The 288358-nt window shown below is 50.4% G+C and overlaps 2 protein-coding genes across 3 annotated transcripts; one reads left to right on the top strand and one right to left on the bottom strand.

Moving 5' to 3' along the window:
• Positions 1 to 69874: 69874 nt before the first annotated feature.
• NUBPL (NUBP iron-sulfur cluster assembly factor, mitochondrial) lies at positions 69875 to 176846 on the bottom strand. Of its 2 annotated transcripts, XM_085627407.1 has the most exons (11): positions 175881 to 176846; positions 144421 to 144568; positions 138990 to 139024; positions 135466 to 135556; positions 131180 to 131219; positions 130686 to 130776; positions 116460 to 116553; positions 99253 to 99338; positions 98968 to 99088; positions 96174 to 96256; positions 69875 to 70511 (listed from the first exon to the last, which is right to left on the bottom strand). In XM_085627407.1, exons 1-11 carry the CDS (start codon positions 176016 to 176018, stop codon positions 70461 to 70463), a joined length of 978 nt encoding a protein of 325 aa, XP_085483533.1. In that variant the 5' UTR covers positions 176019 to 176846; the 3' UTR covers positions 69875 to 70460. The 2 variants fall into 2 exon arrangements, with proteins under 2 accessions (XP_085483533.1, XP_085483534.1); XM_085627408.1 differs by lacking the exon at positions 96174 to 96256.
• A 12-nt stretch (positions 176847 to 176858) lies between these two features.
• On the top strand, positions 176859 to 242783 carry DTD2 (D-aminoacyl-tRNA deacylase 2). The gene is made up of 4 exons (XM_085627410.1): positions 176859 to 176993; positions 214126 to 214298; positions 241941 to 242010; positions 242171 to 242783. Exons 2-4 carry the CDS (start codon positions 214164 to 214166, stop codon positions 242494 to 242496), a joined length of 531 nt encoding a protein of 176 aa, XP_085483536.1. The 5' UTR covers positions 176859 to 176993; positions 214126 to 214163; the 3' UTR covers positions 242497 to 242783.
• Positions 242784 to 288358: the final 45575 nt, after the last annotated feature.

The raw sequence follows: 288358 nt of genomic DNA, 5'->3' as shown, positions 1-288358 counted from the left end.
GTCTGCCTTACACTCCAGAGAGGGTGTTAGAAAAGGTAGACGGACCGGGAGGGTCGGCAGGGGTCAGGAGGAGAGGTCTCCGGGGAGAGCCGTCTCCAGCGATCGTACAGACAAGTAACTTCCCCCCCACAGACAGATATCACACACGGATAAGGTTCAGCGTTCTTTATAAGCACTTATTTAAGGTACGGTTGAATGGTACAAGGAGGTCTGGACTCAGGGGTCCCCTCGATTAGAGTCTCGCAAGGTAGGGAAGGGGGTAGCGGGGCAGTCTATTTACCAATCAGGTAGTTCTGATGAGATGATGATGAGCTCACAATCCTCGAGCTTGGTGGTTAGGTGGTACGGGCCGCGGCAGCGCCAGCAGGTCCCGGTGTGGATGGTCGATACAACGGGCCGCGGCAGCGCCAGCAGGTCCCCGGAAGATATACGGTCCGCGGCAGCGCCAGCAGGTCCCGGTGAGGATGGTCGTTACAACGGGCCGCGGCAGCGCCAGCAGGTCCCAGGAAGATGACTGTTGCAGAAGGCCGCGGCAGCGCCAGCAGGTCCCGGTGAGGATGGTCGTTACAACGGGCCGCGGCAGCGCCAGCAGGTCCCAGGAAGATGAAGGTTGCAGAAGGCCGCGGCAGCGCCAGCAGGCAGGACGATGGTTCACAAGAGCGGGCTACGGCAGCGCCAGTAGACCGTCAAGGTTGAGTTCACTGGGTGTCTCTCGACTCCAGGATACAACTGCCTTCCTGCTCCGGAGCTGCCTCAGTTATAGGGCTGGTGCCCTTTGATGTCCGGACCCTCGCACTTGGAGGTCGGAGGGTCCGGGATGAAGGTGTCCAGACACCCAGCAGGGGGTGGAGCCAGTGCCTGGGGGAGCTGGGGGCGATCGGCACCTGGCGGGGGAGAGCCCTTGACAGTTCGTTCTCCCATTGACTTGCCAAGTGGTCCGCTCACCTCCTGGGTGGATGGTGGTGCCGGGATGTCGGGGCCGGCCAGGCCCGGGGTTAGGGTCGAGGGGAGGCCATGCGGCCGCGTGGTGCAGGGCCCCAGATGGCGGCTTGACCCGGCCGGGGAAGCCGGTGGGGCTGGACCCCGTGATGAGTAGGGGTCCGAGGGCAGAGGGTCCGTCGGGAGATGGAGTACAGGTGCTTGTCGTGGGGATATGCCAGGTGGGCCGGAGTTCGGGCCCTGTCGAGCGGGGAGGGAGCAAGCCGTCTGTGAGGCCTGTCCAACATGCGTCCCCCCCAGCTGAAGGCGGGGAGAGTCACCCATCTCCTTGGGGACTCTCTTCGTCGAGGCGGAAAAAGCGGGACAGGCCATCCGCGTTGGCGTGGTCTTGGCCTGGTCGGTGCTCCACGGTGAAGTCCATTCCCTGCAGGGAAATGGACCAGCGCAAGAGTTTTGGGTTTTCTCCCCGCATCTGCATCAGCCATTGCAGGGGTCGATGGTCGGTTTGTACCCGGAAGTGGGTACCGAAGAGATAGGGTCGGAGCTTTTTGAGGGCCCACACTACTGCAAATGCCTCCCTCTCGATGGTGCTCCAACGCTGTTCTCGGGCCAGGAGACGTCGACTGATGAAGGCCACCGGCTGGTCATGACCTTCGGGGTTCAACTGAGAGAGGACGGCTCCGAAGCCGTGGTCGGAGGCGTCGGTCTGCACCACAAATTCCCGACTGTAATCGGGGGCCTGGAGCACCGGGGCGGTGCACAGGGCGGCCTTCAGCTCCTCGAAGGCCGCTTGACAATCAGGAGTCCAGTTGACCCGCTTCGGTTGGTTCTTGGATGTGAGACCCGTGAGGGGCCCCACGATGCTGCCGTAGTCCTTCACGAACCGCCGGTAGTAGCCGGTGAGCCCCAGGAAGGCTCGGACTTCGGTCTGGGTGACGGGGGGCTGCCAGGACTGGATGGCAGCAATCTTAAGTTGTAGTGGGGCCACCAGCCCGCTCCCCACTTGGTGCCCAAGGTAGGTCACAGACCCTTGGCCAATCTGGCACTTGCCGGCCTTAATGGTGAGGCCGGCCCGCTGGAGGGCGTGTAGGACCTCCTGGAGGTGACGGAGGTGGTCGGACCAGTGGCGGCTGTATACAGCGATATCGTCCAGGTAGGCAGCGCTGAATTCTTCAAGTCCCGCCAAGACCTGGTTCACAAGGCGTTGGAACGTGGCGGGGGCATTCTTCATGCCAAAGGGCATGACCTTAAATTGATAGTGGCCATCGGGGGTAGAGAAGGCTGACCGTTCCTGAGCCCTGGGTGTGAGGCCGATCTGCCAGTAGCCCGCCGTTAGGTCGAAGATACTAAGGTAGCGGGCGGCACCCAGCCGGTCGATCAGCTCGTCTGCTCGGGGGATGGGATGAGCGTCGGTCCGGGTGACAGCGTTCAAGCCCCGGTAGTCGACGCAGAATCTCAGTTCAGGGGCGGAGCCGGGGGCAGCGGCCTTGGGAACTAATACGACCGGACTGGCCCAGGGACTGTCCGAGGGCTCGATGACCCCGATCGTGAGCATCTTGGCCACTTCCTCCTGTATGCAGGCCCGTACCCGATCTGGTACGCGGTAGGCCCGGTGCCGGACAGGGGGACTGTTCCCGGTGTCTACGTCGTGCAGACACCAGGGGGTGACCCCGGGGGTGAGGGAGAACAGGGCAGCGAACTGCAGCAGGAGGTCCCGGCAGTCCTGGCGTTGCTCCGAAGTGAGGGCGTCAGAGAGCCGGACCCCGTCCACGGAGCCGTCCTTCTCCTGAGTCTTCAGGAGATCCGGGAGGGGCTCGGAGTCTTCTTCCGTGCCACTGTCTGTAGCCATCAAGAGGCTTAGTTCGGATCGCACAAAGTGTGGTTTGAGCCGGTTGGTGTGGAGGACCCGAAGGGGGTTCCGGGAGGACCCCATGTCGATGAGGTAAGTGACGGGGCTTTTGCGCTCGACCACTTTGAAGGGCCCCGTCCACTTATCCTGCAGGGCACATGGTTCGGTGGGGGACATCACCCATACTTGCTGCCCAGGCTCGAATTCAACGGAGGAGGCATTGTGATCATACCACCTCTTCATGTCCTCCTGGCTGGCCTCGAGGTTCGCCTTGGCCATCTCCCTGAAGCGCCGGGTCTGGTTTCGTAAGGCCAGGATGTATTTGAAGACGTCTGGAGGGGTCGTGAGGGGGGCCATCTCCCAACCTTCCTTGACTAGGCTGAGGGGCCCTCGCACAGGGTGCCCGTAGAGGAGTTCAAAGGGGCTAAAACCGAGGGACTTCTGGGGAACTTCCCGGTAGGCGAAGAGGAGGCACGGGAGCAGTACATCCCACTGGCGACGGAGAGGCTCTTCCAATCCCCCAATCATCCCTTTGAGAGTGCGGTTAAAACGCTCCACTAGTCCGTTCCCTTGGGGGTGATAGGGGGTCGTGAATCTGTAGGTGACCCCGCATTGTTGCCAGAGGGACTTCATGTATTTGGATATGAAAGTCGTACCTCGGTCGCTGACGACTTCTCGGGGGAAGCCTACCCGGGAGAAGATCCCCATCAGGGCCCGGCCAACCACCGGAGCGGTCACTGTCCGTAGGGGCACCGCCTCGGGGTAGCGGGTGGCATGGTCCACTAGTACCAAGATGAACCTGTGTCCTTGCGCCGTGCGGGGGTCCAGAGGTCCCACAATGTCTATCCCCACCCTCTCGAACGGGGTGGTGACCACAGGGAAGGGTTGCAGAGGGGCTTTCAGCTTCCGACCACTCTTCCCGCTGGCTTGGCATGTGGGGCAAGATCGGCAGTGGTTCAGGACGTCATTCCTCATTTTCGGCCAGAAAAAGTGGGTCACCAGGCGACTGTACGTTTTGTCCTGGCCCAGGTGTCCAGCCAGGGGGACATCGTGGGCCAGGTTGAGCAGAAAGTCTCGGAAGCGGAGCGGTACCACCAGAACTCGACCGGCCCCCAGCTCGGCGATTCTTTGCTCGCTGTAGAGCAGGTCGTTATCCCAGTAGACCCAGTGGGTTCCGGTGGTGTCCCCGGCGTTTTGGGTGCTGGCTTGTTGGCGGAGTCCCTCGAGGGAGGGACAGGTCTTTTGTTCCTGGCGGAACTGTTCTTGGGTGGGCCCCCCTTCTTGCCGCCACTGAGCCAGATCCGGAAGGTCCTGGTGTTGCGCGTCTTCTTCGGTAGTCGGGTCCGGGAGGTCGGACTCGCCGTTGTCCTCTACGGGGGCAACCGGGGGCGGAGGTGCTGGCCATTCGGTTTCTTCTGATCGGGGGGCGGCACGGGCGGCCATGGATCGGGTGGTTACGCAGGCCCAGTCCGGGAGGCCCAGCATCCCCAAGTGCTCTCTTCTCTCGACGGTGGCCCACGGGGAACTCTCGAGGTCATTCCCCAGGAGGCAGTCCACGGGGGCATCGTCCCGGACCGTCACCTTCAGTAGGCCGGAGACCCCTCCCCATTCAAACGGGACGCAGGCCATCTTACACATGCTCTCAGAGTTATCCGCCGAGCGGACGGGGCAGAGAATGTTCGGCAGGATCTGCTCGGGCTTTACCAGGTGACAGCGGACGGCCGTCACGCTGGCGCCGGTGTCACGCAAGGCCTCGGCTCTCTGTCCATTAATGGTCACCCACTGACCGTATTTTCTGGTGTTGGCGGGTAGGGGAGCCCGCGGAACCATGTCTCTTCCCCCTAAGCATGCCAGGACCATGGCGGCCGGTTCCCACCCTTGCTGGGCCGGCTCATACTCTTCGGGTCCCTCCGATGATTGCTCCTCCCCGAGGGCAGCGGCAGCTACCTGGCGGGGCTTGGGTGTTTGGTTCTGCGGGCAGCTCGGGTCATTGGCGTAGTGGCCGACTCGCTGGCATCGGTGGCACGTGACGTTGGCCCGGAACCCAGGACGCAACGGGGGGTTGCTCCGGCCGGCCGGAGGCGGGGTGCTGGCCACGGGGGTTGCCGGCAAGGCGTCTCTCCCTCGCCCCTGGCCTCCTCCTCCACCCCGAGGACGGTGCTGGCTTTGGTTGCTTCGATTCTGCTCGTGTGGCCCTCTCCGGCCCACTCGGGTGCTTTCCCATCGGTCAGCTTCGGCGGCGAGCTGCCGGGGGTCAGTCAGCTTACTGTCGAGTAGGTGCTGCCTGAGCTCGACGAAACAGTTGTTTGACAGGTGCTCCCATACCATAAGGTTGAAGAGTTGTTCGTAGGTGGTGACCTGACTTCCCTTGATCCAACCCTCGAAGGCCCGGCTGAAATAGTTCACGTATTCTACCCAAGTTGTACCTGGGATCCGGGTGCAGTCTCGGAACCTCTGGCGGTACATCTCGGGCGTGAGGCCGTAGCGGGCGAGGAGGGCAGCCTTCATGTGGTCGTAGGACGACATTTGGTGATCGGGGAGCTGTAGTAGGGCATCGCGACCCTCGTTGATAAATCTCCCCCAAAGTCCGGCTCCCCAATCACTCCGGTCGATCCGGTGGGAGGTCATTGCGATCTCATAGGCTTTAAACCACTGTTGTATGTCGTCTTCTCGGACATACTCGCGGACCACATCCTTGGGGATGTGAACTTTTTTCTCAATTGGCCCCGGGGTGTGTGGTCGCTCAGGCACCCCTAGTTCCTTATTCTGTTTGCGCAGTTCTATTTCTGCCAGTCGGCGCTCGTGCTCGAGCGTTATTTTTTTCTCTTCCAGCTCTCTCTGTCTCTGCTTTTCTTCTCGTTCCTCTCGAAGCCGCATATGCTCGAGGTTGAGTTTCTGTTCAGCTAACTTGAGTTCCCCATCCATCTTGAGTCGTGCCATCTCTAATTCGTGTAATCTGACTCTGTCTCTTTCTCGTATCTCCTCCTGCGAGAGGCCCGTTCCCCGCTCCTCGGGAGCCGTGGCGTTCCCCTCTGGTGTGATGCTGTTTTGGTCTGGTGTGACGCTGCTTTGGTCGGAGGGTCCTGCGACCCCAGTTTCTGTCCATGACTCAAGAGCGCGCTTTAGATCATCCTTGGTACTCAGGCCGGTGGTAGCAATGCCAAGTTCTATGCAAAATTGTCTCAGTTCGCGGTGGTTGTATTCTTCTAATTTCTCCATTTGGAACTTCTCGGTGGAGCTGCTATCTTTGGTCGACATCGTGTTTTGTCGTGGGGTGAGCTACTCTCTGTACGATTACGCGTTGATTCGGATCGCGCCGCTGGCCACCAATGTTAGAAAAGGTAGACGGACCGGGAGGGTCGGCAGGGGTCAGGAGGAGAGGTCTCCGGGGAGAGCCGTCTCCAGCGATCGTACAGACAAGTAACTTCCCCCCCACAGACAGATATCACACACGGATAAGGTTCAGCGTTCTTTATAAGCACTTATTTAAGGTACGGTTGAATGGTACAAGGAGGTCTGGACTCAGGGGTCCCCTCGATTAGAGTCTCGCAAGGTAGGGAAGGGGGTAGCGGGGCAGTCTATTTACCAATCAGGTAGTTCTGATGAGATGATGATGAGCTCACAATCCTCGAGCTTGGTGGTTAGGTGGTACGGGCCGCGGCAGCGCCAGCAGGTCCCGGTGTGGATGGTCGATACAACGGGCCGCGGCAGCGCCAGCAGGTCCCCGGAAGATATACGGTCCGCGGCAGCGCCAGCAGGTCCCGGTGAGGATGGTCGTTACAACGGGCCGCGGCAGCGCCAGCAGGTCCCAGGAAGATGACTGTTGCAGAAGGCCGCGGCAGCGCCAGCAGGTCCCGGTGAGGATGGTCGTTACAACGGGCCGCGGCAGCGCCAGCAGGTCCCAGGAAGATGAAGGTTGCAGAAGGCCGCGGCAGCGCCAGCAGGCAGGACGATGGTTCACAAGAGCGGGCTACGGCAGCGCCAGTAGACCGTCAAGGTTGAGTTCACTCGGTGTCTCTCGACTCCAGGATACAACTGCCTTCCTGCTCCGGAGCTGCCTCAGTTATAGGGCTGGTGCCCTTTGATGTCCGGACCCTCGCACTTGGAGGTCGGAGGGTCCGGGATGAAGGTGTCCAGACACCCAGCAGGGGGTGGAGCCAGTGCCTGGGGGAGCTGGGGGCGATCGGCACCTGGCAGGGGGAGAGCCCTTGACAGTTCGTTCTCCCATTGACTTGCCAAGTGGTCCGCTCACCTCCTGGGTGGATGGTGGTGCCGGGATGTCGGGGCCGGCCAGGCCCGGGGTTAGGGTCGAGGGGAGGCCATGCGGCCGCGTGGTGCAGGGCCCCAGATGGCGGCTTGACCCGGCCGGGGAAGCCGGTGGGGCTGGACCCCGTGATGAGTAGGGGTCCGAGGGCAGAGGGTCCGTCGGGAGATGGAGTACAGGTGCTTGTCGTGGGGATATGCCAGGTGGGCCGGAGTTCGGGCCCTGTCGAGCGGGGAGGGAGCAAGCCGTCTGTGAGGCCTGTCCAACAGAGGGGCATGCACCACCAGGCCTGCAAGGGTCTGCCTTACACTCCAGAGATCGGGCAGGCACCACCAGGCCTGCAAGGGTCTGCCTTACACTCCAGAGAGGGGCAGGCACCACCAGGCCTGCAAGGGTCTGCCTTACACTCCAGAGAGGGGCAGGCACCACCAGGCCTGCAAGGGTCTGCCTTACACTCCAGAGAGGGGCAGGCACCCCCAGGCCTGCAAGGGTCTGCGTTACACTCCAGAGAGGGGCAGGCACCACCAGGCCTGCAAGGGTCTGCCTTACACTCCAGAGAGGGGCAGGCACCACAAGGCCTGCAAGGGTCTGCGTTACACTCCAGAGAGGGGCAGGCACCCCCAGGCCTGCAAGGGTCTGCCTTACACTCCAGAGAGGGGCAGGCACCACAAGGCCTGCAAGGGTCTGCCTTACACTCCAGAGAGGGGCAGGCACCACCAGGACTGCAAGGGTCTGCCTTACACTCCAGAGAGGGGCAGGCACCACAAGGCCTGCAAGGGTCTGCGTTACACTCCAGAGAGGGGCAGGCACCACCAGGCCTGCAAGGGTCTGCGTTACACTCCAGAGAGGGGCAGGCACCACCAGGCCTGCAAGGGTCTGCCCTACACTGCAGAGAGGGGCAGGCACCACAAGGCCTGCAAGGGTCTGCCTTACACTCCAGAGAGGGACAGGCACCACCGGGCCTGCAAGGGTCTGCATTACACTCCAGAGAGGGGGAGGCACCACCAGGCCTGCAAGGGTGTGCCTTACACTCCAGATAGGGGCAGGCACCACAAGGCCTGCAAGGGTCTGCCTTACACTCCAGAGAGGGGCAGGCACCACCAGGCCTGCAAGGGTGTGCCTTACACTCCAGATAGGGGCAGGCACCACAAGGCCTGCAAGGGTCTGCCTTACACTCCAGAGAGGGGCAGGCACCACAAGGCCTGCAAGGGTCTGCCTTACACTCCAGAGAGGGGCAGGCACCACCAGGCCTGCAAGGGTCTGCGTTACAGTCCAGAGAGGGGCAGGCACCACCAGGCCTGCAAGGATCTGCCTTACACTCCAGAGAGGGGCAGGCACCACCAGGCCTGCAAGGGTCTGCCTTACACTCCAGAGAGGGGCAGGCACCACCAGGCCTGCAAGGGTCTGCCTTACACTGCAGAGAGGGGCAGGCACCACCAGGCCTGCAAGGGTCTGCCTTACACTCCAGAGAGGGGCAGGCACCACCAGGCCTGCAAGGGTCTGCCTTACACTCCAGAGAGGGGCAGGCACCACCAGGCCTGCAAGGGTCTGCATTACACTCCAGAGAGGGGCAGGCACCACCAGGCCTGCAAGGGTCTGCGTTACATTCCAGAGAGGGGCGGGCACCACCAGGCCTGCAAGGGTCTGCCTTACACTCCAGAGAGGGGCAGGCACCCCCAGGCCTGCAAGGGTCTGCCTTACACTCCAGAGAGGGGCAGGCACCCCCAGGCCTGCAAGGGTCTGCCTTACACTCCAGAGAGGGGCAGGCACCACCAGGCCTGCAAGGGTCTGCCTTACACTCCAGAGAGGGGCAGGCACCACCAGGCCTGCAAGGGTCTGCCTTACACTGCAGAGAGGGGCAGGCACCACCAGGCCTGCAAGGGTCTGCCTTACACTCCAGAGAGGGGCAGGCACCACCAGGCCTGCAAGGGTCTGCCTTACACTCCAGAGAGGGGCAGGCACCACCAGGCCTGCAAGGGTCTGCCTTACACTCCAGAGAGGGGCAGGCACCACCAGGCCTGCAAGGGTCTGCCTTACACTCCAGAGAGGGGCAGGCACCACAAGGCCTGCAAGGGTCTGCGTTACACTCCAGAGAGGGGCATGCACCACCAGGCCTGCAAGGGTGTGCCTTACACTCCTCTCCATGCAGCATCACTGCTCACAGCAGTGCTTTGAAAGGGGCTGCGCAGGCAGCGCGCTCCAAGCTGTCAAGTGCCTCTTGGCGCTGCGCAGGGTTTGCGCCCCCTTAGCAGACGAGGTATCTTTGTTACTCCCATGGGAGATGGCTTACTTGGTGGGCTACATTAGCAGCCAAGAACAAGCTCCAGGCCCTGGCTGGGGGCCCCCCACTTTCTTCTTGGTTCGCAGCTGGCCCTGCATACTTCCCTCTCACAAGTCAGATTCAGGGGTTAATAAAATAACGAGGTACACTTACCTCACAGTGGATTTTCATGAAGATTTTCAGCTTTAACAACCAGATGCCGTGCAGAGAGAACCCTATGTGCAGGTAAGAGGATTGAAAACCTTGCTTGTTGCACTGTACAATTTACACACTACAGTAACTATTGAACAATTTTAATTCTGACATATTTAGCAATTTTTTGTGTTTAAATATTTCAAGTCTGCACCTTCACAATTGCTTTATAAATCTTATATTCTCAAATAAACATTAAATTACACCATTTGCCCCCTCTTTTTTAAAAATCTTCCTGTGGTGAGAACCCCTTTGAACTCTCATGATGACGGTCAGGCTCGCTCGTGGCACAATACTTACCTCTAACTTTTACGCCTCACCACTTTCAGAAGTCACCAGCCGCCACTGCCGGCGGCGCTAGGGAGAGGGGAGGAGAGAGCCATATTTCTTTGGATATGGCGCCCTCCTGCTCTCTCCTTCTTGGCTGCTCCAGGTGTCTGTGCTGTGCGTCTTAGTGAAGCTTGACAACACGTTTTCATTGTACAACAGTGAACGGAATGGACTCTGTCAATGCTTCTTGTTTTCACGGAGCGCATACTGTTTGCTGGTTTCATTTCATTTCCCTTGGTGACACTCGAGGTCCTTGCCTGTGTGCATGGGCCCGGGGCGGGGGGGCATGGGGGTCTCATGTAGCTCCCCTTGTACCCCAAGCATGGAGGGGGCGGCAGCTCTTTGTTGCACGTCTTTGCACACAGGCCTTTTCTCCCAGGCTTTGCTACTGTCCGGCTCCCCCAAGACCCGACGTCACGTGCACGGTCCCCATGGGCGACGGCGGCCCCATGGATAAAATGTTGTCTCTTTGTCTAGATGGGCCCGCCTGGCCCTTGTGTGCTCGGTCTGGAGCTGCGCAAGGCTGGGGAGGGCTGCTGACCCACCCCCCTCTCCGGTCTGGAGCTGTGCAAGGCTGAGGAGGGCTGCCCCCACCAGTCTGGAGCTGTGCCAGGCCTCGGAGGCTGAAGAGTGCTGACCCCGCTCCCGCCTCCCCCTCCCCCCCCCCCGTCTGGAGCTGCACAAGGCTGGGGTGGGATGCAGCCCCCCCAACCCGGTCTGGAGCTGTGCAAGGCTGAGGAAGGCTGCCCCCCCCAACCCGGTCTGGAGCTGTGCAAAGCTGATGAGGGCTGTCTCCCCCCCCCACCCGGCTGCCCTCCACCCCGTCTGGAGCTGTGCAAGGCTGAGGAGGGCTGCCCCTGCCCCCCGCTGGTCTGGAGCTGCACAAGGTTGAGGAGGGCTGCCCCCCAACCAAAGTCTGGAGCTGTGGTGCAAGGCTCATGAGGGCTGTCCCCCCCAGGTCTGGAGCTGTGCAAAGCTGATGAGGGCTGTCTCCCCTCCCACCCAGTCTGGAGTTGTGCAAGGCTGAGGAGGGTTGCCCCCGCCCCCCCCCCCCCCCGCCGGTCTGGAGCTGCACAAGGCTGGGGAGGGCTGCCTTCCCCCCCGGTCTGGAGCTGTGCAAGGCTGAGGAGGGCTGCCCCCCCAGTCTGGAGCTGCACAAGGCTGGGGAGGGCTGCTGCCACCCCATCCCGGTCTGGAGCTGCGAAAGGCTGAGGAAGGCTGCCCCCTCGGTCTGGCGCTGTGTAAGGCTGAGGAGGGCTGCCTACCCCCAGTCTGGAGCTGTGCAAGGCTGCGGAGGGCTCCCCCCCCGTCTGCAGCTGGGCAAGGCTGAGGAGGGCTGCCCCCGCCCCCCCCCCCCCCAGTCTGGAGTTGTGCAAGGCTGAGGAGGGCTGCCCACCCCCCCCCCCCGGTCTGGAGCTGTGCAAAGCTGAGGAGGGCTGGCCCCTCCCCCGGTCTGGAGCTGCGCAATGCTGGGGAGGGCTGCTGCCCCCCCACCCCGGTCTGGAGCTGTGCAAGGCTGAGGAGGTCTGCCCCCCGATCTGGAGCTGTGCAAGGCTGTCCCCACCGGTCTGGAGCTGTGCAATGCTGGGGAGGTCTGTCCTCTCCCCTGGGCTGGAGCTGTGTAAGACTGGGGAGGGCAGCCCCTACTGCTGCTCCCTCACCCGTCTGGAGTTGTGCAAGGCTGAGGAGGGCTGCTGACCCCCCCCCGGTCTGGAGCTGTGCAAGGCTGAGGAGGTCTGCCCCCCCGGTCTGGAGCTGTGCAAGGCTGCGGAGGGATGCCCCCACTGCTGACCCCCGTCTGGAGCTGTGCAAGGCCGAGGAGGGCTGCCCCCCTGGTCTGGAGCTGTGCAAGGCCGGGGAGGGCTGCCCACCCCCCATGTCTGGAGCTGTGCAAGGCTGGGGAGGCCTGCCCCCACTGCTTCCGCTGCCCGTCTGGAGCTGTGCAAGGCTGAGGAGGGCTGCCCCCCCCCCCCTGGTCTGGAGCTGTGCAAGGCTGGGGAGGGCTGCTCACCCCCCGTCCCCCGGCCTAGAGCTGTGCAAGGCTGGGGAGGGCTGCCCCCTCCCCTCCCCTGGTCTGGAGCTTTTCAAGGCTGGGGAGGGGTGCCCCCCCCCCCGTCTGGAGCTGTGCAAGGCCGAGGAGGGCTGCCCCCCCTGGTCTGGAGCTGTGCTAGGCCGGCGAGGGCTGCCCCCTGGTCTGGAGCACTGCAAGGCTGGGGAGGGTTGCCCCCACTGCTTCCCCTGCCCGTCTGGAGCTGTGCAAGGCTGAGGAGGCTGACCCCCCCCCCACAGCCTGGAGCTGTTCAAGGCTGGGGAGGGCTGCCCCCCCCTGGTCTGGAGCTGTGCTAGGCCGGCGAGGGCTAACCCCCCGGTCTGGAGCAGTGCAAGGCTGGGGAGGGTTGCCCCCACTGCTTCCCCTGCCCGTCTGGAGCTGTGCAAGGCTGGGGAGGGCACTCCCCCACGGAGCCTTTGTGGCGAGCACTAAGTCCACGAAAATGGAGTGTCCTGCCCCTTAGTGCCAATATTAGTAACATACCCCTCTTGCAAACACAGCAATCTCATAACAAAGAACACACAAGACACATTGTTTATTGGAGAAAATATTGCTGCAGGTTTATTTGCATAACAAAATACATGCCAACATGGTGGGTTAACTTACGGGCGATCCAAGGGCAGGCAGCAGTGACACCCCTAAGCTGCCCTGCCCACCTAATGAGCCAAATTGCACCGTGGCCCTAACCAGTCGGTGCTCACCATTTAGGGGGATTACCCCTTACATCACGTGGACCACCAATCCACCCATTTACTCACGCCCCTTGAGGGGACGGAGCGTATCCAGGCAAGCCCCCGGTTGCTCAGGTTTACAACCGCTCGCAGGACTAACGGGGTGCCGTTGTTCCTTAAGGGCCCTGCCGTAAGGACTTCCTGGGGTTGTTTGGCATTTGCACCCTTGTTGTGCTGCTGAAGAGGGTACCCCTATGTACCATTCAGCCTCTGGATTGCCCTGTAACTCTGCCTGCAACACAAAATAACACGTTAACAGCCTACCAACCCTAGCCACCTTACCAGCCGACACGCCCGGTATGCGGTAAGGAGGGAAACGGCATGCAACCTCGGCAAAAAAGGATCACCAGGTGGGCGGGATAGGTAGATATACCTGGCTCCCCGCCACCTGGCGCACTGGATATGACGCGAAACACGCCGGACCCAGGAGGGTCCAAACACTAGCCTGGCTGGCTATGTGCCTTCATGTGGCACTAAGGTGACCGCCCTCCCAGGGGGCCCCCTGAGTGGGCCGCGGGCAGCCTCATTGTGATGGGCCCAGGCTCCTGCAGCTACAGCAGCCTGGTCCCCACCGTGGGGCTATGGCGTTCCAGGAGTCTGAAGCATGCGATGGAGGATTCTGGGGGCTTCACTGTAGCACCCTCTCAAAGGCAACCAGGTCCCATCTCCTGGGAGATGAGGGCTGGGAGTTGTGGTCTTAGCACGAAAAGGATCTTCACTGCAGCGCCCTCTCTACAGCAGCCAAACCCCCTGTCTGGGGGTCCTGTGGTCTCCCAGGAACCTGGAGCACGCAATGGAGGATTCTGAGGGCTTCACTGTAGCATCCTTTTAAGGTTGCCGGATCCCCTCTCTGGGGGTCCTTTGGTCTCCCACAAGCCTGGAGCAAGCGATGGAGGATTCTGGGGTCCCTCTCTACAGCAGTCAGATCCCCTCTCTGGGGGGCCTGTGGTCTTCCAGGAGTCTGCAGCACACAGTGGAGGATTCTGGGGGCTCCACTGTCGCATCCTATCAAAGGCAGCCAGATCCCCTCTCTGGGGGTCTGTGGTCTCCCAGGAGCCTGGAGCACGCAATGGAGGATTTTGGGGTCCCTCTCTACAGCAGCCAGATCCCCTCTCTGGGGTCCTGTGGTCTCCCAGGAGCCTGGAGCACGCGATGGAGGATTCTGGGGTCCCTCCCTACAGCAGTTAGATCCCCTTTCTGGGGGGACTGTGGTCTTCCAGGAGCCTGGAGCACGCAGTGAGGGATTCTGGGGGCCCTGTCACGGCAACTAGATCCCCTCTCTGGGGGGCCTGGGGTCTCCCAGGAGCCTGGAGCACGCGATGGGGGATTCTGGGGGCTCTCTACGGCAGCCAGATCTCCCCTCTGGGCCTGGGGGCCTGTGGTCTCCCACGAGCTTGGAGCACGCAGTGGGCTATTCTGGGGGCTTAACTGTAGCATCCTTTTAAAGGGAGCCAGATGCCCTCTCTGGGGGGCCTGTGGTCTCCCAGGAACCTGGAGCACGCGATGGAGGATTCTGGGGTCCCTCTCTACAGCAGTCAGATTCCCATCTCTGGGGGGCCTGGGTCTTCCAGGAGCCTGGAGCACGCAGTGGGGGATTCTGGGGGGCTCTCGACGGCAGCCAGGTCCCCTCTCTGGGGGGCCTGGGTCTCCCAGGAACCTGGAGCACGCGATGGAGGATTCTGGGGTCCCTCTCTACAGCAGTCAGATTCCCCTCTCTGGGGGGCCTGTAGTCTTCCAGGAGCCTGGAGCACGCAGCGGGGGATTCTGGGAGGCTCTCTACGGCAGCCAGGTCCCCTCTCTGGGGGGCCTGGGTCTTCCAGGAGCCTGGAGTAGACAATGGAGGATTCTGGGGGGCTCTCGACGGCAGCCAGGTCCTCTCTCTGGGGGGCCTGTGGTCTTCCAGGAGCCTGGAGCACGCAGTGGGGGATTCTGGGGGGCTCTCGACGGCAGCCAGGTCCCCTCTCTGGGGAGTGTGTGAGGGGGTGGGGGAGGTGGTTGTGGTCTGACAAGAGTCTGGAGCACGCAAGAGAATGCTGGGGGGCTTCACTGCAGCGCCCCCTCTATGGCAGCCAGGTCCCCTCGGTAGTGTGGTTTCCCAGGAGTCTGGAGCACACAAAGAGGGATTCTGGGGTCTTCGCTGTAGCGCCCTCTCCATGGCAGCCCGCTGCTGAGTCAGCACCGTTGTTTCTAAAGAGGTTCCCCGGGTGCCCTCGAGTCCATTGTCCCTCAGTATACGGACAATCCTCGCTCCGTAGCCTGGCACGACCTGTGACCCCAGACCGGATCTAAGGAACCCCCCCCCCCCCTTGCACTGGCACCCCAAGTGTACGACTCGCACTGAGGCCCTCAGCAGCAAACAAACCTCAAAGCAGAGTTCCTCAGCCGCCAGCGGGGGGTACCACCATGCCCCCAGAATCAAAGTGTCGCTACTGATAGTGCGTATACACTCAATGGGGTCAGCGGGCGGGAGACGAGCCCTGGGGGCTGCACAGCCTTTGAAGACGAGTCACTAGCGCTTGAAGGCTTCGAGTCCCATGTGGTGATCTCGCCCACATCGAGGGGTAGGTGGGCTACATTACGAGGCGTAAGTCCGTGGAACGACTACAATTCAACAATACTACTAGAGGTGCACCCAGCCTTCTGCCCCCATGCCCTCGGAATAAAAATAGTGCCAATATCGGCAACAGTTACCACAACACACATAAGTACATAAATAAAACACACGACACTGAATGTAAGTGGAGAAATATTGCTGCAGGTTTATTAGCATAAGCAATATGCAAACATGGTGGGTTATCTTACGGGCGATCCCAGGGCAGGCCAGCCCCTGTGCCGCCTGCCCGTCTGATAAGCCTAGAGTCACCATGGCAACGCCAATTGGTGTGTACCTAATGTTGGGAGGGTCCCCCCCTCCCACCTGTGGACCACCAGTCCACTTGCTACACACGCCCCCCCGTGATGGGTGGGCGGAGCCTACATGGCAGCCCCCGGTTGCTCAGACCCACAACCGCCTGTCGGATAGCGGGGCGCCGTCGTTCTTCCAGGGGACCCGCTAAACATCCCTGGGTATCCTGGCTTAGCACCCCATGGTGCTGCTGCATGCTGTACCCCTTGGTAAGTGCAGACCCTGGATCGCCCTGTAACTCCTCCTGCAACACAAAGCGAGAATTGTTAGAAAAACCTGGCCCCCCCGTTGTCCCTCCGGACGCCGGGTAAGCGGAAGGGCGGGCAAGGCGAACGAGCGGACAAGAGGGCGAGGAGGGGGTGGAGACAGAATATGTACCCCCCCTGGCTCCTCCCCGCCGGAAGCAGCTCACCGCTGGGGTCTCCCTAGGTCCATCCCAGGGACACGACCTCCCACCCCTGTGCCTTCCTGTGGCACTAAGGCGGCCGCCCTCAAAGGGGCGGGCCGCTGCGCAACCCCCCCCCGGGCAGCCTTACATAGTGCCAATATCGGCAACAGTTACCACAACACACATAAGTACATAAATAAAACACACGACACTGAATGTAAGTGGAGAAATATTGCTGCAGGTTTATTAGCATAAGCAATATGCAAACATGGTGGGTTATCTTACGGGCGATCCCAGGGCAGGCCAGCCCCTGTGCCGCCTGCCCGTCTGATAAGCCTAGAGTCACCATGGCAACGCCAATTGGTGTGTACCTAATGTTGGGAGGGTCCCCCCCTCCCACCTGTGGACCACCAGTCCACTTGCTACACACGCCCCCCCGTGATGGGTGGGCGGAGCCTACATGGCAGCCCCCGGTTGCTCAGACCCACAACCGCCTGTCGGATAGCGGGGCGCCGTCGTTCTTCCAGGGGACCCGCTAAACATCCCTGGGTATCCTGGCTTAGCACCCCATGGTGCTGCTGCATGCTGTACCCCTTGGTAAGTGCAGACCCTGGATCGCCCTGTAACTCCTCCACAGCCTTGGGAGTGGCCACCGTCACTACCAGGGCCCCCCACCAAAGTCCCCTATTATTTGCAACCCGCAGCTGCCAGTGCTTCCCCTAGATCCAGTAAAAACAACTCCATGCCTAGATCCGAGAGGTGAACCCCATCTCCTGACAGACATCCAGTTGATTTGGCGTGCAGCAGGCCATGCCTGATGAAGCCAAAGCCTCTTTGCTCAGTGAACTTGCGCATGGCGCTGTTAACTTTTCTTCTAGACACTTCGATGGCGTCCCCTGAGCGAGCACCATGCCAAAACGCGCGTGGTGTCATCTCCGACCACCACAATTCACACGGCCCCAACAACACGCTTAACTTGCAGAAAGTATCCCTCATGTCCTCGAGCAAAGCTCTCCTTCCTAGTGATGTGAGGTCATTCCCCCCCAGGTGCACCACCAAGACGTTGGGCGGGAGCCCTCCCCCCTGGAGTCTCTGCTTCACTTTTCGTAACAGCTCGCACCAGCGCAAGCCTGGGAAACCCAACCACGTGATGTCTGTGTTGGCAAAGCCATTCTGCCACTCTCTTGCCTCCGCCCAATGTGCCAGTCTTGCAATGATTGAGTGACCAATTACCCACACCTTCATACCTAATAAAGAGAAATTGATTTTCAGTATCTGTTTATTAAACGGAAATCAGCAAACAGAGCACATCTACAGTCAAGATATACGTCAATCAGGAGCCAGAGAAAAAAAGGGGGGGGGGGGGGGGGGAGGCGTGACCAGATAGTAGGTCTCGAATTAGACAGTCCAACCAACGTGTCCCACTGCCCGCCCGGCCACACCTAGGGCCGAATGTATCGCTTGAAGCAAAGCGATTGCCAGCGCCCCACATTCATTATACCTTCTGCGGGCAGTCCTGCCAGGAAAGCTGTGGTGGCCGCACCTATGCGGAAAGAATGGCTGCTGAATTTTTTGTCCCTAACCTCATGGCCGGACAGCCTTAGGCAGGCCCTGAGGATGTGGTCCACTTGGAATCTCGTGACCGGGAGGCCATCCTGATGCACCAGCAGGTAACCCGCCCCCCGCGGTCGAAGCGGCAGGTAGGTTCTGACCCACGCTACCGGGCAATACCTCTCATCCCCCAGGCTGTGTAGCACAAAAGACCTCCCCCGCCCTAGCTGGTCTGTCTTGGACTGTCTCATGACTATTTTCAGGCACCCCGGCTCCAGCTCTACGTCTTTTATATTCAAGGCCACCCCCGAGGAATCAGATTTTGAGCGAGCAACTAGTTCACCGATCCTGAAGGCCCCAAAGAAGGCTAGGGAAAAACAGGCCGAGAACAGTGTGGCTTCGTACCCCGAGAGGGTGGCCCTACCCATACAATCTAACATCCCTTGTAGCAGTGTGAAACTAATGGGGGACCTGGGATCAGGGGATCGTGGAACCAGTTTGGCCCACCCTCGCAAGGCTGCCTTGATCACAAAAGCCTTGGTGGGATCAGACTGTCCCCTCAGTTTGGCGTGGTGGCTGATGGCAGCGAGGTGACCAGCTATCCAGGAATGTGGTTTGCCCTCCCCTCTGGCCCACAGCAAGAATTGTTGCACTTTCAGCTCCAGGGCCACCTGATCCTCCTCCCATCCTCCTGTAACTGCACTGAACAGAGAGACACAGCTCCCATATCGCTGTGCAGTTCTGGGTGCTAGGGCCCGTTCTCCCAGCTCCCTCATCCGTGGTCCCACTTCAGCAGCCGCCACAAGTGCGGCGGGAAAGGAGTCCCCTCTTGACGTGCGCTCGGCCAGGCCTCCCGGAAGCGGTGCCACTGGAATCGAGACAAAGAGTCAGCGGCAACATTAGAAATCCCCTGAATGTGCCTAGCCCTGCACTCGACGTTGTTAAATAAGCAGGCCCTAACAAGCTCTCGCAGTAAACACAGGACCAGGGGGCAGCAGGCAGACTGGGAGTTGATGGCCTGCACCACCGCCAGGTTGTCTGACCAGAAAAGCACACGTTTGGCGGACAGGGCCCTGGGCCAGAGATGAAAGGCTACCACAATAGGGAAGAGTTCCAGGACGGTGATCTTGGACGTGACCTTTTTCTTGTGCCAGGCGTTAGGCCACCTCTCTGCACACCACTCCCTGTCCAAAATCACTCCGAACCCCTCCCGGCCAGACGCATCAGAAAAGAGGGCCAGCTCCCGACTGTTGGCCCAGGGGTCGCGCCAGATGACTGCCCCATTGAAGTTGCATAGGAAGTCTGCCCACATGATCAGGTCTTCACGCATCCCCTTGCTCAATTTAACCATGTGGTGCTTCTTACTCACAGAGGCCGTGGCTCTGGCTAACCTCCTCGCAAAGGCCCTGCCCGCAGGGATGACTCTGGCCGCAAAGTTTAGCTTCCCCAAGAGGCTCTGAATGTCTGCCAAGGAAACCTTCTCCTTCCCTACCACTTGACTAATCTGATCTCTCAGGTCCCGCACCTTGTCGGCTGGCAACCTGGCCTCCCCCGCCACTGTGTCCAACTCAATACCCAAGAAAGAGAGAACCTGGGCCGGACCCTCCGTTTTCTTAGGGGCTAAGGGAACGCCAAGGTGATGCATCAGGGTCTGAAAGTCATCGAGGGCTGCCCTGCATTCCTGAGTGCCATCCCTCCCGATGAAAAGGAAGTCATCTAAGTAATGGGAAACCCCGGAAACGCTGCAGGAGTGCTGAAAGGCCCATTGAAGGAAAGAGCTGAAGGCCTCGAAGAAGGCACAGGAAACCGCGCACCCCATGGGCATGCACTTGTCGAAGTAGTACATGCCGTCCACCTTGAAACCCAGCAAGTGTTGGCTGCTAGGGTGAACTGGTAGTAACCGAAAGGCCGACTCAATGTCAGCCTTTGCCAACCATGCTCCCTTGCCAGCCCTCCTTACCAGGTCAAGTGCGACATCCAATGTACAATAAGACACCGAGCAAGACCCCTCTTGGAGGCCGTGGTTTACTGAGCTCCCCTCTGGGTAAGACAAGTGGTGTATCAGTCTGAAAGACCCTGGATCTTTTTTAGGGACCAAGCCAAGGGGTGAGACTACAAAGTTTTCTAACGGGGGCTCCCTGAAAGGACCCGCCACCCGTCCCAGCCTCAGTTCCTTCTGAACTTTTTCCTTTAAAACCTGTGGGAGAACCCTGGCAGATCTGAGGTTCTCCGCCTCGCGGCTGGACAGGGGACCTACATAAGGGATGGTGAAGCCCAGCGAGAAGCCTTCTAGCAGGAGAGCGCTGTCTGAGGAGAGGGGGTACAGTCTGAGTAATTCGAGCAAGCGGTCAAGAATGACAGGGGAAGGACCCTTGGTGGCCAGGGGCGCCGGAGCGCTGGCTGCTTGGGCGGTGGGAGTGAGGGGGAGAGGGGAGGGCGCAGCTGCGGGAGGATGCGAGGGTGGCTCACGAGGATGGTTTGAAGGAGTCAGCAGGCTTCTTGTCCTGTTTGGCATGGCACGAGGAGGCGGGGTGGCCCCCCCCGCACTTGCTGCATGAGTGCTGGAAACGGCACCTGACCCCCCAAGAGCAAGCGCCAGCATTGAACAGGTTGCAAGTCCCGGGCGAGACCCGCTTGCCCCCCCCTCCCCTGCCACCTCCTCTGCGGCCCCCCCGAAAGGACTGCCTCGCGTGCTTAACATTGAGCTGAGCGCTCCCTGGCTGGCCGCCCCCCCCTCCTGACCCTTTGGGAAGCGGGGCAGAGCTCAGGGATCCCCGGGACCCCATGTGGTCCATCCACAGCTGTACCTCTTTCTGGTCCCATTCCATCTCTGGGCAAATGGCCATCTTCTTTCTGAACTCCATGTCATAATTGAGCCACCCTTCCCCGCCCCACTTCTGCGCTTCTGTGTGAATTAACCGCTGGTACAGGACTAATGCCTGTCCCTGTTCAGGAAATTTCTCAAGTATAACCGATTGGAGGATGGAGAAGGCGGATAGCCAGTTATCTATGGTTTTATCTGGCCACTGCTGGAACCTGACCTTCTTATCGTCTTCCTTACCCCCAAGCCTACGCGCGTCTTGCCCATGCTGGCCCAGCAGCAGCAGAGAAAAGATGTCTAAAAACTCGCGCCTCCAGATGAATTCCTTTACTGCTAGAGGGACCTCCCAGATCAGTGAGCTATGGCCAGACAGGAGCGGGGCATGAGTAACCTCCTTCTTTGCTGTGACCTGCATAGTTGGCCCTGGTACTGCTGCGCTCGCTATCTGTGTGGACGCGCTGCCCCCTGCTGTGGTGGCGGGGGCGATGGACACGTGGACGGCAGCAGGCTGCCCGGTAAGCGGCTCACCTCCTGCTGGTTGACGCTGCTCACCCCCTGCCGGGAGGGGGCCTGGTGTGGGGGTGCCGGCGGGTGCCGCCATCTCCTGTCTGATGGAGAGTTCAGACCCTGCCACCGCCGCCGGTTCTGCACTCCTGGGCAAGGAAATAGGTGGTGTGCCCGGCACCGAGGGCAGCTCGGGGGCCGGACGACATGTCCCTTGTGGTGCCCAAACAGTGGCTGCAGCGGAAGGGTTCCCTCCCGCACAGTCCACAGTCGGCCGTCCCCCGGCTGAGGCTGCACGCGAAAAACCAGCCCTGACCTCTTCCATGAAATTCTTAAGGGTGTCAGTAATATTGGCCAGGTCCTCCTTGGATGCAAAGTTAGCATAGGGGGGGCTTAAACTTGAGGGGGGTGCCGGTCCAGCCGGGGGCGGATGCCCGTGAGGTGCCTTGGCGGAGGGCACCGAGCGGATCCTGTGCGCAGTTCCTTCAGCCGGGAAGTCTCTAACCGTGGCCCTGCGAATTCGTTTGGGGCGGGGAGGTCCTGCCTCCTCATTCGACTCTTGTCCCGTCGTGGGACCCCCTGAAATGACCCCAGAGTCATCTGGGCAGCTGGCCTTGAGGAGGTCTGCGGCCCAGGCCAGTCCTTTGGATTTGGCAAGCTCAACAATGGCTGCTATCTGTGCTTCTTGAGAATTGCCCTGCTGGGTTTCATCGACTTGGGACGGCGTCGAGAAGAGCGCTGGGGTACCCTCACTGTCCATCTTGGACTGGGTCCTATCTGAAAGAAAAATGAACGTAAGCTGCGGCCAATACCACTTGAGACCGGCCCCTGCCCGCCCTGAAACCAATCCTCGCCGTCACACCCGCTACTACTTACTATCACGAAAATGAGCGCACCTCCTTCGGCCCCGAACCTATGCTGTCGAGATATCCTGCATACAAAGAACAACAACCGTTAAAGAAAGCGCGCAACAAGGCGACCTTGTTCTGTCCGTGCAAGCCTAGAGCCTCCTCTCCCCTTCCCTCCCCACCCTTTGACACACTTACACCCTTTTCCGGCAGCAAGCGTGTTCGTCTGATACACCTACCCCTTGGCACGATCTAGGTGGGAGAGAGGAGAGGGTTTAAAAAATTTTTTTTTTTTTTTTTTTTTTTTTTGGCGCACAAGGAGATAAAGTCATCGCGCAGAATCATGAACGTTAGACAGTAATCAAGAGCCCGAGTTAGTCTCCCCGTTCCCCCGGTCACCTACGCACCCTCGCTGATGTTGGGCCACCGGGGGTGGGCAGAGGGGGCGCGCGCGGCACAACTGAAACCCCCCCCTCCCTCGCGTGCTTGGGCTCGCCCCGTACCGGCAGCCACTCTGCCAGATGATGGTGTGACGGGGGGGGGAACCCACCGGCGCAAAGGGACGAAGCGACATCGCGCCTGCGACTCGCAACCGAAAAGGGGCTCCCGGGCGGGGGGGGGGGGCCCATTGCGGAGCGTATCGTTACCCACGGCGCGCCCCAGGCTCAAAGGGCCGCGGTAAAACCACTCGACGCTCACACCCGGGTCCCCCGTTCCGCAATCCGCAGCACAGTGCACGAAGCAGAGCTGCCGGGGGGTCGAACCCGGGGCCTCAGCCAAGCGCCGCCTGCGCTCAAACATTGAGCTACCGCCCCGCAGGGCCAGCCCCGAAAGAGACTGCCCGGCAGGTAAGTGACTGTGAGGGGGGGGGGGAGAGCGAGAAACAAAGGGTGCCAAATGCCTCCATGCAACCGGCACTCAATACACAGGATTTCTTTTTTTTTTTTTTTTTTTTGTAAAAAGGAGCGTGGAAACACGCTACTATGCGTACAGGCTGCTGTTGGCAACGCACCTAAAACCCAGTCGCTCTGTGACCTGATCGAGCCCGCCTCGCGACGCACCTCCCCCCCCCCCCCCCCGCGGGCCCCCAAACATGGCGGCCGGGGGGGCGAAACGCGATACGAGCGCATGGCGGGATCAGCAGCTTGCCCAGTCGCACATGTAGCGACCCGCCGACCGAGGTCTACCAGCTCTTGACCAGAACTCGTAACGCATACCATGCCCGACTGCGATAATAGAAGCCTGTGCCTGTGGCCCTTAGCAGCTCGGTAATTCACAACCCCTGACAGACATCAAGTCCCCTTCTACCTAGCTGGCAGGGAGCGCTGAGGCAAGCGGGACCTCGAGCCAGGCCTGTCTTTTTAGCCAATAATGCTTGCCAGACTCCCGCAGGAGCCTGGATATTTACATGGCTATGTGGAACACAAGGGCACGGGGGAGGGCACGGGGCACAGGGCCGGGGCACTAGCCCCCTCGCACGCTACTCAAGCTCGCGACACGCGGCCCACAGCATTCGCCCTCAACGTACACATGATCCGCCCCCTCACAACTCTTTCCCCGAGCACGGCCCCCCCCCCGCCCGTGGCACGCCTACCACAGGGCCCTGTCTCCTGGTACTGCCCAGGGACAAGGCCGGGGCGAGAGGGAAGTAACCGGCAAACTCACCGAAGCAAAGACGGGCGACACGACGGAGCACGACGGACTGCAGGCAAGGCGAACGAGCGGACAAGAGGGCGAGGAGGGGGTGGAGACAGAATATGTACCCCCCCTGGCTCCTCCCCGCCGGAAGCAGCTCACCGCTGGGGTCTCCCTAGGTCCATCCCAGGGACACGACCTCCCACCCCTGTGCCTTCCTGTGGCACTAAGGCGGCCGCCCTCAAAGGGGCGGGCCGCTGCGCAACCCCCCCCCGGGCAGCCTTACAGATGGGTTGGTGGAGGCCTGGGGCTTTTATCATAGTACCCCCAGTGGCACCCCTCTGTCCCCCCTCCCCCAGAGTAGGTTACCCAAATAACACACACACAGACTGTTGGGTTGGGTAACAAATGCTGCAGGTTTATTACATAATTCCAGAATATGTAATGGGTGGGTTATCTTACGGGCGATCCAAGGGCAGGCAACCAACTGGGTCGCCTTCCCGCCTGATGAGCCGGGCAGCGCGGGAGTGATACCCGCCGTTGCTGCCATCCATGTGATTCTTTCTACGATCATGTGCCGTTGGTAACTTCTACTCATGCCCCCCCTCTCGGGGCGAAGCGTCGCTTAGCAAACCCTCGGTTGTTCAGGCCCACAACCGCCCGCAGGACTAGCGGGGCACCGACGCGGCTTCCGGGATCCTCCCATGAGGCTCCTCGGTTTTGGCTCAGGCACCCCCTATGGTGCCGCGCAGAGGTACCCTTTGTACCGGCCTACTTCCAGATCGCCCTGTAACTCCGCCTGCAACGAAAAAGGAAAACATTACAACGCTCATAAACCCCCCCCCCACCCAATGCCTACGCCGGGTAAGCGGTAGGGAGGGATGTGGCGAAGTGGGCGACAAAGAGGTCGCCAGGAGGGTGGGGGAAGGCTAAATAGCCTCCCCTGCCCACAGGGGCCAGGAAGTGACACGCTTGCGCGTCACTTCCGGCCGGCACGAGGAGGGGGGCTCCGGTCGGCGTCCCCGCCCCCTCCCTATGGGAGGGGTGACCGGTGCCCCGGGGGCACTAGGGCGCTGACCGCTGAGTGGCCCCCTGCGGGGGCCGCGGTCAGCGGCATAGTACCCCCAGTGGCACCCCTCTGTCCCCCCTCCCCCAGAGTAGGTTACCCAAATAACACACAGACTGTTGGGTTGGGTAACAAATGCTGCAGGTTTATTACATAATTCCAGAATATGTAATGGGTGGGTTATTTTACGGGCGATCCAAGGGCAGGCAACCAACTGGGTCGCCTGCCCGCCTGATTAGCCGGGCAGCGCGGGAGTGATAACCGCCGTTGCTTCCATCCATGTGATTCTTTCTACGATCACGTGCCGTTGATAACTTCTGCTCACGCCCCCCCTCTCGGGGCGAAGCGTCGCTTAGCAAACCCTCGGTTGTTCAGGCCCACAACCGCCCGCAGGACTAGTGGGGCGCCGACACTGCTTCCGGGATCCTCCCATGAGGCTCCTCGGTTTTGGCTCAGGCACCCCCTATGGTGCCGCGCAGAGGTACCCTTTGTACCGGCCTGCTTCCAGATCGCCCTGTAACTCCGCCACAGCCCTGGAGGCGGCTCACCGTCGCAACCAGGGCACGCCACCAACCCGCTATAGTCTTACCTGCAACCTCTCCTGTCTAGGGCTTCCTGCAACTAGCTGGAAGGGAACCATCCCTGCAGAAAGGAGAGTTTGAAATGTTGCCACCTTATGACACTTTGACAGCGCTGGCGGGACTCAACCCTTGTCCTGTGAGATCCTTTACAACCTCAGGCACAAGACTTACCCGTGAGCTATAGCTCCTGGTGGTGTAGATGGCCCCATCTATGTCCCCAAGCCCTAGACGCAATCCTGGGTCGGATAGGGTCTGCTGAATTAAAGGACCCGTTGGGCCAGTGAAGATGTGCCAAGAACTATTCGCCCCCCTGCGGGAAAGTTACACCTCTTCACAATTCTGGGCGGGAGGAAGCCGGCACCCAGGCTCGCAAAGCCCCATCAATTTGATGACCTCACCTAGCAGCCGCCCTCCGCACCGGGTGTGCCTGAACCTGCATGCCCATCTCTGGGACAGCAGCCCACTCGCTGGGTGACCACTCACCCACCCGCCTGCCTGCTTTGGCTATTGTGGCAAGAAGGGATTTACGTAACCTTAGGACAGTCCCCTCTGAATGCTAAACCTGGTGCACAGGAGTGCTCCTAGCTGACAGCAGGTGACCATGGGCAAGGGACGACTCTTGCCCCTGCCCACCATCCCTTATTTCTCATGGGAATTATGCCCCTACAGATCCCTCAGTGATGAAACCCCCTAGGCATACCAGCTTCGGGAATCTGTCTGGTTTGAGCAGTGCGCGCTGTCTGTATGGTTCAGGCCTTGAGGATTGACTAAGTCATACTTCGCCCCTCCCATCATGCTCCCCGGTAGGAGGGTGGCAGGGGGGTGCCCCCCGCCAACCCAGAGCATCACCTGCGGTGCCAAATTCCTGCTCCGTTGAAGTAGAGTTTTGGTGGCACCCTGGGCGTGCCAAATGTTCTATTGACATAATGTCCCCTTGTGTTTGGCCCGCTGACACCTCCGTTATTGGGACGGCAGCACCAAATGTTGGCTGACCGCGTTCCCTAAGCGGGGTAAAAGTGTCCGTGAACCAGGTTCCCAGTTTCCTGCAGCTGCAGAACGCGACCGGTGACTCCGCTAGGGGAGACCACCAACCGCAATGGGCCTCCGGACATTAAGGAATGCCATATTCTTACCTGGGCCTATCCCTAACTGATGGTGATTTCACACAGCCGTAAGGCCAGAGGCGCGCCTATGAAACCTATTTACTTGTTTCTTGCTACTCGGCCCCCTTATAGGTGGTCCTCAGAGTTTGGGCAACACGCGTGCTCCCAGGGCACGGTGCTGCTGGAGAGCAGATGTCTGTTACCCACTCGCTGATACTTTATCTGTTGCTAAATGCCCTACCGCTGGAAGCTTCCCAAGAACCGTGGACTTCGTGGTCCCACCTAGATTGATCCCATCACCTGGGGGGGACCAGAGGTGGACAGAACCTGCATGGTACCTCCACCCCAGCCTGGCTATCGACTTATTCGGGACGCCGAAGCAGTAGATGCCCCCTCAGTCTCAGGTTCTAACCCATAGAGGATAACCCTGGGGGCAGACAAGTCTGTGGGAACCAACCGGAAACTCTGGTGCAAATACCGGCCATATCCTGAATGTTGCGAATGCTGCATGGTCAATAATGCCCTGACGCCGATGAGGTTCTATGTGGTGTTTACCAAACTTTTTGAACGACCGCACACTTGCTATATGACACTATACCACCCACATGCCGCCCTGGCTAAAGCGCGGGTAGATAGGTCTTCATTGAAGCAACCCGAAAACTGCCGTTGGTTGCAGGGGAATGCCCCCCAAGTGTACATCTGTACCTGTTTCTATATGGTGCCTTCGGCTGGTCCTCCTGCGGGCCTAACCCTTGGTTTTGGTGCTCCGCTCGGTGTGCTGCCGGCTGGTGTTTTGCGGCTTCTCACATGGCGTCCAAGTGTATATTTCAAGATCCCACTACCCCTACAACACCCCAGTGCCGGTGGTTTAACGAGGCTTGTGAGTTGTAGAAGATGACCGAAGCCACAGTTCTGGCTTCGCCTCGTAGCATATCAAAATTGCTTCCATTCTGAGATGGTGGGACTGTCACCTTTCTGTGTTGACTAGCCTAGGTGTCTCCCTTAAATTGAATGGCAAGCTCACCCCTGGCATGTGCCGCGGGCACCGCGTTGCCATGCGGCCAACGTTATACTAAGTAACGTGGCTTGTGGGTAGTCTCATGCTAATGTTCTCTGCCTGACACCCCACAGGGCGCAGTGCTTACAGCCTGCCCTGTGCAATGTTGCGCCTACCAAAATTCCAGGCCGCATCCAAGACAGAGGTTATTCCCGCAGTTCCCACTGCTCCTCACTGCGGGACCCCTCTTCGCATGCAGTGAAAATTGGATTCCCATGCGACAAAGAGGTCGCCAGGAGGGTGGGGGAAGGCTAAATAGCCTCCCCTGCCCACAGGGGCCAGGAAATGACACGCGTGCGCGTCACTTCCGGCCAGCACGAGGAGGGGGGCTCCGGTCAGCGTCCCCGCCCCCTCCCTATGGGAGGGGGTGGGGAGGGGTGACCGGTGCCCCGGGGGCACTAGGGCGCCGACCGATGAGTGGCCCCCTGCGGGGGCCGCGGTCAGCGGCAATTTGATGAGGTTGTATAGGCCCAAGTTCAACAGCACAATAAGGACAGAGAGAAAACAAATGTGAGCGAAGAGTCTCTTTCTGCCAACAGGGATTGAATGGGAGCTCTGAACAACCGGGGGTTTGCTATGCTACACTCCGCCTTGAAAGGGGCGTGAGTAATAAGGGACCAAGTGTCACGTGATCCGGCAAGAGGATCACCAGTAAGGGCAGCACAGGTGGGGTTCGCCCCAGTGCTGCCTGGCTCATCAGACGGCCCAGTTGGTTGCCTGCCCTAGGATCGCCCGTAAGATAACCCACCTATTACATAACGGTGTATGTATTAAACCTGCAGCAACTTTACCCAAACAAAAAAAATGTGTTGTGCATTTACTTATTTGCATATATGTTATGTTGGAGGGGTGGGAAAGGATGCCAATGGTGATACTAGGATATATTGCACTCTGAGGAGCGATTATTGTGCTCTCAGATTATATTGTGATCTGCGGAGTTGTTATTGTGGTAAGAGTTCTTATCGTCCTCTGAGGAGTTGTCAAGATCTGAGGAGTTGCTAGCATGGTCAGAGCTCTTATCGTGCTCGGAGAAGTTGTTATTGTGCTCTGAGGAGTTGTTATCATGGCCTGACTACCTGTTATTGTGCTCTGAGGAGTTGTTATCATGGCCTGACTACCTGTTATTGTGCTCTGAGGAGTTGTTATCATGGCCTGACTACCTGTTATTGTGCTCTGAGGAGTTGTTATTGTGGCCAGAGTTGCGATCTTGTCTGAGAAGTTGTTATCTTGGTCTGAGGAGTTGTGATCGTGCTCTTAGGAATTGTTATTGTGGTCAGAGGAGTTATCATGCTTTGAGGAGTTATCGCGTCTGAGGAGTTGTTATTGTGCTCTGCGTAGTTGTTATCGCGCTCTGAGGAGTTGTTATTGTGCTCTGCGTAGTTGTTATTGCACTCTGAGGAGTTGTTGTTGTTGTCTGAGCTGTTATCGTGCTCTTAGGATCTGTTATCGTGCTCTGAGGAATTGTTATTGTGGTCAGAGGAGTTATCATGCTTAGAGGAGTTATCATGCTTTGAGGAGTTATCGCGCTCTGAGGAGTTGTTATTGTTGTCAGAGTTGTTATCGCGCTCTGAGGAGCTGTTATCGTGCTCCGAGGAGTTATCAAGCTCTGAGGAGTTATTGTGCTCTGATGATCTGTTATCGTAGTCTGAAGATATGCTATTGTGGAATGAGGAGTTGTTATCGTGGTTTGAGGAGTTGTTACTGTGCTCTGAGGAGTTATCATGCTCTGAGGAGTTTTTATTATACAATCCAATGCATTTCTAAAGCGTACAGCTACCTAAGAAGGTGTCCCGGCTCTAATAGAAAGGATCACCACTTTGTCTTAATACGGAAAAACAAATTTAGGAAGTGGTTAGAGGAGAATTAAAGAGCAGCGTTTTGAGTCCTTTTCTGAAAACCATTTCAGATGGACAACTTTTTAAGGCCAGAGGCAGCGCATTCTAAAGTCTGGCCAACAAATAGGCAAAAGAACAGCCTCCTCTTCTAGACTTTAAAATGCTTAGCGTTTGAAACAACTTGAGGTTGTTAGAACGGAATGAGCGGGCCTTAAATGACAACTTACACCAGAATCTAAGATAAAGAGGTCCCTTTAGATAAAAAATTCTAATGGCAAAAGTGAGGGCCTTGAACTGGATCCTTCTGTTGATCAGTAACCAATGAAGCTGTCGCAAATGACTTGATATCGAGGTGACAAAGGCATGCACAATAGTTTTTCAATGTTCCATGAGGAATAAAGTGCAGCATACGTCTCAAGAATCTCAAGATCAAGAAACAAGAACTGGGCAATGCTTTAATCGGAGGCTCAAAAGTGAGCTCAGCATCAAATTTGACCCCAAGGTTCCTTACCACCAGGGAAGGGCAAGGGGAGTTCTCATCTCTGATGGCCACCAGAGGGTGGAATAAGGGATAGATTTTGTACCAAAGAAAAGAATCTCGGTTTTGTCTGAGTTCAACTTTAAAACAATTGGTTCTCATCCAGTTCAAGAGAGATCTAAGACAAGACTTAAAAGAACTCAACGAGAAGGAGACATTTTCATGAAAAGCCAGAAGTTGATTGTCATCCGCATAGGAGACTACCCTGACTCCCGAGGACTCAACAATATCGGCCAAGGGGGACATTAACCTGTTATTATTGTGCTCCAAGGAGGTGTTATTGTGCTCAGAGAAGTTATCATGGTCTGAGGATCTGTTATCGTGATCTGAGGATCTGTTAGCGTGATCTGAGGATCCATTATCGTGGTCTGAGGAGCTGTTATCATGATCTGAGGAGCTGGTATCGTGATCTGAGGAATTGTTATTGTGGTCCGAAGATCTGTTATTGTGCTCTAAGGAGTTGTCATCGTGCTCTGAGGAGTTGTTATCTTATTCTGAGGAGTTGTTATTGTGGTCAGAGGAGTTATCGTGTTTTGAGGAGTTATCGTGCTCTGAGGAGTTGTTATTGTGGTCTAAGGAGTAGTTATCGCAGTCTGTGGATCTGTTTTTGTGCTCTGAGGAGTTGTTCTTGTGCTCTGAGGAGTTATTGCGTTCTGAGTTGTTATTGTTGCTCTGAGGAGTAGTTATCGTTCTCTGAGGAATTATCATGCTCTGAGGAGTTGTTATTGTGGTCTGAGGAGGTATACTTTGAGATGCTATCGAGGTCTGAGGAGTTATCGTGATCTGAGGAGTTGTTATTGTGGTCTGAGGATCTGTTATTGTGGTCTGAGGATCTGTTATCGTGGTCTGAGGATCTGTTATCGTGGTATGAGGATCTGTAATTGTGGTCTGAGGAGCTGTTATCATGATCTGAGGAGCTGGTATCATGATCTGAGGAATTGTTATTGTGGTCCGAAGTTCTGTTATTGTGCTCTAAGGAGTTGTCATTGTGCTCTGAGGTGTTGTTATCTTATTGTTAGAAATGAGGGGATTCTGGTTGGCGCAGGCAAGTACCAGCGACAAGCAGGGACCCTTTACTTCTAGTCAGGGCGAAGGATGACTCCTTAGAATAACCCCTGTTCACCCTCTAGGTGCATGGCACGAGCAGTCAAGGCTAAACCTCAGGGCGTACACGGTTAAGCATTTGCAATTATACACACAATAAACTCCTTGAATGCACCACAAATGGACCCCAAGCAGGTTGTATACAAAAATAAGGCTTTTATATATTTTCAGCAAATTTAGTACAAGACCCAGTAACGGTGAAACAGTGGTGCCACGATCTCTATGATACGGAAAGTTCTCTTTATACGGAAAGTTCTTACGCGGGCAACAAGATGCACTGTGGGCCTCAGCGCACTTCGCGCTGAGGCGGCAACCGGGAGGCACGCGTCAGACGGCAGGGAAAACAGAACGTTGCGGACCCTGGATCCGATGGGAGCTCGCGGTCGAGTTCGTAAGTACAGTACCTTTGTTTCTTTTCGTGAAGGCGGTTGCGGGACACTCAGCGGCTCTTTCAGAAGGGCGAGGTGGCGTCCGGGGCTTCCACGCTTCACGAGGGGGGTCTGGTCCTTCAGGCTCACAGCAAGAGCGGGGTGTTATAGGTTGGCAAGTGAGCAAAGCGGGGCAGCCGGGAACGCTTTCTACGTCCGGGCCGTCCGAGGCTTGAAGATGCTCACAACGCCGATTCCGGCGGGAGGGGTGAAGGTGCGCAGCGAGCCTCTGGCGAGCGAGGTGATGGGGGCAGCCCAGCACGGCGTAGGGAGAGCGGCTCAGATCGAGCGAGGCTCTTCCCAAGGCAGGGGCGGCTAAGCAGTCCGGTCACGGCTCAAGGAGGGGCTGGGGGCACGAGAGTCACGGCTCCGGCGAGGGAAGGAACACCACAGTCCAGCGGTGGGCGAGTGAAGCTCAGGATGAGCCCAATGGTCCTGGGGCTCAGTTCAGGGGGCAAGCTCGCTTCCAAGCCCTTGGAGATCGTTTTGAAAAGCACAAGGTTCTTGAAAATAAAAATAAAGCAAAGTCTCTAGCAAAAGGTTCCTCTTCTCTCCTTTGGCAGCAAGGTCACCACTGCAAGCCAGTCCCCCAGGATAGGGACAGTCTTCCTCCTTACAGCTTTCCTGGCGCCTCCTCCTCAGGCAGAGATTCTTCTTGGTTCAAAGCGGATCTGATTTCTTAGGAGCAGGGCTCCTACATTTATACTACATTTCTTTTGTTCTCCCAGGCCAGGGGGGCCCTTGCCTAGTTCAGTCCAGTTCTGGAGCACTTTGTTGATGCGATGCAGGCTTCTTCTTTCAGAGTGCAGGAGTCATCAGACGCTCCACAGGGGGCGGAGCCGGCATTGTGGTGGCAGAGCACAGTCCTCTTCAGAGTCCAGGTGTACTCCTCCCACCCATCTACCTGTCAATCTTTCTATTCACCACCAGGCTACCTAGCCCTGCCCATCTGGGTTTCCCCAGCCCTGTCACTCACACAAGCCAGACAGCAGATACACATCACGCAGAGGCGGGCCGAAATGGTTAGGCAAGCAAAGGCCAACTTTCTAAAAGTGCCATTTGCAAACGCAGAATATTAAAATAAACCTTACAAAAAGATGTACCTTATTATTCCGAGTTCAGGCATACTAAACTCGATCTTCTACCATGTTCCCTGGGTCGGTTAGGATCATAGGATGTAACAATCTTAACCAACCATTCTGGCCTATGAGAACAGGGTAGCCTTACAATAGTGAAAAACGAAAATGGCTGTAATTCACTATTAGGACATGCCACACACATCAGGGCTTGTCCTACCTTATGCTTACAACGCACCCTGCCCTTGGGCCTACCATAGGGGTGACTAACATGAAGTTAAGGGAAGGTTTAGGGACTGGCAAGTGTGTGCACTTGCCAGTCAGCATGTCAGTACCAGACTGCACGCAGGTTCTGCAATGGCAGACCCTAGACACATTTTACCAGGCCGCTTCTGTGGGTGGCACAACCAGTGCTGCAAGCCCACCAGCGGCATTTGTATTTACCCGCCCTGGCACTCCTGGTGCACTTTACTGGGGTCTGACAGTAAACCAAATAAGCCAATCATAGAATCCAACCAACATATACATTTTACATAGGGAGCACTTGCACTGTGGCACTGGTTGGCAGTGGCACAGTGCGCTGAGCAGCCAACACCATAAAAACACATGAGGCACAGCGACAAAAAGTGGAAGGGAGACTCACGCCAAGGTGCCAGGTCTAACACTTATTCTGAGGAGTTGTTATCGTGGTGTGAGGAGTTATCATGCTCTGAATTGTTATTGTGGTCAGAGGAGGTATACTTTGAGATGTTATCAAGGTCTGAGGAGTTATTGTGGTCTGAGGATCTGTTATTGTGGTCTGAGGATCTGTTATCGTGGTCTGAGGATCTGTTATCGTGGTATGAGGATCCATTATCGTGGTCTGAGGAGCTGTTATCATGATCTGAGGAGCTGGTATCGTGATCTGAGGAATTGTTATTGTGGTCCGAAGATCTGTTATTGTGCTCTAAGGAGTTGTCATCGTGCTCTGAGGAGTTGTTATCTTATTCTGAGGAGTTGTTATCGTGGTGTGAGGAGTTATCGTGCTCTGAGTTGTTGTTATTGTGGTCAGAGGAGTTATCGTGTTTTGAGGAGTTATCGTGCTCTGAGGAGTTGTTATTGTGGTCTAAGGAGTAGTTATCGCGGTCTGTGGATCTGTTTTTGTGCTCTGAGGAGGTGTTCTTGTGCTCTGAGGAGTTATTGCGCTCTGAGTTGTTATTGTTGCTCTGAGGAGTAGTTATGGTGCTCTGAGGAATTATGCTCTGAGGAGTTGTTATTGTGGTCTGAGGAGTTATACTTTGAGATGATATCGAGGTCAGAGGAGTTATCGTGATCTGAGGAGTTGTTATTGTGGTCTGAGGATCTGCTATCATGGTCTGGGGATCTGTTATCGTGGTCTGAGGATCTGTTATCATGGTCTGAGGATCTGTTATTGTGGTCTGAGGAGCTGTTATCGTGGTCGGAGTTGTTATCATTGTCTGAAGAGCTGTTATCGTGATCTGAGGAGCTGTTATTGTGATCTGAGGAGTTGTTATTGTGGTCTGATGATCTGTTATCAGGCTCTGAGGAGTTGCTATTGTTCTCTGAGGGGTTGTTATCGTGGTGTGAAAATCTTTTATCATGCTCTAAGGAGTTGTTATCGTGCTATAAGGAGTTATTGTGCTCTGAGATGTTATCCGAGGAGCTGTTATTGTGGGCTGAAGATCTGTTCTCATGGTCTGAAGATATATTATCGTGCTCTTGTGAGTTGTTGTTCTGGTCAGAGTTGTTATCGTGGAATGAGGAATTGTTATTGGAGTCTGATGAGTTATCTGGTTTTGAGGAGCTATTGGGATATTATCGGAGTCTGTTATTGTGTGGAAAGGAGCTGCTACTATGATCTGGGGGAGGCAGGTGTGGCCATGCTCGGTCGGTTCTTTATGATATTGAAGGCTAAAGTTGTTGTTGCTGTGACCTGTGTGGTTGTTATTACCGTGAGCAGTTGACACCATGGTCTGACAGTAGGGGATTGTGATCTGGGAGTTATTGTAATAGTCTAGGTAGAATAATAGTCTGTGGGGCTGTTCCCAGGGTTGGAGGATGTCAATCCTATACACTGTATAGACAGTCATACAGAGGGTCCGTCACTCTATCTGGCTCGTGAAACTCATTTCTTGAGACTCCAGGACCTATGAAATAATGATATACAAAGGACTGCTTTCTGTACTTTATGGAGGCATAAAGCACACAGGTGCTCTGGAAGAAGACATTCAAAGCCCAAAAGTAGACCCTTGAATGCCCTTCTTGGGATCACTGATGTGTATGAGCCCTGTGGGCCTATCTAGGCTGAGGCTGGTGTGTTAGATCTGTACTCTGTTGTTAACATGTGTGTCAGGAGTGTTCCAACACCACAAGAGGGTCCTCTTGTGGCAGAGGTCTGAAGAAGTGCCCTGTCACCACAAGAATGTCTATTTGAGACAGAGCTCTGAAGGAGTGTCCTGTCACAACAAGAGGATTTTCTTATAGGGGAGACCTAGAGGAGGGTCCTGTCACCACAAGAGGGTCCTCCTGTGGCAGAGAACTACAGGAGTGTCCTGTCACCACAAGAGGGTCTGCTTGTAGGAGAGATCTGGAGGGGTCTCATGTCAACACAAGAGGTTATTCTTTTAGGAAAGGGGAGGAGTGGCCTGTCATCACAAGAGGGTCCTCCTGTGGGAGAGATCTGGAGGTGTGTCCTGTTGCCACGAGAGGGTCCTACTGTGGGAGAGATCCGGAGGTGTGCCCTGTTGCCACGAGAGGGTCCTACTGTGGGAGAGATCTGGAGGTGTCACCACGAGAAGGTCTTCCTGTGCTAGAGACCTGAGTGTGTGTCCTGTCGCCACAAGAGGGTCCTCGTGTTGGAGAGATCTGGAGGAGTGTCTTGTCACCTCAAGAGGGTCTTCTTGTAGGAAAGTTCCAGAGGAGTGTCCTGTCACCATGAGTTCATCCTCTGTGAGAGCAATCTGAAGGTGTGTCCTGTCCCCATGAGAGGGTCCTCCGGTGAGAGAGATCTGGAGGAGTGCCCTGTCCCCATGAAAGGGTACTCCGGTGAGAGAGATCAGACGGAGTGTCCTGTCAACATGAGAGGGTCCTCCTGTGGGAGAGATTTGGAGGAGTGTCCTGTCCCCATGAGAGGGTCCTCCTGTGACAGAGCTCTGGAAGAGTGTCCTGTCACCACGAGAGGGTCTTCCTGTGGGAGAGACCTAGAGGAGTGTCCTGTCACCACAAGAGGGTCTTCTTGTAGGAGAAACCTGGAGGAGTGTCCTGTCACCATGAAAGGGTCTTCTGTGAGAGAGATCTGGAGGAGTGCCTTTTCATCACACAAGGGTCTGCTTGTGACAGAGCTCTGGAAGAGTGTCCTGTCACCACAAGAGGGTCCTTCTGTGGGAGAGATCTGGAGGAGTGTCCTGTCACCAAGAGAGGGTCTTCCTCTGAGAGAGATCTGGAGGAGTGTCCTGTCACCACAAGAGAGTCTTCATGTAGGACAGCTATGGAAGAGTGTTCTGTCAGCATGAAAGGGTCCTCTGTGAGAGAGATCTGGAGGAGTGTCCTGTCACCACAAGAGATTCTTCTTATAGAGGAGACATGAAGGTGTGTCCTGTCACCAAGAGAGGGTCTTCCTCTGAGAGAGATCTGGAGGAGTGTCCTGTCACCAAGAGCGGATCTTCATGTAGGACAGATCATGAAGAGTGTTCTGTCAGCATGAAAGGGTCTTCTGTGAGAGAGATCTGGAGGAGTGTCCTGTCACCAAGAGAGGGTCTTCCTCTGAGAGAGATCTGGAAGAGTGTCCTGTCACCACAAGAGAGTCTTCTTATAGAGGAGACCTGAAGGTGTGTCCTGTCACCAAGAGAGGGTCTTCCTCTGAGAGAGATCTGGAGGAGTGTCCTGTCACCAAGAGCGGATCTTCATGTAGGACAGATCATGAAGAGTGTTCTGTCAGCATGAAAGGGTCTTCTGTGAGAGAGATCTGGAGGAGTGTCCTGTCACCAAGAGAGGGTCTTCCTCTGAGAGAGATCTGGAAGAGTGTCCTGTCACCACAAGAGAGTCTTCTTATAGAGGAGACCTGAAGGTGTGTCCTGTCACCAAGAGAGGGTTTTCCTCTGAGAGAGATCTGGAGGAGTGTCCTGTCACCAAGAGCGGATCTTCATGTAGGACAGATCATGAAGAGTGTTCTGTCAGCATGAAAGGGTCTTCTGTGAGAGAGATCTGGAGGAGTGCCTTTTCATCACACAAGGGTCTGCTTGTGACAGAGCTCTGGAAGAGTGTCCTGTCACCACGAGAGGGTCCTTCTGTGGGAGAGATCTGGAGGAGTTTTCTGTCACCACTAGGGAGTCTTCCTGTAGCAGCAGAGATCTAGGCTGAGAAGAGTGTTTGCTTTGGTTCCGTGTGAGGGTTTCTTGGTGTATCTTCAATGTAACCTGAATTGATCCTACAAAGGCGTACATCGAAGTACCCTATGTCAAGTCTCCATCTCTGCTCGTAACACAAACAGGTACCACAACATCTTCAGAGGGAAAGCACCAATCCATCTAATTCTGCGATTTTATAACTGTTAGACCCGATGCTTGTCAGGTAGTGCTTCCCTAAACGTTTTGCTTTTTCCTCCTGGGTTTTGCTGATTCTTTTGTAGTGGCCTTAAGGCCCTGGGCACTTTCCCACTGTAAATGCAGTGTGAAAGTGCAAGCACCTTTCCTACACGTTAGGAAGCGGTTGTGACATTGTGTTCCTAAACCTAGGTTAGGTCTGCCATTTCAGACCTGGGTGTGTGCGCACTGGCACCTATGAGGTTTTTAATATGTGTCCAGCCTGCCATTGCATGCCAGTGTGTGCGCGCTTGCACCTATGGCGTTTTCAAACATGTATCAAGCCTGCCATTGCAGGTCATTGCACTTTTGCTCAGGTGTGCCGTTCTAAACCACTAGCCAATCCTGAGGGGACCTTTCACTACCAATGGAGCACCCCTACAGTAAGTCCTGAGGGGTAAAGCATGCAGTAGGTGAAAGGCAGGGCAGGTAAACAAGGGTGCACTTTGCCCAGGTCGTGAAGAATACACGTGTATTTTCACTACCTATGAGGTTTGCTCTTCCCATAGGTTAACATCAGGGAATGGTTGAAGTTACTTCAGGCTGCAATGGTAGATTGCATTGGAGCAGCCTCATCATGTTTCCTATTATTGGATTCACAATGACAGATCCTCTCTTGTGGTAACGGTGGTTTCCCCTATAAGAGCTTAGAAATGCCACCACTAGAAAGTGGGAATTTCTCTGCTCTACAATTGATTGTGTGCCTTTTAACTTGAACCCTGTCTTTTCTGAGGCTGGGGGAGCACATTTGTGAATTCACCAACGACAGCTACAAAACCTTGGGCATGCAAATGGAACTACAGACCTCTGCCATTTGAGGGCTGAGCTGGATAGATTGGAGGGGAGGTTTTGACACTTGGCCTCTGGGAAGCCAGGTCATGGCCCCACTAAAGATTAAGATCTGCATGCCAAGGTCTCATGGCAGACAGGACTGAAATTTAGGGGGGACATCTGTGGTTCAAAGGGAAACCCTCTGAAACACCCCCCACTTCAAAGGAACACTACAGCATAACTACTGGTGTCATACTTCAGGTGGGCAGAAATACACTTCTGGGGACGTAGGACCGGAGAACCTGGAACTGTGTGGTGCACACTGCCAGAGGAATCTGTTGTGAACAAGGATAAGTACTGCCATTGAAAGGGACCGCGCACTCTACCTGAAGTGGATGGCCTGCCTACCTGCTGCTGTGTGGCACCCTGAAGTGTGCTCTCCAAGGGCTTGTTGGCTTGCCCCCTGTTCTCTGGTGGAGGTCTCAGGAACATCAAAGACCTCCTGTGAGGGACCTACACCATCTACCTGCGACATCTGGAGAGCTGTGCCCTCTTAAGTGCCCGCATCGTCTGCTGAATCTCAACTGGTAGCACGGCGTGAACTTAGAACTAAGAACTGAGTCTGGAGACTGGATTGCCTTGTGCAGAGCCCCAAAAGTATTGCCCGCATCTAAGAAGAGGGGCTCCTGCATTGTGGAGTCCTCAACACACATAAGCACCGTGTTGGTGGTGAGAGGATTCACCGTTTGCGGTATCCAGCATGGCTCGCTTCGTCATTCGTGCCACATCTCTCTCGTGGGACATGCCGACTGCACGCAATGCACACCCATTGCGTGCAGTGTCCAGTTCACAGGTTGCGCCCCTTGAAGGTGAGGGCGTACCGGTAGTAGTGCCTCATTCTACCTTGTGTGTCGTTGCTACACAAGGTAGCAATGTGTGTGTGACCGGAATTGACTGGTGTGACCCATACCAACATGCACCAGACTTTGTGCCTCATTTCCAGGGAGGTACGGAAGTTTGCAACTCTTCGTTGTGTGTGACCGGAACTGTCTGGTGCAACTCGGAGCAATGCGCACCAGACGCTGTGCCTCATTTCCAGGGACGTACTAAGTTTGTTACTCTTCGTTGTGTGTGACCGGAATTGTCTGGTGTGACTCGTATCACCGCGCAGCAGACGTGCCTGGATTGCCTGAGTACAACGCTGATCGACATGTGTGTGTGACAGGGTGACTCCTTCTTCCGAGGCCCCCTCTGCTTCATTCCTCATTCACTGATTGTTCCTTTTGGGGTCCCCAGTGCAGCAGATCAACTGCCCTCTCTCCATCCAGCCACTGACTATATAGTGTGCCAGGTAGTATTGCCAGGATCGGGTCAGAGTGATTAACTCGGTCGAATTAATGCTTCCGAGAAGAGGGTCAATAGACTGCGTGACCACCCCCCTACGCTTTGCAGAACCTGGCTGGTGCTAGAAGGCCCCTTGTGGAATCCTTTTGAGTGACTGACTATTGCCCTTAGCCAGCTTCTGCTCCGCATCCTGTGGGTGCACTTCCAGAGTGGTGGCTGAACCCCCATTAGACGACTGCCACCTAATTAGTTCTGTTATCTACCCCCACCTTCTTCCCTGGGACTCTAAGTGTGACTTTGGCCGCGTCTGGCCTAGTATCCGGGGGGCGGGCGGGTTATCTCCAACCCGTGGGAGTAGGGTAGCCGGGTGAGTTGTATGGTGGAGGGAGGCTTGGGCAATGGGGTCAGTAGTGTGCTATCAATTGACCTGCTGGTGAGATTTGTACCGGGACGGAGTGCTCCTTTCGTGTGACTTGCTTGTGGAAGAGGGGGGACTACCACCGGGACAATTCCTGACTTATCACTCCTTAGATAGGACTTTGGTTGCTAGGTGGGGAGACATGGCCGCGGAGCACAGCCAGCACCTCACTATACAGTATTTACACGTCCTGGGACGGGGCTGCCGTCTGATTCGATGGTTTGCAGCGTCGTTGAGGATACACACGGCGATTACCCTAGAGCCGCTCAGGCACAAATGGGAAGTAGATCTGGGGAGGCAGCTGACGGATAAAGACTGGGAACGCATATTGAAAGGCCCGGTGCGTATACCTAGAAATATGCGCCTCCGACAGATACAACTGTTCGTCATACATAGGGCATATCTTACCCCCGCGGCTCTTAACCCCTTCAGTGCCCCGCCCTTTCCCCGCCCTGTGCCGGGTGTTACATTAGCGGGCGGGGTTCATGACGAGATAGTCTCGTTATGGGCACAGCGCAACCGTGCTCCATGACGAGACTATCTCGTCATGGGCACTGAAGAGGTTAACAGCTATTTCCGTCGCACGGACACAAGGTGCCCTAGGTGCGCTGAATCGGGAGCTGATCTCATACACATGCTGTGGGGCTGTTGTAAACTACACTCCTATTGGCGTACAATTCATGACTCCCTGCGCACTATAACAGGACGGGACATATCTTTTGACTGGGTGGTCTACCTGCTGCATCACTTTCGCAGGACACAGACAACTAAGGTGACATCTCGGTTTCTGGATTTGGGGCTTGCGGTCGCAAAGCGCCTCATAACCAGGAGGTGGAAGGCGCAAGATCCGCCTCATCTGCAGGCATGGAGGCACTCACTTGCTGCATGGGCCGGAGCGGAGGGGACTGTCATCAGACGGGAGGAGACATTAGGGTTGAGGAAGACGCCCATAGCCGCGCAGTGGGAGGAGCTACTTCAGGCGCTTAGACATGTTGAGGAGATGGGAGGGATGAGCAGACAGTGGGGGGGTTGACTCCAGGACGGGCAACAGGAGATCCGTCGGAGTGACCTCGTAGGGTTCCACGCATGACTTACACCTAGATTGGGTGATGTGGGAATACGCATCTACACACAGGATTATGTGCCGCAGCTTACTCACTGAACATTACCAGGGGAGAGGGGGAGTATACGGGGGCAGAGACGGTGATATAAACAATGGAGCTGGTCTAATTTTGAGGTGGTTGAGGTTTTCTATGTTTGTTTCATTATTGTTTCTTGAAAGTAGATATGGATTCGGCTGAGGGACTCAATGGGACATCCTGACGTGCTCATGTAGGGGAATAATGGGCCGCACACACCAATGCTTAAGATCTGTACTTTATTAGGGGTTCCGAGCAACTGGGTGGAGTCTCCATGCTGCGTCCCAACTGTGTCCCTATCATGTGCACCATATAATGCTGTTGCAACGAAGAAACTCCTATGCAAGTAAATCGAATTCCTGTAATTGTGTTTGAAAAATCAATAAAAACAGATGATAAATTTTTTTTTTTTTAAATCAATTGACCTGCTGGATATCAGGGGCACCGCATTAAAGTGCGGGGTGCATATGTGTGCAAGCGCTTTCCATACGGACGTGCCTGATATCCATTGCACCACGTATCAGTGCTGAGTGAGTTTGTGTGTGTGTGAGAGTGACAGTCTGCGGACCGCCTATGAGTAACAACACTGGCCGGTGGTGTTGTTTAATATGTTCATATCTTGTCAGAATAACACTAGGTTTGACATTGGTTTTACTCGTTCGGCCTCGGCCCACGGTGCTGCTTAAACGAGTTTTAATTCTTTGTTTGTACATATTTCTGATATCGTCACTTGGGCCGCACCCTATAACTGTGTGGTATTGGCTTATAAGAATTGCTGGGGTGGGCCTAAGTTTGACAACGTGTTGCACCGCATAAGGGTGCTGAGGGGGGGGGAGGATAGAATAGGATCTTTCCCAAGTGTGCATACTACTGATGTCATGTTAACATGGCTGGGCCTAGTATTGATAGTAATATTTCCAAGTGTGATTTATGCCCAGAAATACATGATGTTCATGTTGTGTTGATTATTGTGTCTGTTGATTACAAACGTTAGTCTCTTTTGTGACGCTCAGTGTATTTATCGTGAGTGAGTGCTGTGCCATTGCTTTACACATTGCCTCTGTGGTAAGCCTGACTGCTCAGTGCAAAGCTACCCAAGGGTGAGCGCAGGTTATACAGCGAGTATAATCACCCACCCTTGACGGGAGTGGTAGGTTCTGCCTGGCTCGGGCATCACCTCAGCCAACCAGAAAGTGCCAGTTCTAGCAGTAACCCTGTTTCCAAAATTCTGGACGCCCTTATTTTCTGTCTTTCCGTCATCTAACGCTGCATGAATGGATATTTCATAGCGCTTCATCCCTCCACAATGGAAGATCTGTTTATGGATCATGAGTCCTTACGGACTCCTCTCTGGCTGAGCACCATAGGGAAAGATCTGTTGATGAGGTAAAAAGCCCTGGCTTTGTTCATGATAAAGATTTCAGTCTCTCTAGACCGATCAATGCAGCAGTCTCTTCCTACTCTTATTGAATGAGGGGAAATGCTCCATTTATCCCCCTCCATCTCAGAGGCCCTGTTGTGAATGCAGGAATTAGGTCGTCTTGATTAGGCAAATTCTTGCCATCTGGATTTGCCTGATCGATCCAAAAACTTCATCAAGTTCAGAAAATGGCTTTACTTCTTTTCCATAATTTCCTGAAATTTGACGACCTCTCTGAAACACACAAGAAGCTCCGCTGGCTTCTGGGTGCCCAATGTATCCACGTCAAGGCACCCTTCTTTCCATTAAAACCTTTCATGGAACTGACCGTGACATCTTTCAAGGTAAATTGGCCAGATGTGTCCTGAAGAGCCCGCTCCGCTCCACTCTCTGTTCTGAGATTCCTTCGAGCTCCGTGTGGATGTCGCTCCTCTTCTGTTATCCCACCTACTCTCTGGAAGAAACCTCTCCCCAACTGTGCCCATCGAGAACTGCCGCCCTCCCCAGGGGCACTCAAAGCCCACCTGTTCTTTTGAATATTCTCTTGGCTTTAGTGAATTCAGGTCCTCGTGCCACTAAGCTTCTGGGCAATCCTCTGCATTTAATAAGTACTTCATTTATTCAATCAATCCTCGTCCTGGCCTTTCAGAGGATCCCCAAAAAGAGCGCCTGCTCATGTTGTAGCTGCAACAGTTCACACACTTGCTTCAGAAACACGTGCATCCAGGATTCAAACAGTAACCACTTTGAGAATAGCACAAAGCAATGTGGGTATCTGGAAAGGAAATAACCCAATCGCAACACAACACAGGTTTCATTCAAATCACCACTGCTCCCCGGCTTGCTCTGACGCGGTGCATGTTGGGTAGAACACAGTGCTGGACTGTGGAGCTGGTAGTACATATATGGTGTGTGAGAAGTTGGCCTGGTATATGCTGTCCACTAGTTATATTGGGCACCCTGTACCAGTCCAAACAACCCTTATTGATGAATAGGTTTAAGACAACCTTTATTAAAAGCTATACTAGTGGTAGCTATGGAGAGCAGCCTTCAGGCTGAGTCTAGGAGGAGTGTAAAGCAGCTTGGTTTACCAGATTATAACCTCTTGAATAACTAAATGAAAGGAGAACCACTCAAGGTATATATATAGAATGTATGTATTTATGTCTAAACACTCTCTACTAACCTCTTTATGAAGTTAGAGAGCAAGGCACACAATAATACAGTTATTAAACGACAGTAAATAGCACAATATACAATGGGCCCCAGGGGGAGAACAAACCATATATTAAGAAAGTGGTATAAGAACCACAACTTGACTAGAGACAGTGCCTAGAGCACGTAGAATCGCTGGGCCCCGAAGGAACCACCCAAGGCAGTGACACAGGGGACCCACGGGGGACGGGTGCAGTGTGAGAACACAGCCGCGAGCCCCGTACAATTCAATGGGAAAGTCGCTGTTGGAATTTTAAAGAATAAGGACACTTAGGAGAGGAATTTGTGCAAACCCCTTCAGACTTAGAGGGTTCTAGGGCCAGCACCTGCGAGAGCACCAGAGTACTCGTGTTACCTCACCCAGGGAAGCCGGGTGCATAGGTGTCAAATGGTGTCTGGAATCGTCGTTGATTTCAATGGCGATCTGCTGCAAAGTGCTGCTGCTGTGGAAAGGAGAAGTATCTGGTGTGATCCAAGTCTGGATCGAAGATGTGAAGAACCTGAAAGCAGAGGGGACAGAGTCTGGGTCACTTGCCAGTGACCAGGGGCACGATAGACGAATGCCCACCGTTGTCAGGTGTTTCAGTTGCGAAGAGTTGAAGCTTGACTCCACTGCCACGGGGACCAGGAGGTGTTGATGACGACGATAGTCCACAGGCGAGCTGTCCCACGAAGGATGTCGAGTGCTGGGGGGGGTCAGTTTCCGGATTGGAGACCAACAAGCCTTGGCAACAGCAACCCATGCGGTGAGACAAAATTGGCTTCGGTGTGGACCAGCAAGGTCCTGTGGATTCCCCAAGCAATGGAGAGTCAGGGCACGTCTGGAGCAACAAGGTAAGCCCGTTTGTTAGACTTGGGGGTCTCTGGTTGGCGCAAGGTTGCCCTTGTGTCAAGCAGGAACCCTCTCCTCTACGTCAGGGCACAGGATAACCCCTTTTGGAATGACCCTTGCTCACCCTCTAGGTGCGTGGCGTGAGCAGCCAAGGCGATTCTTCAGGCGTTGTTAGCTAAGCAATTGTAACCGCACACAGTAAACACATTAATCCCCCCAGAAACGGACACCAGGCTTGGATATATAAAAATACGCTCCTTTATGTAAAAATAGGTATATGTATCAGCAGACTTATCACAAGACCCATAACGTTTTCTCTATGCCACCAGATTGTAAAGCAGGCAAATGTTCTTCGTTGCAGTGTCAAACGGGTACTCTCTTAGTCTTTTAACAATGTTACTTTGGGGTTCCAGTCACGGATCGGCCCGGACCCTACCGCGGCTCACGCATCGGGCGTGGGCGCGCCTGCGCCGTGCACGGCTCTTCCCGGCGGCTCGGAGGCAGCTGGAGGTGAGACGGGCTTGCGGTGCGGTGGGGGCTACGGGGAGCCGGGCGCCTGGCAGAGGGCTTGAGGTCCCAGGGATGACGGTGGAGATAGGTACTCGCTCTCACTCACCCGGGAATACTCTGCAGACAGCGCAGCCCTCTGGTACGGTCGGCTCCTGATGACGGGGAAATAAGGCGTTGCGGGCCCCGAGCCCGATACTGGAACTTGAGGAATGTTGCTTTGGGAGTCGGCACGGGTCAGTGCGACTCTGTAACTCTGGGGGTACCTTTGGGTCCTTTTGTCAGCGGGTGCATGCAGGCAGGCAGGCGCAGCCCACGACCCTCAGCACGGCGGTGCGGGGGTCTCCAGAGCGGGGGCGGCGCGGCCTGATTTAGTCCGGGATAGCGAAGCGGGGTCACAGGGCACGGTCCGTGCAGCTGATGATCCGGCGAGGATCACGATCGTCGGAGGGATTCCGGCGGGAGGGGCGATCGCGCTTCAGCGCGCTCCAGTAGCGGACGGTGGCAGAGGAGCAGGTAGCCTAGCCCGGGGCAGAGAGCGGCTCTGGTCGGAGCGAGGCTCTCACGGGGTCAAAGGCAGGCAAGCTCCCGAGTGTCACTGCCCTAGGAGGGGGCATTGAGGGGCACAGTCTTTTCCCAGCGGGATGCAAACACAGCTCGAGCTTCAGGACGAGCAAAGGCACAGAGAACCCACTGGTCCTGGGGTTCAGTTCAGGGGGCAAGCTCAGATCAAGCCCTTGGAGAATGTTCAAGCACAAAGCAGCAAAGTCTATTCAGCAGTCTTTTCCTCTCCTTTCTCAGCAAGGCAAGCAGCAGGCCAGTCCTTCCAGCGTCTTCTTCTCCTTCTAGTCGGGCAGAGGTTCTTTGTGGTAAAACAGGATTCTGATTTCTTAGGAGCCAGGCTCCTACTTTTATACAGTGATTCTTTTGTTCTTTAGCGCCAGGGGGCCTGGGCCTGGCCCAGTCCAGTCCTGGAGCACTTTGTTATGGTGACTCTGCTCTTTCCTTTCAGCAGCAGGGCAGAGACATCAGCCGCTCCACAGGGGGCGGAGCCGGCTTTGTGGTGGCAGAGCCCAGGTCTATTCAAGAGTCAAGGTGTACTCCTCCCACCCATCCTGGTGTAATCTCTCTACCCACCACCTGGCAGCCAACCTGTCTCTGGGGATTCCCCAACCCTGCTCCTTACTGTTGCTAGGCAGAACACACACACACAGCAGAGGCGGACTGAAATGGCCAGGTCAGTAAATACTAACTTTCTAAAAGTAGTATTTACAAACCCAGGATATTAAAATAAACTGGACTACAAGAAGTATTTTATCATCCTGAGTTCAGGCATACTAAACTTGACATTCTACCATGCTCTATGAGTCCACTGGGGTCACAGCGTGTAGTGACTCCGGCAGCCCATTCTGGCCTATGGAGAGCAGGTAGCCTTCAATAGTGAAAAACGAAAAGGGCTGTAATTCACTACTAGGACATGCCACACACATCAGGGCATGTCCTACCTTATGCCTACAAGGCACCCTGCCCTTGGGCCTACCAGAGGGGTGGCTAATATGTAGTTAAGGGAAGGTTTTAGGGACTGGCAAGTGGGGGCACTTGCGCAGTCAGCGCGACAGTACCAGACTGCACGCAGGGTCTGCAGTGGCAGACCCTAGACACTTTTTACCGGGCCGCTTCCGTGGGTGGCGCAACCAGCGCTGCAAGCCCACCAGCAGCATTGGCATTCACAAGCCCTGGCACCCCTGGTGCACTTTACTGGGGACTGACAGTAAATCCAATAAACCAATCATGAACATCAATTACAGGTACACTTTACCTAGGGAGCACTTGCACTGCGGCACGGATTAGCCGTGGCGCAGTGCCCTGAGCGGACAACACCAGCAAAACATTTGAGGCACACCATCAAAAAAGTGGAAGGGAAACTCACGCCAAGGTGCCAGGTCTAACACGTGTCCCCTCCAGCTGAAATGTGGGGAGAACTTCCCTTGCCCAGGGGGTTCCTCGTCACTAAGGCGGAAGTACCTGGACAGACCGTCAGCGTTGACGTGATCTGTGCCAGGACGGTGTTCCACCGTAAAGTCCATACCCTGTAGGGAGATGGACCACCTCAACAGTTTTGGGTTCTCACCCCTCATTTGCATAAACCATCTGAGGGGCCTGTGGTCTGTCTGAACTCGGAAGTGAGACCCAAACAAGTAGGGTCTTAGCTTCTTCAGCGCCCAGACCACAGCAAATGCTTCTCGCTCAATTGCACTCCACCTACTTTCCCAGGGAAGTAACCTCCTACTGATGAAGGCTACGGGTTGGTCCCAGCCCTCCTCAGTCATCTGTGAGAGAACAGCCCCTACACCATGCTCTGAAGCGTCTGTCTGCACTAGGAATTCCTTGGAGAAGTCAGGGGCCAAGAGCACGGGCGCCGTGCACATGGCAGTCTTCAGGGTGTCAAAAGCTTTCTGACAGGTGTCGGTCCAGATAACTTTCCTGGGCTGCTTCTTGGAAGTCAGCTCTGTCAAGGGGGCAACAATTGTTCCATAGCCCTTGACAAACCTCCTGTAGTACCCAGTGAGCCCCAGGAAGGCCCTCACTGCGGTCTGTGTCTTGGGGGGTTCTCAAGCCAGGATGGTCTCAATTTTGGGTTGCAAGGGTGCCACCTTGCCACTCCCCACTTGGTGTCCTAAGTACACCACGGAACCCTGCCCGATCTGGCACTTGCTTGCCTTGATCGTGAGGCCTGCTCGGCGCAGAGCCATCAACACTTCCCAGAGGTGGCGCAGGTGCTCGGGCCAGGTGGCACTGAACACTGCGATGTCATCCAGGTAGGCGGCACTGAACTCATCCAGCCCAACCAATACCTGGTTGACCAACCTCTGAAAGGTGGCAGGGGCATTCTTCATTCCAAATGGCATGACCCGGAACTGGAAGTGCCCATCTGGTGTAGAGAATGCTGACCTCTCTTTGGCCCCATCGGTCAAGGCGATCTGCCAGTACCCAGACGTTAAATCAAACGTGCTGAGGAACCGGGCAGCCCCTAGCCGATCAATGAGCTCATCAGCTCTGGGGATGGGGTGCGCGTCAGTCTTAGTTACTGAATTGAGTCCTCTGTAGTCCACACAGAACCGGAGTTCAGGTGTGGCTCCCGGCGCAGCAGCTTTGGGGACCAAGACCACGGGGCTGGACCAAGGACTGCTGGAGGACTCAACCACCCCTAACGCAAGCATCTTGGAGACCTCCTCCTTGATGCAAGCTCTGACCCTGTCAGTTACCCTGTAAGCCTTGTGCTTCACAGGTAAGCTGTCTCCTGTGTCCACATCATGGACGCACCAATCTGTGACACCAGGAACCAGGGAGAACCTATCCGGAAACTGCCCCAACAAGTGGCGGCAATCTTCCTGTTGTTCGGGCGTCAGGGTGGGTGAGAGGTTAACTCCATCCACTGACCCATCTCTCTCAGAGGCTACTAAGAGGTCAGGAAGAGGCTCAGTCTCCTCTTCCATTCCATCATCAGTGGCCAGCAGCATGCCCACTACGGTCCTCTCTAAGTGGGGCTTAAGGCGGTTAACATGTAGGACCCTCAAAGGGTTCCTGGGAGACTGCATGTCCACCAAGTAGGTGATAGGACTTTTGCGCTCCACAACCTCAAATGGACCTGTCCACTTATCCTGAAGTGCACAAGGCTCCACTGGGGCCAAGACCCACACCTTTTGTCCAGGTTGAAGCTCTACCAGAGTGGCATTCCGGTCGTACCACCGCTTCATCTCCTCCTGGATGGCTTCCAGATTTGCCTCAGCAAGTTGCCTGAAACGCCTAGTTTGGTTTCTGAAGGCCAGCATGTAACTGTATACATTCTGGGGAGGTTTCCTGGGAGATTGCTCCCAGCCTTCCTTTACCAAACTCAGAGGTCCTCTTACCGGGTGACCATACAGAAGCTCAAAGGGGCTGAACCCTAGAGACTTCTGTGGCACCTCTCGGTAAGCGAAGAGCAGGCATGGCAAGAGGACGTCCCACTTACGCCTCATTGGACCGTCTAGGCCCATGATCATGCCTTTGAGGGTTCGGTTGAATCTCTCAACCAACCCATTTCCTTGGGGGTGGTAAGGAGTGGTGAACTTGTAAGTTACCCCACACTCCTTCCACAGGGATTTCATATATGTGGATATGAAATTGGTCCCCCTGTCGCTCACCACCTCTAGAGGGAATCCCACTCTTGAGAAAATTCCCATCAGTGCCCGTCCCACCACGGGGGCCGTCACTGTCCTCAGAGGGATGGCTTCAGGGTACCGGGTGGCATGATCCACCAAGACCAGGATGAACCTGTTGCCCAGGGCTGTCTTGGGGTCCAGAGGCCCAACAATATCAATACCCACTCGCTGGAATGGCGTACCGACCACGGGGAAGGGTTGCAGAGAAGCCTTGTGCTTCCCCCCGCTCTTACCACTTGCCTGGCAAGTCTGACAGGTTCTGCAGTAGGAATCTGAATTCTTGTACATTTGGGGCCAGTAAAAGTGTGTGACAAGCCTGTCATAGGTCTTGTCCATCCACAAATGTCCTGCTAAAGGCACATCATGAGCCAGCCCCAGTAGGAAGGTTCTGAACTTCTGGGGTACCACCAGCACACGGGCTGACCCAGGTTCAGCAGCCTTAGGCTCTGAATACAGGAGGTCACTCTCCCAGTACACGTAGTGTGTTTTGGCCTGAACACCATTGGCCTGGTCTGCAGCCTGCTGCCGCATACCCACGAGAGAAGGGCATTCTTTCTGCTCCCTGCAGAATTCCTCCCTGGATGGGCCTCCTTCTTGCTGCCAATGGGTCAGCTCAGGCAGGTCCCCCATTTCGGCAATCTGTTCCCCGGTAGGCTCCAGAGCATCCCCCTCAGGGTCTGCTTCCTCCTGGGCCGTGGGAACTTCGGGGGCCGGTTTCCCGCGCCTCCTGCGCCTTCTCCCTAAGGCCGGTTCCTGGAACTCTCCCTCAGGCTCCAGGACCCTCTCAACACCCCTACTGGCTGCCATGGACCGGGTGGTCACGCACGCCCAGTCGGGTAGACCCACCATCCTCAGATGCGTGGTCTTCTCCACTGTTAGAAAGGGTAGACGGACCGGGAGGGTCGGCCGGGGTCAGGAGGAGAGGTCTCCGGGGAGAGCCGTCTCCAGCGATCGTACAGACAAGTAACTTCCCCCCCACAGACAGATACCACACACGGATAAGGTTCAGGGTTCTTTATAAGCACTTCTTAGGGTACGGTTGAATGGTACAAGGAGGTCTGGACTCAGGGGTCCCCTCGATTCAAGTCTCTCAAAGCAGGGTAAGGGGTAGCGGGACAGTCTGTCTACCAGTCAGGTAGTTTGGATGAGATGATGATTAGCTCACAATCCTCGAGCTTAGTTGGTACGGGCCGCGGCAGCGCCAGCAGGTCCCGGTGGAGATGGTCGGTACACGGTCCGCGGCAGCGCCAGCAGGTCCCAGTGGAGATGGTCGAGGTACGGTCCGCGGCAGCGCCAGCAGGTCCCAGTGGAGATGGTCGAGGTACGGTCCGCGGCAGCGCCAGCAGGTCCCGGTGAGGATGGTCGTTACAACGGGCCGCGGCAGCGCCAGCAGGTCCCGACGAGGATGGATGTTGTAGAAGGCCGCGGCAGCGCCAGCAGGCAGGACGATGGTTCACAAGAGCGGGCTACGGCAGCGCCAGTAGTCCGTCAAGGCTGAGTTCTCTCGGTGTCTCTCGACTCCAGGATACAACTGCCTTCCTGCTCCGGAGTTGCCCCAGTTATAGGGCAGCCGCCCTTTGATGTCCGGACCCTCGCACTTGGAGGTCGGAGGGCCCGGGATGAAGGTGTCCAGACACCCAGCAGGGGGTGGAGCCAGCGCCTGGGGGAGCTGGAGGCGATCGGCACCTGGCGGGGGAAGAGCTCTTGACACTTCGTCCTCCCATTGACCTGCCAAGTGGTCCGCTCACCTCCCGGGTGGATGGTGGTGCCGGGATGTCGGGGCCGGCCAGGCCCGGGGTTAGGGTCGGGGCTAGGCCACGCGGCCTCGTGGTGCAGGGCCCAAGATGGCGGCTTGAACCGGCCGGGGGAGCCGGTGGGGCTGGGCCCCGTGATGAGTAGAGGTCCGAGGGCAGAAGATCCGTCGTGAGACGGGGTACAGGTGCTTTTCGTGGGTTATGCCTGGTGGGCCGGAGCTCGGGCCCTGTCGTGCGGGGAGGGAGCAAGCCCTTCGTGTGGCCTGTCCAACATGCGTCCCCCCCAGCTGAAGGCGGGGAGAGTCACCCATCTCCTTGGGGACTCTCTTCGTCGAGGCGGAAAAAGCGGGACAGGCCATCCGCGTTGGCGTGGTCTTGGCCTGGTCGGTGCTCCACAGTGAAGTCCATTCCCTGCAGGGAAATGGACCAGCGCAAGAGTTTTGGGTTCTCCCCCCGCATCTGCATCAGCCACTGCAGGGGTCGATGGTCGGTTTGTACCCGGAAATGGGTACCGAAGAGATAGGGCCGGAGCTTTTTGAGGGCCCACACCACTGCGAAGGCCTCCCTCTCGATGGTGCTCCAGCGCTGTTCTCGGGCCAGGAGACGTCGACTGATGAAGGCCACCGGCTGGTCATGACCTTCGGGGTTTAACTGAGAAAGGACGGCTCCGATGCCGTGGTCGGAGGCGTCGGTCTGTACCACGAATTCCCGACTGTAATCGGGGGCCTGGAGCACAGGGGCGGTGCACAGGGCGGCCTTCAGCTTCTCGAAGGCCGCTTGACAATCGGGGGTCCAGTTAATCCGCTTCGGTTGGTTCTTGGACGTGAGACCCGTGAGGGGCCCCACGATGCTGCCGTAGTCCTTCACGAACCGCCGGTAGTAGCCGGTGAGCCCCAAGAAGGCTCGGACCTCGGTCTGGGTGACGGGGGGCTGCCAGGACTGGATGGCAGCAATCTTAAGTTGTAGCGGGGCCACCAGCCCGCTTCCCACTTGGTGCCCAAGGTAGGTCACAGACCCTTGGCCAATTTGGCACTTGCCGGCCTTAATTGTGAGGCCGGCCCGCTGGAGGGCCTGTAGGACCTCTTGGAGGTGACGGAGGTGGTCGGGCCAGTGGCGGCTGTATACAGCGATATCGTCCAGGTAGGCAGCGCTGAACTCTTCGAGCCCCGCCAAGACCTGGTTCACGAGGCGTTGAAACGTGGCGGGGGCATTCTTCATGCCGAAGGGCATGACCTTGAATTGGTAGTGGCCATCGGGGGTAGAGAAGGCTGACCGTTCCTGAGCCCTGGGTGTGAGGCCGATCTGCCAGTAGCCCGCTGTTAGGTCGAAGATACTGAGGTAGCGGGCGGCCCCCAGCCGGTCGATCAGCTCGTCTGCTCGGGGGATCGGATGAGCGTCGGTCCGGGTGACAGCGTTCAAGCCCCGGTAGTCGACGCAGAATCTCAGTTCAGGTGCGGTGCCGGGGGCAGCGGCTTTGGGGACCAATACAACCGGACTGGCCCAGGGACTGTCCGAGGGCTCGATGACCCCGATTGTGAGCATCTTGGCCACCTCCTCCTGTATGCAGGCCCGTACCCGATCTGGTACGCGGTAGGCCCGGTGTCGGACAGGGGGACTGTCCCCGGTGTCCACGTCGTGCAAACACCAAGGGGTGACCCCGGGGGTGAGGGAGAACAGGGTAGCAAACTGCAGCAGGAGGTTCCGGCAGCCCTGGCGTTGCTCCGAAGTGAGGGCGTCAGAGAGCCGGACCCCGTCCACGGAGCCGTCATTCTCCTGAGTCTTCAGAAGATCCGGGAGGGGTTCGGAGTCCTCCTCTGCCCCACTGTCCGTAGCCATCAGGAGGCTGAGTTCTGAGCGCACAAAGTGTGGTTTGAGTCGGTTGGTGTGGAGGACCCGAAGGGGGTTCCGGGAGGTCCCCAGGTCGATGAGGTAAGTGACGGGGCTTTTGCGCTCGACCACTTTGAAGGGCCCCGTCCACTTATCTTGCAAGGCACATGGTTCGGTGGGGGACATCACCCATACTTGTTGTCCAGGCTCGAACTCAACGGAGGAGGCATTGTGATCATACCACTTCTTCATGTCCTCCTGGCTGGCCTCGAGGTTCGCCTTGGCCATCTCTCTGAAGCGCCGGGTCTGGTTGCGTAGGGCCAGGAGGTATTTGAAGACGTCTGGAGGGGTCTTTAGGGGGGCCATCTCCCAACCTTCTTTTACTAGGCTGAGGGGCCCTCGCACAGGGTGCCCGTACAGGAGTTCGAAAGGGCTAAAACCGAGGGACTTCTGGGGAACTTCTCGGTAAGCGAAGAGGAGGCACGGGAGTAGTACATCCCACTGGCGACGGAGGGGCTCTTCCAATCCCCCAATCATCCCCTTGAGGGTGCGGTTAAAACGCTCCACTAGTCCGTTCCCTTGGGGGTGATAGGGGGTCGTGAATCTGTAGGTGACCCCGCATTGTTGCCAGAGGGACTTCATGTATTTGGATATAAAGTTCGTGCCTCGGTCGCTGACGACTTCTCGGGGGAAGCCTACCCGGGAGAAGATCCCCATTAGGGCCCGGCCAACCACCGGAGCTCTCACGGTCCGTAGGGGCACCGCCTCGGGGTAGCGGGTGGCATGGTCCACCAGTACTAAGATGAACCTGTGTCCTTGTGCCGTGCGGGGGTCCAGAGGCCCCACGATGTCTATCCCCACCCTTTCGAACGGGGTGGTGACCACAGGGAAGGGTTGCAGAGGGGCTTTCAGCTTCCGACCACTCTTCCCGCTGGCTTGGCATGTGGGGCAAGATCGGCAGTGGTTCAGGACGTCGTTCCTCATTTTCGGCCAGAAAAAGTGGGTCACTAGGCGGCTGTACGTTTTATCCTGGCCCAGGTGTCCAGCCAGGGGGACATCGTGGGCCAGGTTGAGCAGAAAGTCTCTGAAGCGGAGAGGTACCACCAGTACTCGACCGGCCCCCAGCTCGGCGATTCTTTGCTCGCTGTATAGCAGGTCGTTATCCCAGTAGACCCAGTGAGTTCCGGTGGAGTCCCCTGTGTTCTGGGCGCTGGCTTGTTGGCGGAGTCCCTCGAGGGAGGGACAGGTCTTTTGTTCCTGGCGGAACTGTTCTTGGGTGGGCCCCCCTTCTTGACGCCACTGAGCCAGGTCAGGAAGGTCCTGGGGTTGCGCGTCCCCTTCGGTCGTCGAGTCTGGGAGGCTGGCCTCGTCGTTGTCTTCTACTGGGGCGACTGGGGGCGGGGGTGCTGGCCATTCTGGTTCTTCTGATCGAGGGACGGCACGGGCGGCCATGGACCGGGTGGTTATGCAGGCCCAGTCCGGGAGGCCCAGCATCCCCAGGTGCTCTCTTCTCTCAACGGTGGCCCACGGGGAACTCTCGAGGTCATTCCCCAGGAGGCAGTCCACGGGGGCATCGTCCCGGACCGTCACCTTCAACAGGCCGGAGACCCCTCCCCATTCGAATGGGACGCAGGCCATTTGACACATACTTTCAGAGTTGTCTGCCGAGCGGACGGGGCAGAGAATGTTCGGCAGGATCTGCTCGGGCTTCACCAGGTGACAGCGGACGGCCGTCACACTGGCGCCTGTGTCACGCAAGGCCTCGGCTCGTTGTCCATTAATGGTCACCCACTGACTGTATTTCCTGGTGTTAGCGGGTAGGGGAGCCCGCGGGACCATATCTCTTCCCCCTAAGCACGCCAGGACCATGGCGGCCGGTTCCCACTCTTGCTGGGCCGGCTCATATTCCTCTGGTTCCTCCAATGATCGCTCTTCCCCCAGGGCGGCGGCAGCTACCTGGCGGGGCTTGGGTGTTTGGTTCTGCGGGCAGCTCGGGTCATTGGCGTAGTGGCCGACTCGCTGGCATCGGTGGCACGTGACGTTGGCTCGGACCCCAGGACGCCACGGGGGGTTGCCCCGACCGGCCGGAGCCGGGGTGCTGGCCAGGGGTGTTGCGGGCAAGGCGTCTCTCCCTCGCCCCTGGCCCCCTCCTCCTCCCCGAGGACGGTGCTGGCCTTGGTTGTTTCTGTTCTGTTCGTGTGGCCCCCTCCGGCCCACTCGGGTGCTTTCCCATCGGTCAGCTTCGGCGGCGAGCTGCCGGGGGTCAGTCAGCTTACTGTCGAGGAGGTGCTGCCTGAGCTCGACGAAGCAGTTGTTTGACAGGTGCTCCCATACCATCAGGTTAAAGAGTTGTTCGTAGGTGGTGACCTGGCTCCCCTTTATCCAACCCTCGAAGGCACGGCTGAAATAGTTCACGTATTCTACCCAAGTTGTACCTGGGATCCGGGTGCAATCTCTGAACCTCTGGCGGTACATCTCGGGTGTGAGGCCGTAGCGGGTGAGGAGGGCAGCCTTCATGTGGTCGTAGGACGACATTTGGTGATCTGGGAGCTGCAGTAGGGCATCGCGACCCTCGTTGATAAACCTCCCCCAAAGTCCGGCTCCCCAATCACTCCGGTCGATCCGGTGGGAGGTCATGGCGATCTCGTAGGCTTTAAACCACTGTTGTATGTCGTCTTCTCGGACATACTCGCGGACAACATCCTTGGGGATGTGGACTTTTTTCTCGATTGGCCCCGGGGTGTGTGGTCGCTCAGGCACCCCCAGTTCCTTATTCTGTTTCCGAAGTTCTATTTCCGCCAGTTTGCGCTCGTGCTCGAGCGTTATTTTTTTCTCCTCCAGCTCTCTCTGTCTCTGCTTCTCTTCTCGTTCATCTCGGAGCCGCATGTGCTCGAGGTTGAGTTTCTGTTCAGCTAACTTGAGTTTCCCATCCATCTTGAGTCGTGCCATTTCCAACTCGTGCAATCTGGTTCTTTCTCTTTCTCGGATCTCCTCCTGCGAGAGGCCCGTTCCCCGCTCCTCGGGAGCCGTGGCGTTCCCCTCTGGTGTGATGCTGCTTTGGTCGGAGGGTCCGGCGACCCCAGTTTCTGTCCACGACTCTAGAGCGTGTTTTAGATCATCTTTGGTACTCAGGCCGGTGGTAGCAATGCCAAGTTCTATGCAGAATTGTCTCAGTTCGCGGTGGTTGTATTCTTCTAATTTATCCATTTGGAATTTCTCGGTGGAGTTGCTATCTTTGGCTGACATCGTGTTTTTGTCGTGGGGTGAGCTACTCTCTGTACGATTACGCGTTGATTCGGATCGCGCCGCTGGCCACCAATGTTAGAAAGGGTAGACGGACCGGGAGGGTCGGCCGGGGTCAGGAGGAGAGGTCTCCGGGGAGAGCCGTCTCCAGCGATCGTACAGACAAGTAACTTCCCCCCCACAGACAGATACCACACACGGATAAGGTTCAGGGTTCTTTATAAGCACTTCTTAGGGTACGGTTGAATGGTACAAGGAGGTCTGGACTCAGGGGTCCCCTCGATTCAAGTCTCTCAAAGCAGGGTAAGGGGTAGCGGGACAGTCTGTCTACCAGTCAGGTAGTTTGGATGAGATGATGATTAGCTCACAATCCTCGAGCTTAGTTGGTACGGGCCACGGCAGCGCCAGCAGGTCCCGGTGGAGATGGTCGGTACACGGTCCGCGGCAGCGCCAGCAGGTCCCAGTGGAGATGGTCGAGGTACGGTCCGCGGCAGCGCCAGCAGGTCCCAGTGGAGATGGTCGAGGTACGGTCCGCGGCAGCGCCAGCAGGTCCCGGTGAGGATGGTCGTTACAACGGGCCGCGGCAGCGCCAGCAGGTCCCGACGAGGATGGATGTTGTAGAAGGCCGCGGCAGCGCCAGCAGGCAGGACGATGGTTCACAAGAGCGGGCTACGGCAGCGCCAGTAGTCCGTCAAGGCTGAGTTCTCTCGGTGTCTCTCGACTCCAGGATACAACTGCCTTCCTGCTCCGGAGTTGCCCCAGTTATAGGGCAGCCGCCCTTTGATGTCCGGACCCTCGCACTTGGAGGTCGGAGGGCCCGGGATGAAGGTGTCCAGACACCCAGCAGGGGGTGGAGCCAGCGCCTGGGGGAGCTGGAGGCGATCGGCACCTGGCGGGGGAAGAGCTCTTGACACTTCGTCCTCCCATTGACCTGCCAAGTGGTCCGCTCACCTCCCGGGTGGATGGTGGTGCCGGGATGTCGGGGCCGGCCAGGCCCGGGGTTAGGGTCGGGGCTAGGCCACGCGGCCTCGTGGTGCAGGGCCCAAGATGGCGGCTTGAACCGGCCGGGGGAGCCGGTGGGGCTGGGCCCCGTGATGAGTAGAGGTCCGAGGGCAGAAGATCCGTCGTGAGACGGGGTACAGGTGCTTTTCGTGGGTTATGCCTGGTGGGCCGGAGCTCGGGCCCTGTCGTGCGGGGAGGGAGCAAGCCCTTCGTGTGGCCTGTCCAACATCCACCTTTTCCCAAGGGGAGCTCTCCAGGTCGTTCCCTAGCAGACAGTCTACAGGCATGTCAGTTCTCACAGCGACTTGTAGAGTACCAGAGACCTCCCCCTACTCAAAGGGAACTTGAGCCATTGGACAACGACTCTCTATGTTGTCAGCATTGACAACCCTACAGTAGGCATTGGGTACAATCTGCTCTTGAGACACCAGGTGTTGCCTCACCGAGGTCACGCTGGCTCCTGTATCTCTAAGAGCCTCAACCTTCTTTCCATTGATGGTGACTATTTGCCCATATTTCTTAGTGTTAGAGGGTAAGTAGGTTTCAGGGATCATCTCACTGTCTCCTAGCGAGACTAGGGTCATATGCGCAGGACCCCCACCCCCCTGGACTGCTACCTCCTCCCCAAAATTAACATTAGCTACTTGCCGGGGTGGAGCACCAGTGGGTGCTGTCTTACCAAACAGGCGACACTTAGGATCAGAGGCAATGTGACCCGGGTCACCACACCTGTAACAATTGAAGGGCCCCTTTGGAACAGGCCTACCTGTCGGGGCCCCGTTCTGCTGCGGGGGTGGGGGAGGCTGAGAACCCTTCTGCTGGTTCCCTTGGGAATTACTTTGGGGGCCTTTTTGGAACCCTTTCTGTTTACCCTTGTCCCCCCCACTCTTCTGCTGGGGACCCTGCCCACCTTTGGCGGAGTCTCCCACTTGACCCTTGTGGACCCTGGTGCTGAGCCAGCGGTCCGCCTCCTCAGCAAGCTTCCTCGGGTTGGACAGCTTGCTATCAATCAGGTGCTGGCGTAGCTCAGGAAAACATTGACTGGACAAGTGCTCCCATGCAATTAAATCAAGCAGCCCTTGATAATCATTCACTTTGCTACCCTTCACCCAACCATCCAGTGCGCTGCAAAAAAAAGTTACATACTCCACAAACGTACTCTCAGGGATCTTCTTAGTCTCCCTGAACCTCTGTCTATATAGCTCAGGAGTTAACCCATACCTGGTCATTAAAGCTTCCTTCATATGGGGGTATGAGGCCTGGAGATCTAAGGGTAAATCTAACAGTGTGTCACGCCCTTCAGCAAGGAACCTTCCCCACAACCCCGCTCCCCAGTCTTTCTCAGGGACCCGGTGTGAAGACATGGCCACCTCATAGGCTCTAAACCACTGCCCTATGTCATCCTTTCTAAAATACTCCTTTACTACATCTTTGGGGATGTACACCTTGGACTCTACCTGCACCGGCGGAGTGCTGCCACCAGAAGGAGCGGTGTCCAATCTTTTCGCCTTCAGCTTCAACTCCTTCAATCTTATATCATGATCCATTTGGCGTTGTTGTGCCTCCAAGGCCAACTTCTGCTTTTCCATTTCCATTTGTCCTGCCAACTTTGCCATCTCCATTGCATGCGCCCTGTCTGCTGCCCTGTCTGCCAGCTCCTCTGGCGACAGGACTCTGCTGGGCTCCCCAAGGTTGTCGGGTAGAATGATGTCCCCCGCATTCATTCTGTGGGTTTCTTGACTCCTTCCAGGATCTCAACGTCTTGGTGTACTGGTTCTTCCTCTTGAATCCAGCATGGGGAACTCGGAGTTTTACACTGTAGCCTTTCAATTGCTCTACTGTGTATCCCTCCAGTCCCTCCCAATCCACCTCATCTATTCCAGAAATCACAGAGAGCGCTCTTCCAGCAGGGAGTGAGCCAGGCATGGTTGCAATAATGGCAGATGTCTCAACAAAGTTCAAAAATTAAAACCTGTGGCTGCGTTACTTGGTCTGTTCTCACTATCTGGTGATTAATAATTCACTGTAGGCAAATTACAAGTGCAAATCCGAAATCCCAGCTGCTGCCAACAATGTTAGACTTGGGGGTCTCTGGTTGGCGCAAGGTTGCCCTTGTGTCAAGCAGAAACCCTCTCCTCTACGTCAGGGCACAGGATAACCCCTTTTGGAATGACCCTTGCTCACCCTCTAGGTGCGTGGCGTGAGCAGCCAAGGCGATTCTTCAGGCGTTGTTAGTTAAGCAATTGTAACCGCACACAGTAAAGACATTAATCCCCCCAGAAACGGACACCAGGCTTGGATATATAAAAATACGCTCCTTTATGTAAAAATAGGTATATGTATCAGCAGACTTATCACAAGACCAATAACGTTTTCTCTATGCCACCAGATTGTAAAGCAGGCAAATGTTCTTCGTTGCAGTGCAATGTTACTTTGGGGTTCCAGTCACGGATCGGCCCGGACCCTACCGCGGCTCACGCATCGGGCGTGGGTGCGCCTGCTCCGTGCACGGCTCTTCCCAGCGGCTCGGAGGCAGCTGGAGGCGAGACGGGCTTGCGGTGCGGTGGGGGCTACGGGGAGCCGGGCGCCTGGCAGAGGGCTCGAGGTCCCAGGGATGACGGTGGAGATAGGTACTCGCTCTCACTCACCCGGGAATACTCTGCAGCCAGCGCAGCCCTCTGGTACGGTCGGCTCCTGATGACGGGGAAATAAGGCGTTGCGGGCCCCGAGCCCTATAATGGAACTTGAGGAATGTTGCTTTGGGAGTCGGCACGGGTCAGTGCGACTCTAACTCTGGGGGTACCTTTGGGTCCTTTTGTCAGCGGGTGCATGCAGGCAGGCAGGCGCGGCCCACGACCCTCAGCACGGCGGTGCGGGGGTCTCCACAGCGGGGGCGGCGCGGCCTGATTTAGTCCGGGATAGCGAAGCGGGGTCACAGGGCACGGTCCGTGCAGCTGATGACCCGGCGAGGATCACGATCGTTGGAGGGATTCTGGCGGGAGGGGCGATCGCGCTTCAGCGCGCTCCAGTAGCGGACGGTGGCAGAGGAGCAGGTAGCCTAGCCCGGGGCAGAGAGCGGCTCTGGTCGGAGCGAGGCTCTCACGGGGTCAAAGGCAGGCAAGCTCCTGAGTGTCACGGCCCTAGGAGGGGGCGATGAGGGGCGCAGTCTTTTCCCAGCGGGATGCAAACACAGCTCGAGCTTCAGGACGAGCAAAGGCACAGAGAACCCACTGGTCCTGGGGTTCAGTTCAGGGGGCAAGCTCAGATCAAGCCCTTGGAGAATGTTCAAGCACAAAGCAGCAAAGTCTATTCAGCAGTCTTTTCCTCTCCTTTCTCAGCAAGGCAAGCAGCAGGCCAGTCCTTCCAGCGTCTTCTTCTCCTTCTAGTCGGGCAGAGGTTCTTTGTGGTAAAACAGGATTCTGATTTCTTAGGAGCCAGGCTCCTACTTTTATACAGTGATTCTTTTGTTCTTTAGCGCCAGGGGGCCTGGGCCTGGCTCAGTCCAGTCCTTGAGCACTTTGTTATGGTGACTCTGCTCTTTCCTTTCAGCAGCAGGGCAGAGACATCAGCCGCTCCACAGGGGGCGGAGACGGCTTTGTGGTGGCAGAGCACAGGTCTATTCAAGAGTCAAGGTGTACTCCTCCCACCCATCCTGGTGTAATCTCTCTACCCACCACCTGGTAGCCAACCTGTCTCTGGGGATTCCCCAACCCTGCTCCTTACTGTTGCTAGGCAGAACACACACACACACAGCAGAGGCGGACTGAAATGGCCAGGTCAGTAAATACTAACTTTCTAAAAGTAGTATTTACAAACCCAGGATATTAAAATAAACTTGACTACAAGAAGTATTTTATTATCCTGAGTTCAGGCATACTAAACTTGACATTCTACCATGCTCTATGAGTCCACTGGGGTCACAGCGTGTAGCGACTCCGGCAGCCCATTCTGGCCTATGGAGAGCAGGTAGCCTTCAATAGTGAAAAACGAAAAGGGCTGTAATTCACTACTAGGACATGCCACACACATCAGGGCATGTCCTACCTTATGCCTACAAGGCACCCTGCCCTTGGGCCTACCAGAGGGGTGGCTAATATGTAGTTAAGGGAAGGTTTTAGGGACTGGCAAGTGGGGGCACTTGCGCAGTCAGCGCGACAGTACCAGACTGCACGCAGGGTCTGCAGTGGCAGACCCTAGACACTTTTTACCGGGCCGCTTCCGTGGGTGGCGCAACCAGCACTGCAAGCCCACCAGCAGCATTGGCATTCACAAGCCCTGGCACCACTGGTGCACTTTACTGGGGACTGACAGTAAATCCAATAAACCAATCATGAACATCAACTACAGGTACACTTTACCTAGGGAGCACTTGCACTGCGGCACGGATTGGCCGTGGCGCAGTGCCCTGAGCGGACAACACCAGCAAAACATTTGAGGCACACCATCAAAAAAGTGGAAGGGAAACTGACGCCAAGGTGCCAGGTCTAACACCGTTGAAAGTCAAAGTACCCTTCTCAGGGACCCACAAGTCGACAGACAAGGGATCGCGAAGGGACCTCGAGAGGAATCACTAGATACCAGCCCACGGGTCACTCGAGGAGTTTAGGCCAGCAATCTTCGGTGGAATCACTGCTCGGGGTCTGGACTACAAGTAGCCCAAAGCACAGCCTCAGGGATCGCCAAGAAGCGATATGCTGCTGCAAATGGTCGCAGTGTCCAGGGGTTCGATTTGCACGGTCCTCACGAGGGCTTTGGATCTCAGATTTGCTGAGAGCACGGATCGGCCTGGGGGAAGCTTGTAAACCCACCTCCTGTGTTGCAAAATCGTCAGTGTCCTTCAGGAGCAGCGTCGATGCAAACCGGACAGATGCGTCTTTGGTGCCTGCCTTGCAGGGGAGTAACTCCTTTACTCCAAGGGAGATTCTTCGGTCATCCAACGTCGTGTAGATAGTAGAAGTTCTGGGATTCTGTAGCAGAGTTTCGTCCAGGTAAATCTAAAGTCCTGTAGTCAGGGGTTCCTACTTTATACCCAAGGAAGAGGTGGGCCAAACTCTGGGGACCCACCTATGGGAGGGTCATGACAGAGGGGTGGCTACACCTATGTCCTTTGTCCAGTTTCGCGCCAGAGCAGGGGCTGAGTGCCCCTGCAACCGGTTTGAGCTGGACTATGCACAGGGACACCAAATGTCCCCCCAGTGCAGACATCAAAGCACTCTTGGAGTGCACCCACCCAGCCCCAATACACTAAAGCCTGTCTAGGGGGTGGTTACACCTCCCTGTGACAGGAAACCTATTGTCCAGGCCTCCCCTGCTGGAGTTTCGTCCAGCAGCAGGAGGACAGACTTGTGTCTGTGGCTGGCAGCATCCATTTTGTGATGCCAGGGTCTGTTAAGCTGGTACCGGGTGTACCGGTGGTGCCATGTTTCTCCCTCTAGTAGGGTGGAATCATACCTCCCACACCAGTTACTGGTGTGGAGGTATGATTCCAAGGTGTTCGACACCAAACACAACATGTTTCCATGCAGCCATTCCAAAGTTAGCATTTACCGCAAGGTTATAATGCACTTAAGAGTATATGGTTTGGCTGCATCACAAACAACCCCGGAATAAAGGTTCCGAAAGCTGCAGTGGGGCTCTGCTCATGCATGGGCACCCTCTCACATGAAACCCAGCACCCTGCCTTCAGGATTGTTAAGGCTTGCCATAGGGGTGACTGATAGGTTTACATGTGCAGTGATATGGAGAGATATAGGTAACCTATACTCAGTAAGGGGTGCATACACCACCTTACACAGGCTGCAGTAGCAGACCTGTGGTGTCATTTGGGATGACTTATAAGGGTACCCCAGAATCCAATCTGGAGTGTACTTAAAGTACATGGAATCAATTTTAGGGAGAAAGCAGATAGGCTGGGGTTCTGAATAGCAGGATCCCAGCCAGACTAAGTCGAAAACCAGCAAAACACCAGGAAAAAAGTGGGGGCAACAATGCAGTCAGATTCCACCTTCCTACATGGTGTCTGTCCTGTTGTATTGTCTGATTGCAAGATCTGCATTGGTTTGTGGGGCAAACAAAATTGCTACATTTTGATGACAAGATAGGCTGGGCCCTGACACCACCTCTGCTTCACCAATGGTTGTGTGATACCCTGAAGGAGTGAGAGCCATCTCTACAGATTAGTTACTCCAAGAGGAACCTACTTGCACAAAATGTGTGGCGCTTCATTTGCAGCAGATTTATAAACTGTATTCGTGCCACTGCCAGGGCGACCAACAAAATGTCACCCTGTTGAACAGAGCAGAGGGGCGTTTATCAGGGGTCTGTGTGAGCTCTCTCAGGGCTGCCATGATGGCCATCTGCAGCAAACACCCACTGGATAAACCCTCCTGCGTCCCGCAAACTCAAAAATCAATCCAGATCCCTGATTACATCACAGCTGCTCTGTATGATCCCTGCCAGAGCTCCAGTTGTAAGATGGCAACTTCCACATGACACAGTATAGCATGAAGAAGACCCAATGAGCAAGAGCCAGCCTACTGATGAGCGAGGTGAGTAGCGGCAGACTCCGGTGGCTAGGGCACCCACATGCCCTTTCACAGACAGAGTCCATCATCCCGCCTGGGTCCCGAGCCGTTGACCTGTGGTGCCAGTGGATCTGAGCGAGGCTGTAAGAAGGCATCTGTGCCATGCTGCTACCCTACCCAAATGATGGAAGCAGGGTGAGCCTCCTTTCTCCACATAGTACCTTTTTTACCTGAAATGTCATTCACTACTAATAATGAAAGTGGAAGTTGTTTTGGGAGTAAACTCTGGAAGGTGAGGCACATGCCTCCTTACAGAGAATTAAAAGAACAAGGGTTTCTGGGATCTAAGAACAGTATTGGGCTCCCACGGGGGGTGACGACAGCAGGATAACGAGGGAGGCTGATCTGCTCTTGCACTTGCACTGTAAGGGCATCAAACGACCGACACAGCATCTCTCACCCTCACATGTGCAGGGTGCCAGTCTGGCTGGGGTCTGAGCACAACCCTACTGGGGATCGTCTGCCTTCGAGAGCCTGAGAGGAGCTGGAACCCCTGCTTAAAATTTCACCTACAGGCAGGAGCATTGAGTAACAACAACCTGCCTGCAGAGAGATGCCCGTGGGGTCCCTTAGACTCTCTTTCATGGGACACCCAAGGGGGTGCACTAACGGTGCACAGTCAGTCAGTCATATTAGCTTTATTCGACAATATTAGTCATCAAAGCACATATACAAAGGGCGAGTACCCATGTCTGATTTATGGCAGGGAAGGGGCACATCGGGAGCGAGGTGAAAGACAGGAGGCACACTGACATGGGGTGGGGAGGGAGGGGGGAGGGCCGGTAGGGGCCGGAAGCTCATTCTCCCGGTTGTTGGCTGGTAACTTTATGTGTACTAAACATTCTTTGGCCGTGGAGGAAGCGGGTTTGTACTGTGTTGTTGCTATGAAAACAATAAAAAATGTTTCAACAAAAAAAAATCAAAGCACATATACAAAACTTAAGCAGGACATGACCTTTAGTTGATAATACATTAAAATGCATTCCTCTAAAAATATATCAAATCTGTAAAAAAATCCGTTAAAAAACATTGAAGAAAAAGGAGTGGCCGTTTAACACTAAAACAGTTCTTAGTGGATGTTAAATGTGGGATATCTATTACCACTTATTCTGCAAATATATAAGGAACTTCATTTAACATATCATCTAGATCGGACGAACAATGTGATCAGTCAAGATGTCAAACAAGGGTCTGAAAACATGTGGAAACCACACGTAAGAACATAACCTGCCCTCTACCCAACTGAGGTGATTTGAGATCTAATGGACCATGCCCAACCTAAAAACTTTGCCAGAGCAATGACGATGGGTATTGTTGTTTCTGAGCGCAGAAGTATAAGCGCCATAGCATTGCTTCTAGTTCCCAGTGTTCTGCAAATAGGAGTCAGCCACATACGATGAGGAGCCTGATAGGCTGGACATGCAAACAGTAGATGGGCCAGCGACTTGTAAAGGTGCGTGGCAGGCTGGACAAGAAACAGAGGCCTGCGCTTCCCATTTGGCCGCAAATTACCTTACTGGCAAGGTACCAACTCTCAATTGGAAATAAAGCTTCCTGTCATATGGTTTGGTTATTATGTCCCAGTATGGTTCCAGCTTTTGTAAAGGCTTTGCATTCAGAAAGTAACCAGTTAGTGATGAGGAATCGTTGTTCCTAACGATGTTATCTGTCACCCAACTCCAGTATCTTTTCTTTAGCAAAGCCTTAGTTGGAAACGGGGTACTTTCTGGATTGGTCAGCATAATTCTGATTTCTTGAAACCATGTGACTTTTTTATGGCGATCTACTCTAATTAGATCCTTCAGGCCGACAGCATAAGCTCTTAGTTCCGGAGTTGACCAGATTCTCCGCCAATGTAAAAGGGGTCGCAATTTGGCAATGTCGGCCAGTGACTTCCTACCCATGGAGGAGTTGGCGAACTGGTGTACTTTGTGGGAGTTTAGTGATGTTCCGTAGAAACTTATTTTCCGCTATTGTTAGTTTGGAAAGATTGTTGAAGCCCCATATAGCACAGAACTGACAACTTTCGTGTTATATAAAATCTTTTACCTGTTCTAGAGGACGGTTGTTCAGTGCTACACCTCCTTTAAAAGATCTGTGCAGATTAAAAGTCATAAATTTCGTTTTTGACACGTTGATTTCCAGGCCCCGCAGATGGCAAAACTCTTCGAAGAGCAACAGGGCACGCTGGCGACCGCTTGGTGTTTTAGCGATTATCAACGTGTCATCCGCTAACATTAAAATAGGTATTCTCACACTAGCTAGAACAGGGGCATCCGTGGGTGTAGCTTCCATAAATTTTGCTATCTCGTTAATAAACAGGGAGAATAATGTGGGTGCCATTACGCAACCTTGTCGCACACCTCTTTCTACAGGGAAAGGGTTAGTGGTCTGTCCTTGGGTTCCCCATCTGATTCTTGCATGGTTTCCCTCATGAAGTCTAGCTGTAAGTGATAATAATTCATGGGACATGCCTAGATCTTGTAATACTACCCATAGTTTGGCACAGGAGACGAGGTCGAAAGCAGACTTAAGGTCCACTAAGGCAGCATATAAACTGCCTTTGTCTATGACCACCGTCTTCCAATATACCATTGTAAAGCGAAATATCTGATCAATGGTACTTGTACACGCCCGAAACCCCGCCTGAAGTGGGGATAGTATACCTTCTTCATCCACCCAGTCTTGCACCTTGTTTAATACAAGTCGACCCATACTTTTTTTAAGGGAATTAATTAAGCTAATAGGTCTATAGTTTCCAGGCAAACATCTATCCCCTTTTATAAAAACGGGAATTACCTCGGCCCCTTTCCACGAGGCCGAGACTGGTGCGCCCTTTGGAATTTCATTAGCTAAAATCAAAATATATTTGGTCCACTTACCTTGATCAAAAAGAAATATGTCAGCTGGGATCCAATCAGGACCCGGTGCTTTACCTCCAGTTGCGGCTCTCAGAGCAAGGCTAACATTGGCCTCGCTGAAGGCGGGCCACAAAAATAAGAATATAAAAGCTCAGCCGTTTCGCTTTCCTCTGGGCTACAAGCATATTGGGGTCTGAAATGGCTTACCCAATGGTCCTGGCTTACGTGATTTATTGGTTCAGTTGGATGTCCACCTCTGCCCCATTTTACAGCATCCCAGAACTCTTTGGAATTTTTACTTTCACAGGCACGTTTGAGGTCCAACCATCTATTCTCGTCCCAATTTTTCTTGGCCTTATGTTGCGCTTTCTTGTAGGTTTGTCTAGCCATGCGTGCTTTAACGGGGTCCCCTTCTCTGATTGCACTCCCAAGGGACTTACGTGCCTCCTTATATTCAGCATTAAACCATTTTAAAACGTTTCCGGGTTATTGCTCCTGGTCTTGGAATGCCTACAGAAGTGGGTGTGAAGTTGGATAAAACATTCTTCATGGAATTCTATTGCAGACTCAGGGGATGCTGAATTAGAAAGGAGAGCTTCTAGTGTGGTTAAAGCACTATTAGTGTCTAGGGGAATGTTTTCAAGAGCGTCAAGGTTCTCAAGTAGGTTTGCCCATTTTAAGCGCCTCATATCAGTTGAGGGGACCACGTCCTGGGTGAAAACTGCGCTGTCTACGAAATTAGGAACTTCCTTTGTGAACACAGGGGGTTGTGGTCACTCTCGATCCTCTCTCTGAGCACCATGTCCCTTAGCACCAACCATAATTGGAAATGTATCAATAGATAATCAATGCAGCTAGAGCTTAGGCCATTATTAAATGTACAAGCCCCGTGTCTGTCAGATGGGGATCAACCATTTGCCGCCCTTAGCCCTTTTTCCAGGCAGATGGAATTTAATTGGATCGCCACCTCTGTCTATTTTTTTATGGGAGGTAGATCTAATTTAGGGATTCCCCACTGGTCGTCTTCCTCATCAGTGATTTTATATTTCTCATTTGTAAGGGGCTCAAAGGTTACATTAAAGTCTCCCGCAATTATTACATTCCTGCCCGAGAGTATTGGTCTAGTAAACAATCGAGAGCCACTAAAACTTCAGATTTTTTACCATTTGTACCTCTAGCATAGACGTTGTAAATATCAATGGTCTCCCTTGGGCCCCACTTCACTCTACCACTAACGGTGCACAGTCAATACGCCTCCTTACAGCTCCTTTCCATCTGCACCCGTGTCTGGGCTGGGCCAAGATACCCCTTCTTTCCTGGGTGATTTGTGCGCGTTATAAATTAAACTAACATAACAGGTGGGAGTTACAGGGTCGAAGTGTTTCTTCATTTGCATGGAGACACCGCCCCATGCAAATGAAGGAATGCCCTCTTGAGATCTCACCTGTGCTAAGCCTACATGTGCTCTGGCGTGACCTGTGTTATCAGAGGGGTCATGCAAGCATCTCTGGCCCTTTCTGTGACACCACAGTACTTCCGGGTGCAGAACACGCTTTTTGATAGTACAACCATCTGTATGTTTTCCTGTGAAGTACACCGGCGTACTGAGTCCCACAACAAGTATTCTACATGATTGTGGGATGCTCACCAACAGATTAGGCGACTCTCTGTGGTTGACAGTGGTACCCGTTGTAACATGGGTGAGCGATGTTCCCATGTCCAGGCCATGAGACAACTAACAGTTGAAAGCAGCTGAATGATAGATGTGGGGTATCGTTTTCTTTTTTATCTGCGCCCCAGCGGGGTGATTGCTTACTGGCTCTCCCTGCATAAATCTGTGTTGTCTGTCCTGACTAGGGCCCGTAACTCCCCCTAACTGTAAGTGGCACTATGTGAAGGTACATGAGACACAGTACCTTTAGGTTGGGTGCACCCCTGTATGCATGTAACATAAAAGAGTGTGGGTTCTCCATAGGATTTTTCTGCACTGTTCCCCTCTCCACTTCCTGCCCTCCCAGATATCATTGTAAAGCCAAGTGCATGGGTGTGGTTTGAAATGGCATCCACTCAATGGAGCAGGAAGAGTCGGTTGTGTTTACTTCTGCTTGCACTGAAGACTGTGCTGTGGCCATGGGCACACCTGAGGGCCTGCCTGTGGCCACCATCCTATGACGTGAGCTGCTGGAGAAGAGCCCAGCATCAGAGTGGGGCAGAGGCCGCCTGGTCCCCTGTCCACAATCTCAGAGTGACAACTGCCTTGGGAGATGGTTGACAGGGGGCTGTGGTTCACCTGAGGAAACCTGCTCCCCACAAAGCTTGGGGCCAACTTTGAAACTCAGTGACCAGTTGGCTGGGGCTGCACTGGGCCTAAACTGACCCTTTGGCACAGTCAGGTTCACCTTTTACATGGAAGAGCTCTGGACATGTCAGAGTAAAGCTGGGATCATATGGAGAAACGTCAGCTGCCCCCGATGGGGTAAAAGATAGACCCCAGGACTATGGAGACAGTTCTTCTGCTGCGAACTGGAGAGGAGAAGCAGATAGACCCCAGGACTATGGAGACAGTTCTTCTGCTGCGAACTGGAGAGGAGAAGCAGATTGACCCCAGGACTATGGAGACTGTTCTGCTGCTGCGACCTGGAGAGGAGAAGCAGATAGACCCCAGGACTATGGAGACGGTTCTGCTGCTGCGACCTGGAGAGGAGAAGCAGATAACCCCCAGGACTATGGAGACGGTTCTGCTGCTGTGACCTGGAGAGGAGAAGCAGATAGACCCCAGGACTATGGGGACGGTTCTGCTGCTGCGACCTGGAGAGGAGAAGCAGATAGACCCCAGGACTATGGGGACGGTTCTGCTGCTGCGACCTGGAGAGGAGAAGCAGATAGACCCCAGGACTATGGGGACGGTTCTGCTGCTGCGACCTGGAGAGGAGAAGCAGATAGACCCCAGGACTATGGGGACGGTTCTGCTGCTGCGACCTGGAAATAGAAGCAGATAGACCCCAGGACTATGGGGACAGTTCTGCTGCTGTGACCTGGAGAGGAGAAGCAGATAGACTCCAGGACTATGGAGACGGTTCTTCTGCTGCGACCTGGAGAGGAGAAGCAGATAGACCCCAGGACTATGGGGACGGTTCTGCTGCTGCGACCTGGAAATAGAAGCAGATAGACCCCAGGACTATGGGGACGGTTCTGCTGCTGCGACCTGGAGAGGAGAAGCAGATAGACCCCAGGACTATGGGGACGGTTCTGCTGCTGCGACCTGGAGAGGAGAAGCAGATAGACCCCAGGACTATGGGGACGGTTCTGCTGCTGCGATCTGGAAATAGAAGCAGATAGACCCCAGGACTATGGAGACGGTTCTGCTGCTGCGACCTGGAAATAGAAGCAGATAGACCCCAGGACTATGGGGACGGTTCTGCTGCTGCGACCTGGAGAGGAGAAGCAGATAGACCCCAGGACTATGGGGACGGTTCTGCTGCTGCGACCTGGAGAGGAGAAGCAGATAGACCCCAGGACTATGGGGACGGTTCTGCTGCTGCGACCTGGAAATAGAAGCAGATAGACCCCAGGACTATGGAGACGGTTCTGCTGCTGCGACCTGGAAATAGAAGCAGATAGACCCCAGGACTATGGAGACGGTTCTGCTGCTGCAACCTGGAAATAGAAGCAGATAGACCCCAGGACTATGGAGAAGGTTCTGCTGCTGCGACCTGGAGAGGAGAAGCAGATAGACCCCAGGACTATGGGGACGGTTCTGCCTACAGCATCTTTGTTCCCCTTAGTGTTGCCCTAAGACTTGCTGACATTACTAAGCATATCTGCTTCATGCAAATAGTCTTAAACAAGGAACTACACTGTTTAGATCTATTTATTGACAAACCTTGATCCTGGTATGCAAGGTTATTCCATGGCCAGCACTGGATCGCTGCGGTTGGGCTAGTTATTATGCCATGATTACGGTCACACTGGCCCAGAACATACCGATCCCACCAGACACCTTTCATGCTCTGATGCACCGTGTTTCAAACATGCCCCATTGTCTCTGCCACACACCACCCCTGCAAGAGAACAGCAGCTCTACAAATGCACTTTCCCATTGTAGGTAACAGGGACATTTTATAATAATTACAATTTGGCAATTTTTATACAAGGCATTTGAACAAAAAATGAAACTCATCAGTTTATGAACCAGAAACTTGAAATGGTGAATCTTAAGATTCGCACCTGTGACCGGTGACTCCCATGGGTCCTTAGCGGGCTCTCAATCGACAGAGCAGTCACTCCAACCAGAAGAGTTCTCAGGTCTGACCGTTCAGGGAAATATAAGGGTGCACTCTGTCTCCCCTACTGATAATGCTCTATGCGCTGGTCAACCACCCAAGAGCGCTCTTTCAGTGACGAACCTCTCATGCTGGCCAACCGGTTGAGCTCTCTCATACCGGTCTTCCCACCCACTCGGCAGACCTCTTACTGTAGGTCGTCGACAAGGTGAAAAAAGAGCCTTCCCACAGTGTTCGCCACATCAGACATGAGCGTGGCCCACAGATCTATACCCCTCACAAGCCCACTTCATGTTTCGGCTTCACAAAGGAGCTTCCCAGCCAGCAAGGTGCTGTGGCTTCAATGCGCTTTATGGGGAGCCCGGCTACCCCATCCATCTGGAGGCCAGGATAGCACGACGCTCAGGATAATCTCCGTACGACCTCGGCAGCAATCTTCAGGTAAGCTTTGGCCTGAAAATACAAAGCAATGGGGGGAAAACTGATGAGTGTGAACTTTTGCTGAATGTTATTTACTTATGTATTATTACTGAGACAAATGGATCCACACAGCGCCACCATATGACACAAGTACATTTTCTATCACAATAAATTCAGTCTTTTTTTAGGTCTTGGCCAGACAGAGCATGTGCTGTCTCAAGACACGTGTTGTGTTCTATCCGAGGGCTTACAGGCCACCCATAACCTACCATTGTTAAACATAAACTTCGTTCACATTTTCTTTGATGCCATTCGTCATGGCATGCAGGCGTCAAGCCCTCTTCTTGTGTTTGGCCCTCCCATAGCGCATGGACGAAGTTCATGTCTCCTTACACTGCTCCTGGATTGCAGACCAATTTCTTTCTTTGTTTTCAAGCACTTTATAGGAGTACTTGTGTTTTCAGGCCGTCTCCCTTGTACACATACACACACACATACCACTAAAATACATGCGCATGTACATACACAAATGCATTTCTTCAAAAAGTTGGTAAAACACGAACAGCACTTTTTTGCATGATCCGATGGTATTGGAACGCTCACTTCGTCCTCCGTCTTGTCATAGTGCAAACACAAGCTGATGGTATTGGAGTGCTTCCTCCCGCCTTCTCCCGGTGTTGCTTGCCCATTTCCCCATCTCTTCCATCTTCCCTGCTTGACCCAGCACCCCACTATCTCCCTCGTCACTGCTGCTTGTATTTTGTTTTTCATGATCCGATGGTATTGGAGCGCTTGTTCCTTCTTGCCATAGTGCTAACACTAGTTGATGGTATTGGAGTGATTTAAGTACTCACCAGTTACATTACACAATGACAGATTCATTGTCGTACACCAGGGGAAGTGTAAGTGATTTGCCCAGAATCACAAATTGTTCAGCCGACCCTGAGATTCATACCTGGCTTCGCAGCTCCCCTGTCGACAGCTCTGGCTGTTATGCCACATCCTCGCTTCACTTCAAAGCTCCTCAACTGTTTCTCACTATCACTTTCACATTTGTTCAGCAAGACTCCTTCAACACTGAAGAAGCATTGGCAATGCCAAAGGGATCTCAGCCATGCCCAAGCTATTGGCCTTGTCAATGTGAATGTCTTTTAGTCATGTTTTCTAGCAGCACATCTGCTGTTCAGCATGACTGAAAGTCACTGAGAAAAAACCACTGATGAGGCCAGCGCCGGCAACCTCATAGCGCTTTTTTTTGTTTGGAGCGGCAAAGCAATAAACTTAACATGGGGGGTGGGGAAGAGACTGCGTCGAATCAACATCCTGTGATTCTGGGCTTTCAGTAACTTCCAAATACAAAAAGAACAATTGATGGACAGAATGCAGAACAATGTCATACATTCACCCCAGTACAGAGATCTGGGCCTAAATCCATCGTTTTTTTGCTCACCATGCCATTCCAGTTTGGACCCAGCCATATGCAAATCGGTCTTGACCCTGTGCCCAATGGGAACAGTCCAGCAGGAACTGCCAGGCCAGGTCCTCCCTGGACTGGAAACAAGCATCCTAGGACCGGTTTCGGGCTTTCAGCCCTCATCAGCCAGGATAGCTTGACTCCAGTGGCATGGAGAGCACGGGACCCACCTCTGGGCATACCCGTCCCACTCGGGGTGACAAATGCAAAAAGAACAATTGATAGACAGAATGCAGAACAATGTCATACCTTCACCCCAGTACAGAGATCTGGGCCTAAATCCATCGTTTTTTTGCTCACCATGCCATTCCAGTTTGGACCCAGCCATATGCAAATCGGTCTTGACCCTGTGCCCAATGGGAACAGTCCAGCAGGAACTGCCAGGCCAGGTCCTCCCTGGACTGGAAACAAGCATCCTAGGACCGGTTTCGGCCCTCATCAGCCAGGATAGCTTGACTCCAGCGGCATGGAGAGCACGCGACCCAAGTCTGAGCATACCCGTCCCACTCGGGGTGACAAATGCAAAAAGAACAATTGATGGACAGAATGCAGAACAATGTGTATACCTTCACCACAGTACAGAGATCTGGGCCTAAATCCATCGTTTTTTTGCTCACCATGCAATTCCAGTTTGGACCCAGCCATATGCAAATCAGTCTCGACCCTGCGCCCAAAGAGAACAGTCCAGCCCGAACTACCAAGCCAGGTCCTCCCTGGACTGGAATCAAGCATCCTAGGACCGGTTTCGGGCTTTCAGCCTGTCGGGAGGATCCCGGGGAGCAGGACTCGGGGACTCTCGCTGATGCCAATGTCCTGCTGGTACAGGTACAGGATGAGGAAGGTCCCTTTAAATTTCCCTGGAGGCGGCAGGAGGAGGAGATAGGAGGCGTGACGTCGGCCTCAGGGAACCTATCAGGAAAGCACGCCGCAAAGAAAGAGGAAGTGGCCAGTACGGCAAGGGTGCATATGACGGAGCCGACAAAAGTGCCTAGAGAGGAGAAGACGCCGAAGAAGGAGCCTGCTGAGGACAACCTGCCGGCCTGTGAACCAGAGGTTGCACCGAAGGACCTGGGACTCGTAGAGACGACCGGAGGATACCGGCACGGTGCTACATCCCACCACACTCCAGGAGGAGGGTGGTTGGAGCAGGTTATTGATGAAGACCACTGACCCTTGAATTGTTTGTTTTGTTCTTTTTACCCAACGTCCTGGACTTCTTTGGAGTACCACCTGGAGATCCCGCCCCTCCCAACTTTCCTGGAACCGGTGCAGTACGGAAGGACCTCCTTCCTAACCAGACGATTTATATTTCGCTTGGTGACCATACCATTGAAAATAAACCATCTTTAACCTAAACCTAGCGTGTACAAGCACTTTCTTGCGGTACATACCCCCTCCTCTCCCTTGCGACATGTCAAAGTGGTGGAGAATGCGGGCAAACCTCATCTGACACAAGATGGAACAAATTATAGCCCAGATGAGAGAGGCCCAGAGTAAACTGGAGTGGGCCACGAAAAAGAACGCCAACCAAGCTGAGATGGACAGAGCAGTGTTTTCCTCGGCTATACAAACACAAGCAGAAAATGTCACGAAGCTGGTGGAAGGACTGACACAACTCCTGCAGGTCTTGGGGCAAGGGAGAGCTCCTGCCCCGCCAGGAACAGTGATACCGCGGTAGAAATATGTCCCGAGAGACGACCCTATATTTTTTTTTTTTTTTACTTCGAACGGGCTGCAAGGGCTAGTGCCTGGCCTGCTGACCGTTGGCCTTTCCACCTGACACACCCCTGCTCACTGGTGAAGCCCAGACGGCTTATCAAATAGCCAACTGGGATGGTACCGCTGTTTACGGGCACGTGAAACAAATTATACTTGACCGATTAGGGGTCGATGAAGAAGCTCACTGCCTTCGCTTTAGGCAAGAAAGGGGCGTGACAGGAGATACACCAAAGACTCTTTTTTATAAAATTAAGGATGCTGCGGCCTGGTGGCTTAAACCTCTGGACTCAACGCGGAAAGAGATTATGGAGAAAATATATCTCGAGCAATATCTAGAAGCACTTCCCTATGGGACACAGAGGTGGCTGCGCCAGCATGCTGGTCTGACTCTTGAGCATGCGGTGGAAATGGCCACGTCCTACACCAGGGCACAGAACAGAGGTCTTGTGAAGGAGACTGAGAAAAACACAAGACCCCTACAAGGTGGAAGAAACTAAAGGAAACCAACCAGAACTTCCTTTAAGCCCCGGAAACCACGCTCAGGATGATCAGAAGCATTCCCTTCCGCTGGTCCCCAATGTTTTGAGTGTGGGGAGTGGGGCCACATCGCTAGGTTCTGCAGGAAGAGAAAACAAAAAACAGAAGACAGCTACTTGCCCCAGTCCATAATGTACGCAGAGGAGACCGGACCAGTGTACTATGTGAGTTTGTGTTTGAACAATCACCCCATAACCGCCCTCTTGGACTCCGGTTGTAGACACTCTATTATACGGTATGAGCGTGTTCCCCCCTCCTCTTTCTTACCTGGGAAGTGTGTAGGGCATTAGATGTGTACATGGTGACATTAAGAATTACCCTCTAGCCAGGATAAAACTTCAAACCAAGCAGGGTCTAGAAATCACAACTGACGTGGGGGCCGTACCATACCTTCCTGAGCCTCTTATTATAGGCATAGACAACCCATGGTTTCCTGGTTTGATGTATGAGAATCTTAAGAACAGTTCAGCCACACAAAGCCCTCGGAACAGCCTTTTGGCCTCTGAACCGTGGGCCACAGATACTCACTTTAGGACTGCCCAGCTCAACGACAGCAGTCTCAGTGACACATGGCAAAGCGCCAAAGACGCCCTTTATACCCCAAAAAGAATATATCCTTGATTTGTCGAAAAGAAAGGCCTTCTGTACCAGGTGGGCAAGGAAGGTGAAGAACCCCAGTTGCTAGAGCCCACAGCTTTCAGGGACCAGATCCTGTTCTTTGCACATTCACACCTCCTTGCAGGGCATTGTGGAGCCGAAAAGACATCACAATCCATACTCCGCTGATTTCTTTGGCCAGGGGTACATGCTCAGGTACGGAAGTACTGTCAAGAGTGTACAGTTTGTCAAAAGAAGAATCCTTATATCCCTCCAAAGGCCCCTTTAAACCCTCTCCCTATTATAGGCAAACCTTTTGACCGAGTATGGATGGACCTTATAGGACCCCTCCCCAAGTCCACCATGAATTATCAATACGTCCTCGTGATTAATGACTACTCAACCAGGTATCCCGAAGCTCTACCCTTACACTCTGCCAACACCACTACAATAGCCCAGAGACGCATAGAGGTGTTCTCCAGAATGGGTTTTCCCCAAGACATAATTACAGATCAGGGAACCCCCTTCGTATCAAGACTAATGAAACAGGTTTGTAAGCAACTAAACATCAGACACATAAAAACATCTGTGTATCATCCCCAGACCGATGGTCTGGTGGAGCGATACAACGGAAACCTCAAACTCACCCTCAAGAAGCTCCTTACAGGAGACGGGAAGAACTGGGGCCAGTTCCTTCCCTTGGCCCTATTTGTTATCAGAAGCCAGGCTCAGAGCAGCTTTGGGGTGTCCCGGTTCGAACTTCTCTTTGGGAGAAAGCCCGTACCCTCCTGGAAATGACTAAAGAAAGCTGAGGAAAAGACAGTGCTCAAGAAGCACAGGCTTTGTTAGAGTACGCTAATCAAGTCAAAGCCCGTCTTCACAAATTGAGAACCCTTGCCCATGAATCCCTGGAAAAGTCTCAAGTAAAGCAAAAACAGTCCTATTACAAAGGTAAACGTCAAAGAGAACTGAAGATAGGAGACTGGGCCTTGGTACTGCTTCCCTCGTCCACTCAAAATAAAAAAATTGTGGCAAGGACCTTTCCCTGTGATACGGAAAGTAAGCCAGGTCACTCACATATCAACAAATAAGATCCAGATGTATCACATAAATCTGCTTAAAAAGTGGCTATGGCCTCCACCAAAGAAGGCCCAGACAGTCTCCACAGTGGAAACCCAGTCGCAACCGTCGAGTCCACCATAATCAATGACGAACTGAGCAGGGACCACAAAAAGGGGATCCATACTCTGCTTAATTCCTTTCAAGATATTTTTTCTGACCAACCCGGAAGAACACACCTGGCAATGCACTTAATCCCCACCCAAGAAGGCGTCACAGCAACCCTACTGGGTCCCCAAGGCCCGACGTCTGGCCCTTCAGAAGAGAGTGAAACAGATGTTAGAGATCGGGATTATAGTACCCTCCCATAGTAACTGGTGCTCCCCGATCGTGTTGGTACCGAAACAGGATGGCAGTATCCGTTCTGTATCGATTTCAGAGCAGTGAACCGTATTTCCAAACAGGATGGCTATCCTCTTCCTAGGGTGGATGAACTAATAGGGCGCCTTGGTGAGGTTCAATACATCTCCACTATCGACCTCACCAAAGGCTATTGGCAGATCCCTCTGGATCACAAGGATCAGGAGAAAACAGCTTTCTCCACATCTGACGGTCTATTTCACTTCACTGTCCTGCCTTTCGGTTTACTTGGGGCCCCAGTCAGTTTCCAAAGACTGATGGACACCCTCTTAGCACAACATCTGGCCTACTCCTCAGCCTACCTGGATGACATTGTGGTGTACAGTAAGACCTGGGAGGAACACATGAGTCATCTGGAGGCTATTTTGTCAGAACTCAGAACCGCGCAATTGCATATCAACGCAAAGAAGTCCCGCTTTGCCTTCCAGAAGGTGAAGTACCTCAGGTATGTGCTGGGGAAGGGCTTGATAGAACCGCAGACGGAAAAAGTTAAAGCCATAAAGAAAACTCTTTTTCCCGCCACTAAATGCAACCTCTGAGCCTTTTTGGGTTTAGTGGGGTATTATAGGCGTTTCATTCCCCAGTTTGCAGACATAGCTGCTCCTCTCACAGATCTTTTTAAAAAATCAGCCACCTCCTCACAAATCCGCTCTCCCACGACCCCTGAGCACGACGCCTTCCAAACCCTAAAAACTGCCCTGACCACCTTGACAGTATTGCTAACACCTGATTTCCGAAAACTCTTCATTCTCCAAACAGGTGCCTCCGGGGTGGGTATAGGTGCTGCTCTGTCCCAGCATGACGACGAAGGCTTAGAAAGACCTATTCTGTACATCAGCCGGAAGCTCTTTCCTAGAGAACGTGTCTATACAACCATACAGAAGGAGTGCCTGGCAGTAAAATGGGGCATAGAGAAAGTGAGGTATTACCTTGAAGGTAGGCCCTTCGTGTTGTACACCGACTGTTAGAAATGGGATTTCTGGTTGGCTAGGGCTTGCGCCAAAGCCAGGCAGAAACCCCCACTCTAAGTCAGGGCTGGGGAGTTACACGCCAAAGATAACCCCTGCTCACCCCCTTGGTAGCTTGGCACGAGCAGTCAGGCTTATCCCGGAGGCAATGTGTAAAGCGTTTGTGCGCGCACACAGCAACAACACCCTAGGCCCACCACAAAGGAAACTCCACACAAGGTTATATATAAAAAATAGCCTTTGTATTATAATAAACACATTAGATGATAATCACATATTTTACACTGTGCCAACTGGCACTGGGCATAATTTTACAGGGGACTATTTACACAAGGCAGGGCCACATGGACCACTGTCAGAATTAGCACAAATCACCAATTGTAAATGTAGAACATATACTAACTGTAACACAAATTATCACGGTAGAGCACAACCAGTAACTACTGGCGCAATAATGACTTCAGCATTATCACAATAGGACCAGGTATAAAACCTATCCTGTATACATCACAGGGGCATAAACACATTATGCAATTTCTCATAAGTCTAACGTATTAGACCTTACCTCCTAAGTATAATTACACTAGGGGCGTATATCACACAGGGAAGTATAATCTCCCTAACCTAAACCTAAACAGGTAAAACAACCTCCTATGCAGAAATCATATCTAGAGGTATAAAACACAGGGTGCGCAAAACATACTACACACAGTACATTCCCTAACACCATAAGCATTAACACAGTGTGCGCACAACATACTACACACAGTACATTTCCTAACACCATAAGCATTAACCCAGGGTGCGCAAAACATACTACACACGGTACATTCCCTAACACCATAAGCATCAACACAGGGTGCGCAAAACATACTACACACAGTACATTTCCTAACACCATAAGCATTAAAACCCAATAGTACTTCAATCACATTAGGGTCCAGGTTGCGCCAGAACTTAAACGTAGCAGCTGCCCACTACTTGCTGGGCAGCTGGGGACAAGCACAGGGCCTAAACGCTGCAGCTGGCACTAAGTGCTGCGCAGCTGGGGAAGTCAAACATGAGGCATGGGCTCTCAATGGCCCTTGAAATAATGTCAAAACGTTGGAGCCACCTGGGCTCTGAAAACCACCACGTCCCCATGGAGCGCACGGGCTCCTGAACTAAATATGCCAAAACGTTGGAGCCACCTGGCTCTGAAAACCACCATGTCCCCATGGAGCGCACGGGCTCCTGAACTAAATATGCCAAAACGTTGAACCCACCTGGGCTCTGAAAACCACTATGCCCCCTCCGTTGGAGTGGCCCGCTCCCTGGCAGGGCCACTCAGCACTACTTGGCTAACATCTACCGGCTCTGGAGCTACAAGGAACGAATTGCCCCCATCGTGGCAAAGGCCGACAACGTAGGAGCGGCCCCCTATCAGGCGGGGGCCGCTCAAGAAAATAGAACTGCAGCCCACTCACCGGGACTTGCTCTGTGGAATGCAGGGCTCTCCTCTGACGTTCGAGCCTCGCCAGCGGGGGACCAAACCTGTCCGTACTTCACCTGGGCCCCCTCCTGGGACCCGGGACTTCGCTCTGGAGCAGCGAGGCTCCATACGGCTTCACTTCGGTGGCGGGCGACTCCTCTTCCGGGGCCCGCAAGGATAAGTTACTTACCTATAATCCTAGTTCTCTTCCTGGGGTATCCTCATCAAAGTCATAAGCACTGAATATTCCCGCCCATGCGCGGGGACCCCGGAAATAATAAAATTATATATGAAAACCATATATATACAGCTCTGTATATGTATAAATATATATTATTTTTTCCAAGCAAATGCAGCCCCCATAGAAGGCTAGACAATGTAGACACAAATATCCAATATCCAATAATCCACCATAGGTATAATAATACACCTAAATCTCTCTCTTTTTTTTTTTTTTAAATGAGGTAAAAACTCATGATAAATGGGATCTTGCTGGCCGTGATGGTTGATCCAGAGCCCTCAATCTTGTTAAGGAAGCATTAACTGCCTGAATCATCGAAGTGCTCTGAGGTATTTCCCTGATGGGGCTCTGAGTCAGAGTATGGTCCTCTTCTTGAGAAGTATGCTCCACTGGAGGAGCTGGAGAGAGACCCAACACCTCCGGTGATCCGGATCTTGATCTCGAGCCTTCAGAGGCTGAAGGTGAAGTTGAAATCAGACGAGATGAATCGTGCTCCGATGTGGTGTATACCAGTCTATGAGGAGATTTGCGTCTCGATACTGGTTTGAAAGTCAGACGAATGTGTGACGTTTCTTGGTATCCCACCGCGGAGGACCGTCTCGACGGTGATAGGCCTATCACCGGAGATCTGGACTTCGACGCCGAGTGGATAACCGGCGATGTGTCCTGCCTCGACGTCGAGAGCCTTGTCGTCGACGGAGGACTTGTCCTGGACGGAGGCCTAGAACCCAACGGGGAATCTCGCCTCGACGTCACTATCTTCTCCGAAGATTTGGAGACCTTTGACGACGGAGGCACCGCCTCGATGTCGACTCTGACGGAGGCACCCGCCTCGACGTTGAATGTTCCGACGATGATCTTTGTCTCGACGTCATCAGTACTTTCGAAGACGATCGCCTTTCTCTTGATGGCGAATCAGGTCTCGACGTCGAAGATCTTCCCGGATCTTTTGACAACGATCTTTGCCTCGACGTCAATGTAGATTTCGACGTCGAACGCCTGCGCTCTTCATGCGACGTCGACTTTTCTCTTGGTGTCGATTTCGACGTTGAGCGATGTCTATCTTTTGACGTCGAACTATGTCTTCTTGACGTCGATCAGTCTCCTTCGACGCCGAAGGATGTTTTCTTGACGTCGAAGTTGCCGACGACGAACAAAAGCGCTTCGCCGCCGGATCGAGTGTCGACGTGGACTTTCTTTTGGAAGCATGACTCTCCCTGGACTCCTCACCTCTCAGCGACGATCCCGCCGCTGGATTCTTCGACGCCGAGCCCGACGCCGATGGAGAACAGACAGGGACTAGCTGCTTCGACGTCGACCGTTCTGAAAGTCCATAAAGCCTAATTCTCTCTCTCTCCTTCAAAGTCTTCTTTGAAAGATCCTTGCAGTGGCGACAGGATGCAGGAGAGTGAGAATCCGGTAGACAGACGATACACACATTGTGTGTGTCTGAAGAGGCCTTCTTTTTGCCACAGGATGGACAAGGCATGAATAAAGAAGTCATTTTTCTGACAGAATTTTTTTTTAAATCTAGTCAGAAAACACAGGAAATGCGCTTCCCCAACAGAATTTAACAAGAGGAAGCCAAAAAAATTACTATAAAAGTAACAATTCTTGACTGGAAAGTCAAAAATGAAGAGAGCTGAATTCCAGGGTCCTGACTGAAGGAGCCGGAAAGAACAACTGACCCAACTGTCACCCCTGAGGCATGATGGGATATTGGAGTTAGGGCTGCCTTAAAGGCACGGTGCCAGTTTTTACCTGTACAAGGCTTTTCAGTCTCTATGGTATTGTATTGCAATGCAGCCTGCAGGCTAACAATGTTTTGTGGATCTGTGTTTTCGCACAGTGTTCTCTTTACTTTATCATGAGTTTTTACCTCATTAAAAAAAAAAAGATTTAGGTGTATTATTATACCTATGGTGGATTATTGGATATTTGTGTCTACATTGTCTAGCCTTCTATGGGGGCTGCATTTGCTTGGAAAAAATAATATATGTTTATACATATACAGAGCTGTATATATATGTTTTTCATATATAATTATTTCCGGAGTCCCCGCACATGGGCGGGAATATTCAGTGCTTATGACTATTGGTGAGGATCCCCAGGAAGAGAACTCTCGCGCTGCTTCCGCCCCAGCCGCTGGCCCCGCCCATGTCACAGGCAGACTTGCCTGACTTCCGGGCGGCCGCGGCTGGGCAGCGGCGGCAATTCTGACTCGGGGCAAAATGAGGGGTAGGCTCCCTCCGTCATAACAATGTACAGCGGGGTGGGCACCCGCTTCGGCAGAAGTATAAAGCGGGATAGGCTCCCGCTGAGTTGAAATTACTCCCATAAGGCGGGGTGGGCACCCGCCGCTATTACAATAAGAACAAGTGGCATGAGCGTGTGGTGGGCACCCGCGAAACTCAGTATAATGCGGGGTGGGCACCCGCCGCTATCACGATAAGAACAAGCGGCATGAGCGCGGGGTGGGCACCCGCGAGAGGCACCACGATGCGGGGGAATCCCTACACCGGGGATTCCCTCTCCTTGAAAGGCAGCTCAGTGCTGCGGAGCCCTCGTGCTCCTTTGGGGGATAGTTCAAAGTAATCGTAGCTCTCACGAGGCGCTAGCTGCAGAAAGACAGTCTCCCCTAAAAAAAAGAGAGAGGAGCAAGTCCAGCAAGAGGTCCTTTAGGGATCCAGGGGTAATGCAGGGCAGAAGGGTCCCCCTAAAAGAAGTCCTCCAGGCATCCAGGGCAGGGCAGGGCCCAGGGAGGCAAGCCTTCCCCTGAGCCCCAGCAGCAGCACACCCCTGGTAGTTTCAAGTCAGAACAAGAACAAGAACATTTTCATGGGGTCACAGCCCCTCTTTTATACACAGAATCCTTTGTCTCCAAAGGTGCAGGGAAGGGGAAAACCAGATACAACTGGTTCTTGAGCACTTTGTTTTGCTCAGCCCCTCTCCCTATTCACAAGACAGGCCAGGGACATCAGATGCACCACAGGGGGTGGAGCCAGCAATGTGTAGGGAAAGCCCAGCCCTATTCAGGTCCCAGGTGTACTTCTCCCTGCCATCAACATGCAGCTTTCTCCACTCACCACCGGGACAGACCCATCCTGACTCCTGGAGACAGACACACCAGCCAATCACAAGCCAGACAGTCACTGCACATTTATTACACAGACAGGCCAGCTTCTAGAAGTGGTACTCCTACACGAGACACCGTAACGCCGCACACATCATTGCGCAGCCTTCACTCTCACGAGTTCGCACATACCAAACTCGACCCTGCACTCCTCTCACATCAGGACTTAACACGGTCACTCAGATCCCCCATGCTTTCCTATGGGAGGGCAGGTCAGTCTCACTAAAACATACACAAAGCGCACGCACTTTCCACTGGGACACAGTGTGAAAGCGCCTAGAGGCCTAAAACCACTAGTACAACATAGGAAAAAGGCTAAGATAATGCAAAAAGTTCTAGGGGTGAACTTGCCAGAAGGGCCAAGTCCAACACCGACCATGCCCCGCTGACTTGGCTACAAAGAAACAAAGGTTGCAACAACAGATTACTCCGATGGTTTTTGGCACTACAACTGTTCCAATTTGTGATTCGTCACCGTAAGGGCTCCGAACAGGGCAATGCTGACTTCCTGTCCCGTTTTCCTATTTCCCCCAATTGGGGTAATCCTGGGGAAGGGTGTGTCGGGAGGATCCCGGAGAGCAGGACTCGGGGGCTCTCGCTGATGCCAATGTCCTGCTGGTACAGGTACGGGACGAGGACGGTCCCTTTACATTTCCCTGGAGGCGGCAGGAGGAGATCAGAGGCGTGACGTCGGCCTCAGGGAATCTACCGGGAGAACATGCTGCAAAGAAAGAGGAAGCGGCCAGTACGGCAAGGGCGCATACGACGGAGCCGACAGAAGTGCCTGGAGAGAAAATGCAGAAGAAGGAGCCTGCTGAGGATAACCTGCCGGCCTGTGAACCAGAGATTGCACCGAAGGTCCTGGGACCCGGAGAGATGACCGGAGGATACCGGCACTTCGAAATGCCCCGCCACACTCCAGGAGGAGAGTGGCTGGAGCAGGTTATTTATGACGACCACTGACCCGTGGATTGTTTGTTTTGTTCTTTTTCCCTAACGTCCTGAACTTCTTTGGAGTACCACCTGGAGATCCCGCTCCTCCCGACTTTCCTGGAACCGGTGTAGTACGGAAGGACCTCCTTCTTAACCGGGCTATTTATGTTTCGTTTGGTGACCATACCATTGAAAATAAACCATCTTTAACCTAAACCTAGCGTGTACAAGCACTTTCTTGGGCAACCTACCGCTCCTCTCCCTTGCGACACGTCACTCACCACATCAGCCAGGATAGCTTGACTCCAGTGGCATGGAGAGCACGGGACCCACGTCTGGGCATAACCGTCCCACTCGGGGTGACAAATGCAAAAAGAACAACTGATGGACAGAATGCAGAAAAATGTCATACATTCACCCCAGCACAGAGATCTGGGCCTAAATCCATTGTTTTATTGCTCACCATGCCATTTCAGTATGGACCCAGCCATATGCGAATCAGTTTTGACCCTGCGGCCAATGGGAACAGTCCAGCCCAAACTGCCAGGCCAGGTCCTCCCTGGACTGGAAACATGCATCCTAGGACCGGTTTCGGGCTTTCAGCCCTCATCAGCCAGGATGATGGATTTAACCCGGATCCTTGTGACCGGGGGTGAATGGTTGCAGTGTCCAGCATTCCGTCCATGAATTGTTTCTTTTGCATATATCGCCCTAAGGGGAAGGGTATGCCCAGACATGGGTCCCGTGCTCACTACACCATTATTATACCTATGGTGGATTATTGGATATTTGTGTCTACATTGTCTAGCCTTCTATGGGGGCTGCATTTGCTTGGAAAAAATAATATATGTTTATACATATACAGAGCTGTATATATATGTTTTTCATATATAATTATTTCCGGAGTCCCCGCACATGGGCGGGAATATTCAGTGCTTATGACTATTGGTGAGGATCCCCAGGAAGAGAACTCTCGCGCTGCTTCCGCCCCAGCCGCTGGCCCCGCCCATGTCACAGGCAGACTTGCCTGACTTCCGGGCGGCCGCGGCTGGGCAGCGGCGGCAATTCTGACTCGGGGCAAAATGAGGGGTAGGCTCCCTCCGTCATAACAATGTATAGCGGGGTGGGCACCCGCTTCGGCAGAAGTATAAAGCGGGATAGGCTCCCGCTGAGTTGAAATTACTCCCATAAGGCGGGGTGGGCACCCGCCGCTATTACAATAAGAACAAGTGGCATGAGCGTGTGGTGGGCACCCGCGAAACTCAGTATAATGCGGGGTGGGCACCCGCCGCTATCACGATAAGAACAAGCGGCATGAGCGCGGGGTGGGCACCCGCGAGAGGCACCACGATGCGGGGGAATCCCTACACCGGGGATTCCCTCTCCTTGAAAGGCAGCTCAGTGCTGCGGAGCCCTCGTGCTCCTTTGGGGGATAGTTCAAAGTAATCGTAGCTCTCACGAGGCGCTAGCTGCAGAAAGACAGTCTCCCCTAAAAAAAAGAGAGAGGAGCAAGTCCAGCAAGAGGTCCTTTAGGGATCCAGGGGTAATGCAGGGCAGAAGGGTCCCCCTAAAAGAAGTCCTCCAGGCATCCAGGGCAGGGCAGGGCCCAGGGAGGCAAGCCTTCCCCTGAGCCCCAGCAGCAGCACACCCCTGGTAGTTTCAAGTCAGAACAAGAACAAGAACATTTTCATGGGGTCACAGCCCCTCTTTTATACACAGAATCCTTTGTCTCCAAAGGTGCAGGGAAGGGGCAAACCAGATACAACTGGTTCTTGAGCACTTTGTTTTGCTCAGCCCCTCTCCCTATTCACAAGACAGGCCAGGGACATCAGATGCACCACAGGGGGTGGAGCCAGCAATGTGTAGGGAAAGCCCAGCCCTATTCAGGTCCCAGGTGTACTTCTCCCTGCCATCAACATGCAGCTTTCTCCACTCACCACCGGGACAGACCCATCCTGACTCCTGGAGACAGACACACCAGCCAATCACAAGCCAGACAGTCACTGCACATTTATTACACAGACAGGCCAGCTTCTAGAAGTGGCACTCCTACACGAGACACCGTAACGCCGCACACATCATTGCGCAGCCTTCACTCTCACGAGTTCGCACATACCAAACTCGACCCTGCACTCCTCTCACATCAGGACTTAACACGGTCACTCAGATCCCCCATGCTTTCCTATGGGAGGGCAGGTCAGTCTCACTAAAACATACACAAAGTGCACGCACTTTCCACTGGGACACAGTGTGAAAGCGCCTAGAGGCCTAAAACCACTAGTACAACATAGGAAAAAGGCTAAGATAATGCAAAAAGTTCTAGGGGTGAACTTGCCAGAAGGGCCAAGTCCAACACCGACCATGCCCCGCTGACTTGGCTACAAAGAAACAAAGGTTGCAACAACAGATTACTCCGATGGTTTTTGGCACTACAACTGTTCCAATTTGTGATTCGTCACCGTAAGGGCTCCGAACAGGGCAATGCTGACTTCCTGTCCCGTTTTCCTATTTCCCCCAATTGGGGTAATCCTGGGGAAGGGTGTGTCGGGAGGATCCCGGAGAGCAGGACTCGGGGGCTCTCGCTGATGCCAATGTCCTGCTGGTACAGGTACGGGACGAGGACGGTCCCTTTACATTTCCCTGGAGGCGGCAGGAGGAGATCAGAGGCGTGACGTCGGCCTCAGGGAATCTACCGGGAGAACATGCTGCAAAGAAAGAGGAAGCGGCCAGTACGGCAAGGGCGCATACGACGGAGCCGACAGAAGTGCCTGGAGAGAAAATGCAGAAGAAGGAGCCTGCTGAGGATAACCTGCCGGCCTGTGAACCAGAGATTGCACCGAAGGTCCTGGGACTCGGAGAGATGACCGGAGGATACCGGCACTTCGAAATGCCCCGCCACACTCCAGGAGGAGAGTGGCTGGAGCAGGTTATTTATGACGACCACTGACCCGTGGATTGTTTGTTTTGTTCTTTTTCCCTAACGTCCTGAACTTCTTTGGAGTACCACCTGGAGATCCCGCTCCTCCCGACTTTCCTGGAACCGGTGTAGTACGGAAGGACCTCCTTCTTAACCGGGCTATTTATGTTTCGTTTGGTGACCATACCATTGAAAATAAACCATCTTTAACCTAAACCTAGCGTGTACAAGCACTTTCTTGGGCTACCTACCGCTCCTCTCCCTTGCGACACGTCACTCACCACATCAGCCAGGATAGCTTGACTCCAGTGGCATGGAGAGCACGGGACCCACGTCTGGGCATAACCGTCCCACTCGGGGTGACAAATGCAAAAAGAACAACTGATGGACAGAATGCAGAAAAATGTCATACATTCACCCCAGCACAGAGATCTGGGCCTAAATCCATTGTTTTATTGCTCACCATGCCATTTCAGTATGGACCCAGCCATATGCGAATCAGTTTTGACCCTGCGGCCAATGGGAACAGTCCAGCCCAAACTGCCAGGCCAGGTCCTCCCTGGACTGGAAACATGCATCCTAGGACCGGTTTCGGGCTTTCAGCCCTCATCAGCCAGGATGATGGATTTAACCCGGATCCTTGTGACCGGGGGTGAATGGTTGCAGTGTCCAGCATTCCGTCCATGAATTGTTTCTTTTGCATATATCGCCCTAAGGGGAAGGGTATGCCCAGACATGGGTCCCGTGCTCACTACACCACCGGATTCCAGCTAGCCTGGCTGATGAAGGGTGATGCCCTGAAACCGGTCACATGATGCTTTTCTCCGGTTCAAGAAGGACCTGGCTTAGCAGTTCGGGCTGGACTGTTCCCACAAGAACAGGGTCAAGACTGATTTGCATATGGCTGGGTCCAAACTGGGGCGGTGAGCAAAACAATGATGGATTTAACCCAGATCCTTGTGTACCCTGGGGAAAGACGGTACGGGCCAGAGTGTACCCCTGGGGAAAGACTGTACGGGCCAGAGTGTACCCCTGGGGAAAGACTGTACGGGCCAGAGTGTATGGGCAGAGTGTACACCTGGGGAAAGACTGTATGGGCCATAGTGTACCCCTTGGGAAAGACTATGTGTCAGAGTGTACCCCTTAGGAAAGACTGTATGGGCCAGAGTGTACCCCTTGAGAAAGACTGTATGTGTCAGAGTGTACCCCTTAGGAAAGACTCTACGGGCTAGAATGTACCCCTGTGGAAAGACCATACGGTCCAGTGTACCTCCTAGGAAAGACTGTATGGGCCAAAGTGTTCCTCCTAGGAAAGACAGTACGGGCCAGATTGTATCCCTGGAGAAAGACTTACGGGCCAGAGTATACCCCTGGGGAAAGACTATAGAGCCAGAGTGTACCGCTAGGGAAAGACTGTACGGGTCAGAGTGTACCCCTAGGTAAAGACTACACGGGTCAGAGTGTAACCCTGGGGCAAGACTGTACGGGCAGAGTGTACCCCTGGGGAAAGACTGTATGGGTCAGAGTGTACCCCTAGGGAATAACTGTACGCGTCAGAGTGTACCCCTGGGGAAAGACTACACGGGTCAGAGGGTAACCCTGGGGAAAGACTGTACAGGCAGAGTGTACCCCTAGGGCAGAGCTTTCCAAACTGTGTGTCCCGACATAGTACTGTGTTGCCTGCAAATGGTGGGTGTATCGCAGGCACTTAGCACATAACTGCAGCTAATTAAGAGGCAATCCTAGACACTCTGCTCTATGGGGGCCGGGCGATTCACAACAAAGCCTCATTAACAAGTAAATGGTCTTTTAAGGACCTGTGAAGTGCTCGGGTGCGGCTGAATGTGTGCCGGGGAAACTGGGGTGAGGTGACAGAGGGTGACAGACAGAGGGCGACAGAGGGAGGGAGACAGAGCGAGAGGCAGAGGGCGACAGACAGAGGGAGACAGACAGAGGGAGGAGGGCAACAGAGGGAGGGAGACAGACGGAGGGAGACAGAGGGAGCGAGACAGAGGAGGCGAGACAGATAGAGGGAGACAGAGAGAGAGAGGGAGGGAGAGAGAGGGAGACAGTTAGAGAGAGAGAGGGCGACAGACAGAGGGCGACAGACAGAGGGAGGGAGCCAGAGGGAGCGAGACAGAGGGAGGTAGACAGACAGAGGGAGACAGAGAGAGAGAGAGAGAGAGAGAGAGAGAGAGAGGGAGAGAGAGGGAGTGAGACAGAGAGGGAGACAGAGAGAGTGAGTGAGACAGAGAGTGAGTGAGACAGAGAGTGAGTGAGACAGAGAGTGAGTGAGACAGACAGAGTGAGTGAGACAGAGGGAGACAGAGGGAGACAGAGAGAGAGAGAGAGGGGACACTGTTTTTTTGGCTCTAGCCCCGCCCCCTCCCCCACAAATGTGTGGCCTTTTTTGTAACTTTCGACGTGTTGGTGCTTTTAGAAGGAATAACGCTTAACATCTTGGGTTCATAGAGTACTTTCCTTCTCCTGTAAGTGCATTACTAGCGTATGTTCATGTTCTGAATGTTGCCATCCGTTTTATTGCTTTCGCTCATATCATTTTTCAGAATGCATTTTAAGTTATTTGCCTGCTTGGGTGATATCAATCCTTTGGTCTTAAGCTGTGTAGCAAAGAAGCATTTATCCCTCTTGGATTTGGATGAGGATGTCAGGGGTAGAGTTTGTGGCGCTGTCTTGTAATACCCCTCTGTTTGGTATCTATGTTTTCTGGAGTATTCTTAAGTGAAGGCTTTGGTTGACAGCCAGGTCACTAGGGTGAGTTTGTTTTGTTTGCGAGCATCGCCAGGGAATGAAATACAGTTTTTATGATTTCAGATGCGATAGTTCATTGTGGACCATTAATAGTTTAACATTGTTACTCCCATTTTAAAATAAGAAAACTTGTACAGACCTTTATTAAGGAGATATTAGTAGATTGTTCGTACATTTCTCTTTTTCTCATGCAATGAACCATTCAATGTATCTTCTATTGTAGGCCCTTGCTGGTATTGTGTGGGGGTCCTGCATGCTGGAAGGAACTATTATAACTATAATAAGACTTTTTATTGGAAAGCAGCGCTATGACTTATGAAGAATGTGGTATTCAACTGTACATAATGCTGTTTAGTCGTGTTACTCTGTCACTCACTGGACATTGTTACAGGTTTCCCACAAGAGAATGGTCCATGGTTAATCAGGAAAATTCATAGCACTTTATCCGGCTTAACTGAGAAATCTCACTAGGAAATGGGGTGAAGTCAGGTTTTCAGGACAATCTTGGTGCAGTGTCTTTCTGTGACTGAAAACATCAGTCAGAATTACAGCAAGTTTTTCTCACCCTTCCATACTTCCAAAACATTGGTAACTATATTGCCTGTATATTACAGCACTGAGAAACGGAGAGCGGTCCCATCTGAGTTCAATGCGCAGAGACCAGCTGATAAGTTGCATGATTGTTCTACCACTCACAATTTCCCCTTTCTGAACGGATTTTTGTATAACTCATATTCAGCAAGGCAGCAGGCGGACTTTGTGTATGGTTGGAAGGGTTGGCAGTGTGAGCACCCGCCCTTTTAGTTCCCTAAATCCCTGGGGCATGTGTCAATGTGTGCAGAATTATATTCTTGCTTCAGGCACAAACCTAACCTTACACCTAGTTTTGCCAGTCACTGTCTTTGTTAGAACAGATTCACAATTGCTTTAGTAACCTTCCTGCTTTCTCAAAATATGCTTGAAAATGAAAGTTTGCCCACTTTAATTTCAACATTTTCTTTCGTGGGGAGAACCCCCCCCCCCCAAAAAAAAACCCTTAGGTTGTTCGGGCTCGCTCGCTACGCTCGCTTGCTACACTGCCTTACTGTGTCCCAAAATGTGTGTCACCAACATGAAAAGTTTGGAAAGCTGTGTCCTAGGGAAAGACTGTAAGGGCAGTGTACACCCCTAGGGAAAGACTGTATGGGCAGAGTGTACCCCTGGGGAAAGACTGTACGGGCAGAGTGTACCCCTAAGGAAAGACTGTACGGGCAGAGCGTACCCCCAGGGAAGACTGTACGGGTCAGAGTGTACCCCTAGGAAAAGACTGTACAGGCAGAGTGTACCCCTGGGGAAAGACTGTACGGCCAGAGTGTACCCCTAGGGAAAGACTGTTCGGGCCAGAGTGGACCCCTGGGGAAAGACTGTACAGGCCAGAATGGACCCCTGGGGAAAGACTGAATGAGCCAGAGTGTGGGCCAGAGTGTACCCTGAGGAAAGGCTGTACGGGCCCGAGTGTACCCTGAGGAAAGGCTGCACGTGTCAGAGTGTACCCCTTGGGAAAGACTTACGGGCCAGAATGTACCCCTTGGGAAAGACTGTACGGGTCAGAGTGTACCCCTTGGGAAAGACTTACGGGCCACAGTGTACCCCTTGGGAAAGACTGTACGGGCCAGAGTGTACCCCTAGAGAAAGACCGTACTGGCCAGAGTGTACCCTGAGGAAAGACTGTACAGGCAGGAGTGTACCCCTAGGGAAAGACCGTACAGGCAGAGTGTACCCCTGGGGAAAGACTGTACGGGCCAGAGTGTACCCCTGGGGAAAGACTGTACGGGCCAGAGTGTACCCCTGGGGAAAGAGTGAACGGGCCAGAGTGTACCCCTGGGGAAAGACTGTACAGACAGAGTGTACCCCTGGGGAAAGACTGTATGGGCAGAGTGCTCCCTGGGGAAAGACTGTACGGGCAGAGTGTACCCCTGGGGAAAGACTGTAGAGGCCAGAGTGTACCCCTAGGGAAATACTGTACAGGCCAGAGTGTAGCCCTTGGGAAAGACTGTACGGGTCAGACTGTACCCCGGGGAAAGACTGCATGGGCAGTGTACCCCTTGGGAAAGACTTACAGGCCAGAGTATACCCCTAGGGAAAGACTGTACGGGCCAGAGTGTACCCCTTGGGAAAGAGTGTATGGGCCAGAGTGTACTCCCAGGAAAAGACTGTACGGGCCAGAGTGTACCCTGAGGAAAGGCTGTACGGGCCAGAGTGTACCATTTATGAAGGACTGCACAGGTTAGGGTGTATCTCCGAGGAAAGACTGCACAGATCAGAGTGTACCATTGAGGAAAAACTGCACAGGATAGGGTGTATCCCAGAGGAAAGACTGCACAGGTTAGGGTGTATCTCCGAGGAAAAGACTGGATCCGGAAAGTTTTTCCGTCAGCAGTACCTCTGCACGTCGAAAGGTAGTGTTGGTCAGCTCTGCGTCCGTCGTCGGCATCGTGGTTGACGGGATGACGTCGTGGCAGCTACTTAGACACCGCCCTCGCGCGCGGACGTCAGTTCTGTCCACGACCTTCTGCACCAGCAATGCAGAGCCATGCAAGACACTGACCACTGGTGCACGAAACTAGGTCCCTGAAAGGCTGTCCTTAACCCTAGAAATCAGTTCGTAGAACGGGGAGGATGGGTGGGGCGGTAAGGAATCTATAACTAACTAATGTTTCTTACAGATATATTGTTACCGAAGGTAAGTAACTTGTGCATCTGAAAGAAACATGTTAGTTATACATTCCTTACCTTAGAATAGATACCCCAGCAATACCAACCCCGGTGATGGGTCTGCGAGCCAAGATCACACCAGAAAGTCCTGGAGAACAGAACGGCCAAAGAAGCCGTCTCTCCAGGTAGTAGTGTCTGGTGAACGTGTGCAGCGATGCCCACGTGGCCGCCTGACAGATGTCATTCAGAGGAACTCCTTTTCCCAAGGCAGTAGTGGCTGCCGTCGCCCTGGTGGAATGGGCGTGTAGCCCAACTGGAGGCTCCTTTTTAGCCAGAGAATAACAAGCCTCAATACACAACACGACCCTTCCAGAAATGGTACGTTTGTGTACAGCCCGACCCTTCTTTGCGCCCACGTAGCCAACAAAAATTTGATCATCCACCCGGAACTGTTTCGTGCGATCCAGATAGAAGGAGAGCGTACGTTTTGGGTCCAGACGGTGGAGCCTCTCTTCCTCCTTCGAAGGATGCGGAGGTGGAAAGAAGTAATGGTCTGCCAGATGTGGAAGGCAGTGACCACCTTAGGAAGGAAGGATGGACGGGTTTGAAGAACCACCTTGTCCGGATAAACAGGCAGGTAAGGAGGCTTTGAAGGAAGAGCCTGGAGCTCACTCACCCTTCTAGCAGAAGTGATGGCTACCAGGAAAGCAGTCTTAAGAGTTAAAAGACGTAAGGGACAGTTATGAAGCGGCTCAAAGGGAGCGCACATTAAATAAGTTAGTACAAGATTCAAGTCCCACAGAAGCATAACAAAGGGGACTGGAGGAAAAAGATGTATTAAACCTTTTAAGAAACGGTTAACTACCGGGGTCTTGAAAACAGAAGGCTGATCTGGCAGCTGAAGGAAGGCAGAGATGGCTGAAAGATAGCCCTTGATAGTGCCCAGAGCAGAGCCCTGCTGGGCTAAAGAGAGAAGGAACAAGAGTACTTCAGAAAAAAAATGCCACAAACGTTTTCCACCAGCAGGCGTATACCGTCTTAGTGGAGGGACGCCTGGCTGCCAAGATTACGTCATAGACTTTGGCATGCAGGTCGAAAGACATCAACTGCCGCCGCTCAATCTCGACACAAGGAGGTGGAGACTAGACAGGTTCGGTGGAGGACCGTCCCCTGCTGCTGCGACAGAAGATCTTCCCGAAGAGGCAGCCTGATCGGAGGATCGAAGGCCATGTTGAGCAGCTCAGGATACCAGACTCTTCGTGCCCAATCCGGAGCCACTAGAATGACTTGGGCCCGGTCGCGCCTGATCTTCTTCAGCACTCTGGGCAGAAGAGGTATAGGTGGAAAGGCTTACATCAGACCACAACTCCACTCGTGATGAAAAGTGTCGCATAGCGAGTACCTCCTTGGAAATTCCAACGCGCAGAATTGATGACATTGCGCGTTCTCTTCGATGGCGAATAGATCCAACCAAGGCTCTCCCTACTGTTGAAAGAGACCTTGCACCACCTCTGAGTGAAGATGCCATTTGTGATCCATCATGCACCTGCGGCTGAGTTCGTCGGCCCTGGCATTCAGGGAACCTGCCAGGTGTTGAACCACCAGGGATATGCCCTGATGTTTCAGCCATGTCCAGAAGCGGAGGACCTCCCAACATAGGGTTCACGACCCAACCCGCCCTGTTTGTTGCAGTACCACATGGCGGTGGTGTTGTTCGTGAACACCTGCACTACTCTTCCCCGGACAGAGGGAAGGAAGGAATGCTTTCAGTGCAAGACAAATCGCCCTGAGCTCCAGAAGGTTGATCTGAAGCCCAGACTCCGCTGGAGACCAGAGGCCTCTGATCTCCGCCTCTCCCATTTGGCCACCCCATCCCAGTGTGGTCTGGTTGGGGAAGGGAGAGGGATCTGCCATTGACCGAATCCGGGTTCGTGAGCCACCACTGCAGTTGTTGTGCAGTGCCCTCGGAGATCTGGACACAATCGGACAGATTCCCCTGATGCTGCGCCCACTGAAACTTCGGTCCCACTACAGAGCCTGCATATGCCACCTGGCATGATCGACCAGCAGGATGTAGGAGGCCATGAGGCCCAGCAGCCTCGGGGTCATTTTGACCGAAACCCGGGATAGAGGCCGAAAGATCGGACTCATAGACCAAACTCGCTGATCGGGAGGATAGACCAGAAACCGCATCGTGTCCAGAACCGCTCCGATGAAGAGGAGCTTCTGAGAGGGAATCAGGTGCGACTTCGGCACATTGATGGAGAACCCCAGCGAATGCAGGAGGTCGGCCGTAGTCTGGAGGTGGGAGATGACTCCCTGGGCCGAGCCCACCTTCAACAGCCAATCGTCGAGATAGGGGAAGACTGAAAACCCCTGATCTGCGCAGATGAGCTGCGACCACCGCCATCACTTTCGTGAACACCCGAGGGGTGCTGGTAAGGCCAAAGGGGAGCACGGTAAACTGAAAGTGCTCGTGGCCTACCTTGAACCGTAGGTAACGCCGGTGGGCTGGCAGGACCGGGATGTGAAATTAAGCGTCCTGCAAGTCCAATGCTACCATCCAGACTTCTGGGTCGAGGGCAGACAAGACCTGAGCAAGCATCAACATCTTGAACTTCTCCTTCCGGAGGAAGCGATTGACGTCCCTGAGGTCCAAGATAGGACGCAGGCCTTTGTCCTTCTTGGGAACCAGAAAGTAGTGGGAGTAACAACCACGACCTACTTCTGGGATCGGAACGCACTCGATGGCTCACTTGGCCAAGAGAGCCTTAACTTCCTGCTGGAGAAGGGCCAGATGATCCTCCGACATGCGGTGGTATCGCGGTGGCATGGCTGGAGGGGTAGTCTGGAAGGGGAGGGAGTAGCCCCTTCGGACTATTTGCAAAACCCACCTGTCCGACGTGATGGTGCGCCAGTGGGGGAGGTGATGGCGGATCCTGCCGCCCACTGGCGTTTGGTGGGCCTGAAAGGTCGGACTAGGAGGGTTTGGAGGCTGCTGCAGAGGGGCGGGTTGGTGGACTGCTCATCCGCTGCCCCCCGGAACCACGACGGTTGTTTCCACGTCCGCGCGCGTAACTTGCTGCGGCCTGTGGCTCTGGGTGAGACGTTGCGGGGCACCCCTTTCGTAGCCACGAAAGGGGCGAACAGTAGACTTCGCCGGTCGGGTGGAGAGGCCCAAGGACTTGGTCATAGCCCGTGAATCCTTGAAGGGCTCTAGGGCGGACATCAAAAGTCATGTCCATCAAGGTGTTCTGAACATCCCTGAAAAGCCAGTGGACCTCATCCAGGCATAGCGACGAGGCGCTACAGACGTTGAAATGGTCCTGCCCAGCCCACAACGTAATGTAGACTTTGCTGCATCCCTCCCAGCGGCAACAGCCTGGGAGAGCACTGCCCGGGTCTCCTCCGAACACTGAGGCAGCACTTGCGCCACAGTATCCCACACTGAGTGGGAATAAAGGCCCAAGAGACATGCGGTGTTTACAGACCGCAGTCCTAAGCTGGCGGAAGAGAAAATCTTCTTGCCAAGGTGGTCCAGCTTTTTGGATTCCTTTTCCGGTGGAGCGGTAGGGAAGGCGCTCTTGGAAGTGTAAGCTTGGACTACCAAGCTCTTCGGGGGGCCGACCGGCGTCGAACGCGGTAGTGGTGCTGTCAGAAGCGGCGCCGGTGGAGGCGTAACGAAGTCAACCGATGCTGATCCGGATCCAGGCCTGGATCCAAGGGGGGCCTGCGGCGCCAGGGCCGGAGCTGCCAACACTAAAGACCTACCCCCTCAACCGAGTTCGCGGGGCCCGAAGGCACGCCGGCGGAGTGGTCCACCCAAAGATGGCATGCATCACCTCGTAGAACGTACGCAGCTGGGCGGGAGTCGCTCCGGGTCCCGGAAAGGGAGGGAAACTCGGAGTCGACTCTTCGGTCTCCGCGCGATAAGCCGTGGGAGGGGCACCACCGGCGTGCCTCGTCGGATCGGCCGACCAACGAGGAGAAGTCGAAGAGCAACAATGCTTCTTCGACTCCTTATGCTTCGACTTACCCAACCCCGAGTGCGAAGACTTCAATGATTTCGAACCGGAATGGGGGTGGCTACGCGACCGGTTCCTCGACCTCCCTCTGGACCGGGACCTCGAATGGCGCGGAGCCAACTGCCGGTCTTCAAGCAGCTTTCAGGACCACTCCCGCAAAGCCTTTGGTGCCATCGACCGGCAGTCGGAGCATGACTTGGGGTTGTGGTCGCACTCCAGGTAAAAAAGACACACGCGGTGCGGATCCGTCACCGACATCATGCGATGACAGGACCCGCAGGCCTTGAAACCAGGCATCCCTCGTGCACCTTTTCGGAGTCGGAAACTCGAAAAAAGAAGTCGACAAAAGTCGAGAAAAAGGTACCGCTCTTCTCCAGATCTGGCTGGCATGTAAAAAGAAAGAACCGACGTCAGCGCGCGAGGGCGGCTTCTAAGTAGCTGCCGCGACGTCATTTCGGCGACCAAGACACCGACAACGGACGCGGAGCCGACCGACGCCACCTTCTGACGTGCAGAAGTACTGCTGACGAAATAACTTTCCGGATCCAGTCTGATGCCTGGGGGTAATTATAAGGTAAGGAATCTATAACTAACGTGTTTCTTTCAGATATAATGTATTACTGATGAAGCAGTCAGACAGGCCCTCATTGAGGGACATTACATCCTCACCTCACAGATACAGCTGAAAGGAGTTGGATTACAGACACACTGTGGACTGTGGTGCGAGTTTCTTACCTCATTACTGTCAGGCTGGGACACCACCACAGGCCGGCCCTGGTCTGATGTCTCCCTTATGGTGAGATGCAGAGGGATGTCTCCTGGAAGCACAAGGGTTTGGCGGTGAGTTTAGGAACCTGAGATCAGTCATGCCACGGTTAGGAAGGCACAGTAAACAAGCGGCCACTGCATTACTACCACATGCCGCATGCTGCCACTGAACACAGGCCTGCCGCATGGAGGGAGCTTTGCATTCTGCTTTTAATACTGTATTCAGTCTTAAAATGATGACTAGCTGCCGTGTAAGCTGCCTGTGCCATGTACAGATTGCCAGTCACCTTCCTGCTTCCCTCTCATCTTTAAGGGTTTCGAGGTCCAATCTCTGTGTTAGTAAATGTCTTCTTTGTATAATGCACCTGATGTGACCAGAGTTGGGAGAAGAGAGAATACATAGGTTCCGTGGCAGGAAATGACGTCTGCTGGACCTTTAAAGTTCCCTGTGTCTCCTCACTAAGCTACCTTTGGACATCCCCCCAGTGTTCAGGCAGTCTGCTTCAGTTAAAAGACATAAAATATAAAACACAATCACACCAACGAGAAAAAGATACCACCAAGCAAAACCCAACGCTGAACACATCAGCAATGCACGAGTAATTATCAATGTTATATACAGACTTAAACTGGGAGCAAACTGCAATTTACCCCTGTATTGTACAACTTGCCTTGCCAGCATTACTCATTTGGATGTCAATAACTATGGACTTTTCATTCATTGAGGCCTAAATACAGCTTCATGAGCTTCTTTCAGGCCAGAGTTTGAGCCTTGTAAGATGTATTCAGCATGCCAGTCCTGTAATCACCACATCCTGCTGTCTGGACCATGAGCTCTTCCATTTCACAGAAAGAAGCTGTCTCTCTGAACCGCTCCTCAGCCCAGACCAGGATATTCAAACTAGACCACGGCAGCTGGACGTAAACCACTCAGGCCACCTGACAGGTTAGCTGCTCCTTTTTCAGGTGGGCTTGCTGGAGGTCGCAGGAGGGCTTGGAGTGGTTTCAGAATAACGTTTGGAATTTGGGTCAATACCCTCAGCGTGGAACTTTCTTCGCTTGCATTTAATTAGGCATTTTTAAAAACACACCACATCTTTGCAGAAGCCCTGTGTCTGTGTTCATTTGTTGGTAGTCAATTCAAACTTCATGCCAACACCTACTGGGTCTAACCTTTGTTCATTCCCCGTAGTCGATTAATGACTCATACTAACACATGCTGGGGTTCACCTTAGTTCATTCTTCGATAGTCGATTAAAGACTCATAACACCTACTCGTCTCACCTTTGTTCATTCCCCGGTAGTCGATTAAAGACTCATACTAACACCTGCTGGGGTTCACCTTAGTTCATTCTTCGATAGTCGATTAAAGACTCATAACACCTACTCGTCTCACCTTTGTTCATTCCCCGGTAGTCGATTAAAGACTCATACTAACACCTGCTGGGGTTCACCTTAGTTCATTCTTCGATAGTCGATTAAAGACTCATACTAACACTTACTGGGGTTCACCTTTGTTGCTTCTTCGATAGTCAATTGATTCCTCATACTAACACCTACTGGGTCTCACCTTTGTTGTTTCTTCAGAAGTCGATTAAAACCTCATACTAACATCTACTGGAAGTCAGCTTACACCATTCTTTGGTAGTTGATTAAAATCTCACACTGACACCTATTTGGTCTCAAATGTGTTCATTCTTTGGTGGTCAATTAAAGACCCATACTAACATCTACTGGGTCCCACCTTTATTCATTCTTTGGTAGTCGATTAAAGACTCATACTAACTCTTACTGGGTCTCACCTTTGCTCAATCTTCAGTAGTTGATTAAAACCTCATACTGACACCTATTTGGTCTCACCTTTGGTTATTCTTCGGTAGTCGATTAAAGCCTCATACTGACACCTATTTGGTTTCACCTTTGGTCATTCTTTGGTGGTCGGTTAAAACCTCATACTAACACCTACTGGGTCTCAGCTTGGATCATTCTTTGGTAGTTGATTAATACTTCAAACTAACACCTAGTGTGTATCACTGTCGCAAACAACACTAATTCTTCCCAAATTTGGTGGATAAGCAAAGTGAAGGCAAGAAAATACTAGCTGCATTCTGTATCTCTCTACCCGTCCAAGTACAAGGCTCTAAGGAGACTAGCGTATACTGGATGCGACTGGAAGAGTGGCTATCTCGATCTCTGTGAACAGCTAAGTGAACACTAGTGCAAAAGTCTAGACGTGTCTAACATGAATGCGAGCAGGGCTGGTGCTACAGGAAAACTTTTTGTCGCCTCTCCCCTTTGCTGGCAATGGGCGCATAACTGGCACTCCCAAGCTGCCTAGAATTTCCTTAATAAAACACCTGACCTGTACAAAGGAACGGTCCTCGGTGTACATTTCTGTACATATTATGTGCCCTGCATAATCTACATCTCATCAATTAGGTAGGTGTACACATTTGTGCTCAGGTTAGAAATGCGTGTACAAATACTACATCATTTTAAGTCTTAAGTTTACTAGATGTAGGTTGTTAAAAACTAAAAATGTATTCTATTCAGTATAAAATAATGCTTAAATGTTTTTTATTGAGCTTTACTTATGCTTGCGTACATTTGTAATCCAGTTATAAAGGGCACATTATAAGGATCTTGCAAGTCATGAAGGATCTCATAAGCACATGGAGGAACAAGTCAGAATCATTCCAAGATATCGCACACAGACAATGGAACAGATGGATAACCAATACCAAAGAATCCCTAATCTCACCTAGGAAGTCCACGCCGATGGTCTGAGCCAGCTTCTCTGCACCCCCGGCACCAAAGATATGCGTCTCATGATTACACTTCGGACACTGGAAGACACTCATGTTCTGCACAAGCCCCAGAACCTGCAGAGCCAAGGAGAAGAGGGTCATCTCAGTCCTAGCAGGAGTGCGGGGCAGGAGATTATTATGGGGCATTAGGGTTTCTGAAGCGCTTTACTAACAGAGTGGAAAGAAGGGACTCGGATTCACCCCTGCTGACCAGAAGAGAGGACCACGTGGACACTAACCGGCACATTGACTTTGCGGAACATCTCCACTCCTCTGCGGGCATCGATGAGAGCCACGTCTTGCGGCGTGGAGACAATCACAGCTCCTGTGACAAAAGATAATGACAGTGTCAGGCCTGACAAGTGCAAAAAGAACAGTTGATGGACAGAATGGAGAACAGTGTCATACATTGAATGTGACACTCACACAAGCTGGACCTATCCCAACATTTCTACAGACATGTGGCTTGGTTACAAATACTATTCATGCCTTTATATTTGATTCTGTCTTGGTGGAAAATTTGCCTGAAACAAAACTTCCAGACGGCGGTTTGTTCTTGCAGAGAACGTTTCGCAGGCTGTCTTTGAACTTGTCTCTTGCTTTTCATGTAGAATCAGAGGCCCTAAAACACAAATGTGAACTTAGACCTGAAGTCTAAGTTTAGACCTGAAGTTAAGCTTAGGCCTGGAGTCTACGTTTAGACTTGAATTCTAAGTGTCCAATTCACAAAGGTAAACTTAGATTTCAGGTCTAAACTGGGACTTCAGATCTACGTTTATCTTTGTGAATTGGGCCCTTAGAATTCAGGTCTCTACTTAGACTTCAGGTCTACGATTACCTTTGTGAATCGGGCCCTTAGGCTTCAGGTCTAAACTTCGACTTCAGGTCCAAACTTCGACTTCAGGTCCAAACTTCGACTTCAGGTCCAAACTTCGACTTCAGGTCCAAACTTCGACTTCAGGTCCAAACTTTGACTTCAGTTCTAAACTTCAACTTCAGGTCTACGTTTACCTTTGTGAATTGGGCCCTTAGACTTCAGGTATAAACTTATTAGACTTCAGTTTTAAACTTATACTTCAGGACTACGTTTACCTTTGTGAATTGGGTCCTTAGACTTCAGGTCTAAACTTCGACTTCAGGTCTAAACTTCGACTTCAGGTCTACACTTTGACTTCAGGTCTACACTTTGACTTCAGGTCTACGTTCACCTTTGTGAATAGGGTTCATAGGGCAGCGGATATTCAAAGGCAGAGCCACGAAGATGAAGATACAAGCAGACATGCAGCACTTGCTATTTGCAGGGGTTGAAAATAAAGAACATGAGTTCCTGCTTCCAAAGGTTTCTGAAAGTTTCCACTTATTTCAGACAAGGCTGCTGTAACTCTTGCTTTAGAACTGAGGTGCCAAGATTATGAATGTTCACACTTCTTGCATCACATTTGTTTGTTTCTAAACACCACTGCTGAAGACTTAGGCAATGTCTCATTTACACCAAACAGTGGATTGTATTTCTAAATACCTTGACTATAAACAGGGACATTAACCAACATCTTTCAGAAAAAGACAAGTTTTTATTTAAAAAGGAGAATCATTTAATTAGATTATTAATATGTCAGTTGAAAATAATGTAACTGAATAAACTAACAGTGGGTTTCACAAGGTGTTTGGAGAAACACAAAATAGACACAGAGAGCCAAAAACAGGGATGGTAATAAATGTAGAGCTTGAGTTGGCCATTGTTGTTTTACGTAATCACCAAGTTTTGTTTTAGACTTTGCTTCTTGGCACTGGTAGTTCTCGATTCGTAATGAGAACATCACAATAAGATTCAGAATGCAAAGGAAAAAACCCAATCTACTCACAGCTGACATGGGGCAGGGCAGAGCTCTGCATCAGACTTCCAAAGGGTGCCCTCTTCTGCTTAAAACACACACTTCTCAGCCTCTCAAACTAAAAGGGGTCTTTGACACAAAGATGAAAGAAGGCTGGGGCTTGGCGTGGGACAACTTCTGAGCCCTCACCTTGTTGGCATGTGCAGTTCTACCAGGTTAGATGTGAGCAGCTGGACTCGATTGTCTTTCCAGCGCTGTGAGAAGTTGGCCTGGCATTTGCTGGTCACTAGTTATAGTGGCCACCTTGCACCAGTCCAATTCGACTCTTATGGTAGATAGGTTTAAGACAACCTTTTAAAGAAAGCTATCCTAGTGGTAGCTGTGGAGAGCAGCCTTCAGGCTAAGTCTCAGACGAATGTAAAGCAGCTTGTTTTACCTTATAATCTCTTGAATTACCAAATGAAAGGACACCACACAGGTATATATATCAAATATATATGTATTTATTACTAGACACACTCTACTAATCTCTTTATGAGATTAGAAGTCAGGAACATATGCACATATCAACGTTTCACAATAAGTTAAGCACAAATATGGTTGGGGCTCTAGGGGCGTACCAGACCATATACTAAAAAAGAGGTTTAGGAAAGTTGACTTGCAGAGGGACAAGGCCTAGGGCCTGTAGAATCGCTGTGGCTTCACTAATCCACCCAAGGCAGGTAAGTAAAAGACCCACGGGAGACGCGTGCAGTGTGAGAACACAGCCGTGGGTTCCCTATTGATTTCAATGGAGCAAGTCGCGGTTGGATTTTTAAAGTTTTAGGGTACTTCGGGGAAGTCTACAAGCAAGCCACTTACAAGGTAAGTAATTCGAGGGCCAACACACACTAGGGCACCGGAGTGCACGAGTTACCTCACCCAGGGAAGCCGGGTGCATAGGTGTCTTTTGGTGTCTGGTCGCGTCGCTGTTTTCTATGGAAGCCAAAGAAGATTTGCTGCTTGCGAAGACTGGAGAAGTGTCCGGTGGAATCCAAGGCTGGATTCAAGATGAAGATGACCTGAAAGCAGAAGGGACAGTGTTCACAGTCACTTGCCAGTGACCCGGGGCCAGGAAGATGGATGCCCACGGAAGTCGGGTGATTTCAGGTGATCAAGGGTGTTTTGACTCTTCGCCCACGAGGTCCAGGAGGCATCTACGATGACCAGCAGCTGGATTCGGAGTGTCCCACGACGTCTGCAGCTTAATGAGGTGTTGGCAACCGGATTGGAGCCAACAAGCCTTGGCAACAGCAAGTCTCGTGGAAAGTGAATAAAGTCAGTGGTGCACACCAGCAAGGTCTGAGGGACTCACCCAGCGAGGGTGAGTGAGGGCAGGCCTGGAGCAACCAGAGGAGCCCTTTGGTTCGATAAGAAAGTCTTCAGGGGACCCACAAGCCAATGGGCAAGGGATCGCGAAGACGCCTCGTGAGGAAATGCTTTACAGGAGCCCATGGTCACTCGAGACGGGGTAGGCCTCTGAATTTCGGTGCACAAACTGCTGGAGGCTTGGGCCACAAATGGTCCAATGCACAAGTTCGTTGAACGTCGTGAAGGGGTTGCACTCGACAATAGTGCACGGTACCCGGGTATTGCTGTTCCTCGTCACTCGTGGGGTCCACTCGCCTCAGCTCTGCTGGGGACTCACAATGGCCATCGAGAAGTCAGGAAATCCACTTCCGGGGCTGCAGGGACTTCGGACTCCGGCGGGAGCGGGAAAGTTTGCGACCGTTGATTCAAGTTTTTGGTGCCTGCCAAGCAGGGGTGGCACTCCTTGACTCCAAGGGAGATTCTTCCGTCTTCCAAAGGTAGTGGAACGTCGAAGGACCAGGATTCTTCTTGTAAATTGTCGTCCAGGGATATCTAACTTGCAATGGCAAGGGTTCCCTATCTTATACTAAAAGACAGGGAGGGACTAGCTCTAAGACCACTCCTCTGGGAGGGTCAGGGTAGGGGGTGGTTACACCCACTTCCCTTTGTCCAGTTTCGCGCCAGAGCAGGGACAGGTAGGCCCTGAACCGGTTTGAGCTGGCATATGCACAGAGGAGCCTACTGCTCCCCCAGTGCAGGACTTCAAAGCACTCTGGGAGTGCACCCACCCAGCCCCAATACACTAAATCCTGTCTGGAAGGTGGTGACACCTCCCTGTGACAGGATGCCTATTGTTGGGCCTCCTCTACTGCGAGTTTCAGTCAGCAGCAGGAGGGCAGCCCAGTGTCTGTGCTGGTGGCATCCATTTTGTGATGCCAGGGCTCTTTCAGCTTTCTACTGTGTTTCCACAGTGGGTACATGTCGTCCCCTCTAGAAGGGTGGGATCATACTCCCATACCAGTTACTGGTGTGGAGGTATGATTCCAAGTTGTTTGACACCAAACACAACATGTTTTGATGCAGTCATTCCAAAGTTAGCATTTACCGGGAGGTTATAATGCACTTAAGAGTATATGGTTTAACCGCATCCACAAACAGCCACAGAGAATAGACTCTGCCAGCTGTAGAGGGGTCCTGCTCATGCAGAGGCACCCCCTTACATTGTAAACCAAGCACCCTGCCCTCAGGATTGATAGGGCCTGCCTTAGGGGTGACTGATAGGTTTATATGTGTGTGTATGGTGAGATATAGGAACCTATACCTCAGTGAGGAGTGCTAACACTACCTCACCCAGGCTGCAGTAGCAGGCCTATGGTGTCAGATTTAGTCTGCTTCCCAGGGGTGGCATAATACATGCTTCAGCCCCTGGTAGGCCTGTGAAGTACCTATGCCCTTGGTACCGAAGGTACCATATACTAGGGGCTCATAAGGTACCACAGTATCCAATTACTAGTGCATCTAATATGCACTCCAAGTTGTTTAGAGAGAACAGAGAGACTGGGGGCCTGATTAGCAGGGACCCAGCCAGACTATAGCCAGAAACCAGTGTTAACATCAGAAAACAAGCATTTACAATGCAATGGTCTCGGCATTGGTAAAGTTAGAGCTATTGGCATTGCTCATGACATTATTTTTGTTTATGTTTTCGTTTTTAAAACATTTAACCCCTTCGCTGCTGCGGACATTCCGCTGCAGCGCTGGGGGGGGCAGGGGGGCAGCGCGGCGGGCCTGTGCTCATGACGGAGCCGCTCCGTCATGAGCCACAGTTGAGCTGTGCTCATGACGGAACGGTTCCGTCATGACTCCGCCCATTTGCATTGTCGCCCCGCACAGGCGGGGAAACAGCGCCGCGCAGGCGGAGCGGCCGCCGACAGGATTGTCATGACGGAACCGTTCCGTCATGAGCACACGGCAACCGTGGCTCATGACGGAACCGTTCCGTCATGAGCAGGGAAGGGGTTAAAGAAACAGCATTGTCATGAGCAATGCCAATAGCTTGGAAATCCATGGCTATCCACCCCTCTTCTCCCCTGTTCTCCATTGGCTGGCCTCTTGAATGCGGGCCAGCCATTGGAGAAGAGGTGCCGTCACTCCGATCAGACCCCGTCCTGGACGCTGCGTTTCTCCGAGGCATTTCTGCTCTGCCTCGGAGAAAGGCAGTGGTGTGCCTTTTGCTCTGCCTTATCTAACCCCTCAGCGGTTGTCTCAGCCATTTGTTATACGTGTTCTACACTCATTTAGAAAATGTTCGAAATTAACACCGGAACACGCGCCCCCTCCAGGGAAAAGAGTGAAAGGGCGATGTTTTCCCGTTTGTCTGTTGCTCCACCATGGACTTTGGTTTTCTTGCTATATCAACTCTTCTTTCTATCAGTTTTAATCTTCTACAGTGATTTTTTGCGGACACAAACGGAAATATACAGCCCGACGCCAAAGCACCAAAACTCCCAATTGGTGATGCGCGCCCGATCACAGGTAAATGCGGGAGAGAACTGGGTTGTTGAGCAGGGCCGGGCTGGCTTGCCCGGGCATCGGGCGTTTCCTGAAGCAAAAGTGCTTCCCAGTTAACCTCCCCCATGACCCTCCAGCTGTTCCGACATAATTGCCAGGCCTACTTTGGGGTTCCAGTTCGGTCCTGTTGTTGAGTATCCGACCCACGGCTTTAAGTGGGATAAAACAAAATGGGTGGGGGTGGGGGGCGGTGTTGCGCGGGGTCTATACGACTTGTATTTTGCTGTCTCTTTTGTCATTGCATCCAGGCATAATGATACAGCAAGTAACATGATACCTACAACAAGTACCGACTATTGGCTTTGTCAATCGTTGTTAGTTGCACAAGATAAATTAGCAGTAACTGTGGCTTGTATAGAATATTGAAAAAGCATCCACTTGAAGCCCTAGTGACACCACGACAATGTTACTGCTCCTGAGTTTCAAAAAGAGACAACAATATAATCATGCAGTGGCTGAACTGAAAGATTAAGAAATATATCCCAAATTATATATAACAGTCGGTAGACGCATGCCTCTACAGTGTTCTCTTATATTTTGAAACCAGAATTGTTCAAGTTCGTATCCTTTCAAAGTTCCCTTTTCAAACAATCATTATCAACGCCAAGTCTGGCCCTGGCACGGTACTGCGTTTTTTGTTTAGTATTAATAAAATTTGACACTTCAGAGAGCAGTTTCAGCAGAGAGGACAAAGAAGGAATGGGCATGGAATCCAAATACAGAAACTGAAACTTCTCTATCAAGGGGAAACATCACTGCCAAAGTTCAGAGCTTGTGAAAAAGCGACCAGCGAAATCACTTGCTAGTTAATGTTGGGGGGGGGGGGGGGGGGGGGGGGCTAAGCAAAAATTTCGGGGGGGGGGGGGGGGGCTGAATCTTTAAACAGTAGGCAGAGTGGCGCTGATTTCGGGGGTGAGGGGGCTGAATCTAGGCAGAGTGGAGCTGCGGGGGTTCTTACAAGGGGTGAACCAACAGCGAGGCCTCATTAACATGCAAATGGTCTTTTTAAAGACCTGTGAAGTGCTCAGGCGCGGTTTATTGTGTAGTAGAGTATTGAATAACTCACTGAGCCATATGGCTTGATTTAAGCAGTTTTAAAGCATCCGAGGGGAAGGGGTGCTGGAAACGAGCTTCTTGAGCACAAAGGTCAGTCTGTGCTGCATTTGTTGGTAATTGTGTTCTGTTTCCATTGTTAAGTAGAGGGTTGCACAGGCATTTCCAGTTGTAGGGTGACCCTTACAGACAGCGAGCAGGAGATGTGGGGGAGGGGAATTCCATCAGGTCCGAGACTCTGCACTCCTGTTTCAGCGCCTAGTAGACCCGCTGGCACTGCGTGTGTTTATTTTCAAGCCACTACAATATAACTGTCCTTGGAGCTAATGTCTGCCTCCTAACAAGAGCATTAGCCTTTCAGTGCACGCGTCCAACCACTGTCCAGACTCCGGCCCATGCTCACCTCACCGACCACCACCCACAGTGACTCATCTCTAAACAGCCTGAGACGTAAACAAACATATATCAGCAGACCTCTTCCTGTCACCCACTAGCCAGGGACAGTAGGGGTCCGGGCGCCTAGATTCCGAAAGCGCCACGGAACTTCCAAGCTGTAGTAAGCGCTATTCACATGCACATAACTTAGGAATGTAGGGAGGGGGGGGGGGGCGGGGCAGACAAGGTAGAGCCAGACGAGAAGTGATAAGTGGAATATGTTGTGAGGTTTAATGCAATGCGTCAATTTACTCCATGTCAGGCTGTATATGGCAACAAAATGCTGCTTAAGTGGCTTCATACTGTATTGCAGGGTGTTGTGTTTGAATCCCAGAAACCTCTGGCGACCAGCGGCAACATGTGATCCTCGACGTTTATTTGTTTAATTCTAAATTTAGCTCCGGGTGACTATAGGGCTGATGCAGCGTTGAGGCTGTTTGTTGCTGGTGATAGCACGGGCATCCTTCTCAAGGCATCGAGATGTGATCCGACGTCACTCATGGGAGAGAGGCGAGGAGGAGGGAGGGAGGCAGAGAGGCAGAGGCGGAGGGACTGGGGGAGAGAGGGCGCTGGGCATAGCAATGCTGAGGGAGATCGGGTCCAGCTGAGACTGCAGAGGAAGAGGCTGAGGAGGGGGCGGCGGGGGAGACAGTGAAAGGGCGAGAGAAGAGGCAGAGCTGAAGCCTGCCGGTAAAAAAAACGCAAGAAAACACAAAATTCTGAACGGAAATTCATATCTTTACCGGACTTGTGAAAACTGTGCTGTACTATATCCTGAATCACACAGACGCCCTTTTTGAGCTAAGCTTGAACTGTTAGTCAATAGTTGCCATGAGAGTCTAGGAAACTGGATACATTCACTTTCTGTTGCAGCTGGGAGTCAAGTACCCACGTTAGCAGGGAGCATGCGCAGCTTACAGACTCAGCCGATTGTCCTTGCAACTTGGAATGTTAGAGTAGAGCAATTAAGTTCATATTTTAAAACTTTCTACCGAAAGAATGCCTGAAGTAGTAGCAATGCTCGCATGCCGAAAGCCGTGAATGCTGGGCCAATGAATCAGCAATGCAAGGTTCGACAAATAAAAATAAAAGATTTCCGGTCTATGCATCTGATGCCCTTGTTAAGGGCCGACGCCCAGCATATAGGAGAAAGCGCCCCTGACACAGACCCTGTTAAGAACCACAGTGGGGCCCACGCAGCAACCCTTCCTGGTCTTGTCATCCCTTCTATCCCCCAGAGACCTTCTGCGGTCAATCTCAGCTGACCCCGGGCGTGACGAAGCCTCTCCTACTAAATGGACTGTGTAAAGTTAAAGCATATCAAACGGCCACATGCCAGAGTTTAAGAGACGAGCGTATATCAAGCAGAGCTCGGAGCTGCCAGGAGGCAGATCAAAAACAAACACGGCAATATGTTATAGCAAAAGAAAACAAGGCAGAGCAAAAGGCACACCACCGCCTTTCTCCGAGGCACAGCGAAAATGCCTCGGAGAAAGGGAGCCTCATTTTCGGATCTGGGGGCGTGTTTTGCTGTTGTCTCCTCCCTGAGACTTCTCGCAAAAAACACGCCCCCCGATCCGAAAAAGACGGGGCTTCAACGGAGTTACTGGACCTCTTCTCCAGTGGCTGGCCAGCATTTACGAGGCCAGCCAATGGAGAACAGGAGCGAAGAGGGGCGGGTGCAAGCCCCTCTTCTCAATGACATTAAATCTCCGGACTTCCGGTCTGCCGACCGGATGGTCCCGAGACCTAAAAAGTGGGGGCAACATAAGTGCAGATCCTACTCTCCTCCACCCCCCCCCCCCCAAACGCCGGGTCACTAAACTAACCTTGACCAGTTGAGTCTTCGTGTTCTAAGTGGAAATACCTTGAGAGTCCATCTGCATTGGCATGTTGGGTCCCAGGTCTATGTTCCACTGTATAGTCCATCCCCTGTAGGGAAATGGACCACCTGAGCAGTTTAGGATTTTCACCTTTCATCTGTTTGAGCCATAGGAGGGGCTTGTGGTCAGTCTGAACTATGAAGTGAGTGCCAAACAAGTATGGCCTCAGCTTCTTCAGGGCCCACACCACAGCAAAGGCCTCCCTCTCCATAGCTGACCAACGTTTCTCTCTAGGGGTCAGCCTTCTGCTTATAAAAGCTACTGGCTGGTCTTGACCTTCATCATTCAGTTGAGACAGTACAGCTCCCACACCCAGCTCAGAAGCATCTGTTTGGACAATGAACTTTTTTGTGTAGTATGGACTCTGTAAGATGGGGGCAGTGCACATGGCCTGCTTTAGGTCATCAAATGCCTTTTGACAGCTAGCTGTCCACTGAACCTTCTTTGGCATTTTCTTTGAGGTAAGATCATTTAAGGGGGTCACTATAGATCCATATCCCTTAACAAACCTCCTATAGTACCCAGTCAGGCCTAAAAAGGCTCTCACCTGTGTCTGGGTGGTTGGAGCTACCCATTTCATTATGGTCTGGATTTTGCTCTGCAATGGTTGAACCTGGCCTCCACCTACAAGGTGGCCCAGGTACACAACCTGAATCTGCCCTATCTGGCACTTAGTGGCCTTGATAGTGAGGCCTGCTTTTTGCAGGGCCTCCAAAACATTTCTGAGGTGGACCAGGTGATCCTGCCAGGTGGAACTAAAGACAGCAATATCATCTAGATAAGCTGAGCAATAAGTTTCCATACCTGTCAGAACCTTGTTCACCAACCTCTGAAAAGTGGCAGGTGCATTTTTCAAACCAAAGGGCATCACCACAAAGTGGTAGTGCCCACCAGGGGTTGAAAATGCTGTTTTGGCCTAGGCATCATCAGCTACTTTGATTTGCCAGTAGCCAGCTGTTAGGTCAAATGTACTAAGATACTTGGCTGAGGCAAAAGTATCTATCAGTTCATCTGCCCTTGGAATTGGATAGGCATCAGTCCTGGTGACTGCATTGAGGCTGCTGTAGTCTACACAAAACCTCATTTCTTTCTTACCACTCTGGGTATGAGGTTTAGGCGCAAGGACTACTGGACTAGTCCAAGGGCTATCTGAAGGCTCAATCACATCTAGTTCCAACATTTTCTGGACTTCAGTCCTGATACAGTCCCTGACATGGTCTGGTTGCCTGTAGATTTTATTCTTGACAGGAAGATTGTCTCCAGTGTCCACCTCATGGGTGCACCAGGAAGTCTGACTAGGGGTCAGGCTAAACATATGTCTGAACTGCTGCAGAACATGTCTGCATTCAGTTTGCTGATGGTCAGTGAGGCTGCTTGCCAAAGCAACACCATCTACTGACCCATCATCAGGGTTCTGTGAGAGCAGGTCAGGGAGAGGGTTACTCTCCTCCTCCTGTTCCTCATCAGTTGCCATGAGCAAGCCCATGTCAGCCCTGTCAACATATGGCTTTAATTTGTTGACATGGAGCACCCTAAGGGGGCTCCTGGGAGTTCCAAGATCCACCAAGTAGGTGACTTCTCCCTTTTTCTCAACAATTATATGGGGGCCACTCCACTTGTCTTGGAGAGCTGCTGGGGCCACAGGCTCCAACACCCACACTTTCTGTACTGGCTGATAGACAGTCAGCACAGCCTTTTGGCCATGCCAAGCTTTTTGTAGTTCTTGGCTAGCCTCCAGGTTTATGGTTGCCTTCTTCATGTATTCAGCCATCCGGGAGCGGAGACCAAGTACATAGTCCATCATATCCGGTTTGGGAGGTTTGAGAGGTAACTCCCAGCCCTCCTTCACCAAACATAATGGATCTCTGAAAGGGTGCCCAAACAGAAATTCAAAAGGGCTGTAGCCAACCCCCTTCTGTGGAACCTCCCTGTATGCAAACAGAAGGCAGGGAAGTAAACGGTCCCATTTTCACCTAAGCTTTTCTGGGAGGCCTTTAATCATTCCCTTCAGGGTTTTGTTGAACCTTTTAACCAACCCATTGCATTGTGGGTGATAGGGAGTGGTGAACTTGTAGTTTACACCACACTCCTTCCACATTGCTTTTAGATACCCTGACATGAAGTTTGTACCTCTGTCAGATATAACCTCCTATGAGGGCTCTTGCCACCACAGGGGCTGTGGTGGTCCTGAGGGGAATTGCTTCTGGGTACCTGGTGGCATGATCCACAACCACCAGGATAAACCTGTGCCCAGATGCTATTGGAGGGTCAAGGGGACCAACAATGTCTATCCCTACCCTTTCAAAGGGTACCCCCACAACAGGTAGTGGTATCAGGGGGGCCTTTGTTGTGCCACCTGACTTGCCACTGGCTTGGCAAGTGACACAGGAGCGACAAAACTCCTTGGTGTCCTCTGACATATGTGGCCAATGAAAATGTTGAACAAGCCTATCCCAGGTCTTGTTTTGTCCCACGTGTCCTGCCAATGGGATATCATGTGCTAGGGTTAAGAGGAACCCCCTAAACTTCTGAGGTATTACCAACCTCCTGGTGGCTCCAGGGGTAGGATCTCTAGCCTCAGAATATAGGAGTCCCTCATCCCAATAAACTTTATGGGATCCACTAGCACTCAGCAGCAGCCTGCTGTCTGAGGTGTTCAAGAGAGGGGCAGCACTGTTGCTCCTTACTCAGATCTTCCTTGGAAGGTCCCCCCTGCCCCCAACAACTCAACCTGATCAGGCTCAAGTCCCTCTGGGGCAGTTCCTTCTTCAGGATCTGCTTCTCCTCCCTCAGGAGGGGAATCTGAGATCTGAGACAGAGGGGAAGGCACTGCCTTAACCCTACTGCTCCCCCTCTTGGGTAGCATCTGGTCCATAGTTTCAGGATCCAGAGCTGGTTCAGTTTGATGCATTTTGGCCTGTGACCTGGTCACAGCAAATACCTCTGCAGGTATGCCCAACATCTCAACATGAGTCCATAACTCTACTTCAGACAAGGCTGAAGTCTCTAGATCATTGCCCAATAGACATTCGACAGGGAGGTCTGCACTGACTACTACTTTCTTGAGGCCAGTTACCCCTCCCCAGCTGCCAGACTATGGTTGGTCCTGACATTGCTTGCATTGGTAACCTGGTACATTTCACCCAGGATGATCTGCCCAGGGTCCACAAGATTCTCTGTCACCATGGTGACACTAGCACCTGTGTCCCTGAATGCCAAAGCCTGTTTGCCATTTATTACAGGCTGCTGTTTGTATTTGCCCAGATTACTGGGGCTCACTAGGAAGGACATATCAAGGTCTCCATCACAAATCAGCAATGCCTGAGTGGGTACTCTGACTAGGCCTGAGTCCACTTCAGAACCCAGGGTCAACCCTATTACACCCTTATTCTGATTACCACCTCCACCAGTAGCTGCACTAGGGGGAACAGTTGCCTTAGGGGCAGGAGTGGTGGTGGTTTGGTCTTTGGACTTGTTACAGTCAGAAGTCCAGTGCCCTTTCTGTTTACAGAATTTGCACCAGGGCTTCTTTTTGCCTTTTCCCTTTGTAGACTGTGAATCCCCACCAGATGCAGATTTTTGGGGTCCTTGTGAAGACTTCTGGTCTTTTGCCTTATCCCCACCTTTCTCAGAGCCTTTAGGATCCTGCTTCTTATTGTCACCCCCTTGGTTCAGGGTTTTCTGCCTTACCCTGGTTCTGACCCATTTGTCTGCCTTCTTTCCCAATTCTTGGGGAGAGGCTAGATCAGAGTCCACCAGGTACTGATGCAACAACTGGTTTTGGCAATTATTAAGGATCTTTTCTCTCATCATAAGATTATACAATCCCTTAAAATCAGTAACTCTACTACCAACCAGCCAACCCTCCAGAGTCTTGGTTGCACAATCAACAAAGTCAGTCCAGTCCTGATTCTGTGCTTTTTGGGTGTCTCTGAACTTCAACCTGTACTGTTCAGTGGTTAAGCCAAACCCATCAAAGCTCTCTCCAGGGCTTCATAATCATTAGCATCCTCTTCTCTAACAGTGAGGAGCTTGTCTCTACCTTTATCAGAAAAGGAGAGCCACACGATTGCTGCCCACTGTTTCTGGGGGACTGTTGAACTTTACAGGCCCTCTCCATAGCAGTTATCCACTTGTGGATATCATCCCCAATCTGGTAGGGAGGAACAACCTTGGACAGGTTCCTATGATCTGGGATATAATCTCTGACTCTAGGGACACTGTTGCTGCCCCCATGGGGTTCTAACCCCTCTTTCCTAGAAGCTCTCTGGAGCTACAATGCTTCTTTATCTAATGCCAACTGCTTGGCCTTAAGGGCAAACCCTGCTTCCTCATACTGCAGCAGTTTGTACATTCTTTCGGTGGAGTTCTCTCTTCTATTAAAGTATGAGCTCCTCTGATGAACAGATTCCCTTCCAGAGTGATATGAGTGGTCAAATTCCCTTGAAGGGGACCTAACCCTCTCTTCTACTCTGTCAGTTCTCTTAAGGAGAATTCCTCTGTTCTGTTCAGACCCTTCTGGATCTGGCCCTTCAATCACAGAGTCCTGGTCATCATGATCTTCATCATCTAACCCAGACACTGTAATTGACCCACTCCCTGATTCAGATCCGGTAGCTCCTAGAGCCAACCTCAGATCATCTGCAGTAAGCACATTTATCAGGTGTTGTGTGGAGGGACTCTGTCCTTGCTTCAGGTGTCTTGCAACACACATGGCCTTCAAGTCAAAGTAGGTCATGTCCTTGTACTGAGGCTGGGTGGACCCATTGGCTCCATCCCTTGAAGACATTCTAGTGTTGTGCAGTGTTGTACTACCTACACTAGTATGTGGCCTACTGATCCTAGCTTGAGCTGTAGCAAGGGTGTGCTATCCCTTCACAAACAGCTCTAAGTTCAGTAGAACTTATTGATACTAAGCTTGACTTTTATATGTACCTTGAGTACCTTTAGTGGTTTTCAGTTAGTAATTCAAATAGGGATTCTCTGGTAAAACAATGGCAAGCTGGAATCCCACACGCTGCCCACCAATGTGAGAAGTTGGCCTGGCATATGCTGGTCACTAGTTATAGTGGCCACCTTGCACCAGTCCAATTCGACTCTTATGGTAGATAGGTTTAAGACAACCTTTTAAAGAAAGCTATCCTAGTGGTAGCTGTGGAGAGCAGCCTTCAGGCTAAGTCTCAGACGAATGTAAAGCAGCTTGTTTTACCTTATAATCTCTTGAATTACCAAATGAAAGGACACCACACAGGTATATATATCAAATATATATGTATTTATTACTAGACACACTCTACTAATCTCTTTATGAGATTAGAAGTCAGGAACATATGCACATATCAACGTTTCACAATAAGTTAAGCACAAATATGGCTGGGGCCCTAGGGGCGTACCAGACCATATACTAAAAAAGAGGTTTAGGAAAGTCGACTTGCAGAGGGACAAGGCCTAGGGCCTGTAGAATTGCTGGGGCTTCACTAATCCACCCAAGGCAGGTAAGTAAAAGACCCACGGGAGACGCGTGCAGTGTGAAAACACAGCCGCGGGTTCCCTATTGATTTCAATGGAGCAAGTCGCGGTTGGATTTTTAAAGTTTTAGGGTACTTCGGGGAAGTCTACAAGCAAGCCACTTACAAGGTAAGTACTTCGAGGGCCAACACACACTAGGGCACCGGAGTGCACGAGTTACCTCACCCAGGGAATCCGGGTGCATAGGTGTCTTTTGGTGTCGGGTCGCGTCGCTGTTTTCTATGGAAGCCAAAGAAGATTTGCTGCTTGCGAAGACTGGAGAAGTGTCCGGTGGAATCCAAGGCTGGATTCAAGATGAAGATGACCTGAAAGCAGAAGGGACAGTGTTCACAGTCACTTGCCAGTGACCCGGGGCCAGGAAGATGGATGCCCACGGAAGTCGGGTGATTTCAGGTGATCAAGGGTGTTTTGACTCTTCGCCCACGAGGTCCAGGAGGCATCGACGATGACCAGCAGCTGGATTCGGAGTGTCCCACAATGTCTGCAGCTTACTGAGGTGTCGGCAACCGGATTGGAGCCAACAAGCCTTGGCAACAGCAGGTCTCGTGGAAAGTGAATAAAGTCAGTGGTGCAGACCAGCAAGGTCTGAAGGACTCGCCCAGCGAGGGTGAGTGAGGGCAGGCCTGGAGCAACCAGGGGAGCCCTTTGGTTCGATAAGAAAGTCTTCAGGGGACCCACAAGCCAACGGGCAAGGGATCGCGAAGACGCCTCGTGAGGAAATGCTTTACAGGAGCCCACGGTCACTCGGGACGGGGTAGACCTCTGATTGGCGGTGCACAACCTGCTGGAGGCTTGGGCCACAAATGGTCCAATGCACAAGTTCATAGAACGTCGTGAAGGGGTTGCACTCGACAATAGTGCACGGTACCCGGGTATTGCTGTTCCTCGTCATTCGTGGGGTCCACTCGCCTCAGCTCTGCTGGGGACTCACAATGGCCGTCGAGAAGTCAGGAAATCCACTTCCGGGGCTGCAGGGACTTCGGACTCCGGTGGGAGCGGGAACGTCTGTGACCGTTGTTTCAAGTTTTTGGTGGCTGCCAAGCAGGGGAGTCACTCCTTGACTCCGAGGGAGATTCTTCTGTCTTCCAAAGGTAGTGGAACGTCGAAGGACCAGGATTCTTCTTGTAAAGCGTCGTCCAGGGATATCTAACTTGCAATGGCAAGGGTTCCCTATCTTATACTAAAAGACAGGGAGGGACTAGCTCTATGACCACTCCTCTGGGAGGGTCAGGGTAGGGGGTGGTTACACCCACTTCCCTTTGTCCAGTTTCGCGCCAGAGCAGGGACAGGTAGGCCCTGAACCGGTTTGAGCTGGCATATGCACAGAGGAGCCTACTGCTCCCCCAGTGCAGGACTTCAAAGCACTCTAGGAGTGCACCCACCCAGCCCCAATACACTAAATCCTGTCTGGAAGGTGGTGACACCTCCCTGTGACAGGATGCCTATTGTTGGACCTCCTCCACTGCGAGTTTCAGTCAGCAGCAGGAGGGCAGCCCAGTGTCTGTGCTAGTGGCATCCATTTTGTGATGCCAGGGCTCTTTCAGATTTCTACCGTGTTTCCACAGTGGGTACATGTCGTCCCCTCTAGAAGGGTGGGATCATACTCCCACACCAGGTACTGGTGTGAGGGTATGATTCCAAGTTGTTTGACACCAAACACGACATGTTTTGATGCAGTCATTCCAAAGTTAGCATTTACCGGGAGGTTATAATGCACTTAAGGTGTGGTTTAACCACATCCACAAACAGCAGCAGAGAATAGACTCTGCCAGCTGCAGAGGGGTCCTGCTCATGCAGAAGCACCCCCTCACATAGTAAACCAAGCACCCTGCCCTCAGGATTGTTAGGGCCTGCAATAGGGGTGACTGATAGGTTTATATGTGTGTGTATGGTGAGATATAGGAACCTATACCTCAGTGAGGAGTGCTAACACTACCTCACCCAGGCTGCAGTAGCAGGCCTGTGGTGTCAGATTTAGTCTGCTTTCCAGGGGTGGCATAATACATGCTTCAGCCCCTGGTAGGCCCGTGAAGTACCTATGCCCTTGGTACCTAAGGTACCATATACTAGGGGCTCATAAGGTACCACAGTATCCAATCACTAGTGCATCTAATATGCACTCCAAGTTGTTTAGAGAGAACAGAGAGACTGGGGCCCTGATTAGCAGGGACCCAGCCAGACTATAGCCAGAAACCAGTGTTAACATCAGAAAAAAAGTGGGGGCAACATAAGTGCAGATCCTACTCTCCTACAAGCGCCCTGTGAAGTTCAAACTCCTCTATGACCAAGAACGGATGGAAAAAACTGGACCTCTTTTCTGCCTGCGAGAAAGTGCCATTCTAAAGTGCCAGACGTGGCAGCGAGGATCTCACTCACATATGTTTCAGTTAGTACATGCATGTTCTGTAAAGAAGTAGTACATTTCAAGAGTTCTTTCATTGTGACCCTGCGATATACATCCATACCTGTTTGTGTTCAGGGATGATACTGTTTGTATGTTGTTAAACCAAAGATAAGTTACTGATTAAAACAAAGTTAGACAGAAATGTTTCGGGCGCACATGGCATGTCGTGTCTTTAATGAGTACATTTGTACCAAGTGTGCAGCCTCGTTGTAGGTGACGGTGACACAGAGCACACAGTGGCCACTGGTTAGATTGTTGGACATTAGGTTTGGGACAGGCTTGTGATCAGAAAGGATTACCCAGAAGTAGGTGGCTTGAGGGGAAAAGTGGAGACTTGTGGACAGGTCTCTACAAGTTGCTGAGAGTGGGTCAGCCAACTGCCACCATACCTGTCACCGGGATGTTCTGGGACACCGACAGCTGGACGTCTCCGGTCCCCGGGGGCATGTCAATCACCAAGTAGTCCAGTTCACCCCACTCCACCTGAGAAAATAAAGGGCACCGATCAAACAGAGTTGTGGGTACAAAACAAGCTGTCTTCCTACCAGCTCCATGGGGGAGGGCCATGAGACACAAGAAATAGCCAGCCTTGGGGGTGGGGCCATTCCACGTGACAAAGGAAAGAGCGACCAATTAAACAAATGTTGTGCGTTCCAGCAAGTCACCCTCAAAAATGCCTGAGAAGGTAAGGAGCGGCAAACAGACAAAGGGTTAACTGTCCATGCAGGTCACCCTCCCGAAGCTTTCCAAGGGGATACAACCACAACACCTGAGAAGGTAAGGAGCGGCAGACAAAGGGTTAACTCTCCATGCAGGTCACCCTCCCAAAGCTTTCCAAGGGGATACAACCACGACACCTGAGAAGGTAAGGAGCGGCAGACAAAGGGTTAACTCTCCATGCAGGTCACCCTCCCGAAGCTTTCCAAGGGGATACAACCACGACACCTGAGAAGGTAAGGAGCGGCAGACAAAGGGTTAACTGTCAATGCAGGTCACCCTCCCAGTGCCCTCAGAGGTGATAGACCACGACACTGAGAAGGTAAGGAGCGACAGACAAAGGGTTAACTGTCCATGCAGGTCACCCTCCCAAGGCCTTCGGAGGGGATACACCATGAGATCTGAGAAGGTAAAGAGCGACAGACAGACAAAGGGTTAACTGTCCATGCAGGTCACCCTCCCAGTGCCTTCAGAGGTGATAGACCGTGACACTGAGAAGGTAAAGAGCGACAGACAGACAAAGGGTTACCTGTCTATGCAGGTCACCCTCCCAGTGCCTTCAGAGGGGATAGACCACGACACTGAGAAGGTAAGGAGCGACAGACAGACAAAGGGTTAACTGTCCATGCAGGTCACCCTCCCAGTGCCCTCGGAGGGGCTACACCATGACACTGAGAAGGTAAAGAGCGACAGACAGACAAAGGGTTAACTGTCCATGCAGGTCACCCTCCCAGTGCCCTCGGAGGGGCTACACCATGACACTGAGAAGGTAAAGAGGGACAGACAGACAAAGGGTTAACTGTCCATGCAGGTCACCCTCCCAGTGCCTTTGGAGTGGATACACCATGACACCTGAGAAGGTAAAGAGCGACAGACAAAGGATGAACTGTCCGTGCAGGTCACCCACCCAGTGCCTTCGGAGTGGATACACCATGACACTGAGAAGGTAAAGAGCGACAGACAGACAAAGGGTTAACTGTCCATGCAGGTCACCCTCCCAGTGCCCTCGGAGGGGCTACACCATGACACTGAGAAGGTAAAGAGCGACAGACAAAGGATGAACTGTCCATGCAGGTAACCCTCCCAGTGCCTTCGGAGGGGATAGACCGTGACACTGAGAAGGTAAGGAGTGGCAGACAAAGGGTTAACTGTCCATGCAGGTCACCCTCCCAAGGCCTTCGGAGGGGATACACCATGAGACATGAGAAGTTAAAGAGCGACAGACAAAGGGTTAACTGTCCATGCAGGTCACCCTCCCAAGGTCTTCGGAGGGGATACACCATGACACATGAGAAGTTAAAGAGCGACAGACAAAGGGTTAACTGTCCATGCAGGTCACCCTCCCAGTGCCTTCGGAGTGGATACACCATGACACCTGAGAAGGTAAAGAGCGACAGACAGACAAAGGGTTGCATGTCTGAGTTGCTCATTCACTGGGAGGGACGAAGGACACACAATGGAAAACCAATCTTTTTTTTCAGATCTTTTTATTAGCAATAACGAAACGTACAGAACAAAGCTGTGCACTGGGAAATTTCTTGACCTCATTTTATAGCTGCGTCAAACCACTCCATCCCTCGTCCATCAGCAAAACCCGCAGCATGGCCCAATGGCGTTGTCTTTGATGACTGATTGCCAAAGGTGATGAGGGCTGGGCCCTCACATATGTTACCTTCATATCCATTCCACTATCCTCAAATGTTCACCCATTTGTGGGGGCAACCTCGGCCTTCATACACAACTCTCTCGACCAGCATACACCAGTCCATACTGCGTTTCCAGTCTTCCAATTGCGGCACCTGATCAGCACCCTACAATTTGGCAACATTCCTTTTAGCCACAGCCAACCCCAGGTCATCCATATACATTCCATATGGAGCAACTCTGTTTCCTCCCAGACATTTAAAAGACACCACTTCGCAGAGGTGGTGAGGGGTGCACCACACACCTCACGCAGACGGGCAATCACCGCCACCGAGTGCTGGGCTGTCCCAAATCATATAAAAAAGGTACCAGTATGGCCACAGCCTCTTTGGCAAGCATCAGTCAGCGCCCTACCCATTTTAACCAGCGCAGTCTGAGCGTAATAGAAGCGGTGGAGGATCTTCAACTGGACTAGGCGAAAACCGGACCATACAGCCACTTCTGCAGGGTATGTGAGGGCCGCCACCCGTTTGTCGTCTTCCAGGCCCCACAAATCTTGGACCCAGAGCTCCTTCAATTGTGTCAGGGCATCCAGTATTTTGTTAAGAAACTTATAGCACGTCAAGGATGTGGCTCTGTGCGGCATGTATTCATCTAATAACCTGTCCTCCAGGGGTGAAGTCTACTGGAGCACTGTTCCCTTTGGCAGTGCTGCCCTCAGGGTGTTACAAAAGGGGGTGGTGATGGAAGGGGCATCAGAACCAATCAAACACTCACACCCAGTCAACAGATCTGGGTTTGATCCATCACCATTCTTTAGCCCACTCTGCCACCCCAGTTCAGACATGGCCATATGCAAATCAGTCTGACCCTGTGCCTCATGGGAACAGTCCAGCCCGAACTGCCAAGCCATGCCTTCCCTGGACCGGAAACAAGCTTCCTAGGACCGGTTTCTGGCATTTCGGCCGTCTTCAGCCAGGCTTGCTTGAATCCAGTGGCAAAGTGAGCAAGGGACTCACGTCTGAGCATACCCTGCCAACTTATGGCGAACAAAGCGGTACAAAAGGGGGTGGTGATGGACGGAGCATCAGAACCAATCAAACACTCACACCCAGTCAACAGATCTGGGTTTGATCCATCACCATTCTTTAGCCCACTCTGCCACCCCAGTTCAGACATGGCCATATGCAAATCAGTCTGACCCTGTGCCTCATGGGAACAGTCCAGCCCGAACTGCCAAGCCATGCCTTCCCTGGACCGGAAACATGCTTCCTAGGACCGGTTTCTGGCATTTCGGCCGTCTTCAGCCAGGCTTGCTTGAATCCAGTGGCAAAGTGAGCAAGGGACTCACGTCTGAGCATACCCTGCCAACTTATGGCGAACAAAGCGGTACAAAAGGGGGTGGTGATGGACGGAGCATCAGAACCAATCAAACACTCACACCCAGCCCTCAGGGTGTGGCAGACCTGTATGTAGCGATACGTTTCAGTAGGCGCCAATTGATAATCATTCTGTATGTCTGTGAGGGAGATAACATCTCCTTGGTTTCACAAGTCGGCCACTCAGGAGAGACCAATATGGTCCCATTTATCGAAGACTAGTAACCATCCCAATGTATCCAATGCCGCGGTGTCCTACTGGGGGGTAGCCTGTGTGATCCTCCCCTTCCAGCCTAAGGCCCGTGTTGCTGTATGCCAGAGGTCAACCACGGTCGCAGTTTGGCCATGAAGGTTAAGCTGCTTTGGGGTACCGTAGAGAGCCCTAAGATTCCCCCCACTGCATCACCAGCCTATCCATCCGGAAGGCTGGTTTCTCTGTGGAGCAAAAGATATATTGATGGTTATGTCTGCTGGCAGCCCAATAATATTTTTGAATGTCGGGTAGGGCCACTCCCCCATCACACCATACCCTCATCAATTTGTGTGGTGCTATCTGCGTAGAGCCTCCACCCCAGAGCAACGCCCTGAGCTTGCTCTCAATGTTCTTGAGATATGATTTATGGACAGGGTATGGTGAGTTTTGCATAAAAAAACAATCTACGGGGCAAGCTTATTCCACCTGAGAAAGGAACAAGCGACCAACCAGATGCAGAGCTGTGCATTCAAACAGTTGACCCTCCCAGTGGGTACAAGGGGAGGGGGCGGGGGGAGACGTAAGCAAGAAATCGCTTCAGACAGAGAAGGGACCCAGGGCAGTCCAGAGACCAAGAAGCAGGAACCTACAAGACCCCATACAATTTGTTACAATCCTTGGCAACCATTTTAGCCATGAATGGGACATTGATCCCATGTGCTTTTCTAGAATGTAGGAGGAACAATAGCATATCTCCTACAGCCTGTACCTGCTGTGGAGCCTAGTGACACAACCATCAATGGATCATACAAATTTAGGGAAGACAACTCGTCCAGCGTCCTAGTCTGCACCATGTGCTGTTGATTGATGCTGCAGATACTAGACTAGGTGCAGATGGTCAGATGACACCCTCTAAACCCTACATATAACGTCTGGCACTGGTCCGGCATCCTAGTATGCACCATGCGCTGTTGGTTGAAGCTGAAGACACTAGACTAGGAGCAGATGACACCCTCTAAACCCCACATCAAACGTCTGGCACGGGTCTGGCGTCCTGCTCTGCACCAGGTGCTGTCAGTTGATACTGCAGACACTAGACTAGGAGCAGATGACATCCTCTAAACCCCCACATCAAACGTCTGGCACTGGTCCGGCATCCTAGTATGCACCATGCGCTGTCAAGTGATGCTGCAGACACTGGACTAGGAGCAGATGACACCCTCTAAATCCCACATCAAACTTCTGGCAATGGTCCGGCATCCTGCTCTGCACCAGGTGCTGTCGGTTGATGCTGCAGACACTAGACTAGGAGCAGATGGTCGGATGACACCCTCTAAACCCCACATCAAACGTCTGCCACTGGTCCGGCATCCTGCTCTGCACCAGGTGCTGTCGGTTGATGCTGCAGACACTAGACTAGGTGCAGATGACACCCTCAAAACCCCACATCAAACGTCTGGCACTGGACCGGCGTCCTGCTCTGCACCAGGTGCTGTCGGTTGATGCTGCAGACACTAGACTAGCTGCAGATGGTCAGATGACACCCTCTAAACCCCACATCAAACGTCTGGCACTGGTCCTCTTCCACAGGGACAGCTTCCCTGCCCGCATGCCAATGCTATGAGCCACGCTGGGACCAGCGTCTGCAAACAGAGACAGAAGCACAGATCTGGGCCACAGCAGGCACTTGCTGCTCTACAAGTCCCAATGACCGAAGACATATCTGCGCCCACGACAGAGTCCATATGTAACCGCCTTTGGACAACTCAAACCTCTACAGCGAGAGGTCATCTGAACGAAATGTGGCGTGGGCACACCAGGAGTGCACTTTTCAACCAGACGTCCTCTGCCAATGTTACCCGCTGTTGGAACACTGTTCTTTTTCATAACAGACTCTCTTTGGTTGCAGTGTCTATTTGAAAAGTCTAAAAAACTCTTTTGTCCCAAGCTGCTAACTTTCATCTTTTTCATACTGATTTATTTTCTTTGTTATCTGGTCATTTTTCTTTTAAAGTGTTTTTTTCTTTCTTACAGTGTTTTTTAAAACACTGATTTTGTTTAAGTAGTAAATACTGATTTTCTCTATTGGACACTAGTATTCAAAACTCTTTCTGTAAAAGGCATTATTTACCACAAACTGGACTGCTGAAAGTGTTTAAATAAAAATGACATGAAGTAATACATGGAGTTATGGTTCCATTTGGCACAGGCGTGATTGACTGTGTGAAGGTTATGCACATGCCAAGGGTATACAGATGATGGCAAGGTGTAAGGAAGAGGGTTTCTGTTGCGGTAACCCGCCCACTTTTTGCCTGATAACTGATGCACTTTTCCTTATTGTGCCCTGGGCTCCTGCCAATCAGGTGCCCGGGCCTGTGTTCCTTCCCTAAAAACTGCCTAACAGCCAAAACCTAATTGGCATCTCTGGTCACATGTCAGCCCCTGGTAGATGGTACCCTAGGTACCCAGTGCCTTGTGACCAGAGAAGGCCCCTAACGGCAGCAGCACTTATTGTGCCACCCTTAGAGGCCCTGTACCCTGAGACACACACACACTGCCTTTGCAGGCTGAGTGTCTGGGTGCAGAACAAAACAAATAGTCGACATGGCACACATCCCTGTGTGCCATGCCCACAACACACACTTCCCTGGCATACCTCAGTCACCCCTCTAGCTGGGTGCCCTATGCCAGTGGTGTGTGCACAGGTGCATGAGCCCTGTGCCCCTACAGTACTCAGGTCCATTCCTGGGCACTGTAAGTGCAGTGCTGCCATTAAGAGTATATGGTGCTGGGAGGTCGTTAACACGAACTCCACAGCACCATGATGGCAACACTGAAGACTAAGAAGTTTGGTATCAAACTTCTCAGCACAGTAAACCCACACTGATGCCAGTGTGGGATTTACTGTAAGATGCACGACAGAGGGCATCTTAGAGATGCCCCCTGGACCTAACCTACAATCCACGTCTGCTCTGAGGCTGCCTAGGCTGCCACACAGCAGACATGTTGCTGGACCCCTGGGTAGAGAGCCATCCGCTCTCCTGGGCCTGCAACAATGCACATCCTGGGTGAGGTGCCAAGTCTCCTCCCCAGGATGAGCAGGGGAAGCTTCAAAGGCATTCTGCCTTTGTGAGCTTCTCCAGGCCACTTGCTGTACTCAGCAACTGGCTCCCACCGGTTCTGACCCCCACTCTAGCGGGAAGACTGGCTGGAAACCCCAAGGGAGGAAAGGGGGTGTGCCAGCCTCTGCCAACTCCACCCCTCAGGTGGGGTGGCGAGGTGAAGCACATCTCCGGGCTCTCGCCATCTTGAAGATGGGAGGCCCTGCCCAATCAGGACTAGGCTACTGCCCCCCTCCCACAGGAGAGTGGCAGGATAGGGGGTGTACCCACCCCAGGGCAGGGACTCATTGGTCCCTGCCCTTTACCTACCTGTAACGCCCCTAAATCTAGTATCTAGGGGCACCCTGAACCTTCCTTCCTTAGATCCAGATTCCGAAACAGCAAAGAAGATCAAGAAAGAAGACCTGCCGTGCAGCTGCTAACAAGAGGAAGACACCAACTGCTTTGGCCCGAGCCCTACCGGCCTGTCGACCCTCGAACCTGCTCCTGCTAAATCCCGGCATCTTCCGTAGCCCGCAACCTCACAAACCCCGGAGGACCTGGCTACCTTGTGACTCTAAGCATGTGGGACTCCCACGAGCAGTAGTTGTGCTCAAAGCAAGTAACTGACCCCTTGCACCAGCCACGAACCACGAACCCTGCACACTATGCACCTGCCAAGCCTGGCCTGTGCTGGAGTGGACAAAGACCACGAGGACGTCCCCCCGGCGACTATGACCCCGAATCCAGCACCCAAGGACCCACCTCGACGCTCCTGATGACGCCTGCAGCCTCAGAACCAGGGACCCCCCCCAACCGCGATCAACAGAGGGTAAGATTTCCCGACACCAAAAGGCACCCCTGCACCCGGCGCCCTGCAGCCGCCTGTGCCAAACTCCTGGGTACCTACCTATCCTCCAACTACCCAACTTACCTCTCGAAGTGGTGGTCGCACCTGAAGAAACTTCGTCCCCGAGCTTGCAGCCTTTGTTCGTTCTTGAGCTTCTCCATTGCAATCCATTGAGCGCCCGACGGCTCAAAAGCACCCTGCACCCAGCCGCCCGAGTGCCCCTGGCAGTGCAACCTGTACTCCAATCTACTTCCCCATTTGCCCTGAGCAAGTGACCAGGTGCCCAGCTCCCACAGTCGCGTGGCCTGCTAGCCAGCAGCCACCAACCAAAACCCCCTGCCTTCACTAGGATAACATTGGGCCTAACTCACTCTGCACCCGGCTGCCCCTGTGCCGCTGAGGATGTAACAACTGTACTTACCTGACCCTGGGAGACCCCTGGGTCTATGCCCAGAACCTTAACTCTGCCAGTTGAGTACTTACCCAAAAGCCGATAACCCACTTTTCTTCCATAGGGTAACATTGACTGGTTTCACTTGAAAATTCTTTTCAAGTGTGGAGTTTCTAAACTTTAAAATATTCACCTAAAATCAACTGAGTAACGAAAACTAAAATACTCACCTGCTATCAGGAGAGATCCCAGGGCTAGATCTTGGTGCCCAGCCCTGACCCTGAAAAGTAATTACAACCATACTTACCGCTAACTCAATTTTCTTCCATAGGAAGCCATTGACAGTTTTCTGTGAAATTTCTTCCAAGTGTCGATTTTTGCAAACTACAAATATTCTTTAAAAATCGCACCAACTATGAAAACGTAATTACTTACCTGTTATAGATCGATGTCCCAGTGCTGAAGCTAGGAGCCCAGCACTATATGACAAAAGTAACAAGAACATACTTTACCTGTAACTTGAATTTTCTTCCATAGGAAACCATTGACTGTTTTTCTGTGAAATTTCTTCTGTCAATTTTGCAAACTTACAAATATTCGTTAAAAATTGCCTGTATAACCTAAACGCATTCTCTCAACTGCTTACAGGTGGCACGCTAGTTCTGGATCCAGGATCCAACACTGAACTAGAAAAAGTAACAATAACCCCACTTACCTGCTAAGTCAATTTCCTCCCATAGGATAACATTGGTGATTTTATTAGAAAAAGTTTCTAAGTGTCACCCTTTAAAATACCAAAATATTGCTTAAAAATCACCACAGTAACTAAATCGTATTTACTCACCTGTTTCGAGGAACTGTCCCAGGACTGAATCTAGGATCCAGTCCTGCGTTAGAAAAGTAATCCTTAAAATAACTTATTGCATTTAACTTGAAATTCCCATTGAGCTCAATGTATTATTGTGTTTGAAGTTGTGTTGCCTATTGCAACCACTGTAGCTATTATATTCAAAAGTCAATTGCCTACTGCAAAGTATTTATCTAAAGCATCTCAATCTGAGAAAGTATATTCTGATACCTATTGTTGGTTCTAAAATAAAACAACTACCTATTTTGATACAAAAACCATTGGCCTAGAGTTCAGTTATGGAGTGTGTGAGACCATTTGCTGACTGAGTGCGTGCAACAAATGCTTTACACTGTCCTCTGATACTGCCTTACTGCTCGACCAAGCTACCACTTTAGAGAGTAAGGTTATATCTAACTTTAGCCTCTGCCAAACCTCTGGGGACTGTGGACTCTGTACACACTGTACCTATTTGGGAACAGTATATACAGAGCCCCTTTCTCACACAAGGGTATAGAGATGATGCCACGGATATACAGATGATGCCAAGGGTATACAGATGATGCCAAGTGTATACAGATGATGCCACGGGTATGCAAATAATCGCAAGGTAATACATAAAATGCCACAAGTATACACAAGATGCCAAGGTCATACAGATGATGCTACGAGTACACACGATGCCAATAATCCAAAAGGATGAGACGCAACAAACTTCCAGGTCAAAAGTGTTTACGTATTAGTCCAATTTCCATGTAGTGTACAATTTAGTCCATGATTCTCATTTTTGTTAAACAAGTTATAATTTATTATTCTTTTTTCTTCTTTTCACACTTGAGTATCCAATAGTAAAACGATGCAGCCAACGTGTTTCGCACCAACAAGAGGGCTTCTTCAGGGCACCACAACTCCCGTATTGAGGTACAGCGTAATTAGGAAACTAATTGCGTCCTCCACGTTTCGTTGCGTGCTTCCAGGTGTCATCCAAAAGCTGTCCACCATCCAATTACACGTTTTCAGTAGCCATTAATACCTTGAAGAATCATATGTGTTCATTTTCAATCAAAGCTTTGCATGTCTATTCAAGAACCGCAATCACATCGCCAAGAGTACGTTCTTTGGCAGCACCATCCCGGTCTGCCGTGTCCTAGTTCACGTCAAATACATGATGCTAAGAGTATGGTGAAATGTCCCCTGCAATGTAAAGGTGCTGCGCTACCTTGATTCCGTTGTGTGCACTGCATTTTCCTCACAAATGGCCTCACATATTGAGCCATTACTGGGTGCTTTCGGTTTTTGAGCTCCTCAGGCAAACCAAGGTTTTGCTGATTGGGCGGCAGAACCCAGGTGAATTTCCATCGTTACCTGGGGGAAATGTAGAGAAGAGGGCCTTTTATACCTCTACCCAAATCGAGAAGTCTGTCAACACATTCGGGCCCCCATAAATGTCCAAAGCAGTGCCCTTTGTCCTCTGATAACAAGTTTGACTGTGTTGGCAACAAGAGGGCTTTGCCTAGGGAGCATGATCTGTACCTGGCTGGAGCTTCGAGTAAGGGTCAAGGGATCAAGTGTCCTTGTTCACCATTAGTGAGGTGCCCCCGCTTGGACCCTTCCAAGCCCTTGTTTTGATAATGTTTGGGTCCAGGTACTTAGCACACATCTGGGCAGTCCAACCCATGCGGGTCTTGTTCTACCCACTATGTGGAAGAAAAGTCCATGAAAGGGGAGCATATCCTGGTTGGCGGCGCTTCTAAAAGTCAAAGATGATAATTTACATTCACTAGGCGTAGACTTCCCAATAGCGCCCCAAACCTTCTTTATTTTACTGGGGTTTTGTAAAGTGCTACTAACCACCCTAGGGTGGCCTCAGAGCACTTTAAAGGTGGGGGAAAGAAAAGAGGAGGTGGCTGGTATATTTTTAACAATTGTTATGACAAGTGGTGCAAAGCCTGTCTGACTTCCAATATGTTCCACAATTCGAAAGAGCCCCTTCAAATATGAATCCAACAAAACGACGAAGCCTTGGTAACAAGAGTCCCGAGTGCCTGGATGAGCCATTACTTCAAACTATCCATGTACTCGCCACAAGACTCTATAGGCTAGTTGTAAGAAGAGGTTCTAGGTACAACGCCTTGTTGGTGGTCTACCAGAGGCGGGACTAAGCCTGGAGGACTTCCCTGCCCAATGCGGAGGAGCTCATCCAGATCATCTGAGCTGATACCATGGGGGCGGCCACGAGCCAGCAGCCAATGCTCAGCTTGTATTAACCTGCAAAATATGGGGCTGACGCCTGCAAGCCCAACACCGGCTGAAGGGTTATGTGGCTAATGGACAGAAGGATGTAAAGACACTGAGTGAAGCTGAAAAACCACTGACAGAAGCGGCCCTACCTGACATCTCCACACCTTGCACCACCTTCAATATAATTAATTTCCCGTGTCTTCAGTGCACTAGGCATGCACCATTCCTTATAAAAAGCCTCTGATGTTCGGTGGCACTTGTACCACTGGGGTCACAAGTAGGAGAGCTCAGGAGTCCACAAATATGTGGTTGTGGCCATGCATACTGGCCATGGTGATACGGGCTGGACAGGAATTCAGATTTAAAATCTTTACTTTCAGGAAAGAAATATGTAGCCTACTAGCCGTGGGGGCAAAAATGTGTCTTATTTCTTGTACTCATTTTCTTCCGCTCCTCCTATTAACTTTAACTCTTCTCCACATTGGCGCCAGATTCATCATGTGTGCTCTAATTTGGAAGCTACTGTGAAACAATAGTAACAACAGTAGCCAGTGGTACTGCTGGTGGCACAGAATCAGGGACATTACTAGGGTTCGTCACTGATTGTTAGTCTAGAATGTGTCAATAATCTATCGCCAATGATGGATCAAGCAGACCGTCGAGAAGAGGTCTGTCAAGAAATGAACAGCGTTAGCCTAGAATTTGTCAAAGATCTATAGCCAATGATGGATCCAGCAGACCGTCGACAAGGGGTCTCTTAGGAAGTGAACAGCGCTAGTCTAGAATTTGTCGATCTATCGCCAATGATGGATCCAGCAGACCGTTGACAAGGGGTCTCTCAAGAAGTGAATGGCACTAGTCTAGAATTCGTTGATTATCTATCGCCAATGATGGATCCAGCAGTCCATTAGCAAGGGGTCTCTCAAGAAGTGAACAGTGTTAGTCTAGAATTTGTCGATGATCTATCGCCATTGATGGATCCAGCAGTCCATTAGCAAGGGGTCTCTCAAGAAGTGAACAGCGCTAGTCTAGAATTTGTCATTTATCTATCGCCAATGATGGATCCAGCAGAACGTTAACAAGGGGTCTCTCAAGAAGTGAACAGTGTTAGTCTAGAATTTGTTGACGATGCATCGCCAATTATGGATCCAGCAGACCATCGACAAGGGATGTGTCAAGAAGTGAACAGCAGGTGTTGAGGGGGTGCATTTAATGATGATTGTATCGTCAAGGGGGTATGATGAGGTTGATGGAAGGCTCACAAGTAAAGGTTTCGTCAATGAGGATGTAGTCGCAAGGGGAGGATTTCTACATTTTTCTTTAGCTGAGAGAATGATTTTCTGAAGGGGAGGACATACATTACTAAGAAGCGGCCCCAGGACAAGTGTAAAACGTTCACTTTGTTATGGTCTTTATCAGAATGGTCCATTAGAAGAGGAGGGTGGTGCGCTTCTACTGGACTGCTTTCCAGAGTACAGGGTAAAACAGCATCTCTTCCTGAGCTGCAGAATGTGGGGAGGACTGGCCGATGGGATAATCCTTAGTAATGTGATCAGCATGCGGATGTCAAGGTTCATCTGCATAAATGTTATGTTAAACCACAGGTCTGGGGCGGTGCATAAACAGGATTTGTTCAGCTCTGAAGGAGCGTGAGCTGTGGATGTAAATGTGAACCAGGCCCTGCTTGTCAGTGACAGGTCTTAGGAAGCAGAGAGAGGTGCAGCTACGAGCAGGAAGGTCCAGGAGATAAACAAACAGAGTGTACTACTTGTCTTCATGAGATGCTGACAGTCTGCTGCAGTGCAATATCTTAAAATGACATTCAATCCTGTGGTAACAGCTTACACAGAGGATTCCTTCACACATGATGTGGTGTAGAAGATGTGAGGGAACATTGCCTCCAGAAGGGCGCAGTTCAGAGCTCCTCCTACCAAGTAGAGAGGATGCAAAGGGTATCTCTGTCCTAGAGGCATCAGGCTTTCTTTCTTGCAGGTAATGCCATCTATTGGACGGAAGCCCACATGAGCGGAGGCAACCCTCAAGCGCTGTGTAGGCAGACATCTTGTTTTTTTGCAACACTCACTGGTCTTGCATTTAGAGGCTGCCATGTTATGCCTTAAATATCCATACAACAACTGGACTGCTAACCCTCTAGAACCACAGCCACTTAATCTCAATACTATCTCAGCAGCTGTATTGGAATTAAAAATGGCACCAGCTTTTTTTATCTCTGCTTCTTGTTTGATAATCTTCATTGATCATCTTGGCAAAGACTAGGGCTTTCTGCAGGAATGTATCCATGTCTGGCACCTTTGTTTCACCTTATGAACTATAATTTGTAATGATATTACCAAACCTATGTGTGCGCTCTTTTGTAAAGTGCATGCATGTGGGAGTAACTGTTCTTGTGTAAAGCACTCAGATAAGCTTTTTGGGTCTTGTACTCGCTATATAAAATCACAGATAAATAAATAAAATAAACATACGCAGATAGCAGAAACCTCTCACCATATACAGACAACAGGACTCTCACACCATATACAGACGGCAGGAACCTTTCATTTTACAGAATGCAGGAACCTCTCCTGATACAGATAGCAGGAAACTCTCACCATATACAGAAAGAGGGAACCTCTCATGATACAGACAGCAGGAATCTCTCATTATACACAGAAAGCAGGAACCTCTCAACAAACACAGGTAGCAGGAACCTCTCCTGATAAAGATAGCAGGAATCTCTCACCATATACAGACAGCAGGAAACTCTCATGATAGAGATAGCAGGAATCCCTCACTATAAACAAATAGCAGAAACCTCTCATGATACAGACAGCAGGAATCTCTCACCATATACAGACAGCAGGAATCTCTCATGATACAAATAGCAGGAATCTCTCATTATACACAGAAAGCAGGAACCTCTCAGGCTACAGACAGCAAGAACCTCTCAACAAACACAGGTAGCAGGAACCTCTCCTGATAAAGATAGCAAGAATCTCTCACCATATACAGACAGCAGGAACCTCTCATGATAGGGATAGCAGGAATCACTCACTATAAACAAATAGCAGAAACCTCTCATGATATAGACAGCAGGAATCTCTCACCATATACAGACAGCAGGAATCTCTAATTGTATACAGACAGCAGGAATCTCTAATTGTACACAGAAAGCAGGAACCTCTCAGGCTACAGATAGCAGGAACCTCTCATTATGTACAGATAGCTTATTCGGACGAAGACCGGCCTTACCTGCCGTAGCAGCTTTTCCATCGCTGACATGACCATCAGACCTCGCCATACAATTGGAGCCGATTCTTCAACCAGGAAACCTATGGACATGCTGAGGAGAAAGATAAGCCAAAGATTTACTTTCCTGCAAGCAGGAGGTGGTAAAGGAAATAAAAATAAATAAGAAATGTGCTTCAGAAAATAAATTTAACATCAGCCGCGGGCTTAAAGCCAGGTCAAGGTGGGAATGCATGTGGAGAGCCTGCCAGGAAATTTGAGAGAAGCAAAGGCGAATCCACCTTGTACCTCGCAGTGCGACCTGATGGATTCCTTACACACAGTGAAAAAGGCTGCGCAACTCACATAGATACAGTCCAGTATATTATCCAGAGGAGACAATATCATGTAAAACGTCACCTCCCCCAAGCAACAGTTCCTCAGTTCATGAATGTTCTCTTTCAAAATTGTGAAGGGCCTACCAGCTGTAGACTTCCAAGGGGGAGACGTCTACTCACCAAGCGATCCCATAGTTCACGAGAGGTCTCATTAGGTTCTCTGAAAAATAAAGAATATAAACTCAATGCCTGCCTGTGATCATCATGTAGCTGTCACTCAATCGTATGCTCGTCGCATGCTCCCATCCCCTACTACATGTACAGGACTCTCTATCCTCAAAGGTCTCTCTCCGCCCCACCGTCTGGTAAGTAAAGATGCTAAACAGAAGTAAGTGCTGAAGACTACAAGATGCACTTTGCATACAGGCTTGGTCCAGATTCAGAAGACATTTTGGGGATTTTTATTACTAGATGTTAGAGGTAAAACATAAAATATGTTTTCAAAGGCAGTGCAGGAAACCAGAGAGTAAATTGTATTTATAGAAGAGTAAATTATGTGTGGTATCTTAGTGGTCCATGTTCATTTGTTGTTCGAGGAAGAATGGATCTGGATCTAAAAAAACATGAGCATTGCCCAAGGAGGCGGGGAATACATGGCAGACACAAGCGTACACGAGAAGGAAAGAGACAACTCAACACCGCAGTGAAGCTAAGGAGCGGATGGAGCGCATATGGATTAATCTGGGGCCAGCAAACAACACTGGAGAAGAGAAGGGATGCTGACAATCCGAGATATGGAAAAGGAAATTCTAGAACGTAAGTAAAAGGTAGACTGTACTTGCAGCTCCGACAAGAATAAACAGAGAGAGAATGGAAAATAAAAGAAACCACCCACAATCAACGCGCTTCAATGCTGCTGTTGTACACTGCCTGCCTTCAGACACAGAAAACAACTCCTCAACAGTGCACAGTCTGCAGAGAATTAATACAACACTCTGAGCCCCATTAGGACCTCTATTATAAAGTCTTGATTTTCATCCTCTTTTGTAAAGCCTGTTTACTAATTTGTAAGAAAGTATAATTCGCCACAGAAAATCCACACCATCCCATGAAAAGCATTCATCATCTTCTGTGAGGTCGCTCTCCTTCCCTTAAAATGGTGCATTCCCCAATGTTGTGAGATGCTTCGCTCAGTATTTGTAAAGCACACGTGGTTCCCAGTAAGAGCTCCTTCTTGTCACCTGCTCTGTGAGATCCACCTGGTCTCCCATCCAAGGCTTCTCTTCTGCTGTAAGGTCTGCCTGTCCCCTGCTCTGTGAGATCCACCTGGTCTCCCATCCAAGGCTTCTCTTCTGCTGTAAGGTCTACCTGTCCCCTGCTCTGTGAGGTCCACCTGGTCTCCCATACAAGGCTTCTCTTCTGCTGTAAGGTCTACCTGTCCCTTGCTCTGAGAGATCCATCTGGTCTCCCATCCAAGGCTTCTCTTCTACTGTAAGTCCTGCCTGTCCCCTTCTCCGTGAGATCCACCTGGTCTCCCATCCAAGGCTTCTCTTCTGCTGTAAGGTCTGCCTGTCCCCTGCTCTGTGAGATCCACCTGGTCTCCCATCCAAGGCTTCTCTTCTGCTGTGAGGTCTGCCTGTCCTCTGCTCTGAGAGATCCATCTGGTCTCCCATCCAAGCATTCTCTTCTGCTGTGAGGTCTGCCTGTCCTCTGCTCTGAGAGATCCATCTGGTCTCCCATCCAAGGCTTCTCTTCTGCTGTAAGGTCTGCCTGTCCCCTTCTCTGTAAGCTCCACCTGGTCTCCCATCCAAGGCTTCTCTTCTGCTATGAGGTCTGCCTGTCCCCTGCTCTGTGAGATCCACCTGGTCTCCCATCAAGGCTTCTCTTCTGCTATGAGGTCTGCCTGTCCCCTGCTCCGTGAGATCCACCTGGTCTCCCATCCAAGGCTGGTCTTCTGCTTTAAGGTCTGCCTGTATTGCTGTAAGGTCTGCCTCTCCCCTGCTCTGGGATCCATCTGGTCTCCCATCCAAGGCTTCTCTTCTGCTGTAAGGTCTTTGTCCCCTGCTCTGTGAGATCCACCAGGGTTCCCATACAAGGCTTCTCTTCTGCTGTAAGGTCTGCCTGTACTACTGTAAGGTCTGCCTGTCCCCTGATCTGTGAGACTCGCCTGGTCTCCCATCCAAGGCTTCTCTTCTGCTGTAAAGTATGCCTGTCCCCTGCTCTGGGATCCATCTGGTCTCCCATCCAAGGCTTCTCTTCTGCTAGAAGGTTTGCCTGTCCCCTGCTCTGTGAGATCCACCAGGGTTCCCATACAAGGCTTCTCTTCTGCTGTAAGGTCTTTGTCCCCTGCTCTGTGAGATCCATCCGGTATCCCATACAAGGCTTCTCTTCAGCTGTAAGGTCTGCCTGTCCCCTGCTCTGTGAGACCCACCAGGGTTCCCATACAAGGCTTCTCTTCTGCTGTAAGGTCTTTGGCCCCTGCTCTGTGAGATCCATCCGGTCTCCCATACAAGGCTTCTCTTCAGCTGTAAGGTCTGCCTGTCCCCTGCTATGTGAGATCCATCCGGTCTCCCATTCAAGGATTCTCTTCTGCTGTAAGGTCTGCCTGTCCCCTGCTCTGTGAGATCCACCTGGTCTCCCATCCAAGGCCTCTCTTCTGCTGTAAGGTCTGCCTGTCCCCTGCTCTGTGAGATCCACCAGGACTCACATCCAAGGCTTCTCTTCTGCTGTAAGGTCTGCCTGTCCCCTGCTCTGTGAGATCCATCCGGTCTCCCATACAAGGCTTGTCTTCTGCTGTAAGGTCTGCCAGTCCCCTACTCTGAGATCCATCTGGTCTCCCATAGAAGGGTTCTCTTCTGCTGTAAGGTCTGCCTGTCCCTGCTCTGTGAGATCCATCTGGTCTCCCATCCAAGGTGTGTCTTCTGCTGTAAGGTCTGCCTGTCCTCTACTCTGATATCCATCTGGTCTCCCATAAAAGGCTTCTCTTCTGCTGTAAGGTCTGTCTGTCCCCTGCTCTGTGAGATCCATTTGGTCTCCCGTCCAATGCTTCTCTTCTGCTGTAAGGTCTGCCTGTCCCCTGCTCTGTGACCGCCTTGTCTCCCATCCAAGGCTTGTCTTCTGCTGTAAGGTCTGCCTGTCCCCTGCTCTGTGAGGTCCGCCCGGTCTCCTATCCAAGGCTTCTCTTCAGCTGTAAGGTCTGCCTGTCCCCTGCACTGTGAGATCCATCTGGTCTCCCATCAAGGCTTCTCTTCTGCTGTGAGGTCTGCCTGTCCCCTGCTCTGTGAGATCCATCTGGTCTCCCATACAAGGCTTCTCTTCTGCTGTGAGGTCTGCCTGTCCCCTGCTCTGTGAGATCCATCTGGTCTCCCATCAAGGCTTCTCTTCTGCTGTGAGGTATGCCTGTCCCCTGCTCTGTGAGATCCATATGGTCTCACATCCAAGGATTCTCTTCTGCTGCAAGGTCTGCCTGTCCCCTGCTCTGTGAGGTCCGCCTGGTCTCGCATACAAGACGTCTCTTCTGCTGTGAGATCTGCCTGTCCCCTGCTCTGTGAGATCCATCTGGTCTCCCATCCAAGGCTTCTCTTCTGCTGTAAGGTCTGCCTGTCCCCTGCTCTGTGAGATCCACCAGGTCTCCCATCCAAGGCTTTTCTGCTGTAAGGTCTGCCTGTCCCCTGCTCTGTGAGATCCATCTGGTCTCCCATCCAAGGCTTCTCTTCTGCGGTAAGGTCTGCCTGTTCCCCGCTCAGTGAGATCCACCTGGTCTCCCATCCAAGGCTTCTCTTCTGCTGTAAGGTCTGCCTGTCCTGCTGTAAGGGTCACCTGTCTCCTGCTCTGTGAGATCCATCTGGTCTCCCATACAAGGCTTCTCTTCTGCTGTAAGGTCCGCCTGTCCCCTGCTCTGTGAGATCCACCTGGGCTCCCATACAAGGCTTTTCTTCTGCTGTAAGGTCTGCCTGTCCTGCTGTAAGGGCCACCTGGGCTCCCATCCAAGGATTCTCTTCTGCTGTGAGGTCTGCCTGTCCCCTGCGCTGTGAGATCCGCCTGGTCTCCCATCCAAGGCTTCTCTTCTGCTATGAGGTCTGCCTGTCCCCTGCTCTGAGAGATCCACCTGGTCTCCCATCCAAGGCCTCTCTTCTGCTGTGAGGTCTGCCTGTCCCCTGCGCTGTGAGATCCGCCTGGTCTCCCATAGAAGGCTTCTCTTCTGCTGTAAGGTCTGCCTGTCCCCTGCTCTCTGAGAGCCACCTAGTCTCCCATCCAAGGCTTCTCTTCTGCTATGAGGTCTGCCTGTCCCCTGCTCTGAGAGATCCATCTGGGCTCCCACACAAGGCTTGTCTTCTGCTGTAAGGTCTGCCTCGGGCCCTGCAGGCTGTCTCTCACACCTTCTCTAGCGTCCCTTCTGCAATAAGCATGGTCACACAATCCAAGATCTATCCTATTTCAGTTTATAGAACTCTTACTTAACATACTTTCTGACAGCTCTGGGTTTCCGCTCAGATTCATCATCTTGGGGATGGAGGGGCCAAACACGTCAGCATCAAGGAGACCAACAGCCTTCGTCTGACCGAAGAAAGAAAGAGAAGACATGAATGTATCACAGCAAAACCAACACTTCTTTTATTGCTGCAGATGGTTCATCCATAGAACACAGCATTACTCCACACACACGCGTGCTCTGCTTGTTGCATCAGAGTCTGACATGTTAATTCAGTGATGGGCCTGAATTAACCAATGGGTAATTCTCTGCGCTTTGAGCAGGCAACTATTTCAAAGCAGGAGAAGGCACCAATTCAACCGCCTAATTAGATTTGAAGCAATGTAACTGGAAACAGGAGGGTTTTAGAAGTAAATTCGAAGCATGACTGATTTTCCTCCAATGCGCAGGGATTTGTACTAAAGATGGCGGCCGTGAACAGTGAGTGATTTCTTGCTCATGGACATGATGCAGCCTCCAGAAGCCACCCGAAGGGAGTGCAACTACATGTCACCGGTGGCAGCTGGACGGGCATGCACCAGAAGCCACCCGAAGGGAGTGCACCTACATGGCACCGGTGGCAGCTGGACGGGCATGCACCAGAAGCCACCCGAAGGGAGTGCCCCTACATGTCACCGGTGGCAGCTGGACGGGCATGCTTCAGGGCACCACTTTATGTATAGAATATGCACACAAAGTACTTTTTAAGTGACACAAAAAGTCTCACAGAACATCTGTGAAGAGCCCGAGGACAGGAACATGTTATTTTCCCAGACAGAATCCCAAACCATGGAATACTTCATGGTCTTTAAATAAAAAAGCAGGGCAAAGGTGAGCTGCACCTGGGTAGGGAAGCGGTTAATGTGGATGTGGCCACACTGGAAATAAATGAATGTAACGTGCTTGCATGGTGAAGGAGGGAAACCCACTTGAGTGAAAAAGACTCGATATTGCTGCGAAGACACCTCATCGCAGCTGCACTGCCTGTCTGGCTTCCTATCCTCTTTCTTTTCAAATCTCAGTTCTGACGCTTCATTTCCAAATCTTTCATCTTAATGGAGCCCCAGTGGCGGCCCGCGCCGGTCCGCACCGTCTCCAAAACCAGCAGCATCCTTTACAGATCCATCACGACCAGCACCCGCTAATTTTGCAGAAAATGTCACCATCTCTGGTGGTTCTCTGTACACCTGCGGCCAGGACACCATCGGACTGCAGACTAAGAAGTGTAAAAAAGAAAAAATACAAGGCAGCGGGTCCTTTTCATCGGTGCACCCGGGATCTGGAACAACATCTCTGTACTCATCAGGACCATCCCAAAGCTGCTTCGATTGAGGATAGAGTTGAATACTCACCTCTTTAAAGAAAACTACATCACAGCGCATCAACCGACCAAAATCCAGCTTCCTCTCCTGAGACTCTTTGGGCCGGATGTACGACCGTTTTCAGCTGTCGCAAACGGAAAAGAAAGCCGTTTGCAACTGCTAAAAAGGGATGCATTATGTAAAAACTCTATAATGCGAGTGGTAAACTATTACCGACTCGCAAAATAGGGTTTGCAAGTTGCTATTAGGAAGGGGCGTGCCAAGGGTGTCGCAAATGCAGTAGCAAAACAATCGCAGTTTACCACCTACTTCAAGTAGCAGGTAAGCCGGTCGTAAAAGGGAAGGGGTCCCCAGGAGAACCCTTGCACTTTGTGAATGTTTACAAAAAATTTTTTTAAGAGCAGGCAGTCGTCCCACGGACCTTTTCTTTTAAACGCATTCCAATTTCCTTTAAGGGAAACAAGCTGCATTGGTAAAAAAAATAATGTTGCTTTATTTAAAAAGCAAACACAGACACGGCGCTCTGCTGTCCCCAGCAGGCCTGTGATTGTTGCCTAGTCCCAGTGGGTCACAAAATGGCGACCTGCCTCATGAATATTGATGCGGCCGGTCACTGTGATTTGCGACCCACAAAATGGAATGGTGATACATCTGGCCCATAGACTTCACGCTTGTCTTTGGCCGAGTACATCACTTCGCTGCATTTTGGCTAAGTTTGCGCTACAAAAATGCCCTCTACATGCACACTATCGTGCCGTAGCTCTGCCCAGGGTTGTTCTCTGGTCTCTTTTTCTCTCTGGTGGGCTTTTACTCATATTCTCTAGTCCACTTGCCTTTTCTGTCACTGTCCACTTTTCAATCATGGTGCCCTCAAGGTTTTGGCCTCACTTCCCTCTGGTATCTGCTCCTGTTCCACACTGAAAACTTGTCAAACCTCATCTGAAGTCTTTACTTTTCTCAGGCCCATCCCTTCCACCTCTCACCATGAATGTACCAAGGTATGAATATTCGGAAGACGATCCAGCGCCTTTGACAGCGCCTGGATACCTCCGTGGTGAATACTGCGCTTTACAAATACTGATTGGTTGATTGAATGATTGAATGAATGCCAAGATCCTCCCAGGTAGGAGAAGGAAATCAGCAAAGAGGGGGGGCTCGCGGCGGGGGTAATCCGGTGGCATAGCCATAGCGGGAGGTTGGGAGGGGGGAGGGGAGGAAGAGATGGTGACCAGGTGCAGTTTATGCCTGAACGCTCAAGCAGAGCCTTACACGACTATTAAGCATTAACACCTTGGCGACAGTCAACCTTTTACACAGCAGGGTTTTGGGGGGACACTTCCTACAGTGACTGTCCTGGAAAACAGAAATGCTGTTGCAAATGCTCCTCGTAGTTTTAGACTTTTTGGGGTGTGATATATGGGATAAAGCCCCTCCCTACTAAATTATAAGGATATTTCAAGTCACCGAGGGGTCCGTGAGCAAAGAGAGCAGTTGTGTTGAGAGGGGGGGGGGCAAGAAAGGGTTGGATCCAGGCCACTTATCATATGCACAAGTAGTGGATTTTAATGGAACCCATTTACGTGGTTACTGGTTGTGCTGAAGGTGTGGCCTGGATCCTCTCACACCTACGTTAGACACCCCAGAAGGGGCTGAGGACATTGCAGACGGCCACGGACCAGCACTGTGACCTATAATGATCCGTTCATGTGAAGCAGGAGATGTCCACGTCATCAGCTCCTTCTCGTACCTCCCTCTGATGCAAGCTGTGATGACGCGCAGACAGAGCCACACTCGAGCAGCGCAACACATACACAAACAGAGCCAACGACGTCTCCTCGTCAGGCCACACCTCCCGCCGCAAATGAAGGATGGCGACACAAACCTCACTACATGGAGAGGGGCTGTGAATCTCCAGGGGAAGGCGCACAAGAGCAGAGCTAAAACATCATGTGTCCTATTAAATGTTCATGCTACCAGTGGTTTATCCCCCTGGGAGCTCCGGGGGTCTGCAAGCCGGGCACCAGGCAGTGGGACATCAGATCACAACTGTAGTCAATGAGTACAACTGAGTAGGGATGTCATGTTGTTACACGTGAGTCCTGACACCCCCACTAGACTGAAAGAGTGAGTTAGGACCATCGTTTTAAGGTAAGGGGCTTTCTGTGCATTATAAGACATATAGTTGACGATCACTCACTGAGTCGTTGGCTGCGATGCCCAGAGCCAGGTTTACTGCAAGAAAGAAATATACATTAGTGAACAGTGAGTTATTTCAGGTAAATGCATTAAAAGAATAATTCAACAACGTTACCAGTCCCACAAAGTCAGGTTCATACAGAGCAGAGCGTGAGGAGGGGAGGTGGGGGGTCACGAAGTACAGAGTTCACAGAGGAGTTCAATGAAGGGAAGTGCAGTGGTCAGGCGGGGGGGGCGGGGGGGGGGGGCACCGCTACTCTACTCATAAACACATCTTTCCACACTGGTTCTGTCACCAACAAGATTCCCCAACTGGGTGCAGGCACCCAAAAGCAGCCAGGACTTCAGCATACATGTGAAACACCCCTGGCGACACCCAGAGAGGACAGAAACACAATCAAAGAGGGGGTGTTTCATCAAAAGTACAGAAATGTCAGAGTAAAGGTGAAGCTTTACTCAGCTTCCAGGCTTCTTGATATGAACAGTTTACAATGAATATTTAACTACCCTTATATATCAATCTAGGGCACTTGTTGATTCCTGAAATTGTGCTCAGATTTTTACAACTCTTTACAAAATACCGCTTGATTATCGAACATCCAAACTAGGGGCCTAATTACGATGTCGGTCGGAGGCACAGTTTCGGGGAAGGAACCGCCCGACCATAGGCAGGTGGTTCCGACAACCCCATTAGGATGCGAGCGCACTATGTCGCAAGCTTCCATTGAAACAAGGGAGCTTCTGTGACACAAGCGCCCATTGAAAAATGAAACCTTTTAAACATCGCTGCACCGTGTGGCAGGCACCTCACAGTGCAGAGAAGTTTAGGGGGGCACCATAGATGCCCCCCCAGGCCCAAATGCGGAGGGCCATGGGGGAAGGGGGCCCTGCTAGGGGCCCCCAAAGTTAGTTTCCGACAGCCAATGCATGTCTGAAAGGCCAACATGGATTGGCTGTTGGAAACCGACTTCATCATCCTGACAGCGGAAACATCATCCTTAAGGGATTATGGTGCAGTTCCAACTGACCGAGGGGTTCCTTGAGCCCATCGGAAAGGAGTCGGAGTCGGAGTCGGAGTCCCCGCTGGTTCAAACTCCGACTGCTGTCATCCTAACGCGGCGGTGGCAGGCTTTCCGAGCAACATTGGAATTAGGCCCTTAGATCCTTTTAGAGTCCATAACAACAATATCTCAGCAGAAAAGTTCCCATGAAACGACTGGAAGACGCAGATATGCAACTGCGGGAGTTAATATAACACGCAAGTCTTTACATATATGAATGTTGCTTCAGGCTCCAAACAAGTGACAACACAGACAGCCACCGCGCACCTCAAAGCACCCCAAACAGGGCTCAGCAGCGGCCTGAGATGCTGCTGAGATAGAGGATGTGATTTAGATCTTTTATGAAAAATAATGGGGTGACCCTGTGTCCCTCAGAACCTGGGTATTTGTATTATATGGCTACAATGGTTTTCTCGGGGAAATACAATTGCTTTGGGATGTTCACAATATAAATACATTACATGTAACATGTATCCCTGATTCAGGAAGAGAAAAGAACAACACCCAAGCGAAAGTTTCAATCAATATTTTAAGAAGTAACAAATAAATTGGGCTACAATGGTACAATTGAAAGAATTGTGAAAGAGGGGTGACATGTAGAAGTAAATACAGACAATACACTTAGTACACTTTGTATAACAAATAAAGGAATAGTTGGGAAAGTGCGACTTTTGGTAAAGTCCATATGATTGATCGCATACGCCTCATGTTCATATGTGAATAGGCTTTTGAACTGAGACGTTGCGTAGACTCTTAGTATGCGTCGACGTTTCGACCCTATGTAAGGCGCAAAAAATTTTAAGCGTCACGGCGGGTCTTCTTCGGGACGGAGGAGTGTATGTAGCCCTGCGCAAGAGTCATTAATCACTGCGCGTGTATTATGCTTCTTTTTCCAAAAAACGGGGTCGAAGAAGACCCGCCGTGACGCTTAAAATTTTTTGCGTGGAATCTAAATCAGGGCCAGAGTTATTCACAGCACGAGGTGTGGAAACAAATGTAGAGTTTGTGGTGGCCTCCCTGGCTGGGCAGGGATGTTCCATGTCTGGAGCAGCCCCCCTTGACCCTCAGCTGCAGTGTTTGCCTCATTTCCTATTTCCTTCAAACCCAACCAAGTGCTACAAAGGCTCAGAGAGACCCGTGTTCTCCCAACATATGTTTGTTTTTGATTTTCAGTCCGGATCTGTTGAGATCTTGTTCTTGAACAAGCTCTGAGGGAGAAGTCTACCTTCATCTGTAGCAGGACATGTTGAGCAGTAACAGTAGGGAACCCGAAGACCCCGGTACTGTCAGGTTTGGCCTGCCACAGCTTTCAGTGCTGTGACTGGGTAAAACCCATCGAAAGACTGAAGAGCTTCTGAAGTGTACGAAAGGATCGAGGCGCTAGAGAAGGCACATCTAGACCACACCCAAGAATCTCGGGGGTAGATTTATGTGCAGTTGTGGCAAGTACTTCTAAAGCTTTAAGCTCAAATCAAACAAGCAGATGTGTAGAACATGGCACTAATTCCAAGATAAGTCCCTTCTCTAACTACCTGCCAGTGAAGGATTCACTAGCACCCCACACTTCCCTTGCAATGGGGACTGCGTGGGATCAAAACTTTGGGGGAGCTCTGGTCTGCAATTGAGCGATTCATGGTGGAGGAGATGGCCAACAAGGGGGGGTGGGGTACCGCGGTGAAAACTTTCACATACATGCTGCCAACTGAATGTTCTACTGGCGTAAAGATCTCATCAAGGGAAGATGTGTGACCTCTTACCCAATCTTAAATCAGCAGTCACCAACAATATGGATTCTGGACGTCCGTTTCTGTGCTAATGTCTGGTTGGGTTGTAAACCCTACTTCAACGTTGCTCGCTCAATGCGCCTGTTAAATATGGACATGAGTTTGTAGGAGCAGGCTTACTACAAGCAGAGTAACAAGGAGAGGTCTCAGGAGACCGCAATCTGAATACTTCATGTGTGGGTGCGGAGGACCTAAGCGTGACTGAGTACTGTGGAGACCGCTGAACTGTCTCTTTAAAGGCGGAGAATACAGTAGATACATGTAAAGGAGGTGTTTTAAGCGGCAGAGTAAGGACCTCTCTCTTTACAGCTCACAGATCTGCCACCCAGCCAGAAGAATAACCTGATTTATGGCTGAAGACTTTACATGCCTGAGATGTGGTGAGACCAATGAGGATCTGGAACGCGGCCCACAGCATGCTGGGAGAAACTATGATTCTGGAACAATGTAGGAAATATTCTAGAAATAATCATGGGGCAAGCTATCAAGGCCCAGTGCTTTTTAGCAGGCCACTTAGAGCCCTACAGCTTCCTTCTTCATCCTCATTTAAAAATACCCAGAGGTGAACGTTTAGAAACTGTAATGTCACCATGTACTTTACTTCTCCTCAATCGGTTTTCTTAATCAATTGACATTTTCTGGACAAGCTTGTTAACCGGAAGCTGACAAGCTATCTATTCCTGTACCTGGGGATGGTCCTTAAGATGTCTACAGCCTGATTGACAGATTTCTCACAATGACGGCTGTCGATGCATACCCCAACATGTTAACCACCACGCACGGTTCTCATCCAACCATTATACCACCAACATGTTAACCACCTCGTATGGTTCTTATCCAACCATTATACCACCAAAATGTCAACCACCTCATACGGTTCTTATCCAACCATTATACCACCATGTTAATCATCTCACACGGTTCTTATCCAACCATTATACCACCAACATTTCAACCACCTCGCACGGTTCTTATTCAACCATTATACCACCAACATGTCAACTATCTTGCACAGTTGTAATCCAACCATTATGCCACTAACATGTTAACCACCTCGCTCGGTTCTAATCCAACCATTATACCACCAACATGTCAACCACCTCATACGGTTCTTATCCAACCATTATACCACCAACATGTTAACCACCTCACATGGTTCTTATCCAACCATTATACCACCAACATTTCAACCACCCCGCACGGTTCTTATTCAACCATCATACCACAAACATGTCAACCAACTTGCACAATTCTTATCCAACCATTATACCACCAACATGTCAACTATCTCGCACAGTTCTTATACAAACATTATACCACCACCATGTCAACAATCTTGCACGGTTCTAATCCAAGCATTATACCACCAGGATGTCAACCACCTTGCATGGTTCTTATCCAAGCATTATACCACCAGCATATCAACCACCTTGCATGGTTCTTATCCAACCATTATACTACCAGTAAGTCAACCATCTTGCACGGTTCTTATTCAACCATTGTACCACTAACATGTTAACCACCTCGCTCAGTTCTAATCCAACCATTATGCCACCAGCATGTCAACGACCTCTCACGGTTCTAATCCAACCATTATACCACCAGTATGTAAACCACCTTGCATGGTTCTTATCTAACCATTATACCACCGGCATGTCAACTACCTCGCACGGTTCTTATCCAACCATTATCCCAACATCAAGTCAACCACCTAGCATGGTTCTTATAAAAACCATTATACCACCAACATGTCAACCACCTCGCACGGTTCTTATCCAACCATTATACCACCAACATTTCAACCCCGTAGCAGGATTCTTATCCAACCATTATCCCACCATCATGTCAACCCCGTAGCACGGTTCTTATCCAACCATTATCCTACCAGCATCTCAACCGCCTTGCACGGTTCTTATCCATCCCTTACATCATCAGCATGTCAACCACCTCGCAAGGTTCTTATCCAACCCTTACATCACCAGCATGTCAACCACCTCACATAGTTCTTATCCAACCCTTACATCACCAGCATGAGAACCACCTCACACGGTTCTCATCCAACCACGATACCATGGTACAACTTTCTGTCACAGTAACAAGGTAGTAGACAGTCCATGCAATAGAAGGCACCTACTGGCACATCATGGGATAGAGAGCCAGGGCACTTGAAACCAAAATATTTATTTTTATATACATGCATTACTGACTACCAAGAAAGTGTACATTGCAACAAAATTTATTGTGTTACAATTTAAATATATGTTTGCTCCCCACTAAAAAAAATGTTTACTTCCTAATTTTAAAAAAGGCAGTAAAAGGCTCCAGCTTCGGGAATGACTAACTTATTTTAAAGAACACAAATCATTGCGATAATATGATAGGCCCAAAACTGGGTCCTTGTGTCGCTGCAAACCTTAGTTTCAAAGCTGAGGAAACAGCTATGATGAAAACCTCAGAACCACCGGTGGAGCTAACTTAGCTTTTCATCCATTCAGGAATCGATAACATGAGGACCATCTTCAGCTAGGAAACATACCTTACCATAGGATTGTATCTGATAATAAAATAATAATTCACAGAGCTTTACCTGCTGTTGTGGACTTCCCAACGCCTCCTTTGCCAGAAGCTACCAGCACAACATGGCTGACGCCCAGGATTGGCTTCTGCCGGGGCAAGCCTCGAGCCATCATCTGCGCTTGCCTCTCCTTGACGGCTGTGGCCGCGGAGCCTGAAGACTGGCAACAAAACAAGGATAACTTCAACATATCGTAGGCGCCATATTATCATCATTCGCATAGCTCCTGGGTTTATTCATTCATCACTCGGACCGTCCGGACAAGTCAAGGCACTACATTCAATACAGTGCATTCATAGGGTCATCACAAGGGCCCCTTTCCTTTTACGTCTTTAGGAGCTACAGTACAGAAGGACTTATTTGGACTGTGTGCCTGGTGCCCCCTCCCTTAGTGGTTGAATGGAGGGGTGAGTGGCAGAAAGCATGCTGCACCACATCACACACAAGTGTGTGCATTAACAGAGTGCCCCAGGTCTATGTTCTATAATGGCCCTTATGGTTGCCATTCATTGTACACAACCTAGAAGGGACGGCAGAACTGCAGTGATATTTATCTCCCACAGGATGGCGCCTGCCTGCGCGCGGCTGGCTGTAAGAGTGCTGCTTCACCATACCTGAGCCGGTAGCTGGGCAGGGAATGATCCAGATAGACAAGTTCAATGAGTTTAGGGTCTGGCAAGAGAAGAACTGCTGGGAGAATTTGTAGCTAGAACACCACATGTCTATTGAGAGTCATCCTGACTGACTCAACTTGGAAGGATCCCCAGGTCTGGGGCAGGTGCCACAGCATCCAGGAAAAGATGGACATGGGAGCAGGAGACTTCCCTGGGCCATGGTGAATGAGCCATGGTAGTTCTGCCCATCCATCCTCACAGCCCCCACTATAGTAAGAATCAAGCAGCCCTAGTGCCCCATACGCGGTGGATCTTGAAGATAGACAATAAACGGGAGCATGCTTCGGGGATTATGGAATGCAGTGCAGCCCGGTACCTAAACCTGGATCGGTGTGTGGTCTGAAAGGTACATTCTTAGTGCATAGACAAGGCTTCTGCAAGTGATTCGAGATCAGGCACCCCGTGTGTGGAGGGAGAGGGGCCTCAAAGTAACCCAGAGGTGTAGGCTTCTGATGTTTATACGCTTCCATCATCCCCGTAGAGGAATACCTTGCCCTAGTAGCTAGGGAGCTGTCTAAGGGAAGACTGGATAGAGCTATGAATGGCTGTCAGATGGAAAGGTTGGATCAGATGGCTCTCTGGGTTATCGACAGTGATGAGAATGTGCCATTCCCTGTGAGACTGTCTATATGGAATACCCCCTACAGGTCCACTATGTATTTTCCAGCAACAGATGCCATGGCACTCAAGGTACGCTGTACTCGGTCTCCGCCTGCATGATATGGTTGAGTCGGATTAAAGAGGTTTAGCAGATAGTGCAGGATTATTCCCGACAGGGAGACGTTTCACACTTAAAACTGAACTTATTTCATTACTCTCAGGGGGTGACACTGGACAGGCAACTCCAGACTCGGAGTCTTTCAAAATGTTATGAGTTACATTTTGATATTAAACGGATTTCAGATAAAGACATGTATAGAGCCTACTGCCTATGTAGATCACCACTGGAAGACCGTGAGTATGAAGTAGGAACTCTAGGACAGGGTGCTGCAGCCACTGTATCTGACATTCTTGAGTCTGATTAAGTTGAGGTTTCTAAGGATGATTGGATATAAGTAATGTAGGATAACATGTTTTTGTTGATCAACCAAAAAATAGGATGAAGCATGTTTTATCAGCAGTTAAGGGACAGACTGTCAAAAAGTAGCTAACTTACTAGTGAGCTACAAGTTTTTCAGAAGATAAATTATTAACTGCGTATCAAGGGAGAGTTTGTTATCAGAGATGACAGTTCAGTTCCCCCCAAAACTAAAGTCTAAAATCATTAAGGTGGTGCATAGTGGAACTCTAGGTGAAACATTTACTAAGAAATTAGTAATAATTAGATTTTGGTGACCATATATGGAAGCTATGATGAGCAATGTTGTTGAAAACATTTAGTATTTGTTCCATTTCTGACAAATCCTACAAATCGGTCATGTATGTATGTATACAGCTTTTCTATAGCGGAAATCTAGTCAGAAGCAGCAAAGCCGTGTACTTGATCAGCCATGCTCCATGCCACCCAGCAGTGTACCCAAACACGCCTTGAGAACAGATTGGGGCTGATTGTTTGGGGCCGTTTCATTGCTTGAAAAATGACAAAAACACAAAGTTGTTTCAGTGGATAATTGTTCTAGATGGATGGATTGCAAATTTGTGAAATAACCAAATTGAAGCGGTGTTGAAATTCTTTAAGCAATGTTTTTACAAAGAAGAGGTTCACAAAGTCATTATTTCACATAATAGTGTACAATTTAATTTCTCATAAAATGAAAGATTTTTTGTTGAAACACAATATTCAGCAAAAGTATTCACCTCTATACTCGCCATAATCGAATGATTTATTGGAAATAATCAATAGGATATTTAATGGGGGAATTCAAAGCACTCTTTCAAGTGGCAAAGATGTCAAAAAGTTAATTTGAAATAAAAGACAGAGTCATCATTTGACTCCAAGCACCGTTACAGGTTACTCACCTTTTGGTCTCCTCAGGAATAGAATTCCTTGTTCGGACAGAAATACGAACTTGCTATTTATGTATAAAACACAAGAAATTGATTTAAAAAAATGCATTTGGGGACCTAAACAAAAGGTCTGACAATACAAAAAAGAAAATGAAAAAATGTTACGACAGGAAATATGGAGTTAAACCATTAGGAATTGGTGAACATTTTGTTAGGGTCAAGACTCCTAAATTTAGAACATAAGGTAGTTTAAAATTCATGCTCCACACACTTTGTGAAGATAATACAATCTTCTGTTTTGGTGGATGATGGAAAGTGGTGAAGTCTCGGCAGAGAGACTTTATCAAATAGTTCTCAGGATTTACAAGACTTTGATTATTGAACAACTAGAGATGAGCACTTTTTCATGACTGAATGTGGATCATGCAGTCGAAAGTAATAGCAAAACAATGTAAGAAAAAGTAACAGAATAAAGAAAAACGACATTTTTAGAGATTATATTTAAAGGGTATATTCATTACTTGCTTTGTCTTATTTAGTTTGAGTGCCGTTTCCTATCCCAAATGTTTCTGTTCGAATGTACTCACTGCTTTGTTTGTTTTATTGCTTGGTTTGTAAGGAAAGGAAAGGTGTTACATTTCATGCTAAGACCACAATATCAACTTTTAAATACTGATCTGCAACAATACTGACTCCAAAAGATCCCCCGGGACAATATCGCCAAGATGAGTGGCTCTGGAGTCAGAGTAGTGCATCTGTACGCTACTATATATCATTACCAGGACCATTAATGTGCAACTGGACATCAAGTCGAGATCAGGTATACACACCTTTGAGATGCTGAGAATCAAGAAAGCTGATGGCATCAGGCTATGAAGCATGTTTGCGGCACCTCCAACTGTCGGTGAGTTGTATGAGCAGTATGTATTTATGCGGCCAGAAGCAGATTCATTTTTCCCTGTAGCAAGAAGGTTTGTGGGGTCTGTGAACAGATAGGGAAACCTCTGTTGTAGTCCATTTACAGCGCATGATAGTTTAGCCGCTTTGCTGGCCTTTGGAGGGGCAGTTTCAAAACTGATTGAGCAAGGAGAGTTGAAAATAGTGTTGTTTTGTCTATTTCTCCCTCTTACTCTCCTGTCCTATTCCCCTCTCGGCTTGTGGGGGGAGTGGTGGGCTTAGAATAAAACATTAGAGACATTCCAGAGTTTGTTGGCATTTTATTAAGAAGAACTGATGTTTCTCTCTGGGCTCATGGTGAGTGGTTTGCTTTATATTCAGGTGGATCCACAATAGTGAAAATATTAAAATGTAAGTTTCCAAACAGTCTAACAAAGTAGCGAGGAAGTGTGCAGAGGGGGAGTAATAACCAGTAAATCAAATACGGCTTTGTTATGACTGTACACATTGTTGTGGGTCATTCATTACTACAGGAATATTGAGTCCAGTTCTGGAGGCCGCACTTCCAAAAGGACAAAGATGGACTGCAGACGGTTCACGGAGGAGCTAGTAAAGAGGGACATGGTGTGGGTCAAAATCCTCTGATGAGGTGAAAGGCCACTGAATGAGAATGGAGTTAGGAAGAATGGGAGTTATGACAGAGACAGCAACATTCATCAGGTATAAATGTACATTAGAAGAAGGCAGCATGTTGCAATGAAGGTGTGGCTCCACAAAAAGAGGTTAGAGTCATGAGATACTTCTCAAAAAAGCTCACAAAAAGCTTAAGGTAATTCTTCAAGCAAGTAGTGGTGATTCTGGGGCAATGAAGTGCAGGCTGCCAAGATGGCTGCTTTTGAAGGGGCTCCGACAGCACAATCTTGGGATGAGGATCCTTCTCAAGATATGATAATAGAAAAACCGAGTGAGGTGGGAGGCAAGCAGCATAAACATGTTGTCTTCTGAGCTCAAGCGGACCAGAACGGTGAAGCATTCCGGCTGACCATGTAGGTTCTGAAGGGCCTGTCTGTTGGTAGCAAGGGAGTGACGTCAAGACAAGAGGGGCCTGCATGACAAATGATGGTGGCAGGCTGGGATGGGGCAGGGGCGATGAGCCAACATGTGTGAGGTGAAGCTTGCTGCTGTGCGTAGGTGGTTGGTCCAGGGAGATAGGATGCCCTGAGAGGCCTGTTCTGACAAGGGGGTTGGGCCTGCCTGGACGGCAACTGAGCCCATGGATGTGGCCTGGGGCTTGCTGTGAACTGACGTGCCCACGGACCCCTGCCGGTGCTGAGGGGGTTGTTTGGTTCATTGAAGTGACACATGGTTTACTTGGAAAAAGTGATACAATTTGTGGTATGAGTGGTCCGGGAGGAACCCAGGTATGAATGGCATTGTATGGGGATGCTTTGAATATTCTCTGAAACATACTACTACCAGATTAAAATGTTAAAGACAGACGTGTGGACAATATATCATTCTATTTGCATTCATTTACTGGGATTTGGTGATGTATGATAACGCCGTATATTAGCAGCGATTTAACAGATTTGTTCTCCTGCTGTGCGATACCAGAATCTTCGATCAATGTTGGATGCTCAGGTCGCAGTTGGATCCATCACCTATATGAGCTTCAGAGAACCCTAAACAACCTGCCTAGAAAATCCCTGGGTGATCCGACTCCCTATGAAACCCTGCTTGGGGTTAAGGTGTGGGTTCCAGACCTCAACAGTCCCAGCAGAATAGCGGCAGAAACACAATTTACATCAATGAACGTTTGGATGTCATAGAGGAACTGAAAAACTTTCGGAACACAGAGCAAAGTCCAAGTAAAACATACTGCCACTGGAGAAGTGAAGGAAGTGCCAGCAACTCCTGGTTGGAATTTGAAAATAGGGGATCAAGTCCGGGAGAAATTGTGGACAAAAATTAATTTGGGCCATCCTACAGAGTGCATGTACCTGTTCTGACTGTTGAAGGTACCAGAACTGTACTTCTACCGCCCCTTGCTGGCTGCAAAAAGCTGGCTGCAAAAACAAGAGCTTTGTGTCAAAAGATTTCATCAAACCACATTATGTGGCAGGTTCTACACAGTAGGCCAAAAGGGCTCCTGGGTAGTTACCTGTCTCCTCTCACTACCCTACAGGAAGTCCCTATGGAAGCTCCGACCAGCGATGAAACTTCTTCTCCACAACTAACAGTGAAGTATCCCTTCTACCAGTTGCATCAACAACTACAATCAACTTGCATGGAAACACAGATTTCACTTCATTTCTGTAAACTGACAAAGAGGATCTCTACCATAATGCACCACCCTTTCAGTCACATCCCAGTTCTAAACAACCACCAGAGCTGCCACAAGTAGATCGAACAGCCTCCAGCTACTTCATCGACTTTGACGACTTCTCGTCAGATTCATCTGATCCACTACCACCTCAAGGTGGTTGCGTAAATTCTACATTTGGCTGAAAAGACTTTCTCTGTTGCGCAATGGATATATCTTTGGGTTACAATTGCATTACTTTCCCTCTTCCTTTAGATTGGTTTTGTGACAGTCTTTTTCCTACTTCTGAATGGACATTACCTCCCGGAAAGCTCTGCTATTGAACTGGTGAACTTGGTTTTAACACCCCATTCTTAATCACACAAAGTGCGAAGAGACTTTTCCCTGGTAAACATTTCTGCTGTTCCGGTTCTTGACGGAATTGTTTGGGATAGGGTATTGTATGATATATTCGGACCAACTGAAAATTTGCAAATACCATATGTATTCTGCATTTCTTTGAATGACATTATCACCCTTAGTACCATTTCTGATAATTGGGATATTGACACAGTGTATGAAATGCTAGTGGATCTAGAGCATCCAACTGTTATTAAACCAAATGAAATGTTTGATAGAATGACTAATTATGTTGAAATGTTTTGCTTTCAACATTATGGTCACCATTTCTTGCTTAAAGCAAATACTCCAAGTGCGTAATTTAATTACACACAATGGGAACACTACCCTACACCACCACGGGCTAGTTCAAAAGCGTTTGCACAGACCTTTGCATATTTTTCTATTCTCAAAATAGCTGACCCAGTGTCCTGTTATAAATTAACACCTTCTAGGGCCGAGAAAACTATGTTCACTGATACTAAGCTGATTTATTCTGCATCTTTTATTTCCCAACTGTCTCTACACAGGTTTGACTTTTGAAAAGACAATGTTAATTTAAAATCTATATAGGGATTTAAAGATTGGCAGGTTCAGGGAAATGAGGCTTTATTTAGAGCATGCCTTATACCATAACAAATGGTTTTCCTTAAAACGGTGCAGCAAACATCGTGTCTTGGCCTGGCTAAGATAAAAGATTTGAACACACCAAACATTCCCACGATTTGTGAATTGGCAACAAATTACATGGAGGAAACTTCAGACAGCATGCTCCGTAAAGGCACATACAATTCGTCACGTACCTATCAAGAGGGATGGTTAGTGTGGCCGTTAGATACTAACAGATGTGATGCACGTTTTCTGGGTGGCACCAATGGGTTTAATATCAGTAGTTATGCGCAAACACAACACTCGGTGGTAACAACTTACAGTGTTGAGAAGTTATGCCTAGATTGGCTAAAAACCTCAACAATATCCCAGGTGAAACAACACTTGTCCCTTATTTCTGATGACCTGGGAATACAGGACTTTTTACTAGGTCCTCAAAAACCACATCAAAAGCGCTTGCTGTATGCAAAATACAATGAAGTGTGGAAGGTTTCACAGCAGGAGGCTGCTGAGAGACTGTGCGAGATTGACAGGGCAAATTTAGAAAGGACTCTGGTAATAGTTGCCAGTGGTATGAATATACTATCCAATAAGATATACTCCTTAGGTAACATTGTATCATCTGTTACTAACATCATACAGAGTGACATGTCTTATTTACAATATGGGTAGTCACAGTTTAAGGATATCATGTTACTGAATTGGACTCTGCATTCACTTCATGCTGGCCGCATTCCTTGGAGACACCTTAGTGCTACAAGGTTGTTTTTACCTTACAATCTTACAAAACAGCAAACTAGCACAGCTAGGAAGGACGCAACATACAGTATGGTACACATTGAGAAGTTAGACAAAATACCATTTACTGTTGCAGAAATACCTTCAGTGGATTGGATAATCAACAGGTTTATTTCTCTGCCACTTTTGACTTTTCACTTCCAAAACTGCTTACAACACCATAAGTGGGCAGGTATGTGCATGAGTCATGGATCTAACCTTTCAAATGCCACTATAGGAATGACGGCACCAACGTTTTTCTTAGCGGGGTTGACTGTGAGAGGACTTTAGGGCATTTTTGAGCGTGCAGGGAAATTTTGCTTCATGGCGCATGCAATGTGTCAAGGGCAAATTTGCCATGCTATCTGATGGGTTCTCCAGCCGCTGTGATGCGTTCAGCTTTCAGGTTACTCTCTAATGGGAGTTATTTGATGTTGAACTATCAGGATTGCTGTGGCATGAAACTGGGGGTTGCCCATCTTGTGATGGTTTCTGCAGTCATGACCTGTTGCACTCAAGTACTGCTTTCACCTGCCCGCACAGTTAGGGATGCAATGCTTTGGCTTTCAATAAAGCTTTCAAATGTGCACTTTGACGCTTTGAGCAGACTAAAAGCATTATTGTTCCAGAAAGATGTGGCCTTAACATCTGCAAAGGAGCCGTTTGATCTTCAAATTGCAAGGTCCTCTTCTGAGATACAGTCGCTAGTCTGCACTAATTTCCCACACCATTTTGGAGAGTTTGTGCACCGCATCTTTTAACATGTCTGATACTGCAGGAGTAGCGCACCTTTTTAAGTGAACTGGCACAGTTTTACTTGGGAAAGCATAAGCCGCACAACAACGTATGCACTCTAGAAGGGAAGTACCACCAATCTCACACGCCAGACACATGACAAGCCTTGAATACATTTTTGCTGAAAATCAGGAAAACGATAGATTATGAAAATAAATATATGCCCAAATATGTATCAGCTAGGCAGTATGGGGCGGGAGATCGCCTAGGTCAGACATATGCCAGATTGATCAAACTCCATGGGTCTTCGAATACTAAAAACTGAAGATGACAATTGGTTGAGGAATAGTAACACCCCCAAGGCCTTAAGACATATGTACACAATTATATTCTTCTCCCGTGGGTAACTCCAAAGATTACATCATTGACTACCTGGATGAACTCAAAATGGTATGGTCAGAGGAGCTTGAGCAAGATCCATTGCTACACCTATTCGAGCAAGACAAAATTAAGGGCACCATAGAGACCGCGCACCCACAAGGTAGAGTGCCCGGCAGGGGATATCTTCATAGCATAATCCTATAAAAACAAAAGAATACAGCGATGTAGTGGCTTGCTAGCACCTGAGCATTGCTGAAGAGGCACCCAAGATGAGACTCCTCCTTCTTAACCTGCATGAGCAAATGATAATCACATTGCGGAAGTCCGGCAAACAATATTACCTCTGTCTGTTGTATACACTACTCTCACTCATCAACACTAACACAAACATTCTGGTCACAGTACTAGAAACAAAGGCTTCAGCCATTTTTGTAAGGCATGGGCCTCTCAGACCAGCTGTGTTTCATCCCTGGACGGTCCATGACATGACACCTAATTTATAGACCACATTTGGCATTTTGGCTCAAATAGATCCAGAGCTTCCTATCATGTCTAGTTTTTCTGAATGCAGAGTAGGTGTTCGATTCACTCTAATGGCCTTTATTGATCACAACTTTTTGCTGGTTGGTGAAGAAATAATGAAAACGGATCTCTTTGTTATATATGTCCAGGTAAGCGTGGTTTATAATTAATGGTCATACTTCACCTTATTTCAGTATTGCTAGGGGTACCAGAAAGGGGTGACTACTGCCCACAACTTCTATTTGCTGTGGCACTTGCGTGTGCCTTCTGGAAATATCATTAAGAGAGGACATAAATATGGGTGGCACAGGTCCACTTTGCATTTTTTTTTTGGTATAGGCCAATCCCCCCAAAACCCCATCTAGCAACTGAGGGTGAGCTTATCTTCAATGTCCGCTCAACCCAATATTGGACAAACTGATGGCGAGACCCTACACACAGGTGGATACAGTGGCATGTACTGTCCGGGCTTGGCATCGCTTGTCGATGAGGATGAGCTCCACCCAGCTTTATGCGCTATGAATAGGCGTGTGGCCCACTTCCCACTGTCAAAGAGTGGTTTTGAAACTTAGAATATTGTACTGATAGTCCAGACATGTACACAACCATTCTTCCTCAATCGTGTCATTCTAGACATTGGCAGTCCTCTACAGGAATACTTGATGGGAGAAGACATACAGCTGATGTAGCTGCACTGTAGCATGGTAGGCACAGAGAGGGCCACACATGTATGTGATGTTGTGGGGACTGTTTTCAGGGTGCTGCAGCATGCTGTTGATAAAAGCCACTAGGGTTTTGAAACTTGATGGTCATAGGGGTAGGTCACATTGGCTATACTAGGCAGCCAATGTGATGTCATCACTTTGATAATATTTGTGAACAGGACAGAGAGGTGCACATTGTTTAAACTGCACTTATCATCTGCCCCATCATACGCTTTCTTTCTAATATCGGAGCCTGTACGGTCAGTTTGATATAACTTGTAATTACAATGCTATTTTCACATATGGTGCTTTATAAAATTATCAAAATGAACAAGAGTGGTAATCCCAACAATCTGCGTTCGCTGAATCAGTAACCAAATACACAACGCCTCTTAAAGACCCTGGCTAGAAATGATAATGCTAAGGGAAAGTGCGAAGACATTTAACATGAAGCTCTGATAGACTTGGGCCCTGATATCAGCGTATATGTGGAGAGCCTCTATCCAAAAGCCAGGGCAGGAGGGTTTGGTGACAGTGGCTACTATAAGTAAACAAAAGGAGACATTGAGTCTTCAATGTGTGGCTTAGTTAACACAGGATACAAAGTTAGAATGATACAGCTCAACAGAGCCCCAATGGCCACTCCAAGTAATGACTCGCCATCAAAAGCTGATGTATTCTAGCACATTCTATCCCAAAGTATTCCATACACGCATGCAGAAATTTCATAGGCTTGTTCTCTGAGGAGCCAGCACCATACACACACTCCCCCTTTACTAATGAACAAAACAATAAGTGAATCCTAAACAAAACAAGATAAGATATGTAACACTTTATGTGACACATTTCAACAAACAGAACAAAGTGAGGTTTGGCAGGAAAAGGATCCTCCGGATAATATAAAGCAAGTGCATTTTTAGGTAGCACTTTATGTCTCGTGCTCTGGTTCTCTGCTGACCCGTCAGCGGATGCATGAGACCATGAACTGACAACTAGGCGTGATGCTTCATTCACCGGCCCACTCCTCCCTCTCATTCCCACCTCCAAGTGATTCAGAACTGGAATGTAAATGTGATTGGCCAAGGCATTCCTAAGTATACAAATCAGCAGCAATTGAACTGCCATCATCAGAAGAAGGTCCAGGGTCAGCATAAACTAAAGTTCTTCTTAGATTCCACAGAACTCTTTCGTCCCCTCTCACAGCACCATTGACTTTCTTAATGACTTCCACAGGCTTAGACTTATTCCCAACCAAACCAACGCTTCATCGTGGCTCTGAATACCCGATGGACCAGCTCATGAAAAGTACTCTTCCCATGCGTCAAAAAACGGGAAATGCCAGCTTTTTCCTTAAGCCACCATGTAGCTAGGAAAGATCCCAATTTAAATCCTCTTAGCAGTTCAAATGATGAAATCCCTGTCACGGAATTAGGAGTGACTCTAAATGAAAGCTGGGTTGCCTGTAAGCCCTTTCTCCAATCCAACCCTCCAATGCCTCCTTGATAATGGGATTGAAACGCTCTGCTTGCTCATTAGCCTCAGGATGTCCCAGAGATATCCTCTTATGTTGGGGGCCATACCTCTTGAGATAAGCCAGAAATGTGGTGCGAATGAACTGTGATCTATTGTCAGAAAATATACACTCACAACAAAAGATATCCTCAAACATGCTAATCACCACATCAGAAGTCATACTCACAACCCCCCTAACTTCGGGCAACTTGGTATAACAGTCTATAAACAAAATGGCATGTTACTCATTACTGGCAGTGCTTTGAAAGGTCCCCAATAAAAAGGCTCCAGTTTTTTGGGGGGTCCTTCAGGCAAAATGTGAGCAGACCTCATCACACATGGCTTAGTTACCTGGTCACTCTTTTTGTATAGCTCACCCCTCCGCACTGCATGGTCTGTTGTGTCATCCAACCCCAGTCACACACGTTTTCTCAGACTCTCCTCTTGGTTGCCAACACTGCAACATGTCCCTGATGTCATTGTTCAATTATTTTCAGCCTGATGCCAATAGGCAGCACAATCACGTCGGCCCTCCTCAGTGGACCTCCGTACCATGAAAGTGCTCCTTGAACAACTTAATCAATCTTTTTCAATCTGCCATCCATGCTCTAAGTAATATCTGATGTCCCTGAAAACTGGACCTTCTTAACTCAGACGGATTAATTCCTCTACGTCATGTCATGTACATTAAAACCCACTTCCCTTTCATTTTCATCCACCAATCTTCCAGAATAGGCAAGGGCAAGCGAGACATAAAATCCACTTGTAAATAAATGTTCCCTGATACATTCTCAATATCAAACTGGTAATTTTGGAGTCTTGCTGTGAGTCAGGCCAACATGGCTGTCATGACTTTCATCTACCTGGACCATGACTGGCCAGCGGTTTATGGTCTGCCCTCAACAAAACCCTGGTCCCCCCAAAAACATGAGGAATAGCTCAGCAGCCCATCTGCATGCCTGCAACTCTTTCTCAATCACCAAGTAGCTTTTTTCAAATTCAAGTAATGTTCTAGATCCATAGACCACCACCCATTCTTTACATTCATCAGTCTGCAACAACACAGCACCCAAACCACTCCTATTATCAATTGACACAACATGTTTCCCTTCCACAATTGGTTTCAGAGGTGAGGCTTATACAACGGCGCAAGTTAGCACAGAAACAGCTTCCTTTTGGCCATCTCCCCAGAGGAATTCAACACTTTTCCTAAACAACAATCACATTATTTCAAAAATTTGGAACACTAGTTTTCAACAAACTTTGCAAAGGATTCCGAGAGTACAAGAAAATACACTGTTCCATAATAAAGCAATCAATCAATCAGGATTTATAAAGTGCTGCAAATCGCCTGTGAGGGTCTGAAGGAGCTAGAGTTGCTAGCTGATTTGTGGAAAAAGCAGTAAAAGATTAGGCAAAAGCACTCAGAAAAAAGGGGGAGAGGATGGAGAAAGTGGTAAAAACAGGAGAAAGTAGTCAGAAAAACAGGAGGAAAGGAAGGCGAAAGTAAAACAAACAAGGCAAAAGCAGGAGAGGGCACTCAGAAAAACCGGGACAGTGCAGCATCACGGGAGAGCTAGGCCTTCAATGTTTCTCTCTTCTCCAACAGCCTTTCCTCCCCAGCTCCCTCTCAGGTCCTCCATTAGACCCAAGAAGGAAATATAGTCTGTCTTCTCCAATGGGCGTCCCAATACCTGTGACGAGATGAGGAAAATAGATCCCCAGTAACAGGATATAATAGGACAGGTCCAAACTATGTGAAAGAAGTCTGCCTCCTCCTCTCCAAACCGCGCACAGGAGGACGAATTGTGCCTACGGGCCCTTTATAACTTCAGTGGAGTCCAGTACGTAGTTTGGAAATAATTAAGTTGTATCAAGTGTAGTCTGGAAGAAATCCCCAATTTTCTTGGTGCCATGAGAGCCTCCCTCCAGTCGCAATCTTCCAATTGGCCTAACCAAGCTTCCCTCTTGAGCCTTGTTAAGGGGAACTGGTCTGGCAAGTTACTGACCAATGACATATATATGGGCGATACCTCTTCACCTAACAGCAGCATGGCCTCCAGTGGGCTGAAATCAGGGGGTTTCTCAAAGGAGTGCCCTTGAGTCGACAAAGGTTGTCAGAGTTGAAGGTATTTATAGAATTGAGATTGTTCAAGTTGAAAGCTACTTTTAAGTCTTGACACACTGATTGATGTATCTAACTTACCTCTAAGTCCCTAGTATACAGTACCACAGTGTACCCAGAGCCTCTAAGTTAAATGTCACAAGTGGACTGCATTACTCATTATGAGCTCCACTTTAGTGGCAATGTAAACACGACTGCAGGCCTGCCACTGGTGACAGGTTTAAACTGAAAATTCGACCTGTCAAAATAACCCATTTTAACAGGCCTAAACCCTTATTTAAATATTGGTACGTCACCCCTGAGTTGACCTTACTTGCCCATAAGGCAAAGTGCATGGTATTTAAAAGTAGGACATGTAAAGGTTTAAAGTTAAACATGTCCTTATAGTGAAAAAGCCCTGGTATACAATATTAACTTTAATATTAGCTATTTCTACTTAGGAAACAGCTACAGAGTTCATATTTGGACTGGGAACAATATGAAAAGTAGATTGGCCGAGTGTGCAGGGATTGAGTTTGCCGCTACGCAGCAAACCTGATTCAGCTGGACCACAGTTGGCCAGCATCCGATGGTAAGCTCTCTTTGGCCACAGCCTGCTGCATTGCCCCGCTGAGGAAATCTGAACTCCAGAAAATGTTCTAAGTCCAAACGAAGAAAGTTTCACCAAACCAAGTTGCTATCTGTATTCCAATTAACATCAAGACCTGTTTGTGCGTAAAACCCAAACTTTTCCCACTCTGAGCTATGTTCAGTCATTGACTTCACTGAGTCTTTAAACTTCAGCTCCCTGTCATCAACGACCCGTCTTTGGCCACAGCCTGTTGTAACTCTTTGACAAGGAAGAACCTGGAGCAGATGTACAAAGCAATTTTGCTGTTGCAAATGGCCCGATTTGCAGAATTGGACTATTTGCGACTGCAAAAATGATTTTTGTAATGTACAAACACCAAATTGCAGTTTGGTAACTTGTTACCGAATCACAGTTTGGGTTTGCAAACCAAAACAGAATCCCTATGTGGAAGTGGTGTGTTCAGGGCATCCCTTCCAACTAGGGAATCTGAATGGTATGTACTAATGTTTTGCGACCGAAATGCGGTCGCAAAACATTCACACTTTACCACCAATTTAAAGTTGGTGATAACCCATTTGCAAATAGGAAGGAGTACCATTGGGTAGATTTCCCCTTTGACAATGTTTGAAAAAATATTTTTTAGTAGCAAGCAATAGTCCGACAAACCACTACATGCTCTTAAAAAAACCGTTATTTTTAAACACATCCTATTTTCCTTTAACCCCTTCGATGCTCATGACGGAACGGTTCCGTCATGAGCATCGGTTGAGCTGTGCTCATGACGGAACCGTTCCGTCATGGCCCCGCCCGCGCTAGAACCCTTCAGCACCACGGGGGAATCCGCGCAGCGCTGAAGGGGTTAAAGAAAACAGGCTATGTTTGGGAGGAAAAAAAAGGATCGCTTTACTTAAAAGTTATCACAGACATTGTGGTCTTCTGACTGCAGCAGGCCACTATCCCTGTGATTAATATTCATGAGGTAGGTCTATTTACGACCCACTGTGAATCACTAATTTGGAAATAAGAACCATATATTGTGGAAATGTACCTTTTTAGGAGTACACTGGTGCAGGGTCACCCTGTTGTCCACGGGTCCAGAGACCAACAAAATAGAGATCGGCACTGAAGTTGGGAATAAATAACAAGTTTATTAATCACTCATGAGTGGGACCACATCCACACAACACTCTCAAGTGCTGCCTGGAGGTAGTACATTGAATTCACAGAACACAGGTCTTATATACAGGTTTTATGCAGTATAAGCATGTGAACAGATATAGGAAGAACATGTTTTAGAAATAGTTATCAGCCAACAAGGATAGATGAAAAACCACATGGTCAGCAAAGTGAGAGGGGAAGCAAAAATGCTTATGGCAGCAGTAAATGATTGACAGTCAACATCTATGACCAGGTGCACTGGCAGCTACAAGTATGTACATTTCTTTTAGCTGAGTAAGGAAGTCAACTAAAATAGATAGCACAGGCAGAAAAAGACGAGCAGCAGAGGACGGGAGAATTACGAAGGAAACTTAAATGGACACCACAGCCAAAATGGCTGTCGCTTATGCCAAGTAAAATATTACACGTTTTCCACAGATGGCTCTTTTGGCATAAACTAAGACATTTTCTTATGCTTAAAAAGGGGTACGATAAACATTATGTATATCAATCAGCATCATATCGCTGACTTCTCGGTCTATTGCTAAATGGGCATTTACATTTTGGACATTCGTTTTAGATGGTAGACAAGTAGTACAAGTGGAAATACAGAGAGAACAAAGCCTCGGCCCGCATTGGATACATAAACAACAAGAGAAGAGAATTGTAATAATTATGAACAAGGCCGATAGTATTTTTAAACCCCATACAGAAAATACACTTCAGAACCATCCAGCCCAAGTCCATGTTCCTGAGTGTTGATGTATCTCAATAGCTTTTTTGTGTAGTTTGGAGATGACCGCATATACAGAAGGTGAATTGTCCGGTGTGAAGACACAGCAGCTGGATCCGATGATACAGCATGCTCCACCTCGATCAGCCAGAATAACATTTAGAACAAGTCTATTCTGCAAAGCAACCATGCAGATCAATGCTTGTTCTTCTTTCAAGTTCCCTAAGGCTGCAGTTGTCTGATTGATCACTGCTTCCATTGTACTGGTGAGGCGACGGATCAGCTTACTGTTCTGTACTGGGCCAACAAAGAAGAAGAATCCTCTGTTAAAGTCTAAATTGTTCCCATGTGGTCTCTGTCTGGTCAACTACAGAGGCATTGATTGCACATTTTCCCTTACTACCAGCATGGTGATCGAACAATTGCAAATCTTGATGGTAGGATGGGGGAGCTAAAAACACAGGTAGTAGAAGGAAGGCTATGTAACAGATACCAGACCAGCCTGGATGTAGGAAGTAGTATGCCTTAGTTCCACAAACAAAATAAGTGCGACGTGATGCAAGGAAGCTGCTTCGGCCTCTCGCATATATCTGCAACACTGTAGTATAGTTACTGTGGCCCACTGGCACATCGCCTGTACTTTGTACACAAAGGCGGCCAGTGGTCATTACAACAGAGATAACAAGGGGTCCATTTCCTTTAGCCGACCTATAATTTGGATACATATAGTTTGTTGCTGCACTTCCTTTACTATATTCTTCCATTTCTAAAGCAGTCCCTTTTGCTTGTGGGTCCACATCTTCGTTGAGGTAACAGACTTTGTTCATTAGAGGCACATGGAAGTTTGAACCAAGCTGGGCATGAGCCATTGTGAGAGAATGGCAGCGGTGACAACAGGATTGCTTTTATGTTCTGAGGAGGAGGAATCTTGCCACAAACCCAACAGTTAATAGCATTACTTAGCTAGTGTGTCTGATGCAACATTTGAAGAAATGAATTGTTTCTCAGATTTTGCTGGTTTCCCTGTTCATGTTCCGGCAAATCAAAACGATGGTGCTCTTTTGCAGCAAGTGATGTAACAGTAATGTTAGGTAAGGAGGCTCCAGGCATTACTTCCTCCACTACCCACATTACAGTAGCGATGATGGCAGCAGTCAAAGTCAGACCAAGGATTCAGATTCTACTGCCGTTGCACGTTGTGGCAGCGATCTTCTTCTTAGGCGAGCTCATTTTCATCTGCAGACAACAAAATAGATGATGCCCTAAGGTCCTGGGCAGGTGTGGGTTTCTTCACTAACGTTGTGACGAGTAGTCACTAATAGGCTACCCCCCTTTGTAGTCAGTCTTTAACCACCCAGGACAGTGGCTCAAACAGTCTCTTTCTGCGCTGAAATGTCTTTCTTCCTGGATCGAAGCAGATATCTAGATGTACCAGGGATCGTGTGGTCCAGGAAGACTTCCTCTGGTCTTTCAGGTGACACAGCTCGTCCTTTCTCGGTGACCAGGATGTCAACACAGCAGGGCTCACGAAGTAAGAACTTCCCGCACCTGCTGATAAATAGAAGACAAGCTGTAAATTAACTGGGACAAATAGTCACTCATCAACATGTCTGGGGTACCTAATACTGGTGCAGAACAAAGGGCTTGGCGTAACTGTTGGAAGGCGCTCTGGCACTCAGCAGTCCATGGGAGGGGCATCGGAGTGTCTTTAGTCAAAAGGACCAACAAAGGTTTAATAATGTGTGAAAAAAACTGCCTACAAGAAGTGAAGCCAATCAGTGCACGGACATCCTTCTGAGTGCGGGGTACAGGAGTATCTAAAATAGTCTGAATGCGGTCTGGTGTAAGTGCACGTCCCTCCTTAGACAGGAGGTGACCTAAATAGGTAGCCTGCTGTCTACAATATTGCAATTTCTTTTGCGAGACTTTGTGATGATGGGAGGCAAGAAATGATAACAATAACAGTGTTCCTTCTTCACACTAGGTAAGGACGCCAGAGCAGCATCCTCATTGATAAGACAGGATCTCTCAGCCATTGGACAATTGTTATTTAAAATAACACGCACACCTTCTGGAGAACAACGTATTGTGGCACAAAAATATTTAAGCATATCGATACCCACAATGTTGTCCAGTGTGGTAGGGAAAAGCAAAAATGGACATGCTGCAGTGAATTTATCAAGCCTGAATTTAAGTGGCTGTGAAAGTGGGCTAGGTGTAAGTGTCCCATCGAATCCTATCGATGTTATTATTGTGCCGGACAGGGGAGCCCTAGGAACCAATCTTTTAGACAGAGCACTACGGGTAGCCCCTATATCAACCAAAAACCCATCAGTAGATCCCAAGACGCTTGCATCAACATAAGGACCCATTTGATCTACTGGCAACTCAACCGGCCCCTTACCCCATCCTAGGCATCCCTATGCATAATCGAAATCTGCAAGCGCATCAGCAGAATAATCAGACATTTGATATTGATTTTGTCTATCAAAAGTATTAGAGTAATTTGGTCCTTGTTCAACTGCTTCAAATTTGGGGCGACCTCCTGTTCCGCCTGTTTCCTGAATTACCTAGGCTTCCTCTCATACTTTCCCTTCCCCGCTGATACTGCTGACCTCGCAAAAAGGGTACTCAGAACACCAATGCCCAGTCTCTTTACAATAAGCACACTGATCAGGGGACAAATTTGCTTGAGGGAGAGGGGGCACTCCAGGTGTATACATTGCGCATCCGCCTCTTCCACCTCCCCTAAATGGTGGACCATATACTTGAACCAACATAACTTTTGTCTTTAATTCTTTCACCTTCTTATCCTCCCTGCCTTTTGCTTCCTGTTCCTGTCGCTCATAATATTGGGCCATGGTCAAAAGGGAAACTGGGGAAGACGTGGTCCAAGAACTCTCGCTGAACTTTAAGCGACTAGCTATTTCCGGTAACATATTAATGACAAATTTATCGACAAATAAATGTTTACCCGTATCATCTGCCAATGACTGACCACTAAAATCATGGAATGTTTCCTCAAACCTTGAAAAGAAATCAGAAATTGACTCATCCTTTTTCTGTTTACAGGACGCTAACGTAGTCCAATCTATTAGGGGGTATGAGAGTTTTCAACTTGGTCACAATAGCTTTAGGAAGATCTAATATCTCCTTCTGAGGTTTCTGCGCAGGCTCCCTTTCCCCATCTATTTGTTTTAAATGTTCCTAGGTATCACCATATGCTAAATTGTCATCTATTTTACGTATTGTTCTCCACATATCAGGGGACAAAATAAGTCCAAAGAACATATCAATATCTGGCAAGGTCATAGTGCAGGAGCTAGTGGCTCCTTCGACCTCCTCATAGAAGGTGGCAGGATTTTTCCGGGGGTGGGGCAAAGCAGCTTTAAGAGCCATCACATCAGCTCTACTCCAAGGAGTGTAAACCCAATTATATATAAAATATCCCTTTGCATCATCCGAAGTTTTATCATTATTGGTTCCCGTACCCTTCGGAGGAACATACAGGGGTGCAGCTTCAGGCATAGGTTTTATGGCAACTGTACTACTAACAGGTGTAACCACATCCACCGGAGCATCTACTTTTTTGCTGGGGACTGAACTGTTTCTGCACCTTTTTGTTTTCTACCTAATTCTTGCTCCTTTCGTAAACGCAATGTTGCGTCTCGTATTGTAACCACTCGTCTAAGCATATCAGATAGGTTTGAAAAAGGAAAAGTCCCCTCTGTTAATGGTTTGCAATCAGTGTTTATATCAGCTGGCTCTAGTTCCTGAGAAATTTGTCTACAATCAAATATTACCTCCCATGTGAATTTTTCTACAAAATAAAATTGCTCTGTATTTTTCCACTGTTGAACCATAGTTACAATGAGCGATGCAGCGTAAGACCGACGAGCCTCCTCCCTAGCAGCGGTTTTTAATTTATATTTTTCTGCTCTAGTCAAAGTAGAGCGAGTCTGTCGCCCATCTTGTTTATCTTGCTCTTTGTCATCTGAAGACAAATGCTCCTTATCAAAAACCTCATCCTCGGAGCACTTGGAGTGGGGAATTTATACGGGAGTGGGGGTCGATGTAATAGGATGCAGTCATCCTGAGGTTTATTAAATATGAGATAAATAGGGCACCTGATAGGGTACTTGCCATTTACCTCTAATCGACGTTCCCCATCTTCTTTTTCCAATTTCTTTTCTTTTCTTTATTTTAGCGCTTTTTTTGGGATATATCATTTTTCGTTGTTCTTTTTCAGCTATAACTTCTGCTCTCTTCACTCTCTCTCGTACTTCTTTCTCCCACATACGAACACAATCAAACATATCCAATTTTTCTCTTTCAAATAAACACTACTCTACATATTGAACCTTTTTAAAATCAAATGACCCATTCACAGGCCATTGTAGATAAGAATCTTTCTTTGTGTATTTGTTCCATAGTGTACTGTGGGAGCCGGCCTCGTGGCGTGGTCCTGTTTCCCCGCGCTAAGCCGCACGAGGTCCCATGCACCTCGGGGCTCCTCCATTTTGGACTATACGTCACTCCACGTGACCACCTGCGTGACCCTGCTTCACCCGGCCTCTGTCCCAGCGAGGCCCGACATCGAGGCGCCAACCCCTGGCCCGGGGGATACCACGTGAACCCTTCCCACTCCCGGCGGAGGGCAGTATCGATGGGACCCTCAACCGTCCTTCCACACCTAGGTGCCATCGCTCCACAGCTCTCTGGGGCCTGGCGCCTCTCCTGCTGGGCGTCTGGCCGCTCCCTACCCGGCTTCTCCGCCCCTCCGGGCGCAAGGGTCCGGACATCAAAGGGCTCCAGTCCTATATCTGGGGCGACCCGACAACAGGACAGTAGTTGTATCCTGGAGTCAAGAGCCCTGCTGATCGGATCGCGGCTGACCCTACGGAGGAAGACTCTGCCTGAAACTACCTGCTGAGCCCTGCTGACGACGTCGCGGCTACATCGTACTTACAAGACCTTCACGAACCTTTGGGGCCCTGCTGACGCCGTCGCGGCCCGACCTTGTGAACTTGCCATCAGAGCCCAGCTGACCTCGTCGCGGCTCGACCGAAGCGGACCTACCACCGGAGCCCTGCTGACTGTGTCGCGGCTCGACCCAAGCGGAACTACCACCCGAGCCCTGCTGACGCCGTCGCGGCTCTCCTCGTCCAAGCCGCTCTGAGACAGCATCCAAGGTCTGGCACAGAGCCCCCTCCCCCGTACCTGGTTGGTACTGAGACTGTCCCGCTACCCTATTCCTTTCGAGACATTGAGACTCTTACTGGATCCCTCGATCCCACTGTAAATATTGAACGTACTACTTTTTTGATGAAGAACCAAGTCAAGCAACCGATATTGAGTCCTGTGTGGTGGTGTTACTGGGCCTAGTACGATCATAGGAGAAGGACCTCCCTGCAGGGGCTTCTCAGCGGCGCTCGGCTATACTTGTGCGGTAGGAAGGTGCCCCGGAATAGTCTCCCCGACTCCCCGGTGGTCCTCCCTCCAACATTTGGTGGCCAGCGACGGGATCCGAGCCAGACGCAATCGTACAGGTAAGTAACGCACCCACTACCTGACCAGACGGAAAAAGAAAAAGGGAACCATGGACGGCCAAGAAGCAACCATGGCCGCAATCTTCCAGCTGGAAAAACTGGAAGAATACACCCACAAAGAACTCCAACAATTCTGCAAAGACAAAGGGATCGCAACCACAGGATTGGGCACCAAGGAAGAGATGCAGAAAGCCCTGAAAGCCTGGACAGAACCCGAGACCACTCCACCCCGAGCCGAAGGGACCTCGGCCCGGGACGGAAACCTGCCGACCCCAACCCCGACAGATGGGGGGCGAGCCGACCCAGAAACCAGCCTTTCCCCCGAAGAAATGCGAGAACGGGAGAGGGTCCGGACACACGAAATGGACCTCGCCCGACTCCGGCTGGACGGTGAGCTCCTACTGGCGGAGAAGAAGATAGCCTTGGAGCAACTACAGCTGCAAGAGGAAATCGAGGAAAAGAAACGGCGTCGGGAACTAGAGGAGAGACGGCTGACCCTCGAGCACGAGAGGAGCCTTAAGGAACTTGAACTCAAAGCTAAAACGGGAGAGACCAGCAACCCCGGAACCCGGGACGCTCTGCCCTTGACCGAGCCAAAGGTTCACATCCCCAAGGATGTCGTCAAAGAGTACTATAAAAATGACGACATCCAGCAATGGTTCCGAGCGTACGAAGTAGCCATGACCTCCCATCGGGTACCCCGGAAGGATTGGGGTGCCGGCCTATGGGGGAGGTTCCTCAGCGAAGGCCGGGATACCCTGCTGCAACTCCCCGACGCGGTGATGACATCATACGACCACATGAAGGAAGCCCTACTCACACGCTACGGACTATCAGCCGAGATGTACCGGCAGCGCTTCCGGAACTGCAAGAAACTCCCCGGTACCACATGGGTCGAATACGTGGACTTCTTCAGCCGAGCGTTGGAAGGTTGGATAAAAGGAAGCAAGGTCACCTCATACAATGAACTGTTCGACCTCATTGTCTGGGAGCACCTCGCCAACAACTGCTTTGTTGAACTAAGGCAACACCTACTGGACAGTAAACTGACCGAGCCCCGGAAGCTCGCCGCCGAAGCAGACCGATGGGTCAACACCCGGGTCCCCCGGAACCCAGTGGGGGACTATCCACGGAGTACCACGGGACCTTCCCGCCAGCGAGGCGGAGGAGGGGGGTCCCACCGCAATCGAGAATTCCCGGCCGGGCCGCCCAGAAGCCCGCCACGAGGTCAAGCCACCAACCACACTTCCCCGACCCAGGGCCGAAGGGGGACCCCTATCGCACGGCCTGGACCACGACCGACAGTGACCTGCTTTGGCTGTTGCGTCTCGTATTGTAACCACTCGTCTAAGCATATCAGATAGGTTTGAAAAAGGAAAAGTCCCCTCTGTTAATGGTTTGCAATCAGTGTTTATATCAGCTGGCTCTAGTTCCTGAGAAATTTGTCTACAATCAAATATTACCTCCCATGTGAATTTTTCTACAAAATAAAATTGCTCTGTATTTTTCCACTGTTGAACCATAGTTACAATGAGCGATGCAGCGTAAGACCGACGAGCCTCCTCCCTAGCAGCGGTTTTTAATTTATATTTTTCTGCTCTAGTCAAAGTAGAGCGAGTCTGTCGCCCATCTTGTTTATCTTGCTCTTTGTCATCTGAAGACAAATGCTCCTTATCAAAAACCTCATCCTCGGGGCACTTGGAGTGGGGAATTTATACGGGAGTGGGGGTCGATGTAATAGGATGCAGTCATCCTGAGGTTTATTAAATATGAGATAAATAGGGCACCTGATAGGGACTTGCCATTTACCTCTAATCGACGTTCCCTATCTTCTTTTTCAATTTCTTTTCTTTTCTTTATTTTAGCGCTTTTTTTGGGATATATCATTTTTCGTTGTTCTTTTTCAGCTATAACTTCTGCTCTCTTCACTCTCTCTCGTACTTCTTTCTCCCACATACGCACACAATCAAACATATCCAATTTTTCTCTTTCAAATAAACACTACTCTACATATTGAACCTTTTTAAAATCAAATGACCCATTCACAGGCCATTGTAGATAAGAATCTTTCTTTGTGTATTTGTTCCATAGTGTACTGTGGGAGCCGGCCTCGTGGCGTGGTCCTGTTTCCCTGCGCTAAGCCGCACGAGGTCCCATGCACCTCGGGGCTCCTCCATTTTGGACTATACGTCACTCCACGTGACCACCTGCGTGACCCTGCTTCACCCGGCCTCTGTCCCAGCGAGGCCCGACATCGAGGCGCCAACCCCTGGCCCGGGGGATACCACGTGAACCCTTCCCACTCCCGGCGGAGGGCAGTATCGATGGGACCCCCAACCGTCCTTCCACACCTAGGTGCCATCGCTCCACAGCTCTCTGGGGCCTGGCGCCTCTCCTGCTGGGCAATCGAGAATTCCCGGCCGGGCCGCCCAGAAGCCCGCCACGAGGTCAAGCCACCAACCACACTTCCCCGACCCAGGGCCGAAGGGGGACCCCTATCGCACGGCCTGGACCACGACCGACAGTGACCTGCTTCGGCTGTCAGCAGACCGGCCACTATGCGAGCGACCCGGCCTGCCCCATGAACCGACGGAACGGGACCACTGGGCCCCCTCCCCGACAAATAGCCGCCGCAGCCCTGGGGGAGGGAGAAGACGAGGAGGAAAACCACGACGACGGGTCCCCCGAGTGGGAACCAGCTGCCATGTCGCTTGTATGCCTAGGCTCCCGAGAAATGGTGCCCCGAGCCGCCATCCCAAGCAACACCCAGAAGTACCAACAGTGGGTCACCATCAATGGACGACGGGCCGAGGCCCTCCGGGACACTGGGGCCAGTGTGACCGCTGTCCGCTGCCACCTGGTGACCCCCGAACAAATCCTGCCGCATGTCCTCTGCCCAGTCCGGACCGCGGACAACACCGAGAGCATGTGCCGGATGGCCAGGATCCCCTTCGAGTGGGGAGGAGTGTCCGGCACCCTAAAAGTGACTGTCCGCGACGACGCCCCAGTGGACTGCCTCCTGGGGAATGACCTAGAGAGCTCACCCTGGGCCCAGGTAGAACGCCGAGAGCATCTGGGGATGCTAGGACTGCCCGAGTGGGCCTGTGCCACCACCCGGTCCATGACCGCCCAACCAGCCGCTGCCACGGCCCCAGACAAGCCGACGGGCCCCGAACTATCACCCTCCTCCGGCACGGAGGAACCTGACGAGGAGGCCGGGCCACCCGAACTTTCTCCCGACGAGGCCGCCTCCCTCAGCGAGATCCCCGAGCTAGCCCAGTGGCGCCACGACGGGGGCCCCACCCGCGAACAATTCCAGAAAGAGCAGAAGGCCTGCCCGTCCCTCGAGGGGGCCCGACAGCAAGCGGCCGCCCAGGCTGCGGGGGACCCCACGGGAACCCACTGGGTCTATTGGGACAATGATTTATTGTATAGCGAGCAGAAAGTCGCCGAACTAGGGGCCGGCCGGGTGCTGGTGGTACCCCTCCGATTTCGAGAGTTCCTCCTGAACCTGGCACATGACGTGCCTCTCGCCGGACACCTCGGGCGGGACAAAACTTACAGCCGCTTAGTGACTCATTTCTATTGGCCCCGAATGAAAAGGGACGTGGACCATCACTGCCGGTCCTGCCCGACCTGCCAAGCTAGCGGGAAGACTGGGGGGCGAGTGAAAGCCCCCCTCCAACCATTTCCAGCCGTCCACACCCCGTTCGAACGAGTGGAAATCGACATCGTGGGGCCCCTCGACCCCCGAACCGCCCTGGGGCACCGCTTCATCCTGGTACTGGTCGACCACGCCACACGATACCCCGAGGCCATCCCACTCCGCACCGTGACAGCTCCAGTGGTAGGCCGGGCCCTGATGGGCATCTTCTCCAGGGTGGGGTTCCCCCGAGAAGTGGTGAGCGACAGGGGTACGAACTTTATTTCGAAGTACATGAGATCCCACTGGCAACAATGTGGGGTCACCTATAAATTCACTACCCCTTACCATCCCCAGGGGAACGGACTGGTCGAGCGGTTCAACAGAACCCTGAAGGGGATGATCAAGGGCCTGGAAGAGCCCCTGAGGAGGAGATGGGATGTCCTGCTGCCCTGCCTCTTGTTCGCCTATCGGGAGGTACCACAGAAATCCCTGGGCTTCAGCCCCTTCGAACTGTTGTATGGGCACCCCGTCCGAGGGCCCCTCAGCCTGGTTAAGGAGGGCTGGGAGGCGGCCGTCCAAGATGCCCCCCCCCCCGACGTCTACCGGTACCTCCTGACCCTGCGGAACCAGACTCGGAAGTTCCGGGCCCTGGAAGAAGCCAACCTCGAAGCCAGCCAAGAAGACATGAAACGCTGGTATGACGAAAATGCCTCAGCCATCGAGTTCGAGCCGGGCCAGCAAGTCTGGGTCATGTTGCCCGTGGACCCCTGCGCCCTGTAGGACAAGTGGACCGGGCCCTTCAAGGTAGTTGAGAGGAAGAGCCCCGTCACCTACCTGGTCGACATGGAGTCCCCGAGGAACCCCCTCCGGGTCCTGCACGCCAACCGGCTCAAGCCCCACTTTGCCCGAACTGAACTAAGCCTACTGCTGGCTACCGACGATGGGGGCGAAAGTGACTCCGAGCCCCTACCAGACCTCCTGGGGTCCTCGGGCCAAGACGGCTCCATGGAGGGCATCCGCCTCTCCGCCACCCTGACACAAGAACAGCGCCATGACTGCCAGAAGCTGCTGCAACCCTTCGCTGCCCTCTTCTCTCTCACGCCCGGGGTGACCCCCTGGTGCGTCCACGATGTGGACACAGGGGACAGCCCCCCTGTACGACACTGCGCTTACAGAGTACCTGACCGAGTCCGAATCTGCATACAGACCGAGGTCGCCAAGATGCTCGCCCTCGGAGTCATCGAGCCTTCCGACAGCCCGTGGGCCAGCCCGGTAGTCTTGGTGCCGAAGGCCGCCGCCCCCGGCACGGCCCCCGAACTCAGATTCTGTGTCGACTACCGGGGCCTGAACGCAGTCACCAAGACCGATGCCCACCCCTTGCCACGAGCCGACGAGCTGATCGATCGCCTAGGGGCCGCCCGCTACCTAAGCACCTTTGATCTCACCGCTGGGTACTGGCAGATCAAGCTCACTCCCGGCGCCCAGGAACGATCCGCCTTTTCCACCCCCGATGGGCACTACCACTTTCGGGTAATGCCCTTCGGTATGAAGAACGCCCCAGCGACCTTTCAGAGGCTAGTAAACAAGGTCCTGGCCGGACTAGAAGCCTTCAGCGCGGCCTACCTCGACGACATTGCCGTCTTCAGCGACCACTGGGCCGCGCACTTAGGACACCTCGGGGAAGTCCTGGCCGCTCTCCAAAGAGCCGGGCTCACCATTAAGGCCAGTAAATGCCAGATCGGTCAAGGATCTGTGACCTATCTGGGCCACCAGGTGGGGAGTGGCCAGGTGGCGCCCCTCCAGTTAAAAGTCGACGCCATCCAGGCGTGGGAGCCCCCCACAACCCAAACCGCTGTCCGGGCCTTCCTAGGCCTCACAGGCTACTACCGACGATTCATCAAGGATTATGGCAGCATTGTGGGCCACCTCACGGAGCTCACTTCAAAGAAACAGCCCAAGGCGGTGCACTGGACGCCCCGCTGTCAGACCGCTTTTGATGCTCTCAAGGCGGCCATGTGCACTGCCCCTGTGCTACAGGCCCCTGACTACAGCAAGGAATTTGTAGTCCAGACCGATGCCTCGGAGTACGGAATCGGGGCGGTCCTCTCCCAGGTGGACACCAAGGGCCTCGACCGACCTGTGGCCTTTATCAGCCGCCGACTGCTGCCGCGGGAACAGAGGTGGAGCACCATCGAGCGGGAGGCCTTCGCCGTGGTATGGGCTCTCAAGAAGCTCCGGCCCTACCTGTTCGGCACCCACTTCAAGGTCCAAACTGACCACCGGCCCTTGCGGTGGCTCATGCAAATGCGGGGCGAGAACCCCAAGCTGTTGCGCTAGTCCATCTCGCTGCAAGGGATGGACTTCACTGTGGAACACCGGCCCGGCAACGACCACGCCAATGCTGACGGCCTGTCCCGATTCTTCCGCCTCGGCGAGGAGAACCCCCAAGGAGATGGGTGACTCTCCCTGCCTTCAGCTGGGGGGGGACACATGTGGGAGCCGGCCTCGTGGCGTGGTCCTGTTTCCCCGCGCTAAGCCGCACGAGGTCCCATGCACCTCGGGGCTCCTCCATTTTGGACTATACGTCATTCCACGTGACCACCTGCGTGACCCTGCTTCACCCGGCCTCTGTCCCAGCGAGGCCCGACATCGAGGCGCCAACCCCTGGCCCGGGGGATACCACGTGAACCCTTCCCACTCCCGGCGGAGGGCAGTATCGATGGGACCCCCAACCGTCCTTCCACACCTAGGTGCCATCGCTCCACAGCTCTCTGGGGCCTGGCGCCTCTCCTGCTGGGCGTCTGGCCGCTCCCTACCCGGCTTCTCCGCCCCTCTGGGCGCAAGGGTCCGGACATCAAAGGGCTCCAGTCCTATATCTGGGGCGACCCGACAACAGGACAGTAGTTGTATCCTGGAGTCAAGAGCCCTGCTGATCGGATCGCGGCTGACCCTACGGAGGAAGACTCTGCCTGAAACTACCTGCTGAGCCCTGCTGACGACGTCGCGGCTCCATCGTACTTACAAGACCTTCACGAACCTTTGGGGCCCTGCTGACGCCGTCGCGGCCCGACCTTGTGAACTTGCCATCAGAGCCCAGCTGACCTCGTCGCGGCTCGACCGAAGCGGAGCTACCACCGGAGCCCTGCTGACGCCGTCGCGGCTCTCCTCGTCCAAGCCGCTCTGAGACAGCATCCAAGGTCTGGCACAGAGCCCCTTCCCCCGTACCTGGTTGGTACTGAGACTGTCCCGCTACCCTATTCCTTTCGAGACATTGAGACTCTTACTGGATCCCTCGATCCCACTGTAAATATTGAACGTACTACTTTTTTGATAAAGAACCAAGTCAAGCAACCGATATTGAGTCCTGTGTGGTGGTGTTACTGGGCCTAGTACGATCATAGGAGAAGGACCTCCCTGCAGGGGCTTCTCAGCGGCGCTCGGCTATACTTGTGCGGTAGGAAGGTGCCCCGGAATAGTCTCCCCGACTCCCCGGTGGTCCTCCCTCCAACATGTACTGTACATTATGGAAGAAATACCATATTTAACATACATGTCTTTATTAGGTGTCCCCTCTGGGGGAGCCGGCTGACTTTTTTTTTTTCTCAAACTTAATTTGGTACCACCAGTGCAGCAACACCACCTACGGAGTGTGCTGAGAACAGGCATGTTTCACCAAAAATGTGTAAAATATTATCACTTCAAATACTTCAAAAGGAGAAAAATCTCCACATTACCTGCCTTCAATTTTTGCAAAAAGTGAATGACAAATCCAAACCAAAAGACCTAGGCCAAACAAATCAAGAGTGCCGCTTCAGCGACCTTACCAAACAGAAGTCTCCAACTTCTACCTGCCGATCCCTGGTTGACCTAATGGTCACTGCAAAATTACGCCAAAGAAAACCCCAGTCGAGACTGGCACTACCTGGAGGGTCAAATCGGGAAAACCGGAAAAGTCACGTCGGCCTGCAAAGACAAAGGTCTCTTTGTGCAGTGCGCTTCCTCAGTGAAATTTCGATCTTACGTCAAGACCACTCCTTCGGGCGGCCACGTCTCCGATGGGGTCCCACGACGGGCGCCAACTGTAGAAATTTACCTTTTTCGGGGTACACTGGTGCAGGGTCACCCTTTTGTCCATGGGTCCAGAGACCAACAAAATAGAGATCGGCACTGAAGTTGGGAATAAATAAGTTTATTAATCACTCATGAGTGGGACCACGTCCACACAACACTCAAGTGCTGCCTGGAGGTAGTACATTGAATTCACAGAACACAGGTCTTATATACAGGTTTTGTGCAGTGTAAGCATGTGAACAGAAATAGGAAGAACAAGTTTTAGTTATCAGCAAACAAGGACAGATGAAAAACCACATGGCCAGCAAAGTGGGAGGGGGAGCAGAAATGCTTATGGCAGCAAAAGAGACTACACGAAGAGCGGTCCTTGAGGAAAGCAAGCCTACAGTCCGCGCCCATATAATGGTAAAGACAGTAGAAGGTATGGAACCGTACCTTGCCCTCATACATAATGCACAGGACAGGTTCCTAATTACACGATTTAGGTTCAACCTTCTACATCACCTACTGGCTGACACGCTTGGTTTTACTGTCACAGTCGAACAGAGGGGTACCTGCGGCTGCGACAATAGGTCTCCGCAGGATACCCTTCATTTCGTTTTACTATGCCCTTTTTATTCGATACCTAGACGTAAATACTTAGAAAGGATTCTCAAACAAATGAAGTTTAGACATGCTAAGGTCGCTCTTTTATATTTACAAAGATCTGAGAACCCACTAGCACTGGCTTGTACTTTAAATTTTATCAAAGTTGCAATAAGACTCAGGAACACCAGAGGACTTCCTTGAATGAACTGTGAATTTGGAACGAATTGATGATAATGGTCTCTGTGTAGTTACTGGATTTGTAATGAACTGAATGTTGTTTTTTAATTGTATATTTGTACTTTTATGATATTTTTTAAATATCGAATAAAGGAATTGAAAAAATTGCTTATGGCAGAGTAAATGATTGACAGTCAACATCTATGACGAGGTGCACTGGCAGCTACAAGCACGTACATTGCTTTTAGCTGAGTCAGATAGGCAACTAAAATAAATAGTACAGGCAGAAAAAGACGAGCAGCAGAGGACGGGAGAATTACGAAGGAAACTTGAATGGACACCACAGACAAAATGGCTGTCGCTTATGCCAAGTAAAATATTACACGTTTTCCACAATAACACAATAGTACATTATCAATAGCAATTACCAAATAGCGATTTGCAAACAATCACTATTTGGTAATCGCTAATACAAATTTTAGTACATTCAGCCCCTGGTCCTGAACCTGACCCGCGTTCTAACGCAGTCGGCCTTAAGCCTTAACCTTGTATCGGGTTATGTGCAACAAGAGGACAGTGATTGGCACTTAATGATTTTTGGTGCTTTTAGAACCTAAAAACATTCATAACTCCGGTTCTATTCACTGGATTTTTGTTGAGCTGATTTAACTTTATTTATTAAAATGTACTCTATTCTTCGAAATTGGTTTGGGATTTTTCTTGTGTTATGTTTTGACATTGTGTCTGAGTACTGTATAAATACTTTACACATTGCTTCTAAATTAAACCTGTCTGCTCTGTGCCCTATCTACCAGGGGATTGAGCTCTGATTATTTAGTGACTTTAGTGAGTCACCCTGACAAGTACTGTGGTTATTATTTGAGGTGAGCACTAATACCTCTCAACTAGTTTCACATCTTCTCACACAAAGATAAAACCTTATAGGTACACAGGAGTGTTGCTGGCCACTCTTCTCCACTCCAACTGACAACTCACCGTCAACACGATCATGCACTCCACCACTTTCTAGCCCCAAATATTCCATACACACAAACACATTGTAAATTCGCACTCATGAGCGGCAAGCTCTACAGTGGTGGGTGGAAGGGAATCACACAAACACCTCTGTAGCAGGGCGGCATTGCCTAGACATTGATTTTGACAAAATCTGAACATGGTAGTTTGGTCTGCGCTAAAGGTTGATGTAAGGGATGACTATAGAGATGCGCTCCCTCATCTTAGTTCATAAACCAACAACAGTCAACTATGGTTTATTGACGGTCTGCTAAATTTTTTACTGCACATTTGAACAGGGTTTAAGCCACGCTGTGCAGAGACATGCCAAGGTGACAGCTATGGAACATCACTAACATAGCACGTGCAACTCTTACTTACCTTGAGCCGACACTGCCTCAGAGTCTGGATCTGAAGAGCACATTTGTTGAAGGACAGCAGCCCCTGGGATAATGGAATATGTGTCTGGAAGTGAGCCAGACCAATCTGAAGACACTGGGACAAATGTCTTGCTGCCATCCCTCATCCAACTACATCCCAATTCATGGAAGGCACGAGACTGACCCTTTAGAAGTCCCTACACTGTCACAAAGCTGTGCACATCTCACAGCGGTTTGCACCTAGAATTGCATTGTTGAAAATTGCACATCCGTGGCTGAAGATCCCTTTGAAACGCTAAATAAAATAGACCAAGTATGAGTGATCGTAGACAGCAGTAAAATCAGAGTAAATTTCCACCTTGAGACTGTGAGGTCTTTATAGCTTTAGACAATTACTGAATCTGTAAAGTAAGTGAGAGGCCATTGGGAATATCACCGTAAGTCTGCTGCTGGCACGGCCCATGCACGCACACGACCTCAGTGACTCTGGAGGTTATTCTACATGGTGCTCTGTGCACACGTGCTCCTTCGCTGTCACTACTGTAAATACCCTATGTGAGCCCCTTATCCTGCTCTGAACGCTGTTCGACGATCTCTTCCTGATATTAAACCTTGTGTTTCGCACCCACGCTTCGATAAAACCGCGTTCGCTTTTCAGTGTATACTATAAACTGATGTAGTTCCGGGGGAGGGGTCCAAGGCTTACAGCCAATCAGCGAGGCGGAACAACATATCTGTTTGGAGTTTATTCTGAAAATCGTGGGTTAATTGGAGAAAGCCTTGGCCCGTGATTGGCTCCTGGCTTCTTGTCATTTGTCCTTTGGCACTTTATAATCTCGACAATGTCCCGTTACCCTACATTGGATAGGAGTTTGCCTGTGAGGTTTAACAGTGAATAGCGAAACACGATGTACTGAGTCGTAGGATTGGCTGAGGGCAGCGCCTGTCAGTTTCTCATTGGCTGTTTGCTCCAGAGACACGCCTGCAGAAAAGCCGGGTGTTTACGCCACGTTTGTGTTCTGTTTTTTGTGCTAAAGTCGAAGTTCCCGGGGTAAACTAACCCGTTCTCGGGAGCCCGGGCTGCTGGCAGCCGGAAGTGACAGCTTCGGGGTTGGTGAGTAGACTCGACCCCGAATGAAGGGGCCCTACATTGAATCGACTGCTCCAATCGGCAGTTTCTGTTTCCTGATGCGCTGCTGAGAGCCGTCCGGGCGGGTTCACGCAATTAATAGACATAGAAAGGGAACTAAAGAACCCGAGAGCTATAAGAGAAATGAACAAGCATTGGCATAGCCAATAGGTCTCGCCTTTGGAACCTTATAAGTGTTTAGCCATGCAACAGTTGCATAACTTATTACTTATAAGGTTCCAAAAGCGAGACTTATTGGCTATGGCCGCGAAAATGATCGCGATCACGATCAAACATCAAAGAGGCCGTGCGGCCGCGAAAGCGAAAGTAATCACGGTAAAGCGCGGCGCTCGTGCCCTAGCTCCAGGCTGGCCTGATTGCACTTTTTTGAGCCCTCTCAATAAGTCTCGCCAGATTAGCGCATGCGTTGGGTCAGGCGAGACCTAAAAATGACCTAGTTAACATGATGGGAAATGGAAAGTTTCCTAGCTAACAAGAAGGAAAGTTTCAATTCTATTAAGGAGTGTGGATTATGCATATCTTTCTCCACTTTATTTGCATAGCAACATTTAAAGAACATAAAATAAACAAGCATTGGCATTGCCATTAGTTCTCGCCTTTGGGACCTTATAAGTGTTTAGCCATAGCTATTGGCACATGTGGAGGATGGTTGCACTTGAGGCATGATATCCTCAAGCCTGCCATCTACCTGGACAGCCTTGGAAGCCATAGCCCCCCTTATTTGAGTGAGCCCTGAAAGCAGTGGTATCGATGCTGGCCTCAGCCATGACCCATCCCTACCCACCTGGCTTTGAGGACACCGCTTTGAATCGTTTCTTGGTGGCAATCAACAGTTGCCGTTCCCCTGGAGGTTAAACCTCCATTGTCATGTCCTCATAGGCCTTTAGACACCTGGCCAGACACAACTTGGGGGCCTCTGGAAAAGCTGGATAAGATACTGACCTGGTACTCGTCTTTGTCCTCCTGGAGATGGTGAAGCTGACCCCCTCAGGGGTAAAGATCCTAGCTGATAGGTCTAAGGCTTGCACGTCTGAATGTCTCTTACAAGAAATAAGACAGAGGAGCATAGCCAGCTTCACTGAGATCTCCTTCCTAAAAAGGTACTGGTTGTCTTGCCAGGAGGATAACAGGCTTAAGACCAAATTGACGTCCCAGAGGCCCGAGTACTGAGGCTCAGGGGGACGAGTAATCCTGATGCCTTTGAGAAGTTTACTCACCCAAGGATGTTCACCCACTGGAGTATTGTTCACCGGCACATGGCCCGCTGAAATAGCTGATCTGAATGAGTTAATGGTGCAGTGTGCCATTTCCTCCTCTAAGAGCTCCTCAAGGAAATTCAAAATGCCAGTAACACTGGTACCCACAGGATCCAGGTGTCTCTCCACACACCAACGAACCCATCTCCTCGATGTCGATCTGTACCTCTTGGTAGTTCCTGGAGCCCACGCCTGTTGGATGAGGAACTCAGCTCCCTGCGAAAACCTGACATCCTTTCAACATCACCTAAAATCCTCCATGCCATGACAGGACAATGGCCCTGAAGAACCCTAGGATGTAGATGGCTCAGGGTAGCCATCAGAATCTCGGGAAACGATGGCAGTAGCACCGGAGCAGCCCACCCTAGTTCCAGGAGAGAAGGGAACCATGCTTGTGATCGCCATACTGGTGTGATCGGTACCAGAGACGCTCGCTGATGCCTGACTTGAGCTGCCACTCTCTAAATTAGGAGAAAGGGTGGAAAGGCGTAAGCTTGATCCATCGACCAGTCCTGGAAGAAGGCATCCACGGCCCCTGCTCCCGGGTCCGGTCTCCAGCTGACGTAACGGGGAAGCTGTGTGTTCCATCTGGAATAAAAAAAGTCCACCTGGCAAGGCCCCGATCGCTCCATCAAGCCAGAAAGTCCCTCTGGTTGAGCCTCCAATCGCTGGCATCCTTTAGGTACCTGAAATTCCAGTCCGCCACTGAGTTCAGAGCTCCCGGAAGTTTCTCTGCTGTCACTGAAATTTGCAGTTGCAGGCAGTATTGCCAGAAATCCTTGGCTAGTTCCGCCAGACCTTGTGAGCTGGTCCCGCCCAGCTGGTTGATAAACTGGACTGCTGTGTTGTTCATTCTAAAGAGTACACAGCACATTACCTTGTCCCTTTTAAGTGATCAAATAGCAAACGTTCCCGCTAGAAGTTCTAGTCATTTGATGTGTAGGCTCAATTCTTCCTCTGTCCATCTGCCTCCCATGGAGATCGAGCCGCATCTGGCTCCCCAGCCAAGGTGACTGGCTTCCAATTCTATTACTAGGTCCAGACAGGAGCCGAAAATCGCCTGCCCATTCCATGCCTCCATGTGGTCTATCCATCACTGAAGATCCTTCTTGGCCTCCAGGGTCGGTGACACCAATTCTGAATACGTAAAACCACTCCGAAGATTAGCCACCTTCAGCCTTTGCAGGGCCCTGTAATGGAGTGGCCCCTGGAAATGGCCTGTATCGAGGAAGAAAACCCAACAATCCTGGCCAACTGCCGCAGGGAGATCCTGTCCCGCCTGAGAACCTTTTCAGCTGCTTCTTGAGCTTGCTTATTCTTCTGGTCTGGCGCTCTGGAGTCCATGCGAAAGCCCAGAAATGTCATGCTCTGCTGGGGAATCAAATTTGACTTCTGTTGGTTGATGACAGAGCAAGGTAATGGTGGTGTCCAGGTGAGACACCAGATGATCGCATGATTGATCCATCAGGTGGATATCGTCAAGGTAGATTATCAACCGGATGCCCAATGTCCAGAGATGTTCCACCACAGGTTTGAGGAGCTTCGTAAAGCACGATGGTGCTGATGACAAACCGAATGGGAGGGTCCGAAACTCTAAGATTTGCCCTTTCTATTCAAATTGGAGAAACCTGTAATGAGTCGGAAAAATGGGGACTGGTAGGTAGGCGTCCTTGAGGTCTAGACGTGCCAACAAATCGCCCTGGAGCAGCATGTCCCTGAGGAGATGGATCCCCTCCGACTTGAAATGGTAGTGAACCAGCCATTCGTTGAAGGATCTGATGTTGATCATGGGACAGAAGCCCTTGTCTTTTTTGTCCACCAGAAAGAGATTGCTGAGGAAGCTTAGGGGTGGAGAGCGGATGCTTGTATTGCGCCCCTGATCAGTAGGTCCTGTACCTCTTGATCGATCAGAAGCAAATCCTGTGCAGAGAAAAACAGTGGGCGGGGCCTTAATGACTGGACAGGAGTTCCATAAAACTCTATGTGGTACCCCTGCACAGTCTCAAGCACCCATTGATCTGATGTAATTTCCCCCCACTTGTGCGTGAACAAACACAGTCTCCCCCCCCCCTCAGCCGGAGAGTAAAAGAAAGGATGGGGCTTACCATTTATTTATTTATTTATTTGCGGGTTTATATAGCGCTAGAATCGACTCCAATGGAGTATCTCTGCGCTTTGGGTCGGGTTTTCAGCTGATCAGTAGCAAACAAGGGAGGGCTGGCCTAAATGTCATTTTTAAACAGAAGAGTTTTAAGTTGTTTCCTGAATTTCAAATGTTCGGGACATAGTCTTAGAGTTAGCGGGAGACTGTTCCACAATGTAGGTCCCACCACTGATAATGCTTTGCCACCATGTCTAGCCTTCTTGGCACGAGGCACTACCAACAAATGACCATTGCTGGATATAAGGGTCCTGGTAGGGGTATAAGGAATACATTTATTTTCCAGGTATAGGGGACCTTGCCCATTTATGCTTTTGTGAATCAGGCAGCATATTTTAAACTTAGTACGTTGACGGATTGACAGCCAATGCAACTTTTCTAAAAGAGGCTTTGAAGCTGTTCTTGGAGGGGCATTAAGGACCAGTCGAGCCGCTGTATTTTGAATAACCTGTAGTTTGGCCAACACTCCCTCATTTGCTGAGAGGAGCAGGCCATTACAATAATCCAGCCGACTCAAAACAAGAGCCTGCACCAAGGTCCTTCTGGAGGAATCCGGCAACAAAGGGAAAACCTTACGCAGCAGGCCAATAGTATAAAAACATACGCCTGCGATGTAGTGGGTATGCTGCTTTAATACTAAATCCTGATCAAGACGTACCCCAAGATTTTTAACGACCTGCTTAGGTTCAGGAACCATACCCAGATCAGAGGGCCACCAATCGGGGGACCACAGTACCTTGGCTTCTCCAAACAACATAATCTCTGTTTTGCTGACATTGCATTGTAGGTAGTTGGAGGACATCCATTGTCCTACAGCCTTCATGCCTGCCGAGAAAGAGTTCTTAGTTTCCGTCGTAAGGGTTTTGAAGGGGAAGAGGAGCTGCGTGTCATCAGCATAGGACACAGGAATGAAACCAAATTTGCGCATCACTCTTGCCAGGGGTGCCACATAGATGTTAAAAAGTGTAGGGCTCAGACAGGAGCCCTGTGGCACCCCTTTCGTTATTTCTACTTCCCTGGAACGGTACGTACCCATGGTGACAGTCTGAGTACGGCCAGTAAGAAAACTCCTCAACCAGGCAAGGGCTTTGTTCTTAACTCCTATGTTCGACAACCGGTCAACAAGAATGTTATGTGACACGGTGTCGAACGCTGCTGACAAGTCAAGCAAAACTAAGATTACCGAATAGCCTTTATCTTGAAGCATATGTAGATCGTCTACCACAGACAAAAGAGTAGACTCCGTGCTGTGTTTTGGCCTAAACCCAGATTGTGAATAGTCAAGGCCACCCACATCTTCAACGAAGCCGGACAGAAGTCTGTTGACATATTTTTCTGTCAATTTCCCCAGAAAAGGGAGCAGTGAGATAGGTCTTAAATTGGCAAGTTCAGTCCAAGGGATGGTGGTATTTTTCCTGATGGGCCTTACCAGCGCACGCTTCCATTCCTTGGGGACAGAACCCGAATCAAGAGATAAATTAACAAGCCTTTGAATTATGGGACCTAGTTGTTCAGAAAGAATAGGCATAAGTCTGGCGGGTATAATATCATCCGGACTACCACTTTTAATCTGTGTCATCAGTGCTAATAAATCCGAAGAGGAAATGGAGGGAAAAGTGTCTAAAAAATGTACATTGAGCATATGTTCAGTATCTCTAAAACATGGCAAGAGTCAATAGTAGTATTGGCATTATTAGAGTTGACTATTTTCTCATAGATCCTGTCTATTTTATTAGAAAACAAAGACGATATTTGGTCACAGAGCTGTTGAGATGCTAATTCAGAGCTTTCACAAGCAGCCGGTTTGACGAAAGACTGTAAAACCTGATAGAGAACCCTCGAGGAATTCTCTGCCGCAGCAATTTGAGATGCTATATGGGTTTTTCGTGCCCCACGAATGGCTTTATGATAAGTAGACAGAGAAGCCCAATATTGCTTCCTATCGTTCTCCTGATGGGAGGTTCTCCATTTTTTCTCCAACTTCCTAGAGGCCTGTTTTAAAATTCTAAGATCATCAGAGAACCAGATCTCTTGTTTGTTGGCAGCCCGTGGTTTAAATTGTTCCAATGGAGCAATAGTGTCTATCGTCCGCCTAGTGGCTAGATCAAATTTTCTTAAGGCACAATCAATTTTCTCTGAGGCAATGTAGGAGGGTTCAATAAAGTTATCTTTAAAAGTCACTTCATTGACTTTATGCCAAGGACGTCGTTTACAGGGAAGAGAAACTGGTCCATGACCATTATATTTATGCTGAAAAGTATGGAATTCAATAATAAAATGATCAGTCCAACTAGTTTGAATAGGGGGTAGACATGAGACGATAGGATGATTGGCTAATATTAGGTCTAAAGTATGTCCTGCCTGATGTGTGGGCCCTGAATTAACTTGTGTTAACCCAAGTAGGGAAAGGTCATGTAATACCGACTGAGCTTCTTTACAATTTTTTAATTCACTGTGTATATTAAAATCTCCTAATAAGAGAAAATCTCTGTCATTGCTGATAAATGGAGCAAGTGTCTCAAGTAAAATATTAGAGAAGTTCGTACATGGGCCCGGGGGGCGATATACTAGGGCACCCATCTGTGTGTTTGTGTTTTTAAGGGAAGAGGAGGTTTTGAAAATTAGTAATTCAATTTCCGGTGTAGTTAGCTCAGCTACCATAGTACAAACAATATCTTGTTTGTAAACAATAGCAACCCCTCCTCCCATTTTCGAGGGACGGTCTAGTCTAATTACTTTAAAACCCGTGGGAATTGCTAATGCAATCGCTGGAGTTGAGTAAGGTTTCAACCATGTTTCCGTAAGGAAACTGTTGGAAAGGCGTTCGCCGGAGGGTGGTTCGATACACGTCTTGCCCACCCCTTTGACCCACCTCTCCCAAGTAGGCCGAACCAGGCGCGCACACCCTGAGCTTACACTACGAACAGAGTGACACCACACGTATTCTTTGTAGGACAATAGGTTCTTTTATCAAAGGTTTCAAGGGATCTTTATGATCCAAGGTGCAAGTAGTACATCAGCGGCACAAGATACTACAAATCGGTGGTAAGGGAATGGAGGTAGCGGGACAGTCTTTGAAGGTAGTGTCTCTGCAAAGTACCCTGCGGATAGCTCACAATCCTCGAGCTGGAGGGTGTTGTTTCTCTGGCCGATCTCTTGCCAATTCGTCCTCGAGGGGAGCGCCGCGAGTTACTCAGCAGGCACAGGTAGTCGGAGTTCGGGAGCCGCGATCTCGTCAGCAGGGCTCAGATGGTTCAATGGCTGGGGGCCGCGAGTCACTCAGCAGGCCCAGGTCGTTCAGAGTTCGGGAGCCGCGATCTCGTCAGCAGGGCTCAGATGGTTCAATGGCTGGGGGCCGCGAGTCACTCAGCAGGCCCAGGTGGTTCGGTATTCGGGAGCCGCGACAGCGTCAGCAGGCTTCGATGGTTCCAGGTCTTCTCTGCCATTCGTTCCTCCGGCACCCCCTATTATACTCCCCCTGCCCTTTGAAGTCCGGAGTCCTCGCAGAGAGGGGTCTTTGGTGACTGAGGGGGTTCGGCGGGATTTCCTGCCGCTCGTTTCTTTGGTCTTTTCAGGTGGGTCTGGGAGGGTCCCCAGACGCTCGGCAGGCGAGGCGCCTGCTCCCCAGGGGCCTGGTGGCCTATCGAGTCCTCCCGGGGGAAGGCGATCCGAGGTGTGACTGGGCTGGCGCCTCTTGGTCTGGCTCGGGGGTTCCCGCTCCCTCGGTCGGACATGCGTGGTAGGGTGTCGAGTCTGTCGGGGACTCTGGCCGGCCCTCGGGTCTGTGTGGCTGGGGCGGCCGGAGTCGGAGATGCCGTGTCTTGGGGGTGGTTGCAGGTTGGCTGGATGATCGGGAGGGCATACGCCGTGAGGCCGGTCTCACACGCGTCCCCCCCAGCTGAAAGGCGTGGAGAACTACCCATCCACTGGGGGGTTCTCCTCGCCGAAGCGGAAGAACCGGGACAGGCCGTCGGCGTTGGCATGATCCGTCCCGGGGCGATGCTCGACAGTGAAGTCCATCCCTTGGAGGGAGATTGACCATCGTAATAGCTTGGGGTTCTCTCCCCTCATCTGCATCAGCCACCGCAAGGGCCGGTGGTCCGTCTGCACTCGGAAGTGGGTTCCGAACAAATAGGGCCGTAGTTTCTTAAGGGCCCAGACTACGGCGAAGGTCTCTCGTTCTATGGTACTCCAACGTTGTTCTCGAGGCAGCAGCCTTCGGCTGATGAAGGCTATGGGCTGATCTATGCCCTTGTCGTTGAACTGCGAGTGGACGGCTCCGATGCCATGTTCGGATGCGTCGGTCTGGACCACAAACTCTAGGGAGTGGTCGGGGGCCTTGAGTACTGGGGCGGTGCACATGGCGGTTTTCAAGGCGTCGAACGCCTGCTGGCACGGGGGGTCCACTGCACCTTCTTCGGGAGCTTTTTGGAGGTCAACTCCGTGAGAGGCCCTGCGAGGCTACCATAGTTTTTAATGAACCTCCGGTAGTATCCTGTGAGGCCCAGGAAGGCCCAGACTTCCGTCTGAGTGGTGGGGGGCTCCCAGGACTTGATGGCGTCGATCTTTGGTTGGAGGGGGGCGACCTGCCCGCTGCCCACCTGATGCCCCAGGTAGACCACGGAGCCTTGCCCGAGCTGGCATTTGCTGGCCTTCACTGTTAGGCCGGCTTGGCGCAGGGCCAGCAGTACTTGTCGGAGGTGCTGGAGATGCTCGTGCCATTGAGAGCTGAATACGGCTTTGTCGTCAAGGTACGCTGCGCTGAACTCCTCGAGTCCGGCCAGGACCTTGTTTACCAACCGCTGGAAAGTGGCCGGGGCATTTTTCATCCCGAACGGCATGACCCTGAAGCGGTAGTGTCCATCGGGTGTGGAGAAGGCGGAGCGTTCTTTGGCTCCCTCCGTGAGCGCAATCTGCCAGTAACCGCAGGTCAGGTCGAAGGTGCTAAGGAAACGTGCGGCCCCAAGGCGGTCGATGAGCTCGTCGGCGCGGGGAATAGGGTGAGCGTCCGCTCGGGTGACCGCATTGAGCCCCCGGTAGTCCACACAGAATCTTAGTTCGGGGGCGACCCCAGGGGCGGCCGCTTTCGGGACCAGGACTACCGGGCTGGCCCAGGGGCTATCGGAGGGTTCGATCACTCCAAGGGTTAACATCTTCTGTACTTCGGTCTTGATACAGGTGCGGACCCGGTCAGGCACCCGGTAGGCTCGGTGTCTCACAGGTGGGCTGTCGCCGGTGTCTACGTCGTGGACACACCAGTCGGTGACCCTTGGGATGAGGGAGAAGAGGTCTGCGAATTGTCTGAGCAGCTGGCGACAGTCGTCGGACTGTTGAGGAGTGAGGGTGGTTGACAGCTTCACTCCCTCCACGGAACCATCCAGTTCTTTCGCGCACAGGGGGTCGGGCAGGGGTTCAGTGTCTTCTTCCGCCCCATCATCGGTGGCCAGTAGCAAACTCAACTCCGTTCTCACAAAGTGGGGCTTGAGACGGTTCACGTGGAGAACCCGGAGGGGGTTCCGCGGGGACTGTACATCGATCAGGTACGTGACCTGACTCTTCCGCTCGATCACCTTGAAGGGGCCAGTCCATTTGTCCTGTAGGGCGCAGGGTTTCACCGGGGCCATGATCCAAACCTGCTGGCCCGGCTTGAACTCGACCAGAGTTGCGTTCTGGTCATACCAGCGCTTCATCTCTTCTTGGCTGGCCTCGAGGTTAGCCTCAGCGAGTTCTCTGAACTTCCGGGTCTGGTTGCGGAGCGCCAGGATGTAGCGGAACACATCAGGGGGGGTCCCCCGGGGGCTTGTCTCCCAGCCCTCTTTGACCAGGCTCAGGGGCCCCCAGACGGGGTGTCCGTATAGTAGTTCGAATGGGCTGAACCCCAGGGACTTTTGGGGAACTTCCCGGTACGCGAACAGGAGGCAAGGGAGGAGGACGTCCCATCTTCGGCGCAGGGGCTCCTCGAGGCCCAGGATCATCCCCTTCAGGGTTCGGTTGAAGCGTTCCACCAGGCCGTTGCCCTGGGGGTGGTAGGGGGTCGTGAACTTATATGTTACTCCGCACTGCTGCCACAGGGACTTCATGTAGCGGGATATGAAGTTAGTGCCGCGATCACTCACAACCTCGCGAGGGAATCCGACACGGGAGAAGATCCCCATGTGAGCTCGGCCCACCACGGGAGCCGTCACGGTGCGGAGGGGAATGGCCTCGGGGTAGCGGGTGGCATGGTCCACCAGGACGAGGATGAATCTGTGGCCCTGGGCGGTCTTCGGATCCAGGGGTCCCACGATGTCGATGCTGACCCGCTCAAACGGGGTACTCACAACGGGAAAGGGTTGTAATGGAGCCTTGCGCTTTCCGCCACTTTTCCCACTGCCCTGGCACGTGAGGCAGGATTTACAGTGGACTTCTACATTTGCTCGCATCTTGGGCCAATAGAAGTGGGTAACTAATCGCTGATATGTTTTGTCTTGGCCTAAGTGTCCTGCCAAGGGTACATCGTGGGCCAGGCCCAGGAGGAGGCTTCTGAAGCGCAGGGGTACCACCAGTACTCGGGCTGCGCCTAGCTCGGCTGACTTTTGTTCGCTGTATAGGAGGCCATTGTCCCAATAGACCCAGTGGGTTCCGGTCCGGTCACCGGCGGCCTGGGCTTCGGCTTGTTGTCGGAGTCCCACGAGGGAAGGGCAGGGGGCCTGTTCCTGGCAGAACTCTTCACGGGAGGGCCCTCCCTCACAGCGCCACTGGGCCATCTCGGGCAGTTCTCCGAGCTCAGTCAGTGCCTCAGGGGCGGAAGGTTCCGGCCCTTCTCCCGGGTTAGTGTCTTCTTCTCCCTCCGCAGGAGGGTTGTCCGTTTCTGGTAGGGTGTCCCGGTTCTCGGGGACAGTGTTCGGTGGGAGGGCCTCACCGCCCTCGGAGAGAGGCAATCGCGCGGTCATGGAGCGCGTGGTGGCGCAGACCCATTCGGGTAGGCCCATCATCCCGAGATGGGCTCTTCGTTCCACTTGCCCCCACGGGGAACTCTCAAGGTCGTTGCCCAGGAGGCAGTCTACGGGCTGTGATGTTCGGACGGCTACCTTCAATTCTCCGGAAACTCCTCCCCACTCGAAAGGCACCAGAGCCATCTGGCAGAGGCTCTCGGAATTGTCGGAGGATATGACCGGACAGAGGGCACCGGGTAGGATCTGGTCTTCAGAGATTAGGTTGCGGTGGACCGCGGTGACACTTGCCCCGGTATCGCGAAGGCCCTCGACTCAGTGGCCGTTGATGGTCACCTGCTGTCGGTACTTCTTCGTGTTGACGGGCAAGGGTGTCCCGGGGACCATATCTCGATCACCAAGGGAGACCAGGGCCATGGCAGCTGGTTCCCACTCTTCAGAGTCCTCTATCTCTTCCCCTTGGGCCACGGAGGCCATCTGCCGGGCCGGGGGGTTGGTCGTTGCGGTTCGTTGATACTGGGGACACTGGGGGTCATTGGCGTAGTGTCCGGGCTGTTGGCAGCGGAAGCAGGTGATCCTGGTTCGAGGCCCTAGCCGCCCCGGGGCTCCGGTGCTGGCTGGGGACGGGGCTGGACCTGCCGCTGGTGGGCTGCTGGGAGGGCTGTGCGGGGGCCCCCCTGGGAAGTCTCTCGGTCGGCCGTGGTTTCCTCCGCCCCTCTGGCGGGGGGGTCCTTGACTGTGGCGACCGTAGTCTCCCACGGGGCCTCGGGTGGCCCGGGTGTTCACCCAACGGTCAGCCTCGGCGGCCAGCTTTCGAGGGTCGGTGAGTTTACTGTCCAAGAGATGTTGGCGCAGTTCTACAAAGCAATTGGCCGCTAAATGTTCCCAGGCGATCAGATCAAACAGCTCTTCGAAGGTGGAGACCTTGCTGCCCTTGATCCACCCGTCCAAGGCCCGGCAGTAAAAGTTCACGTATTCTACCCATGTGGTGCCCGGTATCTTTTTGCAATCTCGGAACCGTTGCCGGTACATCTCGGGGGTGAGTCCATACCGGCCCACGAGGGCTTCTTTCATGTGGCTGTAGGAGTTCATGACCGTGGAGGGCAGATCCAGCAGGGTATCTCTTCCCTCGCTTAAGAACCGGCCCCATAGGCCAGCCCCCCAATCCTTCTGCGGGACTCGGTGAGAGGTCATGGCGACTTCGTAGGCCTTAAACCACTGCTGGATATCGTCGTTTTTGTAATACTCCTTTACTACATCCTTGGGGATGTGGACTTTGGCTTCCACGGTGGGAGCGGATGGTAGATTCCCGGAAGGTTGTGACTTTTCGCTTTTAGCCCTCAACTCGATCTCTTTCAGGCTGCGTTCATGTTCCAGCTGGAGTGTCTTTTCGTCGTGCTCTCTTTGGCGTCTCTTTTCCTCGAGTTCCCCTTGTAGCCGTAACTGCTCGACGGCTAACTTTTTCTCGGCCAGTTTTATTTCTCCCTCGATTTTCAGCTTGGCCAGTTCAAGTTCGTGGTTGCGGCTTCTCTCTCGGTCTGCTAGTTCCTCGGGGGACAGGTTCCCCTCTGGCCCGTTGTTTCTCACCGGGATGCTTTGTGGTTCATGGGCGGAGTCTCCTTCCGTTTGGGTTGGGGGCGCCCCCGTCTCGACCCAGGTCTTCAATACTTTCTGGAAGTCTTCCTTTGTGCTTAATCCGGTGGTAGCGATTCCAAGGTCTTTGCAAAATTGTTTTAATTCTCTATGCGTATAATAGTCCAATTGATCCTCTCGGAACGGTGAGCTCATTTCGGTACCTGCGGCACCCAGGGAGGTTTCTCCTTCCATCTCTGTTTGGTAGTGTGTCAGTTGTTCCCTGCACGCTCTCTTTCGGTGTCGGCTTGGATCCCGTCGTCTGCCACCAAATGTTGGAAAGGCGTTCGCCGGAGGGGGGTTCGATACACGTCTTGCCCACCCCTTTGACCCACCTCTCCCAAGTAGGCCGAACCAGGCGCGCACACCCTGAGCTTACACTACGAACAGAGTGACACCACACGTATTCTTTGTAGGACGATAGGTTCTTTTATCGAAGGTTTCAAGGGATCTTTATGATCCAAGGTGCAAGTAGTACATCAGCGGCACAAGATACTACAAATCGGTGGTAAGGGAATGGGGGTAGCGGGACAGTCTTTGAAGGTAGTGTCTCTGCAAAGTACCCTGCGGATAGCTCACAATCCTCGAGCTGGAGGGTGTTGTTTCTCTGGCCGATCTCTTGCCAATCTGTCCTCGAGGGGAGCGCCGCGAGTCACTCAGCAGGCACAGGTAGTCGGAGTTCGGGAGCCGCGATCTCGTCAGCAGGGCTCAGATGGTTCAATGGCTGGGGGCCGCGAGTCACTCAGCAGGCCCAGGTGGTTCAGAGTTCGGGAGCCGCGATCTCGTCAGCAGGGCTCAGATGGTTCAATGGCTGGGGGCCGCGAGTCACTCAGCAGGCCCAGGTGGTTCGGTATTCGGGAGCCGCGACAGCGTCAGCAGGCTTCGATGGTTCCAGGTCTTCTCTGCCATTCGTTCCTCCGGCACCCCCTATTATACTCCCCCTGCCCTTTGAAGTCCGGAGTCCTCGCAGAGAGGGGTCTTTGGTGACTGAGGGGGTTCGGCGGGATTTCCTGCCACTCGTTTCTTTGGTCTTTTCAGGTGGGTCTGGGAGGGTCCCCAGACGCTCGGCAGGCGAGGCGCCTGCTCCCCAGGGGCCTGGTGGCCTATCGAGTCCTCCCGGGGGAAGGCGATCCGAGGTGTGACTGGGCTGGCGCCTCTTGGTCTGGCTCGGGGGTTCCCGCTCCCTCGGTCGGACATGCGTGGTAGGGTGTCGAGTCTGTCGGGGACTCTGGCCGGCCCTGGGGTCTGTGTGGCTGGGGCGGCCGGAGTCGGAGATGCCGTGTCTTGGGGGTGGTTGCAGGTTGGCTGGATGATCGGGAGGGCATACGCCGTGAGGCCGGTCTCACACGCGTCCCCCCCCAGCTGAAAGGCGTGGAGAACTACCCATCCACTGGGGGGTTCTCCTCGCCGAAGCGGAAGAACCGGGACAGGCCGTCGGCGTTGGCATGATCCGTCCCGGGGCGATGCTCGACAGTGAAGTCCATCCCTTGGAGGGAGATTGACCATCGTAATAGCTTGGGGTTCTCTCCCCTCATCTGCATCAGCCACCGCAAGGGCCGGTGGTCCGTCTGCACTCGGAAGTGGGTTCCGAACAAATAGGGCCGTAGTTTCTTAAGGGCCCAGACTACGGCGAAGGTCTCTCGTTCTATGGTACTCCAACGTTGTTCTCGAGGCAGCAGCCTTCGGCTGATGAAGGCTATGGGCTGATCTACGCCCTTGTCGTTGAACTGCGAGTGGACGGCTCCGATGCCATGTTCGGATGCGTCGGTCTGGACCACAAACTCTAGGGAGTGGTCGGGGGCCTTGAGTACTGGGGCGGTGCACATGGCGGTTTTCAAGGCGTCGAACGCCTGCTGGCACGGGGGGTCCACTGCACCTTCTTCGGGAGCTTTTTGGAGGTCAACTCCGTGAGAGGCCCTGCGAGGCTACCATAGTTTTTAATGAACCTCCGGTAGTATCCTGTGAGGCCCAGAAAGGCCCAGACTTCCGTCTGAGTGGTGGGGGGCTCCCAGGACTTGATGGCGTCGATCTTTGGTTGGAGGGGGGCGACCTGCCCGCTGCCCACCTGATGCCCCAGGTAGACCACGGAGCCTTGCCCGAGCTGGCATTTGCTGGCCTTCACTGTTAGGCCGGCTTGGCGCAGGGCCAGCAGTACTTGTCGGAGGTGCTGGAGATGCTCGTGCCATTGAGAGCTGAATACGGCTATGTCGTCAAGGTACGCTGCGCTGAACTCCTCGAGTCCGGCCAGGACCTTGTTTACCAACCGCTGGAAAGTGGCCGGGGCATTTTTCATCCCGAACGGCATGACCCTGAAGCGGTAGTGTCCATCGGGTGTGGAGAAGGCGGAGCGTTCTTTGGCTCCCTCCGTGAGCGCAATCTGCCAGTAACCGCAGGTCAGGTCGAAGGTGCTAAGGAAACGTGCGGCCCCAAGGCGGTCGATGAGCTCGTCGGCGCGGGGAATAGGGTGAGCGTCCGCTCGGGTGACCGCATTGAGCCCCCGGTAGTCCACACAGAATCTTAGTTCGGGGGCGACCCCAGGGGCGGCCGCTTTCGGGACCAGGACTACCGGGCTGGCCCAGGGGCTATCGGAGGGTTCGATCACTCCAAGGGTTAACATCTTCTGTACTTCGGTCTTGATACAGGTGCGGACCCGGTCAGGCACCCGGTAGGCTCGGTGTCTCACAGGTGGGCTGTCGCTGGTGTCTACGTCGTGGACACACCAGTCGGTGACCCTTGGGATGAGGGAGAAGAGGTCTGCGAATTGTCTGAGCAGCTGGCGATAGTCGTCGGACTGTTGAGGAGTGAGGGTGGTTGACAGCTTCACTCCCTCCACGGAACCATCCAGTTCTTTCACGCACAGGGGGTCGGGCAGGGGTTCAGTGTCTTCTTCCGCCCCATCATCGGTGGCCAGTAGGAAACTCAACTCCGTTCTCACAAAGTGGGGCTTGAGACGGTTCACGTGGAGAACCCGGAGGGGGTTCCGCGGGGACTGTACATCGATCAGGTACGTGACCTGACTCTTCCGCTCGATCACCTTGAAGGGGCCAGTCCATTTGTCCTGTAGGGCGCAGGGTTTCACCGGGGCCATGACCCAAACCTGCTGGCCCGGCTTGAACTCGACCAGAGTTGCGTTCTGGTCATACCAGCGCTTCATCTCTTCTTGGCTGGCCTCGAGGTTAGCCTCAGCGAGTTCTCTGAACTTCCGGGTCTGGTTGCGGAGCGCCAGGATGTAGCGGAACACATCAGGGGGGGTCCCCCGGGGGCTTGTCTCCCAGCCCTCTTTGACCAGGCTCAGGGGCCCCCGGACGGGGTGTCCGTATAGTAGTTCGAATGGGCTGAACCCCAGGGACTTTTGGGGAACTTCCCGGTACGCGAACAGGAGGCAAGGGAGGAGGACGTCCCATCTTCGGCGCAGGGGCTCCTCGAGGCCCAGGATCATCCCCTTCAGGGTTCGGTTGAAGCGTTCCACCAGGCCGTTGCCCTGGGGGTGGTAGGGGGTCGTGAACTTATATGTTACTCCGCACTGCTGCCACAGGGACTTCATGTAGCGGGATATGAAGTTAGTGCCGCGATCACTCACAACCTCGCGAGGGAATCCGACACGGGAGAAGATCCCCATGTGAGCTCGGCCCACCATGGGAGCCGTCACGGTGCGGAGGGGAATGGCCTCGGGGTAGCGGGTGGCATGGTCCACCAGGACGAGGATGAATCTGTGGCCCTGGGCGGTCTTCGGATCCAGGGGTCCCACGATGTCGATGCTGACCCGCTCAAACGGGGTACTCACAATGGGAAAGGGTTGTAATGGAGCCTTGCGCTTTCCGCCACTTTTCCCACTGCCCTGGCACGTGAGGCAGGATTTACAGTGGACTTCTACATTTGCTCGCATCTTGGGCCAATAGAAGTGGGTAACTAATCGCTGATATGTTTTGTCTTGGCCTAAGTGTCCTGCCAAGGGTACATCGTGGGCCAGACCCAGGAGGAGGCTTCTGAAGCGCAGGGGTACCACCAGTACTCGGGCTGCGCCTAGCTCGGCTGACTTTTGTTCGCTGTATAGGAGGCCATTGTCCCAATAGACCCAGTGGGTTCCGGTCCGGTCACCGGCGGCCTGGGCTTCGGCTTGTTGTCGGAGTCCCACGAGGGAAGGGCAGGGGGCCTGTTCCTGGCAGAACTCTTCACGGGAGGGCCCTCCCTCACAGCGCCACTGGGCCATCTCGGGCAGTTCTCCGAGCTCAGTCAGTTTCTCAGGGGCGGAAGGTTCCGGCCCTTCTCCCGGGTTAGTGTCTTCTTCTCCCTCCGCAGGAGGGTTGTCCGTTTCTGGTAGGGTGTCCCGGTTCTCGGGGACAGTGTTCGGTGGGAGGGCCTCACCGCCCTCGGAGAGAGGCAATCGCGCGGTCATGGAGCGCGTGGTGGCGCAGACCCATTCGGGTAGGCCCATCATCCCGAGATGGGCTCTTCGTTCCACTTGCCCCCACGGGGAACTCTCAAGGTCGTTGCCCAGGAGGCAGTCTACGGGCTGTGATGTTCGGACGGCTACCTTCAATTCTCCGGAAACTCCTCCCCACTCGAAAGGCACCAGAGCCATCTGGCAGAGGCTCTCGGAATTGTCGGAGGATATGACCGGACAGAGGGCACCGGGTAGGATCTGGTCTTCAGAGATTAGGTTGCGGTGGACCGCGGTGACACTTGCCCCGGTATCACGAAGGCCCTCGACTCAGTGGCCGTTGATGGTCACCTGCTGTCGGTACTTCTTCGTGTTGGCGGGCAAGGGTGTCCCGGGGACCATATCTCGATCACCAAGGGAGACCAGGGCCATGGCAGCTGGTTCCCACTCTTCAGAGTCCTCTATCTCTTCCCCTAGGGCCACGGAGGCCATCTGCCGGGCCGGGGGGTTGGTCGTTGCGGTTCGTTGATACTGGGGACACTGGGGGTCATTGGCGTAGTGTCCGGGCTGTTGGCAGCGGAAGCAGGTGATCCTGGTTCGAGGCCCTAGCCGCCCGGGGCTCCGGTGCTGGCTGGGGACGGGGCTGGACCTGCCACTGGTGGGCTGCTGGGAGGGCTGTGCGGGGGCCCCCCTGGGAAGTCTCTCGGTCGGCCGTGGTTTCCTCCGCCCCTCTGGCGAGGGGGGGGGTCCTTGACTGTGGCGACCGTAGTCTCCCACGGGGCCTCGGGTGGCCCGGGTGTTCACCCAACGGTCAGCCTCGGCGGCCAGCTTTCGAGGGTCGGTGAGTTTACTGTCCAAGAGATGTTGGCGCAGTTCTACAAAGCAATTGGCCGCGAAATGTTCCCAGGCGATCAGATCAAACAGCTCTTCGAAGGTGGAGACCTTGCTGCCCTTGATCCACCCGTCCAAGGCCCGGCAGTAAAAGTTCACGTATTCTACCCATGTGGTGCCCGGTATCTTTTTGCAATCTCGGAACCGTTGCCGGTACATCTCGGGGGTGAGTCCATACCGGCCCACGAGGGCTTCTTTCATGTGGCTGTAGGAGTTCATGACCGTGGAGGGCAGATCCAGCAGGGTATCTCTTCCCTCGCTTAAGAACCGGCCCCATAGGCCAGCCCCCCAATCCTTCTGCGGGACTCGGTGAGAGGTCATGGCGACTTCGTAGGCCTTAAACCACTGCTGGATATCGTCGTTTTTGTAATACTCCTTTACCACATCCTTGGGGATGTGGACTTTGGCTTCCACGGTGGGAGCGGATGGTAGATTCCCGGAAGGTTGTGACTTTTCGCTTTTAGCCCTCAACTCGATCTCTTTCAGGCTGCGTTCATGTTCCAGCTGGAGTTTCTTTTCGTCGTGCTCTCTTTGGCGTCTCTTTTCCTCGAGTTCCCCTTGTAGCCGTAACTGCTCGACGGCTAACTTTTTCTCGGCCAGTTTTATTTCTCCCTCGATTTTCAGCTTGGCCAGTTCAAGTTCGTGGTTGCGGCTTCTCTCTCGGTCTGCTAGTTCCTCGGGGGACAGGTTCCCCTCTGGCCCGTTGTTTCTCACCGGGATGCTTTGTGGTTCATGGGCGGAGTCTCCTTCCGTTTGGGTTGGGGGCGCCCCCGTCTCGACCCAGGTCTTCAATACTTTCTGGAAGTCTTCCTTTGTGCTTAATCCGGTGGTAGCGATTCCAAGGTCTTTGCAAAATTGTTTTAATTCTCTATGCGTATAATAGTCCAATTGATCCTCTCGGAACGGTGAGCTCATTTCGGTACCTGCGGCACCCAGGGAGGTTTCTCCTTCCATCTCTGTTTGGTAGTGCGTCAGTTGTTCCCTGCACGCTCTCTTTCGGTGTCGGCTTGGATCCCGTCGTCTGCCACCAAATGTTGGAAAGGCGTTCGCCGGAGGGGGGTTCGATACACGTCTTGCCCACCCCTTTGACCCACCTCTCCCAAGTAGGCCGAACCAGGCGCGCACACCCTGAGCTTACACTACGAACCGAGTGACACCACACGTATTCTTTGTAGGACGATAGGTTCTTTTATCGAAGGTTTCAAGGGATCTTTATGATCCAAGGTGCAAGTAGTACATCAGCGGCACAAGATACTACAAATCGGTGGTAAGGGAATGGGGGTAGCGGGACAGTCTTTGAAGGTAGTGTCTCTGCAAAGTACCCTGCGGATAGCTCACAATCCTCGAGCTGAAGGGTGTTGTTTCTCTGGCCGATCTCTTGCCAATTCGTCCTCGAGGGGAGCGCCGCGAGTCACTCAGCAGGCACAGGTAGTCGGAGTTCGGGAGCCGCGATCTCGTCAGCAGGGCTCAGATGGTTCAATGGCTGGGGGCCGCGAGTCACTCAGCAGGCCCAGGTGGTTCAGAGTTCGGGAGCCGCGATCTCGTCAGCAGGGCTCAGATGGTTCAATGGCTGGGGGCCGCGAGTCACTCAGCAGGCCCAGGTGGTTCGGTATTCGGGAGCCGCGACAGCGTCAGCAGGCTTCGATGGTTCCAGGTCTTCTCTGCCATTCGTTCCTCCGGCACCCCCTATTATACTCCCCCTGCCCTTTGAAGTCCGGAGTCCTCGCAGAGAGGGGTCTTTGGTGACTGAGGGGGTTCGGCGGGATTTCCTGCCGCTCGTTTCTTTGGTCTTTTCAGGTGGGTCTGGGAGGGTCCCCAGACGCTCGGCAGGCGAGGCGCCTGCTCCCCAGGGGCCTGGTGGCCGATCGAGTCCCCCCGGGGGAAGGCGATCCGAGGTGTGACTGGGCTGGCGCCTCTTGGTCTGGCTCGGGGGTTCCCGCTCCCTCGGTCGGACATGCGTGGTAGGGTGTCGAGTCTGTCGGGGACTCTGGCCGGCCCTCGGGTCTGTGTGGCTGGGGCGGCCGGAGTCGGAGATGCCGTGTCTTGGGGGTGGTTGCAGGTTGGCTGGATGATCGGGAGGGCATACGCCGTGAGGCCGGTCTCACAGAAACATAGATCAGGATTGCTAGTGGAAATTAGGTCCCATACCTCAGAAGTATGTTTAGGTAGAGATCTTATATTACATAATATATTTTTCCTTCCTGTAGTGATATTAGTGGTGTTCTTACTAATATTTACAGTGGGAAAATGAGCGATCATATGGTCATGAGAATGAGCCTCCTGACTAACAGTAGTGAACTGGGCTTGACAATGGCGGCAGGAAAACGGCCCTTCCACTTCCACATTACCTCCTAGTCCACATGTCCGCGTAGGACTCACGGCTGGGTTCAGAGGGTAGGGGTGTACATGAAACTGGTTTCTTCTTTTGCTGTCCCCTCCTTCTTTTGAAGATGATGGTGTCACGTTTCAACATGAGTGTACTGGGAGCAAGTCCAGGAAAGTTCTTGTAGGCATGAATGGGGAATGAATGCGTGAACTACGTCTCCCAGAAGGCCTAGGGAGGCTGTAGTCCTGTCTCTACGTCTGTCTTCCTTCTCCTACATAAGCCCCTCCCGCCTTGCTACCGGTGCTTGTCACCTCATCTCAGAGGTAGCGTTGTCCGACATCCTGACCGGCCTTGGTAGCAGACGTTCCTGTAAACTCCTGAATCACGCCTAGACATAAGGCGCTCCTCGTCCCCTTCGGAGCGAGACCTTCACTCCTGCCATGCCATAGCCATCAAGCGAGGGTTGGAAGGGAAGAAAGGCCACTGATCGTAGAGAATCACTCAACTCCCTCCAGTGCAATGCAGTCGCAAGAGCGCTGACAGAGCTGCTCTGCGGCGCGTTAAAAGATGCCGATCAGGTGCGCAAAAGAGCGCCACCTAGCACACCCACCTAGTTCCAAGAAGATGCGCTCAGGGGGGGTTTTCTACCCCGCGTGGAGTAACCCTGTCAAATGAGAGCGTTGCTGTAAGCTATACTAAAATGCTTGTAAACAATCACAAAACACAGCGCAAATAAGCCCAAATCTCCCCCGTAAAACTTTAGTCAGGATAAGGAAAAAGACGTGACTTAAATAACGCAAAGCAGTGAAGAAAGAGGAAGGACTATGATGGGGGTTATGTTATATGGACTCACGGACTGTTACTCCACCCTCCTTGTAAGTTTGATTCAGTTCATCAAGCAGTGGGGGGCCCCGAGAAATATACTCAACCACTCTCTATGGTGAGTCAGATTTTATCAGGTCGATATAAGCAATAAAGATGCCTGTACATCTTGTTTTCATCTTGTCACATTTGCTGTGGGTCTAAAGACCGAGGTCAAATGCCCCAATTTTCTTTTTTCACATTGATGGCAAGAAACGTGTTGACCTACACCTGTATCTAGAACCAACTTGGATCATTGTATCCACGCTGGACTATACTTGTTTTTAGCATAACTGAGGGCTCCAATAATTACATTTCTGCGTTGTCAACACCTCAAGCTATTTTTAATCCACCACCCTATTCGCTTATGACACTTCCACACAGCACCTCACACTTCACTATGGCAGTCCCTTTGTGCTTTTCGCTAGTACGAGCAACATTGGCCGATGCCCGGTGGAGCTGCCCAATGCAGCTATAGAGGTGTCTGGCCCCTTGGCTGTCACCTACCCAGCCGGTCATGTGACACTGTTTTTCTCGTCTCCCCGTTTGCGTCTCCTTCCCTCCCCACCTCCCTCTGTGACTCTCTGATTCATACTGATTTTACTATATAACCTGTAGCTCGCTGACTCTACCGATGTAGATGTCAAAACTACTTGTACCTTCCGCGGAGCCCGAGCAACCTTGGCCGATGACCGGTGGAGCTGACCTTTGTAGCTATAGAAGAGTCTGGCCCCCTGGCCGTCACCTATCCAGCTGGTCATCTGACACTGTTCTCCTTGTGTCTCCTTCCCTTCCCCTCTTCCCTCCTTCTTGATTCATACTTTGAAACCATGTATCCTGCAACTCGCTGATTCAACTGATGTAGACACCAAAACTGTTTTCAGCAACTCCGGAGCCCGAGCAACCTTAGCCGATGCCCAGTGGAGCTGTCCCATGCAGCTATAGAGGAGTCTGGCCCCTGGCTGTCACCTACCCAGATGGACATCTGACATTGTTTTCCACGTCTCCCCATTTCGTGTCTCCATGATCACTGTTACTCTTGCTATTCCTAACAAATTCCCGTAACATTGTTTCTTTGCCTGTGTTTTACTATGCTCGGGTAACGGTTGTATTTTGTAACTTGTTGACTCATTTGATCCTCATGTAAAGCGCTCTGATATCCTTCAGGATCTGGTTCGCGCTATATAAAACTTTAAAAATAATAAATAAGCTCAAAAGAACTCCGGCAAAGAGCCCCCCTGTGGGGCCCGTTGGGCATTGCGATGCCGGCCCAACGAGGAGCTGCCCTATGATGCAGCATGGGACCCTTGCACCTGAAGGATCAGATCCCCCTACAGACATCTCCGACCTTTTTCCACAATAGGAACAGCATACTTCTGTGTAGACATACTTTCCTGGGGTGTGTGTGCTGTACCTTAAATGTCCCTCTGTCCCTCTTTTTGTAGATTGACTCTATCATGTATTCCTGACCGCATTTCCCAATCTATCATGGCGGTCTTGCGTCTTCCTCCGTCACTTCCTTGTTTTGTGTATATAAGGAGCAGAACTGTCTTTCTCCTTATGTTGCATCACTCCTCACTCCTGCTGGTGTTTCTTTGCTCCTGCTGGTTGTTCTTTGCTCCTGCTGGTGTTTCTATTCTCCTGCTGGTGTTTCTTCACTGTTGCTGGTGTATCTTCACTCCTGCTGGTGTATCTTTGCTCCTGATGGTGTATGTTCTCTCCTACTGGTGTATCTTCGTGCCTGCTGGTGTCTCCTCATTCCTGCTGTTATCTCCTTGCTCCTGCTGGTGATTCTTGCTCCTGTTGCCCTTCTGAACATTTCTGCTTTCCTTGTTTCTGGCATTCCCCCAGCATTATGTTGTGATGTACCAGACATAGACAAGGAGTAACTTTGTAGGTTCTTTATTAGGTCTAAGTTACAGGTTAGCATCCATGTAAAGCAGCCCCACCAGGAGCAGCCTGCCTGCTGCCCAGCCCATCTTCAACTGTCCCACCTTACCACACAGGCACCCACACATTCCAATCATCTCCATCAGACCAACATTCCACTCAGAACACTCACACTGGTGGAGCAGCTAGGAGCCAGGTAACATAGAAGAAACATAACTACATAGGCAGGATATAACACATTGTGCCTTCTTAGCCTTGCTTTAGTCCTGATCTTCTACCATCAGTAACAGCCCTCATCAGCCTCCTGGGTGCCAATCACCATAAGAGGTTTTTGTACCTTTGGGGTTTTTCCTCTTGGGGGCTCCTTCTGGAGGGCACTATCTGCTTAAACGTTCCATTGTTGGCAGCAGTGTGGCTACCAGAAGGGGTTGCCCTTACCTTTGGCAGACAAGAACAGTCATAACCCGGACTTGCAGATTTTCCCATCGCTCCAGGGCTGCGGATAGAAGTCTCTTCTGCTGCGGTACCTGCCAGAACATCTGGATAGTCTTTTTGGAGCTCAAGTGCATAATTGACAATTCCAATGTTGTCCCTACACAGATGCTTTCTTCAGTTGCAGTGGAGAGACGGTGATACACATTCTCAGTCCTACATTCCGTCATCTACCCCCTGGTGTTTCTCTATGATAATGAAGCTGGTAGTCGAGACACTGAGCCAAAGACGTTTGTCTCGTAGTTTATTTAGATAGCATGATTTCCCATGGCTCAGGCTACTCTATAGCTCAAGACTTACCTTTTATGAGCAGTACATCTCTTGTAGGGATTGGGTTTCACTATTGACAGGAAGTAAGTTTTCGTCCTAACACAGCAGATAGAATATTTGGGATGTCGCATATACTCTGTGGTGGCTCAACATCAATAACCAATGAATACGGTTGATTCCGACGAATCCAGTGGGCCAATTTCAACCACTAGTGTTGACAGGTCAACTTCGTCTGATTGCATGGAGAATAGAATTCCAGAGGGTGGTTGGCAAATGCCAGGCATTTTAGAACAGTCTGCATACTATATTAAGTGGTCCAGCAGTATGCATAAAATATATTATTCTTCCTGGAAGAGATGGGAGATATTGGCATTATCAACAGAGTGTAGATCCCTTGGGGGCAGGCGTGCACTCGGTTATAAATGTTTTTTATTGATTTTAAGTTGATGGGTTGACTTACAGGTCAGTAAACCATTCTAGATCAGCGATGTCTGTAGGACATGTGCCCTTAACTCACAAGCCGTAGGTTGGCACCATTTGGTTGTAAACTAATGAAATGCATTAGGTTGGCAATTCCCAGGTACTCCTTTTTTTTTCTTTTTTTCCAACTGAACAACGAGCACATTACAGTGATTGCATAATATGTCTACAATAGTTGATCGTCTATGATAAGAAACAATCTCTTTGGTAACATAGCCCCTTTCCCTTACTGATTCATGTACGATTATAAACACCACCCTTATCCCTGTTTAGATTCCCAGGTACTCTTATCTGTGGAATATAAATGTTGTTTTGAGGTTTCTTGAGAAGTAGCTCACAAATTAGGGTTTGTCTAGAAAACATTTTTCAGCAAAGTTGACAGTGCCCTTATGTCTGATTTCCTGTGGTAGAGTATCTGATGTGAATGTATGAATTTAGCAGCTATTTTCACTAGAATGTTTTTGTTTCCATATTAAGATATTCAAAATGACGTTAATGCCCCAGTTTTCCTGATAACTCTAAATTGTGTGTCGTTTGATGCCTTAAAGCATGTGAGGCATGTACTTGAGAAATGAGAGTGAAGAGCAGAGGACAATCGGCCATTGCTCCGGAGAAGTTGTTTTATCTGGAGTCCTTGGCTGCACTTTCCAGGTGGGTAAGATGACTCCTGGTGCATTTGAGACCCATTCTGCTCGGGAGGCAGCGACTTCGGAATCCTAGGTTCCAAGCTGGAGGACAGCTTGGAACATCATGAAGGCCACAGATTTGTCTTCTGGCTCTACTTTTAAGTCATATTATTTTAAATCTATTGATAATTTTGCCTCTGTAGTGGTTAGGAAGCTTTGAAAGTATAATCTTAGTTTTTGGACGTGACATAGAATGAAATATTTTCTAGCTACCATGATAATAATGTTCAATTCTATTAAGGATACAGCAGAGAGGCTTATCCCACCACGAATAATGGTCAAATGGGTTTATGAGTAATGTTGTTTTGTCGTAAAATGCTATGGTAATCTTGTGTTAAATAGCAAAATATTGCATATAAAGTTATCCCCCGAGGGTTGATTTATATTGGATGTTCTTAGTATTATGGTTTCTACCTCTAGTTTGGTTGTAGGACTCGATCGGAAGCAGGAGGATCTGGAGTAATGGATCATTGGATAAATTGATTGACATGTTGGACAGTCTAGGGTTAAACGCTTGGAAGTTGCTGCCAAATGAGAGGCAGTCAAGATGATGTTAACGCTATATGGACACTGAGGAGGATTTTGATTGGTGGACTGTAGGTAGTTCCTTTCTCATGGTTGATGGAATTTGTAGTTTTGTTTCAAAGTTACTCTTTTTTGGCTGCTCTGAATCTGTTTGTCTCTGATTACTGCTTCAGGAACTCTCATGATTGCGAGGTGCAGAGATCACACCCTTCATTGTGCCATTGCTTTGGTTACTTTTCTCTGGGGCAGCCAGCTTCATTGCTATCTGCTGTGAGAGCAATCCCCTTTCACTAAGGCTGTTTGAGAAGAAGACAGAAAATGATATTTGAAACTGAACCACTCCAAATCTGTCTTGTAACCTTAGACAGTGGGTCCATACCCCCTGTTTTGAAAATATGTATTAAAGTGGGGTCTAATTCACCCCAGTTTGTTCCAGTTCTACGTTCTTCTTGACAAGGAAGGGTGTTCAGCAGAGTACTTGAAGATCTGCTGTGTAGCAAAGGAAGAAGTCTGCCTGACAGCCAGTCTCCGATGCTAGAGGAACTTGCCTGGAATCTGCACTTTCTACTGGAGGAGCTCAGGGTTTGTCTGAAGTGACTAGAAACCCTCCTGCCTGCTGAGAGAGGGAGGGAGTGTGCCTGGCCTTGTAGCCTGAGAGACTGTCCAGGAGGAGACGTTCAGCCTTTTGCCAGCGTGAGGAACACCCAGAGAAAGCAGACTGTCACAGAGAACATAACTAGGAGTGACTTCTGCTGTGAAGGGCTCTTCCTGGCCTCTCTGAGTGGTTCCCATGTGATCTATGTTGAGGATTTCAAAGACCAAGTACTACTGTGTTGCCCGGCATCCCGCTGTGAAGTTGAGAGACTACAGACCTCTGGAAGTGAAGGCGTGTTGCAGTTGACGCTGCAAGCCCTGATTAGCCATGGGGCTGCAGATGCAGAGGACCTGATACCATGCATGACTCCACCCAGAGTCTGAAACTGCCAAATCTGAGCACTGAGTCTGCAATGGGTCAGAAAGGCGTCCGCTGCTGAGGATGAGTCCTTGCAGGCCTGCCCACCCACTACATCTCAAGATCTCTGTTCCAAAGCGAAGCTGATAGTGTGGCCACAAGAAGAGTTGCCTCTGTGAGATCATTATAGGACCCCTTCCCCTACTGCTTTGGCCGCAGTGACCACCAGCAGGTAAATGAGGGCCTTGGCCTGCACTTGGGCCAAGAGATTCACACATATTGAAAATAATGGGGCGACCCGGTGTCCCTCAGAACCTGGTATTAGTATTAAACAAAGCAATTGGTTCTGGCGGGATGTGTGCGATTTCTTAGAGTACTGTTTTTAAATACAGAGAGCAATTACTTATTTATAATGCATAGAACAATGATTCTTGAAAGAAAATGAAAACACACACCGAAATAAGATTCAGTAGTATATTCACAAAAAGTAATAAATACTAATGGCTGTTACAATTTACAAATTCAGTTGCAGCGAGGAACAATTAGTGACTGTGGTGAAAAAAGTGACATGTAGTGATTCAGTGATATAGACAGTACACTATATACAAGACAAATATGTGAGATAAAGGAGGGGTGGGGGACAATTTAAAAAAAATGTTTTTGTCCTGTTTATTTTTGCACATGTGCTGCAAGATCCAATAAGAATTAAATTGTGATCAAGACGGCTGTGCGGACATATATGGCATGTCGACGTTTCGACCCTGAGAGTAACGCAAATGTAAGGTGCATCAGAGCGGGTCTTCTTCAGGACTGGAAGGATGACAGCCTATGTAATTAAGTATAAAAGAGGATTAGGTTTGTGTTTAAACAGATGTTAAATATAACTGTTTTAGTAGCCAGGGAAAGGCTTACCAATGCGCAGAAGTTTCAGTGGATGAAATCTGCAAACAACAAGAGCCTCTGTTAGATTACTGAGGAGGAGTGTAAAAAATGACTTGTAAGCAACAACTGGTAAAATCTCTTACCAGAATGCGGTGATTCAATTGCACCAGTCAGTGATCCTTTTCAATTTATCAGGAACGTCTTCACCATCCGGTTGGAGTCAAAAAGAATGAATGGGGGCTTTATCAGCGAAAGGCAGTATGTGATTCTGCCTTGTAAAGGATGATACCACGAAGTGTAACATACCTCATCCGTATCTTCACTTGGCTTCCACCATGCGGTTGGAATCTCGTGAGTGGGCCTATTGATTCAGACTGCTGCAAAAATACAGAATCAATGACTAAATACAAAGTCAATGGGTAGCGCTGGGTCGCGCTGACTAGAGCTATCTAGATCATGCCCTAATTGTGTCTCACCTTGGTATAAATGAAAGCACGTCCGTCCAGCAGCCGCTCGGACCAGTTAGTGAGGCCAAGAGGGATGAAGTAGCTATTAATTGCGCTTCTGACGTGAGCGCGACATGCACGCTCGAGTGCAGCAGCTCAGTTGAGCTGTCAAGAGAGAATTCAATAATCGTGCTGTACACGTCATTCTCGGCCTGGGAACGTGACGTGCACGCCGAGGTGCACAGCTCAATGAGGCTGTTACGAATGGACATACCATTGGCTTGACGATGTCAAATTCAACATGTACGCTGGAGCGTAGTGGTTTTTAGTCGGGTAGTTTAAAGAGCATATTACACAGGGAAAGTGTGACTTTCTTGTGAATTACTGAAAATACATTAGAAACGTTTGAAAATTAGCGCGACACATTCAAATGCACGTTTATAAAAAACACACAGTTATCAGCGCTTGCAATAAAATAGTGGTCTAATCGGGCTGCGAAAGAGTTTTCACTGGGAAAGTGTGACATACTTGGCAATTGCAAGATTTACATTACAACCGTCTGAGAAGTAGCGTGATGCATTCTAAGAACACAAATATAAATCAGCATATTTACACGTGAAATACAATTATCAGTACGCTTCAGAGACTTGCAATAAAGTCGAACATTCAAATACGCATGTTTACACAAAAACACAGTTATCAAGCCATTTGAGAGGCTTGCAATAAAGTATACCATCCACGCCATGTAGTGGTCCAATCGGGCTATGAAATAGTATGGCTTTTTTCACAGGGAAAGTGTAACATACTTGGAAGTTGCAAGAATCTATGAGATCAACCAACAACTGAGTTGCACGGAAAACTACCAACAGATATGAAAAAATCCCACTCAAGATATATCTGAGCTTATTCGATTGCTCACACACCAGGGATTAACAGAAGGTTTTCTTACTCAACATGAATATAACTTTTTGAACAAATCTGACCCAAGAATACCTACCATCTATACACTCCCAAAAATTCACAAGGACCTACAACGGCCACCTGGTCGCCCGATTGTGTCGGGATGTGGTTCAATTTTGGAACCACTGAACCAATTTTTGGACTGCTTTTTACAACCATTTGTGGTGGAAACACGCTCATTCCTAAGAGACACCATGCATACAATTCAATTAATGGGAAATCAACCCTTTGATACTCGGACACAGTTCCTAGCAACGCTAGACGTGTCTTCATTGTACACGAGCATACCGCAGGAGCAGGCAATTGATGTGACACGCAGGACATTAGAGAAATGACCTGCACCAGCTTGGATTCCAACTGACTTTCTGGTAGAGTTGCTAAAAATAGCCATGGCGAATGATTATTTCATCTTTCAGAACACCTATTACTTTCAATGCAAAGGTGTGGCTATGGGGGCTGGGTTCGCCCCAGTCCAGCAAACCTCTACATGGACTATTACGAGGACACTTACCTATATGATCTCACTAATCCATTCTTGGACAATATTTCAGTCTGATAGTGTGGACAGGCACTGAACAGAGTCTAACAGAATTTAAAACATGGCTGAATGAACGATCGCCAGATATACAATTTACCATGACCTACAGCAATGAAGCTATAAGCTTTTTGGATATCACATTAAAAAGTGAGAAAGCAAGAATGTTTACCAAATTGTACAGGAAACCAACAGAACGAAATACCACACTGAAGTATGACTCGCACCACCCAAGAAGCCTCAGAGACAATCTGCGATATGGCCAATTTTTGAGACTGCACCGGAATTGTTCAAAAAGAAGTGATTTCTATAAAGAGACAGATGTCCTGATCGAAAAATTGAGAGACCGTGGTTATCCCAAAGGCCTGTTGAGTCGTGCCAGAAAAAGGGCTTGGTATATCGCCCAAGAGAGACTCTCCTACAGATACAACCCACAGTGGAAGACACGGAGAAGCTGGTTTGCGTGACTGCGTTCAACACACGCAGTCATGAGATCAAGAAAGTTCTATTAAAATACTGGAGCCGCAAAGAAAACAGCATTCAAGGACCGGTTGGACAACAACGCACACAACTGCAAGGAACTCTTCAACATCGTGAAAGAGCTTTCCAACCCCAGCGCAGGAAACAACGACATCACCCCATCGCAAGACCTCTGCAACTCCCTCGCTTCATACTTCCACAACAAGATCGCGGACATACACAACAGCTTCAACAACCAACCAACGCACACCATGACCGAGCAACCACCCCCCACCACCACCCTCCACGCCTGGACCCCGATCAGCACCGAAGACACCATCCGCACGATGAACTCCATCCACTCCGGATCACCGACCGACCCCTGCCCTCACCACGTCTTCAACAAGGCCGACGCTGTCATCGCACCCCACCTGCGAGACATCATCAACACATCCTTCGACACCGCCACCTTCCCTGAGAGCTGGAAACACGCCGAACTCAGCGCTCTACTCAAGAAACCAACAGCCGACCCCACCGACCTCAAGAATTACCGCCCCATCTCGCTCCTCCCGTTTCCAGCCAAAGTCATCGAGAAGACCGTCAACAAGCAGATGGCCGCCTTCCTCGAGACGAACGGATCCCTCGACCCCTCACAGTCCGGCTTCCGAGCCAACCACAGCACCGAGACCGCCCTCATCGCCGCCACCGATGACATCCGAGCCCTGATGGACAATGGAGAAACAGCGGCCCTCATCCTCCTAGACCTCTCCGCGGCATTCGACACGGTCTGCCACCGCACCCTAGTACGGCGCCTCAGCAACATCGGAATCCAGGACAAGGCGCTGGAATGGATCATCTCCTTCCTCGACGGAAGAACACAGAGAGTCCGCCTACCACCGTACAAGTCAGAGGCCTCCGAAGTCATCTGCGGCGTCCCCCAAGGATCATCTCTGAGCCCCACCCTCTTCAACGTCTACATGAGCCCCCTCGCGGCCATCGTACGCAAACACAACCTCAGCATAATCTCCTACGCCGACGACACCCAGCTGATCCTCTCCCTGACCAACGACCCCGCCGCCGCCAGAGCCAACCTGCACGAAGGGATGAAAGAGGTAGCCGAGTGGATGACGACCAGCCGCCTGAAACTGAACTCGGACAAGACGGAGGTCCTCATCCTGGGCTCCTCACCCTCCGCCTGGGACGACTCCTGGTGGCCTCCCGCCCTGGGCACCGCACCCAAACCGACAGACCATGCACGCAACCTGGGCTTCATCCTGGACCCCTCCCTCTCCATGACCAGGCAAGTCAACAACGTCTCCTCGGCGTGCTTCAACATCCTACGCATGCTACGGAAGATCTCCTGGTGGATCCCCACCGAGACCAGGAAGACCGTCACCCAGGCCCTCGTCACCAGCCGACTGGACTACGGCAACGCCCTCTACGCCGGTACCACCGCCAAGCTCCAGAAGAGACTCCAGCGGATCCAGAACGCCTCAGCCAGACTCATCCTCGACATCCCACGAACCAGCCACATCTCCGGACATCTGAGAGACCTTCACTGGCTCCTCGTCAACAAAAGAATCACCTTCCGCCTCCTCACCCACGCACACAAAGCCCTACACGACCAAGGCCCGAGCTACCTCAACAGCCGAGTCAACTTCTACGCTCCCAAACGCCACCTCCGATCAGCCAACCACGCCCTCGCCGCCGTCCCCCGCATCCGAAGAGCGACTACAGGAGGAAGGTCCTTCTCCTACCTGGCCGCCAAGACCTGGAACTCCCTCCCGACCGACCTGCGCCTGACCCAAGACCACCTCTCCTTCAGGAAGAAGCTGAAGACCTGGCTGTTCGAGCAGTAGCTGCACCCCCCCCCCCCAGCGCCTTGAGACCCTACGGGTATGTAGCGCGCTTTATAAGTGTCACTGATTGATTGATTGATTGATAAGAACTGAGATTGATATTCAAGTGACACCTTTATTTGCCTTTAAGAGAGCCAGGAACTTTAAAGACTATCAGCCTCATGCATCAACCCAAAATCCAGTCGGTAAAATACCGATTCGGTAATAGCTCCCGGTATTAAGTAAAAAATACCCAATCCCAATGCATCAACCCAAAAGCAGAAATCGCTATTTAAGGAATCCTTAAATAGCGATTCTTTAAATAGGGATTCCTTAAATACCGATTCCTCAAATAGCGATTGCATTTAAGGAATCCCAAAGTGAGATTCCTTAAATGCAATGCATCAAAGTTAAAAAATTAGCGATTTCGCTAATAGGGGGAGCAAATTACCATGAAGATGAACTGCATGGTAATTTGCAAAAACTTTGAAAAAAGCACTTTTGTGCATTTTTCAAAGTTTCATGTTGCGCACACACATGCCCTTAGAGCATGTGTGTGTGCAACATATGTGCACATATCATTTTCAGGGGTGCAACAGGGTGTCCTTTTGACACCCTGGCACCCTTGAAAGTGCTCCCGCTATTAGCGATTCGGTAATACCGAATCGCTAATACAGACTGGCTTTACATTCATTCCTATGGGCCTCCAAGCCCATAGGAATGAATGGGTAGGTATTCCTTATTACCGATTCGGTATTACCGATTCGGTAATAAGGAATATTAAGGAATCGCTATTTGAATAGCGATTCCTACATGCATAGCCTTTTGCTATTCCTTATTAGCGATTCCTTATTTTTCGCTAATAAGGAATCGCAAATGGCATTGTTGATGCATAGGCCCCAAAGTTGTCAGCTCCTACTTAGAACTTGAGAAGATGCCAGACATCAGACAACAACTACATTTACCACCGTTAATTGGTCATTTTAAATGCAGTAACTGCAAAGCGTGTGATTTGCAATGACTGTCTCGTCCTTGGTACATATGGGGAAAACATATCCGCAGCATTCTAATTGCAACAGTAACAACGTAATCTATGCAATACGATGTCCGTGGGGCAAAATCTACGTAGGCCAAAGCACCCAAAAGGTCAAAACAAGGATTCTCCAACATCGCAGCAGAATCCGCTGCAGGGTCCAGGGGGCTCCCCTAGCGGAGCATTTGTCTTCAAGCAACTCCACAGCTGAAGACCTACAATGGTGGGTACTTGAGAAACTTGTTATACTCACCAGAGGAGGCAGCATCCTTACATCACTAAACTTAAAAGAATGTAGGTGGATCCATATTCTTGATTCTGTAAACACAGGGTTAAATGAACGAGAGGAGACATATAGACAAATGGTTAGACTGTAGAACCCCTAACATGCTAGTCTCCTAAGCACCTTATTAATTGTTAGGCTTACATGTTAGCCTTTGCTGCAAGTCTCTCAAAACGTCCTGATAATTATATTTCTCGCATAAACATGCTGCTTTGTATTTGTGTTCTTACTTTTCTGACATTTTTAATGTGATTCTTGCAACTTCCAAGTATGTTACACTTTCCCTGTGAAAAACGCCATACTATTTCATAGCCCGATTGGACCACTACATGGCGTGGATGGTATACTTTATTGCAAGCCTCTCAAATGGCTTGATAACTGTGTTTTGTGTAAACATGCGTGTTTGAATGTTAGACTTTATTGCAAGTCTCTCAAGCGTACTGATAATTGTATTTCACGTGTAAATATGCTGATTTATATTTGTGTTCTTAGAATGCATCACGCTACTTCTCAGACGGTTGTAATGTAAATCTTGCAATTGCCAAGTATGTCACACTTTCCCAGTGAAAACTCTTTCGCAGCCAGATTAGACCACTACTTTATTGCAAGCGCTGATAACTGTGTGTTTTTTATAAACATGTGCATTTGAATGTGTCGCGCTAATTTTCAAACGTTTCTAATGTATTTTCAGTAATTCACAAGAAAGTCACACTTTCCCTGTGTAATATGCTCTTTAAACTACCCGACTAAAAACCACTACGCTCCAGCGTACATGTTGAATTTGACATCGTCAAGCCAATGGTATGTCCATTCGTAACAGCCTCATTGAGCTGTGCACCTCGGCGTGCACGTCACGTTCCCAGGCCGAGAATGACGTGTACAGCACGATTAATGAATTCTCTCTTGACAGCTCAACTGAGCTGCTGCACTCGAGCGTGCATGTCGTGCTCACGTCAGAAGCGCAATTAATAGCTACTCCATCTCTCCTGGCCTCACTAACTGGTCCGAGCGGCTGCTGGACGGACGTGCTTTCATTTATACCAAGGTGAGATACCATTAGGGCATGATCTAGATAGCTCTAGTCAGCGCGACCCAGCGCTACCCATTGACTTTGTATTTAGTCATTGATTCTGTATTTTTGCAGCAGTCTGAATCAATAGGCCCACTCACGAGACTCCAACCGCATGGTGGAAGCCAAGTGAAGATACGGATGAGGTATGTTACACTTCGTGGTATCATCCTTTACAAGGCAGAATCACATACTGCCTTTCGCTGATAAAGCCCCCATTCATTCTTTTTAGGCTCCAACCGGATGGTGGAGACCTTCCTGATAAATTGAAAAGGATCACTGACCGGTGCAATTGAATCACCGCATTCTGGTAAGAGATTTTACCAGTTGTTGCTTACAAGTCATTTTTTACACTCCTCCTCTGTAATCTAACAGAGACTCTTGTTGTTTGCAGATTTCATCCACTAAAACTTCTGCGCATTGGTAAGCCTTTCCCTGGCTACTAAACCAGTTATATTTAACATCTGTTTAAACACACACCTAATCCTCTTTTATAATTAATTTCATAGGCTGTCATCCTTCCAGTCCTGAAGAAGACCCGCTCTGATGCACCTTACATTTACGCTACTCTCAGGGTCGAAACGTCGACATGCCATATATGTCCGCACAACCGTCTTGATCACAATTTAATTCATTATTGGTTCTTGCAGCACATGTGCAAAAATACACAGGACAAAAACTTTTATTTTTTTATTTCCCCCACCCCTCCTTCATCTCACATATATTCGTCTTGTATATACTGTATTGTCTATATCACTGAATCACTACATGTCACTTTTTTCACCACAGTCACTAATTGTTCCTCGCTGCAACTGAATTTGTAAATTGTAACAGCCATTAGTATTTAGTACGTTTTAGGAATATACTACTGAATCTTATTTTGATGTGTGTTTTCATTTTCTTTCAAGAATCATTGTTCTATGCATTATAAATAAGTCATTGCTCTCTGTATTTAAAAACAGTACTCTAAGAAATTGCACACATCCCGCCAGAACCCATTGCTTTGTTTAAGAGATTCACACAGGCAGGCAGGCGGGCGGGCAGGCGGGCGGGCAGGCGGGCGGGCAGGCAGACAGGCAGGCAGGCAGGCAGGCGCGCCTGTTGAGGAGTCTTAAGGCTTCTGCGGCTCAAACTTCATGAATGAAAGACATTGACCTGAGTTGTACAGTTGATGGCTTTGGAAACGAGGGTGCTCTGCAGATCTTTGCTAACGCGGGAAACCCTCTTAAAGAGCGCGGGCTGAAGACACAGCAGCACAGTGGGAGCTTTGGAAATCCGGATGCGCTGCAACAACCCTTATAATTCGCTGCATGCCGCAGGTTTCCCGTTTGTAATTGGTATAACAGGCGCAGTTACCATTTTTAAAAGGCGTTAGAGGGGTTGAGAATGTCCATCCCAACTCTTTCCCCAACTAAGGCCAGACAGACATGCACACACCCTTCTGTTGGCCCTGCTAATTGACCCCTGTGTTGTAATTGTATTTATATAGTGCTTACTACACCTGGCGGGTTGTCATAGCACTTTTCAGCAAGTAGCCACTGCTCTGGAACCCAAAGGATTAGTGGTGGGTGAGTAGAGGGAAATATGAGTTCATTTGAGTGGTGAACATGTGAGTCGGTTAGTCGGATTAAAAAGGATAATGGAGGGATGGGGGAGGGAAGGGTTGCACAGTGAGCACTGACAACACCTGTAACTCCTTCACAGCTGTGCCTCTCTCTGCAGCCGGTGCACTATGGGCCAGGAGTCTGCAGCCGGTGCACTAAGGGCCAGGAGTCTGCAGCCGGTGCACTAATGGCCAGGAGTCTACAGCCGGTGCACTAATGGCCAGGAGTCTACAGCCGGTGCACTATGGGCCAGGAGTCTGGAGCCGGTGCACTATGGGCCAGGAGTCTGGAGCCGGTGCACGAATGGCCAGGAGTCTGCAGCCGGTGCACAAATGGCCAGGAGTCTGCAGCCGGTGCACAAATGGCCAGGAGTCTGCAGCCGGTGCACTAAGGGCCAGGAGTCTGCAGCCGGTGCACTAAGGGCCAGGAGTCTGCAGCCGGTGCACTAATGGCCAGGAGTCTACAGCCGGTGCACTATGGGCCAGGAGTCTGGAGCCGGTGCACTATGGGCCAGGAGTCTGGAGCCGGTGCACTATGGGCCAGGAGTCTGCAGCCGGTGCACTATGGACCAGGAGTCTGCAGCCGGTGCACTATGGACCAGGAGTCTGCAGCCGGTGCACTATGGGCCAGGAGTCTGCAGCCGGTGCACTATGGGCCAGGAGTCTGCAGCCGGTGCACTATGGGCCAGGAGTCTGCAGCCGGTGCACTATGGGCCAGGAGTCTGCAGCCGGTGCACTATGGGCCAGGAGTCTGCAGCCGGTGCACTATGGGCCAGGAGTCTGCAGCCGGTGCACTATGGGCCAGGAGTCTGCAGCCAGTGCACTAAAGGCCAGGAGTCTGCAGCCGGTGCACTAAGGGCCAGGAGTCTGCAGCCGGTGCACTAAAGGCCAGGAGTCTGCAGCCAGTGCACTATGGGCCAGGAGTCTGCAGCCGGTGCACTATGGACCAGGAGTCTGCAGCCGGTGCACTAAGGGCCAGGAGTCTGCAGCCGGTGCACGAAGGGCCAGGAGTCTGCAGCCGGCACACTAAGGGCCAGGATTCTGCAGCCGATGCATGAAGGGCCAGGAGTCTGCAGCCGGTGCACTATGGGCCAGGAGTCTGCAGCCCGTGCACTAAGGGCCAGGAGTCTGCCGCCGGTGCACGAAGGGCCAGGAGTCTGCCGCCGGTACACTAAGGGCCAGGATTCTGCAGCCAGTGCACGAAGGACCAGGAGTCTGCAGCCAGTGCACGAAGGGCCAGGAGTCTGCATCCGCTGCACTAAGGGCCAGGATTCTGCAGCCGGTGCACTAAGGTCCAGGATTCTGCAGCCAGTGCACTAAGGTCCAGGATTCTGCAGCCAGTGCACTAAGGGCCAGGAGTCTACAGCCAGTGCACTAAGGGCCAGGAGTCTGCAGCCAGTGCACTAAGGGCCAGGAGTCTGCAGCTGGTGCACTAAGGGCCAGGAGTCTGTAGCCGGTGCACTATGGGCCAGGAGTCTGCAGCCGGTGCACTATGGGCCAGGAGTCTGTGGCCAGTGCACGAAGGGCCAGGAGTCTGTAGTCTGCAGCCGGTGCACTAAGGGCCAGGAGTCTGCAGCCGGTGCACTATGGGCCAGGAGTCTGCAGTCGGTGCACTATGGGCCAGGAGTCTGCAGCCGGTGCACTAAGGGCCAAGAGTCTGCCGCCGGTGCACTATGGGCCAGGAGTCTGCAGCCGGTGCACTATGGGCCAGGAGTCTGCAGCCGGTGCACTAAGGGCCAGGAGTCTGCAGCCGGTGCACTAAGGGCCAGGAGTCTGCAGCCGGTGCACTAAGGGCCAGGAGTCTGCCGCCGGTGCACTATGGGCCAGGAGTCTACGGCCGGTGCACTATGGGCCAGGAGTCTGCTGCCAGGCACTGGCTTTTGAAGCCTCTCTAGGGGCAGGTCCCTCTAGGTGTGGTTCAGTCATGCATCTATGGCCAAGGCTGCAGCAGGCATCACTTCAGGGTGTAACCACTGCTCCGTGTTATTGTAGCTGAACTCTGAATTCTCTCCCTGTTCTTGGCGGGAGTAAGTGGTTGCAGATGTCCCTTGGCTGCAGTCTATGCTGGTCAGTGGCAGGCCTGTAGACACCTGGCTGGCACGAGCGTTGTTACCAGTGCTCAGTGTATTTGCAGTTTTTCATACTGTACCACTTGGGGTCGGTCATGCTGTTTATCGACAGATCCTATAGACTTCTAGTAGCATACATGTACCTGTGGTGCACCTTATGAGGAGTATTTTTGTACTGTTGCAGGAATTGGTGGTACTTGCTCCTGGAAGGAGAATATCCTAATGTTAAAGGTGCAGAAGAATACCATGGCAGAGAAGGACAAGGTGGTCGCCGCCCGCGCCGTGGTCCAGCAGTGTCTCTATGCCAAGCTGCAAGTGAAGCCGAGCTCTGAAGAGTCCCCGGCCGAGTGGGTAGAGGTAAGGTGTGACCACTTAAGAGGCAACCAGCCCAATGTCGCGACCGCTCCCTAGGAGCTCCACTTTCCTTTCACTATGCCTCTCTACAGCTGGAGGACCGCCTGTGAGGCCATCAGCTTACAAGAACCCTAAGCTCCATATGCTGCCAACTCTGCCCCTCTTGACACCTTCTTCTCAACCCCAAGTAGTCCTTTTGTGTTTGAATCAAACACGTCCAGAAGTTCCACTAGACCACTCTAGGCGCATGGCTACAAGAAGGATAAACCATGTGGGAAATATTGCAATTATAACCGTATGAATTTTATGATTGTCTGCTTCAGATGGGCTCACCTTAGATGCTTAAGAGCTCTCAAACATGAGTGAATCCAGTGTACATTTCTCTGCCTTATAAATGCTGGGTGATTCTGTTGAATGCAGAGGGCGCTCACCTTCCAAGGCAGATTCCAAAGTGAAGCGAACACTTGAGTCAGAGGGAAAACTGCTCAAGCTGCCCTCATCACAAAATAGGAACAAACAAAAGCCCTGGCAGATAAGACTTGTCACTGGTTTGAAACATATCTTTTAATCCGCGAAGAGTCCACTTTAAGTATCTGGACAAGTGGTACAATAAATACTGTTTCGTTAGTCAGTCTTCTATTCTGCAGCATTAAGTGTCAGTATTAAAAATAGGAGTGAATACTCCATAAACATTAGGAACCCCTCACAGGTGCACCACAGAGAGACCTAGAAACAATGAAGAGTCTCACAGTATTCTTATTGTTATATCTCACTGACCCCAAAATAAAGGGACAAGAGAACGAATAATATAGTGTTTTCCTTCCCTAGAGCTGCCTACTCGCTCAGTCCCCCGCAAATACAGAGAACAGTGGTGTTGCTGCCTTGTAATGTTTTATCCCGCCATGCATCCCCCACATTAGGTGAGTTTCAGTGCAAGTCTTACACGGCTAAACTCGATTACTAAAACCGCATCTGTAAGTCCCTAGCTTAACTTTATAGAAGTGTGCCGGTAGGTGTTACCTTCATAGACATGTTTCATTGGTGCATATCTATTACAAATATTATTTTAAATATTGCATATATAAAACATGTTTTAAAAAGTAATAATTAAGTAAATGTACATAGAAAAATACAAATAAAAAAAATGTAATCCTAAAAATACATTCAATTAATAATTTGAAAACAGAAAGAATAATGCGCTAAGAAATAAACAAAAAAAGCAAAAAGGGAAAAGCTGCATATGTAGTAAAATATAATGTTTGTGGATTGTGTGCTTGTAGATACATACGCTCTGCATACTCCTGCCATGTAGTGTTGGGCTTGGCTGTTTGCAAGTTGATTTTCTTCAAAGAGTCACAAAGTGTAGTGGTTCTTCTTTGCCTGGTAATGTGCATGGGCACCAGCTAAATGTGTTACTAGGCACTGCTAAAGGGGCCACCTATACCAAGCAGTGACTCCCTCCCACCCCACCCCCACTACACCTATCGGGTGCAGGGGCTCCTGGGGTTTCTTTCATATTGGGAAGAGATCACTTCCAACTAGTGGGTATATTTCAATTTGTTTCCCACCAAACATCCCACCACGCACACACACCCTCCCCACAGCACCTTCTGCAAGAAGAGGTCCATGTGCCTACCCTCAAGGGTGCAATAGAACCAGTGCCATTGAAACACCTAGGCATGGGAGTTTTACTCCCTCTGTGTTCTCACCCCTAAAATGGACGGCTCTCTAAGCAGTATCCTCAATGTCAGACCCCTCAACAAGTACATCCTCTCAGAGCTCTTCCTTATGGTCATTCTACCGTATGGCATTCCTCTACTACAGCAAGGTGACTTTATGATAGCTCGCGACCTATAGGATACCTTCTTCCATATACCTATACACCCTACTCATGGCCGCTATGTACGATTCATGGTAAAAGGGCTAGAATTGTCAGTTCAAAGTGCTACCTTCTGAAGTCACCACTTCCCCCAGAGAGTTCACTAAGTGCTTTGTGGTTGTGGCTGCCCGGTTAGGAAGGAATGACATCCATGTATTCCCATACTTAGAGGATTGGCTGATGAAGAGTGTAAGCAAGCAGCATTGCCTCGCACATATCCAAACAATGGCTTCCCTCCTTCACAACTTGGGCTGTACAGTAAACACTGTCAAGTCCGACCTGCAACCCTTGCAAATCAACGCTTTCTACGAGCTGTACTAAACGCTGTCACTAGCAAAGCTTATCCCAGTCAAGCAAGAGTGCAGGCCTTCCAGCAACTACTGCCTCTATATCATCCAAATCATCCACTGATAACAGTCATGTGTCTTCTAGGTATGATGGCCTCATTGTTCCTCACACCTGCTTACTCATGTGCCCTCTACAGCATTGCCTCTCAAGCTGAGGGTCATAGTGCGGATCTATTGTTGATACGGACCAGCACTCCCAAGCAGCTCAGTCTAGTGATCTGGCTCCGGAGGTCTTAGAGTTTGGGTACCTTAACCTCTCTCTGGATTTGCTGGTGATGGACGTAGAAAATGAGTTCTTGTACTGGAGGGTTAAGCAGGCCTATATTCTTAGGCATGCAGTAGTGGACAATCCTTTTCCACTTGGCATTGTAGCAGGTCCGTGTAGTAGGTCTATGAAACTTCTTTAAGGATGGTCTTGCGCTCTTGAGAGAGGTTAAGGTACCCAAACTCTAAGACCTCAGGAGCCAGATCACTCTTGCATTAGAGGGTTCAACCTTCTCGGCAGCTTTTCATGTGGGAACCACTAACCTTTCCAGGAGGGTCGAGGAACACAAGTTCTCCTAACCTTCCAGAGTAACGGGTAATGTGCCAACCCAGAACACAACACTCTAGTCCCAAGGGAACCACGGAAACAGATCATCACCTTTCACTCTAAGTCATGCATGTCCATAATAAACTAAAGACACGAGGAAAATGTACAATATTTATTGAAACTACTATAGTCTATCGTGAAGCATTTTTGTTGCAATTAGAAAACATATAGAACTGAGCAAAGTAATCACATTACTAGCAAACTGTATACAATTAAATCTCTAACATGGTAAATGGTTAGATATCTGTCTAAGCCTACCCGCACTATGTGAGCCCAATGATAGATAAGTGATCTCTGGGATTAACACCAGACCCCATATCTGGTATTGTAGTTAGGTGGTCCGCATCGTATGTGTAAACTCTGTTTACGCATGGCTAGGGTGCCCGTTCCAAGACCTGACCCCCTGCAAGAATCCTCATCTTTGTTTTTCAAGGGCCATGTGTCAGTTTATATTATCAGAAGTGCCGTGTTTGCTCTAACAGGTGTTTGCAAACAGCAGCAACTTTTATGTGTTCTGTCTAACATTAGGAGATGTTGCTTGACTGAGCACAGAAAAACAGGGCACCATGTTGTTCGACCTTGTACGAAATGTACAGACTGAATCCCAAGAAGAAGAACCGAATAATAAATTGTACAGCCTATTTCTAAAATAATATTGTGGCAACAAAAATAAATGTGTTACGTATGTCTGCGCAAAATGTTTGTGGCCTAAAACATGTGGTTAGGCTAAAATAAAGGAGAACCATAGCGGGCCTTAAAGGGAACTTAGTACAATTGTACCGAAGTAGTTTAGTCTGACCCAATTCGAAGTTAGAATGAGAAATCGAACTTCATATTCGGTATGCAAGTGTGTAGTGCATTGTATATATACGTTTGGCAATATAATCTGTTTCACCTCTGCGTTGGAACAAGAAAGTTAGGTGTGTTTTATTTGATAATCAAATTTATTGGTTTTATACAAGGACAAATTATAAACAGTACAGCTTGAATCTCAGTTCCGTACATATGGCATTGTGCAAGCATGGACATTTCTATGACAGTATCTATTCAACATTGCACTTGTACAGTTTCGGGCATGATCTTAGGGGAGGGACAGTAGCAATCACTCTATCATACCTCTAGCTTCGTATAGGGGAAGTTCTTGCGCAGCGCACCAATCCACCCCTCTGCGCCATGTAGAAATTTTAGGTGAAGCAGGAGTTTTCCAAACCATCGCTATATCGCGTTTGGCTACTACTAGGGCAGCACTAAGGAATCTCTTATCTGCTCTCGGCCCATCCAACCCATCTGTGATGCCCAATAGTATATGCAATGGGATGTGTGGGACCACCCATCCCAGCACCTCAGTGAGCGCCGCCTCTAGGGCATTCCAGCAAGGAGTTGTGTGGGCAGGACTATACCACGTGAAAAAAATCTGCCCGGTCGGTCCCGCAGTGCGTACAGGAGGGGCTCGACGTAAGGCCTGCCCTGTATAGGCGGGTGGGAGTAAGGTAGGAGGCGTGGAGATAGTCTAGTTGAACGAGGCGAAGCCTAGCTGAGGTCGTAATACTTCTGGGGGCCATTAAAGCATCCCTCCAATCCGCATCCTCTAGAGGGCCCAGCCAAGCCTCCCATCTGGCTTTCAGGGGGTCGAGGGATGTAGGACCGTTGTTCGTTAACGAGCGATATATCCGTTATACACCCTCTTTCCCGAGGTTCCCCCATGGTGTTGGAGCTTCAAGGGGGCTGTGTTCTGGCAGGGACGTGCCTGGTAGCAGGTGGGAGTCTAGGGCATGACGAAGTTGCAGGTATCTATAAAATTGGGATGGATAGAGTGAGTGTCGCAGTTGTAGATCTACAAAAGAGCAGATATGATCACTGACCCACACGTCTCCCAGCAGGGTGATACCTATGCGGTCCCAACTTTGGAAACCTTGTAAGCCACCCACCTCCAGCATGCCATGCCAGAGGGGCGTTTGCTGCGTCAGTTTCCCCCCCCTTGGGTGTGTCGTAGGGCGGCATACCACGCCAGGAGGACTGTGCGTGTTACTGAGGAGAGATCTTGAGGAATGGGCGATCCATACATTATAGCTTGAATTTGTGGGAAACCTCATTTTTGAAGTTCGGTTCTATAGGAAGTTGGGTGTTTTATTTATCGATTTGTTAGTCGAGGTGAGTATATCTATCTAAATTCCAGTTATAACATAATAGTATTTTAGCAAAATAGATTATATGTCACTAGAGATAAAATGGAGTCAAGTCTTCTTTGGTTCTTATTCACATACTACTTTCTCTTGTGCTTCTCATTAATATATTAGTCTCCATTGCTATATTGCATGATAGATTGTAATGTGTAATTTCTGGAGTATAGTCTTCTCAACCTCTTATTGTCAGAAAAAAGATAGGTTTTGTTTGTGTCAAGTCAGGCAAATCTGCTGGAAATCAACGAGTCAGTTTTGAATTTTATATGTTTTACATCTCTAATAAAAGTAAATTGGTGTCCTTAATATCACTCTGATCATCACCTGAACTTCGATTGTTCACTCATTGAATCCCTCATTTAACTAATGGTGATAGTTAATTTAATTTTGTCCACCAAGCTAAAGTAATCATGTATAATTTCCGATCAGTTTGAGCCCACATCGAATTGTATTCAGTTTAATAAGCTCTCTAATTTATGATCCTGGTCTCCCTCTCTTTTTTTTTTTTTTTTTTTTAAACCGTTTATTACAAAACTCAAAAAATATACAAAGATGGGCCTACAACCTTCCGGCCGGCCGCTAGCAGACAAAAGGAGCATATGATACACATTGTAGAGCGTGTGTTGCGGCTGAGGAAGATGCACAGGAGTTAGCAGCGTTGATAGCCACACCATCCGGACCCCACTGTACGGTTTCATTTTAAACTGAAAGAACAACCAGAAAAACAAACCCACAAGGCAATCCACAATCAGAAATAGCAGCATGTGCTCCCCTGAGAGGGGGACCCTACCAGTCCATAGGAGTATCAAGAAGGGGAAGAGATCAGGACTAGGGCTGGGTAAACTCAATGCCCGGAACAAGGAAGATGGGTCGGCTAAGGGGATGGGGCAGGCGACGGATCGGGCAATAACGGCGGAGCACAGATTCCCCCGCGGTAGGCGTTCCAGGGGCCCCATACTTTCACCCATGTCCCAGGCTTACCTCTCACCTTTTCCCGAAACATGCACCAATCCATATGTTCCTTCCAGGCCGAGACAGTCGGGGACCTCTGGGATCCCCACAGTTGAGCAATATCACGCTTGGCCACCATATATCCCAGAGTCACCCACCACGTCTGTGGCGCCGAGTAGTCGGTAGGTTCCCACACATTCAACAGGCATCTCCTCGCTTCGGGTAGCAGCACCACATGCGTAACCACATGCAGGACCTCATGCACACCACGCCAGAATCGCTCCACCTCCGGGCATTCCCACAATATATGCAGAAAGGTCCCCAAAGCGCCACACCCACGCTTACACAACCCGTCCACAGCATAGCCCATACGCAGGAGCCTTGGCCCCGTCATGTAGACTCTGTGGAGTATCTTGAGCTGGACGAAGCGAAGGCGGGCCGGTATGGCCACCTCTTTCGGGGAGGCCACCGCAGAGGCCCAGTCCTCGTCGTCCAGCTCCAGTCCATCGGCAACCCAAGCCTCTCGAAGGGCAGTCAGCAATCCCGAGCGGTCATTGATCAGTTTTTTGTAGATCAGTGAGATCGTGCTGTCCGGAACGTGTCCATCCAGCACTCTATCCTCCAGGGGGGAATGCTCCGGGATGGATGCAACGTCCGGGAAGACGGAGCCCAGTGCATGACGGATCTGCAAATACCGAAAGTACTCCCTGTCATGCAACTGGAATTCCGTCTGCAGCATCTCGAACGTTTTAAATCCTCCCCTCGTCCAGAGATCCCCCACTTTGCTGATGCCTATCATGTCCCACTTCTCGAAGCCCTTCGAGGTCCACAGGGAGCCCAACTGCTCGGACGCGTATAGTGGTGATGCCCGGGTCAGACGGTCCTTCCACCCCATCGCCACATTAGCCGCGTGCCACACTCGCACCATGACACGCGTGGGGCCGGTCAGCCGAGCGTCGGGCGCGCTGGAGTAGAGCGCTCGATTATAGTCCCCAACCGGGAGTAGCATCTTATCCATTTCGAATGCCGGGTTTAAGGCGGGCCCGTACAGGCCGTGATTAATCGCAGCCAGCTGGGAGGCCCAATAGTACCGTTTGATATCCGGGAGGGCAATCCCTCCGTCATACCATGGGAGCGTCAGCTTCGCCAGGGCGATAGGCGGCCTCCCGTCCCAGAACAGGCGGCGCTGCAAACTCTCCACCTCACGGAAGTAGCGCGCTGGGACGAGGTCCATAGTATTCTGCAAAGCGTACAGGAAACGCGGCAGAGACATCATCTTAAACAACGCCGCCCGGCCGAGCGGCGAAAGCGGCAAGCGCCGCCAGCGCGTGACATCTTCCTTCAGGCGCTGGAGGGGGGGAAGCAAGTTCCGATCATACCGGGCCTCCGGGTCCAGAGTAATGAAGACACCCAGGTACCGAAATCCCTGCGGGGCGATCTGGATCGGACAGCCCCGCGGGAGAATAGGAGCCTCCCCAGAGAGAACATACACGCACGATTTAGCCCAGTTGATGACAAGGCCGGAGTTACGACCAAATGAATGCAAAACATCAACCAGTACTATCAGTGATTTACGTGGGGAAGCTAGGTACAAGAGGATGTCATCAGCGTATAGGGATACGCGGTCCTCATACTCGGGGGTCCAACGGAGACCACGGATGGAAGGATCCCACCGCAGCCACTCCGCCAGGGGCTCCAAGGCAAGCGCAAAAAGGAGCGGGGATAAGGGGCAGCCCTGCCGCGTGCCCCGGCCCAGCTCGAACGGAGCCGATACTCTACCGTTCACCACCACCTGCGCCAATGGGCCTGAATACAGCAATTTGACCCAACTGATGAACCCTGCGCCAAAGCCAAACTTCGCAAGCATCGCCCAGATGTATGGCCATTCAAGCGTGTCAAACGCCATGGTGGCGTCCAAGGACGCCAAAATGGCCGGCTCCCGTATGTACTGAACACGTGCGAGCACCCCATGCAAACACCGCAAGTTAAGGGCCGTGTTACGATGGGGAATAAAGCCGGACTGATCCTGGTGAACCAGGTCGCCCACCACGCCGACCAGCCGATTGGCCAGGACCTTGGCGAGAATTTTGGGCTCCGCGTTCAGTAGCGAAATGGGCCGATAGGATGTAACCCGGTCCCGAGGTCTCCCCTCCTTGTGGATAACCACGATTGTAGCCAGACGCTGGTCCAGCGGGAGGGAGCCCACCGAGTGAGCCTCCAGGAACATCGATCGGAGATGTGGTGCCAGCGTATCCGGTCGCAACTTGTACAACTCGATGGGGAGACCATTAGGACCCATGGCCTTGCCGGAAGCGACCGAACGTATGGCGAGGGCGATTTCGTCGGAGGTTGGAGCGGCGTCCAACGATACTCTGTCCTCCTCCGAAAGGGAAGGCAGCGCGATATCCCTGAGCAGGGCACGGGAATCCTCTTCAGAGCGGGAAGACACCGGGGAAGACACCCCATGGAAATAATCCGCGAAGCAGGAGACAATTTCTTCCGGCTCAGTAACACACACACACCGTCCGTTTTCTCAATCAGCGGGACTACACGACTCGCTCTCTCCTTTTTGTCCAACCACGCAATCAATTTACCAGCCTTATCACCCATATCATACAGTCTCCCCTGTTGCTCTCTACTGAGGCCCCTGGCCGCCTCCGTGACGAGGGCCCTATAGGCCGCTTGCTTGAGTTGGAGAACATGTAATACGGCATCCGTCACCCCACATTCTAGATTACCCTCCAACTCGGCTATCTCAGCTTCCACCCGGGTCACCTCCTCCCGCTCGCGCCTCCGGGTGTGGGAAATAAGGGACAGGGCCTCTCCTCGCAGTACTGTCTTGAATGCCTCCCACAGTGAGACAGCCGAAGGCACGGACCCCACATTCTCGTCAAAATAGCGCTGGAGGGATTTAATCAATTCGGCGCGAATGGTGGGGTCGCGCAGGTACCAGGGATTGATCGGGACCACCCTACCCTCACCCCTCGGAAAAAGATCCAGGTGTAACAGGAGCGGGGAATGGTCCGAGATACCCCGTGCCAAATGGCGCACCTCTCCCACCCTCCCAACATAGGCCGCCGGGACCAGGACAAAATCTAGTCGTGAGAGACTACCATGGGCCCCCGAATGGAAGGTATACTGTAGCTGCGTGGGATGTTTTAAACGCCAGCAATCCACCAATCCCAAAGTGTCCAATATGCCAGATAGCTACGCTTGGGCCCGGGGGAGGTCCCTAGGGGGGTGACGATCCACAGTCCCGGAAACCACCGCATTGAAATCCCCCCCCACCACCAGAATCCCCCCCGGAAGGCCAAGGAGGAGGCGCCCCAGGTCCGCAAAGGTAGTCGACTGCAGCCCCGGCGGGACGTATACTGACACAAAAACGACCACTTTGCCCTCCATCCTTCCCACCAAGACCGTGTAACGTCCCCTGTCGTCATGGAGCACCTCATCAATCTCCAACGGGAGCGAGTTCTTAACCATGATGCCCACACCCCTTGAGCCAGACGTGAAGCCCGAATGGGCCACTAGGCGATAGCCACGCCGATTCATGGCGCAGAAGGAGTTGCCAATGAGGTGTGTCTCCTGCAGAAAAACTACATCGGGCGAGATTCGCTTCAAGAACTGCAGGACCACACCACGTTTAATCCTGTCCCCCAGTCCATTCACGTTCCAGGACAACAGAGTTAGTTCCCTACCCCCCATCATAGACAGAAGCCACCATTTGTCCCCCCGAGAGCACTATAGAGCTAACACAATGATACTTTTGCCTTGTGGTAAAAACGAACAACACCCCCCCATCCCTGCCCACCCGCCCCAACAAAACTCCCCCCTCCCTGCACCCCTGCATGAGCCCGAACAGCCCCCCCAACGTGCAGTGTGCCTGTCGCCCCATATATATAGTAAAAACTAGCTAAACCCCCTAGAGGAGGAAGGAGAACCCCCAGTAGACCCCACACAACCTCCATAGGAGGGGAAATTATACAGACAGACGCTTAATCGAGAGTGGCATCATTTTTGTCCAGAGTGAAGCCCAATATTACCCCCTCAGTCCCGATCCAGTGTGCCGTCTCCCCCCGCCGCCCCCCCCCGCCCCCTCGATCACGATCCCCAGACAGAGTGTCCAGCCAGTCTCCGGCCGCTTCGGGACGATCAAAAAAGTGCATGCGACCCTCTACCTCCACTCGCAGCTTGGCTGGGAAGAGCATAGCGTATTTAAGGTTCAGGTCCCGAAGAGGGCGCTTGACGCCTAGGAAGCTCAGTCTCTGCTTCTGGACCGCTGGGGTGAAATCAGGGTAAAAGTTCACCTCCATATTGTCAAGCTTAACCGGCCCATGCAGTCTGGAGGCTTGCAGGATAGCGTCTCTGTCCCGAAAGTTGAAAATCCGGGCAATGAGAGATCGCGGAGGGGCTCCGACCTTCGGCCTTCCCCCGGGAACCCTGTGGGCCCGCTCCACCGCGAAGAATTTACTCAGCCCCCGTGGCTGGAGATGGGTAGCGATCAGGTCCTCCACAAATAGGTCCGCCGCCGCTTCCTCCCGTCCCTCGGGCACCCCGATGATGCGGATGTTGTTCCTCCGGGCCCGACTCTCGGAGTCCTCCAGGCGCCGATCCATAAGCGCGCTCGCCTGACTAAGCCGGCGCACCTCTGTTTGTAGTGCCGCCACCTCAGTAGTAAGGCCCGATGCGGTGTGGGCCAAAGAATCAACTCGTCGTTGGTCTTGGAAAGATCGGCCCTCACCAGGCCAACATCCACGAGGACCGAGTCGATCTTCTGTGCCAGTGTGTCGAACCGCTGGCCCACCGAGGCCTTCATCTCGGCAATGGCGCCCATGACATCCCGCAGAGTCAGATCCGTGGGCAGGTCCGGGGCATCAGGAAGGGCAGGCAATCAGGGCCACAAGCTCCGGGGGGGCCACCCCAGATCGGCGGGGTGGGTCACAGCCGGCGGGCAGGCCGAGTCTCCCAGCGAGACCACACCAACACAAAGAGCCCCGCGACCCAACCCTGCAGAGACGGCAAGGGGGTGCGAAAGCGAAAGTGCGGGGTACGCGACTCGCCAGGCCCGGCCCGCCGCTGTTGTTCACTTTGTCACTGGGTCACCCCTCAGCGCAAATCCGGGGTCTGGCGAGGAGAAGGCCGCAGACTTCAATCGGTGCTCACTCCGGTGTCCGAGGTCCGATTTGACAACGGGAAACGGGTGCCACCTCAGCTCAGGCTCACCAACACAGTCCCCTCATCCGAGACAGGATAAATTCAGGATAGTCGTAGGAGGTTGCAGAGGTCCTCGGGAGCCTCGCACCTACGCGGCCATCTTGGTTGCGCGCTAGGCTCCTCCTCCCTGGTCTCCCTCTCTTCATTTAATTATCTATGTTGAATTTCCTTTAAGGTAATGTCTTTAATATCAATAGTAGACTGCTTTTCTAACGTATGCAGTACCTTTGGATACTTGGTGACCTCTTTTTTTCAGATCTATTATGTTCTGTCTTTCTTTTTGCTTTGTTTTTTGTGCAACCACATTTTGTTATCCACATAGACAAAATATTAGATTTTTCCATCAAATCAGTCCAAACGAAGGGTGTACTTAGCACAGTCGATGCAAGCGTCAGGGGTGGACTACCCCCAAAAATTATTGTCCAGCAATCGGGCAACAACGCTGCATTCGCCTGAGGTATTTCCAAATTCTTTTTTTTTTTTTTTTTGAAAAACCTTTATTCAAAGATTCAAGGTACACAGCAGAGAGCCTACAACCCTTATGGGCCGGCCGCGGTGAATATACTTGCATATGTCTCGGATCACACAGCCCTATGCCGTCAACCCGGAGGTACGGCGGCGTTGAAGGATGCAGGTGTACCAAGGTGTAACCAAAATGTTGCAGGTCTAGTGTCCTTCAGAACATCCACAAAGGTATGGGCATAGTGCCCCCATATGCATTAAGGTGCCAAACAATCAAACTCCCCCTCCCTCCTACCCCTTAACTACCGGTCAACACTACGCTCGTCTTACGTGTCCATGGCTCGGGGCTGCAGCCGCCGCCCCCCTCCTCAGCACCCCAGACCGCAGCAGCAGGATACTAGACATCTCCGGGTTCTTCCTGCGCGATGGCAGGAGGTTCACAAATGCCCCCCCTAAAATCGTTCCACTTGGCCCATACCTCAACCCACTTACGAGGGCACCCTCTCGCCACATACACAGTTCTTTCCTGCAGCATGCACCAATCCATATCGTTGTTCCAATCTGATAGTTTTGGTGGAACAGCGCTTCCCCAGAGCCTGGCTATGTTCCTCTTCGCAACCATTTGGCCGAGTGTGACCCAGAGCCTCCCTTTTGGCGGCAGGTCAGTTGGTTCCCATATATTGAGGAGGCACCTTTTAGCCTCCGGGCGAATCTCCACTTCCCACACCTCCTCCATACACCGCACCACTCTTCTCCAATACCTCTGAATCTTCGGGCAGCCCCACACTATGTGGAAAAAGGTTCCCGTGTCCCCACAACCCCCATCATGTATAGTCTCGTGCAAGAGATGTAGACTCTGTGTAGAATCTTCAGTTGAATAAGCCGCAATCGGGCCGATATCGCGACTTCACGCGGGGAAGCCAGGGCACAGAGCCACTCCTCGTCATCTATCTCTAACCCTTCCACAACCCATTTTTCTTTGAGGGGAAGAAGCATATCTGGGGGGTTATTGATACGTTTTTTGTAGGTGAGGGATATGGCGTGCTCCGCGAGATGTCCATCCAGCAGCCTATCTTCGAGGGGGGAGGCAGGTGGCAGTTTGGCCTCCGGTGGGATATTGGCCTGCAGGGAGTGACTTATCTGCAAGTACCTAAAGTATTCCGTATCCGCCAGCTCGTATGCTTCTCGCATTTGGGCGAACGTGCGGATCCCGGCAGGCCCCAGATGTCTTTGATCTGGGAGATGCCAATCAAGTCCCAGTTACGGAACCCCTTGGTGCGTCTTAGATTGCCCGGTGCTTCGGAGGCCCAAAGTGGCGTGGCCATCGTGAGGACGCCAGCCCAACCGACCTTCTTCTGGGCAATGTGCCATATCTGCACCGAGTGGAGCGTCGGACCGGTGAGTCCGCGCGCCCCTCTTTTAGAGTAGAGTGCTATTTCATAATTCCCCCCGGGAAGCAACTACCTATCCATACCATATGCTGGGTCGTTCCCGTCCCCGTATGTCCGTTGGTTAATCGCGGACAGGTGGGCCGCCCAGTAGTATTTACGGATGTCGGGGAGGGCAATTCCACCATCGTACCACCCCAGCGTGAGCTTAGCCAGCGAGATACGGGGCATCCCGGCCCAGAGGAGGGTGCGTACCGCGGTCTCGATCGCCAGAAAGTAACTGTTCGGAACCAGGTCTGGGTAGTTTTGCAGCGCGTAGAGGAATCGTGGGAGCGATAACATCTTAAATAGCGCTGCTCGGCCCAGCAAGGACAGTGGAAGGTTCTGCCAGGATTTCGCCTCCCTTTGGAGCCGGAGCAGCGGCGGCTTGAGGTTGTGCTCGTACAACAGGGCCTTATTAACGGTGATATACACTCCGAGGTACTTAACCCCATCCTTCGCCACCCGAATAGGGCAAGAGGCAGGGAGTCTGGGAGGGTCCCCGCGCAGGACGTAGAGATGAGATTTAGCCCAGTTGACTCGGAATCCAGAGTTGCGACCAAAACTAGCCAGTATGTCCAGCGCCGCGATCATGGATCCACGCGGCTTAGAGAGGTAAAGAAGTATGTCATCAGCATACAGCGATATTTTATCCTCCCACCCCTCCGCCCAGGCTAGGCCCTGCACGGTGGCAACCTGTCTTATCCAGGCCGCAAGCGGCTCCAGGGAGAGGGCGAAAAGAAGTGGCGAGGGGGGGCAGCCCTGTCGAGTCCCTCTGGCCAGCGTGAAGACTTCAGACACTTTGTTGTTTACCAGCACCTGCGCCAGGGGTTCTGCGTACATTAAGCGCACCCACTCGATAAAGCGGGGTCCAAAGCCCAGCTTGCGCAAGACTGCGAACATATACGGCCATTCCAAGGTATCGAAGGCCATGGTGGCATCCAATTAGACCACCACCGCATCCTCCTGCAGCCTATGGCACTGCCCTAGCACCCCATGGAGTCTCCTGATATTGAGGGCCGTGTTGCGGCGAGGCATGAACCCCGATTGGTCGGGGTGTATTAATGAGGCTAGCACCGGCTTAAGCCTATTGGCCAACGTTTTCGCCAGTATTTTGGGTTCCGCGTTTAGGAGCGAAATGGGCCTGTATGATGCACATAGGTCTTTAGGTTTTCCCTCTTTCGGAAGTGCCACTATGGTCGCTATGCGCTGATCCCGGGGCAGTAGCCCCACTTCCCTACTATGGTCGAACATAAGTTTAAGGTGTTTACTAGTGACGTCTGGCTGGAGCTTGTAGAGCTCTAGGGGAATGCCGTTTGGACCGAGCGCCTTACCCGTGCGGAGGTCCCCAATCGCTCGCTGCAGCTCAGCCTCAGTGAGTGGGCTATCCAAAGCTTCCCGGTCTGTGTCCGAGAGAGTGGGCATGCGTATGTCGGCAAAGAGGTCCATGGAGTCCTCCTCCGGCCGGTCCGATTCCCGCCTATAGACCTGCTGATAGTGATTGGCAAACTGTTGTACTATTGCCCGGGGCTCTGTAATCACTCTCCCGTCTTCAGTGCGCAGCTCAGGCACCACCCGGCCGGCCCGTTGTTTCCGCTCAAGCCAAGCAATGAGTTTCCCTGCCTTATCGCCTTGGTCGTATATTCTGCCGATTTTGTGTCGCGCCACCGTCTGGGCTTCATGGGTCGCCAGCGCTCTATATTCCGCAGCCTTGAGCTGCATCTTGTGCCTAATCTCCCGGTCCCCGCTAGCCGTCGCCTCCTTTTCTAGTTCTTCCAGTTGCGCCTCAAGTGTCGTGACCTGCTGGGTTCGGTCACGCCGTCTAGCCGCTATGGCCGACAGCGCCTCACCCCGCACCACAGGTTTGAATGCCTCCCACAGGGTGACCGGGGAGTCCACCGACCCCTCATTTTCTGTAAAGTAACGCGAGATGGAGGTGGAAATGTGTTTCCTAGTGACCTCGTGTTTCAGGTGCCAGGCATTTATTGGTGCAGTGCAGCCCTCTCGTCTACTCCCGAATACGATATGTGCAAGGACCGGTGAATGGTCAGAGATGCCTCGAGGGAGGAGTACGACCTCCAGCACCTCCATATCGTGTTGCAGCAGGGTAAGGATATGGTCAAGCCGCGAGAAGGAGTGATGAGCCCCGGAGAAGAAACTAAATTGACTTTCGGTGGGGTGGAGCATGCGCCATAAGTCAGTAAGCCCAAAGGACTCTAGAAAGTCCGCCAGCCACCTCTGCCCCTGGGGCAATTCTCTAGGTGGCTGCCTATCGCGAGATCCCGACACTACTGCATTAAAGTCCCCTCCAAGCACAAGTTGCCCCTCAGGAAGCGAAAGGAGAAATGAGCCCAGGTCTGCAAAGGCCCCGGCCTGGAGGCCTGGGGGGACATAGACTGAGAGTAGGTTAAGCGTCCGGCCCTCCCAACGCCCCGACACCGCCGTGAAGCGTCCCTGCGGGTCTGTCTTGGTGAGGTCTATGTGAAGAGGCAGCGAGCGACGCAAGAGGACCCCCACTCCCCTCGACCCCGTGGTGAAACCTGAGTGCGCCGCTAGCGTGTAGCCATATCTGTTTAAGGCCTGACAAACATTCCCCAGCAAATGTGTTTCCTGCAAGAGCACCACATCTGGCTGGTGCCGTTTGAGAAATTGTAACACTATAGTACGTTTTAATCTGTCCCCCAAACCATTGACATTCCACCAAATTCTTTATTGAGTCATAAAGCAACTGAGCCTTTGCACTCCCACCTACGCGTTTCGACCACACTGGTCTTGATCAGGGTAAACAATTCGTCCATCATTGCTTTCACCTTAAATACGTCTCTCCCACATCATCCATAAAGAGGCATTGTGGGATTGGTAGTTTTCACAAATCCTGCTCAAAACGAATTACATAACATGAATTCATAATTCAAGTGATTCAACTTATTATTCAGCAAAATTAAGTGTTGTATTATGAGTTTACTGTTATGTGAGTGACACAAGTATTTTAGAAATATTTTTAAAAAACGGGAATACATACTCAAGTCTGGTTATGCTCTTATCTCATACTATTGCTCATTTCTAATTTATCTACACTAAATGTCTATATAATGCACCCTATGTTGTAGTGACGGCCAAAGTGGTCCCTATAGCCTACAACAACAAATATTCACGTTATAAAGTGCATGTACTCATGATTTATAAATACCCAAGATTTGCTGTTACAAATTGCTTAGTCCTGCTTACACTACGTATGTAATTTCACTATTATGGAAATATACTACCATGTATATAATATTGACTCAGTGTCATATTCTTGTTCTATTGGGTGAGATATGTAGTTATCCCAAGTATATTATTATTGTTGAGTGCACACTATTTGAGCATGTATCCTTCCGATGCTTTTCATTCCAGATCACTCAGTCTTTAGCCTCGTCTTTTGTTCTGTACTAATAAAGTCAGAAGTGAGTTGTAATATTCCAATATAAATGAATGTACATTTCTTCGTCCCCATTCAGGCCTGAATGGGTCTTTGTCGTGAACCTGATGATGAGTCGTGACTCTATCCGTCTCAATTTGAGAGTTCTGTTGCCGCCCGTTCATCTCGTGGGACTGTGGGCTATTCCAGAGTATGTTATGTTCAACCAGTTCTTTCCTTCATGCGCGAGCATATGTTTTGCAATTGCATAATTTGTGTCTTTATTCTGTATCGCTCTTATATGCTCTAAGATTCTCTTTTTCAATGGACATATTGTGCTGCGAATGTATCTTTTGCCACAGAAACACGCAATCAGGTAGACTACATATACTGAGACGCAAGGGATCTTTTCATTGATCCTGAAAGTTTAGCTTCTTGGGTCTTCAAGCTTTTTGATGTTTTTACCTACTTTACATGCTTTGCATTTGCCGCATTTGGCTAATCCTTTCTGTTAGTTCTGCAGCCAATGATCAGATTTTTTCATTGTAAAGTGACTTTTTACCAGGTTGTCTGCCAATGAAGGTGCTTTTCTGAATGTTATTTTTGGCCTAGTCCCTAGTTTGTCACCAATATCCGGATCGTAACTTAACACATCATTCCAATATTTATTCAGAATGCTCTTGATTTTATGACTATCCTTAATGAAGGTAGTTATCATCCTAATTCCCTCGTCTCTTACATTGATGTTCTTTCGTTCTTCATTCACAAGGGTCTGTGATCTTGCTTTTTCTTCACCACGTTTGATATCGATGTGTTTGTATCCTCTCTTCTTCTCTCTGTATCTTTAAATTTAGATTCCATCTCTTCTGCTTTTGAGCAGTTTCTCTTCATTCTTATGAATTCCGGTTAAGGAATACTTTTGATCCATGAGTTTGGATGAAAGCTTGAACTATGGAGGATACTATTGGTGGCTGTTGGTTTGCGAAATACTGTAGTCTGTATTTCAATCTTATCAATGTACAAGGTTGTGTCCAAAAATTGTATTTCTCTGGTACTGGTATTACATGTGAATTTTAGACCTACTTCATTGTTATTACGTTTTGAGAAGTATTTAATAAATTCTGTTTCAGTTACATTCCAAATCAAAAATAAATCGTCTATGAATCTCAAAGGGCCACCTTTGCCATGTGTTGTTCATTTTTCTCTCTCCAAGCTATGGTCTTCTCCCACCAACCCATCATAAGGTTGGCATAGCTTGGAGAGAAGGAAACTCCCATAGAGTGCCAAAGATTTGGGAGTAAAAGATGTGATTACAAATAAAGATGTTATTTGTTAAACACAGTTCAATCATTTCCATTAACATATGAGTATGCTGTAATTCCTCAAGTGGTCTCTGCTTCAAAAAGTATCTGATGGCCCTTAGGCCAATTTCATGACTTACTGATGTATAAAGCGATGTTACATCCGTTATTACAAGTAGATACCCGTTTTGCCAACTGTTGTCTATGAGAATTCTTCAGAAGTCACTAGTGTCCTTGATATATGAACTTAAGGTAACACGATCGGTGCCAGAAAATAGACCACATAGGTAGCAATATTTCCATATAGAGACCCACAGCTGGAAATGATGGGTCTCCCTGGAGGTCTTGTCAGAGTTCGGTAAGAAGTATACGGTGGGTACAATGAGACTGTCATTTCTTCATCGTTCAACAGGCCCCTTTTATGCCATTCTGTAAGTCTGTTGTTTAAATCTAACGTAAGCTCAACGATTGTATTATTTGTTAATCTCTTGTAGTTTGTATTTGCGTTGCTTCCCATACGTATCCATCTCTGTCTAGAATCACTGTATTGCCTCCTTTGTCAGCTGGCTTTATTTCTATTGAGTCATTTCCTGAAGTCCAATCATTGCCTGACGCTCCTCTTGTGTGATTTTCGTTTATATGGCCATGTTTCACTTTCTCCATATTTTCTAGCTCCGAAACTACTATATCATGGAATGTATCAATCCGGTTGCCTATATGTAACCCTGGGTAAAACTTCGATTTGTTTTTGAATTTGGTGCCCATATGTTTACATGTTTCAATGTTTGTTTCCTCTAATATCTGTGAAAAATATTTCTAAAATACTTGTCACTCACATAACAGAACACTCATAGCACAGCACTTGAGTTTGCTGAAAAATAGGTTGTCACTTGAATTATGAATGTATGTTATTTAATTTGTTCTAAGCAGGATTTGTGAAAACTATCATTCCCACAATGCCTCTTTATGGATGATGTGGGAGAGAGGTATTTAAGGTGAAAGCAATGATGGACTAGTTGTTAACAGGTGATCAAGACCAGTGTGGTCGCAACGCAAGGTGGCAGTGCAAAGGCTGAGTTGCTCTATGACTTCATAAAGAATTTGGAAGTACCTCAGGCGAGTACAGTGTTGCTTCCTGGTTGTTGAACAACAAAATATTAGATATACACAAACATTTGTATTACAATTTATGAAGAGCATTCCGATTAATTTACACTTGCACATATTTTCAGCATTTGTTGCCTCTGAAACTTATGCTCGATAGAAGCCAGCACTTTTGGGAATGTTCTTATTTTGAGACTTAACAATGACACAAGGACTGACTATTTGTTTCAGTGTAGTAGCTTTTTTGAAAGGCATTTGTGGTTTTTAGAAATATATTTACCTATATTTGTATCCAATTTCAAAATCTCAAAGAGTTTGCATAAACTCTTGTGTGTATATATATTCATTTTTAATGCTAATGAGGTGATGATTCTAACCTTATTGTCAAATAAATTTTCTTTCTTTGTTTACCCTTTAAAAGGTCTGTTCTAACCACCTTTTTCAGCTCTAAAACATGCTTTCTGCAATGCTTTCGGATTACACCCTCTAGTGAGAAACTTATCCATAATGATGTCCTTTTCTTTCTTCGCTCTTCAGAGTTCTCCTTGTGTGTATTATTCACTGATGAATTAGGTTGTCCTGATTTAGCTTGTAGATTGTATTCACCAATGTGGGTTTACAGTAGATCTTCACTTAATAATGTCACTTTCTCTACACACAGTTCAATATCCAGAAATACTATTATGGCAGGACTAAATTCCAAACTCATTTTTACATGAAATTCTCATCCTCATTCTTGGTCTTAACTTCTCAATTCAGGTTCAGTCCCATTCACAAAAATTGAAAGGATGCTTTTGTCACAACCACAAAAATCCCTTTCTCCAGTGTGTATGCTTTGCCACTCTAGACATAGAAGATTGCATGTGATGCTTGTACCACCAACCTATGTGTACATGTAATCTAGAATAAATATCACCAGTGGGTACCAGATGTATGGGTTATTTGGCGCTGGAAAATCTCATTTCATACATATATTGGTTTTATATATATTTGAGTGGCTAAAACGTGAACCTAACTATAACGTCCCTGTAACCTTTGGTTTTTTCAGTGTGTGTGTGTGTCTATGTAAATGTAAATGTTGTAGACTTGTAAAGCGCACAGCTACCCCAGCAACAGGGCGTCCCGGCGCTGTAGACCGCTGGGGAACCCGTCCTGGCTATCCCTGTGAGATGGTCCCTTTCTGGGTATCTCCAAGGTGAAACCAGGCATCCCCGGTGTCTGTGGGGGGCCGTTGTAGAGATGAGGCAAGCTTAATGCCCAGAGTTGCCGAGTGTGTTCCTGGTTAGAGTAGGTACCGAGGCGAGAATTATCGAGTCCGTTTTGACCCTGGTCCACGACCCTGCCGCGTCGGGAATTGAACCCTGGTCCCTGGCCGATTCTCTGCTTACGGGTCTGCCGCCTCTAACTAGTGAGCCACACCTCTCCACCTCTGTATATATTCCACTACTGGGTAGCTATAGTTTGGATCGTGTTTCCACAGGAAATGCATTTTTTTGTGTTTCTAATAACTTTGATGCTGTTTGGCGAATCTCAGAACTGATGTGATCTGTCAAGCTGGGGCCTAGAGAAAAGAGGGTTCCAAAATGCATTTTCCCCATTCATTTTCCCATAGGAACCTTAGGCACAGCTACAACCTAAACCGCTGAACGGATTTACACCAAATTGGGCAGCAAACTAGATCTAGGTCCAGAAAGCGTCCATTTGTGTTGTGGTGTAAAACAGTGCAGTAATTCTTTTAATAATTAGTGAAAAGACAACTTTGTATATATAGTGACGTGGAGGCTCTGCGGATCCCGACAGATCTCAAAGTGAGTGCTGATTGGCTACGACCACATCAACCAGGAAGTGGTGCAGCTATCTTAGGACTCGGACTAAGCTCTAGGAAAAAACGTAAAAAAGACACCAGGTGGCAAGGTAGGAATACCCTGATCCCCCTAGGCCTGGTGGTGGGGGTCCCACAGGGTCTCTGCCCAAGTTGCAGCGAATCCACGGAGGATCCACAAATCTGCTGCAATTTTTTTAAAAACGAGTCTCCCACGCTTGGGTGGGGGTGCAAGCGTGACCCCTCTCGCTGGGCAGTTTTTTGCCCGTGGGGCCCGGCTGTGTACTAAAGTGGGAGGGGCATGTGGCCTCTCCCCCCCGCCCCCCAAGGCTAATTTTGGACCTCGGTACCCCATTCCCCAGGGCCCGGCTATGCAATTAAGAGGGATGCGGTGCACGCAGCCCCCCCTCCCTGGGCCAATTTCGTGGGCCATCCCCCTGGGCCTGGCAGTAATTAGAAAGGGGCAGAGGGTTGTTTATGCATAGCAGAGGGAGCTGCACGGACCCCCTCTCTGAGCCATTAATGGCTCTGGGTACGCCATCCCCCAGGCCGATCTGACCCATCCCCGGGACATAGCGGTTTTCCTGTCTGCTCTACTACAGGCAGGGAAACCTGTGTTTGCTCTCGCTCGGTGGGAGCAATTTAAATCTCCCGCTAAGCGAGAGCAAAGACTAAGTCCGCTCCCAGAGGGTGGGAGCTTGAAAAATGCTCCTGCCCAGTGAGTGGACTTTTCATCTGTTCACTACGGGCAAGAAAATGGATGAAAAGATTGCTCCTTCCCACAGAGAGCTATGCCGGCTCCCGCTTAATGCGGGCAGCCGGCTTGGGCCATGGGGCTTTGGACCTCACCCTGTGACCTCCACCGAAAGTGTGGTAGGTGCCCTGGGTAGGCACCAGGGCACCCACCCTTTGATGGCTGGGTCCCGGCGGATGGGGGTCCAGGGGCCAAAATGGGCCTGGGGAGGAGGTCACATACCCCTACCCCCAAAACTGCACCGACCCTCCGGGGATGGGGTCCCTGGGGCCAAAAGCGGCCCATGGAGGAGGGGCCATGAGCCCCCTCCTCTAAAAAAACAAATGCACTGGGCCCCAGGAATGGGGTCCATGGGGCCAAAAAAGGCCTGGGGAGGGGGGTTGTGGACCCCCTCCCCCCAAAAACTTTTACTTGTTCCCGGGGCAGAAAGCAGCCCAGGGAGGTGGACTGTGTGCCGCCTTCCCTTTAGTTTTAATTAGTGGCCTTTGAGGATGGGGTCCCCAGGGCCTATCAGGGCACGGGGAGGGAGACCACGCGCCCCCTCTCTTTAAAACAAACAAAAAAAAGGCTATGGTGTCCCTAGGAGCAGCCTTTGTGGCCAACCCTGTGCCCCTGCACGCGGTCAAAGCCCGTGCCCAATGTGGGGTTGGCTGCATGCGGGGGACAATGCGCGGATGGGGATTGGATTAACGGATGGTAATTAAGTATTACTTTACGTTAAAAAAAACTAGAAATTCACTGGAAAAAAACGATAGTTAAAGTAACTGTATAGTGAGGTGAAATGTTCAGGTTTAAGCTCTAAAAAGTAGTAGTTCACACGTTTAGGCTGAGAGCAGTTTCTTTATATGGAGCACCCTACAACATCAGACACTCTGAATCTGCTCACCTCAAATGTCTGTTTAGTGCTATTCACTCCATGTAAAACACCTGCTCCCCACCTAAATTTGGAAACTACCCAGAGTTTCAATAACTTTGCCATTGTTTGACGAATCCTCGCAAACTTTTCAAAAACTAATACGACGCTCACTTCACCTGCTGTCTTGACAGTTTTGTGGTGATCTGTCAAGCAGGGGCTGAGGTTAAAAGGGGGGTCCCTAAACTTGTTTCCCCATGTGAATTCCCATAGATAACTGCTAAATGGCAATACACCAAATTTGGCCGAAAGGTAGCTGTTGGTCCAGAAAGCGACCTTTTGTAAATTGGCGTAAATCCATTCAGTAGTTTTGGAAATATTAAGGAAAATCCAAATTTGAATATATAGGGACACGCATCCTCCTAGGATCCTAATCTGATTGGCTGCCAACACTTCCAACCAGGAAGTATTGGCAGCCATCTTGGGACTCGACTTCGGCCGTGTCCCAGAATTTTTTTTTAAAAAAAAAGAGTAGGTGGCAGGGTAGGAATCGGCATATATAAATATGAGGGGGGGCAGGCGTGGCACTGCCTATGCCATGTGAACTGCCATCTCCCCAGGGCAAATGTTTATATGAATGCGGGAGGGCTGCACGGCCCACTTCATGCCCCGGGGACTTCCACCTCTCCAGGCCACTATCAAAATAGTGGTCCCGCCTGCGTCCCGGGGACACCACCTCCCGGGGGCAAAACATAAGATCAATGCGGGGGGCGCACGGACCTCTCCCCAGGGCTAAATTGTACGATGGAGGGGCGCCCTAGGTCCCCCTCATGGAGCCATTTATGGCCCTGGGGACCGCCACTCCCCAGGCCCAGCTCCTGCTACCTCCTAAGGTGCCCACCCTCTGGAGGTAGCTGTTTGCTTTTGCTTGGTGCGAGCTGACAGCTCCCACCAAGTAAAAGCAAATATGACTCCACTTTCTGCAAGATAGAGCTGTTAAACAGCTCCAGCTTGCAGAAAGCTGAGTTTTCATATGTTTCCCTGCACACAAATATGCGTGCGGGAAACAGATGAAAACATTTGCTCACACAGATAGGGAGCTGCCTTTCAGCAGCCCCCTGTCTGTCAGAGCAAGTCTGGCTCTCGCAGGAGGTGGAGAGCCGGCTGGGACTGCAGGGACCTTAAGTCTCCCACCTCGGTCCCCAACAGAGGTCTCTGGGTGTCATAAATGATGTCATAGAACATGTCATGAGTGATGTAAAATGTGAGGTCTTAAGCATTTCATGACGGGGGAACAAGTTGTAGTTAGCTCTGCTAACTATAACTGGTGAATTTTTATGTTTTTTAAAAAATTTTAGATCAAAACTTTGATGTTATCACTGACATATTCACCTAACTGTAACGTTGCTTCAACCAGTGTTTTTTTGTGTGAATTTCTAGGTTTATTTTTAACATATTTAAATATTTTATTACCTTACGTAAAACCAACTCCCCGTAGCGCATGGCTTTCAGTGGTTAGTAGCTTGAACTGGAATCTCATCTGCACTGGTCTACATTGGTGAGGCAAGCCTGGTCCCTCTCCCTCTACTAACTTCCTTGTTCTAATATTGCGGTGTTATGTGAGTGGATTGTTGTAGGTTTTCCGTTCTTCTCATTCAAGGGGTCACCATGGTACACTGTGCAGAGGTGTTGCAGAATAGTCTTGTTCCACTTCTGCTCAGAGCTTTTGGCTTTGAGTGTGGTGAGGTCAATTAGGATCTCAATTGTGTCGTTTGTATGTAACGTTCTATATATTACCCAACTTTCACATTTTATGGAAGATACCTACTTAAAGTCACCGCAATGGTCCGGTTGCAGACCAGGCAGAGGCACAGATTCAGCCATGATATCCATTTGGAATGATCTGAAGCTCACAGTGGACAGGAATGGAGTAGCCGCCCTACTGCTTCTGTAGTGATCAGCTGCTTTTGACACTGTCCACCACCACCACGCATCACTACAAAGACTATCATCACAGAAGACGTGAAAATGCTCTGAAATGGATTGCTTCTTATCTCAGAGACAAAGTGTAGATTAACTGCCACTTTTGGCATCCGCTCCTTACACCTTGGCATCCCTAAGGGGTCCACCATATCACCTCTGTTATTCCACATCTACTTAAGCCCCTTACCAATCCTGATTAAGTCATTCAACCTCACCTGTTACAACTATGCAGATGTCAGCCAAATCATTCTAAAAATGGATGGCCGAAGACCTCGACTCCTTAACATGCGGTTACTGCCTTCATGTCCTAAACACGTGGACGGTGAATAACCTTCTAAAGCTAAACTATGCAAAGACCGAGACTATGACCCGTGGGCCTTGGCAAAAATACAAGCCGAGCACCGTATGACCCACGGAACGCGAGGCCCCTCTAACAACATCAAGCAACCTAGGGCTAACCATGAATGCAGCCCTATCCTCGTTACAACATAGTCACAATGTCCCAAACAATACATTCTACACAATGAAAACACTGCCTCTCATCTTCCCATACCTTGAATACCGAGAGAAACTGCAAGCCATTTTCGCAGTTGTTTCCTCCAGATTAGTCTGTCAACAGCCTATACCGTGGCACACCCAGATTATCGGACACAAAATACAACTCGCCCAGAGACGACTTCTCCACCTTCATCCAAAAGTACGCATGACTCCAGTCGTGCAATCACTCCACAGGCTACCTATAGCAAAAAGGGCAATGTTCAAGGCACTCTGCATTGTCCAAAGAGCCTCCGAAGGAATAGGACAGCTATACCTACAAGTTAAATTCCACCACTTATCACCATACCACCTTACCATAGGAAAGCCAAAGGCGGCACTGTTTTCTTAGGCACTGCCAAGCTCTGGACCTCGCCACCAGCCACCATTCGAAGCATCCAGGAGCATATATACGTCAGAAGACAATTGAAACCTGGCTATTTCCAAGATAAATGCACCATCCCACATTCCTGGGATAGAACCTTGAAAAACAATCACACCGTCAAGTCCAATCTTCAGCTTCCTAACACGTATAGGGAATTACCCAACCAGTACACTACTTTCTATCGCCAGGTCAGCTAAGAAGGGATGACCTATGGTTTGCCTGGGTATTATATAGTTCCATCCATTCATATATAACATTTCTGGCCCATACTAATAATAATACCATAACACTAAGCAGTCAGAAGCCCTTAAGCTGACATAAGACCGATCTGCTACGGGGCTTGTCCATCGTCGGTACTGTATCCGCTAATATTCATCCATCACCAAATGAACAGGCATAGAAAGACCGAAGAGATCTGTTGTGCTGGTGAATCGGAGGGCCTTAATCTAGTCCATCACTGCAGGTCCCAAATACATGTACACTCTGACCACTTTGTTCCATCTCGCAGTGATACTCGGGTATCGTATGATAGTAACAAAGCCCATCCCAGCAGATCTCTTTACTTTTTGTCTCTTTCCAACCCTGAGCAGTACCAAATCTATAAACAAAAATTTAGGTTAGCCAATCGACCACATTAACCAGATAAGTAGACTGATCATAATAAATACCATAAAGGGAGCTGCAGAACTGGCCGCTTTCTCAAAAACCATCACCTGCTTGTCTGTCACTCATACGCCATCATCCACAGAACTACTAAGCGCTGCGTCCCAGAACACACTAACCACACCTCTCTGGTCATCACGCAAAACTTGGAAACACTTCCCACATAGGATCAAAACAAAGACATTAACCTTTTAGCCACACCCACTACATTGAGTAGCTTGCTGCCCATGGAGGTAAACATGTCAGTGCTCCACATAGGAGTAGTAGGCGCTATAAAAATGCTGCAATGCAGTACAATTCAATATTAAATCATGGTAACTGTGAGGGAACGGAGTGAATGCAGGATAACGTCCTCTTTCATATAAAGGACTTCCTTAGCTCCTCCTAACACAATTAAGTGTGTCAAAGTCTGAGTCTGCTAGAGCAATAATGCACCTGCTAGCTGGGTGATGCCTCGTTAGGTACTGATACACTCATAGCCACAGAATTATGGCATAGAATGGAAAAGGTGACAATATTGCTGAGGGCAATATCTCACCGTCCTCCATTGTAGGGCAGTGTAACACTCACTAGAAACCCTAAGACCTGAAATCTGCTGTTTCAAGGGTGTTGCTTTAAAAGATGTAGGTCCAAGACTGAGGTGGTGGAGCAGATTGAAATGTTCCTCAATATAAGTGTGGATTCAGTGCCTGATCACACCACAATCTTCAAACCACTTAAAGTATGTATATATATGAAGCATGTGCATTAAAATAGAAGCTAAAATGTTGCGTTCTTTGTGGGATGTAATTAGGAGCCAGATAAATCACTGAAAATGCTGTTTTCTCCCTAGTCTCCTGGTTTACCTCCTGCAGACTTGAGGCATGAACTTGTTACTCTCTTCTAATGTCTGAGTATCCTGTTGTGTTGGAATAGGTGGTAACCCTGTACCAATGGGCTGAATTTAGGAGTGGTTAAGGTGCTATGGGCAGGGAGGGGTCTGTGTGGGATTTGTTGAGGTGTAGTTATCCATCATGGTTGTCTCCCTTGGATTTATAAACCTCTCTCCTTCCTGGCCTAGAACTGCCCTGGGGCAAAGCTGGTCAAGGTTGTATTGTCACAACACACACTTCTCGGGGCTCCATTGCCTAATCTTTTACTTGAAGATGGGCAGGTTGATCCTCAGAAGGGCAGGCCCTTTCCACTCTGAGCCAGACATCCATGAAAGTATGAGCTGAGAGCTCTGTTAGTGCTCCCGAAATGGACATTGTATCTAAGTAGCCGTGTAGGGCTGACTCCAAGCCTCCCTTTGTGCTTCCAGTGAAACCAGTTCCATGAATGTTTGATTAGAGCAGTGGTGGCCGACATTGGTCCCCACGGCACTGATCTTGAAGCCACCAGCAAATACCTCTTTTGTGGAGTCCACTACCACAGCCAAGCTTTGCAGCTCCTACCTCTGCCTCCCTCTTCCCTTTCCCCCGAACACGAGAGATCCATTGCTAAAATGAAAGAAAGACGAGCATGCACATGAGTAGAGACTCTGATGGGAATGGACCAGAGCTTGGGACACATCTGCAGAGTGTAATGCCCCTGCAAACACCTGACATTTACATCAGATTTGTATCCGTTTGAGTCATTGTCCTTCCTGGGGAGCTTGTTGGGTCACTAGACAATCTCCCTCACGGGCAGGGAGCCCTGACCTACTTTGGTTTTCCTGGTTGCCTCTGTTTTGTATGCAGTTTGCTTTAATTTACTTTGCTTGTGATTTCGGGGTCCTTGGCAGATGATTTTTAAACTTTGATTGTATCCTTCCAGATTCACCGAGGAATGGTCATCTATATCTGCTTTTTCAAAGGTGCTCAAGAAGAAATAATCCCCAAAATGGGTATGTGGCTTCATTTTATTCACAGCTTGGATTTTGGGGGGCTGTGTGTGTGTGTGTGTGTGTGTGTGTGTGTGTGTGTGTGTTTGTTTGTTTCACGTTGAATGTTATACGCTTTTTCTTTGCCCTGTCAATTTTCCTGAACGTTCCCTTGTTTTTCCAGTGAACACCTTGCTGAATGTGAAACTGTGTGAGGCAGAGGAGGGGAAGCATGTCTCTGTGCTGGACCTCCCTGGAGATGTGCTGATCATTCCTCAAGCCACACTTGGTGGAAAGGTGAAGGGCCGCGGTGTGCAGTACCATGCCAATGTGAGTAAGGACCAGGGACTGGACCTGTACATGCAGCTGGTCACCCAGTGCCAGCAGCAACTCTCCGGCTGTCCCACCTGGGCTGAAGCGGGGACCGTCCTGCATCACGGCACCTACGGGAACCGCCAGGTGCTGCAGCTGGATACCAATGGGCCATACACTCACCTGGTTGAGTTCTGACAGTGGACTCCTACTCTTCTTGTGTTAAAACTGAATGCAAGTATAAAACTACTGACCGCATCCCTTTCTCCTGTAAATTGAGCTCAAAATCCTCCTGAGGCGCTAAACAAGAGGCCTTTCTTGAGAATACAGTCATATGAAGATCTTTGAGGAGCTGCTTAACGAATTGTGTTATTTTTGTAAACGGATGGCATCATGGGCAGCCTGAAAATGCCACAGAAAAAAATATTTTTCCTGTGCAGCTCGTACCTTAGGCGATGCCACTTCTCATCACTTTCTAAGATGCCAAGGATGAAAAATTGTCTAGCAAGCGCAACAAAGAATTTTCAATTCTATTAAGGACACGGAGGCGAGGATTATGCTTCTCTTTGCTTTACTGCAAAACACAGCAGGCAATAAAAACAACTTTAAACTCCAGCATACCCCGGAAGTACAACCCCCTCCAGTAGTATGCCCCAATCACTGTCAGTACTTTAGTATATAAAGTCCGAATCACGACATCACTTCCTCTTTCTTTGCATGAAAAACTCTTTAACACAGTCCACCAACTTGACCGTTGAACACTGGACCACCGATTTCCCCATCGACGTGCGTCCAAACTTGAACTTCGAACCTCCTCTCCGGAAACTCTGTCATCTGTCCTCTGCCAAGATGAGTTGTCTCCCTGATGAGCCGTATCATCCTCGTCGATGCCAAAACTCCAGAACCTCAAGGTTGCTTGGTCTGTTCTCCTGAAATGGAAACTGACATCGTAACGTCCATACAAAAAGACGTTGAAGGCACTGTATAGGATTATCGGGTGGGTACAACATTATAGCAAATACACAATAATGCCATCATTCCAACTGCTTGGGTGGGATAATCCTCGCCTCCGTGTCCTTAATAGAATTGAAAATTCTTTGTCGCGCTTGCTAGACAATTTTTCATTCTATGGCAGTCCACGGAGGCTCCGATTATGCTAGTTTAAAGTTGATTCACCACCACCGAAGCTACATCCACAATAGGTTTATGATAAAACGTTTTGAATGTGGAATCAGCCGACCAGTCCGCCACAGTCATGATGTCTTGCAACCGGGAACCCGCCCCAAACGACTTAGAGGCCATAGCTCCCCTAACGGAATGAGCTCCAAAAATGGAAACATCCACCCCCGCAAGACCCAGTAACCAAGTGACCCACCTGGCCAGGGTTGCAGATGTGACCGGGCGAAAAGGTCGCTGAAGAGCAATTAACAATTGTCCTGATACATCAGATCTAAATTCCCTAGTACAATCTTCATAAACCTTCAAACACTTGACCACACACAATTTGCTGTGATGAGGAAATGCAGGATATGTAATACACTGAGAATGCGTCTTAGTACGTCTGGAAATCGTAAAGGAAACTCCCGAAGGAGTAAATACTCTACCTGCCAAATCCAATGCTCGCACATCCGACACTCGTCTACATGAAATTAGACACAGTAGGACTGTCAATTTTGCCGATAACTGTTTCCTAGACAGGGCTTCATTATTCGGCCAGTTCCTCAAAAAACGCAAAACCACCGAAACATCCCAAAGTACGGTGTACTTAGGTTGAGGAGGGTTCACTAACCGAATCCCTCGCACCACCTTGCAAACCAAAGGGTGTTCCCCCACCGGTCTGCCCTCCACATGCGGATGGCCCGCTGAAATAGCCGATCTAAAGTTATTCACCGACCGGTATGCCAAACCGGATTTGGCTAATTCCGACAAAAAATTCACGATTAGATGAATATCGGATCCCACGGGATCACTCTGTCGCTCACCACACCAACTAACCCATCGCTTCCAAGCCGATTCATATCGCTTGTGTGTGGACGGTGCCCAAGCCTGGGATAAGAAAAAGAGAGTGTCTTGCGAAACTCCCGGCACCTGCCAGCGACGCCTGAAAGTCTCCAGGCCATGAGAACCAGCTGGTTCTGCAACACTAACGGGTGGCGAAGCCCCTGAGGATCCGTGAGAATGTCCGGACACGACCGAAGACGCACCGGAGGCGCACAGACCAAGGTCAAGGCGGTCGGAAACCATGCTTGCGCTTTCCAACAAGGAGTAACCAGGACTAGTTCCGCTTTCTGTCTGCGAGTGTGAGCCAACACTCTCTGGATCATGGCAAATGGTGGAAAGGCATATAGAATGCCCGTCGTCCACGAGTGAAGAAAGGCGTCCGAGCCGACCGCTAGAGGATCCGGCCGCCAACTGTAGAACCGCGGAAGTTGACTGTTGAGTCTGGACGCAAACAGGTCCAACACACAGGGTCCCCACTTGAGATTCAACGCTTCGAAACTGCTGGGATGCAGCTTCCAATCGCTGCTGTCCCGCAAATGTCGTGAATTCCAATCGGCAATCACGTTGGATGACCCGGGAATATATTCCGCCGTCACCAGTAGACGATGGTCCAGGCAATAATGCCAGAAGTCCTTGGCTATCTCTGCCAAAAGACGAGATCGGGTCCCTCCGAGTCGATTTATGTATCTCACCGCGGACACATTGTCCATGCGTAGTAGAATGCAACAAGACATCTTCTGCGGGGCCAGAGTTCGTATCGCAAACGCTCCCGCCAGAAGTTCCAAGCAGTTGATATGTAATTTCAGCTCCTCCTGAGACCAACGACCTCCTGTCTCCATGGTCCCGCACCGCGCTCCCCAGCCCCAGCGACTCGCATCTGACTCTATCACTACATCCGGGCTGGAGGAGAAAATGGCTCTGCCGTTCCAGGCATCCATATGGTCTAACCACCAATTGATCTCCGTACGAGCCTCCGCTGAAAGGGCTATCTGTTGCGCATACGAGAGACCCTTGCGTAGATGCAACATTTTCAATCTCTGAAGGGCCCTGTAATGCAAGGGACCCGGGAATATCGCCTGAATGGACGCAGCCAACAGGCCTACGAGGCAAGCCAGTGTCCGTAATGATATTGTCGGAGAGGCAAGCGCTCTCCTCAATTCCTTTCTGATTGCCACTCTCTTCCTCAAGGGAAGAAGTAACTGGCACGTGAGAGAATTGATCTGAAAGCCCAAAAAATCCATCGATTGCGATGGAGTCAGAACCGACTTCTCTAGATTCAAAAGGAAACCCAGTTCCTGCAACAGTCGGAGCGTCCAAGACAGGTGACTCATCAAGAGTTCTCTCGACTGTGCCATAATTAGAATGTCGTCGAGGTAAATTATCAGACGTACTCCTCGTTTTCTCAACCATTGGACCACCGGTCTCATGAGTTTGGTGAAACACCAAGGGGCGGAAGACAGACCAAAGGGCATCGCGGAAAACTCGAACCACTGGTCGCGCCAGAGAAACTGGAGAAACCTTCTGTGTGGCGGGAAAATAGGAACCGCCAGATAGGCGTCCTTCAGATCTAAGCGAACGAGCCAATCCTGTTCCAGAAGGATGTCCCTCAATAAATGGATGCCCTCCATCTTGAAGTGGCGATACACCACCCAAGCGTTGAACTCCCTGAGATTCAACACTAAGCGAAACCCTTTGTCCTTCTTCGGGACCAAGAAAATCGTGCTTACAAAACCCCGAGGATGGGGAATAGACCTCACTATCGCACCCTTTTGGAGTAGTGCTTCCACTTCCCTGTCGATGAAACTCTGTTCTTGTAGGGAAAAATGTAGGGAGCCGGGCACCTGACTCTGAGTCGGAGTGGCGTAGAACTCTATGTGGAAGCCCTGCACTGTTTGTAACACCCAGGGATCGACCGTAATCTCTTGCCACCTGTGAAGGAACAACGCAATACGACCTCCCACCATGCATTCTGTGGTATTCAAAATCGTTACCTGAATAGGAGCTATCTCCGGAATTTTGTTGTCCTCTGTAGGCTCCTCTGTGGCCTCGACCTCGTCCACCCCTATTGCGGGAGGGGTAAAACTGCGACCTCTGACCACCTCTGCCTCTTTGTTCCGCACCTCGGGAGGTCTGGTTATAACCTCGGCCGGACCCTCGACCTCTAGCGCGTCCGGCCCTATCAAAAACACCAGTGTGGAACACCTTCTTGATATTAGCCTGCGCCTTGTCTAGGGCTGAGAACGTGGCCACATATTTGCCCATCTCTTTGACAAATTTGTCGCCAAACAGCATGCCATTGGCCAAGGAACCCGGTTCGGTCGTGGCCATCTCCGCTAATTGAGAGTCTATTCTCATTAAGAAGGAGCGCCTCCTTTCTGTTGACAGCGCCACATTGGCATTACCTAAAAAGCACAGGGCCCGCTGAGCCCACTCCATAATATCAGAAGTGTCCAATGGAACGTTCTGGTTTTTAGCGTTGACCGCCGCGTCTAATATTTTAGTAAGGGGCCCCGAAACATCCAGCAGTTTATCCTGGCATCCCCGCCAGGCTCTATCCAAACCCTTTATCGGGTCTTTTGCGAATTTTCGCATAAACGTAGCCATATTAGGGTCTAACTCTGGCGTGTCCGCCACTTTGCCAGTCAGCGATGGTCTCGGACATTCCGATCTTAAGGTGGCGCGCACCTCCTTCTCGAAACCCTGCCGTAAGTTTACCCCCACATAATGGGCCACTTCGGGACAGGAACCCACTCCGAGGATCGCAGATGAATAAGACTCTGAGGGTCGAATAATAGATTTTTAGGGGCCTGGCTGTCATCCGCCTTATAAGCTGTATGTTTCACCTTTTTTGTTTTCTTTTTGGGCCTCACCGACTCCACCTCCGAGTCAGAGGTGTCAGTAGTAGGTGGAAATGATTCATCTGTGGTATAAGCAGCCATAGATCCATGGTCTTTCATCACATTTTTTGCCATACGCGCCAATACTTTGGCCAAAGACTGCGAAGTGCCAGCGTCACTATGCTGAGTCTTCATTTTCCTCTTGCCATACTTAAGGAGGGGTTTAGTAAAAGGTTTGAGGGCTTTTATCAACGCCTTGTTAACCGAACCCTGGACGTGGGTATCCAGGGCTTCAACCAAATTCTCCTCCAAGTTTTCAGATTCCTCATAGTCCTCATAATTATCACACTCTACCCACTGATCCTCCTCTTCGGCGTAGTACGCCATTGCTAGAAGCAGAGAGGGTTGGAGGAGATTCACGGGGGGGAGCAGCCCAGGGGTCTGTCAGAACCTGTTCACTAACAAGTGCACCAACGAAAAGCAACCTAAACTAAAGGTTCTGAGCCAAAGTAAAGGTGGAAGGAGAAACCCCAGTAAACTCCCCTAGAGCAAGGCTCTATTCCGGTCACACGCTCCGGTAAGCGTTCAAAATATGAGGCCAGAGATGGGTGCAGTCTTTGTGCTCTGTGCGCGAGGAGCCGTTAATTCAAAAGAGATTAAAACGAGTTCTCGCGCACAGGCACAGCGTCCGGGCAACGACGCGACCGCTCTCTGCGCACGAGCGTGTCGTGTCTGCCTCCTCCTTCTCCACCGCCCCCTAACGCTCGCAACAAGTCAGAGACGCGCGCGCGCTGCGAGACACAACGTCCTCAGCGGGATCGGAGCCGATAAAAAAGCGCCACGGGACCGATCCGCCGATCACGCTACAAGCTATCACACCGGCAACACAAGCCTGAAATATAAGCCATTAGCGACAAATATCATTCCAACAAATATATCCCCACAATCTACCTGAACGATAAAAGGTAAGGAAAAAACACTTATCTGCTGCTGCAGCAGCAAAGAAAGAGGAAGTGATGTCGTGATTCGGACTTTATATACTAAAGTACTGACAGTGATTGGGGCATACTACTGGAGGGGGTTGTACTTCCGGGGTATGCTGGAGTTTAAAGTTGTTTTTATTGGCTGCTGTGTTTTGCAGTAAAGCAAAGAGAAGCATAATCGGAGCCTCCGTGGACTGCCATAGAATTTGAAGGAAGATGCAGAAGGCAGTCAGAGAAACAGAATGGAACTGTAGGACACAGGGTGCAAATTTATCAAAGAGGGTGAAATCTCAATTCTATAGTTCTAATTGCAAAAGCATATAGTGCCCCATGCAGAACTTTACACTGCTCCACACATCTCACAGTCCTGGGTGTTAAACCTTTGAATTTTTAAGCAAAATCTTGCAGTTCTATCCTGAAAAACCCTGCTTTGTTTCCCACAAAGCTCCTATCAAAATCCTACATTCAATGTTCGTCCACCAACAGTGCTCCCCACAATTTCCTGTAAGGCGCCACAAAAAACTGTAGAGCACTCCAGAGAAAGGTCCACCGAGATCTACATAAGTGCCTACATCTCCCTTGTGCTTCACATACAACATGCACAGCATGGCACCTGTTAACAAAACCACGACGACTCTTGGTTAGCTGGATGCTCGTATGGTATAGATTGGGACAGCTGATCACCACAGAACAGGCTACAGAAATGTTTGGATTGGGGAAAGTCAGTTTATATATTATAACACCATGCAAAGGATAGCAAGAAAGATACGGACTATAGGAGTAGAGATACCCCGGACGGCATATAAAATAATCGGTTATTGCAAACTCAAGGAAAGGGAATCCTAACAAGGTTATACACGGCACTGAGAGCAGACGTTTAGAAGCCACCTTTGAAAGCGAGAGAAAAATGGAGAATATACTGTGGAATCAAATTTTATGGCAAGACAGGAGGCTAGCGTTATGCATTAACTTTTATTCACTGCTTCCAAATTACAAAATTAGAACATTGCATGACTCCTAATAAGAAATTCAGACCACTCAGTCTATAAAACCCAGCAACGATTCCATCTTCTCCCTCTTTTGTTTGCTGCCTCTAAGCAGATACATATGTTCATTTATATTTGTCTCAGGTTCAGTGATATAGATTGGTTTTTATTACAAAGTAAATTCAAGTTATGGATTTTGGGAGAGAGTTAAGGTTTGGTTGATTAGGTTCTAAAAGAATTGACATAGGAAATTAGTTTCATGAAATTGTTTCTAGTGTTAGCTAACAAATGTATTTAAGGTAAGTATTAAGATGGACATCTTTTGTGGGAAAATGGTCATATTTTGAAGTATTACCATAACATTTTATGCTTCAAATACCTGGGGACTTGTAATTTCACAATCGCTTTAGAAAACCAAATCCGATTTGAAATGTGCATTTTACACTGAATCTACTTTCATTAAATCTGTCCATGAGGGTTTCAATAGAAGCAACAAAACGGGCGGCCATCTTTACTAAGGGCATGCTCCGCATTGAGTGTGGTTTTTTAAAGGATTTTGGCCTTGTTTTTCAAACGTGTTAGAGGAAAGAAGCTTACATTGTTTGTCACGATTGGAGGAAAACGTTAATAGATCAGTAACAAAGGCTCTTAGTTATGCATTTTTCACACAGTGGACAGTTGGAGAGGCTGTAGTTTAATTAAAGGAAAAGAAAATGGTAGTAAGATTAAAGTTATTTTTGAAAGTGTTTTGGCGAATTTAGATATTCAAGGGGATTTTAGCCAGAATCGCTGAGGAGCAAGGAACACATGAGGAGGATAGGCTACAGGAGAGTGTGAGAGAGGAGATTAAGGATGCATGAAACTATAAAATATATATTGTAAAGGACATGGGGTAAGTGTCTTAAAGAAAAGAGACACATGTCAGTGGAAGAGGAGGCTGGATTATCAGGAAATGGAGTCCTAAGCGACTTGCATATTAAAGGTGTCTTTACGAGCACAGCGAGAAGGCAGGATGTCCCTGCCAACGAAGGAGTATCTGAACATACCAATACAGAAGAAAGGAATAGATATTGAGATGAATATATATTTGACTTGGAGACTGATAATTTATCAGGAAATGAGTTTTGAGAATTAGATGACATTTGGGTCAAAAGTTATTTCACCCGAAGGATATGAGACATTGGAGAAGTTCAGATTGGTGGGCAATAAAACATGTGGATGATTGTATAAAACAAACAATCAGAAGACCTCTAGAGCGAGAGGAAAGAAATGTTAAGAGGGCGAAATGCTCAGACCTTTTATTGGTGAAAAGGGGACTATGACTCCACATCTGGATCCTGAATAATAACATATTTATTTAAACATAGACGGTATCCAAGGAAAGGTTTAGAGCATGCTTTAAAGCAATGTGAAGATAGGTTGCTGGGTATTTTGGGTCCGTTGGCACATATTTTTGATCTGGCGGAAGAGGACTATGTCAATGGAAGTTACATGAATATTGAGATCCTAAGAGAATGGAGTCAGAGGGCTATTTGCTTTTTGAGGAACGCAAACGCCAGTCTGATTGCAGATAGAAGAAAGGCCATTTTAAAGCACATAAGCCCAAAGTTGGGTGATTGAGCGCGGAAAGAATCCTCGCCGAATGTTAAAGGTCTATTGCCTGGTGAAGACATGGTTACATCCCTAGGCAAATATGTCTCCACTTTTACAGCTTTGGATGAAGCTCAAACATTGATGAGGAAAGCGTTTAGTGGAAGTAATTTATATGGTAGAGCTGGAAGGAGAGGGCATACTTTTGGCCGAGGTAATTTCAGGGCCCAATATAATCAAGGAAGAGGGGTTTATAGAGGTTACCAGTCAGTTGGAGATTGTTTTTTAACAAAGAGGTAGAGGTGGATGAACAAGGACCTCAAGCAGAAGAGGTCAACAAACCTCAGCACCACAAGGTGAGTATGAGGAGTATTACTGGCTCTTTCCAGGAAAAGGTAGGAGGAAGGTTGAGACATTTCGCAGAGGAACGGAACTTAATTACTCAAGATCCTTAGGTTGTTGCTGCGATAAAAGTATATGCAATAGAATTTGAAAAAAGAACCTCTTCAAGGAAGCGAATAAAAAAAATGGTGTTCATTTAAGATCAGAAATAAATCGTAGCAAAGGAAATTAGTCTGTCACGAGAGAAGGAGGTTATTTGAGAATAGCGTTACAGGAAAAGAGTTTTGTGAGTATACTTTTTTGGCTGTAATGAAAGTCAAGGGCTGGAGACCAGAAATTTGAGATATCTGAATCGTTTTGTAACTTACTGACATTTCAAAATGGAGTGTGTACATATGTTGAGAGACATTTTGCAGGAGTTACATTCGGATGGTGAAGTTGGATCTGAAAGATGCCTATTTTTCAGTACCAATCGACAGAAGGAGTCTGTGTTTTCTTCAGTCCATGTGGGAAAGTCCGTTGTACCAGTTCCAGTGTCTTCTGTTTGGCTTTCATCAGCACTGTCGTTTTTCACAAATGTTTTAAAACCGGTTGTTGGATTCTTACAGGATCAAGGTGTGAGAATGATCATATATTTGAACTAAATTCTTATCATGAATCAGAATGTTGAGATGTTAGGAGCGCATTTGTCTATGGTGAAGGAGCTATTGCAAAGATTGTGTTTTATAGTCAATCAGGAGAAATCGATTCTTCAACCTTCTCAAGGGATGGAGGTTTTGTCAGATACAGTGAAAGTCCATTTGCAGTTGCCGGAGATGAAGAGAATTATGATAAAAAGAGTGGAACGTCAATTAAAGAAAGGAAGGAGGTGAAAGCAAGGGATTCTGCTTGTGTCATTGGTCTTCTTTCATCTTCAGTATAAGCAGTTTTTCCAGGTCCGTTGCACTACAGAGCTATGCAGTGCTTAAAAAAAGTTGGGTTCGCACAGGGTCTGTGGTTCACAGACAAGTTAGAGATGACAGAGGAAGTGAGGTTGGAGTTGACTTGGTGGTAAGAAAGCTTGAATGTTTGGAATGATCGAGCAGTTTTTGGAACAGTTCCAGATCTTGTAGTGGAATTGGATGCAAGCAATTTCAGATGGGGAGAAATATATATGGATCAGGAAACTGGAGGGAAATAGAGTGGGGAAGAGAAGGAAGAGCATATAAACTAATTGAACATTCCTGGAGGACTGTTTGCTCTTTGCAATTTCAAGGACCGGCTGAAAGAAAGGTCCATTTTATTGAAAATGGACAATATAACAGCGGTAACCTACATACACAAGTTAGGAGGAAGCAGGTCAAAAAAGTTATCAGAGATTACGAAGGAGTTAAGGGAGTTTTGATTGGAGAACAAAATTCATGTGTTAGCGCAGTATTTACCGGGGAAGGAGAATAAAGTGGCAGAGTGCAATTTGAGAGATTGCAGCGAGTTGATGTTGAGGAGAGAATTTTTTTTTCTGAAGATCGAGTTATGTCTATGACCAATAGAAGTGGATTTGTTTGCTTCCCGTTTAACACTTCAGAAGGAGGAATATTTCAGCGAGCATCCAGATCCAGGAGCCATGGCAGTGGATGCGTTTACTCAAAGTTGGGTAGATCTGAAAGGTTATGCTCTGCCAACGTTGGCACTGATACAGAGCGTGTAAGTCCAGGTGAGGAGACAGAAGTGTCAGGTAGTACTGGTGACACTTTTTTGTGTGAGGCAAGTTTGGTTTCCGTCAGTGATGGAATTGGCTGTGGAAGCGCCGATTGTCATTCAGTCATGCAAAGGGATGTTGGTAGGTATAGAAGGAGAGAAGCATTCTCTGGTAGAGTTGGGTTTGCTCAACCTACTAGTCTGGAGATATCCAGAGATAAGTAAGATTCTAACAACTTTCTGGAGAGGCTGAAGACCTCAATGAGCCATGGTCACCAGGAGCAAAGAAGAGATACAGGGGGCATGAAATGTCTGGGTATGTTGGTGTATTGAAAGGGGACTTGGATCCTGTGGAGGCTGATGAGGTAGAAGTGGCAATTCCTTTGGAAGGGTTGTTTTGTAATGGTTTATCATACAGGGCAATGGATTGTTACAGATCGGATATTGAAGCAGGCCACTGTTTGGTGCATGGTTCATCTATTGGGAAAAGTCCTTTGAGTTCCAGAATTTTGAAAGGAATTCATCTGAAGAGAGCTCCTAGGTCTCGTTATGAAAGTGTTTGGGATGTTAATGTTGTTTTAAAGATGTTTGAGTCCAGGATATTGAATAGATATTTAGCTTTAAGGGAACTGATATGGAAGGTAGCAACTCTGTTTTGTTTATTTTCTTTTAGGAGAGTATCTGATGCTCAGGCATTGGATATTTCAAGTAGATTTTACCCGCTGGAAGGAGTATATTTTCAGGCGTGCAGAAGGACAAAGACTATAACAGAATCAATTTTCTATCCAAGGTTTGAGATTTTGTATGGTAGACTGTTTGAAAGAGTATGAGTCATGGGTGCAGGAACGCAGGAGTGATGGTGTAAGTCAATTGTTATTCTCATATGTTTAACCTTACAAAGCAGTATCAGTAGCAACAGTTGCAAGATGGTTAAAGCGCATCAGGAAGGAATCTGGTGTGAACGTTGAAAGATTTAGATCATATTTGGCGAGAGGTTCGATGGCTTCTAGAATTTTTACAGCAGGAACGCATTTGGAGAAGGTGATAAAAGCGGCACATTGGTCAATTGCTGAAGTTTTCAGAAAATTCTATTTTAAACCTGTTGAGCATGTTTCAAATTCCGTATTGAGAGACTTTGAACATGCATAATGCCAGCCTCCTGTCTTGCCATAAAATTGCGATTCTCATAGCTTTAGTGGATGGAGAATCGTGATTTCAGTAAAGACTAGGAGGCTAGCATTATCCTTCCTTCCCTTCCCAGAAATATAAGAAAAGATTGGGAGGGAGTGGATGGAATTTGTAAACCAAAGAAGCAGTTGTGAAATTCAATTAAAATGAAGTTTTAATGTGGGTGAATTGGAATATTTATAATAAGTATTATTACAACATTTGAAAGATATATAATTGAATTTTCCAGAAAGATGTTACTTGATTAATTTTGTTGCAGATGCACAAGGAACAATTTTAGATTCGAAAGACGCTGAGGAGAAATAAGTAAGAATTAAGCTGCGCTAAAAGAGGGAGACGATGGAACGTTGTGGGGTGTCATAGACTGTTCCGGATTTCTCATTTTGAGTCTTGCAGTGTTCTTGGAAGTGTTTGCTACCTGGAAGTGGTGAATAAAAGTTAATGCGTAATGCTAGCCTCCTTGTCTTGAATGAAATCCTAACTCTCCATCCACTAAAGCTGTGAGATTTCGCGTTTACAAGTAAACCATGGGAAGAGGCATTCCTGCTCATACACGCGGCCACTAGCAACGCAATCTGGCTGATGCATTTCAACTTTGAGCACAGAACTCATGTCACGCCTGCAATGCTTCGCCTCTAAATCCCAAACCTCTCCCAGTTGTGAACTGGTTCAGGCCACATACCCACATCTGGCTGGGACTGCCTGAAAATGCGCTCATACTGGGAACAAGTGATAGGTTGTTATTGGAATGGGCTACATCTAGCAATACCACTTCACCCATCTATGTGCCTTTTGGGACATTGCAGCTTCCTGCTCTAAAAAAATAAGACGTTTATTTACAGTACACACTACTTTTTGTACTAAGGCATTTAGCTATTCATTGGCTGAGCCCTAAATCCCCAAGTGTGACTACTTGGTAAAAAGATGTGGCTGAAGAGATCCGGACGATGCAGACTAGGAGATGCCAGAAGCTTGAGGAGAATGTTGACCTGTGACAATTAATGACTGGAATCAACATATCCTCCAGATGGACGCCCGCTTGAGGAGTGGCGCTGGACTATAACTGGGACCGGCTGTTCATGATGATTAATGCCACACTGAATTAATTAACTGAATTAAGAGAAGGTTGTACTAATAGCTGCAGTTATGAGGGCTGCGCGTTGAGGCACTGTTCATGTGATTTTACAAACTTCATGCACGGTGGTCTTCTGGTTTTGGACACGTACTTGATGTATACGTTTCTATACTTGAAATTTAAAATTCTTAATTAAAAATGTTTAACAAAAACAAAGGCATAAACCTATTGGTTGTTTATCATGTTTAGAATGTGGTATCATTGTTGTCACTATGGTGATACAAGCAGCAGATGTCCGAAAAATGGGTCAAAGAGTTGAAGTATGGTTTTGTCTCCTGGTATTCAAACTGCAGAAAGAAGGTGACACACCTCTTAAACTTCCCTGCGAAAAAATGATGACAAGTGATTTTCATCATATTCCGATATGTGATGTGCCCCATTTATTTTGTCAACATCCAGCAAGCGGCAAATCATTCTTGCAATCGTCCTCAGGTGAGATCTACGTTGAGGCAGAAATCTCTTCTAAGGGTAGCAAACTGTTGTCAGACTGTGGGATGTATCTGTTAACCCTGTGTGATCCTGTAACTGCAGGAGGTACCTGTGACACCAAAGGTACATGACCTTCCTTCTGAGTTATAGGTCCGGCTTCTGAGCTATAGGTGCTACTTCTAAGGTATAGGGCCTGCTATTGAGCTATAGGTCCTGCTTCTGAGCTATAGGTCCTGCTTTTGAGCTATAGGTCCTAATTCTAAGGTATAGGTCCTGCTATTGAGCTATAGGTCCGGCTTCTGAGCTATAGGTGCTACTTCTAAGGTATAGGTCCTGCTTTTGAGCTATAGGTCCTGCTTTTGAGCTATAGGTCCTAATTCTAAGGTATAGGTCGCTATTGAGCTATAGGTCCTGCTTCTGAGCTATAGGTCCTGCTATTGAGCTATAGGTCCTGCTTTTGAGCTATAGGTCCTAATTCTAAGGTATAGGGCCTGCTATTGAGCTATAGGCCATACTTCTGAGCTATAGGTCCTGCTTTTGAGCTATAGGTCCTACTTCTAAGGTATAGGTCCTACTTCTAAGGTATAGGTCCTGCTTTTGAGCTATAGGTCCTGCTTCTGAGCTATAGGTCCTACTTCTAAGGTATAGGTCCTAGTTCTAAGGTATAGGTCCTGCTTATGAGCTATAGGTCCTGCTTTTGAGCTATAGGTCCTACTTCTAAGGTATAGGTCCTACTTCTAAGGTATAGGTCCTACTTCTAAGGTATAGGTCCTGCTTGTTAGCTATAAAATCTGTAATTGCTCATGGATTTCGCCAATGTTTTGTGTTACAAATGCAGTATCTGCTAATACAAGAATGCAGTACATCTTCATGTGCTGCTGCTGCTGCCACAACCTCACCAGGGCCAGACTAAAACCACAGAAGGGATGTCACGGAGTCTGAAGATGTGCCACTACTGCCACAACCTCACCAGGGCCAGACTAACACCACAGCAGGGACGTCACTGAGTCTGAAGATGTGCCACTGTTGCCACAACCTCACCAGGGCCAGACTAACACCACAGAAGGGATGTCATGGAGTCTGAAGATGTGCCACTGTTGCCACAACCTCACCAGGACCAGACTAACACCGCAGCAGGGATGTCATAGAGTCTGAAGATGAGCCACTACTGCCACAACCTAACCAGTGCCAGACTAGCACCACAGCAGGGATGTCGTGGAGTCTGAAGATGTGCCACTCCTGCCACAACCTCACCAGGGCCAGACTAACACCACAGCAGGGATGTCGTGGAGTCTGAAGATGTGCCACTGGTGCCACAACCTCACCAGGGCCAGACTAACACCACAGCAGGGATGTCACGGAGTCTGAAGATGTGCCACTGCTGCCACAACCTCGCCAGGGCCAGACTAACACCACAGCAGGGATGTCACGGAGTCTGAAGATGTGCCACTGTTGCCACAACCTCACCAGGGCCAGACTAACACCACAGAAGGGATGTCACAGAGTCTGAAGATGTGCCACTACTGCCACAACCTCACCAGGGCCAGACTAGCACCACAGAAGGGATTTCGTGGAGTCTGAAGATGTGCCACTGTTGCCACAACCTCACCAGGGCCAGACTAACACCACAGAAGGGATGTCACGGAGTCTGAAGATGTGCCACTACTGCCACAACCTCACCAGGGCCAGACTAGCACCACAGAAGGGATTTCGTGGAGTCTGAAGATGTGCCACTGTTGCCACAACCTCACCAGGGCCAGACTAACACCGCAGCAGGGATGTCATAGAGTCTGAAGATGTGCCACTCCTGCCACAACCTCACCAGGGCCAGACTAGCACCACAGAAGGGATGTCGTGGAGTCTGAAGATGTGCCACTGTTGCCACAACCTCACCAGGACCAGACTAACACCGCAGCAGGGATGTCATAGAGTCTGAAGATGAGCCACTACTGCCACAACCTAACCAGTGCCAGACTAGCACCACAGCAGGGATGTCGTGGAGTCTGAAGATGTGCCACTCCTGCCACAACCTCACCAGGGCCAGACTAACACCACAGCAGGGATGTCGTGGAGTCTGAAGATGTGCCACTGGTGCCACAACCTTACCAGGGCCAGACTAACACCACAGCAGGGATGTCACGGAGTCTGAAGATGTGCCACTGCTGCCACAACCTCGCCAGGGCCAGACTAACACCACAGCAGGGATGTCACGGAGTCTGAAGATGTGCCACTGTTGCCACAACCTCATCAGGGCCAGACTAACACCACAGCAGGGATGTCACGGAGTCTGAAGATGTGCCACTGCTGCCACAACCTCACCAGGGCCAGACTAACACCACAGCAGGGACGTCACTGAGTCTGAAGATGTGCCACTGTTGCCACAACCTCACCAGGGCCAGACTAACACCACAGAAGGGATGTCATGGAGTCTGAAGATGTGCCACTGTTGCCACAACCTCACCAGGACCAGACTAACACCGCAGCAGGGATGTCATAGAGTCTGAAGATGAGCCACTACTGCCACAACCTAACCAGTGCCAGACTAGCACCACAGCAGGGATGTCGTGGAGTCTGAAGATGTGCCACTCCTGCCACAACCTCACCAGGGCCAGACTAACACCACAGCAGGGATGTCGTGGAGTCTGAAGATGTGCCACTGGTGCCACAACCTCACCAGGGCCAGACTAACACCACAGCAGGGATGTCACGGAGTCTGAAGATGTGCCACTGCTGCCACAACCTCACCAGGGCCAGACTAACACCACAGCAGGGACGTCACTGAGTCTGAAGATGTGCCACTGTTGCCACAACCTCACCAGGACCAGACTAACACCGCAGCAGGGATGTCATAGAGTCTGAAGATGAGCCACTACTGCCACAACCTAACCAGTGCCAGACTAGCACCACAGCAGGGATGTCGTGGAGTCTGAAGATGTGCCACTCCTGCCACAACCTCACCAGGGCCAGACTAACACCACAGCAGGGATGTCGTGGAGTCTGAAGATGTGCCACTGGTGCCACAACCTCACCAGGGCCAGACTAACACCACAGCAGGGATGTCACGGAGTCTGAAGATGTGCCACTGCTGCCACAACCTCGCCAGGGCCAGACTAACACCACAGCAGGGATGTCACGGAGTCTGAAGATGTGCCACTGTTGCCACAACCTCACCAGGGCCAGACTAACACCACAGAAGGGATGTCACGGAGTCTGAAGATGTGCCACTACTGCCACAACCTCACCAGGGCCAGACTAACACCACAGCAAGGATGTCGTGGAGTCTGAAGATGTGCCACTACTGCCACAACCTCACCAGGGCCAGACTAACACCACAGCAGGGATGTCGTGGAGTCTGAAGATGTGCCACTGTTGCCACAACCTCACCAGGGCCAGACTAACACTGCAGCAGGGATGTCATAGAGTCTGAAGATATGCCACTCCTGCCACAACCTCACCAGGGCCAGACTAGCACCACAGAAGTGATGCCGTGGAGTCTGAAGATGTGCCACTGTTGCCACAACCTCACCAGGGCCAGACTAACACCACAGCAGGGATGTCATAGAGTCTGAAGATGTGCCACTCCTGCCACAACCTCACCAGGGCCAGACTAACACCACAGCAGGGATGTCGTGGAGTCTGAAGATGTGCCACTGTTGCCACAACCTCACCAGGGCCAGACTAACACCACAGCAGGGATGTCACGGAGTCTGAAGATGTACCACTCCTGTCACAACCTCACCAGGGCCAGACTAGCACCACAGAAGGGATGTCGTGGAGTCTGAAGATGTGCCACTGTTGCCACAACCTAACCAGGGCCAGACTAACACCACAGCAGGGACGTTACGGAGTCTGAAGATGTGCCACTCCTGCCACAACCTCACCAGGGCCAGACTAACACCACAGCAGGGATGACACGGAGTCTGAAGATGTGCCACTGTTGCCACAACCTCACCAGGGCCAGACTAACACCACAGCAGGGATGTCACGGAGTCTCAAGATGTGCCACTCCTGCCACAACCTCACTGGGGCCAGACTAACACCACAGAAGGGATGTCACGGAGTCTGAAGATGTGCCACTGTTGCCACAGCCTCACCAGGGCTAGACTAACACCACAGAAGGGATGTCGTGGAGTCTGAAGATGTGCCACTCCTGCCACAACCTCACTGGGGCCAGACTAACACCACAGCAGGGATGTCACGGAGTCTGAAGATGTGCCACTCCTGCCACAACCTCACTGGGGCCAGACTAACACCACAGCAGGGATGTCACGGAGTCTGAAGACGTGCCCCTACTGCCACAACCTCACCAGGGCCAGACTAACACCACAGCAGGGATGTCGTGGAGTCTGAAGATGTGCCACTGCTGCCACAACCTCACCAGGGCCAGACTAACACCACAGCAGGGATGTCACGGAGTCTGAAGATGTGCCACTGCTGCCACAACCTCACCAGGGCCAGACTAACACCACAGCAGGGATGTCGTGGAGTCTGAAGATGTGCCACTGTTGCCACAACCTCACCAGGGCCAGACTAACACCGCAGCAGGGATGTCATAGAGTCTGAAGATGTGCTACTACTGCCACAACCTCACGAGGGCCAGACTAACACCACAGCAGGGATGTCACGGAGTCTGAAGATGTGCCACTACTGCCACAACCTCACGGGGACCAGACTAACACCACAGCAGGAATGTTGTGGAGTCTGAAGATGTGCCGCTGCTGCCACAACCTCACCAGGGCCAGACTAACACCGCAGCAGGGATGTCATAGAGTCTGAAGATGTGCCACTCCTGCCACAACCTCACCAGGGCCAGACTAGCACCACAGCAGCGATGTCATGGAGTCTGAAGACGTGCCGCTGCTGCCACAACCTCACCAGGGCCAGACTAACACCACAGCAGGGATGTCACGGAGTCTGAAGATGTGCCACTCCTGCCACAACCTCACCAGGGCCAGACTAACACCACAGCAGGGATGTCTTGGAGTCTGAAGATGTGCCACTGTTGCCACAACCTCACCAGGGCCAGAATAACACCGCAGCAGGGATGTCATAGAGTCTGAAGATGTGCCACTCCTGCCACAACCTCACCAGGGCCAGACTAGCACCACAGCAGGGATGTCGTGGAGTCTAAAGATGTGCCACTCCTGCCACAACCTCACCAGGGCCAGACTAACACCACAGCAGGGATGTCGTGGAGTCTGAAGATGTGCCACTCCTGCCACAACCTCACCAGGGCCAGACTAACACCACAGCAGGGATGTCGTGGAGTCTTAAGATGTGCCACTGTTGCCACAACCTCACCAGGGCCAGACTAACACCGCAGCTGGGATGTCATAGAGTCTGAAGATGTGCCACTCCTGCCACAACCTCACCAGGGCCAGACTAGCACCACAGCAGGGATGTCATGGAGTCTGAAGACGTGCCGCTGCTGCCACAACCTCACCAGGGCCAGACTAACACCACAGCAAGGATGTCGTGGAGTCTGAAGATGTGCCACTACTGCCACAACCTCACCAGGGCCAGACTAACACCACAGCAGGGATGTCGTGGAGTCTGTAGATGTGCCACTGTTGCCACAACCTCACCAGGGCCAGACTAACACCACAGCAAGGATGTCACGGAGTCTGAAGGTGTGCCCCTACTGCCACAACCTCACCTGGGCCAGACTATGTCACCATCCCACTCCCGCCCCCAAGCCTCGGCTCCGAAAGAAAAATAAAACCGTAATAAACAAGAGTTTAATATTGTCTTATTTTTCAGCTGCTGGCAGGTGGTGCGACGCTCCTCCGCCATAGTGGAGGAGCTGCTGCTGATGCACTTAACACGCTGAGCCATCTATCTCACTTTAACTCTTTTGAAGGAAATCAATGCAACATATCCTGCTATCTAATAAAATGCTGCATACTCCTGTCCTGCCACCCAGTCCTAAGCAAGACATATCAGTTAAACGTTTAAAAGTACATCTGAGTCATCAGCTGAGCGGCCTGGGAAATGTGTTCTTGAGCTTGTATTACAAACCCTGTGTGGGATGAGACCACAATAAGACCTTGCTGCTCAATTGCAAATGACACCACTTTGTCCGCTTCACTCCACTCCACTCCATCTTTGAAAGGGCCTTCTACAGAGAGCCAGGCCCGGCAGACAGTAAGAGAGCAGAGACGGGATGGGTGAAGTCATCAGTGGTGGCGTCAAGAGGGGTGAATGAAGTGACAGTCCTGTCAGAGACCCCCAAATCAGCCTAAACCCTATCCTCTGTGAATGTATAACCTTTGCTGGACTCTCGGGTATCACAACAGATTTAGGAAATCAGTCCTTTTCCCTGACCACCACTACTGGAAGATTCACACCAGACTCCCCCTAGCATGGAGCTAGAGCTCGATGAAGTATTTAGGAGGGTGGGTTCTTTTCGATAGATACACAAGAATATCGAAAATGATGGAACTACACTTTCCATATTAGAAACTAGTCAATAGATGGATAACGCGTCCATTTTTCATTAACATTCTTGTTCCATTAAATGAACACTTCTTCCGCTGTTTAAAGCTGCTTGTGATTAAAGGCCCGATTTAGTTTGGCCACAGCGGCAGAGTATGCTCTCCACCAAACTCAAGGTCCGCCGGCTTCATTTAGAGTCAGGCGGACCTTCATTATGTCGATGGTGGAAACTACTCCGTCTCTGCCACCAGCATAAACCTCTGACTGCCCGACAGAGTAACGGCTGTGTGTTCACCCATCCAATTTGTGCCTGAACAGAGTGCATCTCAAACACTCCAGACCTTATCAATCGTAAAGGCAGGGTGCTGGGTTTTATGTGAGAGGGTGCCCCTGCATGAGCAGAGCCCCTCTGTAGCCTTCGGAACCTATTTTCCGGGGTTGTTTGTGATGCAGCTAACCATATATATTTAAGTGCATTATAACCTTGCAGTAAATGCTAACTTTAAAACGGCTGCTTAGAAACATGTCGTGTTTGGTGTCAAACACCTTGGAATCATTCCTCCCCGCCAGTATGATTCCACCCTTCTAGAGGGACTTATGTGAAACACCGGTACACCCGGTACCAGCTTTCTCGACCTGGGCATCACAAAATGGATGCTGCCAGACACGAGTCTGTCCTCCTGCTGCTGAGCCAAGCTCGAGCAGGGGAAGACTTGACAATATTTTTCCTGTCACAGGTAGGGGTGACCACCTCCCAGACAGAATTTAGTGTATTGGGCTGGGTGGGTGCACTCTGAGAGTGTTTGGAAGTCTGCACTGGGGGCACATTTGGTGTCCCTGTGCATAGTCCAGTTCAAACCAGTTGCAGGAGCCATTTGCTCCTGCTCTGGTGCGAAACTGGACAAAGGACATGGGTGTAGCCACCCCTCTGTCTTGACCCTCCCATAGGTGGGTCCCCAGAGTCTGTCCAACCCCTTCCTTGGGTATAAAGTAGGAACCCTGACTTCAGGACTTTAGATTTTACCTGGTCTAAACTCTGCTACAGAAACCAAGTACTTTGACGATCTACACTTCGCTGGACGACTGAAGAATCTCCCCTGGAGTAAAGGAGTTACTCACCTGCAGCAGCAGGCACCTTAATGCATTTGACCGGTTTGCATTACCCGAGCTCCAGAGGACTCCAAATATTTCTGCAACACAGGAGGTGGGTTCCCGATCGTCCCTGAGATTGATCTGACCTCTCAGCAATTCTGAGACCAGTATCCCTCGTGGGGACCGTGCAACCCGAACCCCTGTGCACCGTGTACTTTTGCAGCAGCATATGCTTTTTGATGATCCCTGAGGCTGTGCTTTGGGCTACGTGTAGTCCTGACCCCGAGCAGTATTTCCACCGAAGATTTCCGGCCTATACTCCATGAGTGTTCCGTGGGCTGGTATTTTGTGATTCAGCTCGAGGTCCCTTCGCGATCCCTGGTCCATTGGCCTGTGGGTCCCTGTGAAGGTAACTTTGACTTTCCTTGGGCTTCCTGGTTGCTCCAGACATGCCCTGACTCTCCATTGCTTGGAAAGTCCCTAGGACCTTGCTGGTCCTCACCGTAAGCTGTTTCCTCTGCATGCGTGGGTGGCAGTTGCCAAGGCTTGTTGGTGTTTGATCCAGACACTGAACCCCCCAGCACTCAACATCCTTCGTGGGACAGCTCACCTCTGGACTTTGGTCGTCGCCGACGTCTCCTGGTCCCTGTGGCTGCAGAGTCCAGCATCCTATCTTCTCACCTGAAGCACCCGACATCGTGGGCATTCGTCTACTGAGCCCCTGGTCACCCTGAAGTAACCCAGACTCTGTCCCCTCTGCTTTCAGGTTCTTCTCACCTCGGATCCAGGCTTGGATTCCTTCGGACACTTTTCATCTTCCCGGCAGCAGCACTTCTTCGCATCACGCCATTGAAAACGACAAGGGTTTCCTACATCACTTGACCCCTATGCACCCGGCTCCTCTGGGATAGGTAACACGGGTACCTCGGTACTCACAAGGGTGCTGGCCTTAGAACCTTCTATGTTCCAAAGGGTTTGCTTGAAGTCCTCTCCGAAGTGTCCTTAAACTGTAATGTTCGAGGCATATGAGCTGCAGATTACACACTTTTGCATAGATCGCCATTTGGTGTTGGGCCCGGATGTTTGCAGTTTGTTTTTCCTCTTAGAAAGTCTTTGGAAGTCACGAGGTCGGTGACTCCTCCCTATTGCGCATGGGCTTCGGCTCCATCCTCAGATTGTTTTTTTCCGCCATGGGGCTCGGATGTAATACTTCGCGCTCCGGTTCCGAACATTTCCAGTTTGACGATCGAAGCGGAATCCTCGCTCTTCGCGGTATTGTTCAGATCCTGATCTCCTCAATCACCTTCTCTTCGAAACACCTTCGATTCCAGTCGTCGACGGCAGCCTTCGGGCCTATCCAAGCTCCGGTCCCGGCTGATGGAAAGAACTCCATTCAAGAAGTGCCCTCGATGTGGGTCCAAATTCCCCCACACCGATCTTCCTGAGGTGTGCAACCTCTGCCTCTCCCCTGAACACGAGGCTCGAGACTGTCCCGCCTGCAAGTCTTTCAGATCCAAAAAGACTATTCGAGATCGAAGGGCCAGACGAAACATGGCGCACTCCTCGACCTCCGTTCCAGTCAACATCTTCGGGGACGACGTCGAAGCTCCGGGACAGCAGCACACCGAAGAGGACCTCGTCAGTGCTTCCGAAGCCGACGACTCGGATGTGGAGGACATCACCCATGCGCAGAGGGTCGTGAGTAAAATACCCCCTCCCACACCCGTGCCGACACCCAAAAAGGCTTCGGTCACGCCTTCGCCTCCCGGCCTAGGCAAGACCAAAGACAACACTTCCAACACCCCACCTTCGGGCCCGGTGAAGAAGCCTAATAAGCCTTCCGACGGCTCGGGCTCGAGCCAGCCTGCCAGCGGTGCCGATAAACACACTTTGGCACCGAAAAAGAGACCGGTCTCTACCTCCACACCGAGCTCCGCACCAAAGCCCTCGGTGTCGAAACCCAGCCTCTCGGTACCAACCAAACATCATAAGGCCCTCGGCACCGACACTCCGAAGCCGGCCTCGGCGCCGACCAAAAAATCGGAGGTTCCAAAAAAGCACAGCACGGACAAGCCTAAAAAGCCATCGGCCCCGAAATCTTCGGCGCCGACCGAACAACCATTGTCTCAAGAACTGTTTACACCGGATCCTTTGCAAAAGAAACTTACCAAGGATCCAAAAACTGGACATTTGTCACTTTCTTCTAAAAAGAGACATTTGGACAAACCAGCTCCGCCTCCACTTCCAAAGAGGAAAGACTGTGCTACCTCCCCTTTCAGAGTGCCTTCCCCACCTCCTCCACCTCCTCCACCCTCTCCACCTCCGCCCCCTCCGCCTTCTCCACCCCTGCCTCATCGCTCTCCGACCCCGTCTCCAGCGCATGATGATCAGGGGGACCCATACTATGATCCAGCAGATGTGCCACAAGACCCCACCTCTACAGGATCCCCAGACCCATGGGACGATTATAATAATCCAGACATTCCAGATGTCCCACAAGATGACCTTTATCCATCCAGGCCATCTCCACCAGAAGACTCATTAGGTTTTCACCACCTACTTCAAAGGGCGGCACATTACCACGGGGTAGAGCTACACACTGACCCGGTAGAGGAAGATTTCCTCCTCGACACCTTTGATACCGCCCATAGGTCTACTTCTATACTACCTATGCTCAAGGGGGTAATAAAACATGCGCCAGAGGTTTTTAAAGACCCAGTCAGGGCTAGGGTCCTAAACCCACGTATAGAGAAAAAGTATAAAGCTGCCCCCACAGATCCTGCCTACATCAAAGGGCCAGTGCCACTGGATTCCCTAGTGGTATCCACTGCACGGAAGAGGTCAAATTCCCAGGCGTCAGGCGAAGCACCACCACCTGACAAAGAGTCAAAGCTACTGGACGGGTCAGGAAAGCGCACTGCGTCACAGGCAGCCAATATATGGCGTATCGCCAACACTCAAGCACTATTGGCCAGATACAACAGAGCGCATTATGATGAACTAGAAGCCATCATGCACCATCTCCCAGAAAAATACAGAAATAGGGCCAATGAATTAATTCAAGAGGGTAAGACCATAACTAACACCTCTATACGCTGTGCCTTTGACGCAGCAGACACAGCCTCCAGGGCCATTAACACTAGCGTCCTCCTCTGTCGCCATGCTTGGCTGAGAGTTTCAGGCTTTAAACCTGAGGTACAAGCCTCCATATTAAATCATCCATTTGATCAAGAACACCTGTTCGGTCCAAAGGTAGATGAGGCCCTCAAGAAGATGAAGAAAGACACAGATACGGCGAAATCTATGGGAGCCCTGCAGTCACACCCTCCTAGGCGCTCCTTTCGCCGCTCTTCCTTTCGGGGCACGGGCAGAGGCTACTCCTCAGATAGCGCGTCCACTTCCTACAAATCCCCTGCTCAATCCACCTTCACAATGGGGTTATCAAAGAGGCGGCTATAGAGGCAATAACAATAAAGGCAGAGGCAAAACAAATACCGCCCGCTCTGCCACACCGCCTACCCAATGACTTCCCCCTGCTCCCTCCAGACCATCCCACTCCGGTCGGGGGCAGACTACAAAATTTCCTTCAAGTCTGGGAGTCCATCACATCAGACAGATGGGTGTCCCAAATTATTCGTTCAGGGTACTGCCTAGAATTGACATCTACCCCCCCCAACATTCCACCCAGGCAACGCCCAATTCACGTCTTCCCATATTTGGACGACTGACTGATAAAAGCCACGTCCTACAACCAATGTGTACATCACACTGCCACTACAATCCAACTACTTCACCAGCTAGGTTTCACGGTGAACCACCAAAAGTCCCAGCTAATACCATCCCACACAAAGCAATACCTCGGTGCCACCATAGACACCTCAAAAGCCATAGCCTACCCCAATCCTGCCAGGATTGCAAGCATTCAGGCTTTGCGTCAAAGATTCATACCTCAACACTCTCTCCCAGCAAGAGTGTTTATGCAACTGATAGGGATGATGGCCTCTTGCATTTTCATAGTGCCTCATGCAAGACTCCAGATGCGTCCACTCCAAGAGTGCTTAGCGCGCCAATGGAACCAGGCCCAGGGGCAACTGACATATCTGGTGTTGGTAGACGGTCGCACCCATCGCTCTCTGCAGTGGTGGTACACCACGAATCTTTCCAGAGGTCGACCGTTCCTGGACCCGGTTCCCCAAATAATCCTAACAACAGACGCATCGCTCTCCGGCTGGGGAGCTCATCTATTACACCTCACAGTGCAGGGCACATGGACGCCGCAACAAAAGTTACTCCACATCAACCATCTGGAGTTACTGGCAATCTTTCTAGCCCTAAAATCCTTTCACACTCACATTTTAGGCAAAGCAGTCCTTATTCGCACAGACAACATAACGGCCATGTACTACATTAAAAAACAAGGCGGCACACACTCTCCACAGCTCTCGCAACTAGCACAGAGCATATGGAGATGGGCAATTTCACACAAAATCTTTCTCCTAGCCCAACATGTCCCAGGAGTCCAAAACAACATGGCAGATCTGCTCAGCAGACAAACGCAGCAGATCCACGAGTGGGAACTTCACCCGCAGGTTCTTCACCCGTTCTTTCAGATGTGGGGGCATCCACACATAGACCTCTTCGCCACCCACGAATACAAAAAATGGCCAAGCTTCGCCGCCAGATACCCACACCCATTGTCCAAAGGCAATGCGATATGGATGAACTGGTCAGGCAAATTTGCGTACGCCTTTCCACTTCTCCCACTAATTCCATTCGTGGTACGAAAGTTACAACAGCACTCCCTCACACTGATTCTAGTAGCTCCAAAATGGGCAGACAACCGTGGTACACCACGCTGCTGGAACTCTCGGTAGTGCCATACCAAAAGTTACACCTCTCACCATGCCTCCTAACCCAGAACCATGGAGAGATCAGACACCCGGACCCAGCTCAGCTCAACCTTGCGATCTGGCTCCTGAGATCCTAGAATTTGGATACCTTAACCTTCCCCCTGACTGTATGAACGTCATCAGAGAAGCTAGGCGCCCTACTACTAGAGCCTGCTACGCGGCAAAGTGGAAAAGATTTGTTGTTTATTGCCATAACAACACAATCAACCCTCTAGACGTATCTATACAGCACATCATATGCTACTTACTCCATCTACAAAGGTGTAACCTAGCATATACATCCATTCGGCTACACCTCGCAGCAATTGCCGCTTACCTACAAAACAGACAGCACCTATCACTTTTCAGAGTGCCTGCTATTAAAGCCTTCATGGAAGGCCTCAAACGAATAATTCCCCCCAGACTACCACCCTCACCTGTGTGGATACTTAAATATAGTTCTCACAAGGCTAATGGGACCGCCTTTCGAACCTTTGCATAAATATGAACTGCAATTTCTCACATGGAAAACAGCTTTCCTTGTAGCCATCACTTCCCTTAGAAGGGTCAGTGAAATACATGCACTTACTATACAAGAACCTTTTCTCCAAATGCACCCGAACAAGGTTGTCCTCCGTACTAATCCAAAATTCCTACCCAAAGTCATTTCCCCCTTTCATCTAAACCAATCGGTAGAATTACCGTTTTTTTTCTCGCAACCCCAAACTGTTGCAGAAAGGGCTCTACACACACTAGATGTCATTTGAGCCTTACTTTACTATATCCAGAGAACACAACCTTTCAGAAAGACCAAACAACTATTTGTCTCTTTCTCTCCACCACATAAAGGTAACCCTATTTCTAAATCAGGGATAGTTAGGTGGATTGTAAAATGCATTCAAATTTGCTACCACAAAGCAAAACGAACACTATCTGTTCCCCCTGAAGCCCACTCTACACGAAAGATAGGGGCTTCCATGGCATTCTTAGGGAACATTCCATTAGATGATATCTGCAAAGCAGCTACATGGTCAACACCGCACACTTTCACCAAACACTATTGTGTAGATGTGCAAACTAAGCAACAAGCTAGTGTGGGCCAGGCTGTACTAAAAACATTATTTCAAACCACTGCAACAGATACCGGTGGTCGCCGCTAAGGTTGGGAACTGCTATATAATCGGAGGATGGAGCCGAAGCCCATTTGCAATACGATCCAAAGTCAACGACCTCGTGACTTCCAAAGACTTTCCAAGAGGAAAAACAAACTGCAAACATCCGGGCCCAACACCAGATGGCGATCTATGCAAAAGTGTGTAGATCTGCAGCTCTACATGCCAAGAACAGATGCATACTGGTAAGTAGCATATTCCTTTCAATTGAACATGCACTGTGTGTTGTGTGATATTCCGTATCTTGTGCTATGACATTCTCAACATGTCTTGTTTGTTACAGTTTACTTTCCTCTCATTCTGTATTCATTATTATCCCCCTGTAAATAAATACATCAGTCATCACACTGAACTACATCCAAGTTCACACCCTCCCCATGGGGGATTCCTGTGGTGAGCAAGGTCACCTACTCCTTTTGTGCCCTAATTGTAAATACTCACAAATTAGTGATTGATTGGCTATATCTATTTTGTAGGTTGCTCCCTTCCTGTCCTGAAGAAGGCCCCTCTCTAAGGGTTAATTGGCCGGTCCACTGCCTGGGGGTCGCAATGTCGACTTTTTCTAATATATCTACCTGTTCTGGGATCTTTTTTCCACATCTAGATAACTTTGAAAACATCTGCTTTACCTTGTAATTGAGGAACAAAAAGATGTGAATCAATCAAAGCAAGGGATCCGCCTAATTGTTTGTAAATATTATGTTTATTGGCGCTTTCACAAGCACACTCCAAGCACCCTAATTCTACTCGCTGTGGAGCATATAAAAATATGAGAATTCATTGCATTCAAACGTGTTATTTACATTCTGTGGGGACACTTGTTTTAGTTAAATCAATTCTGTTGGGACCAGTTGTGTCCTGAATCAATACTTACCCAGGTCCTAGGGTTAACTGGGTTTCCCCATTGTTTTGTAATGATTTTCTCAATTAACTCAGGCACATACTTCATGCTGGTCAATGTTTGTAACAATTTTGCCACATAGCATGTATGCAAATCAGTAAAGACTTCCACAACACAAAGTCACATCCAGGTTCACAGATTTAGGACTTACACCAGTAGGTGGAAGAACAAAAGACCACTTCTACCCAAGGCCTGGAAACAATCACTTCTGGTGTGGGCCAAGGCGGAAAGTGCTGCATTCCATAAAATAAGATACATTAGGGCTAAGAAAATTCCCTATAGCTCAAAACTGGGACACAATTCTGGTAGCTCTTCAACTCACTATACAAGCAACTGATGAGGACTTCTCTGAAGGGACTGAGGTCCTAGCTAGCAGTACACGTACCCAAGCTCCACTAATACGGGTGCACTGAGCATTGACGTCACAGCGGTGCAGGTGATTTAAATGAGGACTGTATAGATATATAAGCAAATAAACTTTAAAGACTCAGAAGAATACGTAGGGAAGCCGGGGAGAAATTAGGGAAAGTCAATCTTTAAGACTTGGACTTAGCACCTCAACAGTGTTTTAATAATGTTTGAATTGTTGATTATAAAAGTCTCTGGGTTGCCTCCGACCAAGCTGTGGATCAGGACAACTAAATTGATAGCATCCAACATCCAGACCCAAATTAGCAGACAAACGGCGATCTATCATCAAAATCTATGTTATTAGCATACCTTCATTCACCGAATAGTAAAGTGTAAGAAGTATACATATCATTGTATTAGTAATGTGGTCTGCAAATTGTCGGTATTGTTATGTGATTACCCACTATCCGTATTTATAAAAAAAAAAGTAAAATGCAAATACAGAGATAAAAAAAATAATTAGTAAAGACTTCCAGCTATAGATGGAAATATTCTCAACCACTATCAAATCAAAATCAAAATTTTTCTTTATTCGGCTCTCCAAAGAGAGTCATAAAAAATACATATACAAATACACATAAAATACATAATTTAAAAAAGAGACATTTATAAAATTCATTGTGTTAAAACTCATGGCTAGCACAAATAATCAAGTAACAATTCACAGAGTTTAGAACGTGAGGTAAGGATCTGGGTGAAACATCTGTTAAGTCGATACAGTTCATTTAAAATTAAAATCAGAACTGGGTTAAGTCAGCCTAAGTTCTGTCTATGACGCATAATATACTGTAGGAAATTAGAAACAGCATAGACCAGCCCTTCCCCCTCAAGTGACTGCAAAAACAATAAGGCCGGGAGACAGGTACGGAAGCCCATGCGTTTTAATAAGGGGATTAATAATTTCTTCCGCTGGTCTGTATAATATTTACAGAATAATATAGTGTGAATTGTAGTCTGGGAGGAACTCCCATTACATGGGCAAGGTGGAATTATTTTAGCCCAATTGTTTCTCAGCGGGAATGTCACTAAGCGGTGGAAGTAATTCAGTCTAAACCTCACCAAAAGAAACAACTCATAAGAAGTAATGTTAGAGGTAAGGTAAGGCTGGATCCCAAAAACCGTCTGTACTGTAAGACTGTGCCTAGCTGTTTGCTTCATTACCTCTGAATTGAGTCTTAAATCTTCAAGGTGGTTATAGCAAAGATCATAGAAGGCCTTTCTTGTTAGCTCCTGTATGGTAAGAGGATCATGATAATAATTTCCTAGTCCTAGATCTATTAAAAACTTTTTGACATAGGATAACCACCCAGATCTGAAAACATTATCAAGGTTCATACAATCTTGAATAATTTTTTGGGTAAGGAAAGTTTTTTCAGATGACCATATTCGGTACCACAATAAGAGCGGCTGGATTTTTGCCAGGTCAGTAACATATGGTAGGCCTAGTTCTAAATGGCAGGAGTAGTTTGCGGCTGAGGTTGGTAAGGCAAGGAGGTATCTCAAAAAATTGTTTTCTATCGTCTGGATGGGAGCCACGGACACGTGGCCCCATACTCCTGCACCATATAAGGCCACTGAAATACATTTGGCTTTATAAATTTTTGTCATCTCCGTAGGTGCTTTCTTCCCCAGTTTCCTGGAGAAACTCACAAGTGCGGAGGTTGTTCTCGCAAACTGAAGTTTTCTTACTTCAACTGCCGGTTTCAAGTTAGTTTTTTGTCAAACATGACACCTAAATAAGGATAACTGTCAGTATTTGCTAAACTTTCCTTGTTCAAGTAGATGGATCTAGTTTTGGTGTTCTTACTAACACCTGCCTTCATAACAAAAGTTTTCCCTATGTTGACCTTAAGGTTCAGACTGGCCATAAAAAGAGCATATTTGTTTAGAGCCCTCTGGAGTTCATTTGGGGTGCGAGCAAGGATGACCGCATCGTCCGCGTACAGTAATGCCGGAATGCGGCGATTGGCCACCATAGGAAGGTCCTGGGCTCCACTCAACATTTCAGCCTCCAAGCCATTGGTATAGAGGGTGAAGAGGAATGGAGCCAGGACACAACCTTGTCTCACCCCCTTTTCTACCCCAAAAGATGCAGTCAGTTCACCACTAGTACCGAATCTTACTCTGGCACTTGCATCCGCGTAAAGTTCCCTTAGAAAAGTGACTGCAGTCTGGTCCATCCCTAGATCTAAAAGGATGGACCAGAGTTTAGGATGGCTGACGCAGCCAAACGCAGATGACAGGTCGACATAGACCATGTAGAGTACTCCGGCCTTGATGTTGACGTATTTATCTATCAGAAGAGATAGATTTAGTGCCTGATCTATGGTCCCCAGTCCTTCACGGAACCCGTATTGTAGGTCGGATAAGATGTTATTATCCGCTGCCCACTCCTGCAATCGGTCAAGCATAATCCGACCCATCACTTTCCCCGTGGAATCTAACAGGGAGATGGGGCGGTAGCAGGATACTGAGTTCCTGTCCCCTTTCTTAAAAATCGGGACTAGGATAGATGTTTTCCAGGATTCCGGAATGCCTGTGGAGCATAGTGCATTGAAGACTCTAGTTAAAAAAGGAATCCAGAGTTCGGTATAGGTTTTATAAAAATCTATTGGGACCCCGTCGGGCCCAGGGGCCTTCCCTGGTTTGCTTGCATTTAAAGCCCGAGTGACCTGGTCAAGGGTGATAAATATATCAATGGGGAAAGACGAGGAGCCTTGACAATAGGGAACAGTGTTACCGACATCAGTTGATAATTGAACTGCCGAAAAAATTCTTGAAAAGTGATCAACCCAGTCCTTTTCATCTATTGCAACCTCAACTCTAGGCAAATTACCGTTATCAGTAAAAAATGGAGCTTTTACTGCTTTCCAAAAAGTGATGTTATTGTTACTGGAACAACTCTCGTGCAAATCATTCCAGAGTTGTTTTTTCAGTTCCATTTTCCTTTCTTTTAACACAGAATTATAGGCCTTCCTCAATGTAGATATTTCAACGGGATCCCTGACTGTTTTATGCAAAGCAAATTTTAACCTAGAATAGGCCGCTGTGCATGAGTGGTTAAACCAGCCTCTATTATTTTGTTTGGGATTGGCCTTCTTAATCGTTAGGGCCCGTTTTACCTCCTGAGTCACAGTGCCAAAGTTTGCAATGACCTCTATGTCAGACACGGTCGGGTCAAGGCATTTCGTGATAGACGAATATGCCTTAGTAATCACCGTTTTTGAAATATCAATGGGGTTGACTAAGGCCCATTTTAATGAGTACCCATTTAGTCTGGATAATTCTAGATTATATTGGTCCAGAACACTTGAATTTTTGTGGTTTGGGCCATTGAGTAGATGTAAAGTAATACTGATAGGGTAATGATCACTTAGTGCAATCTGATGAGTGTGGAAGGTAGTATCCCTCTTTGCAACGCTGTTAGAAAGAAGGATATAGTCAATTGTAGAATTACATCCTCGCCCATGATAAGTCGGGGCCAGTGGAGTATTTGAGTCATGTAAATTATTCGCAATTCCCATATCCAGCTTAAACATAGTTTCATTTAAGGAGCTACCTAGAGTTGAGTGTGCAAAATGAGAAATGGGTATGCCTGCCTCATCATCCAAATCACATAAGAGTTGATTAGGTGCAGCACATATAGAATGGTTAAAATCACCGCCCCAGATAATAGACACCTCTCCGGCTTTATTCTTAATAAAAGATGTTATCAGAATAAAAATGGAATTAATTAATTCCGATGCCACTCGATCGGGGAGGTTATTATAATAGTTAACCAGGAGGAAACAATATCTTTTATTTACTGTTAGGCTAATAAGCTGGAAATTAGGATCAAGTTTTATTGTCCTTATTTCATCTAACTTAATCAAGTTTGAAATGTATGTGGTTAACCCACCCTTAGCCCTACCAGAGTTGGAAGGTTGGGCAGGAGAAAAGTATGTTTTATAGCCATTCAAATGTGTAGCTGTTGTCTGCCATGTCTCCTGTAGACACAGGATGTTAAAGTTTACAATAAAATCAGTCCAAACGTCATTTCCTATTCTGGAGCGAAGACCCGCTACGTTCCAGAATAGAACCACTAATTCTGATTTAATTAAATTAGGATCGTGTATAGCCTTGGGACATAATGGAGGAATCGTAGATGTTGTCGAGACATCTTTTACTTGGGGGACTGTACTTGATGACAGCGGTAGCGAGATCTTAGTATTTGAAGCAGTATGATTTAATGCAGGAGGACAAGAATCGCTGCCTAATAGACCCTTCATTAAACCACTTTCGGGGGTCCGCAGATGGCCCTCCAGAGAGAGTCAATCGACATCCTCTAATCCTTCAAGGGGGTAAAAACGGTTGGAGATAGGAAGGTTAAAATTAAGGGGCCCTATTTGGGGGTGTGGATACATTCTAGGTATTATTGGATTCCTATAATCCGACTGTGGATAAAAGTAAGTCAGGTCATAGGTTCTTATAGTTGTCTGTCGTTGGGTATGAAACCAATTGACTATGTAAGAAGTAGCTTTGTAGTCTCTGAAGTTAACAACTATTACGTCACCTGCAATATCCTTTGGGCGCAAGCCGACCCAACCAAGTCTACGAACATGTAAAATTTCACCATTGATGTGAGGCGGTAAGGGCCTATTCTGTCTCAGCCAGTACATTGCTTTATTTTTTTTTTAACTCGAGGTAGCCCTCCTTCTTCCCCAGCTCCAGAGTAGGAACTCCTGTCAAAACAACAACATAGGGGACCGCCTCGGGGGGTAGATCTATATGCTGACATCTGGAACCATCTATTTTACACTGGGCTGTATCAGCAGAAGCGCTATGTGGGTTAGGGTTAGAACTAGTAGTTTTAGGAGTTACTTTTTTACTACCATAGTCAGGGACAGTATTATTATTTTGATTTTGCAATGAATTAGTTTGATTTTTTAAGGATGGTAGTATCTTTGTTTTCGGTTGATCTAACTCTACTTGTTTATTATCTGTCACTGTAATTAGGGAAGAGTGAGTAATGGTATTTTGAATTGCCACTGTATTTAAAAGTAGATCTTTTATCTGTTCCGAGTTTTGCGCAACCGATTTCTCAATTAGCCCAAGTTGATTCATCATGCCCTTAGCTCTTTCTAAAAGAGGGAGAAGGAGTGATTTTACAAGTAACTCTATTCGACCCACAATTTCGTTAGTCAATAAATCACAATTTTGGGAATCTGACTGGATTTCAACGTCGTGTGATTTAATGGGGTCAGTAGAGTAAAAAGTCGTTGTGTTGTTAACCACCTGGTTGCTCTTAGTGTTACCAGGTGGGTTTAATTTATCAGACTTCTTTGGACCCTTCTTTCTCTTCTTCAAGGGGGGTGGACCTCCACTAGTCATTTTTGATCCCTTCCTAAATAAGCTCTTAGTGGTAATAGCGCTAGTGGACTTTAACGGTAATAAACCAGAAGAGGTATTATTAGAAGAAGGGTTAGCATGAGAAGTGGAGGCAGACGATGGTAAATGGGTACAGGATTGAGTCTCAGAGTCAATATCTCGTATAGACAAAGAAGAAGATCCTGACGCAGATTGCGTATTACTTATTAAACGCGGTAAAGGCAGTGCATGAACCGGAGAGGCAACCATCTGAATGGTGCCAAGCGAAGAACGTTTAACATGCAAATGTTCAGCCGATAGGCGCCGCTCCACCAGGGCAATCTCATTCTCAAGGACTGAGGCGGCTCTTGTGATGAAATTGTCCAAAGTGCCTCGAACTGTTCCTCCTACCAAAGAAGATCTGCCCTTAGAAGGGCGTGATGTCATGATTACAATGAGGTGGTATTGCTATACGCACTTATGAAGGCTCAAGATGAAATAAAGCAATGTCCAGGTCATAGGCAGGGTGCAATCACGCAGGATAATATATATGATAGTCACAAGCAATAAGCACAGACTTAGTAACAATACCTCTCATGCGGCAACAAGATGTTTAGGGAGTGGGCCCAGCCCAGCCTCCTCCTGCCCCGGACGGCCACAGACGGCCTGCCCTTGTCCCGGGCTTCTCCCGGCGCTGCCCGCGTGCGTCCCGCGATGCGGGGGCTCTGTTCGATTTTATGCGCCTCCGTGAGCGGTGGTGATGGGAGCGGACTTCCGCCGCTAAGGCTTCTGGGTAGTGTAGTCCTGCGCACAGCGGCCGCAGGAGACCGTGGCTGCGGCGGCGGCAGGAAACGTGGAGGATCAATCTCAGCACCAGGGTTAGGTAGGAAAAAGCACACTGTCCGTGACACTCAGCCCAGGGTTGTTCTGACTCGCCCGCTCTGCCGGGGCTCTGTTCGATTTTATGCGCCTCCGTGCGCGGTGGTGATGGGAGCGGACTTCCGCCGCTAAGGCTTCTGGGTAGTGTAGTCCTGCGCACAGCGGCCGCAGGAGACCGTGGCTGCGGCGGCGGCAGGAAACGTGGAGGATCAATCTCAGCACCAGGGTTAGGTAGGAAAAAGCACACTGTCCGTGACACTCAGCCCAGGGTTGTTCTGACTCTCAACCACTATAACACACATATACAAACAGCAGACACATCAACACAGCATTTTTTTCACACACACACTTCACATTAACCAGCTTTGGCATCCAGAAATCAAACTCTGGGATGGATTCCTCAAGACAAGAGTGTGCAGCTAAAAGGTATACAGAGAGCAGAACACTCACTCTAGGAATTTCATAAGACATTTCATACCTGTTGTTCCAGTCACAGTTCAACACAGTTCCACTTGAGGCTACACCGCGTCCCAGTTCTGCTCCATTTCTACTCACCCTGGGCAGTTTTGAGCCACCCTTGCCGTTGTCCATACAAATCACATGTTCTACTCTTCGATCCTTGCGCTCTTCAAGGTTTTCATACACGGTGCCTTTCTTTTCCATCATCTGCCTCTTGTTGTCGACTCTAGTGTCCCATCCCTCCATTTTTTGAATTGGTAGGGTGGTGTCCATAACGGATCACCTTCGCACACCTCTACAAAGAGACAGTGTGGGCTGTAAGAGGCATGTCATTCGGCGAGGTTCTGGGGTTCCTCGTTTTGCGTAACGGTACTAGTACGTAGGTTGTTAAGGATTTCTGCATCCTATTAGTAAGTAGATCCGTTCACAAAATAAAACACTGGTAGCAAAAAGTTGGTGTGAAATTTGTGACCAATTAGTACATCTCACCCATGATTCTTTTTAACAAATGTTCCAGCCATGTCAGTTACATCGTCCAAAGTGGCTGAAGAAGACGCAGTACCCTCTTGACACCCCAAAGGCAGCCACTGTCCTTAGAAGGAGAACTGTCTTAGTGGAAATCTGTGGTACCCATATTAGTCAAAGAGGGGGGCGGGGTTAATACTTCGGGAGTTGTTACTGGACTGTACTATGGCATCATGTGTTGCATGTTGGAAAATTGTACTGACCCCAGTTATAAAGTCCAATAAAAACTATACAACAAAGGGACACACCTTTAGGCCTGGGTGGAGCAGAGTATCCCAGTGTATTGTTGCTACCCTACTATTGCCTCCTTCTACATTTGAGATTTCCCAACCACCTTCTGCCTCTTTTCTGCGTCTTCTTACTTGGTAGGTTGCCTGGCAGTGCCCGCGACTCTGCCTCTACATGTGCTCATAAGGTCCTTCACCTCTTGATCCTGCGCTCGCTCTGGTGTGACACTACACTCTTTACTTGCCTCCTCTTGGCATGAGAAGTCCACACCAAGAAATAGGTCAACACTGAGAACCAGCTACAATCATTTAAACATTGTTATATGAAGTAACTTGATCTGACACACTTTAGGTTCCAGCAGTTTCTTTCATGGCAGAGAAGACAGCTTACACATCCACGACAGTCCGTTCCCCGCAGCACATCTCCCAACCGCCCCACCATAGAACATAGAACCCAGCATGAGCAATAACATTCCCAACTACTGCGTGAGCATTCATAGTATGAACACTACACACCTTCCCCCTTTTAATATAACATCAAGGAAAAAAAAGAAAAAATAAGTGAAGAATATGTCGAATATTTCAGCACCCCCACATTTTTTACCTTCTGCGGGGGAACCTAAGATGGAGTGGGATTTATGGTATCCCATGTTTTTAGCCTACGTCGAAGTATTAGAAGAAGAAGGATGTTCTCCTAAAAGGAAATTAGATCTTCTAAGGCATTGTTTAGGTGGCCAAGGAATTAAAGAATTTGACAATCTGCCTCCTCTTGAAAGCACAGAGGGAGTGAATGTGTTCGAAGTGGCTGTCAAAAAAATGAGTGTCAGATTTGGAAAAAAAAAAAATATAGTAATGGAGAGATTCAAGTTCTACTCTCGTGCTCAAAGAGAGGATGAATCCATTGAGAACTATGTATCTGCTTTACGCTCACTAGCGGGGTCATGCGCATTTGATACTATTAATTACGAACAAGTGCTCAGAGATCAAATAATGATGAAAACTAAAAGTAAAAAGATACAAGAGAGGTTATGGTTAGGCACTGAATCATCATTGAGTGCAGTAGTGAACATCGCGAAAGGAATTGAACAATCCGAAAAGTTTGTGAGTGAGATTAGGGGTCAATCCCAAACTATTAATGTGAAAGTTCAAGATCCCGTAGCAGAAGTGTCGCTTGTAAAACCTCAGTTCACACCTCAGTTTACACCCAGGAGAACATCTTTCTTTAGCAAGAAAGATTCAGTTCTCAAAGAGAATAAATTTGGTAACCGCAGAAATCCCATAATTTGCTATAGATGTGGAAGTTTTGAACATGTTGGAAATTATAAGGGTTGTCCAGCATGGAACAAAATCTGTGTGAAATGTAAAAAAACGGGCCATTTTGGAAAGATGTGCAGATCCTCACAAAAAGTTAATTGTGTCACTGGTGAAGAGGATGACATTTCCACAGAATTCAATGAATTTAATTGTATTTCATGTGTATGTGAGAATAATTGTAAAGGTTTCCCATCGGGGTCCATAGTGATAGATGGCAAGGAAGTCACTATGATGATAGATTCTTGCGCATGGTATTCTATCATCGGCAAAGATGTATTCACTAAATTGTGGGAGAATAGGAAATTGTTACCTCCTGACATTAGGCCTGGTAGTTATTCTGGGCATAAAATTGATTTGGAAGGATTTGTATGGGCTGATTTGACCTTCAAAGGAAAGAAAATCAAAGGGAAATTGTATGTAGCCACTAAGGGTATATCCATACTTGGTTGGCCACACCAACAAGAGTTGGGTATTAAATTGGATCCTAACGCTATCACGAACACATTAGTTAAAAACCGCCGCAGGTGCATTCGCGCACAATATAAGTACCTTAAAATCTCTTACACACATGAGCCCTGTCTTCCTTAAAATCCCATCCTCGTCGCCAATATGAAGTAACTTGATCTGACACACTTTAGGTTCCAGCAGTTTATTTCATGGCAGAGAAGACAGCTTACACATCCACGACAGTCCGTTCCCCGCAGCACATCTCCCAACCGCCCCACCATAGAACATAGAACCCAGCATGAGCAATAACATTCCCAACTACCGCGTGAGCATTCATAGTATGAACACTACATTATAGAAACTGACTTCTTGATGTTCACCCACCCACACATACATGACCTTCTTGGTGGTCAGCTGGCAAAGGTTACTAATCTATGTGTTTACATTTTAGTACAGTGACATCATGTAAGTGGCCTTAAGAAGCCCCATCGTCATAATCGATTACTGTGACATCACGTGAGTGGCCCTAAGAGGCCCCACTGTCATAATCGATTGACAGGCCTTGTCTCTGTAATGGTTCTCATAGCAGCACCTGCAAGTGGGCTGAAGCTCGCTTTATGGACAGATCAAATGCACACCTTAACTTCACGATCCAAGAGCTATTACTGTTTCTGCTTGTGAAAAGCGAGAACACCAATCTTCCCAATAAAACGGGTTAATGTTTCTGTGCCAGTAAAAATATTAGATTGAAAGAATAGGTGGGACAAGTGGCTTATTGTGCTCAACACCTAGATTTGTGTAATATTTTGGACTTTAGGCAAGTAGATTATTTTTAAAATTCAACACCCCGCACCTTTTAAATAGAGTCCTGTTCTTCTCTAAGGTTATAGTACTGAGGGCACCCCAGTTCCTTGTGTATTAATTACTGCTTCATGCTGTATGAAGTTATAACTCAAATCACCCTCTAGAGTAGTTGGCCTCTCAACCTCAGTATGCGTGGGCGTCAAGTGCCCCAAGAGAGTAGCTTGGTTATCAAATTGGAGAACACCAGTACTGGTGATCCTGTGGCGGCAGTTGTAAAGACACTACGCAGCAAGTCCCCTACCTGGTAACCACTATTGCATAAGGACCACAGAAGAAGCCTTGGCAACCCTACTAGCAAGGGGTACGTTGTCAATATGGTTGCCAGGTCACTCAATGTCGCTACTTTTCCAGTTCTGGGTTTGCCTTAACCAATTATTGTCTTCATGGTGTTGTAGCCTTTTTATGTTAAAATGAAATTATTTGGCTTAAGTCACTTGACTGGGATACCTGTGTCTTTCCAACATGGCGTGAAGTACAACTGGCATTTCTACCTTCCTCTTCATAAATTATTATCAAGAGTTACTCCAACGCGTTCAATAGAACTTGGTAACCCCTGGCTGGCAGAAACCATATAGCCACTACCAAAATTTGCTTTTATGCGTTAAGGGACTTGTGGCGATTGCAGTCATACTAACCAGAAATGATGCCAACTTAATTAGCTGTTGGTTGGAAATACTATTGTATTTAAATACTCCTGCATCATGCGTTGGATTTTTATGAAGCAAACACAAGGAAATGATGGACGGAGCGCTGAACCTTTTCAGACACTCACCCCCAGTCACAGATCTGAGTTGGATCCATTATTGTTCTTTAGTTCACTTTGCCACCATAGTTCAGACCCAGCAATATGCAAATCAGTCTTGACCCTATGCCTCATGGGAACAGTCCAGCCTGAACTGCCAAGCCAGGTGTTCCCTAAACTGGAAACAAGCATCCTGGGACCGGTTTTGGGGTAACACCCCTCATCAGCCAGGCTAGCTTGAATCCAGTGGTAAAGTGAGCATAGGACCCACGTCTGGGCATACCCGTCTGGGCATACCCTGCCAACTTAGGGCGAACAAAGCAAACACAAGGAAATGATGGACGGAGCGCTGAAACTTTTCAGACACTTACCCCCAGTCACAGATCTGGGTTGAATCCATCATTGTTCTTTAGCTCACTTCGCCACCTCAGTTCGGACCCAGCTATATGCAAATCAGTCTTGACCCTGTGCCTCATGGGAACAGTCCAGCCTGAACTGCCAAGCCAGGTCTTCTCTGAACCGGAAACAAGCATCCTGAAACCGGTTCTACGATGCTTGTTTCCGGTCCAGGGAGGACCTGGCTTGGCGGTTGGGGCTGGACTGTTTCCATGAGGCACTGGGTCAAGACTGATTTGCATATGGCCAGGTCTTAACTGGGATGGCATGGTGAGCAAAATAATTATGGATTTAACTCAGATCTCTTGACTGGGGGTGAATGTTTTGATTTGTTCTGCATTCCGTCCATCAATTGTGTGTCTTTTGCTTCCTCGCCCTAAGTGCGCTGGGTATGCCCAGATGTGGGTCCCAGGCTCATTGTACCACTGGATTTAAGCTATGCTGGCTGATATGGGGTGAAGCCCCGAAACTGGACCTGGGATGGTTTTTTCTGGTCCAGGGAGGGCCTGGCTTGGCAGTTCGGGCTGGACTGTTCCAAAGAGGCACAGGGTCAAGACTGATTTGCATATGGCCAGGTCTAAACTGGGGTGGCATGGTGAGCAAACAAATGATGGATTTAACCCAGATCTCTTGACTGGGGGTGAATGTTTTGATTTGTTCTGCATTCCGTCCATCAATTGTGTGTTTTTTGTTTCCTCGCCCTAATTGCACAATCAATTGTGTGGCTTTTGTTTCCTCGCCCTAAGTGCACCGGGTATGCCCAGACGTGGGTCCCGTGCTCTCCATGCCACTGGAATCCAGCTATCCTGGCTGATGAGGGGTGAAACCCTGAAACCGGTCCTAGGATGCTTGTTTCCAGTTTAGAGAGGACCTGGCTTGGCAGTTTGGGCTGGACTGTTCCCATGAGGCACAGGGTCAAGACTGATTTGCATATGGCCAGGTCTAAACTGGGGTGGCATAGGGGAGCAAAAGAATGATGGATTTAATCCAGATCTCTTGACTAGGGGTGAATGTTTTGATTTGTTCTGCATTCCGTCCATCAATTGTGTGTCTTTTGCTTGGATTTTTATGAAGCATATCTGGTCTTCCTGAGGACAAAATGTGAGTTACGCACCAACAAGAGTTCTACACTCTCCTTTTTGTGATCTCCTCTCGTTTACCAGATTTAAATATCAGAAATGGGGATGTCTTCAGATCGGAAGGTGCACTCCCCTGGAATTATCTGCCTTAGTCCAGTCCTTGCGAGAAATCTACAAAAACTGTGGGCCCAATTCACAAAGAAAAGTGTAAAAATATTGGTGAAGTTCTACAACTCTGCCTGAACATCCTTAAAACACTTTTCTTTTATTCAATTCACAAAACAGGTGCATTAGTATGCCTGGAAATTCATGCCAGGGGCAGGTTTACAGGCACACTATCGGACCTGTCTTGAGACGTTTGTTAGGCTGCCTATATCCCCTCGTGTGCATTTTTACAATTCGGCACAATGGGAAGCGCAGGCAAATATGTATACATTTTCTTCCTTTCGATTTTTTTACTAGATGGGGAATACAAGCCCTTCCCTTACACCCCACCAAGTCAGGTGAAATGTTCTGACCATATCTCAGGTGGGAAGACGACTCAAGAGATAGCTGCAATACAAATACGGGGCTCCCAGCTCAAGAAATAGTAGGACCCCAAAACAGTAGCAATTGCAGCATTCTCATGCACTAGAGAAGGCTGCACTCCCGGGCTCCAGGAGTTTCAGGGCTCCCAGGTCACATGCATTAAAGAGGGCAAAACTCCCATGTACATGACTGCAATACCAGGCAGTAGAAAACACAGACCTCTGAAGCACAAGAGATGGCAGTGCCTTCAGAAACGAAAGAGGATGCACCCGCCCTACACAGCTCATATGGGTAGGCTCGCAATTAATAAATAAGCATTGGCAAAGTTAATAAGTCTGGGCTCTAAAATCCTAAGCGATTGGCTTTGTCTATGATTTTTTACCAACTACATGCATGCACATGGGTTAATACTCATACGTTCAAGGCTTGCAATCTTGAAATGTGGTTTCTATCAGAGAAAACCTTTTCCAAGAAGTTCTCCAATGCGCAGGCATGCTTATGACGCACATGTTATGCATACAGTGTAATTCAGGCGCCCATGAAACATTTTTCCAATTTAACACGGCAAAAGGCCATGTTAACCCACTAAATTAAGTTTGAAAAAATATAATACGAGCTGGGCAAAGGCTTAAAAATTGAGCAACCAGCCCGTAGCATTTTCCAGCAACAGGGTATTTAAAAAAAAAAAAAAGAATTACAAATAAAAATTCAGTGTGGGAAACGCAGCCTTGAGTTGCAAGAGAGTAGAAAATGAAAAGTGAGTGGCCAGGCAGCACTTTGCAGTTTCTGGGCACTCGTCAGACAAATGAAGGGTGGGTGGAGGGGTGTGGGGACCAAGGAAACGCATGAACTTTAATGGAGCGCTTAAAATAAAAAAGTCCCCTCAAGGATTCAACCCATCCAGTCGTAAGACTGTGAGACAGTAATGCTACTGTGTGAGAAAGTGCCCTCTTTCTGCATGGTATGCCCCCACTTTTTGCTGAACTGCTGATGTGCTTTGACTGAGTGTGCCCTGGGCTCCTGCCAATCAGGTACCCAGGGCCTGTGTTCCTTCCCTAAAACTGCATTGAAGCCTAAAACCAATTGGCATCTCTGGCCACATGTCAGCCCCTGGTAAATGGTACCATAGGTACCCAGGGCACTGTGACCAGAGAAGGCCGCTAAGGGCTGCAGCACTTATTGTACCACCCTTAGAGGCTCTGTCCCCTGACACACACACACACTGCATTTGTCTGGGTGCAGAACAAAACAAAGAGTCGACATGGCACACATCCCTGTGTGCCATGCCCAAAAACCACTGCCCTGGCTTACATCAGTCACCCCTCTGGCTGGGTGCCCTATGCTAGTGGTGAGGGTACAGGTGCATGAGCCCTGTACCCCTACAGTGCCAGGTCCATTCCTGGGCCCTGTAAGTGCAGTGCTGCCATTAAGAGTATATGGTGCTGGGAGATTGTCATTACGAACTCCACAGCACCATAATGGCTACACTGAAGACTGGGAAGTTTGGTATCAAACTTCTCAGCACATTAGACCCACACTGATGCCAGTGTGGGATTTAATGTGAAATGCACCACAGGCTGCCACCACCAGACATGTTTCTGGAACCCTGGGTCTAAAGCCTGCTGCTCTCGGGGGCCTGAAACAATGCACATCCTGGGACGAGGTGCCAAGCCTCCTCTCCCAGGATCGGCATGGCTCACGAAGGAGAAGCTTCAAAGGCATTCCGCCTTTGTGAGCCTCTCCATACCATTTGCTGCTTTCAGAAGCTGGTCCCCACTGGTTCTACCCCCCACTTTGGGCGGGGGAACCGGCGGGAAAAACAAGTGAGGAAGAGAGGTGTGCCCACCTCTGCCAACTCCACCCCTAAGGTGGGGGAGGCGAGGTGAAGCACAACCTTGAGTCCCCTCCATCTTGAGGATGGGGTGACCCAGCCAACCAGGGACAGGCTCCTGCCCCCCTCCCACTGGAGAGTGGCGGAATAGGGGGTGTACCCACCCCAGGGAAGGGACCCATTGGTCCCTACCCTTTACCTACCTATAACGCCCCTAAATTTACTATTTAGGGGCACCCTGAACCTTCCTTTCTCAGATCCAGCAACCACAAGAAAAAGAAGAGAAGAAGAAGGACGAGAAGCCGTACAGAGCTAACAAGCGTACGATGCTCACTTACTTGACCCCAGCGCTACAGGCCTGTCTCCCCTCAAACTGCTCCTGCAAAACCCCGGCGTGTCCAGCGGACAGCAACCTCAAAAACCCCAGAGGACTTGCCTGCCTTCACTTTCCAAGCTGTTTCTCCTGTGAACACCGGACATGTTTGAACTGCAGCTTCTGGTGCCTGCCAGGAACCGCAAATCCAGTCACTCTGCACCCGCCGATCCCGGCCCAAGCTCAAGTGGAAAAATACCACGAAGAGGTCCCCCTGACGATCCTGACATGAGATCCGGTGACCCCTGACCTGCCTCAAGCCTCCAGACAAAGCCTGCAGCCTCAATCCAGAGGGCCCCCTCCTACCGCGACCAGAGCCGGTAAGAAAATCCGATGTCCCAAGGCACCCCTGCACCCGACGCCCCACGGCCTTGTGTGCCCAACCCAGCGGTGCCTAACCAACCCTCTACATCCCTACTTACCCCTCGAAGTGGTGATCGCACCTGGAAGATCCTCGTCCCCGAGCCTGCAGTGTTTCTTTGTCCCGGAGAATCTCCATTGAAATCAACAGGGCACCTGACCTCAAAACAGCACCCTGCACCCGGCTGCCCTAGTGCCTCTGAGGGTGCCCCTTTTGTGCTAACTTGGTTCCCAATATGCCCTGAGCTTAACCCTTCAGGCCACAACCCCGTGGCCTGCTTGCCAGCAGCCAACAACCGGAGTCCCCCTATCTTCCATAGGATAACATTGGGCCTCAACACTCTGCACCCGGCCTCCCGAGTGCCGCTGAGGGTGCAACAACTGTGCATCACTGACCCTGGGAGACCCCCGAGTCTAACCCCAGGACCCTAACTCCAAAGACCGATTACCTACCTGGAGACCGATAACCACTTTTTCCTCATAGAATAACATTGACACATTTTCTCTCCTTTTCGAAGTGTCGACATTTGAAACGGAGAATATTCCTCAAAAATCACACGATTAACCAAAACGCATTTTCTCAACTATTTTCAGGAAATGTCCCAGTGCTGAATCTAGGTATCCAGCACTGAGTAAGAAAAGTATTGTTAAAGTAACTTACCTGCTAATTGAATTTTCTTTCATAGGATAACATTGGTGATTCTATGTGAAAAAGTTTCCAAGTGTCAACTTTTGAAATACAATAATATTCTTTAAAAATCGTACCTCTAACTAAAACGAATTTACTCAACTGTTTTCAGGAAATGTCCCAGTGCTGAATCTAGGATTCAGTCCTGTGTTAGCAAAAGTAATCTGAAAAGTAACTAATTGCATTTTTACTAAAAAAGCCCATTCATTCGAATGTACTATACCTGCTAAGTGTTGCAAACTGCTTACTTAAACTGTAACTAAAATCAGTACAAGTTATACTGCAATTTTGAACTGTGTTCATACAAGTAATCTACTACAGCAAAGTATTTTTATGCTTACCTGTGTCAGGCTTGCTTGGTTCTAGAAATAAAACAACAGTATATTTTTTACACAAAAACAATTGGCCTAGAGTTCAGTTCTTGAGTTTGTGAGACCATTTGCTGACTGAGTGTGTACATCAAATGCTTAACACTGTCCTCTGATACTGCCTTACTGCTCGACCAAGCTACCACTTTAGAGAGTAAGGTTCTATCTAACTTTAACCTCTGCCAAACCTCTGGAGACCCTTGGACTCTATACACACTGTACCTCCCTTTGGTGCAGTATATATAGAGCCACTTTCTCACATTGGTGGATCAGCGGTGGGATACAAACTTGCATTTGTTGGACTACTTGGTTACCATCTGATCACACGACAGAACTCTAAATTGCGTTTAGAATTCTGATTTTTCAAATTGCCATTTTTTTCGCTAACTACTAAAAGTCTTGTTAGGGCCTTGCTTAAGTCCCTTTAGAATTTTAGAAAATAAAAAGTCACTTTTAGCTAAGGGTAGAGGGGTTAGAACTTTTTGTTAGAATGTCTCAAAAACAGAACCCAGCTATTAGTGAAAATAACCCTGACATACAGGACATGGTTGAGGAGCTCGAGCTCACCCCTTACCTTCACTAGTCTTTCAAGGTGTTAAGGTCCTTATATAAAATTAAAAATATACCAATGGGCCAGCATCCAACCAAACAAGGGCTCCAGGAGCTCCTGGCTGAGTATGCACAGGCCCACCCATCTGAGAATGGTGATGACAATCAGATGAGGAAAGGGTGTAGTGTAGTTCCTATATCCCTGATAGGCTCTGCGCATTGGAATAACATACACTATAGATTTGACATAGGACTAAGGTCAGTATGTCTCTATCGAGTATATTAAACTTAATTACTTGTGTGTGCCAGCTAACTCAGAGGTCACTAGAAACTTCTCGAATATACAAGAAGGGATTAGTCTCTGACAACCGCGTAAACATTACAACTTTGTTTCCCTTTAGAATCGGAACTGTCTCAGAATCGTGGAAACAACAGATAACAGTTTCACTCAGTTAATCGTGCATGCTTCGTTTCTACAGAGTTGCTCAGAAATAGAGAGATGGGCGTTTCAATAAAAGGGTTTATTGAACAGTCTTATTTCTCGTGCAAGAGATAGGAATTGCTACAATCGTAAGACAGACTGCGAAGTACAATATGTACGAGGTTAGCAGTAAGATAAAATAATACTGCAATAGCATGGTTTGTAGCTATGACATATATTAATCAAAATACATACATAAATAACATAATGCTAAAGTGTGATACTCATCTGATGCTTCTAAATTGTTCTACCCCAGTGTACCTAACTTAAGTGCAGTACGAGGTTTGAAGTAGGTGCTGTTTCTAAAGTATAGCTAGCTATATTTTAGTTTAGCCAAGAGTTGCCAAAAGTTTCTCTAAGTTCTAGTCAGCTCATACCTGAGAATGAGAGAGGTTGGAATCTCTTTTCTGGACTCGTTAGTCTAACCCCCCGCAAGGGAAGTCAGAGAGCACTGGAGCTGGATTCTCTGCGAGGAGGATGGCAGCGTCAGGTCAGTGCATCAGGCTGGAACTCGATCTCCTTCCGAACTTGCCATG

The sequence above is a fragment of the Triturus cristatus genome, chromosome 9 (genome assembly GCF_964204655.1).
Source record: "Triturus cristatus chromosome 9, aTriCri1.1, whole genome shotgun sequence".
NCBI lineage: Eukaryota > Metazoa > Chordata > Amphibia > Caudata > Salamandridae > Triturus > Triturus cristatus.
This window is presented reverse-complemented; position numbering and strand designations above follow the sequence as displayed.

What these genes read in the sequence shown, in the direction of transcription:
- NUBPL (XM_085627407.1), bottom strand. Translation starts at nt 176,018, where the DNA reads ATGGCAGCAAGACATTTGTCCCAGTGTCTTCAGATTGGTCTGGCTCAC. An exon ending in GTGAACTATGGGATCGCTTG is followed by an intron (nt 130,777 to 131,179) that starts GTGAGTAGACGT and finishes CTTTCTCCTCAG; the next exon opens with CATGTCCATAGGTTTCCTGG. An exon ending in CATCGGCGTGGACTTCCTAG is followed by an intron (nt 96,257 to 98,967) that starts GTGAGATTAGGG and finishes TTGTGCTTCCAG; the next exon opens with GAGACATCCCTCTGCATCTC.
- DTD2 (XM_085627410.1), top strand. Translation starts at nt 214,164, where the DNA reads ATGTTAAAGGTGCAGAAGAATACCATGGCAGAGAAGGACAAGGTGGTC. An exon ending in CCCCGGCCGAGTGGGTAGAG is followed by an intron (nt 214,299 to 241,940) that starts GTAAGGTGTGAC and finishes GTATCCTTCCAG; the next exon opens with ATTCACCGAGGAATGGTCAT. An exon ending in AGAAATAATCCCCAAAATGG is followed by an intron (nt 242,011 to 242,170) that starts GTATGTGGCTTC and finishes TTGTTTTTCCAG; the next exon opens with TGAACACCTTGCTGAATGTG.